The sequence below is a fragment of the Anser anser genome, assembly GCF_964211835.1.
Source record: "Anser anser genome assembly, chromosome: 1".
Taxonomy (NCBI): domain Eukaryota; kingdom Metazoa; phylum Chordata; class Aves; order Anseriformes; family Anatidae; genus Anser; species Anser anser.
This window is the reverse complement of record NC_139720.1, coordinates 193,880,553-194,168,910: the sequence shown is the minus strand read 5'-3', so window position 1 is coordinate 194,168,910 and position 288,358 is coordinate 193,880,553. Positions and strand designations below refer to the sequence as shown.

General features: G+C 38.9%; 5 protein-coding genes and 1 long non-coding RNA gene across 27 annotated transcripts in view; 4 read left to right on the top strand and 2 right to left on the bottom strand.

Moving 5' to 3' along the window:
• Nucleotides 1–59,041: 59,041 nt before the first annotated feature.
• Nucleotides 59,042–108,746, top strand: RNF17 (ring finger protein 17). 7 transcript variants are annotated; one of them, XM_083804916.1, is made up of 38 exons: nucleotides 59,042–59,341; nucleotides 59,663–59,750; nucleotides 60,445–60,532; nucleotides 61,080–61,138; nucleotides 62,149–62,204; nucleotides 63,565–63,664; nucleotides 65,824–65,904; nucleotides 67,330–67,430; nucleotides 68,269–68,440; nucleotides 69,652–69,728; nucleotides 70,404–70,478; nucleotides 71,389–71,663; nucleotides 75,672–75,746; nucleotides 77,419–77,580; nucleotides 78,689–78,878; nucleotides 79,328–79,493; nucleotides 79,954–80,144; nucleotides 81,148–81,283; nucleotides 81,792–81,945; nucleotides 82,619–82,773; nucleotides 84,760–84,880; nucleotides 85,569–85,686; nucleotides 90,718–90,942; nucleotides 91,853–92,003; nucleotides 94,654–94,772; nucleotides 95,547–95,637; nucleotides 96,058–96,173; nucleotides 96,479–96,786; nucleotides 97,310–97,473; nucleotides 98,243–98,362; nucleotides 99,285–99,365; nucleotides 100,147–100,272; nucleotides 101,521–101,631; nucleotides 103,356–103,506; nucleotides 104,353–104,488; nucleotides 105,804–105,993; nucleotides 106,369–106,470; nucleotides 106,843–108,746. In XM_083804916.1, the coding sequence occupies exons 2-37, from the start codon at nucleotides 59,676–59,678 to the stop codon at nucleotides 106,465–106,467; spliced, it is 4,815 nt and encodes a 1,604-aa protein (XP_083661042.1). In that variant the 5' UTR covers nucleotides 59,042–59,341; nucleotides 59,663–59,675; the 3' UTR covers nucleotides 106,468–106,470; nucleotides 106,843–108,746. The 7 variants fall into 7 exon arrangements, with proteins under 7 accessions (XP_083661042.1, XP_083661038.1, XP_083661036.1 ...); XM_083804912.1 differs by having other exon boundaries at nucleotides 59,282–59,440; nucleotides 82,658–82,773; XM_083804910.1 differs by having other exon boundaries at nucleotides 59,282–59,440.
• Nucleotides 108,747–109,550: 804 nt separating this feature from the next.
• CPAP (centrosome assembly and centriole elongation protein) lies at nucleotides 109,551–125,822 on the bottom strand. Of its 3 annotated transcripts, XM_083804973.1 has the most exons (17): nucleotides 125,690–125,822; nucleotides 125,337–125,478; nucleotides 124,308–124,827; nucleotides 122,628–122,751; nucleotides 120,733–120,880; nucleotides 119,170–119,275; nucleotides 117,236–118,844; nucleotides 115,860–115,992; nucleotides 114,825–114,990; nucleotides 113,558–113,800; nucleotides 112,710–112,809; nucleotides 111,927–112,021; nucleotides 111,150–111,248; nucleotides 110,901–111,041; nucleotides 110,724–110,808; nucleotides 110,499–110,619; nucleotides 109,551–109,880 (listed from the first exon to the last, which is right to left on the bottom strand). In XM_083804973.1, the coding sequence occupies exons 3-17, from the start codon at nucleotides 124,740–124,742 to the stop codon at nucleotides 109,688–109,690; spliced, it is 3,798 nt and encodes a 1,265-aa protein (XP_083661099.1). In that variant the 5' UTR covers nucleotides 124,743–124,827; nucleotides 125,337–125,478; nucleotides 125,690–125,822; the 3' UTR covers nucleotides 109,551–109,687. The 3 variants fall into 3 exon arrangements, with proteins under 3 accessions (XP_083661099.1, XP_083661100.1, XP_083661098.1); XM_083804974.1 differs by lacking the exon at nucleotides 125,690–125,822 and having other exon boundaries at nucleotides 111,930–112,021; nucleotides 125,337–125,594; XM_083804972.1 differs by lacking the exon at nucleotides 125,690–125,822 and having other exon boundaries at nucleotides 125,337–125,593.
• A 1,303-nt stretch (nucleotides 125,823–127,125) lies between these two features.
• PARP4 (poly(ADP-ribose) polymerase family member 4) lies at nucleotides 127,126–185,059 on the top strand. Of its 6 annotated transcripts, XM_083804857.1 has the most exons (37): nucleotides 127,126–127,305; nucleotides 127,421–127,574; nucleotides 128,681–128,766; nucleotides 131,133–131,265; nucleotides 133,816–134,011; nucleotides 134,928–135,051; nucleotides 136,107–136,185; nucleotides 136,743–136,856; nucleotides 137,612–137,761; nucleotides 139,015–139,152; nucleotides 140,932–141,105; nucleotides 143,041–143,201; nucleotides 145,984–146,121; nucleotides 146,913–147,011; nucleotides 147,226–147,409; nucleotides 148,180–148,342; nucleotides 148,894–149,018; nucleotides 150,704–150,835; nucleotides 151,086–151,172; nucleotides 151,683–151,847; nucleotides 152,732–152,778; nucleotides 154,461–154,542; nucleotides 154,985–155,122; nucleotides 156,855–157,050; nucleotides 157,292–157,362; nucleotides 163,008–163,195; nucleotides 165,724–165,823; nucleotides 166,841–167,011; nucleotides 167,428–167,508; nucleotides 169,317–169,397; nucleotides 170,165–170,260; nucleotides 171,297–171,437; nucleotides 172,589–173,263; nucleotides 173,786–173,887; nucleotides 175,776–175,878; nucleotides 176,783–176,915; nucleotides 177,973–178,858. In XM_083804857.1, exons 4-37 carry the CDS (start codon nucleotides 131,140–131,142, stop codon nucleotides 178,121–178,123), a joined length of 4,911 nt encoding a protein of 1,636 aa, XP_083660983.1. In that variant the 5' UTR covers nucleotides 127,126–127,305; nucleotides 127,421–127,574; nucleotides 128,681–128,766; nucleotides 131,133–131,139; the 3' UTR covers nucleotides 178,124–178,858. The 6 variants fall into 6 exon arrangements, with proteins under 6 accessions (XP_083660983.1, XP_083660982.1, XP_083660981.1 ...); XM_083804856.1 differs by lacking the exon at nucleotides 128,681–128,766 and having other exon boundaries at nucleotides 127,461–127,574; XM_083804855.1 differs by lacking the exon at nucleotides 128,681–128,766.
• MPHOSPH8 (M-phase phosphoprotein 8) lies at nucleotides 179,954–206,699 on the top strand. Its single transcript, XM_083805006.1, has 14 exons — nucleotides 179,954–180,620; nucleotides 184,924–185,079; nucleotides 185,987–186,841; nucleotides 190,184–190,274; nucleotides 191,403–191,654; nucleotides 192,102–192,227; nucleotides 192,311–192,399; nucleotides 193,522–193,662; nucleotides 194,439–194,525; nucleotides 196,472–196,626; nucleotides 201,077–201,231; nucleotides 202,642–202,769; nucleotides 203,523–203,606; nucleotides 204,290–206,699. Exons 1-14 carry the CDS (start codon nucleotides 180,099–180,101, stop codon nucleotides 204,329–204,331), a joined length of 2,883 nt encoding a protein of 960 aa, XP_083661132.1. The 5' UTR covers nucleotides 179,954–180,098; the 3' UTR covers nucleotides 204,332–206,699.
• Nucleotides 206,700–207,336: 637 nt separating this feature from the next.
• PSPC1 (paraspeckle component 1) lies at nucleotides 207,337–275,295 on the bottom strand. 8 transcript variants are annotated; one of them, XR_014573936.1, is made up of 11 exons: nucleotides 274,770–275,295; nucleotides 272,627–272,928; nucleotides 270,063–270,158; nucleotides 266,917–267,113; nucleotides 261,681–261,765; nucleotides 260,690–260,798; nucleotides 239,385–239,442; nucleotides 235,229–235,398; nucleotides 212,768–212,871; nucleotides 208,532–210,074; nucleotides 207,337–208,263 (listed from the first exon to the last, which is right to left on the bottom strand). XR_014573936.1 is itself a non-coding variant. In XM_083805014.1 (9 exons), exons 1-9 carry the CDS (start codon nucleotides 275,154–275,156, stop codon nucleotides 231,740–231,742), a joined length of 1,590 nt encoding a protein of 529 aa, XP_083661140.1. In that variant the 5' UTR covers nucleotides 275,157–275,295; the 3' UTR covers nucleotides 231,460–231,739. The 8 variants fall into 8 exon arrangements, 2 of the variants coding, with proteins under 2 accessions (XP_083661140.1, XP_083661141.1); XR_014573937.1 differs by having other exon boundaries at nucleotides 208,532–208,643; XR_014573935.1 differs by having other exon boundaries at nucleotides 208,532–212,871.
• A 12,402-nt stretch (nucleotides 275,296–287,697) lies between these two features.
• The window catches only part of LOC310904162, a 9,152-nt gene continuing 8,491 nt past the window's right edge, over nucleotides 287,698–288,358 (top strand). For both annotated transcript variants that reach the window (XR_014588089.1, XR_014588090.1), the window contains exon 1: nucleotides 287,698–288,358. This exon is cut by the window's right edge and continues 1,804 nt beyond it. This is a non-coding gene — a long non-coding RNA (uncharacterized lncRNA).

Sequence of the window (288,358 nt, the reverse complement as noted above, 5' to 3'; positions counted from 1 at the left end):
GGAGTTTAGCAGGGGAGTAAGGAGAAATTTAGTCCAAAGGACACAATCCTTCACAGGTTCAAAGCCACCACAGCCTACCAAAGAAAACAAGCGTTCCTCCAGTCAGCAGCCCCACTGATTGCAATGGGATCAAGAAAGTGAGTATAGCTGTAGGCCCTGAGCTCTCCGTGAATTATTTATTATCTCAAATGCAGTGTAAGGAACAGGCTGTGCCATCTCGTAGTGCTGCTCCGTAAAGATCAAAGCTTTTGGAAAGAATCCACCTACAGGACTGCGGATTTTGGAAGACGAGTGTAACCCATTTACCACTCTGGGAGTTACATGAAAGCCCACTTTGTCAAAGGAGGTGAAAGGAACAAGCAGGATTTTATTGTCTGGTAACAGCCAACACGGGAAGCTTATGGGAATATTAAGACTAACCATAACTTTGGGGGTTTTGTTTGTTTGTTTGTTTTTAACAATTAACAGCAGGGCTTTTTCACCAGAGTTGTGTGCTTTGAAAAACGAACCCTGCAGATAACCACACAGTGCATTGAAAGGCACCAGGCACAAAAGGATTAGTGAAAGAAAATGTTCTTTGAGGAAAGGCTGGAGTGACTCAGGAAATAAAATCACAGCCTTCTACCTCTCAATAGTCAATCCAAGCAGAAGGAGAGTGATAGAAGTAATGGATATGAAAATAGCACAGTTTCTAACTGCACCAAATGGTGCATTGTGTAAAGGTACTGTGTGTCTCTTGCAGATTTAATAGAATTACTCAGAAACAAAGAAAACAACCTCGCTCGAAACCTCTTAATAATAGCAAGTCAAGATGCGGATTTTAAGCCCTTGTTCAAACCTTACAGTGCTCATGAGCTGTTGCCTTTAGAACCCATGAAAGTCAGTGATCACTTGTCTCTTAATCTGCACTCAGTGTCAGTAACACAGACTAGTGACACCTTATACACACAACATTGTTTTTCCTGATGACAGTGGCAGATGCTTTTCGATTTTTCTCGTGGAGAAAGCAGACACATCCCAGCTGCAAACCATCTGCACCTGGGGACATCTCCTGGTGAAGCAATGGCCTTTACCATCCACGATGATCAGAAGTGGCTGACTCTGTCCCAGCATGACTAGACAATAAAAACTGCAGACTGCCCCCTCCTCACAGGAACTTCAGATGGCATTAATTAACCAGATCTAGTTAAAAACAGTCCTTTTCTCAGAAAGAAGGGTAGGATCTGATGATTTGCCTCCATGATGGTAGACTGCCTTTGTTAATTAACACCTTCTAAAGCAAAAGCTCATCTTATTTAGCATGATGACATAGCCTAAAACTCCAGCAATGAAAACTCCAACAAAGACCAGGCCATGATGACATAGTCAGAGAAGCCTGGATTTTATCATGTGCCCAAGTACAGAAATTACACTGCTTCAACTACCTTGGTAAAGTTAAACCAGCACAAGTCCCTCCTAGTATGGCTCAGCTAGACGAGTGTAATTTCCATGGTAGGCACCTGTGTTATAAACAAAAAAAACTCCTAGGTGGGAAGGACCAAGCCCTCCAAACAGGGAATGACAACCTCGGTGAGATTCCTCACTGCCAAATTCAGCTCCCTTGGTGGCCACGGGGACAGACACAGATGCTTTGTAGGCACAATTCCTCTGACTCATTTCAAGTTTAGGATGAAAAGACTGTGGCCTGAATGTGCCTGTTTGCTGGCTACAAAAGGAGGCAAGATAAACATCACTAGAGCAGATGCAAACATCTACAGGATCAGTATATTTCACCTTTTGTGCCCAAAAATGGTATTATCTGTTTTTGTAGCTCTGAAGGCTCAGAAGCAAATATCTTTCAATTGAAAACTCATATTCTACTATATAAAGCATATATAAGAGGACAGTAGCTGATATCTGCTACATACCAGCTCTGAAAATATTGTAATTCATATGGTGAGAATAAAAATGCTCTGATAGTGCCTTTGATTTGAAAGACATATGCTCAGTTTTTTATGCTGCTAGTACTAAGTGATGCTGAAGATTTCTAAAAATACGTATTTCAGCTTCCTAACTCATGGAAAATGTGGAAAAAAATCTATATTAGGCTTTTTCTTGACACAGAAAATAAAGCTGATTATAGAAAAGGTTGCTCCAATTGGAGTGGCTGCTCCAGAAAAAGTGCTTTGCATTGATTATTGTTCTTATAGTCTTGACCACTAAACTTGGCATCTTGAAAATGCTTTGTGGTTTCATAAAGCCAGAAACTGTTATGGACTAAATTGGTTATTAAGGAAAATTAAGTAGAAACATAGGAATGAGCATTGAGAAGGGTTCGGAACATTTCCTTAGATGCCCAAATGGCCACAGTGCCCTAATTAAAAGTAAGGTTTGACTGGTTAGCAAATGAGGCTGGCTTAAAGAAATTAAAGCAGGAAAAATAAGAGTAAGGCAAATAAGCATATTCACATTTTAAGGTAGAAATTTAAGAAAATTAAAAAGGAAATCAAAGCCACAAAGAGTTACATGAGTTTCAGAATTATGAAAAATCTGCTGAGTTTTACATATCTTAGAAATAACAGAAAAAATAAAAATAATTAAATTCCTATACAGTATATAAATGTTAGTCCTAGGTAATTACAAAAACTAGGCAGAAGTTTTCAATAAATGTTGTTGTTCTTCACTGGGGGAAAAAAAAAAAAGTATTAATAAGAAATGATGACAAAATAATTTCATTTCAAGAACAAAAAAAGGCAATGTCAATCACCATTTATTAAAGTTAAACATTCATTTAAGCATATCTGCATAAATATCACATGAGAGTTAGAAGGAGCCAGCCCAGGAGTTTTCTGGACCACTCATGCTGAGGTTTTTGATTCAGTCCTTAAGAAATGTGGATATTACAAGGCCAAGTTGTTTTGTTGTTTTTATATAACATCTTGACATTCAGAGAAATAGACTTGTGCTAATGTGGCCTGTGCACTCACAAGCTTGTCAGCTTGACATTGATCCCCAGAAAAATAAAAAAGCACGTGACATATACTCAGTTAATACAGAATGACAGAAGTTAGTGCAATCTACATATCAATGTGGATTTATAGAAAACAGATTTGATGAAACAGCTGAATTTGTTTTTTTCACTGGATTTTATATTTGGATGATAAAAAGAGTAGTGTTGATGTAATAACAGCAGACTTATGTAAGCAAGTTGACTTGAGACTCCACGATATTTTAAACAAAATATAACCACACAATGTCAATATGGCATGAATTGTGTGGACTAAAAGCTGTCAAACTAGTAGAAAGCATAATCTCTCAGTTTACCAAGGACATTTTAGATAGACTTCATCAACATTTTAATATGAAATTTCATAATAGGGTTCTTTGACAGTTTCTTCCATTTTTTTTCATTGTACTAAAAAAAAAAAAAGAAGACATGTAATGAGACTCAGTAGGTAGAAGCTGAAGTTAAATGCTGGAGCAATTAACCAAATAAAAAGCTCCCTAGGGGTTCCAGTGTGGTCCACGTCTATATATATTTAAAAATTCGGACTGACGGCTTTTCCAGAAATGGTTCTGTACATCAGACACACATGAAATCAGCAAAATCTTATGACTTGCATTATGAAAAGGTGACACTAGAGGATGGCCCTTTCTGGCTTTACAATTTATATACTATAGATGTCAGAGTTTGTCTGGGTAATCCCAGCCAGTTTGCATAGGTTCACAGGCTGAAACACAGATAATGGAACAATCATGGATATCAAAATAAATCTGGTTTCAGCTTCAATAGAGACAAGATGAAGCAACAGACAGTGTATCTACTCTGACCTCCAGGCTGCCACTAGAAGCAGCAAGCAAAGGTGCGGATCCATCAGACAGCTTCGTACATTCACTTGGAGTCCCTGCTGCCACAGGGCTGTCTGAGGGGGTAGAGAGAGACACTCTCATGGAGAAATGGGTTGGACCAGATCACAGAAATTGCTCTCAATATCAGTTTTACCTTCCTTTGTTTTGCAACAGAACTATGGGTCTGTCTTGCAGTTTTGGACTCAGAGAATATATACACAGGAAAGTAGACACATTTTCACACAGAGAGAGGATCAAAGGGGTATGAACAAAGCCAATGTCCGAAGGGCACATCCTCACCTATGAGGCACCTGTGATATTAACAGTGAGGATTTGCATAAATCCGTGAAAAGAAATCACTTCTACTGATACATATAGGAATGATTCAGGGACAAACCTGAGCTGCAGGACAGTCTGACAGGACAAAATATATCCCTGTGACCAAAGCTAGAGAAAACCTACTCATTCATTAAGTTTATCTGAGGGCCTGAATGAGACGTTAGAAATACCTAAGTCTGGTGCTGAATAGAATCCAGAATAAATCCTTGTTTCATTCTAGAAAGTCCCAGAAGCATTTCATCTTGCAACAGGCTACATTTTATTGTGAAAATGAAGACTCATCATCGCTTGGTGGCAGAATACACCTCAAGGGAAACGTGACTGAAAGCCCCCATTACTGATGTGAGATTTACATATATGGAATAAAGCAGGGTTTTTTTTTTACTCCTGAAGAGGAATTAAGTACCTCTTGAAGTTTAAGTAATAACGTTTTCATGAGCATTGCTTGAAGTTCAGAAAGAAGGCCTATCTTTCCTTTCAAATATGTAGGGCAAAGCCACACTGAATCCATACTAGTAAGTACAAGTATTCCAGTGCAAAGCAGTGGAAGAAAGCAGTGAGATCCACATGTGAGAAGACAGAGTCAACCTATTTTAGTGAAGTAATTATGTACAAAGCAAGTGGAAAATGAGAAAGTATTCATAATAATTATTATCTCTGAGGCACTGTGCTTACACCAGCAGCAGTTCTTATAGTTAGACGTTATGCTTAATGGCTTCTGCTCAAGTAGGGGAAGGCCATCTCTAACAGATCTCTTGTTGGCTTCACAACATAACTGTAAGCAGAGATTATTAACTACAAATAAATAAGTAGTGGTGACTCTTCTTGAGAAGAGTGTGGGTTTGTCTCCTTCACTCCCCCAGTGAGGTATTTATTTATATTCAAGGCCAGGCTGGTTGGGGCTTTGGGCAACCTGGTCTGGTGGGAGGTGTCCCATGGCAGGGGGGTTGGAGTTAGATGAGCTTTAAGGTCCCTTCCAACCCGAACCATTCTATGATGCTTTGATTGATTCTATGATATGGATAAGACCCCTTTTGAGGTTCCTCTTCTCCAGGCTGAACAGTACTATCTCTCTCAGTCTCTGTCGTATGAGAGACACTCCGGTCCCTTAATCACCCTTACGGCCCTTTGCTAGGCTCACCTCCAGTATGTCTACATGTTTCTGAGGGAGAAACATGGGCTGGGGAGCCCAGCACCGGACACAGTGCTCCACATGTGCCTCATGAGGACTGAGCAGAGAGAAAGAACCACCTGCCACAACACACTGGCAACAATGCCTAAAGTAGCCCAGGAGGCTGTTGGACCTCTTTGCCGCAAGGGTACACTGCTGGCTCATGGTCAGCTAGGTGTCCACCAGCACCTCCAGGTCCTTCTCTGCCAAGCTGCTTTCCATCCAGATGGCCACCAGGTTAATTCTTTGGCTGCAGCTAATACATACAGTTCCACTTATCTCACTGGCACCTACTGACATATGTGGTTGTAGGGTTTGGCAGTATTTTCAATCTGTAGAGAATGCATAATTACCGTTAGGTATTGTAATATTGCTGATGCAAATGCATGTGTCACTGCAGGAAAAGCCAGTTTACACTAAGTATTCAGACAACTGCAGTGGTGATAGGATAAAAAGATAGCTTTTCTTAAATGAAGAAATAATGTATTGAATTACAATGAAGTTTATTTTAAATGAATACTTGATTAGGTGTGAAATAGAGAAGTATTTATCAGCCTGCATAACAAATGATACAACATGGCAGCAGACTGGCTTAATAAATGAATATTGTTACTGTTTTTACTGTGACGGAACCCCATGCATGCAAGTATAGTGGAGGAGATCACCAAAGAGAGGACGCCCTGTCTGACAACACAGATAAAGAACAGGAGAATCAACAAAAGGCAGGGGTGAAGTTACTCATCCAATCTCATAATCACAAAGCTGGGAACTGAATCTAAATCTCCTGAATTCCAATCCATTCATGTCATTAAAGCTGCACATAAAAAGAGTCCTGATGGAACAACTTTTCTTCAGATTTTGTCAGTTTGTTGAAAGTAAAACATCCCCAAAGATGGCTGGATTTCAGTTCTGTTCCAGTGGAAACCAGCTAGAAATCTGTTTACTTTTGCACCAGTTCATCCATCTTGCTCCAAAGACCACGTCTGATTTAGGATCCCAGGAAAACAGGATCCGGGATCCTACACAGCCACTTGTGTTTTGAAGTAGGAACTCTCCCAAGTCAGCCCATCTGGTACATCTGCTATAGTGCCATTACGTTTTGTGGAAAACTATAGGGAAAATAGCCAGGTAAATTGAAAGACCTGTCTTACAAAGAGATAGCTGAGATGAACCCAACAGAATATATCCAATGCAGAGGTGTGTTCTCCTCATAATGAATGTGAGCAATCTTTCTAATTATGAATTGGATTTGTAGGCACATACCAGTTGGAAAACAGTCTACAAAAAATCCTTAAATTGGCAGATTAAAAGAATAAGGAAAAGGAGGAACAGACTTCACTGTTTTCTCATATCTATTTAAAGCAATTTAAAGGAATGCTTTGATCTCTTACTCTTTAAGATTAACTGTCCTGCAGTTTGGGAGAGATCTTTTCCCAGATCAAGGAGACAATAGAAAAATTACCTTGAATGAATGCAATATAAACTTCATAGAAGCAGTTAAATAAGGCATGATTTTTCATTAAAGTTTAATAAGTTACTGTAATTAGAAATGACTTTTTAATAGCGCTTTGCTCATATATGGCACAGAAGTCTGATATTGAAGAAGCAAATTAAATACCAATTCCCAGAAGCCACACCTCTATCTGCTACTCTCCATCTCTGCTGAAAGTCTTGTCTTGTCATGGTCTCTGGATATCATCAGGAGAACCCAAAGCTTTCACCACAACTTCATGACAAATTCCTTTCTATCATACTATGGCCTCGAGAATTACTGCTGGATATGAATGATTTTAATGCATGTGCTTTGAACAACACAGTACTGATGTTAAGTTGACAGTATCTATGAATTTAAGCCCTTTAGCACCTTATTTAACTGACCAGTACTATTGCCTTCCTTGACTGACTATAGGACCTCAGTGCTCTTCTTCATATTTGTTCAGAGGAATTCTTGCTGAGGCTGTGCCTTCAGTCAGTTCTTAAAACAAAGACACAGCTAATCACAAAGCGAAATATACTGCTAATAGCAAGAGACCTGTCAGGTCATTTTCTCTTACAGTTATGATGTGCACAATTTTCAGAAGTATCGAACAGACAGATGTCAAAGTCCTAGACCTTTATACATCCTAGATCTTTATAGACCTTTCAGGAAGATTTAGATTATATGCTTGTAAATCACTTTTGAAAATCCATGGTTTTGTTAGTGTTTTGTGGGTTTTTTGTTTGTTTGTTTGCTTGTTTGTTTGTTTTTAATTCTTCTGTAACTCTCTTTTTCATGGAAAAAACATTGGTATTGTCCCATGTATTGCGTGTAGTGAGCTTTTGACAACAGAAGAAAGGGCGCAGAAAATCTGTCAGCTTGCAGTACCTCATTGTGACTAGTCAGAAGTAACAGAATCTGTGAAATAGATGGTTTGTCAGACAAGAAGCAGTGCTGGTTCTCTAAAACCAAACTAATATGTTCTGAGACGTAAAGTGATGTCAGGCTTCCTGGAGAAGGTACATAACCAGCTGGAGCATTTCCTCTGGCAGGAGAGGAAAGTCCTGAGAGGAGACCAGGGCATGGATCTGCATCTTCCCCTCATACTAATGAGTTAATTCAGCTTTCAGCCCAAGGAATATCTAAAGTGAAAAGAGAAATTAATTGTGACTGTCCTCAAAAACCAACATAATTGAAGCCAGACTTCTTCATTGTTGTAAACGGAACAAAAATAGCATTGTCCCTGCCAGCAGGCATACAAAAAAATGTCAGCTGGGATTTGGGTATGATAAGAGTTAGGACGTGTAACAGTGTGGTGAGTAGACAGGAAAAGCATACTGCAAAATGTACATGGTCAGACAGCACAGCCTGAGCCATGCTTCTGCATATCCTACCCATGGTAGGTATTGAATGGTACTGAATGTCAAAAGCCACTAAAAGGAGTAAGAAACAAACAGTATATCTGCCTTATTAAGATATAGCATAAAGAAAGGTCAGGATGCCAAAGCCAGATTGACCAGTGCTGCTATACTACCTGATCTTCAGCTGTGCTCCCAAGACACTGCACATCCTGCAGTGACCATAGCCAAGACACCACAACATTAGGAAGGGCTGGGTCATGGAGTAAATCTTGGGACATTGTTAAGGTGGTATTCAGTGAGAAAGTCACAAGGGGGTAGGAGAGACTAAAAGGTGAAATTAACTTATTTTAAATCTTCAGGTTGATTTTTAAATGTGCGATTTGCTATGCACAATTTTTTTCTGTCACATGAACATAGAGGGTGACACAGTGGAACAAATTGGTCCAATTTAATTAATTACCCGATGCTTCAGAGGAAATCGGATGATGAAATAGTCTTTCTACATCCTGTGATTGGCCTATGTATTGAAGCATAAGGATTGCTAGCATTTTTTTTTAATAACTCAATTTATTTGTTTGTGGATGGCCTCATTTTCTATATTATTCTTGCCCTAGTACCCTCTTGATTCCAAAAAAAAAAAAAAATTACAGACATAAGCAAAATTTACACCATTTAAAAATGCAGTCTATGTTTTGCTTCTCACTTCAACTGAAAGCCATTACAGTTCACTCTGTTTGTCTTCCTTGGTGACAAAGAAAACTCATCAAAGAGTGTTAAAATATCAGTGAGAGTTGCCTAAGAATTACAGAAAACTACTTGGTTTTTCTAATGATTGCAATCCAGCCTCAGGAAAAAATCCCTCATTAGTCTTCAAGCGACATAAAGAATGTTTTCAAATTTCATGTCTTCTCTTAAGTAGGCTTTTCTAGATTTTTTAAGTCACTAATGGGTTTGAATGCCTCATCTTGGAGTTACCTAGTCTAATGCCTCTTAAAGATGCTTTCCTTTCAGAAGGCAATACTGGTCCCAGGATCTTCTGGAAATGAATCCTCCCAGGATAGCCCACTGCTGAGCTGGCACTTCTGCAACAGCTTATCTGTTTGCTGAGAACTGGGAATTGAAAACTTGATTCATAGCTTATTCAAGTAAATAGTAATTCCGCTTATTCCTACAGGCTTTACCTCAGGATAGAGCAAACAGCGTTTAGCTATTAGCCTGGCCTGTAGCTAAATCACTTACCTAACAGGATTGCTGCAAACTAAATCGTTCTGCAGCCTGCATCCCATCTAGCAGACACTGGCCTTGCTGGGCATCATCTGCATATCATAGAAACAGAAATAATTTTCAGAGTACTTTGAATAAATGAACTTGTCACTGGAAATCTGGCACCCCCTTTGCTCTTGTCAGACTTCTTGATGCCATATTAAAAGATAGGTTGTTGATACTATTGACAGCTTTATTATCACTAAGTGACAGCATGTGTCAGAAAATCAAGAGAAAGCACAGCAAGAATATGAAAAGGTTGAAAGCAATAGAGACAACTTGACTGTTGCCATGGTGAAGATCAGCATCTAGCACGGCCGGCAGGACCACAGCACTGACAGCCAGCGCTCAGGCGGCTTCCTTGTCCCAGATCATTCTCATAAAATGTCTGGGAGCAGACAGAGACCAACCTGCATCATGCTGTCGTCGTAGCTCAAGCAAGGCCTCAGTGAGTACCACGCTGGCAGCTTATTCTGAAAAGTCAAAGTTGATGAGGAAGAAATGCTCACATCCTCCCCAAGTGGCACAGACAGCCATTTAGTTATTTATCTCAAGGGTTGCCTTGCCTTAACAGTCTTACATTTTGGCAGTGGCCCTGATAAGCCACTGAATAACATTTTACCACTTGCCAATTCTGGACCAGTTTGCAGAACACATTTAAAGAATATGCCATTAATCACATCAAAAAGGCATATGACTGGAGTTAGCAACTACAAAGTCCACGGGTGGAGTTGTTCCCACTCCTCAAAGGCAAGTCTTTTTACCTTGTTTCTGTGCTTCACATACTGTCTCTCTGTCTGTCCAGCTGCTGCTGCTTTCTAGGCAGTCGTGGACAAAGGAAAGCAAGGCCCAAGCAGCTTGTATATTATGGACAGAAACACTAGCAATGTCAGTGCACTCATCTACACAATCACCTGTGCTTGGTCATGTAACACTCAGCAAAAAATGCTGGCTTGAGTGATGTGCTTTCATTGACTATATATTTATACACACACACACTCTCATATACATACTATATATATGAGTATATGTACATATATACATTTATATACTCAAATATATGCTATATATACATTGTATGTGGAATTATAGTTTCTGACACTGAAGTCAAAACTAAACTCTAATTCTTCACAGGGGTTTTATACATCCAAACTATTTAACAGTCATGGTCCTTCATTTGTGCTGACTCCTGCACTGGAGGACACAAGTGCACTTGGGACTGCTCTAACCACTTAGCATTATAAATAGTCAAATTCCAGCACACAGAAATGTACTTAACCTGTTTCATTTACTAAGATAGATGTAACCTACCTTGACTAAGAGATCCAAGTGTGCTGCCACAGCAGAGAACTGGGATCCCTTCCGTTGCTCTGTGTAAATATGACTCAGTGTATGATAGTCTTCCTCCATCTGACCCAAGTTGATTAACAAACACCAAAGAAGGAGGAGTGAATGTTGCAGAGGCTGGCCTCTGATAAACTGGCTTTGCACAGTCTGACACAGCTGTGGGATTTAAGATTCAGAGCTGCCCTGGATCAGCTGAAGCATCCTGCTAGCTCCACAGACTCTAACGACTAGATCCCCATTAACTCCAAGCACAGTTAAGATCTCTAACACACAGGCAGACTCTCACCTTTAGGCACCTAAGCTGATGCTTCATCCAGCAATGGATGTAACACAGAAGCATAGAATGACAGAACATCCTGAGTTGGGAAGGACCACAAGGATCATCAAGTCCAACTACCAGCTCCACACAGGACCACCCAAAAATCAGACCAGTCATCGGAGAGCATTGTACAAATGCTTGAACTCCATCAGGCTTGGTGCAGTGACCACTGCCCTGGGGAGCCCGTCCCAGTGCCCGACCACCCTCTGGGTGCAGAACCTTTCCCTAACCCCCAGCCTGACCCTCCCCTGTCCCAGCTCCATGCCGTTCCCTCGGGTCCTGTCGCTGTCCCCAGAGAGCAGAGCTCAGCGCCTGCCCCTCCGCTCCCCTCGTGAGGGAGCTGCAGGCCGCCATGAGGCCTCCCCTCGGCCTGCTCTGCTCTGGGCTGAACAAACCAAGGGGCCTCAGCTGCTCCTCATACGTCTTCCCCTTCAGACCCTTCACCATCTTTGTAGCCCTCCTTTGGACACTAATACTTTTAATGTCCTTTTAATACTCTGGTGCCCAAACCACACACAGCAGAGGTGGCATCACACTCAGGTGAGGTCGCACCAGCACATAGCAGAGTGGGACAATCCCTTCTCTCGACCAGCAGCTAGCAATGCTGAGCCTGATGCACTCCAGGTAGACCAGATACTGTGAAAAACAGTATCGAAAGCTTTGCTGAGATCCAAAAAGATTACATCAACTGGCTTCCCATTCTCAACTATTTGGGTAACATTGTCATAAAAGGAAATTGATTTCATTAAACAGGACTTTCCCTTCATGAACTGTATTGGATGTAACCAATGACTACCTTGTCTTTCAGGTGTTTTTCAATAACACCCAGAATAATTTTCTCCGTAATTTTACCAGGCACTGAAGTACGACTGACAGGCTGGAAATTACCAGGGTCTTCTTTCTTGCCCTTCTTAAAAAGTGGAAAAACATTTGCCAGTTTCCAGTCAGCTGAGATCTCTCCAGATCCCAAGACCTTTGAAAAATAATTGAGTGAGGTCTCGTGATGATGACATCAGCCAGCTCTCTGAGTACCCTGGGATGAATCCCATCAGGCCCCATAGACTTATATGCATCCAGATGGAGCAGCAAATCCCACATAAGTTCAGGGTTGTCTGGGAGTTTGTTATTACCACAGTCATGGTCCTCCAACTTAGGGATCCAGGGGTCCCCAAGCCCATCACCAGTGTTAAACAGAGGCAAAGAAGGCCTCTCTTTATTATCTCTGTTTTATCTATGTCCCTGTTTGTGAGCTGACTATACTTATCAAGTAATAGACAAATATTTTCTCTGGTCCTCTTTTTGTTGTTAACATATTTTTAAAAGCCCTTTTTATTGTCCCCCAAAGTACCAGCCTGCTTCAACTCTAACTAAGCTTTGGCCATACAAATTTTCTCCCTACAAAGGTGAACAGCATCTCTGTAGTCCTTCCATGTCACCCAACCTCACTTCCAGTGGCCAAGCAATTTCTTTTTCCACCTAAGCTCTAGAAGAAGATCCCTGCTCAGCCAAGCTAACTTTCTGCCCTGCCTGGTTGGCTTTCAACATTTTGGAATTGCCTGTTCCTGTACTCTTAAGAGGTGGTACTTAAGAAGTGAACACTTTGGGACCCCAATGCGTTCAAAAGCATCTTCCCAAGGGACCTTAATAAGTAGTTCCCTGAGCAGCCTGAAGACTGCTCTCTCAATACCCAGGGTTGAAGATTTGCTGGCAGTTTTCGTCCTATTACCAAAGATTTTAAACTCGACTACTTCATGGTCACCATGGCCAAGATGGCCATCAATCACCACTTCACTCACAAGATTGTCTCTGATTACAAGCAGCAAATCTAGGAGGGCACTTTTCCTAGTCAGCTCCCTTAGTACCTGTACCAAGAAGTTATCATCAAGGTGTTTTAGGAATCTTTTGGACCTGTTTTTATCAGCTGTGCAGTATTCTCAATTAATGTCTGGGAAGTTGAAGACACACATAAGGTCAACAGTGGCTGAACTAGAGGTATCTCTTAGTTCCTTAAAGAATAATTAATTGGTGAATGACAGAGTTGTTGTAAATGCCAGACACTCGTCTACCCTGGGACATATCAAGCACTAGATTCCCAGAAGCTGTTCTTCCAGAAACTCTCTCAAAATCCAGCCCAGCAATTCATAATGTTTAAGAGCAAGCAAGCCAGCAACATGCAGATGAGCCAGCTCTCAGATTCAGTAATGACTCAAGTCAAAAATATTAACGCCAAATACTTTATAACATCAGCATATCCTTGGGAAAAGCAAAGCCCCATAAATCTGGAAAAAGAATTCCAGGCAGTTTTTGTAATAGCATGTATTCACCAATACCAGAGGGTGAAAATAATCAGACTTTGCTCAGGATATCATTTCTACTACGGTATCATAGAGATACTCTAAAACAGGCGAACTGTCTTTGCAGTCTTCAACCACTGACCTCACAGACTACAAGACTACACCTACAAGCAAAGGCCTTTTTGCTGGCCTGAAACCCTTTCTTAGTGATCCTTTTCACTAAACACAGAGGAAACATTATTGCTGTCTACAACCACCTGAAAGGAAGCTGTGGGGAGCTGGGGGTCGGCCTCTTCTCACAGATAACTAGTGACAGGACTAGAGGGAATGGCCTCAAGTTGCACCAGGGGAGGTTCAGGTTGGAAATTAGGAGACATTTCTTCTCAGAAAGAGCAGTCAGGCATTGGGACGGGTTGCCCAGGGAGGTGGTGGAGTCACTGTCCTTGGGTGTGTTTAAGGAAAGGTTGGACGTGGTGCTTAGGGACATGGTTTAGTGGGTGACATTGGTGGTAGGGGGATGGTTGGACCAGATGATCTTGGAGGGCTTTTCCAACCTTAATGATTCTATGATTCAAGAGGGCCCACCAGCCAGCACACTTCGTTTCATTCTGTGAAGTGTAAGCAACAGCTCCATCCCTCCTGGGGACCTACATGGCACTAGTCTTTGACCCCTCAGAGCCTTCACAACACTTTTCTCTTGATGAAATGTCCACTTAGCCGTAACTAGTAACAACAGAAAATTGTATCCTCTTAAGCCACCTAACTTATGAGCCTTTTGCATGGCAAAATGGTAACTCAGATTTTAACCTTGGCTTCTTAAACAGTACCTAGTTACCCTAAATTTAGTTCCTGCTTAGCTGTTCCAACTCCATATCCATCAAGCAAATTCTTCTCTCAGTGATAAAAAGGCTCTAGGGGAAAAAAAAGTCAAATTCTTTGATGTGACCCCAAAATCTGTCTATAGGATTTCACTGACTTTCCCCTGGATTAATTTGATTCACATAGTTTCCAGCAAACTGATGCTACTTCCCTGTATAGTACTGGACTGGGTCAGTGTCTTGTTATGGGAGCAATCCTTAGCATGGTTAGGCCACCATTTACAGCTGTAATATGTTCACAGCACGTAACATGGATGTGTATGTGGACCTATCATGCAGCAGGGCACAGCTCCATTTGGGACACCCGATGAACATACTTCCAGGTACTAGGAGAATGGCTGAGGGGCTCCTGGGAAAACAGGTGGGAGGCTGCAGGCTCAGACGATGGTGGCGATCTCTACTGTAGGCTGGATCCATCCTACGGACTGCCTAGGATTCTCTGCTTCCTCTTGAACCCTTCACTGGGCACCTCCTGGGCATCAGTCTTCTGCAATGGTTTTCAATGTGACTACCAAGGGTAAGTGCTTTTTCCCTTATTTACCCCTGACTGAGCATTGAGAAACCATCTTCCGAAGCACTTACACATTAAAGCGTACATAATGGCATCATCTCTTGTCATACCAGTAAGAGTTGAGTTCAACAGTTTAGTTAAAGCACACTTTAAAACAGTGTCTCTGCCTTTTGATGCTTTGTATGTTTTATATTTTGTCCTTCCCTTCCCTTCCCTTCCCTTCCCTTCCCTTCCCGTCCCTTCCCGTCCCTTCCCGTCCCTTTCTCCCCTTCCCCTTCCTTCCCTTCTACACAGTTGATGTCAAAACTGGAAAATAACAAATATGTGAATTGGAATCAAACTAAAAAAGTTACTTGCCAATCTCAGAAACAGATAAACTGCCTCGAAAAATCCTAAAATTTTAAAACAAAATTATGAAAATGAAGCATACTCTCAAGCTTGCTTTAGAAAACCTTCATATTTCCGTTCTAGGAATTTCCAACAGAATTGAACTGAGGGAAACTTATGATACAGTTAAGCCATGCTTGCGTAACAGGAGATATAATAAATAGCAGACATGGTAGCAGAAGCAATAATATTTTTATACTGCCGTCTGGAAAAGCTTATTAGTATTTTTTCCATTTTGCAATTTTCCCCGTAGCAGCATTAAAGAATGACACATACTCTACCTGTAGGGTTTATGAGAAAGGCACCACATGCTTTCTACATGAGAAGATATTCACAGTCTTTGCACCACCAAATCAGCAGTTTCCTAACTCCATATAGCTTGTTTACCCAGCAAATACGTGTTCTGGACATGGTACTTGCCAAATGCGGGTCACTGGGCTGTTAGTGCCCATTGTTTCCTGCCAAACAAAACTGAAGCATGTGCTTTTTTAATGAAATTGCACAGAAAGACATGTTAGAGCTTTCTATTAAAAAAACATGGAGACTCTATATGAAATCACAGCTCTTTATTCAAGCTGTATCACAATAAACTTGATAATGTTTCAGTTTTTCTATTACTACCAGCTGTGGGTGCAAAGCAAGCCCAAACTTCATGCAATATAGACTTATTTTGTCTAACATTTTATATGTAAACTGCGTCCAAAAAGTTCTACTGAAGTAAATACACAGATACAGAGGAAAATAGCAGAGTCTGGGAATTTAAAAAAAAAAAAAGACCAGCAGGGAGCTGGAGACTGAAGAGACAGCGATGCAGGTATTCTTGGAGACAGCGACTGCACAGGATCACAGCCAGAGGGATGGCAGCTAGGGAAGAGCCCCTGCATACAAGCCAGGGAAATGGTTCATGTAAGCTCAGCAGGAGCACCAAGCCTATGGCCTGACCTTATATCACACCAAATACTTCTTGAAAGATATTTCGCTGGGAATGAGGGCAGCCTGAAGCTCTCAGCAGATCAAGCTGGCTAGCCATACCTGAAGACAAGGTCTCAGATGAAACAGAGTAAAATTACAAGGAAACTACTTTTCAAATAATCCATCTGACATAAATTGGTAAAGGCAGATGAGCCATATGTGCATTTTTGCAGCAATAAATGAAATTAAGTATGCAGCTGTGAACCCAGAACTGCTTTTTGATTGTCCTACTAACTGTGGGTTCTGTTCTTTGCTGTATGCTTAAACTAATTAGATGAGATAGTAACGGAACAAAACAGTCTAAATCTACTATGACTGTCATATTAGAAATGCATGGCAAACTGCTAGTAAATAGGTATTTCAAAAACAGTGGAGCAACACTAAATTAAATTCATTCAGCCATTGCGCAACGTTACATTGCATATTGTGTAACCATAAAAGGAAAAGTCATTAGCTAATCTTTATGATTTACAAGATATTGGTACATTAGGCAAAATATTGATTATCATTAATTGTTGCAGATTTCCATAGAAGTCATTCCTGGAAACCTATCTTCCTTTTCACACAGAAGAAATCAGAGAAATTTGCCATAGACAGTTAAATACATCTGTCTTTGAAACCTACAAGGAAGTAAAGACAATTCATAATTTAGAAGAAGGGATTGATTTAAGTTATTTACACATGGTAAAGAAACCTGCTTTCACTGCAAAGCAAATACTCTAGAAAGAGACTTCCTACACCTAGTCCACACAGCGAGATATGTATTGCAGTAATAACACAGATGCTATAGGGCTTTGGCCTTACATAATTTAGATTTCTGGATCTTAAAATGAATACCTTCAGAGCAACCATAATGCAATTACTTAAACCAGATTACTTGATTAGAATGGCATGTTAATATAAGAATCTTGTCATGTAGATTTTGCTCTTAACTATCTTCCCTTTTTCCCTGGGTAATCATCATTACAGTGATGACAACGATAAAGGCCCATATGTTTCTTTGTCTTGCATGCTGCTGATTGAAGGAGCATGGTGCAAGTTAATGCAAAACAAGCTTCAAAATGCTCTGTGCCAGATAAAGATGCCTATGCCGAATTACATGAGAGCAACCGCAGCCCCAGAAAGCGAGACAGCCCGCGCCTGGATGGCTGCGTGTGAGATGGGGCACGGTTCTCCAGGGATGGCAGAATCAGCAGGGAGGGAGGGGACAGGCTTTGCCGTGTGAGTGCTTCATCATATCCACCGATATTCACATTTGTTGAGATGAAAGAGGCTAATGCTGTCCGATGGGGCATTAATGTGCAACGGGAAGGAACCACATGCTGCACATGTCCCAGTCAGCACAAAACACAGATTTGGAAAACTGGCAGCTCCACGAATGGAGGTCACACATGTCTGTAACTCATCTCTTGTCTGGAGGCATATCTACCCTGTGTTTGCAGCCCCTGGTGTAACTGTGACTCTCTCAGGTAAGTCATCACTGTGTGACTTGTATGGCAGTACTGCTGTCCCACCAGCTGAACATCAGGTGGAGGTGACACCCTAGAGTACAAATAATCAGCACAGAGTGCTGGACTGTGGCTGTGGCTCCTCTAGTGCTCAGCACTAATATTCATGGTTGTGCCAGAGAGCACAGATTGAGAGCAAGGTTTACGAGATCTGGTGTCATGACTATTGCCCTTTGGAATACTCTTTGCTGTCCAAACAGATAAAGGATGTTTTCATGTCTGTGTTTTTGTACTTCTGCAGCTACTCAAATAAATAGGCATCTTTTTGCTTTTATGGTCTAACCACAGACAACAGCAGACTCTGCCATACAGCAGCACAAGCTGCTCTCAAAGACTTTTACATATTTGTTCCCACTTATTCTAAATACCTTTTGCAGGATGTGGGGAGCACCTGCTTCCATCCTCCTGCTGTGCTTCTGGCAATGTGAGAAAACAGGTGGTTGACTTTCTTTTTCAAAGGCTAATCTTGACAGACCTGAATGCTGGTCGCTGCCTGTGTTGTCCACTGTAGTATTTCCTTTAGCAATATAAATGTGAATTCTACTGTTAAGCAGAAAAATACAGCACATGGCTGGCACTTGTCATGTGAGTGTACACGTGTTATGCTGACACCTACACTAGAACAACCACAGACATTTCCTACTCAGTATGTCTCCTGCTAAGATGTACAAAGATACCTTGAAAAAATACCTTCTTGGAACTACCCTCATATTTACATTTTCCTCATGGGAATTGATTAAAGATTATGCCCACAAGAGAGAGAGAAAACAAAGACAAGGAGAAAGAACCAGCTACATTCCTAGACTGACTATAATGTTCCTGGTATTTCAAAACCATTATTAGCTTCAGTCTGTGCATGGGAAAATCACTGACATACACATTTTCAAGCTAACCACTAATTTTCATGAACTTCATTCGTGTAGAGAAGTGCTCAGTTTAAAATAACTTGGACTTGGTTTCTTTGGAGGTGTTGAGCACTATTTTTTCACATTGACCTGAATATGTGATATGGATGCTCTCCCCCCTTTGCAAACCAGTTCCATACTGGCCACACAACATGTCTATTTGTATCTGAATGTGTTCCTTGATGTACAGCATATAATCAGATTGTTTTTCTCCAGTGTTCAAAGAATTAAAGGTAAAAAGTGTCACTGGATTTCAAAGTACTCATTGGTTTGATTCACATCTCTGTTGTTGATCTGGGAGAGACTTTCTCTTCCAGAGAGAAGTTTGGCCTCATTAATGTTGACATTAATCCCTGACAGCAGAAGGGAAGGACTGGTTCCTTAATCTAAAGCAGATCTATTGATTGCATTCATAAACATGAGGGAAGAGCTGGGATTTCTCCATGACCTTTATCCTCCCTCTTCATTTTAAAAAAGTAAAATAAAACAAATGTGTTGACCCCATCGGTATGAAGTTTGTGGGTTGGGGTACTGCACTGTAACCACCCAGCACATCTCCCCGCCTGAAAATCCACTACTGATTGATCATGGTCTTGATGGATTGACCTTGATTTTCTCTTTCCAAATGAAACTGTATATGCTGTGTGGAAAAGAGTCCAAAAGCTTGTTTAACTGTGCAAGGAATAGCTTTGGGGTGGAGGCTGCACTTCTTGCCAACACCAATTGCCTTGCGGAAAGCTTTCTGGCTTAGGAAGGGCTGAGTGCTTCAACACCCATTGCAGCTTTTGCTCTTCTGTCTTAAAAAATGCTTAATCTATACTTGGGCAGGTACTCTAAATGGGGTGGGAGAACTTCTTTGGGGACCGGAGAAGACCTCCTTATGAAAACAACCTGAAAGCCTCTTTCAAAGAGTCTTTTCTGAAGACTGTAGATGATAAACCTCTGTTTCTGGCATGACAGAGAGAAGACAAGTCCAGCATTTGCAGCATTTGCTATTTCACATCACAGCTGACCTCCCTCCACATTATATACTCAAAGCACATTTGTTGTTTCTGGAAGAATTATGTCTGACAGGAGAAAAGAGCTGTCTCTTGAAAATTCGGGGTAGCTATTCATCAGAATAGATGTCAAAAGCTTTAATCATAACCACTCAGCCAAAGCCTTCTTTCTGACAAAAAATGTTTTATTTAATGATGCAGATAAAGATGACAGACTTGATTGATAGCTGTTGTTCAGTTTCATGCAGTTAATATTTACCTTCATGGACAATATCACCCTGCACTTTAAGTGCTTCATGGTTTTTGCGTAATGAAAATCAGAGGAATTTGAATTTAAAGGATTTTTTTGGTACCTCTTCATCTGAAGGGAATACATATCATAGCAATATTTTGGAGTGAATAGGTGATGAGCAAAAGTGATTTGGTGATGGGACAGTCCTTTATTCCTTTGCTACAGTATGGACAGAAAACTTAGCTCAAGGTAGCATCACTTTATTCACCTGTGTTACTGCTCAAACTTATACAGAAAGGGTCCATAAGTCAGATCTGTAGTAAAGCAAGATTTAAGACCACAGAGAAGCTCAGATCTTCTCAGAAAAGTGTTTTAGTTTCCAGTGCACACCTTTGACTGTCTATGCCTTGTGATTTTTTTGTAGAAACAACTGATACATATAGATATTAGCAGAGCTCTCATTGTTTTATTTCTTTGAGCATAAAACTTGTATTTAAGGCTATGAATGACAGAATTTAAGAGTATTTTTTGTGGAAATACAAAACTAGAAAGTATGTCCGTGATCACTGGGTCCTGTTTTGCTCCGCAGTAAAATTTTCATAAAGTCCCTCATGAAGTGAACAAGTTTTACCTTTAAATTTGTTAGGTATTTTGTCTCCACTGATGTTGTTCTAGAGTCTCCTTTCTATGATGGCAAAAAAAAGGTTCTTCTCATTTCCCACTTGAATCAATTCTTGCAGCAGGGCAGGAGTAGATTTGTAGCTGAGGAGAGAGGGGCAGTTCTGTGAATACTTAGTAGTGAGGTGGGCTAAGGTCTTCCTTTCTCCTGGAGGGCATAAGAGGATGAGGGTGAAAATCTCCCACCTACACCCAAAGCCTTCTACAGCTTACAGAAAATGATGTCTTCTGCCACCTTATCTACCTCCATAGTTCCCTTTCAAGGTATGATTAACGCTCCCAGTCTCCCAACTTAACCAGTGCCTTCCAGATAGACACTGGTGCCTTCCCTCAGCTCTCCTGCTGCCCCCATCCTTTCCTGCTCTTTTCCTGTGGCACCCACTCTGCCAGTACTGCAAAAGTGAATTAATGCCTTAAGAACCCCATTTGGAACAAAACAATATTCCATCTGTGCAACTGAGAACTTTCAAGGTCAATCTAAGTCTTGTACCAAAACTGACAATACCATTTAGATAATGCTATTTCTCCTCTAGCATTTATATCACCCATTCATTTCCTCCCTCCCCTCCCTTCTGCCATCTCCAGTTAAATTACAGAAAGCAATAAGTCCAGATCACTAGGAGAAACCAAGCCCTTTTTATTTTCTCTCAAAGGAGATTCCTTCTACTCCCTCCATCATGCAAACAACCTTCCCCTGTATCTGCTGCTCTGCGACTGACTGCCTTCAGCATTGCAGTCAGAGCAGAGCGCAACACTCCAGGGGAGCACTTGTTGATGACACTATACCCAATGGAAACATCTTGCCTTGTTCATTATGGGAAAATATATGTGTATTTCATGGCCATAAAACAGTTGTTGCTCATAGTGAACCCAAGATTGGTGCTAATTACATCCAGTTCTTAATGACTGAACTATTTTCTTTAGTCAGACCTCTTTTAGTGATGAATTCCTACGTTATTGCAGAAGATGTTTTTCTATTACTTCCTAACTGCACTCCTGCCCTTTTTTTTCCATTTCTATTCCTGTAATTTTGAAGATTATCCTATTCTTCCTGTACGACATATCAAGGTCCTTTGGAAGTCAGTGCCTCCCAGCTCGCCCTTTCATAGCCTCCAGCCCCTCCACCGGTCACACCTTGCCCTCCTGCAGACCTCAGGCATCTGTATTTTACACACTGAGGCTATTGCAGACTTGGAGGTGAGAGAAATGAACAGATCTCTCTCTCGCACTTTCTTACATAGCACTTTCCATTTCAAATTTAACTTCTGTCATCTGTTCCATTCTCTGTTAAGCAAGAAAGGTGATTGCATTGACACAGGCCATCTGTGTATTTGAAGGCGTAAGAAGAAAGACTTTCTTCTGCTGTCACAGACAACAGTCCAAGGGAGTTGTACTTCAGGTATCAGAGTCAAGTTTGGTTTTGGACAGAAAGGCATTTAGAGTTCCTGTTACTTCACAGAAGTCTCCTTCAGTTTTGTCTGTTAACACTTCGCAACTGCATTTTTAAAAAGGTTTTAGGAGTATTTATCTTAATCCTCATAATAAACATAGTAAAAATGTTTTTTCAGCTTACAGCTATCTCCTCTCTGAAATTACTGAAAGCCCCTTGCTGACATCAGCTCTGAGGAATTCCTGATTCTGGTTAGTTAGATTTACATCAGTCACTATTTAAAGTAAGGGACTTTAGCCAGAATTTCACCAATTTAATGCCTCAAAAACTTGTAGGAGAATTATTTGCAAGCTCAGTACCATATATTCAGTGCCAAGAATTGGCATTTACTGAATGTGTATTTATTTACATTCTGGTTTATCTTTTTATACTTACTTGAAGACTTTATTTTTGTAAAGATAAATAAATAAATAAATAATGCAGTGCTTGTTAGCAATGTCTTATTTAAGTGACATGGAAAGTTTATTTTGAGAGAGAGAAAGATGTTTGATCAGGATGACTGCAGAACTAGAATGGCATTTAAAGTGATGCAAAGATGAAGAGTGTTCAAAAGATGGGATGAACAACACCAGAGATTAAATGGAAAACAAGTAGCAAAAGGGCTGTAAAGAATTTGAGAGAGAGAGAAGTGGAAGAAACTGGTGGGCAGCTTCTGTGCCTCTACTCCAGACACCTCACTTCAGAGCTACAAAAGCCCAGGTAGACATCTGGGCCAGTATTGATGAAACACCAGAACCACTGGCACTGAGTGAGATTTGGTTGGGCACCAATAATAATACCTACAGCCCCACTTATTATGAAAGGATTTGTTTCTAACACACCCCTACAAAGCCTTCTTGCATGCAAGCTTTTTGAAGGGAAGGAATGAAGCCCCTGGTAGAACCACATAACCCAGAGGCAATTCCTGTGCACCCGTGAGTGCCAAGCCCCTCTTGCATACCCCTTCAGAAGCAACCTGCTTGACTCTCTTGATACAATTGATTTTATTATTTAAACTCTGGGAAAGTAGATTGATAAATGGAGTTCAAAGTGCATTAAAAAGGCTGAGGAGTGTGGAGTGTTACATACATACACGATGACCCTTACTAAGTTGTTTGGCTTCATAATGGGAGGCCTAGAGGTAAAAAAGTAAAACTGAGTGCCGGTAGATATTTCCAAAAAATGATAGATGCTCAAGCATATAGTGACTGAATGAAAGATCAGAGCAAAGCATTACTGAAAATAAAAAATATTGTAGAATATTTTTTATTTTTAATTGTCATTTTGAAAGGCATCACACAAAAAACACTTTTCAAAGTAGAAGAAAGAAGAAACCTTATTATTTGAGCACCATACTTAAGAAATAATCAGCTTGTCTAAATGAATGTGAGATTACAATACTCTGTGAGGAAGGAAGAGTTGATTTTTTTTAATTTGCTTCTAATTCTCTGCAAAGTTCCTAATCCATTTTAACAGGATGAACACCAACAGGGACTAAAACCAACATTACTCTTTATAAAACTATTAAGTGGCGTGTTCTATTGTTCAACAAGGAAAGCTGCTACCTGACAGGGACTGCATAGAAGAAATTATATTGTCTTCTACTCTGTCATTCTTTGAAGATTCAGGTTAAAAAGTATTGAATGCATCAAATGTGCAGCAGGATACCACTACAAAAGAATAAGCCCCCTCAGTTATAATATTACAAACCTACTGAAAGATAATTTGGCCAAAGAGAAATGCTTGGTTTTTTGTTCAGATGAAAAAGTTCTGAGACAATATTGACAATTACAGTTAAACATCCATAACATACTGTATTTGAAAAGTAAGTAAGCTCCCAGAAAAACAAAATCAAAGACATTTGTGAAATTAATGCTTGAAATTGATTTCGTTACATCATAAAATATGCATCTCTCAACAAATGGGGAACCAAATCTGAGATACTTGTGGACTCTTTCCTTTATTAAAAAAAAAAAAAAAAAGTAACTGGGCATTTGTGTGTCATTTCTCTGCCACACATGAAGCAATTCAGACAAAACAAAGCACTTACATCCAAAAATTATCAAATATCATGCGTCTGTGAAAATTGTAAAATGTCATAAAGGGATTTGTTTTGCAAGCACTGAAAAATCACTAATTCAAGATGCTTCTGGAAAAAGGAGTTAAGAGTATTCAGTGATGTTAATGAATAAAAGTGTGGGACAACTGAGCCATATGCAAGTGCTTCAGCACATTATTCAGAATTTGGAAGAGGTAACATTATAGTTAGCCTGCAGTGGCCAAAATTATCCATAACTGTTATCAACAGTAGCCCAAAGGCTTAATATGTTTTGCCAATTTTAGTCCTCATGTCAAAACACTAAATTCTCTATTTTGTGGTGATGGAATAAATGTGCAAAGTATGTTTAACCTTCAAGATAAACTATTTTCAAGGATTACATTTGAAAAACAAAATATTTCCTATTACTGAAGCCATTTTGATCAAAAAAAAAAAAAAGCATTATCACAACTGTGCTGAAAGTAATTATGGGGTCATGGAGGTATGAAGTAATTTTTCCATCTCAGTTATTTCATGGGAGGTATATTATTATTTTTTTAAATTTGGAAAAAAAAAAAGAAAAAAAACAAAAAACAGTTCATCATGAACCTTGATACAGCTAGGGTTACAGTATTTCAAATTCAGAATTTTGTCCATTTGCCTATAAAAAAATTACAGAAGGAAAAGGTCAATTATTAGCTGAATTAAATATGTAAAAACTATATAGGGTTGATACAGAAGAACAATTGATATAGAACACTGTGAAACACCAAGTGCCAATATCAGAAATGTAATCCTAAGAGCCTAGAAATTCTTGCACATTAATTTTTTCACTTTTTTCAATGTATATCTTCAAAAAGTTGTTCTCATAATTACATAACAAGTGATACAAGTGACTGTTCTACAGATGAGTGCGACAAGTAACTCTCAAAGCAGCACCTTTCGTGTCCATGGTTATGATGCTTCCTGCAGATCTGCAGCAGCAGACATTGCATTAAGTCCCTATATTACCAGCTCCTCACACCAGCATCTCTACTCATCAGTACTTAGATTTTTTTTACCAAGTTGCTCTTCAGATCCCCAACAAGTTGCCATCACTGGGTAGGACATTCCATGCAGTAAATAGAGAGTCTGAGACATATTCTAAGAAGGATTATAGACAGCTACAAGAGGCATTTCATTTTATCCTTGATTTTATAAAAATCCAAGGCATAACTTGGACTTCCCAAACACCAAACAAGAAGAGAGCAGGAGTCACTCACACAAAAGTTCAACAAGGCCAAGTGCCGGGTCCTGCACCTGGGGCGCAACAACCCCAAGCAGAGCTACAGGCTGGGAGAAGAGTGGCTGGAAAGCTGCCTGGCCGAGAAGGACCTGGGAGTATTGGTTGATAGTCGGCTGAATATGAGCCAGCAGTGTGTTCAGGTGGCCAAGAAGGCCAACAGCATCCTGGCCTGTATAAGAAGCAGTGTGGCCAGCAGGTCTAGGGAAGTGATTGTGCCCCTGTACTCGGCTCTGGTGAGGCCGCACCTCGAGTACTGTGTTCAGTTTTGGGCCCCTCACTACAAGAAGGACATGGAGGTGCTCGAGCGAGTCCAGAGAAGGGCGACCAAGCTGGTGAGGGGTCTGGAGAACAAGTCTTACGAGGAGCGGCTGAGGGAGCTGGGATTGTTCAGCCTGGAGAAGAGGAGGCTCAGGGGAGACCTCATCGCTCTCTACAGTTACCTTAAAGGAGGCTGTAGAGAGGTGGGGGTTGGTCTGTTCTCCCACGTGCCTGGTGACAGGACGAGGGGGAATGGGCTAAAGTTGTGCCAGGGGAGGTTTAGGTTGGATGTTAGGAAGTACTTCTTTACCGAAAGGGTTGTTAGGCATTGGAATGGGCTGCCCAGGGAGGTGGTGGAGTCACCATCCCTGGAGGTCTTTAAAAGACGTTTAGATGTAGAGCTTAGCGATATGGTTTAGTGGAGTACTTAGTGTTAGGTCGGAGGTTGGACTCGATGATCTTGAGGTCTCTTCCAACCTAGAAATCTGTGATACTGTGAAAAGGCCAGGCATACAGGCAGATGTCCGCATAGGTGCCTTGCTCAGGCCTCCTCTGTGGCCACCAGCTGCCACTTACAATGACTCCAACACCCTCTTTTGGGGATAGCCACTGATGCGGAGAGAGAGGAGAGGAGAGGAGAACAATGAAGGGAGTGAGTGAAGGAAGAGAAGGCAGCAAATCAAGAGTCTGAGAGGTTTTTTGAACAAACAGACAAAGAAGAGCAGTGCTGAAGAAGGATGAAGTATTTAGAGTAAATTGATGAAATTTTAAGTAAATTTTAGTAAAAAGTCCCCCCAGTCTTGAATTCAGATCCCATGTTGCAGGCAAATGCCTTTAAGATTGGACCAGAGAAAAATCCACAGTGGAGAGAGCCTCCAGCCCCCCTGAGGGGTGTCCTCTTGGAAGACATGGAAGTCTTAACCTACAAGAAGGCTCCTATCTCACTCCACTCTCAGTGCAAGTGGGAACTCCATATGGGAAAGATGTCAACAAGAACAGTAACCTGGGCCCCATCACCCTATTCTCTGAAACTAAGATGCCTAAAATTGTGGCCTAAAGTATGACTGAAAGACAGGATATGTCAGGATTTAGAGAGCATGGTCAACCTTAATTCAATTCATTTTGCATCTAGTCTCTAACTTGAATGAAAGACAGTTTTAAAGATGATAATATGCAATTCCTGCATTTTTGAGTAAATACAAGTCTGCTGCTTTTGCAACTTAAATGGATCTCCATTTTTGTACCTATCTTATTGCTAAGAATAAATAAAATAATGCTGATCTATCAAACACCTCTATGAGGCATCAAGGAAAACGTGAACTTGAATCTTCAATAGAGGCACAAGCGGACTAGGTAGGATTTCAGCACTTCACAAACAGTGCTGGAAAAAAGAACTTAATGTAAAGGTGACTCTCTCATTCTAGACTTTTCCTGGAATAAAGCCGATGTAACAGAGTGGAATAGTTGGCCCTCACAATTTAATGTAAACACAAAAAAATATTCTTTCTGATACATGTGAAGATATTTCATTACTGCTGAAGAAAAGAATAGCATTATATGTTATCAGATTGATTTTACTGATTTAAGCATATGATTTCTTCAAAAACTAGATGCTATATCCTAAAAAGCAAAATTTCATTATTTTGAAACAGCCCATAGCAACCTTAAAAGCAATTTAATTTTTCAACAAACTTCCTAGATACCATTTTAATTGCAACTTAATGAGCTTAAAGTAAACATTGTGTGGATATAATCAAACCTCCTTGGAGTCCCTTGGAGCCACTGGCTGGAGATTTAATCTCAGCAACCATAGCTAAGCAATATAAACTCTTTCTTACTGAGTGGCAAAATGTAAGTAGTGTTTCACAGTGGTTTATGATTAGAGAAATTAGTATCTTATAGCCATGGATACCACAGAGTGTGTTTCTTTTAAAAGAGAGATTTTCTTCCCCATGAAAAGGACCTGACAAACAGAGTAAAGCCTACAGCTGAACAGAATAAAGCCTGCAGTTGCTGAGCACTCAATGGGAAACCTCATGGCACTAGAAAGAGTCAATCAACCAGCAACAGCAAGAGTTTCCAAGCAGCTCCATTTATCAGCTTTCATTCCATGGAGCTTCCTGTAAGGTCCCAGGAAATACCGGCAGAAGACAACTTTCCATTTTTGATTCATAAGTGATGAAGGCACCTACGTGGAACTGCTCAATATTAAAATTTAGTCTGCAGTTCATTGCTTTTTATGGTATGAATTTCTTCTGATGATCTGAATTTTCAGATTGCTGTGCTTTCTGGAAAGGTGCTCTCAAAATTTAAACTCTCAAATGAGTTAAGGATGAACTTATAGCAAGTTAAGAGGTGTTATAGCAAGTCAAGAGGTATAGTCCCACTTCAGATTTTAAAACAACTCTTTCTATCTTCTGCTAAACAAAGGGGGTAAAGCAGATGGTAGACTTTCCGAGGGAAACACAACATTAACAAGATGCAGAAGTGATCATACTGGAATTGTGGAGGAAGCTTATGTTTCCAAATCCAAGAGCCAAATCAGAAAGCTCTAGTCTATTACTGCCAAAACTCCCTAGTTAAATAGATTGGATACCAAGTTCTCTTGGCACCCTGTGTTTGGGTGCATGCTCAATCCAAGAGCTCAGCATCCTCCTAAAATCCACTGCAGTCCAGACATTACTCTACTTCAGTTTAAACGCCAGTAGACAGAGTTGCAACTCTGCAAGGCAGAAGATGTGCGGGTTGGACTCAGGCATGTCAGAGCCTTTTGCCCCAGATTCTAAGCAAGACCATCAAAACTGGCATTTTCTTCACACAGATGTGAAAGCAGTAATGCATCTTGTTTGGACCAAAGCTGGAAAAGGCCCACCAGAAAGCCCTGTAAAGCCAATAGAAAGCCACTTGCTGATTTCAGTGAAATTTAGATCATGCTTTAATTGCATTACTTATAGCTCTGGAATCCACAGGTGTAGAGAAGCTCTGTGCACAAATCCTTAAAAAAGGAAATAGAAAGGGAACACCCTGTGATTTCTCATTCAAGTTACAAATTTTGAAGTTAAGGCAAATAGTCAAAATAAATACATGTTTTCACAGCTGCTCATAATAGCTTAAGATATATAAAGCTTCAGTTATAAGTGATTTTTCTACTTTAGAACTGCATCATAACTTCCACCCCCATATGCATTTGCTCAGAGAGCCTACTAAAATAATTTGCCAAGAATGGGAGTGCATTCCCATCTGTTAACAGTCAAATTAGATTGGAACAAGCTTTACCCATTTTTTTAAAATAAAATCTTGTCCTCATATTGCCATCAATTTCTCCTCATCTTCCATCTTGATGTGACCTATTTTCAGTTTCTGAACCAATCCTTAGGTCATGAGTAACAGGAAGAATAATAACTTGGGCAAGAATCACTGAAGGCAGAGAGGAAGAACACTAAATGGAAGACAAATTCTGCCTCCTAACAACTATACAATTGTATTTACATTTTCTTATTTACAGTTTCAGTACATTTTGTAGCATGCTAATTGCTAATGTTGAAGATGTCCATGTTCTTCTGATTCCTTTTAGAAATTATTCCGTAATAAAACAGTTCTCATTCCCAGAAAGCATTTCTTCCTATCATGTGAGCATTTAGGATGTCCACTGTTGTACCTATGTGTCTTGGTTTGGGCTGGGATAGAGATTATTTTCTTCATAGTAGCTGGTACGGTGCTGTGTTTTGGATTTGTAACGAAAATAATGTTGATAGCACACCTGTGTTTTAGTTGTCGCACTTCTTTTTCATAGCAGCAACCAACTAACCTGTCATGAACAGCATCCCAACCGTTCTGAGCAATTATGATTCACATGGTTCTTCTGGTTGATGAGAAAATGTAATGGGACTTCTGCTGCATAAAGAATAAGGCTCCAGCAACCTACACAGCCCAAGGTCACAACTACATTCCTTTGGGTAAGAAGATAATCTTGTACTTTTCAGATAAATAATAGAAATATGAAAGGTCTCACTTGTGTTTTGGTGAAGAAATGGTGAAGAAGCAAGAATTCTAGGCTATACAGTTGAGAAAATACATCTCCAAAACACTCATGCAAAGAGAGAAAGATGCATCTCCTTGGGGCTGTGAGATTAAATACATCACTATCTGCATCTTTCATAGGCACGTAATTATGAAGAACTTTATGAAAAGCAACTTATGTTATAAGTAGATACTACATTAGTAGAATTATGGATGACAGTTATTGTCCCTACAAATTTATATTATTATATTACATTTTAATGAAGTCATTAGATAAGTATCCTTTACTTATATCCCACTTACACCCACTTTTTTCTATAACATGGAGGCAAAATTTTCCAAAAGTAGCTTTAAAATGGGGAGAAAGACTTCTTTTGATTTATTTCACTGTAGTTCAAATATCAATGTTCACTCAAACATCACTGTCACTCATCCAAAATGATCTCGGAAACCAGTCTGCTCAAAAGCAATCTGCTTTCATTCTTTGCAAAAGAGATCAAATTTTGCTTGTTTGGCCTCATTAATTGTAAATTTTGCAAGTGATAAATTAGGACTTGAGGAGTTTCATAAATTTGTTTTCTGAAGTCTGTTTATATTCATACAGCATATATTGTATTCTCACTTTTTCTGCATTTAAATGATTTCATCTGTGATCCAGAACAGATGGAATAGTACCAGAGGTCTGAGATGAGAGATAGAGAACAAAAAGGTTTTACATCATGCACCTCAAATCCTTCAGTTTTGTTATTCTAAACGTAATATACTCTGTCCAACTGCTGGGCTAGCAGTAAAAGCTTACAGGCAAAGGACAAGTGCCTCAGCCTCTCAAACCAGGGTAGACAGTTCAGTATTATGTTCATGGATAGGCCATCCAAAGTGAATGCCTGAAATGCCAGTATTGCTTGAAGAATAGGAAGACATTTTGCTACCTACATTATCTGATGTATCCAGATATGTTTGTTCTGTTTCCATTAAAATTATTCTTTTCAGTATTCCTAGCTAAAAGCATGAATTACAAGCCTAAAACTTCAATAATTTTGTATCTCATATTTTGGAAATCATCTGGGCAACCTTAGTGGGAAAAAAAAAAAAGAAGAAGGAAAAAAAATCCCCTAAAAAGAATGCAAAGGACATTTTTTTTCCTAAAATTCTGGGTCTAGAAGAACAGACTTGACTGGGCTCCGGTTAGGACATATGAGCATTTGAATCACAGACTCTTTGTAAAAGAGCGCATGGACCCATCACTTGTCTTCATGGGGCCCAAGTGAGGATTTGGGTACAAAGTCTTAGAGACACAAGACTTATCCTGTAGCCTTGAACATGTGGTAGATATCTGTTATGCTCTAAATGGGGATCTAAAAGAATATTAGGCTGAAATTTTATGTATCTCATGTAAAGGAACAGTATGTCTTTACTGGACACTGATGTAGGACCACGTCCTGATTTTGCTAGGCCAACAGATGTGGGAATTTCTCATTAGAGGCCACAGAAATCCTTTGGCAAATTCACTGTTTCTACCTCTTCCTTTCCTTCCGAAGTATCACTGACGAACTCTAGTGATTTTAGTCTTGTTCTTAGCTTGACCTGTTGCAAATGAGAAAAGAATCAAATCCAGATATCTCCACAAATAGCAGTAATTGAACTGATAGCTGCAAAACTTTGTCAGAATTCAGGTAAGAAGAGAGGAGAATCCAAATAACTGGAACTGAACCAGGGTAAGGAAGCATCATAAATTTTCACAGTAAGACCAAGAAATACATCAGACTTGCAGACACAATAGAGGGTGAATCTACAACAGAAAGACTCAGGAAAAGACAAGAAGGAGGAGAAGAGAAGGAGAAGGAGAAGGAGAAGGAGAAGGAGAAGGAGAAGGAGAAGGAGAAGGAGAAGGAGAAGGAGAAGGAGAAGGAGAAGGAGAAGGAGAAGGAGAAGGAGAAGGAGAAGGAGAAGGAGAAGGAGAAGGAGAAGGAGAAGGAGAAGGAGAAGGAGAAGGAGAAGGAGAAGGAGAAGGAGAAGGAGAAGGAGGAGAAGCCATAGCAGAAAAACTAAGTGCATTTTCTAACTTCATTTGCTTTGGAGAAGAAAAAAAAAAAAAGAAAAAAAAAAAGAAAAAAAAAAAAGAAGACACACTGGTCACTGGTACCAGAACATTTGGTAAGCACACGGAATATCTGTCTCAACTCAAAGTATGAATAGAACTGGTTATGGAGCAAAACAAGAAAAAGCGAGAACAACTGGACAGGACAAGATGGTAGGAACTCATGAAGAGAGAAAAATAAACAGTTACCAGTAGGAAATATCAACACAGCCTTCACAGAGGGGTCAAGTCTCATGAAGCTACTTGAATTCTCTGATTATACTTTTAATAAACATGTGTCCAAAAAAGATGCATTTGATATAATCTACTTTCATCTCCAAAATGCATTTGGCAGGGGTTACTGTTAGAGGCTTTTAAAGAAGCAAACTAAAGTCGACAAGAGGAAAGGTCTTCATATAGCTAAATGGCTAGAAAACAAAGAGTAAGAATACCTGCTTAGCTTTAATGTTGTGGGAGGTCATTGAATCTCAGCTTGGGGCCACACAGTTCCCTATGTGTAGGGGCTGTCAGTGTTTGTTAAACAATACCAAGTTATGGAAGGTAAGAAAGATGCCAGCTGACTGCAGAAATGTAGATGGTCCTTACCACTGAGTGACTGAAACAGAAAATGGCAGATCAAGTTCAGTGCAGGTAAACCTCAAATGATATAGGAGAGGAAAATTCTAACTGTATGTTTATGATGCTGAGCTCTGAGCTGGCAGTTGCCACCCAGGAATAAGGCCATCCGGTAATTCCATTAAATAGTTCGATAACCTTGTAAAAAATACAGACAATTATATTAAGAGTACCGTAGGACAAAGTATCACAGGTCACAGTACAGTCAACTACCTCTTCAACGTGGGAAATTCTTACTCCTCCATATCAAAATGATAGGAAAAAAAAATCACTAAATGCTGCTCGTTTCTTACATTCTTAACTGAGCATCTGCTATTGACGTCTCTTTTGGGTGGCAAGGCTTCATGGGCCTCCTATTGTCTAATGAATACTATTTTTATTCTTTAGTATCTTACAATTTATCTATTTAAGAAAAGTTCTTCTTCCTACTACTGTAATATAATGATTCAAATCCAGTAAGCAGTGTACCAGGAACACTTCCAGTCCTAGCAACTGGTGAGATAGTGATTTCAGTTTTACCACAAGTCCTTCTAATCTATCAAAACTTTTTGTATATAGGCAAGCTTGAAAAAAACAAAATGGTAGAATTTAGAAAGGCAGATGCACGACATTTCATGCTTATGCCAGTTCACATTTGCTCCTGACTATACAGTTTCTCACTGTTTTTCTCTATTCTCTAATTCCTAAGAGATGTTTTTTCTATGGCTAATATATCTCATGTCATTTCCCAGAGGTTGTGTCACTGTAATTTTCAGTCTCTACACATGGCAAAGACATCTGTGAGAATTTTAAACACCCACCCTGAAATTGTAATCTTAACTTAGGCAAAATTTCCTTTTGAATAAATGTGAACGTCCCTTTTTGAAAAAAAGCCAGAGGCCTGTAGCTGTAAGCACAGGAAGAACTCTAATTGCTTTAGAAATAATGAAGTAAGAGCAAGTGTTTTTCAGCACACTGTGTACTAGGTTGCAATCTGATCATTACATCCACTCAGTCCCCTCGTAACACAGAATATTCTATTATTTCACAAATAATCAGGTGGTCTTATTCTGAACAGCATGATATAGTTGAACTGTTTCAAAATGAACTGTGTGATTTTCTCTTGTTTCTCTCTACAGCAAAGCAGTATCCCAATTTGACACTTAGGGATGTCACAAGTTAAACTCAATCGAAAGATGCAAGAATAGGCAGTGACTAAATACATCTCGCCTTTACCACCAAATAAGCACACAAAAATCTGCTTCATACAGACGCATTTTACAGGTTTCTAGGACCTCAACTAAACAAGAAGACGCTCCCATTACCATACCTCAATGTTTTATTACCAAAAAATACAGATCTTCAGCAACCTTACTTCTCTGACAATAGCTAATTGAAACAAGAAGCTGAAGTAATAGGTGTTAGAGAAACACAGATCAGATTCCACACCATCTGAAATCCCTTGCACAATTCCTTGTCCTTTACTTTGGACATTTTTCCCCATTACGGAATGCATTTCTGTCTTCAGGGGGTTGACAGGTAATGCATATTTTCAGTGTGTGCCCATGGTAACATTTATTTCATTAAAACACAGTGCACATGCCACACTGGCAACAAATTGACAGTATCAAAACTAATTCCAAAAATAATAATTACACTTTTCCATACTGTCAACACAGAGATTGCTAGCAACATCCCCAGTCTCAAATACTTACTCAATCCTCTCCTGAACTTGATTTCTATTTAAAAGTAACCTCTTCCAGGAAACATCTGAGTGACTGTATAAGCCTTGTATTGCTAAGGAGCTACCAAAATAAGTTTGTAGTGAAGACAGACATGAAGTGACTATCAGACCAGAGAACTCTCTACCAAGAATCTCAGATTCACATTTCAAAAACAGCATCAAATGTCTTTTAACTAAGGCAGAGTGTCTGAGTTCAGCCTTCTCACACATTTATATAGTTGGAATAAGTTGCCTGTTCAGCGCTTCACAGATTAATATTTACTTTCTTGGGCTATTTCTATACCAGTGGGATTTATGATGCCTCCAGCGATGGCTTCATTCTTATCTGAATGAAGCATAATTGCATATGATGATGGCAGAGTGTGTTTTTTTTTTAATTTACTGCCTTACATTTTGGATCCTTCTTAAACCTTGTATGGCCTAATGCTCCCTTCCAGGTTAATGCCTGAAGAGGATTCTCTTAGAATCATAGAATCACAGGATTCTGGGTTGGAAGGGACCTTAAAGATTATCCAGTTCCAACCTCGCTGCCATGGGCAGGGACACCTTCCACTAGAAATTGTATGCAATATACACAGTACTCTTGTACACAATATATACAGTAGTACTGCTAAAGCTTGTAAGTCCTGCCAAAATGCACTTTGTCTTCCACGTTCCTAGTGGAACTTCCACATTCTGCTTCTCTTTCAGGTAAGCATCCAGCACAGTTTCCAGCAGCAGAGTGGCTTCCTTGCCAGGTTAGGACAAAGTTAATATTCTTTGGAAAATTCAGTACAAATTAGCAGATCATTATCAGAACATTTCAAAGAAAATTAATTCTTTCAGGTCCTGCTGTAAGTGGACATCATTGTCAGTGGCTTCTAAAACTGGAAAGAACTCTAGAGAACATTTGGTACAGCACAACCCTTCATGCTCACAGAAAACTTGAAAACCTACTAAACATATCATGTCTGTGTTAGATTTCAGCACCTGTGGCCTCCCAGTCATTAGGCCAGGTTGAAAGGTGTCTACCATCATCTTGAAAAGCATATTAATCTCTACTTGGATATTAATGAGGTTGTAGAGGTCTGATGTATAATTCCAGTTCATGCCTCCAAGGTAAATGTATGTGAAGCAGTTCAGTCATCCAGAAGAGATGATTAAGGATGCTGACTAATTATATGTGCCTGACACCCATCGAACAAGCCCCATTCCCTATGCTTTATTAATGAATGCACTATTGGAAAATCCATGATCAATGTTCTTATTATGCAAAGGTCACAGACTGCATTAGCATTTGCAATACAGCAGTTTTTCTATAGGTTGTGCAAGTCAGTCACTTGTCAGATATGCAGCCATATAAAGTGCCCATAATCTTTCTCACATTCACTCTCACCTAGGCTCAGAGCATAATCTCTCAGAAGTCAAGAGTTTCATAAGCACCAAGAAGGCAGTTTTATCCATATTGCTCGTATCTCCTCCATGACACCCATTTTCTACAAAATGTCTGCCTACAGAGATCTTCTGAAAAGCATAGCTGAAAGTATCTAGGTCCCAGCATGTCTCAATAAGTTTCTATATGTTTTTTTTTTCCAGGATAAGAATTTTGTCTGCCACTAATTTCTGTGTCAGTGTTGTTCCCAAAGCAGCAGAAACTCTACTCAGAAGGCAAATGTGGAAGAAAAACACAACAGTTTTTTTCTTATACAGTTAACAATCCTTACAGAATTCTGAGGTCAAAGGATGTTGACATTCAGATCTTGATAATGAACATGACATTTTCACAGCTACATTATCTTCTCTAAATGTCAGAACAGAGTACTCCAGTCACAACACATTACTGCAAAACAATCAGGGCACTCAGAGGGATCTGATGTTCCAGTCTCTCACACCAGCTTCATATCTGTTTGACTTCACTTATATAATGAAAATGTTAAAAAAAAAAAAAAAAAAGAACATAGTGGAGGATTGGACTCAGTAATCATTTCTGAATTTCTGTGGGGAACATTTCCAACTGTAAGATGTCTCGGGTATTGTAAGAGTTGTAAAGATGATTATAATTTAGGAAGAAATCAACTCAGCCATTCTCTAATATTTTAGACAGTACAATGTCTGGAGCTTTTTTCTGATCTAAACCAAAACTGACATTTTCTCTGGTCTTTGGTATCTCTGCAAATGACCCTGAAAATTTGAACTAGACTTGCAGAAAGACATTTGCAAATCGGTAAGCAGAAACTGAAAAGAGCAAGCAGGAAAGAAAGAGCCAAACCCACAAACATTGGAGCATGTCCTTCAGGACAACCACCCCAAAAATTTAGCCTTTTTGGTCAGAATGCTTGGGAGAAAATATGAGAGAGATATGGGCACATAAATAGTTAGAGGAGCTATAGTGCTGAAACCATCTACCGTATCACCTTTTGCTGCATATGCGAAACATCTTAGTGAAGCTAAAACAATCTCTGGCTCCTTATCTCTATTTATTTGTCTGGCACATCAAATTACTAGATTCAGAACTTGTAGTATGAAAAGAAGGAATAATAAGGAAGCACTTAATTTTTAGATCTCTACTTTATGCACCCCATATTCTCATGATGATATTTTTCCTTTGAGTACCTTTTCAAAGGTATAGTTAAATAAATAAATATGCACATAAATACATAAATAGCTTTGATAACTTGTGTTTGCAACCTTGAGTGAAAAAAAAAAAAAAAGTATAATTTGGAAAATGAGGAAGTACCTTAGAAAGCAGAGAAAATGACAAGGGTATGATAGCAGAACCAACTGAATGCAAGCTCAGAGCGATTTAATTCTAGATGAGAGCAAAAATGCAACCTTACAGTGCATTAACAGATGCTTTCAGTAAATGTGGTGAACTGGTAATCATTCTGTACATAGTTTTTTGTCCAGTCCTCATGTCACACTGACAAGGGTTTAGAATGCAGTTAAAACAATAGTTGCATGTTCAGAAAGAGCTTTGTTACCAAGGAATTAAAAGCTTTGTCTACACAGTTTATCTAATGCAAGGTGAACAGAGCTTGATCAGTCTCTAGATATCTACACAGAAGAGGAATTTCTAAAAGCAGATGGATCATTGCTAGCAGAGGAAAGACATTATGAGATTCAACATGTAGATATGGACACTGGAGACTCTGTCCTAAAAGTAGGTGGAAGCAGCTAATAGTGAATTTAACAACTTGATTATAAATGTGATGAGTTTTCTCCATTTTGCAGTCTTTAAAGCAAAACTAGATCAAGGTTCTAAAGGCTATTAACAATCATTGCAGTTAACAGGTAACACAAAAGATAGTGAAGAATAGTAACAGTGATTTTTCATGACCAGTATCTTTAATTCAGTCCATGTTTACACACAGACACCGTAACTACTAACAACATTTACAAGATACAGATATTATTGCAAGAACTTTCAAAACCAAAGTATTACGGTTAAATGTGTTGACTTATTTGGCACAGTCTGACTTCTAGTTGACTCCTCTCCCCAGGCCACTGGTTTGGCATCATTTAAAAAAGATCACACATTACATTTTTTTTTCACATATGCAACTGTTTAAAAGTGTTTTCTCTGTTGTTGTTAACTACTAGCAATAGAATATAAGAAATCACACTATATAGAGAGAACAGGAAGATGGCCATTTGCAGATGAAGAAAAGGAGAAAATAGGAAGAGGAAGAAATTGCAAGCAAGTTAATTCTGGTTTGATGCAGCACCTTGCCTATCCAATGGCTGGACACAGACCAGCAGGATGCACAAATACCACAGTTCAGGCAGACTGAGATCTAGCCTTCAGAAAAGCATGAACTGTGGGCAGTAGCTTCTCCTTGCTTCCTTAAATAAAGTACATTTCTCTTGTACAGTGAGCCTGATCTGTTCAAATCACTCCTGTGTGGAACAAACAGTAGTTCTGATAAATTATGCTTTACATTAGTATATCAAGGTGTAAGCATCACTTGTTCTTTATCATGTGTAATATCATAATCTTTGACATAAAAATTACTTTATTTGAAAAGATTGTTATTTATATCTGTGATTCAATATAGGGATGAACATAGAAATAATAATTCAAAGAGACCAATAACTATAATATTTATTAAAAGGCTTTAATAAATCATATCTTAACATAGTAGGCATTTGCTGAGGCATTTGGATCACTGGTAGGTGTGTTACCTCATACATTTCTAGGATGCTCTTTAGAAACCCCTTCTTCATCACTCATTAGTAAAAAGAGACAGAAATATACAATGTCCTCCAAGTGCAGTTTTTTAAGTATTTTAGATGATGAAGTGAATAATTCTGTATAAAGATTTTGTTTTTTATGTTTTTTTTTCCTCAATCATTTCTTTTCCCACGCTTTTCTTCTCTCTCATTATTTTTAAAATATCCATTCCAGCACTGTCTCTCACACCAAATGGCAAAATTGCAGATCCAGTGTTGTGTTTGACCACTGCACAATCAACAGTGAGATCTTGCTAACAAGTACATACATCATTGCTTAGCTTTGCGTACTAGTGCATGTATTCAGCAAATTTTACGTGTTAGACTGTCTTGGTCTTGGATGTGGACACTCAATCAACTGATTACCAAATTTATCAGTTTGGTAAAAGACTTTGTTCTAAATTCTCAGTGTATGGAGAACACATTAGAAAATTTAACTCTTAAGATCTCTAGAGTACTGAGACCACAGACAGCAGCCCACTGAAAATGGTGCCATAAGATATCAAAATATGGACTTGAATCCAGTCATCTTCAGAGACCTGATGGAGACGGTTATAATTAAACTGCTAGAGACAAATCCCCTGCTAGCTTATAAAGACTCAAATTTGCATCACTAGCATTAGCCCAGGAATGATCTGCTCCCAGTGGATTGTCTTCTGCACAGCCTTGAGCTGACAATATTTTGTGTATCTTTGTGCACTACACACTTTCCTGAAGGGCAGTTGTTAGCTCCTGAGTGGTTGGTTGGTAGCCTCTGGCAGACCCAGCGTTCTGAGAACTTTTTCATCTTGAAACGATAAAAAGTAAGATATTCCATTTGTAATTAATTTATTTATGCTGCTATAGTTATTACTTGATGTTGCCTGCCTGACATTACATTATTTACTTTTCTTGCAGAACCTTTTCTGTCTCAGAGCTGTATTCGTTTTTTATCATGACTAAAACAGTTTCACATGAGTTACATGAGTTGACAAAAGATATTACAGAGAATAAAATATAGGAAATCTCTTAGCAGAAGAAGCAAAATTAATCCAAAACTTTTTTTTTGGGGGGGGGTGGGGAGGCAATAACAATGTCATTCCCTTACCCAGTCCATCACTGCATGCTTGACATTGCCACGTAAAGGAATTTTTCTTCTTCCCACTTCTTTAGTGGAATATTCATGTTAAAAACTAGGTTGGATTGGATGGGATGGGATGGGATGGGATGGGATTAGTTTAGATTAGATTAGATTAGATTAGATTAGATTAGATTAGATTAGATTTTGCTAGCATTTGATATATGTGAGAGAATGCATTTATGAAAGTCCATCTCCTTGTGTGTTGGTTCCCTCTCCTGCAATGAGGTGTGAGTGCTCAAAGCACTCTGCCACAGTGACATAACAGAGTTTAAACCAGCTCCCAGAGGAAAGGCTATCAAAATGGTAATCATTCAAAAGCCTCTGACTTGCTTCTCCACAGAGACATTGTGGAATGCCTTCTTTACACAGCTTTATAAAATCAAGCTCTTGGAGAAAAAAAGAAGAAAAAAAAAGAAAAAAAAAAAAGGAAAGAAAGAAAGTAGGTTAGTTCTCAGTGCTGATCCCTCCTAACTTATTCTACCTCCCAGTTAGCCTAAAAACTTTTGTCTTCATGAGGGTCTTCACCAGGGCCTTGTGCACATTAGTATTCTTAGGGAATGTGCTTCACCTTTCTGAACCACGAGAGTATAGCAAGTAGCTCCTAGCAAGCTCTGATGTGGGTGCTTACATGATTTCTGACCTGTGCATGCTCTCCCCTCCCTCCCAGGACAGCAGGCAAGCCTTCGTGCTCAGTGCCAGCAGCAGAGCTCCCAAGGGGAAGGCTGCCACAGCGGAGATGCTGAAGGATACTTTCTGACCTCCATATGGATCCAGCAGTACAGTTATTCCAGACCTACCATGTTCCTTGTGAGGGAAATCTCCTTCTGCTTGAGCTCCGTAACACACGGGAAAGCCATGTTCCCTGTGCACCCTTCATCTTTCTAACTTACAACTCAGCAGACTCATGAAGGGCCAAAGGAAGCAGAAAGAGGAGAAGTAACTCTGTTAATGCTCCGTTGCTCAGCAAGATGTCGGGTTACCACCTCCGTGTCTGGTTTTGTCTGTTGTATATGTACCTCACCACTTTGTCAATGCAATGCAGGGAAACCTTTCCCCAGGAAACATTCCTAATCCCAGTTCCTCCGATTTTGTGGTTTACACTAGTTAAACCTTCTCCCTAGTTGCCCTACACACAAAAGGCCTTTGGCCTTTCTTACCATTGGCTTCAAAGAGCAGAATTAGCAGGTCTGCATGTAACAAGAAGGGAGGTGACGCAGGTCTAGCTTCACACCCGCTGCACAACCTGTGGCACCATAAACAGCCAGCTGAGGTGGTAACGTGGGGACAGATGGAGAAAGCTACAATTTCATACGGAGTAAACAGGCCTGCGCTACTCAGGCCCATGAGATCTGTGGCTATAGAACTGTGCCCAAGCCAAAGGCCAAGTGAGCAGATTTAACTTCCACAGCCAGCCATGCACCTCCCACATCATGAATCAGACTCATCCAGAGTCCAGCCTTTCCAGCATCATTTCTCTGTCTTGCTCTATTTCACACCTTTGTTTCTTAATTTTCTAAAGCTTTTATAAATTCAGGTAATTTCAAAATTGCCTGAAAAGAACTGGAGTATTTCCTAATTCATTAAAACAAAACAGCACTGAAGAAATGTTTGTCCCAAAATGTTCTTTGAAAAATGAGTTAAGATTCATGTATTTTAAGTAGTCCAACACTGTAATGTTCTGTACTAGGCAAGAAAAAAGCAAGAAATAAAGTTCATAATGGTACCTTATTTTAAAAAAGCAATATGGATGGCATCCAATATAACTCAAGTTAATCCTCAACCAGGTTTTCTCTTACACACAAAAACAATCTTTACTTCAACTGGATCAGGACCAGTTACAAAGCTTTGTTATTTTTGGTAATGGTAGCAGTAACCATAGCAGTGAAAAAATAGCTTTAGTAATTTAAATGGTATTTCAAGCATTCTTAAAAACACAAGTTATTTTTTACATTATTGAAAATTCATTAGTCATTCATTTTGTAATGTTTGGGGAAAGTTTTATAGGATTGTAATTCAGTGTATGACTTAGTGTTGTCAAGCTATAAAAAATATTTTAATATTGCTCTTTACATTGTATTGTGTCAAATTCATATAAATTTACAGAAAGACTTTTCAATGTGCTCGATACATTTACATAGCCATAGAAACGTATAATAAAGATCTCTAGAAATCCATCTATCACCTTTTTTAACATGTTCATCTCTCCCATGGTCACAGAGACCCTTACAAACAAGAGACAAGTTCATCCAACAATATCTACCTAAGTACACAGCTGTAAGTCCCCCTTTGATGGAGTATCTGCCTTAAAGCACATAAAAGGCATCTGGAATCAAAACTACCTAATCAAGAACCAATCATAATACTGGCTCGGGTCGGGTAGGCACTGAAGTGAAAATAGTTGTGTTAGCGCTTGAGAGTTGGGTCATGTACAAAAATAAGAGAGAAGCCTTTCAAGGACAGGAAAGGGAAAGAAATCTGAAGTAGCCAGGCAGTTGGACCTGATGATCACTGGAGGTCCTTTCCAATCAAACTATTCTACATTGCTACCCTGGCCTGCATCAGAAGGAGCAGAGAGACAAAGTGAACAAAACACAATACAGCCTAAATAAATAAATAAATTACAGCCTAAAGTGGACCAGATCTTCTTAGTGAATTGCAAATGTAAAAAGGCACTGAATATATCATAAGGACATAGGTGTTCAGATACCACAGAAAATCACCTTCACCCTCTGATCCCTGTGCAACTTTCCTACTGATATCAATGTCTAAGAGCTTTGTGCTTTGGGTAATACACTGTCCTGATGTTATAGTCCTGGCCACAAGAACTATGTTACGCCTAATAGAATTCTGGAATTCATTACCACAACATGCCAGAGAGATTCTATGCATAAATAGGTTTAAAATAATTAAACAGATTTAAGGAGAGAAGATCTATCAATAACTATTAAACATGATTAATATTTAACTTACTCACTCCAGAAGCTAGAAGGACAAACCAGGGGAAGAAGAAATCTGTACCCATACTGTTTCTCTATGTTTACCACTGCTTGATAGAATCCCAGATTCACTGAAGTTGAAAGGGACCTCTGGAGATCATCTACTCCAACAGCCCTGCTCAAAGCAGAGTCACCTAGTACAGGTTGTTCACAGCCACGTTCAGTCAGGTTCTGAATATCTTCAAGGAGAAAGACTTCACAACCTCTCTGGGCAACTTGTTCCAGTGTTTGACCACCTTCCCAATGAGAAAGCATTTTCTTATGTTCAAACAGAATTCCCTTTTACTCCATTTGTGCGCCCTGCCTCTTGTCCTGTCACTCGATACCACTGAGAAGTCTCTGGCTCCATCCTCTTTACACACTCTTATTTACATGCACTGATAAGGACCCCTGACTCTTCTCATCTGCAGGATAAATAGTTCCAGCTCTCTAAACTTCTTCTCGCTATGGAAGATGCTTCGAGCCCTTAATCACCTTCATGCCCCTTCATTGGACTTGCTCCAATATGTCTACCACTCCCTTGTACTCCCTTCTTTGTCTTCCCAGCTTGTCTCTCACATTCATTGCAGCTATCCTACCACACTGCTGTGATCACGGTGAGTCTGTAGCCCTACAGCTGCATGCAAACCTGTAACTCGTGCTGTTCGCTCCCAATGCTGCATGCACTAGCATACAGGCACTACAGAAAGGTACTTAGTGATGCTGATCTAGTGCCTCAGTTCAATCTTTGGTCTGATCTTATAAGGCCACTCTAATAAACTGGTGTTTTTCTGAGTTTTTACCTTTTCAGCATCAATATTATAGGTAATAACCATAAATTCATGGGCAATAGGTAGACAAGGAACATTAAAAGGTCACCTGATCTAACACCTAACAGTAAGGCAGGTCAAAAATTGTTCCCAAGAGTTGTTTGCCTAATACATTCTTATGGTCCCCGGTAATTTTCAAATATCACTAATTTCCCTAAGCGCAAAGTTCCCAGAAGGAACCTCTGTTCTTTTTTCAGTGAACATATAGTACAGCCTGCAGACATTTTCCTTTTTGATATGTGTTATATACTTCAAGGCATCCCATCTCACCCATTATTCACATACTTGGACAAGCCCCATTCCTTCAATTTTCTTTTCATTGGCTGTGCTTTCCTGTTCCCTGACAAACCCATCTGCTTTCCTTGGGACTCTCTCCGACCAGTCCACTTTTTTCTTGGCATGCTTCCCCAAAATTGGTGTAATAGAGCAGTCAAGCCTGACAAACAGAAAAAGTATGATAACTATTTTTCAGATGATACTTATCTTGTTCACAAAAGCATGTCATTATGGACTCACATTTACTTCATGACTTCTGAAGTATATAATTTGAAAATCCTTTCATAGAATACATATAGGCTCAGTTTACATCTTGGCTGAGGACTCCACGATACAATGTCTTATGTAAGAAAGTGGCACTTAATGGTCTTGGGACAAAACCTTCTCTCCTAAGAACAGCTGAAAAAGGCTGCCACTACAGACAACAGGTGCCATAGCAGTCACAGAGGAGAATGGTAAAGGCAAGTGAAGATACGCTGCTTCTATTCAGCAAAGCATTTGTCTTTCCCAGAAGCCTATAACACAGTTAAGTGCCCCACTCAGATGACTCCTTGCTTTTCTTCGAAGGGTATCAAACTGCATCACCTTGCATGAACGTAGTGTATAGTAGCTATTAACTTCTATGTTACTATTGAAGACAAAGCATGCAAGAGCCACTATATTTGCTTTACATGGCAAGGTTCTGGTAGCGGGGGACTGCAGGGGTGGCCTCTGTGAGCAGAGCCCAGCAGCTGCCCCAGGTCAGATCAGAGCCAGCTCCAGACGGCTCCAAAAGGGACCCGCCGCTGGCCAGAGCCCAGCCATGAGCGACGCTGGTTGGGCCTCTGGGAGAGCAGATTGAAGGAAGGGGAAATCTGCTGTGCTACAGCAGCTGGGAGAGAGGGGTGAGAGCTGAGAGAGAAGCAGCCCTGCAGCCCCCAAGGTGAGTGCAGCAGGAGGGCAGGAGGTGCTCCAGGCACGCAGCACAAGTTCCCCTGCGGCCCGTGGAGAGGCCCCTGGTGGAGCAGGCTGTCCCCCTGCAGCCCACGGGTCCCACACGGAGCAGATCTCCACGCTGCAGCCCGTGGAGGAGCCCCCGGTGGAGCAGGTGGATGTGGCCTGGAGGAGGCTGCGGCCCATGGAGAGCCCCCGCAGGAGCAGGCCCCGGGCCGGAGCTGCAGCCCGTGGAGAGGAGCCCACGCAGGAGCAGGGGGTCTGGGGGGAGCTGCCGCCCGTGGGGGACCCGTGCTGGAGCAGTTTGCTCCTGGGGGATGGACCCCGTGGTACGGAGCCGTGTGGGAGCAGTTCTGGAAGAGCTGCGGCCTGTGGGCAGCCCCCCAGGCTCAGTTCGGGAAGGACGGCATCCCGTGGGAGGGACCCCACGGGGAGCAGGGGCAGGGAGGGACCGTGAAGGAGCGGCGGAGACGAAGCGTCAGGGACTGACCGCAGCCCCCATTCCCCGTTCCCCTGCGCTGCTTGGGGGAAGGAGGTAGGAGAGGGTGGATGTGGAGAAGGTGGTTTTAGTTTGCTTTTGTTTTCTCACTGCTCTAGTCTACTAGTAATGGGCAATAAATTATTTTAACCTCCCTATGTTGAGCCTGTTTTGCCCATGACAATAATCATTAAGTGATCTTGTCCCTATCTCAACCTTTGAGCCCTTCTCATCAATTTTTCTTCCCCTTTCCCTTTGAGGAGGGGGAGTAAGAGAGTGGTTGTGGTGGAGTTCAGGTGCCCAGCTGGGTAAAACCACCACAGCCACTCCTGTGAAATAAAAGCTCTACGTCTTCATGTATTTGTTGCAAATGAGTGCAAACACGTCATTATGAATTAACTATTTTTTTGCATAACTATGTACTGATGAGGCAGCTCTTCTGTTTCTTTGAAGGACAAAATTAGTTCAGTGTCATTCTACTTACTCTGTACCAAACTTCTATGAATTCAGGCTAAGATCAATGTGAAACACAGACCTTGCATCACTCGTTCAACAGTACGCAGAACTCACACAGCTTCCCAAGAGGGAGAGGCCTGGGGAACACCTTTACCACAACAGCAGGTTCACACAGAAGATCCGCTGAAGTGACACACTCCTTCCTTCAAGGGTTTCAAGTACAAGAGCTGACAGAAGACAAGGCTGTAACAACTTCTCTTGAACTTTGTTTAAAAAGGTCTTCAAGTTTCTTTGTTGTTTTTTTTTTAGTAGATCCAGCTTACGAGATCACAGGGCAAGCTAAATATTTAAAAATACAGAAACCAGTAAACTTCCTTATGACCCATCAAAAGCTTATGTTCCCATGCATATATGGGCATAGGAATTGTTTTGTGAAAGTGCTAGTGCCTTGTGGAAATGTGGCCCTTCTGAAAATCAGAAATGTCTAAACCATTTTTAACATAGTAGATTAATTACATTAAATGAGGTCATCTTGCAGTTTAATGATTATTTTCACTTCCTCCTTTGATGCAGTGTATAACTCAACCTTTCCTTCTGGGCAGAAGTTCAAACCAGTATTAGCATTGTAGTCAGAGCAAGGATAAAAGAAATAAGTAAAGGGGCAATAAGAGCTGCATTTGGATTCTGACGGGAATTATGAATATTACAGACACCATATTATTCAAGCTTAGAACCTGGAGCCTGGAACACGGAACTGAGTAGCTCTCTTCCTCCTCATAATAATTATGCAGGTGTTTGAGGTACCATGTTTACAAATCCAGGTGATCTTGGAGGGAAATCCTTCTATGAAACTAGGTTTTCTGGTCCCTCTAGTTTACTCTTCCCAATAACAGCTATTACAGATTGACAAAGTCTTATTAGTTATTGCCAGCCACCTGCAGATTTCTGTTGTGAAGAGAAAAAAAAATGTAATTTTAAAGTATTACAGTTGATACTTTATCCTAGAGAAAGAATAGAGCAATATCCATCAGCGTTTAAATCCCTTTGTTTACTGTACCACTAGACTTTATGTAATGTTTTTCTTCCTGAAATACATCTGCCAGTGATATGAAATGATCACAATGTAATATCCTAAATGTTTTCATCGTGTGTAATTATTTATTTTCATGCCATTCTGAAATCCTAGGCAGATTGCCGACTTGATGATCATGTTTTCCCCTACAAAACACTTAATAGTCAAAGACAAAAGCCTTAAAAGGATCAGAAATAGAAATGTTTATGTAACCTGCCACTTGAATCATCAGAAAGTAAATGCTGTATTTTATTAGAAAAACACAAACAAGCTTTTCTTATCAACGGCTTTTTATTTATTGTTTGCCTTAAACCTTTATCAACTAATTATAGCAATAACTACAAACAGAAAATAAATAATAAAATAAAATGAAATGAAATGAAATGAAATAAAATAAAATAAAATAAAATAAGGAAAAGCCAAGCTGACTGCTCTCATTTGTATAATCTTGGGAAAAGGCTGACATGTAATTTCAGTTAATATTATTAATCTAATCGAATGCTTCTAGAACTGCAGTTATATTAATTCAATTTACAGAAATTTGCAAATACATTTTACAGTGTAGGCTGTAGTTGTAAACCCAATGAAGAGAAACCAGTAATGGAATCACAATCCCTTTTATTTGTGAAAAAAAAAAAAAGTTTCAGTAAATTTTTACTCCTGATGAACCATATCTGAAGCCTGCCACCAGGGTGGATAAAAATGTGACTTCAGGAGCATGGGGATGGTCTCTTTAATGCAGCAGCATGAAAAATGCACTTTTAGTTGCTAAAAGAAAGACATACTAACAAGTGTTTTCTCTGTGGTCAGATTTTTTTGTACTGTTTGGGTTGAATTAACTTGACCTCAAAAGGCAGTTGCTGGGTGAGAATAAAATGAAGCCTTCTCTTTTTTATTCCCTAGGGACTGAAATTTTGGGCACCATGGGCACTTCTGCACACTTCTTCAAACCTTCATGTGTAGTAAACAATTACACTTTGGTCTTCTTTCAGTCAAGCAGCAAGCGTTAATAAATCCTGAATCTAGTACATGGCTAATGTGCATGGACAGAATGCCTGAGAATGTATACAGGTTGGACTGAAGAGAAGACTTTTCTAGGCACATTAATAGACAGAACCATTTGGGTGGGATTCAGCTAAAGTTTGTAACGCAGATGTCTCTATCTCAGCTAGTCTCTGCAAGTTCCCATTATGGTCAACAGAGAAGGATAGGCAGTGTGACTCATCTGTTTTGCTTTAAACATCTCCTTGAGAAGTCAAAGACCAGTATTCTAAAAGTGCCTGTTCCTCTTCACTAATTACAAGAGGATGGTCCAATGAATCATGTCCACATTGCAAACGTCTAGGAATCCATGTGCTTATAAACATGACAGACGTGATCACAAGTAGCAGAGAGACAGTAATCTGTTCTTCGCTGGGTCCTATGTCATTCTTGTCAGTTTATTCACAAGTAGGGCTTGTAAATGTTTTCAAAACATTTCTTGTGATGTCACTGTGAATCTTCCAGGAGGAATCTGATGAAGCCATACTGTTGTTTTGCCATCTTCACTTCTTCCCAGCCTGAGGTAAATGTTTTAATGCAGAGTGACATAGTTTAACTGGATTATCTATAAAAGTTGGTACTCCTTTTGAAGCCAAACCTTTTCATACTACTACAGGGAACCCAGAAAATACAATGTTTTTATTGGCCTCAAGTCTTAACAAAATTTACAAGGTCTTACCAGTTCTAAGAAGAGCTTCTACTGCTACGTTAACAGAAAACAATAAACAAGGTAAATAAAACCAGGTAAAATTTTCAACAGAGTATTTTGGGCAGGGATTAATACATTTTTTTATCAGATTTTCTCTCCTTAGTCTTTTCTTTCATATCTCCTTTCTTTCACTTTGGCAATAATCTTCCTTCAAGTCCACATCCAGAAACTGCTGAACCAACCTGTCCTACTTAATGAGATGCCGCAACTGAACAGTCCACACAGAACTCCATCTAGGAAGGGTGGTTTTTAAGAGCTCTTGACTGAAAAAAAAAAAAGTAAAAATAAAATAAAATTAAGTAAAATAAATAAATAAATAAAAACCATAAGCTTTCAAGCCAAACGTTTGGCTCTTTCTTGGATTCATTAGCAACTCCAGGATAAGAACAACTTGACTGGGGTTCTAAACGTATCCAGAATTGTTGGTGACCTGTTTGGGAAGACTGAAAAAAACTGGCCAGGGATGAACTGATCAGCTTTGCCTGGAATGTGACTGAGCCCCTTTGTAAATACATGGAAATGTACTCAGAGGAATTTCTAGCATTTCTGATTTCCTGGTATTTTCCATTATTTTAATCAAGGCCTGCTTGAAAAGTTTGGATTTGCTTTTCTCCTTGTTCCAGCCACTTCTGTGTGCTCCAATCTGGCTGTGTATGTGGTTCAGTTTGGAAGAACAGGTTTTGTATTTTCCATTTAGAAATCCGGTGAGCCCTGGAATATATGTGATTTAGAGGGAAGAGCTTCCACATATTATTTCAGCCTGACAAGTGTGACTGTAGAAATGGAGAAAGCAACATAGAGAGAAAATCCAGCAAAGCCTTTCCTTCACACAAGACAGACACTGGAAAATCTTGAGGTTTTTGTCTTGTGATTAATGTATGTCATAAATTCTCATTAAATATTCTGTGGAATGGTACAAATCTGAGACACATGATAAGTATTCACAAACAAGCTCTTGTCTGAATTAAGGTGCCAGAATGCCTGGTATAGGAAGTATAGGCCTTTTAATTCTTTTAATTGCTCTTCAAATTGTTCTTTTAATTGCTCTTCAAAATTTCTCACTGCTTTCCATCAGACTACAGTGGAAGGATTGTATCTTCATGTAAAGGAAAGTTTTTCCCATTCTCAGCTCAAACAGTGTCATCGCTGCTAAAGTTAAGATATCAATGAAAATTTTAATTGGGATTTTTTTCACTCAAAATGTATTTTACTCATGCTATCAAATAGATTATGTATAACTTCTTAAACACTGTTATCATAAATGGATTTAAAACATACATCTAAAACTAATCACATATCTGAAATAAGCATGTATAGATTTTATGGTATGTATGCTGAATCATCTTGCCATGGTTGAATTTAGTTCTCCAAAAAGACAGGCACTGTATGCCATTATTACTCCACAATATTAAATTTTTATTGGGCCTTTATTTGATCCTCAGGGTTAGAATCGATTAGTATGGAAATAAAAGCAAAGATATACTGGTCCATACCAAAAGACAATTTGTTAAAGTGGCCTTATGTCTTGCTTTGGCCATAAATGGTTGGTTAGAGCAAAGACATAAAAATGGGCAACAGTAGAATAATGCTTCTTTTAGTAGACTCTCTAGCTATCAGGACTTAGAGACTAAAAGAGCTATGACAGATTACGTCTGTATCATCCTTTCTAATAGTTCTTCTGGTCTAATTTGTGGACCATAAAATTGACTGATTGTATTTTAATACATTTATCCATCTGTAGGAACTAATTTTTATTGTTAACTTATGGATTGTTTTCAAAAGTACTTCTTCTTGCTTAATGTAAGTCTGTCACTTGATCATTTCATCACGTCCCTTCTGGTTCTTACGTTACTTAGAAGGAATGAGCAATCATGCCTTCCTACAAAAAACTATCATAGGTTCTGTTCCTTCAGCGACATCCATCCTAAGCTGCAGAGTTACAGCCCATGTAAGCTTTTCCCAATGGAAATCTCTGTATATTTCTAATCATTCACAGTGATCTTTATCTTTGCCTTCAACTGCAGAGAACAAGAGTATGTTCCTGCAAGTGGTTTGGAGTCATTTTTCCTTTTATGTTCCGTATTGCAGTTATGAACCTCAATTTCATGCTCAGCATCCTATGAATGTACTAAATAATAGTTTTCTTCACCAATAAAAGTTATTAAACATATATTTCAATTATTATTCCAGAAAAAAAAAAAAACAATGACAGCTACATGAAAGAGGAAGGAGCCACCAGTACCAGCCAAGGTAAATGAAAAGAATTTCTGTTCATGTTCTCTTATTGTACTTAGAAAGTGAAACTTAAAATACAGATTTTTTTTTTTTTGGATTCAACAAAAGCTCTCAGTGTGTTAATTCCCATATGCTGTATACACAGTAGCAACACTCAAACAGCAGATGTGCACCCAAAAAAAGAACAATGCAACGATCATTTCTGGGAACAGTAGGTACAAGAGGCATACACTCATAGCTTTCTCTGGGTCCACAAACATAGTGTTCATTGTGTTTTTAATACACTTTATGTAGGGAGTGACAGATTTAAAATTAAAATGCTCTCAGTCCTGAGAATATGCCTCACTTGCCTAGCAGTCTTTTTAGATTCTCACTTTCCTTTTGTCACTGATTTCATTACTTTTTTTTTTCCTTTACATATGAATAACACAAAAACCTTAAGACATTTACCTTCTAGTAAAACACATAAATACCTTTCCTAGCATAGGCAGAATTGATAGTAATTACAATGCCAGGGACTGGAATGGGTGTGGAACAGGGAAGTAATCCTGTTCCAGTTAAGCAACATCACTTCTATTGGTAAAGCAACAGAATTTAGAACCAAACGTGTGTGATATTTCCCATGGGTATTACCACTCCTACTAACCATCCAACTCCTTTGTTTACAGTTTTGGACAAAACATCACAAAACAACCGAAATACACAAAGGGAGTTGATGACAGAATAACTAACTTGTTCGAGGTCATACAAGGAGTTACTGGAGGATTACTTTACTGAACTCTCATTTCATGAGTTTCAATATCCAAGCTCAAAACCATCAGACACGACTTTATTAACCATTGGTATAGTCCTTACCCTCCCTTCATCAATCCCCAATTTTCAGTGCATTATGAAGAATCCTAACTAGTAAATCCTCTAAATGCCTTATTAAGAAATCAACTATTTTATGTGTTGGTTATGAAAGACAAGGAAGCTAGTGGTTTTGACTTCCGGAGAATTCCAGTAGGAGAGGCCAAAACTGAGCAGCCCACTGTGATGGCTGAGAGGCTTATTTATACGTGTGGTAAATCATATTTTGAAAAATCTACTGTGAAGGGAGTCTCATTGCATACTTGCATCTTGAACTGCCGAAACTCTGTTTCTGTACAGATACTAAAAGAGTACTGCTGAGGCTTTCACTTTTATCTTGCATAGGTGTGATTCTTATAATCTTCTCACAATTTAGTCCTCTACAAAAGCAAATTCACACATGCATAAATACACAATTATATTTATTGAAGAAATCGAGAATTAATTAATAATGCAAAAGCATTTGTCCAAGTGAATCCTCATTTCCGAATCTGAAAAATACAGGACAATTTTAACTTCAAGAATTTTTAATTTCCTGGTTGCTTCAAGAGATGAAAACATTTATCATCACGTGTTCAGATTGTTCTTAGAGATGTTCTTCCTATTAAGGAAAGGTTCCTTTTATGTTCTCAAATTGATTTTACAATGGCCAGTCTCCCACAAATTAAAACAAATGAAAATTTGACACAGTTTCTGTTTGAAAACTAGGTATGTAAGAGAGTATACAGCACCAGCTCTAGCACCATTGACTGTTGAAATAAGAACTACTAAAATCCAAAAGGGAAATAAGGGGAGCTGACAGATTTGATGTCACATGTAGTATCTGATAAGTCTCATCCCCAATGGATAAAGCTAAATGCACTGAGACTAACAGAATTTCAGCTTCCCCATGGTATTTGACCTACTCTCACATTTCAGGTCTTTTATCTAGCATCTCCTCTGATGTGCCTGCCCTCAGCCTTTGCAACATGGAAATCAAAATGGGGAAATGCCCAGAAACTGATTAAAAACAAAAGTGAGATTCACAAATTTATAATCACTATTCCAGACCCTGAATGTGCCTTTACAGACAAACTAACTAATGAAATGAAAATCAGGTACACTATACAAAAATCATAGCTTCCAGTTAAACGAAATATTTAAACATGAATACCTAACTTAGAGATACGAATGGCCCTTTTAGCTTCAAAGATGCAAACTGATAGAAGAAATTTTTTCATAGTCCTAAAGTTAGGCATATGACAATATTGCTTATTTGATGAAGGTCATGGCAGAACCATGTGTCTCTAGGGTAATTCCATCTACAAAGGGGTATCAACTGTCTCACTAAGAAGCCTGTTCCAGTGTGTGACAACCCTCACGGTAAAGAATTTTTTCCTAATGTCCAGTGTGGACCTCCCCTGGCACAGCTTTGTATCTCACATTCTTCCCAGTTCAACAAATAAAATCAGTATTACTATCCCAGTGAATGTTTGTTCTCTTAATCATAGGACCAGATCACTGCATTTATCTCAGCAACCATCATGATGTAAAATGCATAGATGTTGACTAGAAAGACCTTGAAGGGAAATAGAATAAATATTTTCTCTGCCCATTTCAGGTGAGTCATTCTGGCTACTCATAGCCTTAGCACACAAAGTTGCAGCGCAGGTCATGACCAAATGTCCCTCTTAGCATATTTTTCATTCATGATCTCTACTGACAGAAGAAGAGACCACACAGACATAACAGAGTGGTTACATTTCTCTTAAGCCTTTGCCTCCAAGACCTCTGATTTTGACTAGCTAATAATTTTCATCTTTGAAAAACAAACATGCTACAGTGTGGCATGTGGTTACAATATGCGTATAACTACCCTGGATCCAGTTAGTTTGGACAGTAATACACAAAAGGACAACACTGCAAGCTTCGCTGTGGACTGTAAACCAGACCATCTGGTTGCCCAGGTTACTATGTCTTCACTGTCTTACAAACAAGTTCTGTAAAACATGGCTGGAGTTGTTCCTCCATGCATGAGCAGATATATGGCAGTCAAAACTACATGCAGTCTTCTCAGCATGGTGCATTATAATATTTTCTGCAATATTATATTCCACAGACTATGGAAACACCATTAATATAGTCTCTCATCCCACTTGGTTTCTGGAAGCAGCTGCACAGAGCCATGCTCTGTTGTTTGGTGTTATTTTTTTCTTTCCTGGAGAGCTTCTAGTTGTTCTGGAATACACATGCATGTATGCAATTGAAATATTTGTTTCCAAAAAGCGTTGCTTAGCATTTGTCAGTGTTGGGTTCACGTTATTCAAATACTGCTATTCCTTAGGCTCTAGTAAAGTTTCCTGAAGGCTCCGTGTACCTTTAGTGTTTTTAGAGCTATATTTTAAAATCATCTAAATGATAAAGGAGCAGCTTAAAGATACATTATATGACTGAGTAAAAACAAATTACAAGCCTACTCACCAGTATGTTCCTCTCAGCTATGTGTTTAGAACCTAAGAACGTACACATTTTATTCTGTACTAACTAAACAGTAATTTATATTCCAAAGATTTTGACTAAAAAGAATATTTCATGAAGAAGAATCTCAGATAAAAAATTTTACTGGGAAACCAAGTTTCTTTAAGATTTTAAAATCAAAGAGAGAACTTGGTTTGCCTAGAGACAGAATTTCATTTTCAGTGAGCGTAAGAGTGGCTGATCTGTAACATGCATTTCAGAAAGATGTCAACATCTTTTAGACATTTACGTATACATAAATATAATTGAAAAGCCCCCAGACAAAGCTCAGTGCCTACAAAAAGCCTTTAGTCAGACCTCACAGAATACAGCAGTCTCTGTCTGTGATGCTCAGTTCTATATTATGGTCCAACTCTGTGTCTTGCTAAAAAATGCTGTGTTTCAGAAGTTGAAAGCTGAAGTCAGAAAAAGGTCTTCTACTTGTTTAGGGAGTCTTTAGTTCCAGCTATCTTTTCTTCATACTCATATTCATACTACGTGGTCATAGTCTTTTCAATAAAAAGTCTTCTCAATAAAAGTAAATAAAATTGGGAATACGTGCTCAGCCTTGCTGGTGGCTGAATATGGAGATGCAGAGCTGCAACAGCCTCGCCTCTGCTAGGCTCCCGAAGTCTTAACCGAGCACAACGGGCAAAGCTAACTCGCAGTCCAAGCTCTGGCTGCCACTTCCCTGCACAGCAAAGCAGCTGCAACAAAAAGGACAACAAAAAAGGACAGTGGCATGGTCGCACTAAAAAGCTTGAAAGATGAATTTTAAAGGATGAAAGCTTGTTTCAAATGTAGAAGGTGTGTTATAAAAATCACAGTAATACTTTTAATCAAGATCTTTGATACCTATGAATTTTCATGTAATATTTTATCTATTAATATATCTGAAGACAGATTTGGCAAATTTCTTACAAGTTGCAAGACAGAACAAAAAAAACAAATGTAATGAAAGCAGCATAACTTCAGTACTGATGCAACACAAGTACCTCTGACCAAACTGTCCACCGTTACATTTACAGATGGTTTGTTGGTTTTAACCATCAGGGTGGGTGAGAAAAAGGCACCTGGCACACTCCGCAATTAAATTCATGAGTAGAAAATTAGATAAATTATGGCTGCTGAATTTAAGCAATGGATAACAGTTACTATGAGGAAATGCCCATGTAAGAACAGCCACTGACTGCATTGTTAAATGCAAGGATGTGTGCATGAATTGTGAAACACCTGAAGGTTATGCAACTGCAACATACGGATCCAGCTCACTGCATGGCTCCAGAAACACTAGTGGTGACATGGGAATGGTAAAAACATACCTGGGACCAGAAAAAGGCAAGACGCCCCTTTTCAGAAGCAGCATAGGTTTCAATCAACCATAACTAGTCATAAAACGTCATTTTAGGCACAGTGATGGGAGCAACACATTAGCTGAAGATGAGTAAACATAAACTTTTACTAGAATGATAGTAGCCAGCTAATACTGTTGTAAAAAATTAACTACTAACAATGATAGAAGAAGATTCACAGAAGACAATACTAAACAGCATTACTGCAGAAATTATGCAAATTGGGTCATTTTATAAATCACTAATAAGTACATACTGGCTAACAAAATACCTGATGCTCTTGAAAAGTTGGATTGCTTTTGTAGTATAAATAACTTAAACCCGGGATACTTCAGAAAAATATTATGAGCCAGAAACTGTGGGTGAGGAGCTAAGAGCAAGTACAGTGCACTCCCTCGTGTACCAGTGTCTTTCTGTTAGACCACAATGTTTTGAGATTATTTGTCTACCTTGTGTAAACCTTAGAAACTGGACGATTCAATTGTTAATCCTATGAAATCACTGATGAAATTATACTTCCAATAAACCTACACACTCACTATCTACACACATTGCTTTTGGCCCTTTCTAGTGTAACATAGAGGGTCCCCTTTCTTCTTTAAACACAAGTGCAGCCCCTCACACAACATTTAGGGGAAAAATGTTTTTCTACTTACCATGTAATCACATGGCTGTACTACAGAAAAAAAATCCAACAATGATTACTTACCAATTAACTCAGACACATATTTGCAGAATTTGTCATTTAAATGACAAAAAAAAAAAGAGTCTAAAGAGTCCATTTTTAGTGCATATAATGGTTAAATTTTGAAAGCAGAAATTCTTTCTGAGAAAGGGCAAGATACAGAGGATGAGAAAAAAGGATGCATTTGAAGAAATAAAAACTGCTACATGTTCCTGGCTGGGAAGATGATCTACAGAATATATATGCATTTTCAACCTACATTTGGCGATGATTTTTAAATATAACTATGCTGTTCACACCGAAGACAGTCTATTCAGTATTGTCTTCCCAGTACAGTATCCCTTCTGCTATAGACAAAGCTACAGAAGCGGCTGAGATCACACAAGTGAAAGGCAACAGGACCGGTGAGCCCACCCATGGTTAATCCATGCTGCCATCTCGTGGTTCCCAAATAGAAGCACTGACGTTTTACACCGAATTTTAAATACTATCTTGTAAAATCAAGAAACCATGGTAATGTTCTCTCAATAGCTAGTGGCACAGACAGAAAATGTTCATTCTTTTCTGTACATTTACTGTGGTCTTTTCTGAAATATTAAACCAAGTCGCCATTTTTGTGATCAGATTCTCGGAGTGGTACGAACCTAAAACTAAAGGGGTGCAGCTTATGTTCATTGTATATATATTTTGACAAAGATACAAACAATATATGTATGATAGATAGAATAACATGTACATGTATATTTTATAATTCCTTGTAATTTGTGGGAGAGGTGTAGAGAATAATAAGCATAGCTATATTTTTATGTTTTAGCTATCAGCAGAAAATAATAAAAATATACTAAATTTAATTAGCAGAAAAATCTTAACTATCGTGAGCATTTGTTGCTATTGTTCATTCGTTAAATGCAACTAAAAATAAAAGCAAGGATGAGCTATCATCTCACCAAAGAGCTAATTAGGACTAATTAGGTTTCTCATCAAAGAGACGGTTAGACTACTTTCTAGACAATCTTAGACACTGCTGGTTTAAAATTGCATTTAGACCTTTAACTCAGATAATCTTACCTATGAATTCCTTTTCTTGGCTACATTCAAAACAAGTCTGCCATCACCTACCCTACATTTTACACCTCAGTCATTATTCACTATGTCCTTAGGTAACATAAATACAGGTGACTTTTTTAAGCAGGAATTAGCTTAGACTATGGAACAGAAGAACAAAATTTTGTGTGCACAAGCCTTTTGTCACCTTTGAAACAGAGGATGCAATTTTCAAAGCTAAATTGAAGCTGAGAAAACTCCTAAGATTTTTACTTCATTGAGGTAATTGGTTGGACAATCCAAGGGAAAACACAACTGGTATTTACAATGCACGAGAAGGGGGATTAGATCCTGTGGGACAGAGAGGGCTAATTGTCATCTGTCAAACATGAATTAACTGAAGATGCAAAAATGATGAAGTGCCATGGAACCAGTATCTAAATCGAGTCTATGAATTTTGATGTCAAGGAGAAATATGAATTTCAGTTCTCATCCCTGTCTTTTGATAATATTTTGTAGAATCATTTGGAGATTGACTCTGAAAAACATTGGTAACAGGGAATTTGTATAACGTGCAACTTCAGCCTGGTGCATACTGATTTGCAGTCAGACAGAGGACAGGCTAGGGATGAGTATTTCAGGTGAGACGCATCTGCCAGGTCTGTAGAATCTGTAGAGTTGACACTGATTCAGCTGTGGTATGACAATCATTGTAGTAGCGATGGAAATCCATCAGTGGCTGTCATTTGTTGTTCAGTCCTGATTACTGCCATTAAACATGCCAATCCATTAGAGCTCTTCTAATAGAGACCGGAGGCCTCGTCAAAGTCTGCAATGTGGGTTGTGGGGCAATTTTGAAATGGACTTCTTTCAGTACTGGTTGTAATTGAGTTTCATAACACCATCCTGATAAGGATGGTAAATGGCAACTGGGACTGCACAATCAGCAGGGGTGGGTCATATGGTATTAAAGAAAGTTTGAATCTAATTTGTTCAATGGTGTCATCTACCTCCCTGGGAAGCATCCTCACTGGGCAAAGGCCCTTTTCAAGTGAGCAGCACCATACTTTTCTTGACAGATCTGACAGTATCTGAGGGCCCATTTCTGCCTCACAGCCTTTTTGATGTAATATGGGTGGGTTTGTTTTTGCAGTGATGCATCTTTATTTTTTATATTGCACTTTGCTATTTACAAAGTGTAGAAAAATCTGGATGAAAAGGTGGTGGCTACCTAATCAGGGTCGAAATCATTAAAAGAGTCCACTTTTTGAGTCTAGGTGTAGAAGATGCCATCTGCGAGTTAGAGATGCAGGACTGGTTAATGCAAGGACAACTAGGCTCCCTGGCCAGCTGATCTGGGGGAGCACACAGAAAATCCCAGGGTAAAACAGCAAGGCAGCAGTTTGTGATGTTGCTGGAGCTGTCCGGAAAGGGAATGTATTTGGAAATCTGTATTCAAAATTGAAATATAAACTGGTTTTGGTGTCTTTGTAGCAGGTGATAAATGTTAGCCTCGTGTATGCACTGTCTGCAGTTCAAACTTACTATAAACTGCTGGATCAGTCACTACTTGGACGACCTAGACTTGAAGATCTTTTCACAAACATCCCTCCCAGCCTCCTAGAAGCCTTCAGCCTTACTAAATCTACAAGAAGCAAATTTTCTGTAGGCCAAACCACACCAGAGAGATGCAGACTGGACACAAGGCACTGCTATAAAATTTTATAAGTCTCTAAGAGAATTTCACACAAAGTTGAGTTCAATCAGGTCCTGGTTAACAAAGAGGGCTTCTGGGGGAAAGTGCTGAATCAGCTTAAGGATCACTTCTAGAAATTTCTGTTCTTCACAACCAAGTCATGCCACAGAGCACATTCAAGAGTAACTAAAGCATTCACGTATGCCTGATTTTATTTTACTAAAAGCAGGTGAGGAGCTAGATTGGCTGATTTTGAACTTTACTGATCCTTTCTTCATGCTTTTTTTTTCACTGAATTATTCTCAATTGTAATTACTCTCAATTGTACTCTCAATTGACTTTGCATGACCTTTTGAATTCTGCCTTATTATCTGAGTCAAAACCCCAACCTAACAAACACTTATGTAGCACTTTTAAGGTGAAGGCCTTAAGGTAGAACCTAGATTTACTATGCAAATGGTGCAAATATTTGAATAACCTAGGGCTCGTTAGGACACCTGCCCCTTTGAAAGCTGGCTTGGTACATGATTTGGCAATAAAAGCGTCTAATAGTTGTGAGAGAACATCAGTGTGTTAAACTGTATTTTACTATAGGTGAATTAAACGGAGAGATGGAATAAAGTAACCCCAAAGCATGAGCTAACAGCTTCTAGCCAAGGAGACGCCATTTTCAAAATCGGTCTCCGGTCCCGCAGCGCCTTTGGGACGCCATTTCGCCACAACCCCGCCGCCTCTCAGCACAAGAACATGGCGGCGGAGCCCGCCCGCCCGGGCCGCAGCAAGCACCGCCCTCCCCCTCCCGCCTCGCTGTGATTGGCTGCAAGGGGCAGGAGGGCAGACGGGGCGCTCGCTGATTGGCGCGGAGGGGAGCTATCTTGGCGCGCGAAGGGGAGTGCGTGGCAGTGTTGCCTCGGCGCTGCGAAGGACTGGTGGTCGGTGTCGGCGGCCTCGGTGCGTCCCCGTTATAAAGCGGGTGGGGCCCTACGGTCAGCAGGGCAGGCAGTCGTGTCGGGGCTGTGTCAGCAAGAAGGGGTCGTGAAACCGATACTGGTAAGGGTTGGGGTGTATCGAGTGGGGTATCTGGGCAGCACAAGGCAGGCAGACCAGCTTTCTCTTAAATTCAAGATTTCTAAAGGAAAATATATGTTAAAAGAATTCCGCATCTCTATATTTTCCTTTCAATCCTTACAAAGGGATATAATGTACCATATTCGCTTAAGTGAAGAAATGTACATGTTGAAGTAAGGTTGTTATTTCTTTTTTTCCTTCTAGCATCAGGGACACGATGAGTAGAAAGAAGGAGTCGGTGGATGGCAGTAGTGAAGAGCTTACGAGAAGAAAACTGAAAGCTATAAGGCATGTAAATACTAAGCTTAGTACAGTGACTTACATGTTTTTTTAAGTTTTGCCTGTGTAATTATTAGGAAGTAGTATTGAAGAAGGATAGAAGTAATGTTCGTATCGTGCAGTGTTGCAAGTAAGTATTTTTATAGACCACATATGAAGATGTGCAGTAACAGCGTGCATAAAGTTTTAGAATTTAAATGAAAGGTCGAATTCAGAATTTCAGAATTCTTAGAATTTTAGAATTAGTTTTAGAATTTGGTAAAGGTTTCAAGGAAAGACATTTCAAAAGCTTCTTGGGATGTTTCCAAATACTGTGTTATTAGGCTACCAATATCTTGAATTGATCTGGATATTTTACAAGTAAATAAGATAACATTGATACATTCAACATATTTCTAGTTAAATAACTGTATAAAACAACTGTGATTTAAATCTTTATATAGTCAGTCACTGGTGGTTGCTTAAAAACTTCAGTATCGCCTTTATAGGCAGTAAGTTCAGTATCATGGAGCTAATGAATTGCCTTCAGTTAGAAGAAAATAATTATTCTGTGCATGTGTTCTATGTCTCATTAACTGAACCTTTTTTCTGCATGATGTCATTTGGTAAAAAGCAGGTGAGCTAAATTTTAAGAGCTAGGAGTCAGAATTCATGTTTGGTTGATGTCCCTAAAGATTTTAAACCTTTGCTTTTATTTCTGAAGGCAGTGTCTTAAGACACTAGAAGAGGACTTAACAGAACAAAGTCACAGAAGAAGTGATTTGTGTCATACATTAAATGATACGGGTGTGAAAGGTAAGATTTTTGATTCTTGACTTCTATTGCTAGCAATTCCGTGTTGTGCAATATTCACTGTTTCAGGTGGTTTCCCAAAGACAACAAACAGGCTGCCAAATTTGATTAATCTCTTTTTGCTTGGTTGTCTGTAAGATCTGTAAAATTTTGAGTATCTAGGATGTATGGAGGCTTCATGAAAAGTGTTTTTTCCTGTAATACAGCTACAGACTTTGAATGTGTTTTCTTTGTCTTTTTGCCTTCCCTTTCACGTGGTTTTCTTGTCCCTCATGTAGTAGCAGTATAACATACATATCATGCAGATAATGCCCTAAATCATTAAAGGTAAGGTTTTTTTTGTAATTCTTCATAAACTTTCATATCTATGTATCTGGACTTAGAGCTTTTGAAGTATGTCATTGTAAAGGTCAGTGTTCAAATTACTGTTAATGTAATGTCTTTGTAGAAAACTATTGTAGTGATCATGTATTCCTGTTTGTGTCACTGGTTATAAGATATGTTCCAGTTCAAACACTCATAGTCAAGTATTATACCTGTTCTTTTGTAGAGATCAGTGATGGGGTGAAGAATGAAGAGACTGATTTTTCTGGTTCCTCTTCTACAGAAGTAGGTTGATGCAAAGCTTTCTGTTCTGAAATCACTGCAATGCTCTGAAATAGTGGTATTACAGGATCTTACACACTTTCATGAGAAGTGGCTGAAGTAAGCCTCGCTCCAGTCAGAGAAATGTGTGCCCTTTGTAGACTTTTGTCCTGCCAGCAAGTCTTTGCTAGCACTTCCAGCAGTGCAGTGTTGCTATGAAGTGCTCCCCTGTTGTCTAAAGTTTGGTTTTAGAAAAGTTGTTTTACAGTTATTGTCCCATGCTGCCAGCTCCATCCTAGTTTCTCATCTGCACGTAAATGTGCAAAAAAGAACTGGTGCAAATGTTATAAGTCTCCCCATCAGTTTCTGAATAAAGAGAAGATTTTTTAAAAAAAAAAAACTTCCCTCTGAACAGTACCATGCGCCTTACAAATGTTTCTCAGTTTTAACACTTAAAAAAAAAAATGCTCTGCTTGTGAATCCTTTGTGTTAAAACATCCTAATGCCATTTTGGAAGAAACACATATTTTGGACAAACTAACTGTATTTTTTAGGTATTTTTAATGTAATATGAAAGATATGGATGTGGCCATTCTGGTACTTCCATTGTGAAACTCAAATTTAGCTGTTACTGCGAAACACAACTGAGTTTAGTGACTTGGCTTAATTATTGTGAGGATTTATTTCAGTAAAATTAGTGAAAAATAAATGAAGTTCACTGTTGCAGTATACTGGAAGCACATACTAGTTTTGTGTAAGAGTGGGGAAAAGTACTAAGCAAACAGGAAATTGCCATTCCATTTACTAGAAACACTACTGCAAGGATATATTGACCACGAACTTCAGCTTGGAATCTGTTTTCTTGCACAACTGGTTGCTCAATCAACAGCGCTTGCTTTGAAGCTTGGCTTCATTGGAATATGTGGGGTGGGAGGTGGTTTGCTGAAGGTGAGAAGAGGCTTGTAGGCTGTTTACAGTGGGAGTTCAATTTCACCCTGTATTTGAACTTGTTCTACTTTTCCCTCTGAGTTCAGACCAAAATGGATGTTAAACTTGGATTGAGTGGTAGCAGCTCAGAAGATCTAGCAAGGTAAACCTTCAAAACCCAATTTCTTAATGTGGTTAGATGCCACACTGGGGTGGGAATTGACTGAGTAAGAAATTCTGAAAATATTTCTCCAGCTGATTTTTTTTTAATGTGACTTAAGCTTTCCTAATGTGCTCTCAGGATGGCTGCCTGGTGCAGCTGAAACCCAACTTAATTGAGGGCATCAGACAAGCACTGAGGGCCTCCTGTGTTTCTAACATCTAAATACAAGTAATATTTCATTTAAAAGGGAGAAGGAGATTCGGTTTGACTTGAAATACTTGGAACTGAAGGTTTTAAATGCTGTTCATGGTAACTCTAAGGGGTCAGAGAATCACCCTGTTGCAGGAAGGGCTGCCTCACTAAAGTGCATCTTCAGCCCCTGCTGGCACTATTGCACCTTCTGCTTAAGTATCCAATTACTAGAACTATAAGATTAGATGCTGGCAAAGTTCCTTGGTATTGTCATACTTAAATTACATTTACTTAGCTATCCAGGCTATGTGAACTTGAAAGGAAGTCTTAAAGAGGGTGTGTTTCCCTAACTGCTGTTGCCATGGAGAGTCATCTTCATCTAAATAAGAATAGGCCCAGGTAATTTTTAGGGTTTAGTTAGATGAGTGTTAGGGATGTATGGGAATTAGCCTTTTGAGATAGGCGCAGGTAAGATCTGTCAAAACTTGACCAAAATAAGATAAAACCTGAGATTTTGTGTACGGGTGCAGACTGTGCAGCAGGGTTTGCCAAGTCCTCTCACAGCCCATCAAACAGGAAATGGAGTGTAGAAGAAACAGCACTGCTTCCTCACTGCAGTTAGGTTGGCTTTTTTGGAGGCTGTTCTTGTGAGGGTCTTGACAGCTGTTTACCACTACGTATACTTGACAGGAGAGCTGGGTTGTGTGACCAGACAACAGAATTTAAGAGCCTTCTTCTATTGTTTAGGTATAATCTGCCTTGTATTAGTAGAACTTCAGCAGCCTAATACCTGATGGGATAGCTTAAAAAAAAAAATACGGGCAACAAAAGTGTATCTTGGAATATTAATAGGCATGCATTTTAGTTTCATCAAGGGTGAAAATCACTACTGACTTGTAAGCTTTTGTTCATGCCTTTTTTGTGAGATAAATTCTAAGATAAAATAGATGCTACAGTTGAATTTTAAGGTGATGCTGCTAGGAAGGGACCTTAACCAAAAAACGAGGTATGTCTAGAACATGACCATGTAAATTAAACTGTTCTAAGAAGAGTTGTGTGTGTGTTTAATGACAAATCTTGAAACATTCAAATTGTGTATTAAAATCTTCAAGTGAAGTTTGTTTTTATTTAATGTGAGTAGGTTTTTCCTTAAAGTTCTGTTTTGCAGGCCCTCCAGTTCCAACACCGAAGACAAAAATGTTCAGTGCCTGATTTCCTCAAATAGTGGGCTGGACTGTAAACCAGGTGGAGCTCCATCAGCAGACATGGTGTGTTAATGTTGAATTTCTTTATATTGCCACTCTTTTGTAAGCATAGTTAATACTGCACTTACTAAAACAAACCCGCAACCTTAACTGTTAAGTGCTATTGTTCCATCCTGTCATGGGTTTGATGTACAACTATGGTGTTAACAAAATGATTTGACTGAAGTTCATTTATTTCAGTTAAAATGCTGTTCACACCAAACTAGGTTGTAGCTGAGGAAGACCGTGTTCAGCTGGCTGTGCTATTAGGTTTTTTGAACTTAATTTAAAAAAAGGCTTCACAGTATTTGACTTCGGGGCTTTCTTTTCAAATAGAAGACAACTGCAGGGCATCCTTAAAGCAGTCTAGTGGTTTATCAAGGCAATGTGATGGGACAAATGGATCTCTGAAAACATTCTGTTAGGTTTTCTAACATGATCTTCCTGAAAAAGGTTTGTGAAGTTCCAGGCAAAAAATAAGCTAACTTGTTGCATATTTTAGAGTGACAGAAAATGGAAATTAATGGTACATCCTCTGCCGGTCCCATGTTCTTGCATGTAGACTTTCTTGTATGGTTATCTTGAAAGTATCTTAAATGCATATGCTTGTCTTGTTTCCTAATACAGTTTTTGTTACAGTGCCTGTTAAAGTTTGAAAATGGTTCTTTTCTGAACACTTTTGGGAAAAGGATCAGAAATAAACCTGAATCATGTTATCTTAAACTTCAATATGTTATGTTAACAAAATACTAAAGCAAATCATCTGAAGTCATCTTCAGAGTATATCAAGTTTGAGGTCATAAGCAGTCTTTTGATGGTAGTTGAACTTCCGTGAACAGAAGCTGTCTATGTTTGAAAAAGTTGAGGATGAATGGTGTCCATATCATGAATTCAAAGGATGGAAAAATAACTTCCACTGAGATCAGTCTAACCTTGATGAGCTGCTGCTTCCTTTTCTTTTTCCATTTTTTTCTCTGGAGTACTTTATTTGTGGCTGGTGATTTCAAAGTCTGGCAGGATCACTTCTTAGATCACTGAATGAGAATACCTGTGTTTTAAAAGGATATTTATTGTTATTGACCATAATAACCATGAAGTAGATAGGGTTACATGTTACTCCATGTGTTTTAACCTAGATCTCCTTGTATCTTACCAAAATGGAGTGAGATTGGGTGGCGTAGGAACTTGTGACTTGGAGGTTAACTGTGCTAGGAATAACTCTTAGAGGGTTTTCTGCTCTTTATCTCCTCTTGAAGAGGAGACATTGATCTGAGGTGACCAGCTCCATTAGTTGTGCATCTCTTCCAGAGATGAAGGTAGCAACAAGCATCTTCAATAAACTCCAGATCATGCTGAGGCAGCACTTTTATCCACCTATGATTGTTTGATCAGAGACACAACTGTTCCAGGTTTTCAAACTTGAGCTCTAACTCTTCTCTAGCTTGTATTTGTTCTCCTTAACTGATGAGGAACCCTTTAGAAATGGAAGGTGTTTGCCAAAAGGCAACTTAACAGATGTCCAATGGGAATGGGTTTCCCAGTAGTCACAGACTTCACCAGCACCAGCCCTGACTCTTTGAGGTGTCCTCAACTGACGATGATCAGTTAGCAAAATGCCAGCACTCCTACCGATACTTTTAACAGCACTCTTACCGGTACTCTTAACACCAGCTTCAGTAATACCAGTGGTGGAAGAACATACTTATATTTGCTTCTATCTCAGTTCATACCAGAGTATTTCACTGTCTCTTGCATCAGCATTATGCTGTGAGCTTATTAGAGTTCCCTGCTGTTCTTATTTTTTTCTGAAGTAAAATTCCTAGATGTAGGACTTCTCTCTAAGCTGCAATATTTCCTTTCTTCTGTCCTGCATGCTTTCTTTGCTTTTTATTTGGAACTTTGTCTTGGTTTTCCATCTTAATGCTTTCTTTGATTCTCTTATTTGCATGCATACACAGTATCTTGCATGTATTTAGCAAAATACAATGCAGAATCAGTCAAATACTGTGTAATGTTGTAGGCTTACTTGAATTAGGCTTACAAGCTACTTCATGCCCATTTGCAGCTGTAGAGCTAGTCAGAGCCATACAAAGGTCACCAGGGTCACCTACCTCAAATCTATTAAAATTGCAACTGAGTATAGCCTATATTCTAGTCATTCAATCAACTTTTCTTTTCCCTAGGAAAACAAAGCTCTGGAAGGCATTGATGAAGCTTTGTGGATAGGTATTTGTAATCTCAGCCACCTACAAGATGCAGATGAGGTGGGTGAAAATATATTGAAATCCTGAAATGTTACATGCTAGCCTTGATTAAAGCTTTTTGTCTTGAGTACTCAAACAAATATACTGTTAAAGGTACTAAGAGCATGTTTAAACATGTCTTGTGTATTTCAGTTGTTTGAACTATTTCTGTGAATATGCAGCACTAAACTCTGGACTGTGTGGATTACTTGAGTCTGTTCATAACTTGAAGTTACTCTGTCCACCTGTATATTAGGCATAACTACATCTAAGCAGAACTTCGAGTACTGAGCTTGTGTTCCCTCAGAGCAGGGTGAAATTCACACTTGCTTTTGCTTTGGCAGCTAAGTTATTTTTTTCCTTTGCTTAGTTTTGGATTTAAAGGTAGAAAAGGTGTTGTGGAAGAGCTTGCATTTCTGTCTACCACTTCCTTACATTTTGTATGTATTCTGAGATAAACAGGCATAGAGGTGTTCAGTGATCCAAAAACTTAAAATCATTCTGTGTGGCATGGAGAGTCACTAAAACCTGTTTCCCATTCCCTTTCTAACTTGTTGCAGTGGCTGATCTGCCAGTTAAGCAAAGTTATGTTAAGTACCTGCTTCAGATACTAACTGCATCTTGTAAAAGCGTTGAATTTCAGCAGCTCTAACAACTCCTGCATTTGTAGCTTCCAACAGCTTTTCAGCAAAGGCTGAGTATTGCCAAAGCAGTTGTATTACTGAGACTTTTTTCCCTACAGTCTCATCATTAGATGTAGCTATAGCAACAGAAAACTGATGCTTAGCTGGAGTAAGAATCTTACTTTATTGTCTAGGTGCTCAGTGAGTTCAAACAGTAGGAGTCTTAGCTTGTTAACTACCTGTGTGTGGTGCTGCATTAGAATTCAGAAAGCAAGTGAGGCAGTGGGTCCAAGACCACAGGATGGCTGGGGTTGGCAGGGATCTCTGGAGGTCACCTGGTGCCACCCCTGCCCAAGCAGGGACACCCAGAGCAGGCTGCCCAGGACCACGTCCAGGCGGCTTTTGGAGATCCCCAAGGAGGAGACCCCACAGCCTCTCTGGGCAGCCTGTGCCAGGGCTCCGTCACCTGCCCAGCACAGGAGTGCTGCTTGGTGGTCAGGCAGAACTTGTGTTCTGGTTTCTGTTTCTTGCCTGTTGCATCTGAAGACTTCAGTGGCCATGGAGATCCAGACAGTGCAAGCTGACTAGAAGTTACAACAAAATGATTAATGATTTATAACTATTCTTCCACTGTACTTATATAATGATCCTCTAATTGGCCTGTTTTCCTTTGTACCAATCACAGCACACTGCAGTGTTAATTCCTTGTGTTGGGAGTGTTCATTACTGTCTTGACTGTTCGTTGGTTCTGTTCTGTTTTGTTCTGAGTTCTAAAAAGTGAGAATCGTGAATAAACATGTTTACTCTATACTGAATGGAATAGATGCTGAAATGCTTTGAATTGCAAGTGAAGCAGGAAGGAGACAAAGTTGCAGAAACTTCAGATAGAAAATTTGATGAGCTTGTAACTTCTCTCCTGTCAAGGTAATATTCTCACCTGTGCGATGGGAGCAATGGGCAAGTTCTTCAGATAAAATATTTCAGAATTTTCTCATTACAGTACTTGATAATACCTGTATTTAATTTTTATGCAGTATTTCTGCTGTTTCACAGTGGTATCTAGTTCTTGAAGCCAGTTTGTGTGGTTGGAAAACAGTAGTATGTTCAGCTTCTGCTTTAAAAGAAAATTTCAGAATAGCATTAATGACTTTTTTTCCTGAAATAGCTTGAGGGGTGGGGGTGATAATGCCATTAGGGGAATGATCAGTTTAATGAGAAAAACTTAAAGAAAAAAGGCTTTCTGCAAATGTTCAAGTTGATAAAAACCCAAGGATTCTTTTAAAGAATATTTGTCTTCGGGTTTTTATACATCATATGTACTTAGTGCAGTGCATGTCTGTTGCAAAGCTTAGTAGTACAGAACAGCCTCTGCAAGGGGCATCTGATCTTCTAATCCAACTGTTCAGTTCATCAGGTTTTTTAGGAGTTGGACTTGAGGATCCTTGTCCCCTCCAACTCAGGAGATTCTGTGATTATCAGCTGGATGTGTATGGAGGTATCTGTAGGCTTCATTGGACACGTGTTTTTAAACAAAGTTCCTTCAAAGAAGAGGGCTTGTGGCTGTGAACTCAGTGTTTTGCTTCCCCTGATTTTTATATTACGTTTCTGTGCTGTCTGCTCCTCGCTGTGAGGATAATGGTATTTCTGTGAGATGCATCCGGTTTGTATTGTTGTTTAAGTGGCAATTGTACTTCATAGTCAACGTTGGAAACAGCACTGCTGAGTGCTTACTAAATTCTGAAAAGTAATGTTTTTAATACAGGAAAAGGAAACTGCATGCAGAATTAGTGAAGAGCATCAACAACTACAGTGCTGATGTTGCAAAAGCTAAGCAATTAATTGAAGAGAAGAAAAAAGGCTTGATTGGTGCCATTAGGATAGCAAGGGAATTAAAAATTACACCTTCCGTAAGAACCTACTGCGATCTGGATCAGGTAGTTACTGTGAAATTTTTGTGAAGAACAAATTCGTATTTGTATTGAAAGCTTTCATGATCTGTTTTTAGTTTGACTTGAATATTGAAGTTTTTACAGTGGTGTACTCTACCAACCCACCTCTGCACATGCACTGCCAGTCTAAATTTGGCCTTGGTCACAAATCAGGCTTGTGACTCACTTGAAATGAAAAAGGTGGGCCTGGTCTCAAAGAGCTTGATGTTGGCAATGGCAAATGGAGGGGGATGACAGGAAACTAAGCCAGTACTGTTCAGTGAAGGGATAGTGTTATCAAAATTTCAGACACAAATCTTCCGATTGTAAAGTTCTCCAGCCTTCACACTGAATTAACTACACCAGAGTTCAGTCTGCTCTCCTGGTACAGGCCTCTACTTCTATGCTTCTTCCCCGTTGTAGCCTCTGCTTGTAGGAACACGATACCTGCTGTACTGTATCAGACCAAAGCTCCAGCCAGTGAGGTTTCCTTTATTTCAGCAGAGGAGAAGGTACTTGAAGTCTAAGAACCTGGGCATTTAAAGGTTAAGGGTTTTTATTGTGTATGTGTATACATTTGTACTTAATGTGTTTGCATGTGGAGTGGCAGCTTGTTCCGTGCTCTAGTACTTGAAATGAGGTGTATATAGAATTGTTCCCTCTGTCACTTTGTCACCTGGCTGTTTGATTTGGAATCTTTGTAGTCCTTGTGTTAAGAAAAATAATAATTGGTCACCAGCCATTTTTGCAAGCAGTTTGATTTTTAAATTCAAGTTTGCTGCAGTCACTTCTTGCTTTCCATGTGAAGAAACTTGGTCTCTCCCATCGGACCCAGGAAGGGATTCTAATCACTCCTTTCTTCATGTATTGTTTGCTCAGTGTGAACTCTAGAGGCTGGCACCCACCACTGCCCTTCCATAGGCCCACCTTTTTGTTTAGAATTTACCTTCCCAGTGGCTGTTCATGTAAAAGGAAATTCCAACTCCTGCTTCTAGTCACATGCTATGGCTCCAAAATCCCAAACTGTTAAAGCCTTAGCAGTGCAGGGAGACATAACCGACTATATAAGACTAACAGTTGGTTAGGCTCTTGGCTGTTAATGAGTAAACTCTTTGGTAGAACTAAAAATGTCACATTCAGACTGTCATATTGTAGTTAATAGGCACCTGCATAATTCTCTGTATATTGCAGGCTAAGACTTCTCTCCTTAATTTCAGGTTATTCATGATTTGAAGTTGCCAGTTGATGCTGAGCTCTCAAGAGTGAGTAGTTTGAAGGAAAAAACATCTCCAAGGTAAATGACTGGAGTGGGAGGTATATTGGCAGATGAATGGGTGCACTGGTTATTTTAATTACAAAAGCTGTCTGGTTAACAGTTAAGTGGTATTAGTCAAGCTCCTTGGCTTACATAGTTCTGAAACTGCTAGTTCAGGTGTGTACAAACATACTGCTGAAAGGGTGTGATTGCTTTCATCTGAGCCATCAGGAGAAAGCACATAAAATTTGCTATGTAAACAACCACATGCATTAAATATATTTCTGACAGACTTGTGCAACTTCTAAACACGCTCCCAACTAGGAAGTGGGGAAAATGTTGGTTTAATTCTTTTTTTAAATGAAACAATTTCTTACGTTCAACAAGGACACAAGTATGTAAGTATCTTCTTGGGACACCAGTATCTAAGAAGAAACTCATGGTAGGTTATATAGATGTGGAAACTTGGTAAGTAATGTAGGACCGCTCTCTGCATGAGAAGTAGAGCAAGAGGCAGGAGAGTTTCTCCAAGTGTGAATCTGAAAATAAACAAGCAACCAAATCTTCCATTCATAGAAGTGGAAGAGTGAAATTACAGTAGCTAATCAATCTCTTCTTTTACTCCTCTACGTCATACGTGAATTTTGTGCTGAAAAACACCATGTATATCAAACCATCAGTGATACAGGTATTTGTAATGTTTCTTCTCTCGAGATTTCTCCTGAACACTGAAGAGATCACATCTTTTTTAAAGAATCTGGGGAAGATTGAATGGGGAGCATCAGGATAGTAAGTATTTTCTTCAGAGGGATAGGTACAGTAATTCAGCTTTTCTTAACAGTTAAATACTGGAGACTAAATTTTTAAAAAGTTCATGCTTATTAGTTTTTGTGTAAAGAACCAAAACAGTTTTGTTAAATGCTTGTGTCAGCATTTCAGTTTTGTTTTTCACTCAACTATATTCCCTAGTTTTTATGCTGTGTTTTTTCAGCTTTGGCATTGATAGGTAATAGAAATGTTTATCACTTCAGCATATGAAAATTGGTTCATGAAAGTGTAAATCTCAAATCAATAAACTTCAGTATTTTTCATCATATTTCAGCTTCATAATCTAAATATTGAGCATGTATGCCAAAACAAGTGACATCAGATGAACTTGAACAAGAAAAAACTAACTTCTAAAGTTATAATTGCTTTCTTATTTGTCCTTTTCCTTTATTTTTTTTCCTATTGTCTTAGACAAAAACTTGAGAAATGGAATGGAGTTGTTGTGAAGGCTCTTCTGGTCAGCACTGCTATCTTAAAAAGATTCACTGACTGTAACTATCAGTAGTAAGACATCTAGCATGTCTTGTTTCTTAACATGAGTGTATATCACACTACTGATGTTTTTCAAATACTTTGTCTATACCTGTGCTGTCTGATCACTTAAGCAGGGACAACTCTTCTGTGTACTCAGCTGTGCCCAAGAATGTGTACCAGTTCTTTTGCCAATTCTTTCTAGGTTTCAGAAATCCTGTTACTGTTCTGCTGTCTTGGTATTGAAAAACTACATAATACAGATTTATTTCAACCAGCCTTTGAGATGTTTTCAGAACATAGTGATATTTTCTTAATAAAACCTCTCGTTTGACTTGTGTGCTTTTCTGAAAACAGACTGGATTAATGTGTCTCAAAATAAACCTTTTCTCAAATACAGTGATGATAATGGACAGCATGCTTTTAGCCCTGGTGACAAAAAAGAAATATCAAGTTGTGATACTCAGCTCTCTGTAGACAATATGATTCCACCACCTTGCAGAGAAAGTAAAATAAAGGCTCGGGCAAATAAACCTGGTGTTCACAAAGCAGTGAAAAATGTGCAAGTACAAGAATCACTTGCTGTGGTACCTCATCAGAACATTCCTGCTCTACCCAACTGTCTGTCCAGCCCGGATGTCATCATAGAAGAAATAGTTGAAGATGACCTGGAAAGTAAGTTTTTTGAATACCTGCTGCTTACAATGTTCAGACATCAAGCATGATGTTATTCATCAATTGTGCTTGTAGTTAGCTCAGTGCAAGCTGTTTAGTGACTGATTTTACTTTTAGTGTAGTTATTTTACTTCACTTTTAGTGACTGTGTTTTACTTCATCTTCCTTTGAAGTACTGTAGTACGTTTGTCTGTTCAGCTTGCCTTAGGGAAAAATTCCTCAAGCTTTTCCAGACACAAATCATACTATCCAGGCAGGTAGAAAGTTTCTTTGACTCTCTTAATCATTAGTCCCCTTCAGTGTTGGTCATTAGCTCCTGGAAGGTGCTGTTCTGGCAGTTCCCTGGGCTTTTGAATCTTTTGAAGGCATTGTCATACCTTAACTGACAGAGTTAAGCTCTTCAACTTACAAGGTTTTGTCTGGACTGTGTTAGTAAGAGTACAGCTAACAGGTCCAGCCAGGAATACTGCCCCTCTGGTAGGTGCTCAACAAGGCTGAATCTGGAGTGCTGTGCCCAGTTTTGGACCCTGCAGTACTGAGAGTGATACACTGGAATGAGTCCTTCAAAGTGCTCCAAGCTAAAGTCCAGGAGGTGCTTAGTGGCAGGGCAGAAGGTATTAGGAATAACTTGGAACATGGAAATAACACCTAGGTCATAGGAAAAAAAATGACTATGGGGGTTGGACAGTGACTAGTGCAGCTGTAAGTTATGTTACTCCTCTCATTAGAGTGGGTACAAAAATAAGTTCGAGAGTTGTAGTGAAAATCAAAGCTTCCCACTAAGTCTTCAGTTTATTAAAGTGGATAAAGCAACTTCAGAACCAACAGTGGCTGGCTTTGAGAAGGGCTGAGGTACTAGAGTACTAGACAGCTCCTGCCATACCTGTTTTGAAATAAAGGAGTAACCCAGGGAACTGGTAACGTACTCTTCTTCTTCACAGAAGTCTGAAGAAATAACAAACTTTTCCAAGATCTTGGGTGAACAGCAGTCCTCACGTGTTTTTGTGAGGAAAAAGTCCCATCAGACAGATTTCTGCCTGGAACAAGATAGAAAGGCTTCATTCCTACCTGGTGGTGGATCTCACTCCTTTAGTGCACCTGCTGTTGTGGTACTAACTGAAACTTAAGTGGGTTCAGAGCTGGTTGGGTACCCAGAGAGCATTTTCAAATGGTTCCCAGTTGAAGTGGGAGGGGCCTGAAGCTTTGTTGGGAAAAAAAACTTGATGGTATAGATTTGTATCACATTTAGTAGCAATTATGTTTGTACTAATTTAGGGACAGAGTCTGTAGGCTGTTGAGTGAGGATTGGGATTCTGAATGATCTCAGAGTGCTTATGGGAAAATGGACTGTAGTTCAATAGTATTGAGTCATATTTCAGTTGAGCTCATAATTCAGTTGAGCAGAAAACATCGCAAGTGGAAAACAGTTATTCTGATGGCTGATCTTCAGGAAAATTGATAGTGTTTGTAGTGGATCAGTCTGATTGCTGGATGCTTTTTCATGGACTGAAAAGAACAAAGATGTGACTGCTTTCCATCTCGTGATAAGGATGTTTTGTTATTCTCACTGACAAAACAACCTTGTTCTTCGTCTAAGGACAGGGAAGGGTTTGTTCCTAGAGGCTACTCTAGCTAAGCCAGCTACATTTAGTATTTGGGGCTGGATGTTAACCTCCTAAAGGTCTTCTGAACTGTTTAGTACTGAATAATACTGGTTTCTTTGGTGCACTATAGCACTTAATTGTAAACTTGAGCCTTTGTGTAACAGGTGTTGGTAGTTTTTTCAGGAGTCTTCTCTGTGTGCTGTGTGAGTGAAAGATCTGGCCTCTCTACAGGACCTGGACTTAAATAGTCACCCAGTCTGAGCTGATGGCAACTTCTCTGTCCATAGGAATAATGCTAGCAAAGCTGAAAGAACGTGACAGGAGTTGGGATAATGGAGATCTCCTTTATGTTCTTGTTCAGTGTTATTAATTCCTCCCATGTTTGTAAAGGAATATTAGTCTTCAGATCCTAGTATCTATTTCCTAAGAATAAAGGAGTTGCTGCCTGTGTTAGCAGGTTCAGTACTCTCTGAAACAACAAATCATGAAGCTTGCTCTTCTGTATTCACACTGCCTTGAATTCAGGATAAATTCAGGCTGTCAGGAATCACAGGTGCTCCTGTCACTCAGCACTAAGGATTTTAGTATGTGCCATGTTGTTGCTCAAGTGATGTCATTGCAAGGGCAGATGAGGTGGTAGATGAAAACTTAGATCAGGTACCAAATACGGGGCTGTAGATAAATGCAGCTTTTCATGCTTCAGAGTATGCCCAGAGGGTTTCTTACGAAAGTACTCATTCCTCAGGCACTTCTGTCACACTGCATTTAGGAGTGACAGGCTTCTCCCTGAGCTCAGTTTTAAGGTTTCTTCTCTAAGCAGTTGAGATGCAATGGTAAATTCCTTCAGCTTGCAAGGAAATCTTCACCTACTTATGCACATATTCAAAAGGCTAAGGTACATGGTAAGTTCATTTAAAGGTCATGTAAACATTGAAAGGCTGTAACATTAAACAATTGGGAGAAACAGCCACCAGCAGTGACATGAGGCTACTGAGAGGAGAAAGTTAAGTGACATCAGTGGTCTTCCCAGCTGCTTGTAACTGGGTAAAGTATCATTCCTGGAGCTCTGTGCATGTCTGTAGGAGCACCATATACCATTGCTGATTCTCAAATATGAGAACTGCCAGATAATTTAAATGGCTGAGGGGATGCCTGCTTTGGTGTAAATGGATGCTGTTGGAGTCTTCCAGGAGGACGTCTGCACATTCATCTCCATTTTTGTAGAGTAAATAGAATATTGTTAATGCTGCAAAGGCAGAAAGCCTCTAACCTGATGTAAAAGACAGATGCGCTCTCACAGTGGAGTGTGCAGATGGCCAGTCAATCATGAGTTCTTGTTTCCTGTGTTCTTGTGAACAGATTCATCTGTAATTAACATGGTTGACTTCAGCATGTTCTTGTTACTCCACAAGCATGTTGAGAAAATCCCTGGGTTTAATGATCTGTGGTGGATCCTTGGAGAAGGTGGGGATGATATGTAGGAGTACTTGTGGTAGCCTATGGTGGGTTCAGGGTGGGGTAAACTTCAGGCCTTGGCACAGCTGTCTAAAATAGCATATTCTAGAATGCTAGTGGACTTCACAAAACTGTCAAAATTCTTTCAAGGAGCAATGTAATCCAAGTAATGTGTCTTCAGTTGTCTTAATGATAGTTTCGTAACATTGGATTTAAGTGTGTGGACTGCCCATTTATACATAGCCCCTACATCTACATCGGTTTCAGTCACATCAGGTGTGGACATCACGTATGGAAATGGTTACACACAAAATGGTCACAAATTCACAGCTGGTCTGTGCCAACCCCAGAAGAGCTAGGACACAAAGTATGGAATTACAAGGTTAAATATTTATTCATATCCATTAAATGCCTGAGCCTTTTCAGATGTGTGGGTGCAGTGAAGTGACCAATCATTAATTAAGCCATACTACTGTTATTCACAATATTTGGTAAAGGAACTCTTTACCTGCTAATCCAGGCATCCCTGGAGTCAGTTAAGTAATAGTTAACTCTGGTAACAGGTGTTGGGAAGGATTTCAAGGATAAGTTGGAGGGGCAGGGATGCCAGCATTACCCTTGTTCTCCCCTCATGTCTACTTTTTGGCTATCCCATTGGTAAAGCCCTTATGTGCAGGGCCGGGCTGTCCTTGCAATGAGCTGGTGTCCTTCAGCTTGTATTCCCAGGCATGTATAACCCCAAAGTTCTCAGCAGAACTTGAATGATCAGCATGTGATGCAAACCAGTACTGTGTAGTAGCATGATGGGTACAAGCGTTAGGAAGTTTTTATCACTCTGCAGTGCCTTACTACAATATGTATAACCTCTGTGCTGTGCTTGCTGCTTTACTGCATATGTACAAATCACCTAATCTAATTGATTAAACTTTTCTTCTAAAACAATGAACAGAGCTTCCCCCAGAACACCACAATGAACAGAGGAAGAAACTTTCCAAGAAGAAAACACGTTCTGAACACAAAGCTGGTTAGTGACTTTTCCTGTCTGGTAAATGGTTTAACTTAGAAGGAACCCATTCTCTAAGCAGTGGCACAAAGCACTGGAATCACCTGCAGAGTTGGACACGTCTGTTAGTGTTCTAACTGAGATAAGGAGTGTGCAGAAACAGATTCTCATCTAGTCTAGTTAACACATACTTGTTCATGTGTAGGAGCGGTAATGAGGCTCGTGAATTCCTTCCAGTTCGGAGTAGTTTGGGAGGTGCTTATACAGATGATGTTAACAGTGCTAGCAGCTTCACTCGGCAGAAATGCTCCCTGATCAGCTCTCCTTGCCAAGCTGAAGACTATACCAACTTTTGACGTTTCTTCTAGAATGACTTAATTGGAAGATACAATACACAAAGTCCCAAGCAACTTTCAGAAACTCAATATTGGCAGTGTCTCAGCACATGGTAGATCCTTGAGATCCTTGATGTGGTGGCATCAGTGCATCACGTGAACAATGGGACCAATTTATATACTGAATTTTGGACTGTTGTCTTGTTCTCTCACAGTGTACCTTCAGTATTTGAAATTGAGTGAACAGATAAATGTACAAAACAGTACTTTGAGGAAGTAAGTTACTTCATTCACAGATTTTGTAGGCACGGTTTGTGTAGTGCTTTGAACTGTTAATTGAGTGGGGAAAAAGTAAGTAGAGATGACAGTATTGGGGAAGAAAAACAAGAAGCTTGTTGATAGAGGAAAAAGCAGGAGAGGAATGCATATTTTTGTGTTTCTTTATATCTCAGAATCATAAAATACACTCCTGCCCCATCAAGTAACTTACCTCTCAAGTAACTGGTACATTCACGGGCTACTTTGTAAGAGACTTGACAAAGTAGTAGTAGATACAAGTAGTTTGAGTTCATAACAATTTCTGTGGAAGTATATCATAGAGCAATTCTAACGCCCTTCATGAAGTTGAACTGTAGAGTTCGCTGCCACTTCATTCCACTGCAAAGAATTTTTGTGGAGAAACATCAAGTAAACATCAGTTATATCTGAGCCTTTCCAGGCTCTTGAGTTAGGGCCTCTGTCATGAATACGCTATGAAAATCAGATCCCAGAGTTGAAATTATCACAGAACTGTTTGCCATGATCAGTTTTATTAGTAATATGCTAAAATAAGTGTTCTAGAGCTTTATGGATTATGGAAAGCACAATTCAAAGCTTTATCAGTGATCTAGTGAAGTAGCGTAATACATGCTTTTCCTGGTCTACTTGGGACAAGCTAGAGACTCATGCAGTAACACTGAATTGCTGTACAAAAGCACTTAGGATTTCTGTTCTCAGAAGTAGGTATATTAGGCTTTCCAGCTTACTTTCTACAAGTGTTGTACTTCTCTGTTAAATAGAGGGAATAAATACTCTGAATTACCTCCATAAATTCAGGAGACCGCTTTGTAAGTAGTGAGACAGCCTTCAGTTTTGCAGGGTGGCTCAAGGGAGGTAGTTCTTACTCATTAAAAAGAGCAGACTTAATCAGGAGGCAAATCTGTAACTCATTCGAAACAAGTGCGAGCAGACTAATATTGAAAGCTGTCTGATACAATGAAATGTGTTACCATGAGTGCAACATAACTGTAATCACATGTCTAATAGTGTCTGTTGGAGTCACTTGGACAATAAATGATCTTTTCTTTTGTCTTCCTCAGGTTCAACAGAACTAGTGTTTGTAAGCCATGTTGTAAATCCATGCTGCTTCTATATTCATCGATACTCGCAGAGGAAAGAACGTATTTTTTTGGAGGAGAAATTGAGTAACTTCTGTTGTAGTAAAAGTTCCTATCTCTTGCCTTCAGATGTTTTGGAACTAGGTAAATCAGTTATTTCTAAATGTGTGAGGTAGTTTAAAACACCGTCCTGTAGTATGCCTTCTTTAGTAAGGTCGTCTTTCTCTATTTCTTTTTTTCCTTTACCATTCCTTTACCAAGGGAAATATTTCCGTGTATTCTGGAATCTACAGTTAAAACTGTTTTGTAAAGTAGACTTGTATTAAATCTTACAAATGAAAATTATGGAAACACAGAAAAAAAGTTTCTTCACTTCTTGACCTTAGCAAATTCAGTGTATAAACTAACAGCAGGAATACCTGGCTGTAAATGTTGATGTCTTCCAGTGTTAGGTGATGTTTAACTGTTAAGGTCTTTTTTAGAATACTGATTGTAATGAACAGACTTGTTCTTTCATTACTTCAGTAAACTTGCTGTCTCTTATGCAAGCAGCATGCCACTTCTGGTAGATAGATGGTTTTGTTTACAGTTCACTGACTGGATAGAAACCATTTTGCAAATAAAATGAAAGACAAAACAAGAATACATGGCTAAGTAACTTAAAAATGTTCTGCTTTACATGTTGACAATGTTACTGATTTCTAGAAGGTGTTCAGAAAAGTGATAAAAAGTATGTTACAATCCTGAAGAGAGAGCAGAATCAAAAATTACCTTGGGATGTATTAGTGGTTTTATTATAGTGTTTTTTTCAAATTTTGGAGATGAAATTGAGCTTGGGGATATTATGCAGAAGTAGGGAACTTGTGAAATAGGTATGTTTTTGAATGTTTTGGTGTTCGGGGGTAGGCTTTCTTCATGCAGGTTTTTTATGTGACTTCGATAGAACTATTTGTAACTCAACTAGACTTTAATGGCATTTTAGTAAAAGGTATAGAAGGCTTACCAGAAATGATTCCTCAATACAAGCCAACTGTCTCCTAGATGCAAAGAACTTGTGTAAATGAATGAGGAGAGAACTTCTGGCAGGTATCAAGACAAGATTATTAATGTTTTTGTGTATTCGTTTTAGCTGCACTGATCTTACTACCTGTGTGGAAGATGGACGAGAATAGAACGTTAGGCAGAACTATAATAATACAGTGCAAAATACCTCTTAATTCTTAATTTAGGCTTTTTATTTGCTCCCATGTAGGTGTTCAAATTTTTATTAAGAGTAAGGAAACTAGAATGTGGTGCCGTGGAACTGTCACTAAACTAATCCCTGTAAAAAGTAAAAAAGAAGAGAAACCTTCTGATCCAATAAGATACACAGTTTGTGATGTGGCAGCGATGGAAGTATTCCTGATTGATTTGGGGAGTTCGGAAGCTTTAGTTTTCTCAAGGTATGTTCACAAAGAGTTGTTCCCCTGCAGTAACCCTTTGAGTGTTGGTACTTACGAGGTTCTCTGTTAAGAAACAAATCCTCAGTCAGCAAACATGCTTCATACAGGCTGATAACCAGATATGCAAGTGACACTAGTATCTGTAGGGAAAGTGGGAGGGCATGCAGGTACACAAATGTACAAACCCTCATGTGGTAGTATGTTTGATTTAGACTTCCACTGCAGAAAGGTAATGTGAGTCCTGAATGCTTAAAAATTTAAAAAAAAAAAAAAAGCATTTATTTAAAAAAAAAACCTCTGCCATTAATGCCAATCACTGCAGTAATGGCCTCTTTAAGTTTGATTTTTGATTGTTTTGTGTGTTTGTTTTTTGTTTTTCCTTTTTATTCACTTTTTTTTTTGCATTGCATTTAAGCTAGTGCTACTTTTTTTTTCCTCACTGGCAATAGGTATGATGCTGCTGAACGACCTGAACCTGCTCCTTTGCAAACTATTGAACCTGATGACATTTGCTTGTTTGTAAGGAAGCCAGATGAGAATATTGAGGCAGAACTTGCAGCTGTTCCTCCTTTAGCAGTCCAGTGTTCACTGAAAGATATTGTTCCCAAAAATGCGGTAAGTAGAAGCTGTTTCTGCTACTTCAGGAGAATTTTATTCATTTTAAAATGTATATTAAAGAATTTCAGTGCATAATGTACAATGATCTTAATCCAGTATAAACAGAATAAAACTTACTGCTGCAGAGTATATTTTAAAATATGTATATCTATTAAAAGATGGTTTGCGTTGCTTTAGTTGGAAACAAACTTACAGCAGCCTGCCTCTAAAAAGTCTCTGGGTTTGCGCTCATATATTTCAAGTTTAAATCCCATTTTGACTCAGTTTTACACAGTTAAAAGATTTATCAGCCTATCATAAAAGAATATTATCTTGTGCTGTCCAGGATATGAACTAAACAATCTGTACTCTTAGGAAATACTGAATGCACTTCTGTTCATGTGCATCCGTGCTCACTTCCTTGCTTCTGTCTTCTTTGACTCTGACATTTTCAGCACTTTTTTTTTCTTTCTAACAGAGTGAAGGTTGGGGAGAGGAAGCAAAGACAAAATTTTTAGGAATGGTAAATAATAAAGTTGTTTTAATGACCACATATAGAGAAGAGGATGGTGTTCTCATCGTGGATTTGAAAAAACCTCCATATAATAACATAAGCAATGACATGCCTGCATCTCTCAAGGATGCGTTAGTTTTTTTAGACTTGGCAAGGTAAGTGTCATCTGGTCTATGCTCTTAGGACATAAATGATAATGGAATAATACTTACAAAGTGAAGCTTATTGAGCAAGTTGTTTTTGCGGTGTTGAATGTGTTAATGTGTGATGTTCAGCAATATCTGTTGATGCCCTTTTTCTGTCTTCACTACTAAACACCATGGCACGTTCATTTTCTCCAATCAGAACTTTAATTGGACAATGAACTTTATTTTAGAAAATGATCAAATCTAAATTTCTGTAGAAGTTCGAGAATAATGGTTTCTCCTTTTACCCCCGTGTCATTGAGCGTCCCCCGCCGAGAGAAAAGCATGCTAACATCAGCCTTGTATCTTTGATTTGCCTGGGAGGCAGTGACAGCCAGGCTGGTCACAGTAGGGTGGGTATAAGGGGGAGCTTGACGTTGGCATTGGGACAGAAGGGGGTGCTTTGGAGGGACCAGCAAAAGAGGCAGGAGATAGAGAAGAACAGTGAGTGCTTTGGTGTTTAGTAAGTAGGAAATGAGAGTTCGTACTGCTGCACACAGAAAGGTGTTTGTTTATATATGAGCATAAGTAGTTGTGGTGATCAGTGGGAGATGACTTCTGCTGCATCTGCATTCCTCTGGTAATTGTTCTCCTCTCATAAGTGATGGAAAGGAGATCTAAAAATGTTTTGTCAGTGTAGTGGACTTACCTTTTTGGGGGGTAGAGAGAGGACAATTTAAAAGTACGTTTCTGTTTCCCAAATAACAAAATACTTTTAGGCTGGCATATATCTTATTATATTATTATTATACAGCTGGCATATATCTTATTACTGTGTTACATTTGTTGGAGGAGGAATTAGAATTGGCTGTGTAAACTGTGAGAAGGAAAGTTCAAGCTATTCAGATGGATGTGGAACAAGTTACTTTCGAGAAGTTTTTCTGCATTTTTCGTAGTAAAATTGACATAGAATCTAAGTCTTCCTTCTCAGTTAACTTTGACAAAAGTTATTCAAACTCTTTTTGTGCCTTAGGTTTAAGTCACGTCTTCCTAATCACTTAGAAAATAATACGGTCTTGCAGTATAAACCACCTAAGATACCAGAAGAAAAAGAAGTCTTTGCTGTAGTTTGTCACATAAATAGTCCGAGTGATTTCTATCTGCAATTGGTAAGTTTAGAAATGAGGTCTGTTCAAATAAAACTCTACAGATATTTTTACGTTGAGCTACTTGGAGTACACATCAAATAAGTTACAATTTCCATTATTTTCTGATGTTTCATAGTAATTTTAGGATTATAATAATAATAAATACAGTAATTACAGGATTCCTGGAATTAACATACTAGATTAGCTGTTAGAATTATAGATTAATCCTAATTAAATGCAGGAATTTCTGGAATGCCATCAAATTTTTTGACGGTTTACTTACATGGTTAATTTCCATGTGGGTGTGGCGTGGTTTGGTGTTAAGAATAGTGACTGAGCAGGGCAATAGTCAATAATCATTAGGGTCTTTAATTCATTTGGTGTGTTCATAACTACTGTTCAGTATGGGGGGAAGGAGTAGAAAAGACACTGCCAGAAAAAGCGTCCTTTAAAAGAACAAAAATACTGCAAAAAAATTAAGAATTCTGATCTGTACGTATTACAGAATGTTTTGTTGTTCTTAATTTAGGTAGATAGCCTGGATACTTTAGCTTTTCCAAAGAAAAATAAAGAGAGAGACAAACATCAGGATAGCAAAGACTTGCAAATTGTCTGCCCGGTTGAAGGCCAACCCTGTATTGCAAAACACAAAGATGGGAATTGGTACAGAGCACAAGTTACAGGTGAAATACTGGTTCTTTTGCTGTAATGCTAAGTAGCAAAATCAGATGTGCCGCTTGATCAGTCACCCATTGGATGTGAATAATGAATAAAAAAACAACCGTTATATCTATTAGGCAGTCATCCTAACAGCTAGGTTCATAATTTCAATACTGCTAATGCTTGCTGTATTTTTTCTTACTCTGTGCTTCATGTCAGTTGTCAGAAAAGAAATGGTACCAGTAATTTTTGGTATTGAAATTCTATTACATATTTTAATATTTCACATTACAGTTTGACCTACAGATTGGTCTATTATATCCAACCTCTGATTGTAATTAGTGTGGGATAATAATTCCTGTAGTAATCGCCAAGGTATTGGAGGCAGAGGGAGACTCTTTTAAGATGCCTGTACGGGCAGTGGAGTGTATTTAATGTGCCTGGATGTGTACTTGCTTACATGTCTGCTTGGCGTGTCGTTAATATGCCAGCATCTCTTAAAATGATGTGTCAGGTTCAGAATGTTAAACTTAATTCAGGAATTGAAAAGAGCTGACTCTTACATTAAAAAATAAATAAACTTCATTAGCTTGTAGGTTATGTGAAAATGTGGTATTTTTAATAGAGTGTAAATGTGGACTTTGCTTTGAAGTTCTGATGCTTTAGCTTGGATTTGATACTCCTTTTTGTTTGTAGTAACTTGCAGATTTTATCCCTGGGTTGTTTTTCTTGAAGGGCTGCCACATTCACAAGAAGTTGTGATCAAATACGTTGACTTTGGCAGCGTTGCTAATGTAACTCTTAAAGACATATGCAAAGCAGAAGATGAGATTCTCAGCTTTCCAGAAAAGGTAAGTTAGTTACTGCTCAAACTAACTACTGAAAATACATAGAATGCAGATGGATGGAAGGGGAAATACAGAATTGTTAACATTATCAAGTAAATGAAATGTCAATTAAGTTCTTTTGCAGATGGGTTTATGATGTGACACGTTAAATGGTTTTTGCACATAGATTATAAACTTATTTTGGTGTGTCTTTTTAAGTTATTTCAGTGTCAGTTGAAATCCAGTATTACCTTGGGTCAGGGTGTGTATGTAAGTGTGTATGTTTATCAAGTACTTCTACTCCATCATAGAAAGCATAATTAATTTTCACATTGTAATATTTTCAAACAGTAATCTAATAGAACTGTATCTTTGTTTTAAGGCACTTGAAGTTTGGTATTTTCTAAACTTTTCATCTTGTAGGAGTTCCCCTTTTTGGCAAGGAGAAAAATGGGTGGGAGAATATTTCTGTCAAATGAAAAACGCACATAAGTTTAAAAAAAAAAACTTCTACTGTTCATCAGATAGAAAAAATTAGGATTGACAACCAGAACTAAGCTTTAAAACTTGATGAGTTGATAGGCTTTTATAGCCTGTTCTAGGCAACGGAAGTGGTGACTTTTGGAACTAACGTTGGCCGGCATCTTTTACAAAAAACAGGATTTAGCTGTTTGTATTTTGAACAGATGTTTCTGGGAAGAGTTTCAGCAGAAATAATTCAGCTGTTCTATAATGACAGCAAAGGAGAGGAAACACTGTGAAAATGGCAAAATGCTTTTGCAGTTGCAGGAACTTTAAGAAATACTTCCTATCACTGTTAGGTTTAAGACAAGTAGTAGAAGGATGCACAGGCCTGCATTTGCTTAGGTGTTGTTTTGGTTTCATATCTCTTCAATTAAAAAAAATAAGGATTTAAAATTCTTTGAAACATGAATGAAAGCAACACTGCAAAATGAAGGATTCAGAGGGTAGGAGTATCAGAAGTGAGGCTGCTTGTGCAGGTCTGTCCTGTTGCACGTAAGCACTGTTAACTCTTAACACCTGATCGCATATTGTATTGACCTAAAAGTGTGAATTGGTTGTTACGAGAGATTTGAATTAGGCTGTTACAGGAGAAGCCCGTTAATGCAGTTTGCACACACAGTTTAATGGACTTCGGTGCTGCAGAAATAGTGCCAAAACTGGAATGAGCAGTGTTAAAGTAGCGTTGGTTTTGGCATCCACAGCCCTTCTCATCTAATAGTTATTTAACCTGTCAGTCTTATTTTCTTATTCCTGACTGCCTGTATCCTAAGAATATCTCCCAAACGTGCTTATTTCCATTATCTTTATTTCCTTTCTCTTTTTTTTTCCCTGCCTGTGTTACTACTCTTTTGGTGCAATAAAAAAGAAGGAAGAAATTATAATAGTCACAGTTAATTAACTTAAAATTGAGCTATAGTATAGCCACCAGCTTTTGAAGTAAAGATGCTAAAGAAGAATTCTTTTAAACAAAATGACTTAGTCAGATTTCCTGTGTCTTTTTCTGTCATTATATAATACCTTTTCAAAATCTGGAAGCTTTCTGACATAGGTTCTATGGTATTCTTGTGTCTCTGTAAAATCCTTCAGATTTCTACAATGGTGTAGTCACATTGAGCTTAAATGTTTTAAGTATGTGTCACTACATTAAGTTAAGCAAAACAGGATTAAAGTTTTCCTTTTCACCTCTCTATAATAACCTTTGTTGTTCTCGGCAGCCAATTCTATGCCTAACCATAAAGGGAGGCAAGGAGAAGTAAGCTCTATTTCAGCAAGACTGTTTCTGAGTTTGAGCTTTATGTCCGTCTGCAGGCTACAGGGTTGGGGGACCACATGGGTCTTAAGTCTGATCAAACGTTGGCAAAGTGGAACCAGAATCCAAGGTCATGCTGTCCTGCATGGGTCCAAAATCAAGGCGTTGTTTGATTTTACTCTAATGGGATGGTATTGAAATGTGATGGCAAATGGGTAATTTGAGTTGTTCTTCAGGCAATCAAGTGTAGGCTGGCTTACATTGAGCCTTACAAAGCAGCAGACAAGTGGAACAGAGAAGCCACAAGAAGATTTAAAGAAATGACTGAAGATAAATTTATGGTGTGTTCAATTGTTGGTAAGTTATCACGAGTGTGTTTCTGTTTAAGTATTATTAAATGAACTCATATATAGAAACATGTACTTTTATATCTTTGAAATGTTTATATCCATACTTGTGACAGGTAGCCTGGAGTGAGCACATCCAGACACGAACTAACTGAAGGAGGTGTAAAAGACACAACCTCAGATGAAAGTTCTCTTACTCCTCTTCTTGTGGGCCACACTGGTGTAACAGGATTTAAATATCCTGGTTTATAAGATGAGCTTGTTTCCAAAATGCTAGTAACCCTCGACAATTCCTGACTTTACTGGTAGCTGTGAATGTGATCGCTGCTGCTCTAAAACATCCCCACCCCGCAAAACAAATTTTGATTAACATATGTATGCCTTAGTAGAACTTCTCTCAATACCATTTATCGTTCATATGCAGGCAGCTATTTTTCAATACCCATAGAACAGTGGTTTGGAGCCTATCTAATACTTGAAATCACATGCAGCAGTTGGTTTCTTGTAATTTTTTCTCTCGATTTTATGGATGTGTGCAAAGCTAAACCTCTCTATCTTGTTGATGGCTCAATTATTCTATACATCACATGTAATTTCACAAAATTTTGTTGCTTCATACCATTTGGTGTGTCTCCAGAAGAATAAGTGGTGTTTACTGTAATTGATTAGTACTAACTATGTTTGTTATTAATTCACAGAGGTTTTGAAGAACAACATTTTATCTGTTAAACTCTTTTACTCCCACGATCCTCATGGAAGAGACTCCAGTATTAACTGCCAGCTCGTTAAAGAGGACCTTGCATCTTACATACCTGGGTATGTGTTCGCTCTGCATAACTCAAAAGTTTGGAAATACTGGATTTGTGAAACAAAACTGTTGGCTTTAGTATGTCACCTTAGTGGCTAGAAGTCACCACGTTTGTGATGAATTCATGACAAATCACATTCATCATGAAGTAAGTCCATTTAACTCTGCAGTTAGGCATAATTGAATTCTCAGGGTAAACCCTGATAAACATTTGTTAAAATGTTATCATAGAATCACAGAGGTTGGAAAAGACCTCCAAGATCATCTGGTCCAACCGTCCCCCTACTACCAATGTCACCCACTAAACCATGTCCCTAGGCACCATAATGGGTTCAGAAGTTGCAGATGAAGTGTTTGTGTCCTACTCATAATGTGCTTAAGTGCTAATCTTCCCAAACTGGTTATTAACATTCCCATTCCTTTGTATTAAGAAAAGAAATATCCACCCTTACATGTTTGAAGTACACCTAAGGTAACTCATCTCTTTGGAAGTTCTGCTACTAGAAAAGAAACTCTCAGGTAACCAACCACAACAGCAATAGACAGAAGAGTTGGGAAGAGATGAGGCTGAGGAGATAGTCCTGCTCCATTTAGTTTGTTCTTTTTTAGAAAAGATAATCCATGAGTATATTCGTGAAAATCAATAATTGTTCTTTAACTTCTGACTGCTGATGAGAATAAAGAGATTGTTAAACAGCTTTTGTTTTGAAAATGGAATTCGAGTTCTGCTTTTTTCAAGAGGAAGCAAGTAATTGGATTTTCATCTCATAGTTCAGAAATACAAATAAATCCTAAGAACACTATTATTGTACTGATGACATTTTTAATAGCTTTTTGTGAAGTTAAGCAGCTTTATTTAAACCTGAATTGTTTTGTTGGATTGCTTTGTTGTCACTAGGGTATTTTCTTTTGTTGTGGTTCAGCTATACTTAAAAGCCTGGCAGCAGGCTGCAAACAGATGGATATGTTACCTTAATATAAGATGCTGTGTAACACTGGTAACTTGGGTAATCTGTTGGTTTTTAACTGTGTGGTGGGTTGGCCTCAGCCATACAGTTGTTTGCTCACTCACACCTCCTTATTTATACTGCAAGGAAAACAGAACTAGGAATAAGAAAACTCACAGAATCACAGAATCGTCTAGGTTGGAAGAGACCTCCAAGATCATCTGGTCCAACCTCTGCCTTAACACTAACAAGTCCTACACTAAACCATATCACTAAGGGCTACATCTGAATGTCTTTTAAAGACCTCCAGGGATGGGGACTCAACCACTTCCCTGGGCAGCCCATTCCAATGCCTAACAACCCTTTCAGTAAAGAAGTTCTTCCTAATATCCAACCTAAACCTCCCCTGCCGCAACTTTAGCCCATTCCCCCTCGTCCTGTCACCAGGCACGTGGGAGAACAGACCAACCCCCACCTCTCTACAGCCTCCTTTAAGGTACCTATAGAGAGCGATGAGGTCTCCCCTGAGCCTCCTCTTCTCCAGGCTGAACAACCCCAGCTCCCTCAGCCGCTCCTCGTAAGACTTGTTCTCCAGACCCCTCACCAGCTTCGTTGCCCTTCTCTGGACTCTCTCAAGCACCTCCATGTCCTTCTTGTAGCGAGGGGCCCAAAACTGAACACAGTACTCGAGGTGCGGCCTCACCAGAGCCGAGTACAGGGGGACAATCACTTCCCTAGCCCTGCTGGCCACACTGCTTCTTATGCAAGCCAGGATGCTGTTGGCAATTTGTTCAATGGTGTCATCTACCTCCCTGGGAAGCATCCTCACTGGGCAAAGGCCCTTTTCAAGTGAGCAGCACCATACTTTTCTTGACAGATCTGACAGTATCTGAGGGCCCATTTCTGCCTCACAGCCTTTTTGATGTAATATGGGTGGGTTTGTTTTTGCAGTAATGCATCTTTATTTTTTATATTGCACTTTGCTATTTACAAAGTGTAGAAAAATCTGGATGAAAAGGTGGTGGCTACCTAATCAGGGTCGAAATCATTAAAAGAGTCCACTTTTTAAGTCTAGGTGTAGAAGATGCCATCTGCGAGTTAGAGATACAGGACTGGTTAATGCAAGGACAACTAGGCTCCCTGGCCAGCTGATCTGGGGGAGCACACAGAAAATCCCAGGGTAGAACAGCAAGGCAGCAGTTTGTGATGTTGCTGGAGCTGTCCGGAAAGGGAATGTATTTGGAAATCTATATTCAAAATTGAAATATAAACTGGTTTTGATGTCTTTGTAGCAGGTGATAAATGTTAGCCTCGTGTATGCACTGTCTGCAGTTCAAATTTACTATAAACTGCTGGATCAGTCACTACTTGGAGGAGCTAGACTTGAAGATCTTTTCACAAACATCCCTCCCAACCTCCTAGAAGCCTTCAGCCTTACTAAATCTACAAGAAGCAAATTTTCTGTAGGCCAAACCACACCAAAGAGATGCAGACTGGACACAAGGCACTGCTATAAAATTTTATAAGTCTCTAAGAGAATTTCATACAAAGTTGAGTTCAATCAGGTCCTGGTTAACAAAGAGGGCTTCTGGGGAAAAGTGCTGAATCAGCTTAAGGATCACTTCTAGAAATTTCTGTTCTTCACAACCAAGTCATGCCACAGAGCACATTCAAGAGTAACTAAAGCATTCAAGTATGCCTGATTTTATTTTATTAAAAGCAGGTGAGGAGCTAGATTGGCTAATTTTGAACTTTACTGATCCTTTCTTCATGCCTTTTTTTTTCACTGAATTATTCTCAATTCAACCCCATAGCACAGAAACAACTCATAGCACAGAATAAAGCCAGGGAAAGCACTTACCAAGTGCTGTTACTGGCAAAACAGACTCAACTTGGGAAATTTAATTTAATTCATTATTGATTAACATAAATTGTGTTAGATTCAGGTATCGGGAAACAGAAGGCAAATATAATTCTTGTCTTCCCCCTTTAATCTTCATTCCCAATCTCACTTAAGTTCAAACACCTCCCTCCTTATTTATCTTCACTTCATTCGTCACTGCAGACACCTCTCCTCCCCATTGGTATTGCAGGTTACACTCGGTTCCTTCATAAGGTTGGGTTCAGGACAGTGATTCCTTTCTCTGCTCCTCGCTTCTTGCTCTCCTCTTCGTGTGCTCCAGTGTGGGTCCTTCCTGGGCTGCAGTCCCTTCGGGAGCGTGGGTGTCCCACCTTGGAGCATCTTCGCTTCTGACCTTGGTGTTCCCTGTGTTTGTTTTTCCCTCTTCTGTTCCTTCTCTCTCTGGGGTTTTCTGCTCTTTGTTAAATACCCTCTCACAGAGACACCACCAGCTTTGATGTTGGACTCAGCCATGTCCAGCATTGTGTCTGTTGCAGACACAGCTGGGACTGGCTGTGTCCAGCACAGTGCAGTGTTTGGCCCCTCCTCACAGAGGCCACCCCTGCAGATCTTCCCCTCTACTACCAACACCTTAACTTTCATACTCAATATACCATGCCTTTTAGTTGGAATCATCTTTCCTTTAGTGGAGGGTGGCAAAGGGATCGTTCTGTGTTTTTTTCAGAGGGTTTTAGTTTACTTTGTTGTATAGTGTGGCTCTAGCCCTGCATAGATCATTTGTCACACTTTTCTCCCTGAATTTTGCATTTGTGAAGGCAGATGTCTGCAACGAGGCGAGAGACTGGAGATTAATTTAAACCTATTGTTAGAACATCCAGAATCACACCTGTCATGTGCTTACTCTGTTTAATGCTGTTCAGGAACACCCACGTCAGCTGTAAATGAGTATGAGAACGTAAGCAGGAGAGCACAGTGCTCCAGTGAAGCTTACTTGCTGAGAAGCAATATTAATTAGACCTACCAAACATCAGTAACCTTACTCTTAAATTGAGTTAAGTACATAAAGAATTTAAAGCAGAAACCTTGAACTCTGAAGTTCATTCCAAACTGATGTTTTTTCTGATGGGTCTACAATAATAATGCTATACTGGAGTTACTAGAGAGGGGGCTCTGGGGTGTGTAACATGTTTCTAAGTTGGAGGTGCTTGCCACAGCAGACTGCCTCTGTGTCGAGTCCGTTTGATTGTTTAGACTTGTCATGCACAAGGTAGGCGTATTCATGAACTATGGTGTTCATTTCTTCCCTGGTTTTATAAGTTAGCTGTTTTACCAAGCAGTTTCTGAATACCTGCATCAGGAAGGTTCGCATAAATTGTATAGCAGGATGTTGTGAATGACTCAATACCTAAACAGTAAGGAATATCTCTGATAAAGTAGTTTCATTCCTGTGAATGAAAAGATAGGTGGTAGATATCTGAAAACCTGCAAGTTTCTCCTTGGAGGCCCAGAAATGGCAAGCAGTTAAACTCAAGCTTGCTGTTTCCTTCAGTCTGTGGTATTTTCAAGAAGCCAGTTTTCTACACTGACAGATGATTTTCTAAGCTGTAGGCTGGGCTGTTCCCCAAATGGATTGGTGTGTACCAGCCAAGGCTTGATTGCTTTTGGGCTTTATTCTATCCAGTTCACGCTATTAAAAGAAGTTTTTGTCAGGGTATTTACATGACCACACTTCATTGAGTACTCTAATTAGGAAAGATGTTGTGTTGTATCTTCAGGGAATGCTAGAAAGGTAAATGTTTCACAGGCTTAATATTTCTTCTGAAATGAATATGTGCAGATCTGAATGTTGCAAGTTTCACTCAGAGGTAACATTAGTAATGTCATGCTTCTGGAAAGCAATTCGGTATCTTTTATCCAGACATAAGCATTAATGTTTTGCAGTTCGTTTTATATCAGGCTTGCTTCTCTTCTGGCAGCCTGTGTTGTATAGTGCTTTCATCTGACAGTAAAATCTGCGAGGATACTTCCTGAAGGAACGTTAAAAGAAAGCTACTATCATGAGTGTTGAAGAAGTATTTACAAATGCTTTTGCTTTTTGTTGTTTCTTTTTCTGCTTTTCTAAGTTATTCTTTGTTCTTACCTCATTGTGTTGAACTGTAACCATTGACCTCCTCTTGATTGTTGAAAATGTGTTTGGTATTTGGATCCTGATTATTTCACGTTCTTTACAGGTACGTTGAAAGTACTTCTGTAAGGCCCAATGAAATATGGGATCTTCCTGTAGAAGAAACTGCTGAAAACTTGAAAGATTTAAATCCTATGAACATGAGACTGCTGGAGGAAGAAAGGGATTTCAGATCGCTTTCTAAGAAAGAGCTACAAGTGAGAATCAGCCATGTGGTGTCTCCCAGTAAAATCTTCATACAATGGCTGTCATCGGAAAGTATACTGAAAAGGTACTAACATGCAAGTTTTCCAGAGAGACGTTTATGTTACAAATGGATGAAGTATAGTTAGAGCAAACTGCTTAGGGTTGCATTTAGCAGTGGGTACTCAAAATGTTTTTGATTTGCCTTGCTTTCAGAAAAGTACAGGAACAAAACATAGATATGCACTAAGTCGTAATTCGTTAAACATTTGTGATTCCAAATTAAGTAAGTGGTCTAACTCCTAGTTCAAATCACACTTAATGTACTAAGTACACTATCCAGAAAGATTTCTGCTTTTTCTTCTCCGCATTCCTTTGTTAGAGATCTTAATAGCAATATCTTTAAGTCTCATAACTTCAGTCAAATTATTTCTTTCTCTCTGATTCTAATACACTGTTACAAGAGCTTGAAAGCAATTTCTAAACAATATATCAACCTTTCTTGGGTGCCTGGAAGCAGATTACTTGGGTAATACTACCTACTGCTTGCAGATGGTTAAATGAATGTCAGTGCTTAGTGCATGTTCTTTGTTCACTGCCTCTTGCTTCTCCTTCCTTTCTTCTTTTACCTCCTTGCATCTGCCTACCTAGAGTCCTATTAAATTAGTCATGGCGCTACATGAGTGCCACACGCCAAAGTTGTAAAGAGAAAATAGTCCATTTTTCAAATAGTGCCATACAGAAGGTCCATAATGTCTCAGATAAATTCATCTGTTCAAGAAAATACTGTTCAAGAATTTTAATTGGATTGCATCTGTTTTTACAGCCTCGTTTCATGTATTTTTAATGTGCCATAAAGTAAAACTGTAACATTGTGTGTCTCTTAAACAAATTCTAAAATTGTTAGTGTATGCTAGTTAACCAGTAATTGACTAAATAATATCCTATACTCATCTGATAGAATTTTACCACTAGGAAAGTGTGTTGTTCAATGTTAGTTTACAGGAGAAGATGGCTGCCTTCTACGAAGAATCGCAGCCACAGTCAGTGAAGTGGGAGTGTAATATGCACTGTGCTGTGTATGTACACGATTTGAAACAGTGGCAAAGAGGTCAGATAAGCAGGATTGTCTCTGAAACAACTGCAGAGGTAAGCTCCCATCATAAGAGGGTTCATTCTTACATTTTTTAAGTTTATAACCATGCATTGATAAAATAATCTCAGACTTATGCTGCTTCTGTGCTAATATTTTCTAATACGGCTTTTTGTTTTTGTCAAGCATTTCAAGTTGCATTGTACATTGCTACAGAGAAGATTACTGCCTCATAAAGCTCAAATGCATTTAGCAGGGAACCTGGTAGTTGAAAAAGGCTCATGAGGTTGATTTTGTGTATGCTTACGCTGCACTTGACAGCACAGATTCTCCAGCTGCAGCCCAGCAGTTTAGCTCAGATTCCAGAAGCAGTACAAACCTGTGGGGCACGTTAAGTCAAACCTAATGATCCTTGCTTGAAAGATGGGGCCAGTTGAACCAAGTGCCACACGCAGGAACACATCTAGTCGTGCTCTTCCTTGAACCCTATGCTGATGATGAAGCAATGTGTTATGGAGGTGTCACTTCTCACATGGTCCTGCTTTAAAGGTGCATCTTGTTGCACTCCTGAAGAAAAATACTGGAGAAGGCATTACATGAATAGATGACTGCTTCCTTCAGAAGCCTGGCTTTGTAGTAGTGTAGATTATCCAGGGCTGGTTTACAGCTGGTTCTCTCCAGCATTACTCCATTATGCCCCGGAGACTTGTTAGTAGGAAGGAAAAGCAGGACTTCCTATACTTGTTTTGCATCATCTGCTTTCTGAGGCTGAGCCCTCAAAAAGCTATTTTACCCTGTCAGTTGGAAATGCTGGAATATAATATCACAACTGTTTAAGAATTATAATTCAACAGATAGCAATTATTTATTGTTTTATTAATTGCATGAAATGTTACAGAGGCTTGAACAGCCAGTCAACCTTTATGAGAGGGAGCTGCTGGAAAACACGACGCTTTGCCTAAGGATGTAAGATGAGCCAGCTGAGAGTTTATGGGTTAGGATTAGAGGGCAAACAAATGTGGGCAATATAGTGGATGTCTGCTACAGATCACCTGATTCGGAAGAAGCAGAAGACTTATTAGGACAACTGGAAAAAGCCTCATGTTCTCAGGCTCAGGTCCTCATGGGTTATATCTGTTGGAAGGGCAACACAGTAAAGCAGAAGCAATCCTGGAGTTTTCTGGAGTGCATTGATGGTAATTTTCTGACACAGGTGATTAAGGAGCTGGCATGGGGAGGTACTTTGCTGAAACTGATGTTTATGAACAAGGAAAAACTGCTCAGGGATGTGAAAGTAGTGGACAGCCATGGCTGCAGTGACCAGAAGGTGATAGCATTCAGGATACAGAGAGGAAGAAGCAGGGCAGGATCACAGCCTGGGACTTCAGGAGAGCCAACTTGGGCTTCCTTCAGGAATGAATACAAATGGATACAGTTCCAGAGGGATGATAGGTCCAAGAGTTATTTCCAAGGATCATCTCCAAGCTCAAGATGGATCTATCCCACATGCCAGAAGCCAAGCAAAGGCAGCAGGAAGCCTGCATGGGTGATCTTGGAGCTCCTGACAAAACACGTGACAAACCATGGGAAGGAAGGATAGAAGAGGTGGAAGCAGATGACGCAGAGCAATATGGACATGCTGTCTGGTCATGTTAGGACAAGGTCAGGAAACCCAAAGCCTACCTGGAGTTGAATCTGGGGAGGGATGTGGAAGACTGCAAGAATGGTTTCTACAAGCATAATGGCAGTAAAAGAAATAGAGGAAATGCGGGCCTTCTGCTGAATGGGGTGGGAGGCATGGTGCAAAGGACACGGAAACAGCCAAAGTACTTGATGCCTTTTTCACCTTAGTCTCTGCTGGTAGGGTGCACCTTCAGGGATTCTGGGCCCAGTAAGGAAGTTTGGAGCAAGGAAGACATCAGTGAATGAGGATCGGGTATGGGGAACCCTTAAATAAGGGGGATGTACACAAGTCCCTGGCATCTGATGGGGTGCACCCATGAGTGCTGAAGGAGGGAGCTGACCAATATGTGAGGCTTCTCTCTACAGTCTCTGAAAGGTCATGGTGATCAGGGGGTGTTCCTGGGTCCTGGAAGAAAGCAAATGCCGCTCTGATCTTGAGGAAGGACAAGGAGACGGATCTGAGGAACTACAGTCTGATCAGCCTCACTTTGCTCAGTGGAACGGTGATAGAGAAAATCTTTAAAATTGTTTTCAAAACATACAAAGAGCAGGATGTATCTTGCTTGTAAGTACAAGAGCAAGAAGGATGAAGTTAGCATGGATTTCAAGGGGGAAATTGTACTTGACAAATGTATTTGTGGTGAGATGATTAGCTCAGCAGTAAGAAGGGAGCGGGGATCTTGTCTTGACTTCAGCAAGTATGTGGTGTTCATAGGTTTAGAAATTCAAATGCACTGACATAGGTGAGGGAAAATAAATTACCTTAAGCAAGTAACAGTCTCTGTAAAGTTGTTTACATGTGAAAACATTTGTGTGTTTCGTCCTGTCAGTACTCCCTGATAGCTACTTGTGTTGTGAGAAGGCCACTGATTTTTGTGTGCCCTTCCTTGATAATTTCACTCCATTACAAATCTTGGTAATGTTAGGCTACATTTTCTTTCACCTGTTCAGGCATGCTTGGAGTTATCATTTGTTACAGGTAATGCTAAGAGAGGTTTTTGTTTTGTTTCTTGTTTGTAACAGGTAATACTCTATGATTCTGGAGTTGAAAAAATAGTGGATATCAGCTGTCTAAGAAAACTTGAGGAAAACATGAAGAGAATTAGGACACTAGCAATTGAATGCTCCTTAGTAGACATAAGGTAGCCTTTCCCTTACGCTGAAGCAGCGGTATTAGAAACCCGATAATGACAAAGCACAATATTTTCCTGTATTAATGGTGATGACCTAAGATACGGATATGGTTTGCTCTTTGGATAAAAAAAAAGAGTGAGAGCTGTCACTTCTTCTGCAAAGGTTTTGTTGCGTTGTTTTTTGTTTTGCGGTGTTTTTTTTGTTTTCCTGTTTTTGTTTGTTTGTTTTCAAAGAGTTAGGCTACATACCAGTACAACAAACTGTGATACACAACTAAAGTTTTGAGGGATAAATTATACAAAACACTGGATAGATGAAGTGGGGTTTCTTTATTTCACTGAATGGTTTTTGCCTTGACTGAAAATTTGAGGTGTATCAGATCTCATGAAAATGTAAAGGATTTTTTGTAGAGACAGTAGAAGAGAGAATTGGCATATTCCTCCCTTTGTCTATACTGTGCAGAAGAACATACTTGTAATACTCTTTCCATAAATGAATATAAAGGCTCAGTTTGCAGGTGAAATCTGGATTTTTCTTGGTTCTTTGAAGATAAGTGTCATACTTCCAGATCTGATCATTCTCAGTTTAAAACTTTAGGGCTTATTTTTATGAATTCTTCCTGTACTATAGATTGAGAGACAAATAACCGTTTCTTTTTACTTTTGACTGTAATGCGTATTGTGGGTTTTTTTCCCCTGACAGTGCAGGCAGTTTCAAAACATAGCAAAACCTCAGTAAAAGGTAACTTCTTTTGTACTAAAGGAGATAATCATTTCTGTTAGTCCAACAGGTGGAAGCACGCAGTGGACAGCAACAGTGTGCGACTGTATATCCGATTACCTGACCGGGGCACAAGCGAAAATAATCATACAGGTTTGTAATCAAAACATTTTTGTCATATTTTTAAAGTCTCTATCAAGTTGTATGTTAGCTTATTTTTTTTCTGGATATTCACCCTCTTCAGAGAGTCCTGAAAGTAATTTACTTCGTTCACTGTTTGTTGGTAAGTTAAAAGAGGAGGTTCTGCTACAGGAGAAAAGAATTACTTGTTAATTCTATCAGGTAAAACAGATAAGGGAAGAAGCAAGGTTGCGTTGTTACTTCTTCTGATGTCGTGTTTAGAGCAGTTGGTAAAATGACGGGAACTGTGATATGGAGTAAGTAAATGTTGTATGTTCTGATGGGAGCATCAGTTGCTAAGTCTGATTTGCAGTCTGATGAACTAAAAACTGTGCCAGTGTTTTAGTGAAAATGCATATAACGATGCTTTAAAGCTCTCCTAACTTCTTGCAGGAAAGTGACACGGCTTGTGCGTTGCCTGTGAAAATTTTTTGCAAGGATGAAGCAGGACAATTAATTGATATTTCAGAACACCTTATTAAAAAGGGTTTGGCCTTTAGAAACACAAGGTTTGGATACTTATTTTTATATTCTTTCAGACCTGATCTACATTGTGGTAAACTAATAAGTAAAACTGGATTATGTTCTACAGTGTATGTAGCAACAAAACACCATCTTAAGTGAAGTTTCTTGAGTAATTTATATTTTCACATTCCACATTTTAGTTCTTTAAGTTGGTTGGTGAGCTATTTAACAGTATGTAAAGAAGCATTTTCCATCTTGTGTGTATATTTTTTTAATTCCATTATTTTATTTCACGCTTCCAAGTTCTTTACCAGTTAATGTGTTGATGTGTTCTGATTGAATCTGCTAGAACTCACAAAGCTGCTGTGGCTTGTGCAGTCCCCAAGAAACATCCTGACATACGTTTAGAGGAAGAGAACCCACAACTGAACGGTTGTAATTCAGAAACTGCATGCGTAAGAAGCAGCGCTGCTCAAGAGAAAGATGGGGATGTTTCAGAGAGCGAACAGAAGCCATGTGAAATTAATAAGTCGCTGGTTCATTTGCAAATGCATGAAATATATAAAGCCCCCATCATACCTGAAGCAAAAATTTTTCAAGCTATAGTGAGTTGCATTGGACATGATGGAACTATTTATATGATACCAAAATCATTCGGTAAGATTGCAGGCAAGAAAATGCATTTATCCTATGAATCTGATCACATTGGTACATCAGAATGTACCAGATAAGTGTTTTTCTGACATGTTCTGAATCAGAATGTTGTTACACAAGGTTCCTGTTTGGCAGTGCTGCTCTTGGGATGTGATGAGGACTTCAGCTTGGCAGTGAGGGTGCTCACCTGTGTAGTGGTTGCACTACTTTCAGACAAGGAAAAAAAAAAAAAGATGCCCACAAGATGGCGCCACAAGAGACTGGAATCCAGAATCACTGATGGCATCACTGCTGGAAAAGCAGCTTCTGTTTAACTGGTCATGTTTGCATATACTAGAAATAGAACATATCTATTGTATCAGTATTGAACAACATTTTTTGGAGTAGTACGTGTACTTTATGTTTACACATCTCTTCATGGAATCTGCTGTCTTTTAGTGATCAAAATAATTTGTGATAGTAACAGACTTTGAATTTCATGCTACACAACTGTTGTGGGTTTTTTTTGTTTGTTTGTCTTTTCCAGAAAGTAAACTAAACGAATTGATGAGTGAAATACAAAGTAACTTCAAATGCCTTGGTCTTCTGGAACCCTATTGTTGGAAAAAAGGAGAAGCGTGTGTTATAAGAGGGTCAGATACCCTTTGGTATAGAGGTAAAGTTGTAGAACTCGGTGGTGGTACCCTCCAGGTGAGTTGGATTGGATGTTGTCTCTGTGTGTGAATGTTTGCACATATATGGAAAACATACAGATAAATAGATGATTTGACTCTCTAAAATGTATAACTCCTATTTTTGTTCAGCTCATACTGCTGCTCATTCTGCTTTAAATTGTGATCACTTTGATGATTTTACATTTGTCTTAAGATGAATTCTGTCTGCTTATTTATGTTGTCATAATTTTCCCATAGTATTCCTGTTGATGATAAATGCTCTTAAGTAAAAAAGCTGTCTTTGATTCCTTGATTACCTGTAGGTAGTCCTATTTTGTTCTTTGCTTTTTTTTTTTGCAAAAAAAAAAATCATAAGCAGAATGCCTTGAAAATACTTCTGCTTTAGCTTCCACCTACCCAAAAAGTAGTGGTTGTCAGTGAATTCTTTCAGTTGCTATGGCATAGAGCTCCTTTTTCCAATTAGCAGTTACTAGTAATGAGTATTATGAAATCTTCTGAGTCTGTCTGCTTTTTGATTGTAGATCGGCAAGTCTGGCAAGTTCCTAGCTCAGTGGTTTTTATTTCAGTTTTAAACTACTGTAGCTTACTGCATAAGAGGTAGATCTCTTGAAAGACAAATTTAATGTCATAACGGTTCTTCAGTCTTTTCCTTAATTTGTGCTTTGTCATATCATGTATGTATCAACAAACTTTTTTCTTCCTCTGGAAAAAGTTAAGCTATAAATATGCCCTTTGCTTTTTGACCTTAAAAGTAGGAATTATTTTAGCAAAACCTTTTTGTGTAGGTACAGTACATCGACCATGGTTGTATAGAGAAGGTCCCTCAGTGTCACCTGTATCCAACTACGTTGTATACTGATACTCCTCCATTTTGCATACCATGTCAGCTCTACAAGACAGTACCAGTGAGTAATGCTAACTTTTGAAGACTTTTTAGGTGTTTACTCAATTGATGATACTGCTCAGTCATACAAAGATTGAGAGTACTTGCTGGTGTTTTTGCTCGTCTCTGAGAACTCAGGGAGTATAGCTGATACGGATCACTTCAGCAAGGCAGTCTTCTATCAGAATTGCTTTATGAAATGATCATGCTTCAAAAGCGGCTGTCATTGGAATGAAATCCTTGAGTCGGGACACCACAGTGGCTGGCAGGATGATACTCTGAAGCTGCAGTTTGTTTTTACAATAGCAGCCACAAGGAGCAAGTCTTGAGTTTCTTACTGCAGAATGGCCAGAAAATTGTAAATCCTTGAGTCAGATTTGTTATTCCAATTTGAATGGTGCATTTAGTAAGTGTGAATTACTGAAATGGCTAGCTTACCCTTACGCTTTTTTAAGGAAAACTATTTTATCGCTAGAAGCAGTTGAGATAGATGAAGAAAGAGCGGTTTAAGGGGAAAGTTAGGTGTATGGATTGGCAGGCAAATGGACATTGCAAAGTATTTAAAGTACCCCCTATCTTTGTTCTCCGTTATCTTCAAGTTTAATTCTGTATCTTTTGGTTATGTTTCATGTAATACGCACATCTATGTGATGATTTATATATAGTACAGGTTAGACTTGGCAAGCAGCATCTCTTTTTAAGCAATTTCAAAGTCTGAAAATTGCTGGTCAGCGTTGTTACACAAGAATTTGTAGTGTACCAAATAGCAGATAGCATATAAACTGTTCTAGACAACTCAGACTAATCATCTGTGCTTTCAAAGAAGTTGCTCAGTAAGACACATATTTTCATCTCTTCTAAGAAATATAGTGTTATTTATGAGAATAATGGTATTATTTATGAGCACTTCACTCTTCAGGGGTTTCTTGCTTTTTACCAAATAGGTTGGAAATTTTTGGCAGCAGGATGCAGTGCACATCCTTCAAGAACTACTTACAAACAAAGAGGTTGAAATACATGTTCAGGTAGCTTTGTTTATTCATAGATGTGGAATGATGCTTACCTTTTTTTTTTTTTTTTTACTTTTTTTTAACCTGTATTATGACTATTAGGTGAAGGAATGTAGCAAAAAAATGCATTTCTTAGATAAAACATTTTATCCTCAGTCTTTATGTCCTCCAAGAGGGAAGAATTGAAAGCTAAAGTTATTTATCCAGTGACTTCAGGCCTTAAATTTATCCGTTAGAGGTATTAACTTTTTTTTTGCTAATGTTCGTATTCTGTCAACAGCCTACCTACCAACATTGTAAATTCTTCTAAATGCAATTTTAAGTGATGAACATCAGACATAATTTGGACATAATCCAGAAGTTGAACTCGGTGATCCTAATGGGGTCCCTTCCAACTCAGGATATTCTGTGATTCTACGATAATTGAATGTGGACATGCTTAAATTAATATATTAGCATTATAGGGAAACAAATACCTATTGTCTGGAAAAAAATGTAATTTCAAATAATTTCTACTGGTAAATTGTGGAAGGAAAGGGTTTAGCGTTAAGTGAGCAAACATGGGATAATGTTTCAGTGTTAATACTGGTTAGTTGGTGCTGCCATTCCAGAGACAGATGCAGTCATGTTCCAGCTCGTGCCATAATTGGCGTTAAGAAATCCTTACTGGTTTTATATCTTGGAGGGAGTGAGTGCGGTGTCATTAAGAGCAGCAGGTTAGAATTTCCTGGTCAATACTTACAAAACATCAGTCGTGCTGTTACTGTTGTAATCTTACTCTGCCTTGTGTGAGTAGGAGCTACCAGATAACCCATGGGGCAAGTTGTCCATCAGCCTGTATTTCAATGGAATGTCACTTTCCTCCTTCATGGCCTACCAGCAGTACTGTGTCGCTAAAGATTGTCAGGACGTACCAAAGCAGGTGAGATTTGGGGCTTCTGCTGTTGTTACTCAGAAGAGTACCCAGTTTTTGTTGTGACCTTTGGTCAATTGCTGTTTTTAACATTGCAAAACTGTACAGAAATATAAAGCGTATTAAGGTCAAGTACACTGCTCCTCAGCATAACAGCTGTAGGTGTGATTTCGTCAGGGTAGTCCTCTGATAGTGTGTTTTTCTGAAGCAGCAACTCATGCTGGAAAGAAAACAGTTCTGCAGTACAATGTGTACTGCTGTCAGTGCTCATTTAAGTCTTAGTATCTGTGCCAGTATATTTGTGATACAATTCACAGAATTTGTGTGTATTAGGACTGAGTAACCATGGAAAACCTAATTAGTCCCTCGTAGCACTTCCATAGTCAGCACATGACACAAGCTACATACAGATCTTGAAATTAAATGGTAACTTTAAAATTGAGATTTGACAGACTATCACTTCAGTCTTCATCATCCTGAAAGTGTCTTCAGGTGTCTCTCACTACGGGGTGGGTTCTTGTAGGCTGTTCATAAACAAAGTTTTGTGGTAGAATTGGCTGCACTGCAGCCTACCCTTTAATTACTTTAGATTACATTCTTCATGCTGAAAAAGCACTTGAGTTGCCGTAAGTATACAGTATTATGTGATGTATAAATTCTGTATTTTAAAAAATACATATTTTCTGCTATGCGTTTCTGGATATAATAAAGTCTGTAAGCCATTTTTAGTTTTTTACCTTTGTGGTATATTCTTTAAAAGGATGGGGGACAACTTCTTGAAGCCAATGACTCACAAAGTTGTCGTGGTAGAACGCGTACATAGTATCAGTAGTTTAAGTTGGTCTCCCTATACCAAAGTATGATAGATCTAGCTGCAGCCAAAAATAAGACAGTTAATGTTACAAGTAAGAGTGAATGCAGTTCGTTCTTTCAAAGAGATCACAGTCACAGGATGCTTGAGCTTGGAAGGGCCCTCTGGAGGCACCTGGTCCAACCCCCGCTCAAGCAGGGACACCCAGAGCAGGCTGCCCATGTGGAGTGCTCAGTTGGGAACAAACTGAAGTGTAAGCTGAATCTTAAGAGCCAGATGTAGTCATGTTGCCTGATGGTGTTAATGATTTTTTTTAAATTTATTTTTATATATGTTTATCAAGGACACGCTGCTACTAGATAATTACTTTGACCAGAAATGACAAAAAAGCCAGTTTGCATTTTATTACAAAATACGATGTTTAACTAAAGTCTGTCTTGGTCTAGGAGCTGCTCGAAGGAAACATTCACGTTTTGCCTTCATACACATTGCCACCACTGCCTGTTCCAGGAGATATCTTCCCTGTCAGAGTTACCCATTTTGTGTCCCCTAAGGAGGTGAGTTTTGAAAACATCTCATATATTGCGGACAAAAAACGCTGCGGTCCTGTCATGCTGATGATCACAGCTAACAAGTTTAGATAATAGAAAAATAGGTTGCAAAATGCTACTTATGTATTGGTATAGGTGGTCAAGTAATGCAGCTATCTGAATATGAACTCACTTGAAATACTCCCGGAGGGGGCAGGTGGACAGTGAAATAAATACTGCCTGTTGCCCTAAAAAAAAAAAAAAAAAAAAAAAAAAAAAAAAAAAAAAAACAGGAATTGCAGGGTTTGTAGTATGGTACTTAATTCATCTTGTATAATAAGGAAGTGGGTCATTGAATTTTAACTTAGCAGAACACTAAGGATTTCTATTCTTTATTCCCAAAAATTAAATTACTGGGATGTTGTTTAATAATGTGAACGTTTTCTGGCTGTTACTGTCGTTTGGCTGTCTCCGGTCAATGACTGATCATTGATTTTTGTGCATACCCACATAGCTGCCCTGTGCAGTCTCCCAGGCAAAAGGGCAAATGTAATACTGATTGATCGAAAAAAGATTCCTGTGTGGGCTTTGAATACTGGATGAAACAGGAAAACAAAGCAGTGAGAAGATGATTGTGTTAAAAAAAAATTGTTTTCTGAGTGGGTTGAGTTGCTTGAATTGTTTGGGTAAATCTGTAAATAACAGGTTTTAAAGAACAGAAGCAGTTGCTTTAAGTTCAGTATTATGGTTTGGTTACAAGTTCACTACACTAATTTACTTACACACATCTTCCCCAGAAAATGGATATTCTATCTAGACAATTGTTTTGACTAAATACAGGATGAAAGTGTTAGGATACATTAGAAGAGGGCTTTCCTTAGATTCTCTTCATGTCTTTCTCCTGTAAGAGGGGAAGCAGATAACCTACATGTATTCGGTTCATTTTTTGCAAATTATTTGAACTCGTGCTTTTGATCGTGGTATATAATCACAGACACCAGACCCTGCTCTGGGCTCATATATTTAAGTATCAGCTGCATGATGGAGTTGTGGCTTGATTACATATCCATGTACAAATAAGAAAATGAAAATAAATTTTCTTCCTGGCTGGTGAATCATAATGCTGAATTCACAAATACTAATAGCCTACTCATTAATTACTAGGATTATCTGTAGAATATCAATGTTATGCGATGTCCCTGTTTAAAAAGCAAGGCATTTTAAGTGATCTAAAATCTGAATGACTTCTATGTGTATTGGTTAAAGTTTAATTTTTTTGAACCTACAGCATTATAATGCTGACCCAGTTAGAAATCAAGGTGAATGGAATGTCTTTGTATAGCAAATAAAATGCAGTTTCAGAATTTCTTTCACTAATTTTGAAATTAATCTGGTTTGTCATTATAAAGTGAGATCACTTACCCCAAGTAGTAGAGGGAGGAATTCTAATGAGGAACAGCTGTGAAATCTTACATGGGTATGTTCTCTAGGATGTGCGTTCCTTTCCTTCTTACTTTTTAATATTGAAATGTGGTGTTAATAAATGGTTACTCTCTTCTACTTTGGGGGGGAAAATGCGTAACTACGAAGTTATTTGTAAGTTGAGGAAAGAAGAAAGGGGAGAGAGGTAAGTGCTGAAACCATTCTAGGATGGGAATAAGTAGTATTCTAATAATCCTTGATTACTGGTGGAATTTGAAGGTTATACAAAGCCTACAAAAATGTAATATGGGAGCCTTTTCTTTGGATAGGTATATATTTGTCTTAATCCTTCTGAGAACGTTACCAAGCCATCTGCCACAGAGGGAGATGCTAGCTGCAACTTGGACAGCCTCAACGAAGCCCTGAAATGGTACAATAAAAATGTGGATTCTCTTCCTCTTCTGACAAACTTCAGAACAGGTATGTTAGTATTAGTTTGCTTATCTTCCCCCTGTTGTTCCATGTGGATAAACAGAAGCCTGAAATTCTTTACAAAGAATCAAAATAATTCTGTTTCTTACGGATATTTAAATAAGTCTTCGAGAGAGTAAGAAACAAATGTGCGTGGTGATCATATGACACACTACAATCGTGTTCTTCTTTGCATGAAATTGGGACTTCTGTGTTACTGTTTTTCAGTGGGATGATGAAAATAACTCAAATTTCTGTTGCGTTGAAGTTGATGAATAGCATTAAGATTGCATGTGGCAATAATAAAATTCTTCCCTGAAGCTATGGCTGTGGAAGTCTTATTCAAAAGACATTAAGATCTGTACCGAAAATCTAGAGCTGAAAATGATTTGAACCCTAGAGAGTGTCACTTCACTTTAATTCTGAATTTCTCAGTTTAGGCAAAAGACATACTTCAGTTCTCCTGTCCACAGTTACAGGGCCTAAAATAATAAAGTGCATTCATCTAGAACTTTGTGAAGAAATTAGTTAGTGCTAGTTCTTGATTCTAGCAACTGGTAAAATTCTGGTTTTATGCAGTATCTGCCTTGTATGTTCCAGACAGACTCTGTTCTCTTAAAAGCTGATCTGTTCTCTAACTGAAGTGTACAGGAGCGTCAAAGTGGAAATCCCCAACATTAAGCAGTTTGGCTGCTTTTAACTTGACTAAAATTACATCTTAGTGATGGTGAATTAAAGTTCAGAGAGAATATTATGAATTAGAGAAGGAATAAAATTGCAGTCACAAAGCAAAATTGATGACATTCTATTAGTTTGTATGGCACTGAGTGTATTTCGGGGTTTTTGTTTTTGCAGAAATGCCTTGCCTTGTAGAATACAAAGATGGCTTGTGGTATAGAGCGAAGCTCCTCTCTGTTGAAGAATTCAACCCTGTTAAGATCCTGATTCAATTCGTTGACTATGGCAATTTTTTAGTTGTTCCAACAAGCAAGTAAATAATCAGAAAAAAATGCATGTAAAATGTGGATGTGTGTGCATGTGTGTGTATATACACTTACATCAGAAGTATTTACAAGTGTGTGTATTTTCACAAATGTGTTACCGACACATATGTAGCTATAGATACACGATAAGTAATAGTTCAGCATTAGATTTCAGTTGGAGAGAAAAGTTAGTTGGCTGGTTACGTAATTTGCCAGCAGAGCACTAGGGTGTGCACCTGCTTCTGTCTCCGGGGCAGTTACAAGAAGCCCGTTACTATAATGCCAGGTTTCTCCATCATTGGGTTACTTAACTTCACAACCTGCGAGGTAGGCTTGGGTTCATAATCTGCTTTTGCACCCAAGAAACGTACTTGGAGGGCTCAGTCCCTGGTTTGTGTGCAGATAAATCCTCTGATTCTTTGCAGCTCAGCCTGTGTAGAAGACAGCTGGGAAATAAGATAAGGAAGTGACTGAACAAAGCACACCCCACGCTGCTTATGGGGAAGCTGGAAGTTCGGATCCCTGTTCTGCCTGGTGCTGAGCTGCTAGGAACTACTCCTCAAGCACCAGTGCACACGCATGGATGTCACAGACACTAGGTTTTCCTGGTCCCCTAAGCTTCTCTGAATTATTTCTCTTGAAGAACTTGCACTTTATATAAATTAAAGTCACACTGACTTGCTCTTGAGCTCACTGGAGCAGCTACAGATTGACTTAATGTGAGGCAAAATGGGGATTTGAACAGATTTCCTGCTTCCTGGGCTTCTAGGGTCTTAGGAGATACACTTCAGGGTTGCACTTCCTGCTCAGCTTCCTTATTCCTTTATTTCTGGGATGGAAAGAGTGAGGTGAATGGGGAGATGATAATAACAAAACCAAGGTACTACATCACATAGTCGGACTAGGATATTTGAGTGAAGCAGTTTGGACCACAACGGCCTGTCGTTGTCCAGATAGCACCAGCTTTAGAGGCTGCATTGTGTCCCCTGATTTTCTTAGAAGTTTTGCTCTTTGGTTCCTTACTCCAGTCTGTGTTGGGCACCTGAGACTCCTCCATGGGCGCTGTAATGGGGAGCCAGCGTGCCTGGTGTATGATACCGGCCTGCTTCCTGAGAGTTAGGATGCCAGAGTCCTTTGGAGAGCCCAGCCCTGCGTGGTGAATTGTTCAGTGTGACACCAGCAGGCTATTGTAGAGCAGGGCCCCTGACCCCGTTTCCACACCTTAAAACTATCCCATGAATCGTTAAGCTCTCTTTCTGTCCTTAGTGACAGTTTTGCTTGACAGGTAGACTCTTGCAGGCAAACACTTCATTTTTGTTGCAGGTTGCGCCACATACCTCATCACCTGCTGCAGTATCCCATTCAGGCAGTGCGAGCTCTGCTGGCTGGATTTAAACCTCCGTTAAGTGATACAAATGCAAAAAGAATTCCTTATTGTCCAGAGTGGAGCGTGGAAGCACTATGGGCTATGATGGACTGCACTGAAGGAAAACAGCTCTCTGCTTCCATACTTGTGAGAAACAGCAGTTTTTTCTTCATTCTTGCTCAGCCTAAAATTCTTTCTGGTAATCTTAGTATAATTTGAGTGCTTGTTCTACTGTGGACCCTCATAATTTAAAATCTTGAACCATTTACCATGAAGGAACTGCTGCTGAAGTGAGAAAATCACGTGACTCTTTACTTACGTCTGCAATCAGAAAAATTGCTGAGCATTCCTGGTTTGGGGAAAAAAATGTTTCTTTAGTTTCCTTTACAGAAATACTCTTTCTGTATTCACAGTTCCATTTGGCAGTGAAGTATAGCCAGCAAAGTCATTTCTACTATTGGTTGGTCTGTGAGATTTAAACAGATTGTCATGCTTCTGAAAACTATTAACTTTGATTTTCAGGCTTCTTCACCAGAGGTCACCGTTTTCTTATATGAAGATGACCAAAAACTAGTTCATATGAAACTGATAGAGATGGGACTTGCAGATTTGGATGAGTGACATGTGAGTACACTGAATACGAACTACAAATTCATACCATCAGGAAGGGGCATTGTTTCAAAAGTTTTAAGCCAGGGTCTCAATTGCTAACTGATTGACCACAAGCAGAATTAGATTTAAAAAAAAAAATGCTTCTGTCCACACTTCCACTCTCCTAATTAAATAAAAGTTGTTTAAAAATGGAATTTAGTTAGTTACGCATTACTGAAGCACACACAGTTTTAAGAACCAACAGGTACTGAAACTTAGGAGTGTTAAGGCAGTAATAACAGGAGGAGCATTTGCTGCTAGTCATTGAAGAAGGTAACTTGTAGATGAGTGGCAGTGTACTCTATCCAAACAATCATAGTAATAAATCACTTTCTTCATTTTCAGCATTTGTTCTCAATGTCCTGTGCCAGTGGTTCTCATACCGAGCTCTGTAACTTCTGGATGTCCATCCCTCTGAACACAGAATACTTGAAATGAAAAGCTTTACACCATGTGGTGTCTACAGAGAATACTGAAGACTGGTTTGGGTTTTGGTTTTTCAAATTCCTTAACCGACTTGATGTTATGTAGTTCTTTTCCCTCCCATTTAATAGGCACTCTCCTAATCTGCGTTTATGGATTTTCCTTACAATTTTGACTCTTGATGGAGATGTAAATAGATAGCTTCACTGTCTATCTATTCCCATACAGCCTTAAGTGGCGTTTTGTGATAATTCTTTCATAAGAGTAGCTGGAATGAATGGGTAGTAGTAAAGAAATAGATGAAGAAATAATGTTGAGTACACTTGTTCCAGTGTCTTGTTAGAAGACTTGAAGGGAGGATGATAGTTTTATTACTGTGATGGAACTCTTGTTCATATTTCAGGCATATTTGGTGACGGTTTTCTGGTACCGGTCTGGAATCAGGAATGAACAGCAGGGAGGTGGGGAATGTTACTGGTTTTGTTCTGAAACATATTTGCATTGTTGCTGTGTTTTGCTTTCAGTAGTGAGATGGATGGCTTGGGTGTCCTTGCACCTCCTTCCTGCTCCTGGTGCTGTAGTGTTCAACTCAAAGTGTTAGAATAAACAGGAGCCTGCTCAGCATACATCTGAAAGCTTCCTTCTCTTTCCTGCTATAAAGAGACGTTCAAAGAAACATTAGTGTGGTGCATGCTTTATGTTCAGAGTTCAGCTGCTTCAGTCACCCCTTGGAGAATTTGGTCTAGATTATCGAGGGAAAACGTAGGAAATCAGTGTAGCAAAATACAAGTCTTGAAATCGTACACAACTCAAGATGATAGTCTTTTTAAACAAAGCTGACCCCAGCCTGTCATTCTCTTAGAGGTCTTTGTTACACTTGCTTCCTCACAAATACCTAAATAGATAAATTCACCTGGATTGCTCATGTCCACCACAGGACAGGGCTTGAATCTCATTACAACCAGCTGGGTTTTAGATAGGTTCTCTGTATTTTCTAGAAATCAGGTAGTGACAGTGTGAGACTCCTGCTTCGATCTTGTTTACTTAGTCCTCCCTGATTTTTGGCATGGCCTTCTGTGTTTTCTTACTTTGGCCATAGGCCTTACACTGGAGAAGGCTGGGCATCTTTAACTTTGTCACCCTGCATTCAGTGCAAGTTTCCGTTTTTGGTAGAAATATTTTCAGAAGAAAGCTCCAGCTGAGTCCCTGCTTGGGTGGTGTTGAAAATGGCTACTTCAGTGTGACCAGACTATCTATGACCAAAACCAGTCTTTCTCCATTCTGCCCTCTGTAAAGATCGGAAGAGGTGTGTTTTCTATCCCAGCAAGTGCTGCTTGAGCTCCATCCTTGTTTCTTTGCGGTAATAGCTGGAACTGGGTTTGCTCAAGTTTACATTTTGTTCATTTTTTTGCCAAGTTAACACGATGAACAGAGTTACAGGGAAGGCAGGATTGTCCAGTTCAGGCTGTTGCATCAGATGGGCTTGTGTCCCTGAAGCACATAGTGCTGTCACCTGCATAGCCATTTCCTGATGTTCAGACCTCCTGACCTCCTGACCACCCCACCCCCTTGTGCATTTCTTTGTTTGACACGAAAACGCGTACAAAACTTAACTGTGGAGTTTACAGCCAGTCTGTGTGCTAAGTGTTGCAAGTTGCCAGTTTTTACTAGCACTGGAAGGATTAGTTCATGGGTTTAGTATGTATTCTGGTACTGAAACGTGCTACATGCTGTTCTAAATACTATACCGAGGTGTTACAATGCAGTCATCTTTCAAATGTAATGTTGTTCTGACATCTATTAAAAATTATATACAACCATCGTGACAGAGAGTTGGGCCTGAATTACATTAAGAACTGCCATTTAGGACTGCCAGAACTGACAGGACCAGCCCCTACAGGCCACCACCCAACTTGTAGCTGAGTAATGTACATCCCAGCGCAAGTTAATCTACCCCTTCAGTAAAATAGAGCACAGTAACTACAGAGCTTGCTTGCTTTCCCCAAGGAAAAGGGGCAGTGAGGGTGTAGGGGCAGGAGGTATCTTCCACACTGCAAAAAGCAAGTGGAAGGGACCAACAAAGATTATCACGTCTACCTTGTCAGCATTTACTGCAGAAGAGGCTTGCAGCAGACACAACAGCAGTAACACTTTGGTTGTACATGCTGGGGAATTTTTCAAGATGAGCCAGCTTACAAATCTGCAACTGAATGAGGTGAAAGAATGGGATGAGAAGACGACCTTCAGTGGTTTCTGATGTTTTTCCCCCTTCGCTTTGAGTAGCATGGAGAATTAACCTATCTCGCAGTTGCCTTTTCTAGCCTTAAAGACAACAGGTTTACAAAATATAGTTTGGGGTTTGCTTCCCAACTCAGATGAAAAAAAAAAAAGAATAAGCTTCAGCCTGACTGAAAAATGCCCTTGATTTACTCTTAACACAAGCAACTTTTACCTTAGATGGAATGGCTTTTCTCTTGGACTTCTAAAATAAGATCATCTACACCTGTTTGATGAATTTTCACTCGCCAACAGGGAATTAAAGGATGCTCTTTACACTACACATGATAAAACACTGAATCAATAAACAGCTTCTGAAATAGAAACAGGCAAAACAATTTTAAAAGCTCTGATGTAGTAATACCAACTGAAAAATAAATTTATTTCAGGAAAACTATAAACAATATATATACACAAGTTTAAAAGGTGGTTCGTTTTGTTTACAGGAATGTACATTGTTCTTGCTGATGTGTCACAGGATCAACATGAACTACACCTTGGTGTCCATGAGGATATTACCATCCTTGTCCTTTACTCTTACTCTCCCAGAGATGTACTTGGTTTCCTGGTGTCCATTCGTATACACAGTCTTAACGGTACCATCTGGATACTCCCGTCTCTTAAACTGTGATGTGTGTAGCTCTCTCTGGCCATTATTGAACTCGATAGTTTTGCTCCCATCTCTGCATTAAAAACAAGTATGTGATTTTATTTTTTGTAAAAATCATAAGGACTATAAGTAGGCTTAAATTTATTCTTGGAACAAGCACTAAATACATAAGCCTAAATGAAGAAATTAAAGACAGTATTTTTGAAAGGCCTCTTTTGTTAAATACTGTCCCGGTTGGTTGGTACTCAAAACATGTTTCTCCAAAAAACAGTTTTTTTCTGATGCTTTATACTCAAGAGCATCTACTACACATTCTACTACACATTGTCTCCTCTAAATCTACTGCTGCAAAGGTCCAGGAAAAGTTTAAAATAATGTTTTGAGTGTAGTCAGTTTGGATGTCAGACCTGTTTGAGGAACAGCTACATCCTTAACCGTTCTCTAGAATTGTACACAAGTCAGAAGTTACTTAAGTAACTTTTTTTTTTTCCTATTAGAAAACAGACACAGGCATTCAGTTCTCCATCCCCTCTATGATACAAGAAAAATGCAAACAGTAACCAAGCCTTCCCCGCACAGTATATCCAAATGTAAGCTTTTACAAAGACATCGCTATATACTGCCTATGGCAGTGAGCTCTTAACTACTGCTTTCCTGTCAACAGTCTAGGGTACCTGAAAACAAAGCTTACCGCTGAACACGAACGATAGTGCCATCTGGAAAGATGCTTTCTTCTTGCCCATCCGTAAATAAGTTTTTGATAGTTTGATCGGGGAAAGTGATTTCTTTCTTGCCATCAGGATAATGTTTCTCTGAAATGTATTTTGAGACAATATCCTTATTATGTAAATACAGGAGTGTTTTGCATACATATGTAGTAGTTTTGAGGGTTGGTTGGATTGGATGATTTCTTTACCTATTTGTCCGTTTGAAAACTGCAAGACCTCCAAGCCATCGCAGTATGTAGTATGAGTAGTCTTAGCATCAGCATAATAATAAATCTGCAGGAAACAGTTCAAATTAACATACCCAGTCAGGAATCGTGTGTGTACACACACATGTAAGTATAGGGGAGAAGGTGCAGGATACATACCACTGTTTGATCAGGCATAATCTGCTTCACATCCCCATTAAAAAAGGTTATTGTTACGGTCTTTCCATCAGACCCCACTTTTTTCCATGTCCCATTGGGAAAAAATATGAGGTGACAGCCATTTTTCAAAACCTTTTCAACCTAACAAATGGATTACAGAGATCAGTATTTAGCCATCACATTCAGGTACCCATTCATCTTTCACAGCAAGCGTCTCACAGAATTTCAAGTGCCACGCTCTCATTTTACCTTTCCATCAGGATAAGCAATTTCTCTCTGTATCTCTTCACTGTCTGTGTGCGCAGGTCCAGATGGTGCTGGCACAAGAGCTTCATTAGGAGAGGTGTCCTGAAATCACAACAGTAATATAAGCATATACTCCCGATAAACTTTGTCATCATACAACTGTTTTCCCTAGGCTGACAAGTATTTTAGGAAATAGGAAGCATGAGGGTAGGAAGGCAGGTCTGGGAAGTCATAAACCCAATCTAGATTTTATGCAACATCTAATATATGATGTACTCGGGCTAGCAGTAATTTGTCTGTGGTCAGTTTTTGTCCAAGCTGAAATGGAATTCATTGCTGTAGGGTGGTGCTCAACAGACTGAAGTCATCCGTACAGAGGCGTGAAGCAGCTGATGAAGTTCTATAAAGCCTAAACACTGCCTACAGCAATTAAGAATTCTTAAGATTCTTGGATGGTTTCTCTACATAGAACATAGTCAGTTCCCCTCCCCCCCCCCCCAAAGGGTAAACATTCTGCAAAATTCTAGGGGGTAGATTATTTTGTTTCGTTCCCTCAGCCAAAGAATGCTGCAACAGCTAGAGAGAGGTGAAGCATTGACTACTACATAGCCTTCAACTGCAATTTTGTTACCAAGAAAAAGTATATAAAAAAAAAAAATTGAGTCAATGGCTTTCCAGGTCACCCTCCAAATACTCACTTACTTAAATACAGATAACTTCATGTTTTTTTTTAATTTGTTTTGTGTTTTTTTCCCTTAAAAATCAAGATACAAGACTTACTACCATAAAAGTCCTAGAAGAATCTTCTAGTGCTGTTGTCTCAGAGTTGCTTCTGTCCTTAGCAGGTGCTGAGGCAGGCGTTCTAGAAAGCTTTCCTACTCAGATAAAAGTAAGGAAGTTAATTGGGCCAGTAAAATAAGTGCAGTTTAAGTGTTAAAGTCATAATTATATATGAGATCAAGTTGTACAGGACACTACATTTCTTCAGTGCTGTAAAAACTGAAAGCAGTACATTTATAAAAAATCAGCATGTCAGCTCTCTGGGGCATGTCATTTGCTTCAGCAACATGCTGGACTGAAAAATCATTGCAACGGCCATAATGCTTGCACTCTGTCGCCTATTTCATTTTTAGATCTATAGAGGAGATTCTTTTCCACCTAGGGATCTAGGTAACATTCTTACTAGCCATACCTTACAATGAATAAAGCAGGACTGACAATCTTTCAACAAGAACAGTCTTTGGCAGACTTTTTCTACGTCTTTCCTAGCATTCCAGAAGGATTATCAAAATAAAAACAGCACGGGCTTCAATTCTGGATTGTACTCCTCTAATAGACAACATCACGGTTGTTTGCCTTTAGAGGTGTCAAAAAAGAAACAAAACCTACAACCCTCCAGTTAGTTGCTATGTTTGAATATTCATTAGGAAGGGATATAGGAACAAATGCTGTTGTCAGCTAACTGTGAAAAGAAGGAAACCAAGGAACAGCAGCACTGCTCCCTCTACATCTATTTTCTGTTAACTCTTTTAAAAAATTTGCTGATTAGACAAGCATTTGTACCTTTTGCCTGTGAATAATTTTTGCCACTTATCTTGCCACTCTTCTGTGCTGGAAGAAGTGGAGATCCAGTTTGGCTTTTCAGGCCTCTATTTGGTAGACTCTGGAAGGAAGGAAGAGTTATTTGTGGATTATGTGGCTTTTATGCAATAACTGTTCGCTTGCAATAAGATTTATACACCATTTGTCATGAAACTTACTGCAAGCTTTCTTCACAAACTACATTTTTTGAGATTTAGTCAGCAGAAGGGTTTGCTTGATGTAGCCCAAGCTGTTTTGGAACTCTGCCTGCTGCCTCACTACCACCAGCTACAGAATGTTAATTTGGTACAAGCAATCATAAATAACAGTTTCAAAACTAAATGTAACTACTGTAGACAATGGTGAACTGCCTGATTTGCCTGGCTGGTCCTTGAGATACAAAGGTTCTCAGGTTATATCCCATCTACGTACTTTTCCTCTTGTAATTGCACCATTTTGAATTTCAAAGATGACAAGTTTCTCAACAGAACAGGTAGTGCACACAGTGATGCCTCCTTGGAGATCATCAGAAGCCGCGTGGACGTGGTCCTAGGCAGTCTGCCCTGGGTGTCCCTGCTTGAGCAGTGACATTAAAGCAGATGACCCCCAAGGGTCTCTTCCAACTCAACCATTCCATGGGTCTGTGAACATTCGCATTTGGAGAGAACAATACCTTAACGAAATTCTGTGTCTGGCACCACTAGCAGACCACCGAGATTAGTAAATTAAAAGTTAATATCTAGGTTGTGGCTACTGGATTCCAACTTTATGATACACAACACAAGAGTTTTCACACAGACCAACTTAAAACACTGAGATTAAAAACTTACTGCAGGTTCTGCTCTTTTTAGAGTCACCCCAGAATTTTCCATTTTCTTCTTGCTTCCAGCGGCTTCTACTTTTTTCCAGGCTTCAAGACGAAACCTCTCCATAATTTTGACTTCCTCTTTTAGCTCCATGTTCTCATTTACTAAAGCTTCTATTTGATCTTTCAGGCGTCGATGGGTGGTTGACCATTTTGCTTCTTTTCGTTTCACATCTTCCTGTAACTCTGCAATCTGCTGTTTTAAAGCCTTAGAAAAACGCACATTTATAAATGAAAGAAGCTTCGTTTTTTAATATATCAAAAGATTTTCATGTTCTAGGAAGGAACTTACAAGCAAAAGGAAAAATGTACAAAAGTATTTGTACTTATCAGCATAAAACAGGCAAGATCTGTGTAATGGCAGAGGGTGAAAGGTAGGGATTTTTAGTTTTATTCCATGAAAAGGATAGGATCAACTTTAGATATCAACTCCATAAGCTCAACTTATTCAGAGGATGTCTCTCATTCCCCTCTGAGCATCCTTTACACTTCATAGATTGGCCAGCACACACTTGAGGCAGAAATTTGCTATCTTTAAGGCTACCATGCAGAGGACCCTTCAAAAATCTTGGCAGCAGAAAATAGGGAGGACACAAACACACAAAATACACATGAATCTGCCTGGCCAGTTTAGCAAATGTTACTTCGACCCGTTCAAGTAATGTCAGGAAGTGACATACCCACATGTGAAGTTTCATACAACTTGTCTGTACGCCTAACATACCATAAATCCTGACAGTGAAGAAACGTATTGTTTCATACGTCTCTGACCTTTAATGAACTACAAGTAAGTAATCACAAAATGCTACTTTGAAAATTGTAGAAGATAACTATTTTTACCCTGGAACAGTTATAAACAGAATAAAATTCAAGTATGGTTCTAGTTTGCATTTTTATCCATTACCATAATAAAAACTTGCAGTGTTATATTACCTACAGTAATTTTGTATCAAAGATGAAGATCATTCTACTGTAGTCAAGTGCAGTTTTTATTACGGAAATGTGACAAATGATTTGCTCATGTCTTTTTTTTTTTTTTTTTTTGCCTTGAAACCATCAAACAATGTTGTGAAGACTGTAACTGCTTTCTCAATTAGGCTGTGTCTACTAACGGTTCCTATCTTGAAATGACTTGCAACCTTTCAATTTAAGTTAGAATTTAGTTCTCAACTCCCTTCAAATGAATTTAAGTTTTCCTGTGTGGACAAGAATAATAACTATCATTTTTATACCTGAATTTCATCACGTTCTTTTTTATCTGGAATTGCTCTAGCTTCTGTGGTATATTTTTCAAAAACTTTACGTTCCTTTTGCAGTTTTTTCATTTCTTTTTTTCTATATTCTTCTATTTCAGCCAGTTCTTGGGCTTTCTGCTGTTGAAAGTCTGCAATTTCTTTCCTGTAATTATAAAACAAAGCTGTTGGTTTTTGCCCGACTCCTTCAAGTCTGGAGTGAGAAAATTAAGACTGAATTTTGCAGTCATTGATTCAAACCCAGCATCTGCTACACCCAGGAAGGTTTAACTATAAACAGTATTAAGCAGTAAGAGTTTTCACACAGATAGTGTTTGAAGTCCAACTATTTCTATCTTCTAGTCACAAAAGTTATCCTGATTTTAGCAAAGCTTCACCAAGATCTGCCAACATTCCTCAAAGCAGCAGAACACCATTCCCCCAAAAGCAGTGTGAAAAAGAATCAGCCAATACCAGGTCCCTCACGTTAGCCAACAACACGATGCTGTTTCCAAAAAAAAAAAAACGTGACTTTGGTAGGAATTGGCGCGCTTCCTTTAAGTCAGAGGATTATTTTGCTGTTTGCCACCTGGAAGTCACCAGGGGGCTGAAATGAAGTCAAACTCCGTTTGTACACATATATTCAATCCATAGGAAGAGCACTGATCATGTTAGCATGAAATCTGTTTTGCAAGACCAGTTTAGGACTGTGTTACTGCTCAGAACATTGCTCGATTAGACATGAGGAAATTCTCCCCAGGTGTAGCCTTCAAGGATATCATATTAATCCAGTAGGAGTTCTTAATATTATTCCGAGATTGGTATTTTGTTTGTGAGTAATAATGACAGTTTAATACATCCCTAGTGCAACAACCAGTCTCTTGACCTACCTCTGCAGTTACTGAAACACACCAATTATTTATCTATCACTGTAACACTATCTAGGTACAAACAGGACAACAGGAACATACTATGTTAGCAAACACCCCAAACTGTTTTCAATTAAAACTTTCCTAATTTTCAATTAAAAATTACCTGATACTTGCCAGTGCATGCTCTCTTTCTTCCCGAAGTTTAGTTAGAGTTGTGTTTTCAGCTCTGAACCTCTCAATTTCCATTTCCAATTCCATGAGTTTCTCTCTCAGTATCTGGGATGGAACAGTGTTTCCTACCAAAGAACAATCAGGTGCAAGTTGCTTAAGCAGCCTTTGACTGAAGTAAACAATTACCACAGGCCATTTAAAATATATATATACGATTTCATAGATAGAATTTTCTTGCAATACTACTGCTAATACTGAAATAACATAGAAGTGACATTTTAAAGCACCCTGCGCTATATACTCAAGGGTGGTGAGGCCCTGGCACAGGCTGCCCAGAGAAGCTGTGGATGCCCCATCCCTGGAGGTGCTCAAGGCCAGGCTGGATGGGGCTTTGGGCAACCTGGTCTGGTGGGAGGTGTCCCTGCCCATGGCAGGGGGGTGGAACTGGATGATCCCTAAGGATCCTCAAATACAAGCCAAACCTTTCTATGTCTCTGTAACTACCTGACACACCAAGTGTATCTATCGTCTTTGTAGAACTAAGTATGTATTAGGAATTGGAATGTGAAGGGCTTCATGTCAAGCTAGAGAAATTATATAAAGGTATGTTGAGGGCAAAGCGTCAAACAGGAAAAACTCACGGCTCTAAATTTTCCAAGTTGTACTCACAACACAATCTGCTCACACTGCCCTGAAATATATTGTAGGAGGCCCATAATCATATCTGTGGGCTTCTTTGCTATCCCATTTTTTTGATCATTCGCAGCTTAACACTCATTGGGCTTTAACAGTCTGCTTCTGAGTATCCAAGAGAAGAGCCTAAGCACTGACACTGCAGTGCAGTTAGTTGCCTCATTCACTCTTAAATGCTGCCAGCCATTACCTCCTGCAAACATCGAGCAGATTTCTTTCAAAAACACAGCAAAATCAGTTCTCCGCAAAGCAGTAAGTAGATGTAGTAGCTTTCATACGAATTTCCCAAAAAAAAAAAAAAAAAAACCAGAAACAAAACACTAAATGGGTTCAAGCTCTCCTGCAATGAACCTACCACCTACCATCATCTAACAGAGAAGGCATGCTAGGCTATACCATCATGTTGTCACTAAACAACTGCATTTTTAATGATCTTGCATAAATACAACACCTTGTAAAGGAGCTCTTAGAGGCATCCCTTCCACAGACTCAATCTGCAAAACGGCTAGCTTGCACCAGACACGCAACCAGAAGAGAGAAAAAATGCCATTCCCTGAAGCAGAAGTCTGTACTTAGACTTTTCAGTGTAAAGTCAAGTTGCAGCTTGAGCCTTGGAAAGAAAGACTTGTAAAACACATTTCCTTCAGCATTTCCTACCAGTTGCTGTTCTCTCACCTCCTGACTCCTGTTCCACATTTGATTTGATTTCATGCTCTGAGTGACAGCCTGCCTTCTGCTTCGGTTTCAGTGAGGGAAACAGTTTCATCATCAGGTTTGATGCCGGAGGCCCTTTCGAATCACTGTCCGCTGCAGACTGTTTGGACAGTTCATCTCCCTTCTTCGAGGCAACTTTTCTCTTTATTGCTTTATCTGGGACAGTTGTATCATTCTTACTGAAAAAGTCTGTCTGTAAGGACGTTTTAGTATATTTTTCAGGTAAATCATTGTGAAAATAATATTCATCAAGATCACTCCATGTCCTTTCATCATCAAACTCAATCTTACTCCTATTTATACAAGACATGCTTCTCTGGTGGTCTGAAGCTTTTCTGATCTTTTGCTTTGACAGTGTGCTGCAATCTTCGTCTGACAAGTCACCTCCACGTTTGCTTTCTTTGCTGGTATCTGTAGAACTTCCGTAATCAAAAAATCCTGGATCACTTTCTCTATTGCTCTGAAAGGATTCCTTAACATCTTCATTTTCATTTTTTAAGGTTGTCTCAAAGTCTTGCTCAGAATCTGTAGTCGTATCACCATTTTCCTCGTCTTTATCTACACTTACAGTCCATTGAGTACTTTTTAAAGCAGGAACTGCTGTCAAGGAAGAACCTGAAAATATTACACTGTCTGTTTTATTCACTGGATCCTTCAGTCTAGAAGCTGTTCCTGAATTTGAGACTGTATGTGTAACTGCTTTATCACTTTTATTTCCCTGTGTGATACAGTCTGCCTTTTTATTTTTCGCATTTATAAGTTTAACTGCAAGCTCCTTCACTTGTTGCTGTTTTGCCTTGATAGGGGTGGAAGACATTCTACGTCCTTCTGAGGTTTGCTGATCTTGATCTAAGATCCTTTGCACAAATGAGGAATTACTTGAAAAAGATATTTCATCTGCAGCTTGCTCTAGAAACAAAAATTCATCTAATTCTAGATTCTCTTTTTCCTTTTCTTTTTCCCAGTTTTCCAACTTATTCTGAAACGAAACTTCAAAAGACAGTTCTGGATCTTTTACAGGGTGACCTACAGGACATTTAGGATTAGAAAAGGCACTGGCCAGCTCACAAGACAACTGAGGCTTTTCCATGCCAGGTAATTTGTTTCTGATTTTGCCAGTGTTAGACTTAGCAAATTCCACTACATTCTCTTTATTTTCTATTTTGTGGTTAATTTCTGATGGGAAACAATCTATCATCTGTCCATCAAGATTTTTTTCTGGTTGCATTCTTGTTTCTAATGGCACGGTATTTTTTCCATTGTGATTCCTGAGTACAAGGGTCTTCTGAATAGGACAACATTTTGCTTTATCAGGCTGGTTATTTTTTTTACGTGGCATAAGACGGCTCTCAGAAACCAGCTCTTGGCTAGGAGGCAGACTTTTCTTTTGTATTTGTGATCTGTCCACTCTAACGTTTCTGTCGTCTGAAACCCTTTGTTGAGGTTTCAATATGCTTTCTCCAAGCGTTGTTATCTTAGATTTGGCATTAGTGAACCTTGTTAAGCCTTCTCCTCTTTTCAGGAAGGGGCGTTTGATCACTGGCTTTTGAATGGCTGATCCGTTTGTCTCCTGAAAGTGGATATGGAAAATTAACATGCAGAGAATGTTAAAAAGTCCTTTACACAGTTTTAAGATTTTTTTTTCAAATAAACCCCACATATCAGTAGGAACTTACATAGCATATTTCTACCGGGTTTCTAAAAACATCTTAAACAAATGCAGTAGTCAGAGCTTATTTTTTTTTTTTTATTTTTAAAGTAAAATCGTAAAACATGAATATTGCAGTCAGTGTTAGCTTTTGATGCTAGAATCTCCCTTGTATGTTTTTAAAGCACTCATCACTATATATATATAAAAAAAAAACTGTTAAAAGTTAAAAAAGAAATTTAAAAACCTGTAACTTCTGGCTTTGCTTCAGACGCTGCTCCTCTATCTGAATCTGTTCTTCCAGAAATTCTTCAAATGTCTGTTTCTTCTCTTGAATTGCAGCTTTAATAGGTCTAGGGTAATTTAAAAAGTCAAGTCTTACGTGTCTACATAATTTAACTGTGTTTAGCATCCCTACTATTCGAAGGCCTAGGGCGCAATTACATAAAAAATGACAAATTACGAAGTACTTTAGTCATTAAGTGGCAAAGTTAATCTGAGAAATGCACGATACCACTAGCTGCTTATCTTTTGAGAAGTGATTATCAAATCCCTGCTATAATTAATATCCATCTAAAAGCGCCTTTATGCAGGCTTTGCTGTTTTGCCTTTCACAGCTTTTCTCAGTGACCCATTCTTCTGCCCAAAACAACAAATTTTCACTTGGATTTTAGTCACACTGCTCGTTTCTGCAGTATCACCTTGCACCGGGTATGGCTGGGACGGAGTAAGCTTTCTTCACAGCTGTTCACGTGGTGCTGTTTTGGATTTGTGACTAAAACAGTGTTGGTAACGCACCAATGTTTTTGCTATTGCTGAACAGTGCTTGCACAGCATCAGAACTTTATTTGGTTTCTCACACAGCCTGCCTTCCTCCCCCAGCAAATAGGAGGTTGAGGGGGACGCAGCCAGAAGAGCTGACCCAAAGTGACCCAGCAGATATTCCATGCCAGGTAACGTCATGCTCAGCAGTGAAAACTTTGGGCTTGGTTTTCTAAAAACAGCTGTTGTTCAGAGGCCAACTGGGCATCAGTCTGCTTGCTGGAGATGGAGAGCGATTGCCTGTTTAACACTTGGGTTTCTTCCCCTCTTTCCTTCACTTAGTAAACTGTCTTGATCTCAACCCACAACTTTTCACACATTTGTGCTCTTCTGATCCCCCAACCCAATTCTGCTCTGGGGAGTAATGACCAAGCAGCTGGCTGGGTGCCTAGCTGCTGGCTGGGGTCAACCCACCACAGCCTGGTACAAGATTTCTTGTCTTGTAATGACCAGACAGACAAGGCAGAGCTTCAAAACAGTGCCAGCCACTACTTTTAGTCCATCCATGCCATAAACAAAGCTTCTACCATGCACAAGAAGGCTTCTCCCAAAAGCACAATTATTACTTCTTAGCAATACCCAGATACTTAAAAAACTCCTGGTAATAAACTAAAAAGTCGTGGCCTTACACTCCTCCTTCACATTACTTTTTTGCCATCTAATAATGGATAGGAAATTGTAATAAATCAAATTGGGAACAGTAATTATAACTGCTAATATGCTAAGCCTATACTAAGATGTGCCTCTGAACTGTCATCACTCCATGTTTCACACACTTCTTCAGCCAATACACAACGTCACATCTTTCACAGCATAAGCAACTTCAAGCCAGAGCCTCTTACCACTGGTCTCCACCATATCTAGCAAATGGAATCCTTGGTTGAGAAAGCTATACAAATTGAGAATATGAGACTCTTAATCAGGACTCAGAATTCAATCAAACTTGTGTTATGTATTTAGAACTGTAAAAAATAATGTTCTGAATTACCTTTCCTCTGTATTAGTGACCCACAACTGTTTTCCTCTGCTGGACTTTTCAGAGAGATCTGCACCTTCCACACATAAAGGATCATCGTGTGGATCTTCAGCCTCCGTTATTTTTTCCATCTTTTTTTCTGGACACCACAAGTTTTTTCCTATGAAATTGACAGAATATAGCTTGTTTTTTTTTTTCTCCCCAAAGCAAACAAATCAGTTTTCAGCTCATACTTTTAAGCAGCACTCAGATCAGATTAAAACCAGAAGGGAGCTTCATGGTCACGTATTCTGGATTCCCACACAAAAAAAGTCCTAAAATTTCCCCAGTTTAATTCTTATTTGATTTTGAGCTCTCTTTTTAAAGGAACATCCAATTATGTATAAATTTTTTCCACACACCTTAACAGCCCATTCTGATTGTTCATTATCTTTGCTAATTTATCACTTAAAGGTAAAATAACTGAACAATTTTGGATGTCTGCTCTACTGAAAAGGTCTCTTATCAAGATTCTGTTTCCTACGTACAAATGTAAAAATTAAGATCAGTTCATCCTTTTGCAGCCTCTTAGACCAAGACTTTGGATTAAAAGCTTTGAAATATGATGAAATGCAATCTCATACCTTTTCTCTGAAATCTCTACAGGTTTACAATAACCTTATTAAACAGCTAGATTAAAACCAAAACTCTGTTCCGGTCATAGCAGCTTAGTTGTCATGCTGCTGTCAGTGGTAAAACTAGAAACAGAAAAGGTGAAGAACTCTAGTGCATTTCTTTTACGTACAGGTAATTCTTAGTCATGCGGTGGCATCTCTTTGCCAACCCATCTTGATTCCTAATTCCAGTTCAGTTATTAACCCTCACGGCAGAGCTGGACTGGAGACATTCTGTATCCCTGTATAGATTGTTTTCTATGTGCCACGCGAAAACATGGGTTCAATCAGTGCAACTCTCAACAATGAGATACATTCTTAGTTATTTAACTTGTAAAAAATCACTGTTTTGTGTATGTGGAGAACAACAACATTCAAGGCATAAACTCTGCCTTCATTGTGATTCCGATATCCAGATGATCACAACCTGTGAAAAGCTGTCAAGCCCACTGAATGCCTAGGTCTTGGCTTTTGACTTTCAGCCATCAGAGTAGAGTTTGAAATTAAAAGAAAAACACACCACTGTTCTGCAGGAGAAAAGAAATGGCACTAAAGGGCAAGAACCAGCCTCCACCTTTACATTCCCAATTAGAAATAACTCATTAGGCAATCTAGTTTTTGTTCTAAGACTAAACCCTAGATCAACTTTCTCAGAGAGTAAAAGAAAGATAACCATTAAATCATGTAGGACTGATACTACCAGCAAAAGAAGATCCCCCTACCTCAACTCTGCCAGCTTTTTCCAGCCCAGCACTGTGCTCTCCCTTTGCACACAGCAAATTGGACTGGAAAACTGATCCAGTTTACAAATGTTTGTTTTTCAGTACAAATCAGCTCCCCAGTCTAGTTCAGTTCATCACTTGAGCAAATTTGTTCTGCATGAGCACACACAAGGAGGTATTACTTCATTTGGATACAGTGACAGCTTAAAGCAAACAAAAGTATATTGGGAAACAGCTAATCAAAAAGGAAAGAAACTATTTTACACTGTCTTTTGTAATATATTCTTCAAAATAAGGCTCCCATCATTGATTAAGTTACAATTACTCTTGGCAATTTATAAAAGGATTTTATAAAAGTCCTTCTACAGTAGCACTCATTTATCAGCCACTCAAACGATGCAGCATTAGTCTTTGACTAATCAAGTAGTTTTAAGATGAAGAACACTGAATACACTTTCAGATTTTAATGAAGAAATGAGATCAAATTCTTCAGTTTACTGAAGTATGTCTTATGCTTTATTTCTCAACTTACCAAGAATTGCTGTCTGGTCAGACACCATGCTAAGTAACTTCTGCTGTTCTTCCATCAGCCTTTGAAGTTGCTCCATCTGTTGTTTCTTTAGCTGTTCCTGCTTCTGTTGTTGCAATTCCTTCAGCTTTTCAAACAAACAAAAAAATGTACTGGAGGACATTTATTTACGTTATTTTACCTAGGACATTTATTTACGTTATTTTACCTAAGACAAATATACTTAGAATGCATTAGAGTCATCAAGACAAGAGGTATTTCTTGTTTTAATGATGTTCCATTAGCTAAGTGCAACATGAAGGGAATTAAGAATACAAAGTGCTTTGATGAACGCAATTTTCAGTTCTACCTATCAATTGCACATACTATTTCCAGTGTGCACAGTTAACAGATCCACTCATCTTTAATTGACCAATCTGCAAAAAAAGAATCAGAACACTCATTTCTATAGTATGAGAAAAACACTCAAATTCTGCTCTTTTAACATAACTCGCACGTGGTGGTTTTATTAAAATGTGAAATACCTCAAAATCAATAGTGCTTTAGAAATGTTTATATATCAGTATTTTTTATATGTATGTATCAGTAATCTTCACTCTATCTGAGATCTTGGAAATAAATATTACATGTAAGTTATATCTATTTTTAGAATAATAATTGTTAATTTATATTGGATCGGCAATAACTTTCCAAGACAGGAGACTTAACAATTCCTTTAAGATACCATTAAACCAGATAGTATCTGTTATTTTAGCCACTGTTGGACACTGCTGATGTAACGAAAAAAGTGAATGAATATTTTCCTAACATATATAACAGAGATGAAATACCTTTTACATGCTTAGTAGTGGAATTATACTCTAGAGATTCACTTTTTCCTCCCACACTTCCACTTGCACAAACAGACATAAGGATTTGCACTGAGGCAACTTCTAGAAGGGTGGACAAGGAGCTGAGTTCTTAATCCCTAACAGCAAGACCTATTAAAGTGTGCCTTAACACCTTCAGCTAACATAATTTATATCTGCTAACTGAGGAGAGCTATAAGCAACTGTATTGCCAATCACAGAGTCAGCTGGCAGGCTTGCTATGGAAAAAAGATTAAAAAAAAAAATGACATCACAGGGTTGTAATTCCATGCCTTTTTGTCCTATTGTCTTGGACATGTATGTATTCAACACCAACTTCTCTCTTCAGCTAAACAGAACCAGGTACAAGTGTGCACACATACAATGAGAACTAACGGAAGATGTTGCTATAGCTACAAGAACATACAACTTCACTGTGTTGTGAATATCTGCAGTGAAGCACTCCCACTGTAACAACCAGCACCCCATTGCCACAGCTTTAAGAGAAGAATTAATGGAATATTGTAAAACTGTGTGCATCTTTCCAGGTTAAAAAAAAATAAAAAATAAAAAGATTTTGAGTCAAATATGCTGGCACTAAATACAATTCGTTTTGAACTGGAACCTGTGCCAGTGAAAACCAGTTAAACTGCATGTTATGAGGACACCAACTTTTATGCATGCATAACTGACCTAGGGCTTGCTCTTTAAGCCCACTGTGTTCTATACATGGAAAAGATTCTGCATACTTTCAGGTATGAAAAATCACATATAGGAACAAAATAAATCTTAATTTATGTATGTCAAAGAATTCTGGAACTTTTTTTTTTATTACCTGTTCAAGCTTCTGTAAGAGAGGATCACAGTAATCGGATTTATTCCGACCATCCACTTCACCATGGACAAAGTCTGTTTTAGAGCTTTCCACATTATATGCTGCTGCTGGAAAAGATGTTTCAGCGGTATCCTGCTGAAGTGTACAAGAGCTGTCAGACTCCAGCATCCGTTCTTCACACAAGGAGTCATCACTTACAGAACGGCTCTCTGAAAGATGCAACACTTCAGCAGGGAAAGCCGTGATGTTTTCATGTCCAGATAATAAATTGTCTGTGTTGATTTTCAAACCAGTAAAAGTAGGATCCAAGAAGACTCCAGCACGAGAGCTATCAAACATGCAATGTGCAAGGAAGTTTCGTTCACTACTCAGATCTTCAACAGCTGGCATCTTGTAAATGGTATTCAGATCTACTTGCTGATGTAGCGTTAACATAACACTATTATATCTTGGAGTGTTAGGACAGCAAAATTTTCAAAGCCATAGGCAGCTGGCGTGGATGGTTACTTATTTTTAGCACCTAAAAATTGAGCAGATAAACAAAATAAGAAATCTACAGTAACAGAAAGTTACTCTCTTATAACCAAAGTATTTATAAAAATCAGTCACCGTCTACTTTTCCCTAGGCAACAGAAGCAATTCGGACAATTGCTAATGAGCTTCCTGTGCAAGAAGTCAGCACAATCCAACATTTAATCCTAACAGTAACTGCACTCAAATAAATAACACCTCAAATATTATAGAGCTGCGTATAATATTCTGTTCAGTAGTACAGAGATGGGTTCTGAATTTTTTAAATGTGTCTGCAACAGAGGTGAAAAAGGATTTGATGAGGTGAGAGAGGGACGTCCATTACAGGATCTTCATGTGAAAGCAATGTTGTAAATATGCCCACATAAATACAATCGTATTACTGTATTTCAATGCATACTTAGCATCATTCTCATGGAAATTCTGCACCCTTGCTGCCTGTTAGCTTCTCCCTCCCCTTCCTATCGTCTTTTATCGTTATCACTCGGCTCTGCTTACCTCCAGCGGGTCCCAGGGCGATTAACTCTCCACCTACACGCACGGTGTGTGTGTCGGCGTCCTGTCGCTGTGTCGCAGGGAGCACAGAGGAAAGGCTACAGAACAAAGGACACGACCACAGGAGCCCAAGGCTTCAACAGTCCTGCCGGTCAGGAAACAACTTTTTAAAGTTTCCTCATTCTCGGGAGATCAGATCACGGAAACTCTTGTTGAACCCTTGTTGAACCTCCCCACACGCCCAGCTGCCCCCCGTCGCCCTCACAGGGGCCGCTGCGGCCCCCCGGGAGGCACCCGCACGGCGACGGCCCCGAGCCGCGGCCCCAGCGGCGCTGCCCCTCCGTGTTGTTACAAACCTGCCGCCATCTCACGGCCTCCCGGCGCCACACGCCGGGCATGCCGGGAGTTGTAGTCCCGAGGCACGGCCTCCCCGCCCAGCTGGCAGGCGGTCCGGCGGTGAGCGAACTACAGCTCCCGAGGGGCTCCGCGTGGCGGCTGAGGGAGCTGGGGCTGGGTAGGCTGGGGACGAGGAGGCGCAGGGGAGAGCTCATTGCTCTCTGTAACTGCCTCAAAGGAGGTTGTGGGGGTCGGGGGTCGGCCTCTTCTCTCAGATAACCAGTGATAGGACTAGAGGGAATGGCCTCAAGTTGTGCCAGGGGAGGTTCAGGTTGGAAATGAGGAGACATTTCTTCTCAGAAAGAGCAGTCAGGCACTGGGACGGGTTGCCCAGGGAAGTGGTGGAGTCACCGTCCCTGGGGGTGTTCAAGGAAAGGTTGGACGTGGTGCTTAGGGACATGGTTTAGTGGGTGACATTGGTGGTAGGGCATGGTTGGACCAAAAACGTATCGCCTGAATGGGTGTCCTGAGGCTGGGTTCTGCATTAACAAAAGGAGCTACTGTGCTGCGAGAAAGGATTCCTACCCATGCCTTTTGAAAGCACAGTATCGTGTTCAGCCTGGAGAAGAGGAGGCTGAGGGGAGACCTCATCGCAGTCTACAGCTTCCTCACAAGGGGGAGTGGAGACGATCTTTTCTCTTTAGTGACCAGCGATAGGACCCACGGCTATGGTGTCAGGCTGCTGCAGGAGAGGTTCAGGCTGGATATGAGGAAAAGGTTCTTCACTGAGAGGGTGGTCGTGCACTGGAACAGGCTGCCCAGGGAAGTAGTCACTGCACCAAGTGTGTCAGAGTTTAAGAAGCATTTGGACTGTGCACTTAGTCACGTGGTCTGAATTTTTGGGTAGACCTGTGTGGTGCCAGGAGTTGGACTCGATGATCCTTACGGGTCCCTTCCAACTAGGGGTATTCTATGGTTCTACGTTTAATCCCTTGACATCCTCGTGAAAACACAGCAAAGGTTTGTTTTCAGTATTCCTGCACACTGAAGGCCTGACAGGGTTCCAGGTTGTTCATGGTCTGGTTTTGGCCGACAAAAAATTATGTTGGGCTCCCTCTCCATGCTAGGAGTGCAGTCCATTGTCCATTGCTAACAATGATCCGTAACTTGCAGGTTGATAACTACAAGTTAACTGCATAGCTACATAACAACTACAGAACTACAAGTTTACATGAAATTCTTCTGAGGTCGTTAGGGCCTTATGGACCTCCACCGAGATAAATTAAAACTGTAAGAATTAAACCAGAAGCAATTGTCAGCAGTTTTTCTTCGCATAACTTTCTTATCAGCTATAAAAGTGTTTCCTAGCAGTTAATTCTCAACACACACGTTAAATATAATCATTCACTGTTTTGATTTTGAATTTGGGAAAGTTTGCAGTTCAAAAGGAGTAAAGCCAAACGCTTTGCTAAAATTCCGTGAGAAGTTTGATTCTCTAGGGAAATAGGAGGAAGAAGAGAGGCTAATATTCTGTGGTCAATAATGAAGGAGAATAAGGTCCTCTTCACTCAAAGGAGAGAAGAACTGCTGAGGAGGGACTGCGCAGGCTTCAGCTACATTTCCTGCTGTCTGTAAGGTATTTCAAAACTCACTTGCACTTTAACAGTGAGTTTCCTCCTTCAAGCACAGCGAGAGCTGGTGCTCCTTATTGTTCAGTTGGCTGCACTTTGCTTGGTTTATTTATATGACAGGGTCACAATTGCTGGCGCTGTCTCTTTGGGCATTTCACAGGCAGGTATGTGCGTGCCCCATCCCTTCCTACCAACCTACAACTATCGCTCCGGTTGCACTTTGCCCTGTTGAGGAAGCAGGAAGATCGTTCAGGGAGAGGAACTGCCAGAGTGGGTGAGTGTAAACAATTTTTCACCGAAAACCTAAAGAGAGGAGTGGGATCGGAGTCATTTAATAGCTCTCATGCTGGGAGCAGAGAAAGGGTGAGGGGGGTCTTCACTTTGCAGACAAACTTAGCAAAGTGAATCTGCCCTTCCATCAAGTTTTCACATTGCTTTCTGCTTACTGGTCGACACTACGGCTTACTTACAGATCAGTTCTCTCAAGATTTTTTTCTTAGTTATTAGCTGCATAGCTTTCATAAGCAAGTGCAATGTAAAATATCTTTGTGGAGTTTTGCATCACATATGAGCTACCAAATTCAGTTGCTTCTCAAGTTTCTGTGTGAAAGAGGGATGTATTGGTAGGGATGATGTTTGCGATAGCTTGTACATATTCCATTACCCTCCTAATAATCTGTGTGTTTAGGCTGTGTGAATAGAATTCATTGTTTCCCGAGGAGACAAATTCTGGAAACTTGAGCAATATCCAGAAGCTGCTGTAGAGAATATGCTAAGAAATCTAGTGCCTGCAGAGTTCCAGTGCAAAGGGAGGCAGTGCCCAGACCAGTAAGATGGTTTTAATAAGAGAAACTTTTGGCAGTGGTACATTTGCCTTTGTATATGATACAAATTAATCTACCCAAGCCAAGTTATATGGGTGCATCTTAAAAGATCATTACTACCTCAGATAATGTAGTATCTTGCAAAAACCTCTTAGTTAAAATACAGGAAGAAGAGTTAGGGGTTTTTTTGCATCTGTGAGCAAAGAGTACTTTTATGCTGAACGCACTGGTAATGCCAGACAACAAAATACAAGAGCCTCAAAATATAAGTATATAATAATTTCATGTGTCCTTTGATCCTCAATCTGCTGTCTGCCTCACCTAAATGCATGTATCATCACTGCAGTGTTGCCAGTTCTCAGATGTGTAGGGTAGTAGATGATTTGGGGTCCCTTCCTATAGATTACCTTTATGAGATCAGATTATATACATATGTATTTAAAAAAAATGTGTCTGATAGTGTTGATTTTCTAGGGTTTCCTGAAACCTCAAATTCAAATGAATTTTGTTTCCCCCTCTCTATGACCAACTTCTTCCTTTCTGCTCATAACTCAAGTTACGGCAGCTGGCCATCTGATAGCTTTTTTACTGCACTGAAGAACAGCTGTATGTGCATTCACTGAAAATCAAACATGCCATAGAGTAAGAAAATACACATATTCCTTCTTTGTTGTTATTGTGGGTTTTTTTTGGTTGACTGGTTTTTATTTTTCCTTTCCTAAACTGTCTTTATCTCAACCCAGGAGGTTTCTAAAGTTTGCCCTTCTGATTCTCTTCCCCCCATCCAGCTGAGAGTGAGGGGAAGTGAGGGACTGGTGAGCTTAGCTGCTTACCAGGGTTAAAACACCACTTCTGAAATGCCATGGTCAGTGCCACTTAAAAATTTTCTCTGCCATGTTAGGGTCTTTTGGGTTGTTTTCTCTCAACACTAAATCAAAAATCAACAGATTTGATGTGGAAGCTTTGTTGGCCTTGTAAAGGCTTTGGTGCAATTGATCAATATGAATTTCTAAACCAGAAGAACCTGTTGGGTAATTCAATGACAGGTTAGCTTCTAGTCCTAAGAAACTACTAGAGAAACAGTTCTAACATAGCACATAAAAATATAAAGTGGTAAATGAAAGTAGTTCAAACAGCTTCTGCTTTCCTTTTTGAGGTTTTTAACGTGGTTGTTTATTTCTAGGAGTAGAAGGATGGGAGCTTAACCACAGTTTGCTGTGTATGTGGGAGCTCTCATCAATTTGGAGAAATGTCATTTTTGCTCTGAATGGCTTGTCCAAGAGAGATGGCACTTAATTTCAGACATTTTTGGCCAACACAAGAACCGCCTTCCTTTCGTATTATGTTTACTTTCAAACAAGTAATTTCTTTTTTGTTTTGCCTCATTCTGTGATTCCAGGGTAAAATTGGAGAGGCCAAATACCCTGGATTGTCATTTTTTTTCCAGTTATCCCACAGTTAAAAGTATTTGTCCTTAAGTCACCATGGAAAATTTACATTTTCAAGTAGCTCTTCCAGAAATATAAACAGTTAGAGTAAAAACATTTTTTTTTTTTTACCAGCGACACTGATACTAACCCCCCAGCTGAGATATGGCCATGGTTTACTGGCAGTCAAATAATCATTCAAAAAAAGAATTTATGATCTGAATATTTTGTTTTACAGGCGTACATTCTCTTTGTGCTACTTACTGTAGCCTTAGCAGTGTGTTTGCATTAGCAGTTTGGCTTGGAGCAGCAATGCAAATTTAAGGCAAATCTTTTGGTCGTCAGGAGTTCTCAAAGTGGTTTTGTGGTATACTGTCCTAATGCCTTTCCGAGAAAACTGAATTGGACACCGTGCTTCAAATATGTTCAGTGGGAACGATGGTTTTGGGTTCTCTGTGAACTCACTTTGTCACAAGGTCCTCTAGCTCGCACTTAGTTTTAGCACTTTTGTTTACCAGTGAAAGGCTCTGGAAAAGCTGTGATGTGCTGAGGCACGCATATGCTGTATAAAGAGCTCAGTGCTCTGTGTAGTGTTCTCATTCACACTGTCATTTTCTTTATCATTCATCATTGGTTTTTAAAATAAGAATAACTTTACACTCACAAGTGTCCAGGAAAATAAATATGCAATGATTATACATTGTAGTGGCTTAAACTAGGCACTGCCTTTACATTTTGTTGTCATAAATTCTGTTTAAATAAAACTTTCCCAGCCTCTCATATCTTAGCATAGTTTGTCACAAATGACACACAGCCAATTTTTATTCAATTTATTTTACAGACAATTTAGGCTGACATGGCTGAGAAGAGCAGCAGTCCCCCTACATCCATTTCTCTCCTACTCCTCCATCACTTTCAGTGCTTTGCTACTCTTTTGTGCCTGCATAAATCTTTGCCCTAGCCCAGAAATGAATTCAATCAGAAAACAGATCTAGATTAAAGCTAGTCTCTTGTTCTGGATTGTTGTTTTTGTTTCTTTGTTTGTTGGTGTATACTTGTGGGTTTTGTTGCTGTTGTTAGGTTGTGTTTAATCTGGATCAATTTTCTGAAGCTCTTTTTAAATGTTTGTGTTTTTTTTTATTATTATTTAAAGATTATATGTACAACACTGAGTAGAAACATGAAAAATAGTTCATGTTCTTGAAAAAAACAGTTGTTTTATAAAGGTACTATGTGAAAGGGGACCAGAAGGAGAGTTGTTCCAGTTTAAACTAAGATCGTTCCACTTTACTAACAGTGGATACTAACAGCAAAAGGTCAAGGTATGAGTTTGACAATTAGTTCAAGCCATGACTTGACGGAAAATGTAGGTCACACTAAATTTTCCATATCTTTTTTTAAAATGAATAAAACTGATTAAGAGATGTTCTTTGTCAATTTGATTGCCATGCTGATAAAATGGGATTTGTTGCGGAACTTCCTAGAGTAGAAAAGGGAATATTTGGTGAGAAACTACTTAGGTGGGTAGTAGGAATGAAAGATTTCTTAGCCAAAATAAATCCCTCTTTTCTGTCTTAACAGGAGGGCAATGACAATCTTTGCAAACTGTGTGTTCTTTGTTAAAGTGAGGTACTTGCCCATTCAGGAGAAGAACAGCCTAAGAGCATGCCTAAAAGAAAATGGTGGAGTAATTCATTACATGATTAATCGCAAGGTAAGTTCTAGATTTATTTCTGAGATCTCAGAAGGAGAATACCAAGTGGTGTAAGTGTTGTCGAGTGTTAATCTTGCCTCATGTAGAGAAATAAGGACTGTAGAGATTATTTCTCTGTTCAGTATTTCTGCTTATAATTCTAATGCTCTGTAGTACTGAAATGTCTCATAGAAAAAATAAGAGCAATATTCTCTCTCTACAAAAGAATCAGGGAGGCTTTTTTTCCTGGATAAAGTTGCCACGTTGGTTTTCTTCTCACGTCATCAGGGAGCAGAAGCTCTGAATAAGGAGACACATCCCTGAATTGGGTTTTGGTCTTGTTGCTGTTTATACTAATGCAAGCATTTGATTACAGAGAAGTGATGGTTGTAGAGTTAGAAGTTTGTGATATCACAGCTGTTAATTTAAATACAGGTTTCTGTTTGGAATATATACTGAACAAGCAGCATGGATAAATCATGACACGTGCAGGAATGAAATCAGCAGGTCACATTATGCACCTAGGAGTGTTTGTGGGACTGTGGCCAGGCAGCATGGCTTGGCCCACGTCTGTACTAATGAACTTCCTTGGTTGTCAGGGCTGAGCAGCCACATCCAGCCTGCCTGATGGGAGTGGCCATGGTGATGTTCCTCTCCCAAACCATGCATGGAAGCTGGGGGAAGTGAGTTGGTGGAGTCTAGAAGTGCCAAGGAACATGCTAATGCCATAGCAATATAAGTATTCATGTGCCAGTGTCAGGGAGTGGATTCTCTAACTTAATAGCGAAGGCATAGTTAGTGCCTTGTCACTTCTGCCACTTGAAAGTGACATTCATTTCCTCCCCCCACAAAGCTAGTACTTGCAACAAGCTCATACATATTGCCATATTAGAGCTCTTCTAATCTACCTTGGGAAGAAGATAGTGCATTGTATTTTGATTTTTTGTTTTGTTTTCTCTGTATACTTTTTTTTTTATTTTAAGAGGAGTATGATCAAGCAAACTAATTTCTCCCTCTCACTCTTGTGTAACATTTCCTCATAAAGCACTGAGTGAGTTAGTTTAAACTCTGCTGTTAATGCACACAGCTTCCATAGGTGACTGTTATTTTACAAACAACAAAAAACATATTTGATATCCTCAAGAGTCTGTAGATTGATTTTTGCATAACTTAAGGAGTTGGCATTAAATATCTTTTTTTTTTATTATTAAGAAAAGGAATGTGTGAAGCAAAGGAATATCGTTGGCACATTATATTGTTTGGAGCCCAGCACTTTTCCTGGCAACTCTGACAATGCACATCTGTTTAGGGGAGAAAGTGAAGAATTGAAGAATAACATATTGAGGTGTAGCAAGAGTATTCCAAAGACATGATGGATTTCTTTGCCCTCTAAATTCAGGATCTTCTAAGCTGCTTTCAAGACCAGGTTAGATGAGGCCCTGAGGAACATGATCTAGTGGGTGGCGTCCCCTCCAGCCCTTTTACCAGCTCTGTTGCACTCCTCTGGATGCTTTCAAGTACCTTAACATCCTTTTTATGCTGTGGGGCCCAAAACTGCACACAAGGTTCAAGGTGGGGCCAGACCAATGCTAAATGTAGTGGGAGAATCACCTCTTTTGACTGTCTGGCTATGCTGTGTTTAATGCACCCCGAAATGCGGTTTGTCCAGGGCACGCTACTGGCTCATGCTGAGCCAGCTGTCAACCACCACCCCCAAATCTCTTTCTTCTGAGCTGTCCTCCAGCCTCGTCTCTCTGTCTGTACCTGTGTCTGGCATTACTTTGTCCCAGGTGCAGCACCCAGCGTTTTCCTTTGTTGAGCTTTGTGCTGTTGAGTATTGCTCAATGCTCCAATGGATGTAGAACCCTCTGCAAGGCTCCTCATCCCTCCAGAGAGTCAGCAGCACCTCCCAGTTTATTATTATCAGCAAACTTGCTGAGGATGCATTCCATTCCTGCATCCAGATCATTGATAAGTGTTGAACAGAACTGGCGCTAGAACCGAGCCCTGGGGAACACCACTAGTGACACCAGCCAGGTACAGCCCCATTGACTACAACCCTTTGAGCTCTACCATCAAAACTATGCAGAAAGTTTAAACTTTCAGCATAAATGTGATTCCAGTAAAGCAGTGTAAGGTTCTTTATAAGGCTACCAAAGCATATTATGATTGTTCAGGACTCTGCCCAGCTATTTTTTTTATCCTGTTATCCCAAAGAGTATTGGATTTTTAACTAGTTGGCCACTATAGAGCTTGGCCTGTTATTGGACCTCCTGTGTGCTGCTAAAAGGTCTACAGAACATTAGGCACTTGTCTGCCCTCATATCTCTGTAATTACTGTAGAAAGATGGGCATGATCTGAAGTTAGCCATATTTTAGTCTCTCTGTTGTCTATGGAGGAAGTGCAGAACTATCGTGTCTCTAAATTAGAAACTTGATCCAAAAAGGTTGTGTTTAAAATGTTTCCTTTGGACTCTAGAATTTTACCAGTATGGATTGCAAATAAACAATGTTTGGATTAATTTTTTAGTTGTGTGTGCCTAACAGTTGTAACTGTAACCTGTCTTTCAGTGTACACATGTTCTTGTGGATACTGCTGACGTCCTCAGTTGTCATGATCTAAAAACTATTCGGAAATATCAGCTGCCTGTTGTATATGCAGATTTCATTCGGAAATCGGTTAAAAATGGGAAGCTTTTGCCAACTGATGCGTATGAGGTTAATACATCACAAGGCGACACTTCTAACCAATGGCCAGACAGACACGGTAGGTATATTTGGCATGGTGTAGCCATCTATCAGTTACTTTGGGAAAGAACGTTTCAGAAGGTCAATATTTCAAATCAAGTTTTAAGAAATCAGCAACCATGGATATTGGGAATAAAGTTGATATAAATAAGATTTTTTTCTGAAAAAAAAAATCCTAAAACCCGTTTACAAGCACATGAAGGACAAGAAAATTATCAGGAGTAGTCAGCGTGGATTCACCAAGGGGAAATCATGCTTGACCAGCTTGATAAGCTTCTAAAATGAAGTGGCTGGCCTGGTAAATGAGGGGTGGGCAGTGGGAAGGCCATTGACACTGTATCCGATAAGATCCTCATAGACAAGCTATTGAACTATGGGCTGGAGAGGCAGACAGCGATGTGGATTGAAAACTAACTGAATAGCTAGGCCCGGAGGATGGTGATCGGTGATGCAAAGTCTAGTTGGAGGCCAGCAACAAGCAGAGTACCTCAGGTGTCAGTACTGGGTCCAGCCCTCTTCAACGTCTTCATTGAATGATGGGGCAGAGTGTTCGCTCAGCAAGTTTGCTGAGGGCATGAAACTTGGAGGAGTGGCAGATAAACCAGAGGGTCGTGCTGCCATCCAAAGGGTCCTCAGCAGGCTGGAGAAATGGTCTGGCAAAAACCTCAAGAAGTAGAAAACCCTGCACCTGGGGAGGAACAACCCCAGGCACCAGGACATGCTGGGGGCCACCCAGCTGGAAAGCAGCTGTGCAGGAAAGGACCTGGGGGTCACCGAGTTGAACATGAGCCACCAATAGTGGAGCTAAGAAGGCTAAAAGTATTCTTGGCTGCATTAGGCAAAGCATTGCCAGCAGGTCAAGAGAGGTGATCCTAGGTTAAGTTAAATTAGAGAACCCAGATACTCTACCAAGTAAATAAATGTTTTGATTGCAGGTTTGGAAGACGTGTCATCTTCTGAGAACAAAAATGCCACAAATCAAAATGAAAGCAAAGACCTGAATCCTACTGTTATAGCAGAAAGTGACAACAAAATTGCGTTCGAAGTAGGGACACTCAGGTAAAATGATAAAATTAAATATGTGTTTTGATACATCTATGTTGATATTTATGTCAAAGAAAAAAACAAACTTTCCAATCTGTTTCAGCGGTCAAGATCTCTTCTGGAGATTGTTTAGTACCTTAACAACAGTGTAGTGAAGGAAAAAGTTATTCTTTCTTCATTTTCTATACTATCTGTATGAGTTTATGACTACTTCTACCTTTTTTTACCTTTGAATCTGACTGTGGAAATTGATTTTACATTTTTCCATCTCAGTAAATACCTACATTCCAGCTCCTTAATGGATGCAAAGCTTCTACCAACTCAGCAGCTGTTTATCATCACGTATTTTTTATTAGTTTGGTTCACCTGGGTTTTTATTTGCTATCCACTCCAGTTCGTTGTTTTTAGAAGTGTCAAGCATCTCTCTCTCCTGTGAAAATTCTTGGGAGAGCTGAAAATCAAGATCATGAGATTGCCCTTATTTGATAGGGAAAGAGTATTGTTCTAACTTTTACCAATTATTGAATTAAAGGAACAAAGCCAGCTCCAATGCTCTTATTTTAAAATGAATAAAATGCAGCTTTCACTTTCAGAGGCTGCTGTTCAGTGATAGGGAAGGTATTTAGTTACTCTCAGGGAATTTAGTAGAAGTAATGTCTAAAAGTCCCGATGCTGAAGGATATGATTACAAGTATATATGTTAATGTGAAAATCAAGAATAAGAGAGGAATTAACATCAGGGAGCGCAGGTTAAAAGATGTCAAAAAATTAACATGCAGTCAGGCAATGAAAATCTATGTATTTTCTTGCTTCCAGAGTTTTTCTAAAGGATGAAGATTGAAATCTAGTCTTCATCTTCAAGTTTACACCAGGCATTCGGGCCTACTGGTATAGGTCAGCAGTTTGTCACTGTGGGATTTTATTTCTCAAAACTTTTCTCTTTTTATTTTGCTGCTGAAAAACAGATTTATGTTCTTACATTAATTCTTACTGTAGTGTGATGTTGCAGCCTGTTAAAACACAATATTTACTGGGCACTTGTGGCTTCAATTGCTCTGATTCCATTCCAGATTTTACACTGAAAATGATCAGGATGCTCCTTTTTTCCCTCAAGATTTTGAAGTTGCAAAATACAATGTCCTTGAAAAAGTAAGCCTTTCTCTTACTGTGACAGAATGTAGGATAATCAGTAGACGAGTAGAAGTTTTGCAGTTTTATATACATCAGCAATCCTTTTATGTTATCATGTTCTGCAATGCAAAGAGGAGTACTGACAAGTACTTCAATGCTTTCTGTCTTTCAGTGCAGCCTAATTCTACCAATATAGAACTCCTCTGTTATTGGGGTAGTGTTCTCACCAAAGTATTACAGTAGAATAATACGTGTATGCTTCTGACTAGATATATGTTATTATGGCTGTTATGTGTTAAATCTAACTTAAATGTTAAGCATTTTCATTAAAAAGGCCTTTAAAGCACAGAAATGATGGAATCTTACAGGAAGCCCTGAGAGGAGCTTGTGCTCATTACGATGATACAAATAATGAATAATTTTGCTTTTTTTTTTTTTAGCCCTAGAATTTGTGGTTCTCAGTGGGGTGAAAAAATAAGTAGGACAGGGGGAAGTATTTGGTGCAATATCACATAAATGAAACATACTTAAGCGTTAAATGGGGGGGCGGGGTCTTTATGTCTTTCTCCATTCAGATTAACTCTAAGGGAAGCAAAGATTTTGTAGTTATTGAATTACAGTGCACCCAAGAACAGCATGACTTTCTGTTCCGACTGTATGCACACTTCAGTGCTTCAACTGGAACCAAGGTATGAGCCACTCGTTGACGTTACCTGTTTGTTTCTTTATGCACATTGAACACTCCTGTCCCAGAGATCTTTACATGCTCTTCATTCTTATCTGCAGGCTGATTATTACATATAGATAGTAGGAGGTACTTCTATTAGCTTTATCATAAGAAGTTTGATTCATATTTGGCTTCTCTACTCTGTGTGTTTGCATACAACTCTCAAAAGAGCTGCTTTGGAGCTTGGCAGCAACACAGCATGGTCCTGGGTGCATCTCCCTCAGATGCATGTTCCTGGTAACATCTAAACTGTGTGATGTTTAACTGCAAAAATGCTACAAGGAATGATAGCGTGGGCATACTTTTGAGAGACAGAAAAGCCTGTCTTGAGGGCAGCCTAAGGACATTTCTCAGAGTAAAAGTTATGTTTGCGCTCTGGTATAGCACTGATAGACTGCGTCATTGTAGCAACGCTAAATTCAAGTCAAAGGAGCTGTATCAGGGATGGATTTGGAATATCTCAACCAATAGGAAAAGTTATTCCAGCGCATATTTAGATGAAACTAACTTGTCACTGTGAGGCTCGTATATGAAGCCCTGTGCTTGTTCTTCATGTCCCACAAACCCTCATGAAAGTACTGCCTGGCCAGAAGCCTGATAAACCACAAGCCAAAATGTAAGTGTGGATTTGTCAGCTGTTAGCACAGTGTCTGGTAAAATTGATTCTATAAGTCTATGTATAGTTTCTCCAACTAACTTTACTCTTTCAATTTACAGAATAATAAACAATTCATAGTAAATAAGACTGCTGAAGAAATAAGAGAAAATTATGATATTTTGGTGGCGAATCTGAAGAGCCAGGATTTCCTGCTCAGAGAAACTTTTCCACCAGAAGCAGAATGTTTAGCTTCTACAAAATTGCAAAAGGCTTGTACAATTCACTTGTTTACACTTTTCTGTTCTTAATTATTTGTTTTAGTTTCTAAATTTCTGAATGTGGTAAACACTGTCTAGATTACAGTGATACAGTCATAGGTTAAGGGAAATTGTTTATATGTAAATGTTTTGAAATTGTTTTAGGAATATTAAGAAAATCTTCAAAGCACTTAAAACTTTAAAAGCAAATACAATTATATTCACTATCGTTTTGTCTTCTCTGTAGGTTCGTCACCAACTTTTTTTTTTAAAAAAAAAGGATATACTAATACAGCAACCAAAATTATTATGTCAAAATTATCACTGTGTCATAAGTATTTTGCACACTATACAGATGTCATAGGCTTGGTGTAGATCTTACTGAAATCAGTAACAGGACTCCCTCCAGTGGAAATAGATGTTGGATTCTGCTCCCTAAAGTAGTTTTCAGACAATGTTTTACTGCCATTTAAAATATTTGCACTGTGACAGAAAGTTTTTTCCCATTTACTTTCTCACTGTACTTCTCTCTTCCACCATGGCTAACTTCTATTTTATGGCACAACTAGAACAGAGAATATATCCAGCAATGGCCCACATACATCACCTGGTGATCTCAGGAGCTGTATGGCTGATGCCATATAAACAAGTAATGTAGCATGTCCAAATGTGTGCTAATTGTTTAATGTCATCAAGTTTAGTGGAAGTTGCTGGAGTTGAAGAACAATGATAAAAAGCTTAAGTAAATACTTTAACAATGTTCCTCAGATAAGAAAATCTGTTTTCACAACTTTTATTGAATGTATGAATTGCACTGAAACTCATCACCTTTGTACTCTCCTGTTGTTTTACTACAATTTTTTAGTTTCACAGTAATAATGTCTTTCCCACCAGAGCTTTCTTACAGAGAATTATATCTATAGTTGCAGTATCTCCAGTGTTTTATAACACTGGCCGTTTTGAACCATCTGTTCTTTTACCAGCTGTGTAAAACTATTAAGTCCTTATACCTGATAGTACAATATAATGTTAAAGATACCAAACATATCAACTTCATTCCAAGATGTTATGTCTTAATTTTCAAGATAGATCATGGCCACTTGCCTGCCATGCTCTTCACCTGAAAGAGTTAAAAAGGCAAACTTTCTCTTCAAGTTGATGGAACTGAAGAAATTATATTAGGCATGGATGTATATTGTTCATCAGAATAGGAAAATTCCTGTTGCATTTTGTCTTTCCACTGAATTGTGTTTGTTTTACTACAGTTACTTCTAGAAGAATCCATAAATTCAAGTGCTATATGCCAGCAAGTTAGTGATTTTGTGGAACTGATCTGGGCAGAAGCTCTTGGCCACCTGGATAGCCTACTATTTGAATCAGTAAAAAACATAAGTCTAAATGATGTAAGTTAATTCTTATTACTCCATGAGGACCCATACATAAACGCTATTATAAGTATTTTTTTCCCCAGCAAACAAGAATGTTCTGTTTCAGATTGGAATTGGTAATTACATCGGGTAACCATATTTCAGTCAGACATTCTCTTGTATTAGAAAAAATAGTTTTAATTATAGTCCATGTCTGTATTATCAGATGACATATAATTAACATATGGCATCTCATGAAGGCCTTTGGATATTACAACTGTTATTGAAAGAAATTGCCTATCCATCCCTCTGTTAACTGTATGGTTCATTTAATCCTTTTTTTTTCCACATACCTCAGTGGTTTTGCTTTCCTTCCTAAACAGTTAGGAGGCTAACGTTTATTCATGTGATTTAAGTTTGTATAATTTAAGTCATGGCTGCTTGACAGCAGTTTTTTTTCATCTCTGTTAGTACTGGAGGAAAAAATATTTGGAGATTATGTTGGTTTTAAATTGGAAGAGCTTTGCTGGTAGAAGTTCCCTAATTCTAGAATGACTTTGCCCTGATCTTTATACATAAGACACTTTTGATTCTCTTCAATTGATTTATAGTAGGAGAATATTTCTTTCACTTTTTGATACGGAAGTATACATTCATGTAGGTTGTGATGAGTAAGTGGTATATTAGTGATGCTTTATACATTTACTCAGAGACAGTAGTGAGTGCATTTCATAAATCAGCAAAGGCAAAAGAAATTCTGTTTGTTGTAGATGTTTTCTATGAGGTGCAGTTGTTTCAATATCAAGATTCCTACCATATTTTGGGTAGGTGAAATTTGACAAATAGTTGATAGTTTGATAAATAATGTTCGATCATTGGTAGTTTTTGAAAAATCTGAATCATAAACCTAAAAGACGCAATGATTTGTAAGAAAATGCTAAAACTGTTTTCACTACCTTTTCCCACTTCTAATTAGTTTGCCAGAGAAATAGCATTTGTGTAGAAAGAAAAAATCTCCGGATATTTGAAACAAAGAAGTGGGTTGCTGTTCAGTTAGATTAACTTTCCATTTTTTTTCTGAAGGCCTTTGTGAGACTGAGACCAGCCTTGGGTCAATATTGAACTGAAGTAAGACTTTGTTATGCAGCCTCTAATGTCAGCATTTTACTAGCTGTTGCCTATGGCTCATGTAAATTAAAGAGTACTTTGCCTTTTTCCTCCTGCCCCAAGAATATAAAATAACATAGAGCATTCTGTAAAAAATTTCCACGTGAGAATTAATATGCAGACACAAGCAAATATATAGATTATCTGTCTAGAGAAACTGTCTAAAATGACTCATTACTTTCTTTTGATCAGTAGGTTGCATTTTATAAATAGTATTTCTACTCTGTTTTATGTATTTTAGGATAAACTAATGCAGTTAGAAATTTAGTAAGAAATTTATTATCATCTAATATGTGTAGTTATTTCATCAATGTATTAAAGCTAACAATGTGAGTCAATGGATGTTAAGTATCATTACCTTTCAATCTGATTCATATTCTGTTTTATTTCAGAGGGGTTATTTTACTGCCTCTTAGCTCCTCCAAGGTACTTAGCAAGTAGCCCAGTATAAGGGTAGAATAATGTCTGACTTCTAAAAACCATTTTCATAGCTGAGATGTAAGTACATTTTTGGTGGATATTGCATTAACAAAGAGTTCAAGTTTTATTTCAACATGGAATCAAATTATCCATTTTCAGTATTTGTTGCTTTGCGTTCTACCAGTAATTTTGCAATGGCTTTCAGCTTAATAATCTCTTCTCTTAAAGGTGAGCAAAGCAGAAGGTATTTTGCTCCAGGTAAAGAATGGACTGGCTGAGGGAGCTGGTGAGGCAGCGCTACAAGAGATGATGATGGAATTCTATGAACTTATACGTCACAAAACTGAAATAGACTATAAAGTTTCCAAAAAGCTGTTATCTAGAAAACAGGACCTGTGTCAGGTAACTTTTCCAAACTGATAGTGAGCCCAAATCTGCAATGTGCTACACAAATTTTGAACACTCTCGGTAGATAAATTGACAGTCACAGACTGTCAGTTTAAAAAAAGTAACTTGCTGGAATCTTTTGAATAAAGTAATGCTCATGGGGGGTACTGAATGTGTTGAAGAGGAGGATCAATTGCCATCCAGATGGTGACAGGGTTTCCACTGCAGTTATTGTTATGATGGCATCTTCAGCTGGATTAAATGAGACACATGAAACTGATGTTATCATCCTGCTGACTCTGGCAACTGCTTCAGCATACACATAGTCAGTTTCTTTTGACTATCATAAACTACATACAAAATACTTCTAAACTATTTTAACTATGTACAAAGACTGTTCTTCATGACCTTTCCTTTTCCACGTATGCAGGAACAGTTTCAAAAGATGATTTAAAATTATCTGTCTATTGGTCTGTTCCTACATCTACAGCACAAACTGCTCAGGGGACTTCCCTGGACTGCAAATAGCATCTATCAGTTGGTCTAAGCACAGCAGCCCTGCCTAGGGGAATCTCCAAGGATCCCCATCTCGTCTCCCCCTCACAGTTTCTGCATTTAGTCACTTCCTTCATTTTTAAGTTGTGTAGCAGTTCAGTCAGGCAGGAATTTAGTTACTCTGCCAGGAGAACTGATGACGAGGTGTGCTGAGTGTGCACACAGATGCAGCCCTTGCATCCAGCAGCTGTCAGAGAGCAGCAAGGGCAGGTGACCGGGGCTAGGGGTGAAAGTGAGCAAGGCCAGAGCCATCACTGCACTGACAGGGAAGTACTGCAGTACCCAGTTAGGAGCAGAGCAGCAGATAGTGACGGCTGGTGACAGTTAACGGGGTCAGACAACGGTCCAGATTGCCCCCTCATCATGAGCTTGTCCAGCTGGTCAAAGGTCAAACTGGGAACTCAAGTCCACAGGATCTGAGTCAGAACCAAGGACATACAAGGCTGGATGTAGACATGTCTGCAACGTAGCTCAGCCGAGAAACCAAGGGCAAAAGCCTTAGCGTAAAGACATCTCTTGAGTGGAGAAGGGGTAGGACTCCACCGAGTCTTCCCACAGCTCTCTTTCAGGCCCCACAGCTTCACTGTCAAAGCTGGCTCTAATCTCAAGGAGCCAGAGTTTCAGGAGAGGTGAGAGGTGAGGCACTCAGGGCCCTGACAACTACATCATACTTGTAAATATAGAGCAAACTCAAATTTTCTCCTTGTATTACAATTATAATGTAAATTCCATAGATTCTGCCAGAGATACTTCTTGGCTTTGGCAAAGGGTATACAGAAGTCAGTCCTCTGTAAGTCACAAAAAATAAAGGGGGAGAGGTAGAGAGAAGGTGGCTCTCTATCGTTCTAAAAGAATAATAATAGCACTTCTAACCTTGGAAGCCGTCTGCTATCAAAAAACTACTATGTCTTATAAAGTTTTCCCATGACTCAGTGAAGTTTAGCATTACATATTTTTTTTAAGTTAGATGCCCTTTCTCTTGATCTGAGAAAAGTACATGGATGCCTTGTGCTATCACCCTGACTGGACAGGGGCATCAGGGACAATATGATAAGATTCTAGTAAGTCAGGATTGCCTCAAAAGCAAAATCAAAATGGTATCCAAGCACAAATACTGGTCCCTGGAGCTGTTATGAGCAGGCTCGATGCAAAGCTTGATTTGAAGTTGTACAGAAACAATTTATCACCTGCATACCTTTTTTCTTCTGTTTTGTTTTCATGGGATTCTACAGCTGTTTGCTCATGTTCCACTTCTTATCTAGCGAGTGGAAATGTTCTTTTCCATATTCTTTTTGTTGTTGCTGCACTGTCACTTTGTCTAATTTAGTCTTTTTTGTGTGGTTTCTTAATTAAAATGTAACAAGTATTCATAAATTTCTGTCTTTTATTTTCCAGCTCATCCGAGACATGCTTAATATACAAGAAACGAATATGTCATGCCCAAACCCAACATCTTTGGCCAAATACCAGGCCCTGAGGTGCAAGATTGAAGCTGTTGATCCAATGAGTGATGAATTTCTCAATGTTGCACAGCAAGTGTTAAAAAACAATTACAAGTGAGTGTTTAACGGTTGCGCAATGATTGTGGTAACATGCAAGGTATGGTGCACAAAATGCCTCTAAAAAGGACTGAATTATTAGGTTCTGTTACTATGCAGTGTCAAACTAATGGGATTGCAGAGCAGGCATATTTGCCATAACCTATACTAGAACCAATTAAAGTAAATTCAGAAAACTGAAAGTGAGAATATTGTTAATTTTTTCCCCTTTTTAAATTGTGAAATGCTGTCTATATATATAGGAGCTATTTAAAGAAGATATATGGCTTTTAGGCTTGTTCATTCTGTTTTGCTATATTTATTTCCAGGTATTTTATAGAATACAGGGAAAGTGAACATCAAAATAAAACTTGGGGGGTTGCTGAGAAAAACAAATATTTCTTTCTGTGTGTTATTAGAATAAATATGATGGAGTAGATGGGAAGCAGGGGTGGACTACCTGGTCATCTTTTTATTATCTACAGAACTTGATGTCCCTTTTCAGGTAGCTTTCAGTAGTATGAAAAACATGTATTTCTGGGAATTTATTCTGTGGATTTGAATAATCAATTTCTAGAACAACATTCTCTTTAAATTTACTTCTCCATGTTTACCCATTTTTAAAATTCATTAGTTAATCAAAAAACACAGGGTACCCAATCAGAAGCTAATGTCAAGAACATTAAATAGAATAATAGGCAAGTCCACCACTAAACCCTGTCCCTAAGAGCCACATCCACGTGGCTCTTAAATACCTCCAGGGATGGTGACTCCACCACCTCCCTGGGCAGCCCATTCCAGTGCCTAACCACCCTTTCCAAGAAGAAATCCTTCCTGATACCCAATCTAAACCTCCCTTGGTGCAACTTGGGGCCATTGCCTCGTGTCCTATCACTTGTCACCTGAGAAAAGAGATCAATGTCCTCCTTGTTGCAATCTTCTTTCAGGCAGTTATAGAGAGAGCGAGTCACTTCAAGTTTTTTACTGAGTAAATGTAGTGTTTAGCAGCTCAGGCCCTTGCTAAGGCCTAAACCCTAGCAACTACTGGTTACTAAGCAGTTGTACCCAAATACGAATTGCTCAAATATGGAAGGAGCACTGTGCTCAAACATGGAACCTTCTGTTGGTTTTTGGCAAAGTTCAGTACTTGTGAGTACTTGACATTTTGTCTAAATGAAGTCATTTAAAATTAATAGAAAGAGTTTTATGTGACTCAATTCCACCTTACAGTTCTTTGAGACAGAACCAATTAAGTAAGCCTTTTGGAAATTAGCTGTTATGTGAACACACAGGACTGCTCTTTCTGGATCACAGTTATCAGATTTAGGGCCTATAAACTAACTCATAGGCTCAATGATCATCTAACTAGTTACAAGCATGGGATTGTTCACCCAAAATTTTGTCTCTAATACAACAGATAACAAAGCATAATTACATTCCAAGAATTAGAGATCATTTAGTCCCTTTCAGTTTCTGCATTTGCAACCTTAGTTTTTTAACTAAAAGCAATCTCAAAAAAAATTTCAACTGCAGTAGAAGCATGCTAAAGGCTCAGGGCTCAAGTTCTCTCAAAAAAAATTAAAGTTCATATAGCACGTTTATAAATTAGGATGTAATGTGTCTGTAATCCTCAACACAAGAAGCCATACTGTTTGAGTAAAGCATTCAAAAATACAAAAGAAACTACGTCTTATTTACCAATATTGTTTTAGCATTTAGGAACTCAAGACTGGATGAAGTTTATTAAATCTTAAAAGCATGAAGCTTTGACTTGTAAGCAAAGGTTTGATTTGCTTTTACTTTCCAAGTGTACTGCCTACTTTATTTATCTAAATTTAAAATTGCGATCCCTAAGTCCTCTACTTAGTTGTTTTGTAAATCCTAAGGTTCCTCACTGTGTGACAGCCAGGAATCCTGGAATCCTAATATTATCTTCTGAGTATTTCTTAAGGCATCACTACCTTGCCACTCTTGAGCAACCCAGTTCTTAGTCCAGGCTCTGTCATCTGAGGAAGCATGTTCCAAAGACATGTACATAGCAGACTGGTAAAGCAGAGGGAAGGTGGTGAGCACACTGTTTCCCACTTGGACTTCTATACAAGTAGGTAAATAAAGCATTCAGCTGGCAAGAAAAATGGAAAGAAGTCTGAATCTGTTGCTTAGTGCAATCACAAGAGAAGGACATGAATTCCGGCGTGTGCTCTGCCCAGTAACTACTGTATATAAAATGCATAAATCTTGCTGGAGGTGGGATTGCAACCCAAGTTTTCCTCCTCTCAAGTGTATTTCTTAATTGGGAAGTTCAAGTTGCTACATTCAGATAGCCTGAATATTCTAAGATATTTATGGTTCAGCCAAGATGGTGAGTTATCCAAGTATTCGCAGTACAAGATAGATTAGTACAAGATAGATTTGGCAATAACTTCTATAATACCAGACTCTGCACTGCATAGAGTTATATGGGGTTTATACATCACATCTTTGAATTTAGGTTCCAAAATATCTAATGAGATAATATGATCTGACTTTAAGTATGAAATCACAGATTATATTTCTTCCTAAGTGTCTAAATGAATCTTGAACGTAGTTATAGGTTTTAAATATCTCTGCTGTTTTCAGTAATTGCAGTTATCTTATTTTTTCTCTTATTGCTGTTAACTTATTTTTTTGCCTCCCAAATTGCCAACCAAAACCAAAGATTGAATGTTACTTTGAGATTTACTACAAGGCTTTATCTCTTAGCAGTAGATCGTTCTTAAACGAATTTTCTGAGTCAAACATCATTTCAAATTTCTTGCAGTGAATGTCCAGTGAGAATTTTACAGGTGTATAGTGTTGGCAGAGTAAGTGAAACAGCAGAATTTCTGGGCAGTCTCGGAAATATTCGATCCTTATTCCATGCATCATCTGTGCGCAATTTCATGGGAATTCTTTCCAGGTAAAAATTTACATTCCCCTTTTTTTGTGACATTGGGTTAGGTTTAATTATCTGTAATTAAATATATTTTGATTTGTAAAAATGCTTTTTTTTTGTGAAACTCTTTTACATTATGTTTAACCTAATTTTTACTTTAACATTTATATAACCATTCATATGCTCCTACAGAACCCTGGAAGGGAAATCATTCTTTTGTAATGATAAATGTGATTACTTTCCAGCTGGATTAGCATTGTGATGGAGCTATTTGGTTATGATGAGGAGGACTGTAGTTTAAATCCAGATGAAAGATGACAAAATGGAGAGAGTAGGAGAGTAATGGCTGTGTGGATAATTTATGCTGTTTTAGGAAAGAATTCCATTGATGATGTCCTCCTTCCAGTCCTTGTCTTCCTGTCCACTTCCACATTATTTACCAATGACCACTTTATCTGAAATAATTTTAGATGATCATAATTTCCTGGAATAATGGAATATCTAGTTTTATGACAATTCTACGGATTCACTCAGGCATAGTAATGAGTCTGGGAAATGTGTTGCTTTTCTGCTGAATGAAAAAAGCAAACAGTCTTCATAGCTTATGTAGTCAATGTCTTGGTGATTCATATGGCTTTGGGATTTATTTTTTGATGAATAGACTTTATTTGCCTTGAGTCTCTATGTGTAGTTTTTGTAAAGTGTATTTTGATTTAATCCTCTGTAGTTCATAATTGCATAACGTGTATTAGCCCACATACTTTGTGCAAAAGTATTTTGAACTTCATTCATTGTGTGACTTATTTTTTCTCTAGAGGACTCCTCTTGCCAAAAGTGGTTGTTGAAGATCATGGCCTGGAAAGAACTGACATTGGAAATCTGGGAAGTGGCATTTACTTCAGTGATTCTGTTAGGTCTGAATAATGGCAATATCTTTTGATATTATCCTTTGTGTTTTCTTTTTACTTTGCAAATTAAGTAGATATATGTTTAATACTCTTAAGGTAACGTAATTATTATTTCTTTCACGTTCATCTGTTCAAAAGTATTTGTGTATCCTTAAACTCCTAGGAGCTTTACTTTAAAATCAATTTTAATAAAATGTGCGTGATCTTTTTTTACATATAGTGCCAGTATTAAGTATTCTTCACCCAGTGAAATGGATGGAACCCGACTCCTTGCAGTTTGTGATGTGGCACTTGGATCCTGCTTAGATTTGTATGAACGAGATTTTTCATTAAATGATGCACCATCAGGTTATAACAGTGTACATGGTGTCCGTAAGACAGCAGACATCTCTTCAGACTTTGAGGTACTGATCCTGCAGTGTTGGGCACTTGAAAAGACACCAAGTTTGGGATTTATTTATACCAGTGATAGATAACAGAATTAGTATAACCTGTATGTTTCAGTTCAGACACTAAATCACTAGACTGTAATGCATAAAATCACTTTTGTCTGTTTTACAGCCTGAAAAGTGCATATAAAACATCAAAGGCTCTAAGTGACTATTTGTGAGGAGATTTAAAATTTCTGCAAGAAAACAATACTTAAAAGAAATATGTTAGCATTCTTTTTTATTATAACTGAATCATCCTATAGATATCTGATCTATGACATTGAAATTGCTATTTGGAAGTGCTGTTCTGCTTTGTATGGAATAAGAAATCAGTACCATGGAAGTTTCACTGTTTTGGAATAGAATCCAACTGATAAAATCCCTGTCCTTAAAGGTTGGTACTCAAAGACAAGGTTGATAGCCTTACTGGCACACAAATAGATGAAGTTACTGGCTAGATGTTCACCAAATTTTTTTACTTCTTTTTGTTCTTAGTTATTCTGAAGAATGATTGTGCATTACAGTGAAGAAGAAATATAAGCAGTGTAGAGAAAGCAAACATAACAGAGATGTAAATGGTAGCGATAAAGAGAGATTAGGGGAGTGAAAAAAAAAAAAAGGTCATATTTTTAGTATTTATCAAAAGTGATGTCATTTAGGCTCATTTCTTAATAAATCTGCATTTTTTAAATATTACCTACAGCTTTGTTTTTATTGTAAAATACCTTTCTTTGCTCCTTCAGGATGATGAATTTGTTGTGTACAAAACTGCACAGGTTAAAATTAGATATGTTGTTAAGTTTTGCCTTCCTGAAGATCAAATAAAACCATTTCAGCCTGGAACTGGGGTGGAACTGGAGCAAGATAACAGTGAGCCAGAGTCACGATGTCATGTACAGGATGACAGTAAGAAATATTTTCTGTTTGTGCTTTTGGCTTGCTTTCAAAGTTCCCTAAATATTTATCAGAACGCTTTTTAGAGTTCTTGTATGCAGCTAGCTTATTAAAAAATCATTTGTAGTTTATTTGTGGATGTTACCAAATTAGTTATGTGGCATCCATATAGCATCTGTTTAACAGATTTCCTGTAAGCCTAATTACCAATGGTAGTTGGAACTCCTCCTGTCACAGTGTGTTTCAAGAGAAGCACAAGAAGCACTTTTGCATAAATCATGAGATGGTCTTTTAATAATTCAAATGCAAGGTTTTAAACAAAGACCTTGTAAGACCTTGAAGACTTATCATGAGCTGGTGATGAGCTGGTGACAGCCTACAGCTCAGTAGTGCAACACAAGTATTCTTAACAAAAATGAGGATTGCTTTTAATTTGTGTGTTCTGAGTTGCAGAAGTAAACATGGGTCATTGTTATAGGATTAGTTGCAAACTTGCTTCCCAAATGTGCATTTCAAAAAATATTTTTAATTTAAAAATATTATTTCGTAAACTCTTTGTTTAGGCTATGCGTTACCGAGTGCAAATATTTCAAATACAGTAAAAACTGGTCTTCAAGACAGACTGGGAAATCCTGTTCCTTTGGAAGGCTTTCATATTAAGGCAAGGATAATAGACTTCGTAGCACAGGTAAAGTATGCTATTTATTGTCCCTTCCCGTAAGTCAGCCCTGAAAAATTATTTTGGTTGTTAAATAGTCTTTTAATCATTAGAAAGAAAAAATCAATCTCTAAATGAAGGAAAACTCTGAAACTGAGTGAAAAGTTTTTATTTTTAGAGGTGTATAGTCAAACAAGTGCCAAATGCTCTTTGGTCAGCAAAAGGTTTGACTGTATTTTTCATTCTGTTTCTGTTGATGTGTAATCAAGTCAGCACTGCAGAGAAACTTACTGCAGTAGCGTATGCATTCTGTTCCCTTGTAAAGACCTTCGTGGTGATCTGTTTGCCAGCTGAATTATAAACCAGTGAGAAATACCTAGGATGATTAAAGATTTCTGGAAATGTATTTGTGTGTTTTGTTTCTAACTTTGGTTAGACAACCTAAATTAGCTGTTGCAAGTAAAATCAGTACAAAAGAACTTGCTATTCTAGCTTGAAAATTAGCTATTTAAATTTGGCCAAAATTAGCTAATAAAAGTTAGCCAAGCAGACTAAATTTTTTGTGTGTTTATTTAGTATATATGCCCTAGGAACACATCCTGTCAAGACGCAGGACTTTTTTCTGTCCTGGGGCGTAATTCCACAATCTCATTCCCCCTGCAACTGAGTCCTGTCTGGGGCAGTCTTGATCATGCAAAAGCTATGGTTCTGCTGGGTTCTGTTGTGTGTGTCTCTCTGCACAAACATCTGTATCCAGGGGTGTCCAGTGCTGAAGTAATTTCATAAGAGCAATTCATATTTTTATTTGTTGCTGAAGTCCTAAAAAAAGAAAGCAGGGCAAAAATGGGAGAGTAAAGGGATTGAAGAATTGTTGTCAGATGAGTCTGTGCTTAAACTGTTCTGACACTCAGAACTGTTGTCTGATCAGTCTGATCCTTTTGAACAACTGTTCTTCTCATGAGGGATCGTCTTTATTTTTTGGTTTGGTTTCCTATGGAATGAATTACTGTACAGTAGCATCTGTGCTATGACCCAGTCCACCAAAGCAGAAAGCAGTTTATAAAGCAGAGCTACAGAGCATAAACCAGAAATGATGCGATGGCAAGGGACAAGAAGAACGGCAGCAAAGGCGAGTGAGGAATTCCTGGGGTTTTGTTAGGATGCATGGGAAGTAAACAGAAGAGCAAATGTGAAAAGAAAGATGCAATCTGCTACCTCAGAGGCAGAAATACTGTCAGTAGAAAATAGACGCTACACATACAGACTTATACAAACATCCCTTTCGGTATATCATAATATTAAATAAAACTTTTTTATTAGTTTTGTTTATTCTTGCTTTTTGTTTAGACATTACTGGCTTGAAACTATTAAAGACCTATTGCAGTGGTTACAACTTTTGCAGGCAATAGCTTGACAGCTCCAGCTCTGCATAAAGTAACCTTTGTAAGGTCATGGATTACTCTTCTTCTGGAAGAGATTTGATTAATAATTTAGAGAGTAAAAATTCCACAGCTCCTTGCATTTTTGTGAGATATTTATTTGCCAAGCACTGGTGAATGTTATACCTTCATTTCTAATATACAAATAAATCATCAGGTTGTGGCATACATATTGACATTTTGCAGCGCAAAGCAGTTATGCTGTTACACTTACAGTATTGATGGTTTAATCACATTTTAATGTTATGGAGCTATAAAAAAAAATGTTCATTTCAGGTAGTAATGTTTCAGACCTACACCAATCAAAACAGTAGTCCGATTGAAGCTAAATATGTTTTTCCTTTGGATGATAAAGCTGCTGTTTGTGGATTTGAAGCTTTTATCAATGGAAAACACATCATTGGAAAGGTAAGATGTTACTGTACACTGCCTTTGATGTAGGTCCTTCAGTGTCAAGATTTGAAAGCACTTATTTAGTAATAAAGCGTACAACACCAAAATTAATTTTGTTTTCTCTCAAGTTCTTTGTTGTTACCACTTGACTGTCATGTGGTAACGTCATGTAAGAGAATACTGTGTTCTGTATATAGAGATGAAAGTGTTCTGTTTATAAAGATGAAAACACTTATTTTGTGTTTTATTTACTTATTTTTCATAGGTTAAAGAAAAGAAACAAGCACATAGAGAATATCGTAAAGCTGTCAGTCAGGGCGATGGAGCTTATCTAATGGACCAAGATGCACCGGTACGTTGAACAGCATGGTTTCATAACCTATTTGAAAATTTTGCATTTGTCAGATTACAGATAGATTATCTGGGCATGCGTGAATATTCCCATCAGAATATTTGCTCAGTCGTGTCTTTGTTGGGAAGAACTTATTTGGACCATACATTTGATCCTTTTTGAAAACTGCTATTATTTCTTCAAGTATGTTCCATAGCTTATATAAAACAGATATTTCTCTTTTAGGAGCTTACACTTTTAAAGAAATCACAGCGCTTTTTTTGCCTTTTTTTTTTTTAATAAAAGATTGATTTATTTAGTTATTACTGATCAGTTTTGCCCAGAAATCTTGAAGAGCTATTAAAAGGTTAATATTTCTTGTCTTAGCATCATTTTTCCTTATACTTCTCAAAAAGCAAGTAGTATTTTCTGTGTTAGCATTTAGATTCATTGTGCTGAACCACCAATTCAATTATTGTTTTGGAAAACATGAGCTTCAACAATATCATTAAATCTAGTCTCTTTTTTTAGGATATTTTTGTAATAAGTGTTGGGAATTTATCTCCAAACTCTACAGTTCTGATCAAAATCACCTATATCACTGAACTGAGTTGTCAGAACGGTTGTATCACTTTTCATATGCCTGCTTCTGTATCACCATGGCAACAGGACAAAGCACTGAAAGAAAATACGCAGGTTTGTTAAAATGCAATCTTAAAATAGCATCTTCTTTTGAAGCACGGATTTTGTACCTAGGGGATTGCAGTTACACAAGAGAGTTCAGTAAGATCATGATTATCTTCCGTTTAATTTCTTCTCTTTTTATTAAAAGATAATTGTGCTTATCATTCTTGTCATAACAGGATTGTTAAAAAGCAGTGTGAACACAAGCTTAGGAATGCCATGACAAGTAGAAAGCCTGTAATATCTCCGAGGATTTATTTACTATTGCAGTACTTGAAAAGTTGACTTGAGTTGAAACATGTTTAAGCTAGATCTCGTATTTTGAGTTATCTGCTGTTTCTGTGTTGCTGTTCCTCCTTTGGCTTGCAGGAAAGTAGGCATTGTTTATATCCATCATGAAACAGCAGCTGAGCATCTGCTGAACACTGCTATTACCCTTCTCTGCCTCCTTTGACCAGGTTTCCCATCTGTTTCTTTGGATCTCCCTGATGGCTCAGGAATTGTTCAGGTGGGAGGGGAGGTCATCTCTGTTTAAATGCTGGCAAACAGCCAAAGGTGGTCCTAGTGGTCCTACTCCCTGTGAGATCATATAGCTGTGTCGGATGTCTGACCGTTCAACAGTCATGCCTTCTGCTTCAGAGCTGTATTATACTGAGTTCTGAAGTTCATTGTGTTTTTGGGAGAGAAGCATATGCAGGCTCATCTGAATTTTAGCTGCAGTGATGCTCAGATGACAAAGCCATATGAATGAATGAAGTAAACAGGGTTCCAGACAGTCCCATCTTAGTGATAGAATAAGAGAAAGGAGCTCCAGCTGGATAGAAGTGTCAGGGATTACATACAAATACTTCTTAACTGGTGCAGTATAAGATTTTTTTTTTCTTTTTCTTTTGTAGGACGCAATAAAGAAGGTTTGTGTTAGACAAATAAAAACACTGAAGAAGTAAGTTGCTTTCATTAATACTATAATTTGATTTATTATCAATACTTTTAAGTCATTTAGTTAAGACATCTGCATTTAATGTTTTTCTGTTTACATGGAATATTTGTATTACTAAGAGACTAGTTTAATTTCTTGTTTCATTCTAATCTGTCATCCTTAGGTAGGTGCTATCATAAATATTTCCTTTTGTTTCAGAAACATTTCTGTTACTAAGGTTTATACATAAATTCCCAAGTCACAAAATTTAATGAGCCTACGTGATCTTCATATTTGCAGTCTCATTGCACTTAACGTTTTAGCCTTTCTTTGCACTTGTATTTTAAATTAAAAAATAAAATTATCTGAAACAACGAAACAACGATGTTGCTGGTAAAGCAAGACTTCTTGGGAACAGAATGTTATAACTTTATTCCCGGTAATGTTTCTGCATGTGGCTGTTCTCAACTGGAATCGCAAGGCATGTAGGTAGCAGTAGCAGTAAATGTGTCAAAACTTATGTTATTCAGGGAATTGAATTTTCCGTATTAAAAACAAATGAAAAGTGTTTTTCATGAGCATGTCCTCTATTCTAGCTGCAAAGCTGGCACAAAGCCACATCTGTTGTAATTTTCTCAAATTGTGTTTAATCCTGAAGTAGTGCTCCATACTGTTACCTTGCTTTTATTCAGTACAGTTACTGTTGGTTAGTAGAAATATTGTACTGATCAACTGAAGATTTGGTGCTATTTCTGGCATATGCATATCAGAAATAAATTCACATGCTCATATAATACACATCCAGTTGTTAAAAACATATTTAAAATTATAATACAATTTAATTTTAATGTGAAGGGACAACTCAACTAGAAAATGTGAATAAAAATTGGGAAACGTTTAAGAATAGTTACTGTGTGAGGATGGAGGTCAGGTATTATTAACTCACTTTCCAGCATCATGTCCTAGAGACAGCAACGCAAAGATATCTGAGTTAGCTGCAAACATTCATATAATGCTTAATAATATATTAATTTTTCCTTGCTTCGGTCTGGTTCTGCCGCTGCTCTGGGACTGTGCATACCTATTGCATATTTTATCCACAAGCATCTTAAAGATAATGGAGATGTGATTGTAAATAGAAAATAATTGCTCATATACTGTGCAGAGGATACACAGATTCATGGTGCATTCAATAATATTGAGGTTAGGACTCAGAGTGGTCAATGATAGTTTTTAAAAGAAGCAATTTACCAAAATGTAAGACTGACCAATGGAAGGGTACGCATAAAGGAAACGTTTGCAGCCCTACACACCTACATTTTAGGAGATGATATCCTGGAATGTAGTAACTACCAATAACCCAGGCTTGTGGTGAGTCAGCAACCTGGAGTGAATAACCATTGTGATAGTGTGGCAAAAATGGCTAATTCAATCCCAAGATACACAAACCGGTAAGTAGTGAAGAGAGAAGATAACCTTATTTTATGAGACAAGATTGGCTGAAATTGGCAAAATGCAATCTGAAGACCTTAAAAAAACAGTGGGGACAGAGACAGAAACTTTTCTAAATAGTTTAGTATTCTCCACTTTCATCTAGTGAGCTTAAAAGGTCAGGAAACATAGCTTGTTCTTGTGGAGATGTCATTGCATGCAGATTAATCATCGTCTTCCCTGGACCACCATTCGTTTCTGTTCTCTATTTTCAGTGGATTCTCCTTGGATATGTCTATTGAGATGCCCTATAGCATTGAACGCCTATATAGTTGGACACACCAGCTTAAAATAAAGGTAAACTAATTTCAAAATAACTTAAAATAAGGCGCCTGCCTTAGCAGTTCTGCTGTGTATTTAATAAGGAACTTTAATCCTAGGAAATGTGTGTTGTATATCTGAGTGGCTTTGTGCGGTATTCCTTCTGCACACTGGTAGCTTCTCTGTTTTTCTCAGATAAAGATGTTGTGCTTGAATCCTTTTTGTTTTGTTTGTTTTCATATCTTAAAACACATTTAGGAAAGTGAATGATATTTTAAAGAATATAATACATACACAGCAACTGCACCTTTTAAATTTTATATAATCTTTCTAGAAAAGACTTTTGGTACTACCGCTATTAACTGTGCTGTCATCATTCCCCGTCCTCACGAATGACAACTTTATTTTGTACTAGTAAAAAATATTCACTGAGCTGTTATTAAACAAATATTTAAATGCCTATTTTTTCCCCTGCTAGAAAACAGAGTGCAAGGCTGTAATTAAGACTGTGAAAAACAGCTGCTTGGACAGCAGTGGCTTTGGTCTAGATATATGGATTTCTCAAGCCTATCTACCCCGAATGTGGGTAGAGAAGCATCCCAACCAAAGGAGTGAGGTATGGCATAACTGTTACACAGTTCATGAGGTAATTCTGAATATGCTAAAACATAACAAACAGAAACAGTTTGGTTTCAATGGGTAGAAGATGAAGAACAATTTCACATCATAGGCAGTATTCAATTTAATCTCTCTATTAAGCTGAGTATTCTCCAAAAGTGAGTTTTCAGTTCCATAAAATCTTGTCGATTTTGTTTTATCCTTTGCCTTGTAATAGACTGAAGGTGGAGGCACAATTTCAACACAGTGTCCAATCATATTTCTGTTAAAATACTTTTTTTCTAACTGTTGTGCTCCTGTTTGTATTTCACAGAAATGTGACTACACTGTTTGATGCAGATGTTACGTTTACAGAAGTGGAAGTGAACAAATAAGTTGTGGCTGAGGCTGGAACTAAGTAGCTTCAGAGTCATGCAGTCTGTATTCTAACTAAAAATTAAATAACATTTTAAATCATTAAATTTGTAATAAATTTGTAATACTATTTACAACTCACACACAAATATTTATATAACCCAGCAGTGTTTTATCTTAAGGCACCTGGCCTTCTTAGAAGATCTTGCATTCTGGTGTAGTTACTACTGTTGCAGTGACTATTTTCAAAGGCATTTACATCTCATATTTTTCACTAACAAGTGAAAAAGACATAGAAAGCAGTTCAAACACTCTGGATCACTTACAAACAGAATCTGGCTGTGTCAGAAGAGCTCATTATTACAACTGGAAAACATTAATAAAAGGTTGAATAGGAAAGAAAAGAACAGTTCAACCTCTTCTTACCTTCATACACTCCTTGCCTGAGAAATGCGTTTAGAACTTAAGAGCATATCTTAAAAGATGTGATTCCAGTTTATTAGAAACTGTTTCATCCTCCTCCATTTTTTGTGACCACAGCTGTTCTTTTCTGGTATAAAAGTGAAGTCTGTGGCACTTTTAGCTATTTTCAGATGCTTTTTTTTTTTTTTTAATAAGGCAAAATGCTGCAGAGGTGAAATGTAAAGTCTTGGTATTACCAATCTGTCAATCCAATGCTGAAATTGAGTAAAACGAGTAAAATGACAGATTAGATTGTTTTCTTTTTGACAATGATGTCTCCTATTTTTCTTCTTTTAATCAGAATTGTTTAGTTTAAAAGGATTAGTTTAGGGACATTTGTTTCACGGCTTCAATAATACAGATATTCCCCTGAGGAATGGAAAAAGAAAGAAATTTCTGTTTGTGCTTCCAGACTGCAAACCTTTCTGTGCTATTGGAAACACTTTCACTCCTTCCAGCATTTCATTGCTCCACTTTTGAAAGCCTTTGTGTTTTATAGCATCTCTGTTCATAGCAAGGACAATATGCATTTCTCTGCTTTGCAGATATATATATATATAATTCTACTCCTTCTAACAAACTGATGGTGGCAGTGATGATTATGAAAAATATCATCTGTGATTTTTTTAACTTTGAGAAGAGAATCCAATGCTGTTTGCTGGAGAGTAAATCAGATAAAAACATTGAACATCAAAATCCCTTTTTCAGTTGTTCATGTGACGCTTAAGTTATATGTAAAGGATAGAGAAGTTGCACTTCTCACTAAATAAGAGTAAATGAAATATATTAACTCAAACTTTCAAATATGGCTATATTCTGCTCTCATTCCATAATGAGAAAAATGGAGATGCTTGGGTACACTTCTAATGCAATAGCATTTATTCACTGCACTGATTTTGTTTGTGTGTCTGTAGGCTTGCATGCTCGTATTCCAACCAGAGTTTGAAGCAGCGTTTGATGAAGAGCAGCTGTCCAGTGAAATTATTATTTTATTAGATTGCTCAAATTCCATGGCAGGTTCAATGTTACGGGAAGCAAAGCAGATTGCTTTACACGCTTTGAAACAACTTGGTTTCAGACAAAATGTGAATGTAGTCAAATTTGGCACAAGTGAGTTTCTCTGTTTCCTTTATAACTGTGAGCCACCTTTTACCTTCTTGCCATGACTTAATAACTTTATATGCATCATTGTTATCAGACCAGCTTAACACACTGAATTGCAACTTGGAATGTGTAGCAGTACGGCATATTTCTACTCTGATATTCTAGTCATAAAACTTAAACTTGTGTTTCCACAGTGTTGCCCCATGCTAAATATTTTAATGCTCCTAATATCAATGTTTGTTCACAGATTTCACAGAATTTTCCCCATTTTCAAAGGACATCTTAAAGGATCTGGCATCACTGACCGAGTTTATTACAGTAAGTAAATCAGTTTGTTTGTATTCTAAAGAATGTTTCTTTAAAAGGAATGTTTATCTTTGCAGAAGTTATCCAACTTTTCGTCTTGTTTTCTTTTTCTTTAAGCCAGCTTCTAAGATATTTTTTTTATGATTTAGACTATTTGAAACCTATTTTCCCTAGTAACAAGCACAACCACATCTGAATATTAATTCCTGTTCAATTTAAAGTGATTGCTTAAGTTGTTATTTTGAAGCTAAGTAGATATAAGTGTAAGAACATTTTTTCAATGTTTCCTCCTAAATTTGTCTTTCGGAGTTCATGCCTCTCATTGCCCTGCTCACAGCACAAGAGAGGAAATTATTTCCTTCACAAAATCACAGAATCACAGGAATGGCTGAGGTAGGAAGGGACCTCTGGAGGTCACCTGGTCCTAACCCCTGCTCAAGCAGGAACACCCAGAGCAGGCTGCTCAGGACCACTTCCAGGCGGCTTTTGGAGACTTCCAAGGAAGAGACTCCACAGCTTCTCTGGGCAACCTGTGCCAGGGCTCCCTCACCTGCACAATAAAGAAGTGCTTCCAGATGTTTAGACTTCCTTCTGGAAATCTATAATTTGTAAGTGAAGCCAGCATTTAGGCCAAAGGAATTTTAGTGACAAGAAAAAAATACTTTTGGATGATTATTTGCTGTTTCTCACCTCTTAAGGATCAGAGGATATCCAACAAAATGATAAATCAGTGGATTTATAAGGAAAACTAAACAGAATCATAGAATCATAGAATGGCTTGGTTTAGAAATGACCTTACAGATCATCTAATTCCAACCCCCCTGCAATAGGCAGGGATGCCACCCACTGAATGAGGTTGCCCAGGGTCCCATCTAACCTGTCCTTGAACATCTCCATGAATGGGGCATCCACAGCTTCTCTGGGCAACTTGCCTCAGCACCCTCTGAGTAAAGAATCTAATCCAAATCTTCCCTCTTTTAGTTTAAACCCATTCCCCCTTGTCCTACCGCTATCTGTCCACGTATAAAGTCACTCGAAAAACAGCATAATACACAGTGGAACTCCTTGTCACACTTGCTGTTGAGGGTAAACTGTAGTTCGGCGACCAGGGCCGGCAAACAGGGAGTGACGCGGTGGGAGTGACGCGGCAGTTAGCGAGGCAGTTGGCGCGGGCAGGCAGGGCGGAGCGCTCACACCCACCCATAGGGACAACTCCTCCAACGGCACTCTCCTGTCGACTGGGCTACAATGGTCTCCACCAGGCACGGTGCCTTCTCTAGGAAGTCAGTGCACACCCAGACCGACTGCCCGTCCAAACATGCGGCAGTTCAGGTCTCCGGATGCGGGGAGTGTATGAGCCTCTTGCTGCCATCGGCGGGAGGCAGGGAGACTGCTTGCGTGAGGTGCGAGCAGGTGGACGACCTGGTCCGCATGGTGGCGGAGCTCAAGGAGGAGGTGCAGAGGTTGAGGGATATCAGGGAGTGCGAGCGGGAGATAGACTGGTGGAGCGACTCCCTGCAGGACCGGAGGGAGAGGGACCAGGGTGAGACGCCCCAAAGGGGGGTGGACCCCCTGCCCTGTTGCCATCGGGCAGAGGGAGGGGACCTGCGAGTTGAGGAGGAATGGAGATAGGTCCCTGCTCGACCTCGCAGGAGATGCCCTCCCCTTCCGGCGCCGCCTTCCCAGGTGCCCTTGAACAATAGGTTTGAGGCCCTGGGGCTCGAGAGACCCGTGGGTGAGGATGAGGTAGGAAGCCTACCCGGGAGGATGCCTGAGGTGAGGAAGTTGACTCCACGCCTCAGGACTGCCTCCACCAAGAAAGAAAGAAGGGTGATTGTTGTGGGCGACTCCCTCCTCAGGGGAACGGAGGGCCCTATTTGTCGGCCTGACCCCACACATAGGGAAGTCTGCTGCCTCCCTGGGGCCAGGGTCAGAGACGTTACCAGGAAGCTTCCAAACCTGGTTCGCCCCTCTGACTATTACCCGCTTTTGATAGTCCAGGCTGGCAGCGATGATGTTGAAAAGAGAAGCCTCAGGGCCATCAAACAGGACTATAGGGGGCTGGGACGATTGGTGGAGGGAGCGGGAGTGCAGGTGGTGTTTTCGTCTATCCCTACGGGGGAAGGGAGAGGCACGGAGAGGACACGGAAAGCTCATGTGGTTAATAGGTGGCTCAGAGGCTGGTGCCAGCATAGAAATTTTGGGTTTTTTCACCATGGGGAGCTTTACTCGGCACCCGGCCTGATGGCCCCAGATGGGTCTCTATCTCCAAGGGGAAAACGGATCCTAGGCCAGGAGCTGGCGGGGCTCATAGAGAGAGCTTTAAACTAGGTAAGAAGGGGGACGGGGCTCAAACAAGGCTTGTTGGAGCTGTGCCGGGGGAAACAATGGCTAGGCCGGGGAAGAAGGCGATGGCCCAGCTGAAGTGCATCTACACTAATGCACGCAGCATGGGTAACAAACAGGAGGAGCTGGAAGCCATTGTGCAGCAGGCAGGCTACGACTTGGTTGCCATCACGGAGACGTGGTGGGACCGCTCCCACGACTGGAGTGCTGCAATGCCTGGCTATCGGCTCTTCAGGAGGGACAGGCAGCACAGAAGGGGTGGTGGCGTGGCTCTCTACATTAGAGAATCTTTTGATGTTGTGGAACTCCAGGCTGGGAATGATAAGGTTGAATCCCTGTGGGTTAGGATCCGTGGGAAGGCCGGCAAGGCTAGCATCCTGGTGGGGGTCTGCTATAGACCGCCGAACCAGGATGAGGAGACGGATGAGGAGTTTTATAGGCAACTGACAGAAGTTGCAAAATTGTCGGCGCTTGTCCTCGTGGGGGACTTCAACTTCCCGGACATATCCTGGAAACACAACACGGCACAGAGAAAGCAGTCTAGGAGGTTTCTGGAGAGCGTGGGAGATAGCTTCCTGACGCAGCTGGTCAGTGAACCTACCAGGGGTGGTGCCCCGCTAGACCTTCTCTTCACAAACAGAGAAGGACTGGTGGGAGATGTGGTGGTCGGAAGCTGTCTGGGGCAGAGTGACCACGAAATGGTAGAGTTCTCTATTCTTGGCGAGGCCAGGAAGGGGACCAGTAAAACTGCTGTCTTGGACTTCCGGAGGGCTGACTTTGAGCTGCTCAGGACGCTGGTTGGCCGAGTCCCTTGGGAGGCGGTTCTGAAGGGCAGAGGAGTCCAGGAAGGCTGGGCGCTCCTCAAGAAGGAAATCGTGATGGCACAGGAGCGGTCCGTCCCCACGTGCCCAAAGATGAGCCGGCGTGGAAGAAGACCGGCCTGGCTCAACAGAGAGTTGCGGCTGGAGCTTAGCAGAAAAAAGAGGGTTTATAATCTTTGGAAAAAAGGGCGGGCCACTGAGGAGGACTACAAGGATGTAGCGAGGCTGTGCAGGGAGAAAATCAGAAAGGCCAAAGCTCATCTGGAGCTCAATCTGGCTACTGCCGTTAAAGACAACAAAAAATCCTTTTACAAATACATCAACGCGAAACGGAGGACTAGGGAGAATCTCCATCCTTTACTGGATGCGAGGGGAAACCTAGTTACTAAGGATGAGGAAAAGGCTGAGGTGCTTAATGCCGCCTTTGCCTCAGTCTTTAGCGGCGATACCGGTTGTTCTCCGGACACCCAGTGCCCTGAGCTGGTGGAAGGGGATGGGGAGCAGGATGTGGCCTTCGCTATCCATGAGGAAATGGTTGGCGACCTGCTACGGAGCTTGGATGTGCGCAAGTCGATGGGGCCGGATGGGATCCACCCAAGGGTACTGAGAGAACTGGCGGAGGAGCTGGCCGAGCCGCTTTCCATCATTTATCGGCAGTCCTGGCTATCGGGGGAGGTCCCGGTTGACTGGCGGCTAGCCAATGTGACGCCCATCTATAAGAAGGGCCGGAGGGCAGACCCGGGGAACTATAGGCCTGTCAGTTTGACCTCAGTGCCGGGGAAGCTCATGGAGCAGATTATCTTGAGGGTCATCACGCGGCACTTGCAGGGCAAGCAGGCGATCAGGCCCAGTCAGCATGGGTTTATGAAAGGCAGGTCCTGCTTGACGAACCTGATCTCCTTCTATGACCAAGTGACGCGCTTGGTGGATGAGGGAAAGGCTGTGGACGTGGTCTACCTTGACCTCAGTAAGGCTTTTGACACCGTTCCCCACAACATTCTCCTCGAGAAACTGGCTGCTCGGGGCTTGGACTGGCGTACGCTTCGCTGGGTTAGAAACTGGCTGGATGGCCGGGCCCAGAGAGTTGTGGTGAATGGAGTCAAATCTGGTTGGAGGCCGGTCACTAGTGGAGTCCCCCAGGGCTCGGTACTGGGGCCGGTCCTCTTTAATATCTTTATTGATGATCTGGATGAGGGCGTCCAGTGCACCCTCAGTAAGTTTGCAGACGACACCAAGCTAAGTGCGTGTGTCGATCTGCTCGAGGGCAGGAAGGCTCTGCAGGAGGATCTGGATAGGCTGGAGCGATGGGCTGAGGTCAACTGCATGAAGTTCAACAAGGCCAAGTGCCGGGTCCTGCACCTGGGCTGCAACAACCCCAAGCAGAGCTACAGGCTGGGAGATGAGTGGCTGGAAAGCTGCCTGGCCGAGAAGGACCTGGGAGTATTGGTGGATAGTCGGCTGAATATGAGCCAGCAGTGTGCTCAGGTGGCCAAGAAGGCCAACGGCATCCTGGCCTGTATAAGAAGCAGTGTGGCCAGCAGGTCGAGGGAAGTGATTGTGCCCCTGTACTCGGCTCTGGTGAGGCTGCACCTCGAGTACTGTGTTCAGTTTTGGGCCCCTCGCTACAGGAAGGACATGGACGTGCTCGAGCGAGTCCAGAGAAGGGCGACCAAGCTGGTGAGGGGTCTGGAGAACAAGTCTTACGAAGAGCGGCTGAGGGAGCTGGGCTTGTTCAGCCTGGAGAAGAGGAGGCTCAGGGGCGACCTCATCGCTCTCTACAGTTACCTGAAAGGAGGCTGTAGAGAGGTGGGGGTTGGTCTATTCTCCCACGTGCCTAGTGACAGGACGAGGGGGAATGGGCTAAAGTTGCGACAGGGGAGTTTTAGGTTGGATGTTAGGAAGTACTTCTTTACCGAAAGGGTTATTAAGCATTGGAACGGGCTGCCCAGGGAGGTGGTGGAGTCACCATCCCTGGAGGTCTTTAAAAGACGTTTAGATGTAGAGCTTAGGGATATGGTTTAGTGGAGTACTTAGTGTTAGGTCGGAGGTTGGACTCGATGATCTTGAGGTCTCTTCCAACCTAGAGAAATCTGTGAATCTGTGAATCTGTAGTTCAGTTCAGAAAGTGGCTTAAACAAATTAAAAGATGGAGCTGTAAATAGCTCTTAGATGCAATAGTCTGGATGAAAACTGTTCAGGACGTCCCCAAACCACTGATAACTGAAAGCTCTGAAGAATTTATAATTTTTCTTATATATCTTGCCTATGCATTGTTTTGCATAACTCAGAGAAAATACAGTATGATATGAACCTTAAACTCCATCTCTAATCATAATTATGGAAGAGCAGGAACAAAATAAAATTTAAGAATTAATCATTTATATTTGGGAACCAGAAGAACTGTATACTAAATAATAAATTCTGCATTATATGTTATTTTGAAAAAGGTAAATTAAGTTCAAACTAAAATTGTAATACTTTACTTTTCAGTCAGCTACTGCAACATTGGGAAACACTGATCTGTGGAAGACCTTACGTTACTTAAGTTTGCTATGTCCTTCTCAAGGACACCGAAACCTCCTTCTTATATCTGATGGACACATTCAGAATGAGAGTGTGACATTCCAGATTGTGAAAGATAATGTCTACCATACAAGGTTATTTACATGTGGTGTTGGGTAAGTACAAAGTTAACCAGCAATTTTATTTTAAGTGACTGATAATTAATTTGAAATGAGAGGTGAATAATCTGAGAACTGTCAGATGTTTGAGTGTACTGTCTTAAATATATATATGAGTTTAGATTAAATGCAGAAATGTTTGTAAGGAACTTCAATGATAAGATACCTACAATAAACTTAATTCTGTGCGCAGGTAGCCTTACCTATTCATATCTTTCTTCATTACAACAACTACTATCTAAGAATATAAATGGGAAATATGAGAGTTAACACTTTAAAACTTTGCATTTCATGTCTTAGTAAAGTCTCATTTTGAGAGTGGGATCTCAATTTAACATTAGTTGTATAATTTCATGATTTAATTTTCATCTGGTTTGTAAGGTAATGACTTAAAGACAATGAAAGCACTAGGTTCCCAAACCTGTGGTACATTTCACTACTGGAATGTAACCTACTTCAAAATGATGTGAAAATAAACCTCCTCAACCCAAAACCAGCCTCTGCCTTTCACTAGGCAAAACAGGGAGTAATTACTCCAGCAGTCAGCTTTCTTGCTGAACAGCCAAATTCATGCTTCCTCTTCTCAGATGGAGACGGCAGACAGGAAGGATGATTTCTCTTACTACCTAGCCAGAGTGGGGGAACAGGAGCAACTGCTACCACTGTGACTCAGCACAGATCTGTCACAGCGATGGCAATACTAGAGAGAATGAAGTTTGGGAACATCTGGTATATACCCTGGTATATGGCTGGCTATAAGATGCCACCTGTGTTAAAAAGAGTTCTTAGCAATCACAGGAACAAGCAAAACCTCACTGAAATTTGTTGTAATTTAGTTTGACTGTACAGTAATAACAAACTGGAAAGACGTGACTGAAATGACTTTAAAAAGACAGTTACATGTTTCAGGTTGCCAGGCTTAAATGGGAAGGAGTCAAAGAGTGTTAGCCGCTTTCTGTATCCTGGGAAGGCTGGCAAGGACACATCAAAATAAAGACCAGTGGTGAGAGTCATGTTCTTCTAGAATGTTTTTAATGATAACTTCAACAGGCCTCTATCAATGTTTCCTGGTTGGGAGCTGCAGGCCTTCTCCCAGCACTGCACGAGCACACCCCTCAGGCCATGTACCAAACATCCCAGTGCTCTTCCAGTGTAATCCTTTGCATCAATACACAACAAACAACAAATGGTGTGTGCCCACTAACATGCTGACATCCTTTCCAATGTATTTGCAGTCATGTTGTGTTCGTGTTCAGCATACTTTACATTCATATTATTGCTATGACAGAACTTGTCGTAGGGACAGATTGTTTTACTGCTGATAGTCTGAGAGGGCATGGCTTTTAATAGTTCCTCTAGGCCTATAACACTAATGGCTGACATTAATGTATAACAGTCTACTTTCAGGAGGCAGGATCTGTTTAATATGTTCCATTGGTAAAGTAATAATTGGGAAAGAGGTGTAAAAGAGAACCTCACTCTTTGGTTCATACTTTTGTGTAGACGGAGTGTTTTCTAGAGGGCTGAATTAATAGAGAGTACTACATGAGTTTTATCTGTGATAATTCTTTGCAGGTAAATGAAAAAAAATCAGAGTCATAGAATGGTTTGGGCTGGAAGGGACCATAAAGATTATCTAGTTCCAACTATCCTGCCATGGGCAGAGACACCTCCCACTAGATCAGGTTGAAAAAATATTTTTAAATAGTGCAAGGTTTGTACTTTACAGAGTTGTATAAGATAGCAAATCTGTAAAAAGACTTTTAAAAGGGCAGTAAACCTTTTTAATTTCAAGATGTTATGTGTTCTTGTTACAAAATACAACTGTACTGTTTAATTTTGCCTGGAGGGGATTTGGTGAGGATTCGCAAGATTTCTCTAAGACAGCAGTATGGTCCTGTTGAGGAGTGAATCTGCTATTGTCTGACAAAGCTTCGCGAGAGAGCGTGCTGTGTCTCACCCACAAGAATTCTCATCTGCTTAATTGTTCTTCTGTAATCCTCTAGAAGCTCTCATTTGTCTGTATACCTATGATAGCTTCATAGTAGTCAGACCATTAGCCTGCTGTTCTATCAGGCTAGTAAGTGTTACCATATTGGTTATATCCATGTTGTCTAGAAAGTGACATTCGCTGTAGTATGACTGTGCCCATGCTACACAGCTCTGCTGAGACTGAGGTTAATTACTTCAAGATTAGCATCATTTTGATCAGCCTTACTGGTGTTGGGATATAAGTTAATTTCTCCGCAGAGCCCTGCACTAGGACACATAAAAGCTCATAAACCATGTAATTTTCTCAAATGTTATTGGGAAATCTGTAATGCAGCATCATTTTCATTGGCTCAGTTGCTTTCAGTTGGTCTATACCCTGAGAAAGGGGTGAAATTTAAAAAAATCAAATTTACCAACTTTGCAGTACTAATTAAAATCAAGATATTTAAAAAATGGTATCAGTTGTAGAAATGGTGTCAGGTGACTTAATGATTTAATTCAATAATTACATGAAGGATTTTTTATGTTATTAGTTCCACAGCAAATCGTCACATGCTGAGGTCTTTGTCCCAGTATGGTGCTGGAGCGTTTGAGTATTTTGACCCAAAATCAAAGTATAACTGGGAGACAAAGGTACGCTTACAAATCCTTAATATACTCAGTATGTGATCACTGCCTGACCTATCGATATCTGATATTGATTCATTCAGATTGGTCACTTAATGTGTAAAATAAACCAAGGAAACCAAGACTTATTTTAGTTTTTCTATTCTTTTTGAGAGAGGTCTCTACTTTTTTTGGCAATTGCAATAACACTGACTTGGAAAAAGTTTATGAAGTGTCAAACTATTTAAATAATTCTCCCTGAATGGAAAACCAGAGTTTTGCTTCTATCCTAGATGTCACAGGCCATCTACAACCTCCTCCTTGCCGTAGTGTTGAGGCCTGTAGCAACTGCATTCTGTAACTTTAGTCTGTTGGTGCTTCTGTAAATTTCAGGCAACATAGGACCCCATGTGCAGTGTGCTTCTGGGTTTCCCAGTAGTTATGTGCCTACAGGTCTATGCTGTGCCTTGAATCTGGTCCCTCCTGACGCAGAGATAGCAGAGAAGGGGCTGCAGCATGGCTAATAGCTGGCATGTTTTTGTCTGGGGGAAAGAATGAAGATCTGTCCTCTGGCTATTCTGGCTGTCATTTGAAGGGTGCAAAATTATCCTGAGCAGACCACGGAGATCTGCAGAACTGTTCACACATCTCAGAGTTCACACATAGGAGGTGCTGTGTCTAGCAGGCCATATTCCCTAGCCTTTTTGGCAACCCTGATGAATGGAAACTTTATTCTCAAATCTCATCTTTCACTTAAAAGAAATCTCATTATTCCCAAAGCTGGTACAGTAACGGCTGAGCGATTATCCTTTGACTCATTTGTACCAGTATGTGGCAAAAGTTTTACAAGTATGTGGCTTTAGTTGTATCAGAAAGAAAAAATAAAAATAAAAAAAAAAAAAGGAAATTAGGTCCATTCACATGGGAAGTATGGGTATTGGTTTTTTTGTTTGTTTATTATTATTATTATTATATTGAGAGATTGTGTTTTCTCTTAAAAGCCTAGAAGGAAACAGAGCTAATTTGTTTTCTGTCTTTACACAGATACAGAGACAGGTGTCCAGAATATTTTCTCCAGGATGCAGTTCTGTTTCTATTAAATGGCAACAGTTTAATATAAATGAACCAGAGCCAATGCAGGCTCCTGCTCAAATACAGTCTTTATTTACCAGTGAGAGGCTTCTTGTCTACGGATTTGTCCCTCACTGTACTCAGGTAAAGACTGGGATATACACTTAATACTGGATAGAAATTCACATGTAAAAAGATTGCAAAGGTCCTATTGTATTTTATTATATTAATTTTGTATTATATATCCTTTATGCAGCATATAAGTAGCTTCATTTTTACTGCTAAATGTAATTAAATTACTATTTAAATGCCATTATTAGTCGTCCCAATAAGAAGTAGAGAGGAAAAGATTACCGTGTTTAATGTGCATGTCATTATACTTTAATAAAAATAAGATTTCTTTATTTGCGAGTGTCCCCTTGTTGTAAGGGGAAATGTTTTTAAACACAGACATGCAGAGAGTCACAGATTTGAGTTACATTCAGAACATGGAACAGCATGCATGTGTGCAAGTAACACAGTACAAGACAAAGAAAACTTTTTTTTTTTTTCCCTTTTAGGCCACCTTAAGAGCAATAATAAATGACAAAGAACTACAAACTGTGGTGTCAACTACTGAATTACAGAAGACAACAGGAACAGTGAGTTTGGCCAACATTGCGTGCACATGTAGTGAGAGAAGCTGCTTTAAACAACAACATGCTGCTTTGGGCTCTTTTGAATGAATTAAAACCCCTGTTTTCAGTTCTTGCACTATTATTTTTGCTTCTGACGTTTTAACAGACTCTGTGCTTTTTAGCACAAAACTTGGACTTCTCAGAACTGAAAGTGCTGCTTCTTATTCCAGCAACTTCTTTGAGCTCTAGCTTTGTCCCTGCATTTGCTCTTCTTCTTCAGGTGACTTGCATGAAGGAGCTGCTGCAGCGTTCTCTTTCAAGTTGTAAATTGTTACTATGTGGAGAATCTTGTCATGAGTCTTTCATTATAGAAACTTGTAGATATTAAAGTGTTACTAGCCTTTTAGCTGCTTCAGTAACCAAGTATCTTAAGAGTATTTATATAGAGGAAAGCTCTGCACTGCTGTTGAAAAGGAAAACATGCTGAAAAGAACCATTTATTAGATCTAAGAGGTGTCTACAGTTGAAAAATCATCAGAATAGTCATCCTTCAGTAATAATTCTGACATGACTCTCACCCTTTCCCCACTAAGGAGCTGATTTGTTTTCAAATAGAAATGACTTTGTTCCTTATTTAGTGTAATCCACTTTGAAAGCTACTATTGTGGGCTGTAGTCTAAGGACAGTTGGTTTCCATGGATATGCCCTTCTACAGACAAATGAAACTGGCAAGCAGAAGCAATGTATTTGCTTGCCATAAAGAATTAATGCTTTTTTTTAAAAAAAAAATCCTATACTACAAATTCCAGATGTAGTTAAAAAAAATAGGGCTTTGAAAGGTGTAAACTGAAATGGTAAAATGATTTTTAAAAGGGACAAAATTAGAAGCAAATTATTAATTATTGATGCTTTAGATGAACTCTGAGAATTTTTACCCGTTTCTTTTGTCAATTCACCTTAGCACAAAAAATGCTGGCTTATGAGGTGTTCCTCAGTAGTGCCTTTCTCCAGCACCTACTGTCTTCTTCCGAAAATGAATCAGTGGGAATGTTTGGGCAATGGGAACTAGAATATAGCAAAACTTTGCCACATGGAGGGAGTGCTCCCTCTCTCTGTTAGTTTTAGCATATTGAACAGACTAAAAGTGTTCTTCTTTCCCATGAAAGACTGGTTCCGTTTTAAAAATCAATTTCTAGTTAACAGATTTCAGTATTCCCTTTTTCTGCACACAAACCCTCAGGTCAAAAATTACTTGATTTTTATACACCTAATGAATTGATTAAAGTTAAACGCTCTAGAATGAATTTAATTTTCCCCCAGATTCTGTATTTTTATGCACAGGACTAATTTACCTAACTTCAGCTATCTAGATATTCTTACTTAAGAGTAAGGAAGTTGTCTGTGCTCAATTTACAGTCACTGTAGGGAAATGTGTTCCTCCAGAAGAGGGAAGCTTCCTACTTGTTTTAGTTAGCTGTTTCAAGATGAGATGGATTGCTTGGTGGTTTTTCTGTTCATCCATTTCTTTGCCTTTTCTCATCCTTTACTCTACACATCTATGTGTGCAACAAGCAACAAGTAAAGACCTAGGTATCTTTTAGTTTGCTAAAGTTAAGTGAATAAAAATGTACCTTAGGTGCAGGTTATGACTGCTTTTTAAATGAAAAAGTTATTATTTTTATTATTTTATTATTATTTTTTTAAATGAAAGATTAGCTTGACCCTTAGAAAACCGGATACTGTGTAAATATGGAAGCTGTCCGGATCTCATAAATAAAAGGAAAAATTTTTTAAATCTCTTTTTTTCATCACCACCTTTATTTTCTTTCTAGGTGCTACACAAACTCACAGCAAGAGCTTTTATTAGGGACTATGAAGATGGGATTCTTCATGAGAATGAAACAGAACATGAGGTTTGATAATCTAAAAGCAAAAAGTATATATTTAAAATGACAAATAGCAAACATTTAAATGGAATAGAGGGTTTTTTGTTTTGTTAAACATAACTTTAAGGTTGAAGTTCCAGTGTCATTTTAAGGTTAAGGTCACCATATAGGAATACATTTTCCTCCTAAATGCAATTATGAAGAATTTGGGGACAGCCGTGTGTTCTTCCCCATTATGAGAATATTGGCATAACATGTACATATTTTTCCTAATCTATACATTGTCATTGCAGGTCATTGGTGGTTCTTCTTTCCCTGGCATATAACAATTTTGTTTCTAGAAGATCAGAACATCCAGCCAAGATTCTTGGCTTTTGTATAGGATAGGGTGGAAGATAATGACTTCAGTTTTACAGATAGACAGATTTAATGATCTGATGATCTGTTAAAACAGATTTAAGTTTTAGCTACTTAAAAACTTATCACTTTGTCATCTTGGCTTACCTGGGGCTTCAAACTAATCCTAAATAAGATACAGCTTTCTCTTACACAAGGGGAAGTACAGAACCAACAGAAGTGTATAACTACATGTCTCTACCCAAAGTTAAGTGAGGAAGTAGAAAAGGTTAGAAGGAGCAGAGAGTTAGGCCAGTACATTCACATGAGCCCTTCCTTTTATATGTCCCTATTTAGAGTGCATAAGTGTGTTTATATATTCAGTTTTGACATTTCTGCTTCTTTTACCTGATTATATTTTTTCTGCCTCTTTCATTTGTTAATACTTAACAATCTAGATGAAGAAACAAATATTGAAAAACAAGATTATTCATCTCAGCTTGGAACACTCAATTATAACCCAGTTTACAAGCTTTGTTGCAGTTGAGAAGAGGGTATGTTTTCTACAAAATATCTTGTTCTCACTAGCTTCTCTGTGAAAAGACTCTAAATTCTGTAACCTTGCACATACCAAAACCAGTCTTCCTTTACAATAAACAAAGTTTATTATTTTAAAATAGAGCTGAAACTATGTTTTTTGAAATGATTCTGGTTTCTTCTGCAATACAGCAAGTTATTTTTGTTTTCCATTTCACATATTGCTTGTCCTTACCTTACAATCAGACCTCAAACAGTCAGTATTTTCCTGTTGTGATTTGCTGCAAGGGTTTGCAATTTGTGCTAGTGCTGTGGAAGCCAAATGGGTCAAAGGAAATGTCCAGATGAAGAATACTCTTTAAGTAATGGGTTTGGATTGGCAAAGGTCATTCCAGGACAGTCTGTATCAGGTGATAATCAGAAGGAAACCAAAACTTGAAAAAAATCTCTTCTAATACTGCAGTAAACTATGAGAAGTTTTGTTTGCTTCCAGCATTAGAACAATGGTAGGAAGAACAAAACTGCAGCAAATGGAAACAAATACATACAAATGACAATTTTGAAGTTCGAAAGTCTGTAAAAAGAATTTTCAAATAGAAAAGCGGTATCATGATAAGCAATATGGTATCAGTTGGAGTAAGTAGTAGACGGTGCACAAAGAATGGGAATTCATCTGACCATATATGTGTATTTACATTTAGTGATAAATCGGTCATGTTTGACTTCTTCTTATTGTCATCTGAAATAAATAGGTATTTCTAGAGCTTGATTCATCTCGTCTTGAAGTTAAATATCTAACTGTGAAGTTACATTTACTGCTTGTTGGTATACACTGATAACAATATATTGGTTATATTTACTGCTTATATTGGTATTTTTAATGTACTGCATTACTGTACTGTGTTTTTTTCTGTTTTCAACACATTTCAAACTCACAAAGAAAAAAATGCACTCTGTTATGACAGAATTTTCTGTTATAACATCTATCACAACTAAGAACTAAAAGTTGGAGAGAACTTCCAAGTTTTGTAACTGTGATGAATTTTGTTTTAGGATGCTAATGAAATTTGTCCTGCTGATGTTCCAAACATTCCGGAAATTATAGCAAAAGAAGATGTAGATATTTTACCGTACATGGACTGGGACCAAAAGCCAATGGAATCTGAAATTTTATGTTCAGAAGGATTTTCCCCGGTAACTATACTTAATATATGTTTTTATTGCTAACATTTCTCATTTATTATCCAGCTGTGCTGCTGTATTTTATGTGATAATACACAGTAATTGTTAATGAAATTAGGTCAATTTTTAATTATTTTGAAAGTCATTAACTCCAGACAAGTACTGTGTGGAATTTTATTGTCCCAAAAATAAAGTATTTTTTAAAAAATAAAATGAGAAATTTTTAAAGAAAATATGATATTATAGGCCTCTTCTACCGTCCAGCAGAAACTAACACTTCTTGAATTCAAGGCTTTATCTACACCAGTATATTCTTATGAAAATCTTGAACTAGTCAAATAGGATGTTTGCTAGTTATGGTAGTTCTTGACTTTAGAAATTAGTTAGCACCACTAATTCTTTTAGCCCATGAAGTCTTAATGGGTTGAGGCTTTACATCTCGAAATTTTGTAGGAGAATCAAGTAAATCATTATTTGTCTATTAAATTATGTTGTGTGTGTGACCATGATATGCATTTAAAACAATTGAAAAACATCATCTTAACCTGTAGCCTGTAATGTATCAAGAACGTGGACTATTTAAATTGTCCCAGTGTATATGTGTACTATAACTTAGGTCAACTCATATAACGCCTTTTTTTTTGATCCTTTGAACCAAGAACTCCTAGGTAGCAGAACACCTAGAAGTCTGCACTGGTGTATAGTGGCAAGCCCACTAACTTGTATGCAGCAACTACTGGACCTCACCTGGTACATGTACCAGAATTGGTCTGCATCATGTGAACTTCCCAGCTTGAGTCAGCACAAGCAGGATCCACACTTGAGTTTACATAGATCTATCTTCTGTGTATATAAAACAATATGGTGCAGTGGAACTTCCTTGGCTCCAAATCATCACTTGGATATTCATCGTTTTTATCTTAATAATGTAAAACACTCGCCGCTCATACTTTGTCAAGTTTTACTCTGAATTGGACCAGTGTAAGGTTGAATAGGGTAGAAAATTTTAGTGTAACTGATGTATTACTTTCATTTTGAACATAAGAATGACAATATAATGATACTGTGCACAACGTAAGAAGAAATAACAGATTGATTAAAAAGAGGAAAGTGTCTTAATAGTTCTGGAATTATTCTGTTTCCTTGTCATTTTTACTAAACAGGCATGTTCCCCAGGAGTAACTGATGCTTGGTCAGATTATTTCTTCAGTGACAGAGGTGAAACTGAAAGCTTCCAATTTCAATCTGAAGAACTTCCTGTTATTCACGAGAGCACCTCGCAAAAAATCACAGCACAGGGCTTTGGAATTTTTTCTGAAATTCAAAGTAACACTTGCAGTCTCAAATCAAATTTGAATTTTGATAATGGCATCACAAAGGAGGAATCTTCAGGAGCAATGTTATCTTCACCACACGACCTTCATGTGCTGGATTATTGCAACACTTTCTCATTTGGTTCAGCAACTGAGCTAGGAGGAGGAGCTTATCTGACTGAAAAAAATTCACTTCAGACCCCTGTGCTTCCAAAATTAGGTGTTTGTATGCGTGTTCCTGCACCTCCTCGTCCCTGTTCTCTTGAAAAACTGGCGGGAGGCATGAAACCTGCTTATTCTTCTCGTGTTGCTCAGATACAATGTGCAGGAATGTTTGGTTCACCTGCTCCTATAGACACAATATTTTCTGATAAAACAAATGTTGAAAACCAAGTTATTCCCAAATGTCCTGTTTTCCAATGTGATAGCAAAGCAGCAATGTCGTGGCGAAAGTGTAAGAAAAAAGTAGCAGGTCAACACGGTGCTACAGCATCTGAAGGAGTTACTGAGGGCACTAAGGTTTCGGTAAGTCTTCAGCTGGGAGTCTTTGATATACAGGATGCTACAAATGTCATGTTGAAATCTAGGCTGCATTTCGCTAAGGAAAGCTGCCTTAACATTTGTGTTCTAAGGTTCATTGCTATACAGCCCGAAAAGAACATGGTAAGGGTGGTAATGAAATTGCTTTCCAATTCAAGAAATCTGAACCCGAGATGCAGAAAGCATTCTTTTTGTTTGATTATTTTTTCATTATTTCTGTTTAAAGTGATAAATCTTACAGTCTGAATTCTGCCGATTGCTCCTTACTATTCTAAGAGACAACTTTTAAATGGAGAAAAAAGGTCTCACTAACTCTGGAATTGCAAATGCTTTCCTAAGTAGGAGGGAATGAACCTAAAATCTTACAATTTCAACCTGAAAAAGAAGTTTATTTTAAAAAGAAATTCCTTTTAAAAATTTTTAATGAAATTACTTTTTACCATGATGTAGTAGTTGCATGAATAATGGTGGTAGAATAAGATTTTTAGTGAATATTATCCTCTTCAGGAACAATCAAAGAGCTTTGCAGCAATAGAGAAAGAAAAGATTCAACGGAGATTTGAGCTGACTTCTATAAACTTGAAAGACATTTTTGAGCTCCAAAATCAGGTACAGTACCCATAGTCTATTTATGCATTACTTTAAAAGAAAATACATGTAGAAAGAAAAAGTATTTTTACTTTAGTCCTGTCCTGAGATAACCATTTTATGAATGTATTTGTTTTCTTTACTTTATGAACTGATCTTAAAAAGTATATAATGACCTCAAAGTCATACTACATTTTATTGCTCTCATGGGCAGCTCTTAATGGGTGCCTAAGGAACAGTGTAAAATCAGGGCCAACAGGTAGTGATACGCCTCCATTTTAGAGCCTCCATCAGTTTGCAGCTTGGAGATTCCTGGGACATGTATAAAACCATATATGGGGAGACAGGTTGAAGAAGTACGTGCAAATAATGCACATTATGCAAGAAAATAAAAAGTAGTTGGGGCTTAGAGGATTACGTAGAGTGCAGGAGGAACATCTGCAGGATAGTTAGACCAGCTGAATGGCTGGTGAATTAAAGACAAGCTGAATTAAACAATATTGCTCAAGAATTCTGTAAGCAGGATTCAGAATAGGTAATGTTTTGCCTTGCTTAGGTATGATCCGTGTGGTTGGAGAAGTCCACTGCTTCACCTAACCCATCACCAGTTGGTGAGCTTACCAGTTGATGGGGTGAGGTGGCGATCAACAATCAGATCGTAGGCCACTCAACCGATATCTGTATGTAATAAACAGAAGGAGGTCTTCAGTAGTGCTACATGATCCAAATGAAGAAGCCACCGTGGTATTCCCTCAGTGGAGACTCCTGTTGTTTATCAGCAGAGGTTGGCCATTCAGCTTGGTGCTTTGTTGAATTCCCTTTGTCTGGGAGTATACCTGGTACACTAGATCCAGCACGTCAGTTTGTATGCAAGAATAGGAAAAGGCAAGTAGGAAAGTATAGCTGATGTAAGTGTCAAGAAGAGATGTCTATTTTTCCTATATTTTTGACAGGTCACTTTTATCAAATTATTTTTAAACATTGAACCATTACCATATGCCACACATGGGGATATAATGGGGAATAGATTTGTGATGGACTCTTATGGGAGTTAACTCTCAAAGAGAGCTTCAAGATTGCTTTTCTTTTTGAGCAGAATTGACAGTTGTTGAATTATAGAAAGAAAAAGTTTCTCAGTTTTTTACACTAATTAAGTTTAGTGATCTAACAGAATCTTACTTTTTAGATAATTTAAAAACATGTATTGTCTTCTAACTTACCTTATGTGAATCTGTAAATTGTTATGAATTTGTGTCTACAGTTACAGTTATCTATGACATAAAGCTGCAAGGACAGATAAAAGTTTTGAAAGTATTTATCATTGAAGAATAAGTAGTTGAAAATCCTGTTGAAAGCCCATCTTCCATCTTATCTGAGAGTAGCAAACTGACAGTTTTAATCAAAGTTCTCTAATTTTTGGCAGGGAAAGTCAGATAAAATAGGATTGATTAATACTGTATTTAACAACATGAATAGCAAACTAAATTTATAGAGACTGCATTCCCTTCAGAAGAGAGAGATCCTTTTTTGTTTCTTCTGGGTAAGACAAATGCTTATTTTTGAGCACCTTTAAAATAATTTTCCAAAAGAATTTGTTTGAAATAAAATCGATGAGGTTAATGTTGTCATTGTGCAAGTCAATTCAGAATTTCTTTGTTCTTATTGTTTGAGGTTTTTTTATAACCTAACTACTACATTCCACATCAATTACAAATTTCTGATGGTTTATCAAAGGGTTTGGAAGTTTAATATTTGATTCAACTAAATGGATCACATGGATTTCAGTTTGGTGTTTGTGTAAGCTTTTAAAAACATTTTAAATAATTATCCTATGTTTATTTTGTTCCTGACAAATACATTTTCAGTGTCGTGAATCTCTTGCTTATCCATATCTTTGTTTATTCCATAGAATGGCTCTTGGAATCTCAGTCCGCAGTTGGGAAAAATCTTGAAATTTGATGTTGATTATTTAATTAATCATTTCCTTATCAGAAAAGGCATACAGTCACTTGGTAAATACTTTTTCTGTTATTAAAAAGCACTGCATTGTATTACATTTCCTGTCTTTATGTGTTATTACTCTGTATTTCTAGGGGAACTTTCAATAAGATAAACTCAGAATTTAAGTGGATCTCTTAACGTAAAATTTTCAAAAGCATCTGATTTTAATAATACATTTTCTTCTCAACTTCTCTCACAATATAGTGTCCTGAATGCTAAGTACATCTCCTGAAGAAATATGTGGAGGATGTGAAATAGCTGGAATAGCAATAGAGGTTCTTTTATCTCAGCTATTGTACCTGCTGTATTAATATCTACTTTAAAAAACAACAACAAAAAAAAGGGAGTGGGGGAGGAAAGTCTCTCCTAGGAGAGAGACTGAGACCGCTTCTGCTTTTCACATTTCAGATAACACAAATAATATTTCTACAGTTCTTTTCCCCACATGCTGCCTGCAGCGCATTCAGTATGCGTTCTGTCTATGCACACTTTGTCTGCTGTTTGATTCTGTCAGTTGGCGCTCACTGCTGGCAGCAGACCATAAAACTTGGGGAAAAAAAGGCAATTCATTCTTTCTAAATTATTAGAGGATGCAATGCTTCATCAAAGGACAAAACTCTTACGTTTTTCCCATTCTTACGCATTCCCGTTCCCATGCATTAAAATCAAAGTTGATTAGAACCCAAGCAAATGCAAACTGCAGAAATCCTAAAAAAGCATTAACAGACATAAGTTTGAAAGCCAGGAGCATGTTTGCCAGGTCACTAATGTGAATACTTTTCATAGTACTGATTGTATGGTAAAACAATTAAGTAGCATCAGGACTTTAAAATTTTTAAATTTAAAACTTAGTAGGAAGTACCTTTTCTGCTATCAAGAATTCATTTAAATGATTTCCCTTTTCTTCTTCCTTAGGCTCAAATGGAAAAGAAAAGCTACTGCAATTGATTGCTACTCTTCTTGTGCTTCAGTTCATACGCTGCACAAAGGAACTGAATGGGATAGTTTTCAGATCGCTGATGAAACTTGATAATTTAACCACTTCAAGGTATGCTTTTAAAAAAATCGTATAATTTAATATAGTAATGTAAACCTTCTCAACATATGTAAGATTAACCTCATTATGGAGAGTAAATGGCTATGCTACAGGATATGGCTGTAGAAAAGGGAATGGGAAGCATCAATGATATTGGTGACACATGACTGCTTCTAAGAGTATGGATGGAGGAGAGAGTAATTTGCAAAATATGATACAAAAATTGAGAAATCAGAGCCAACTCAGATGTTGGGTAAGTTGTTCAGAAACTTGTCCAGTTGATTTTTAAATACCTTTAAGGATGGAGATTCCACCATCTCAACCTTTTCAAGACTTCGACCTTTTCAGACTTTTCATTCATGTAACTTGTTCCTCTTGGTCTGCATCCTTCTTTAGCATTTGGGTTTAGCAATTTAGCATTTAGCATTTTAGTATACGGGATGGTGTTCTTCACAAGCAAACACTGTAAAATACAATACTTTTGAAATCATTAGGGCACATGATCACAGCACAACTTCCCCTTTTTCCATTAGCCCTGGGGAATGCTGATGCTGGCTCATTCTGACAAAGCCCCCTCGCTTCTGTATGTCCCAGTGCTCTGTTATCTTTCAAAGACAGGGGTCCCTGCATCTGGAAATTCCCTTCTGTTGGGGGTGAAGTGAACAATTGTCAGCTGGTGTGAAATACAAACAAAATCATATTGACTGCTGGATGAAAGCAGTTTGGATAGACCACAAAAGTGAAAGAATTCTGATAATGTGAATGTACGAAGAATGAGACAAGTTTGCCGTTATGAAATGCATAGCACTTCACCGTGGTGATAGGAACAGTGCAAATGAATGCAAGTAACGGTTATGGATCCACATATGCCCCATATGGAATACTCCAAAAAGATGGGGCAGAGGAGATGATGATGTAGTTTCCTGTGTCAGGTGATATTTTACATAGGCTGGGTCATTGTACTATAGACAATTTTCTCTTTCAAATGATCACAGAAGAAATTATTTTCTTGCTTTTTTTGGCGGATTTACAAGACTTTATTATAATAAAGCTTCATTTCTACACACAGCGGTGTTCACTGGACTTTTGAGTTGATCAAGAAAGCAATAGAGTGGGTAAGAAGAGTTGACAGACAATTTCCAGCTATTTACTATCGACTTGAACTTGGGAAAGACTGGGATTCTGCCACCAAGAAGATACTGGGTATCACCTTTAACTAACATCAATTTTTTTTCTACTTAAAATATTTAAACCTTTGTAATTGTTTAAGATAATAGTGAAATAGTTTTTCTTGTGATTTTACATAGAATGTTTAAATTGAGGATATTTGATTGTATATTATTCTTGAATAATTCTCACACAGACAAAATTAAAGGATCTTACAGTTAGTAAGTCAACTTTACATATGTAGTACTTTACTTACCTGTGACTATTAAAAATACCTCCATATTTCATAATTTGACATTATTCTCTAGTTTGTTGCATATTCTTAGTACTTTTACATCTTTCATATTTCTATTTCTTCTAAAATCTTTTATTCTTCTTCAGTGGCACTGTAAGTGAAGTGCAATATAGTAATTCAGTTAAATACTGCAGAATATGTTTTGACAGATACAAGAATGTGATTAGTAAAGACCTAATAAACATCTTCACATATAAACAACACAATAAACATCAAAACACATATCAGTGTTTTGAGTTGGATGGTTTTGTGATTCCTACAGTGTGCCTTGAAATGCAAACAGCAGAACCGTTGTTTTTCTCCTGCACTGTTTTTCTTATTAGTCATATGTCAATTTGTGAATACATAGGTCAATTTTGTTAGGAGGTATGAGTTCTCTGTTTTTGTCAGCTGTTGCTCTGTATTCTGGTTTTATCCTGAGGAAAAGCTACCTGATTAGTATTACTTTATACCAGACCAAACACGTAAGCCTAATAATAAATCCAGAATAAAAGTGATTTATCTTAATTTAATGTGCTTTTCACAGGTGCTTAAATGAACACATTACCTCTTCTAAATTCAGGAGCTGCACAGAATCACTCTTTGGTATGCTGTGATCAGAGGAAGTGTAGGTAGTGAGTAAAAAGACGATTACTTGCACTGAGGCAGGATTGAGTGTGTACAGAACACACGGCAGTTGTTTGTCCAACCATTGAAAATGTTCAGAAGCAGCAGATTCCTCAGCCTCTACAGGTAGGGTGCTGCAGTGCAAACAGGACATGCTCCCTAGTATTTATTAATAGAAAGAAGCATTGTAAGGTGTCGCTAAGGAAAACTGTGGAATCTCTTTCATAGATGTTTTCCTGAGAATTTAGCAAACACCTGCCAAGGATGGAGCATATTCCCTTGATCCTGCCTAAGTACAGGAGGTTGCTGAGAAGATATCCCGAGTCTTGTGTTTCTGAGATGCTATGAATCCTAGTTTTCAATTAAGCTACTGGCTCTTTTCAGTGAATAATACAAAGGAAAAGTGTTGTACTACACTTTCTATTTGATAAGAGCTCAGATATCGGTTTATTAAGAGCTAGGCAGACTCTTTAATTTAGAAAACTGACAATTTGTTAAGTCTTTGCATGGGCACTGGATGGGTAACTAGAGTTACCTTGGAAAGTGAGCATGTGCAAAACTATGAATAAAAGACTCAATTTGTATTTTCCTCTGCTACATTTATTTATTCAAATAGTTTTTTTTCACAGTTGCAATGATACATCCTGCATGGGTGTTTTTACTATGCAAGCATGCGTTCATGCGAAAGCCCCAAAGTTTCATGTGGGTGATGTGTATTCCTTAATAAAATGCTTCCTGGGCAGTTTTGTTAACACCCTAGCACTAGCACAGGCGGTTACAGTAAATAAGGTAAAAAGGTATGTAAAGGTAAATGTAAAACGTAAAAGGTATGTAAGGTAAATAAGGTATGGCATTCTTACACAATTATCTTTTTTTCTCCTGTATATTACTATAAAAAACTGTGCTCACCTATAGGCAGTAAGTTTAATGCGAAAAATACTAAGAAATGTAAAGGGATTTCTTGTTTTTCCCAGTGAGAACCCCCATTCCCCAATGGGACCTTGCCTTGAGGTGCCCACAGCCACCCTTTTGGCGCATTTCCCCCAAAACTGGCAGCCAGCTCCTGGTCCCCTCTCCCCGTCTTTCCACGAACGAGGAGCGAGCGGCGGGGGCTCCGGCCACCCGTAATGCCACGGAGATCCCCGTTTGTCCCCGTGTGTCCCTTCCCTGTATCCCCCTGTCCCCCTGTGCCCCCGCGCCCGGGTCCCCAACCCCTCAGCCCCAGCCCCGCTCCCTCCCCGCCTCAGCCCCGAGGGCGGCCTCCGCACTCTGCCCAGCCCCTGCGTGCGTCACGGGCTGGCGGCGCCCCGATTGGCTGCGGCGGCCCCGCCCCGCCCGGCCGTGGATGTCGCAGCCGCTTTTCACCGTTGTCGGTTGAAGCTCGCCCCAAAATGGCGGCGGCGGCCGGCGGCGGGGCTGAGGCGGCGGCGGCCAGGCGGGAGGGGGCGGAGGAAGAGGAGGAGACGGCGGCGGCGGCGGCGGCCGACGGGGGTGAGGGCAGCGGGCCGGCCGGCCGTGAGGCGGCGGCAGGCGGTGGCGGGGAGGCCGGAGGAGGCGGCGGGGAGAGCGAGGAGGAGGAGGAGGAGGAGGAGGAAGAAGAGGAGGACGTGTTCGAGGTGGAGAAGATCCTCGACGTGAAGAGCGAGGGGGTGAGTGCGCGGCGGGGCCCGGGGGCGCGCGGTGCTCGCCCTGCCCTCACGCAGCCTGTGCTGAGACGGGGTTTCCCTGAGGAATCCCTCGTGTTGGGGCGAGGAGCCTTCCCCGGCGGCGCTGCTGCTGCACTTGTAACGTGAAACGCGGCGTGCGCGGTCTGCGAGCGAGGTTTTCCCTCTCTTACTGCTCTAACTTCAAAAAAAAAAAAAAACAAAAAACTGACTTTCCTTACTAACTTCTCCTTTTGTCTGCAGCACTGAGGTACGCCTTGCTGTTACGCCTGAGCTGCAGGAGTGCCTAGATGTAAGGTGTTTGGGCAGGGTAGAATATAATGGGGAACTTGGAGGTGGTTTCAGGGTATATTTAGTGAGAGTGGCAGAAAAAAATGCAGGAAGACCGCTCAAAATAGAGGGACCGCTTCCAGTTGAAATAACTAGCTCTAGAGATCTTCTTGGCACGGTTTAGGAAGGAATATCATACCTTAAAAAGGTAAAAAGCAGGACTGGTTTGGTTGAAGTTCTTCCAAAATTTCTTGAACTTCCGAAGCAAAAAATAATAAAAAAACAACGATGGTCTTTTATAAAGTGCTTTTTGTATCTGCAAATTGTTCGTTCTAGCTAATTACGCTTTTGGTTTTAGGCTTCAGTCAGGTATGTGATGGCATGGAAGCCTCCCTGCTTAGTGTGAAACGTGAGGATTTTGAAGCCCTTAGGTCATGGAAACCTCAGGTGAAGAGTTGCTCATGCATTCGTGGTGCTGTCATGAATAGGCGGTTTCATGGTGCAGTGTCTTGATGGCTTAAGAATGTTGGGCTTTAGAGGTAATACCGCATTTCTAGTTCTGCCTGTATAAAGTGTCAATCAAAAGAGTGGGTCTGGCTTGAGTAGTTTTTCTAGCAAGAGTAGTTTTTTTGCAGTGATGGCAGTGAAAATCAGTGTAGTGGGGGCAAGGGGCAACGTACTGTTCCCACACGCTTCTAAAGAGCACCAGGATGCCTGGAGTACCCTCTCTTAAACGTGTCAGTGGCGTCTGCTGGCTCGTGGCAGCTGGTTCTGCTGCAGGCCCTGAATGCTGTGTGCTGGAGGTTGCCAGGCTGGGACAGAGCACTGAGCATTACTGTGTGCGTGTGCCTCACCCGGTGCGTGCTCGCTGTGGCCTCGTAGCATGGGCTGTCATTGTGCCAGAGCGCCTTTCTGTTGCTATTCAGTGTGGTGCCACGCTCCTGTGCTTCAGATGTGCCGGACAAGGCAGGTAATCGCTCACACCTAGTCCTAACATCTAAAAGGAGTGGAAAAAGCTGCGTGTTACGTTCAGTGGAGCATACTGTGTGTAGTCCGCTTTGGGCCAGCGATTCCCAGGTGAGTTAGGAAGCCCAAGGAGATGCTGAACCAGCAGTTGGTTTCGTGTGCTGTGTGTGCTCGTATGGGAGAGCCCAGAGCATGGCACAGAGCAGCTCCTGTCACCTCTGCTCTCAGCGTTGCTGGAGCTGGTGGCAGCACGGCAGGGCAGCGCTCTGGGCACAGGGTCAGGCTGGGCAGCTGGACTTGCTGGTAGATGAAACACTAGCTTGTCCTACTTGAGGCAATTAGCAATAAAAATCTGGAAATATTATATTTAGAAAGCCTTTCAGGCTGCACTAAAATTCTACTAAAATAACAGGTACCAAGGCAAACTGTGACATTTCCCCATAGAAATGGGTAGCGTTAACTCTGTTCTTTAATGAGGTGGTGATAGGAGTTCTAGCCTATCACTGGCTACTGTAGAAGTTACAGCAATGTAAAAATGTTTTGGCGTTTTCTATTATTTATAAGTGACAGAAGAGAAATAATGTGGAATAAATTAATTCTGGCAGATGAGGGAAAGGCTGTGTATACATCTTTAATATGATGATCAGTCTCCTGCCTTCACTTAAGCTGCTTTTTTTTTTTTTAATCATTTGCTGTGTAGTGGATGTAGTCGTTCAACAGATAGACCTACGTTTACATGAGATTTTGTTTTAGCCAGCTTTCTCAACTAATTAAATAACTTCTGACTGCTTTTGTACCTGAGTTACAAGGCATAATGGTAGCTGTAGCTAGCTGAAGGAATGGAATAACCCTGTGCTGTGGGACAGGAGGGAGGCAGGCTGCGGGAGAGCACCTGGGGGTCCCTGCAGGCAGGTAAGATGAGCAAGAGTCAGCAGTTCCCACAGCATGAAGAGCATCGAGGGTGATGCTTCCTCCTCTCTTAGCACCGCTGAGATGCCCCAGGAGTGCTGCGCTGAGCTCTGGGAGAGACATGGACACGGCAGAGTGAGCCCCGTGAGGGCTGTGAAGGCAGCGTGGGGACCTGGAGCACAGGGCGTGCAGGGAGAGGCTGAGAGAGTGGGGCTTGCTTTACCCTAGTAAAAGAAGCTCAGGGGTCATCACAGTTGTGCCTACATCAGTTTAATGGGATGGTGTAGGGAGAGCAAGGCCAGACCCTTCTCAGGGGCGTGCAGTGAAGGGATAAGAGATAGAGGATGCAAGCTGGAGCACAGGGCAGTCTGATGAGATACAAGGGAAAGATTTCTTGCTTTTAGGGGGTGGGGGGAGCTCGGAGGGGTTGTGAAATGTCCATCCATGGAGATCCTTAAAACTTGACAAATTTCTGAGCAGCCTGATCTAGCTGGACCTACTTTGAGCAGGGCATTGTACTTGTTAGTTCCAGAGATCCCTTGCAAGCGAAATTTTGCCGGTGTTTGTAACAAGAAAGTTACTTACTAGTTGCTGCTTTCATGAGGAACCATGTTAGAAGAGAGAAAGAGACAGGTGAATGTTATGTTTGAAAACTAATTCCTCAATCAAGACTGTATGGCTAAGCTAAAATATAAGAGGAAGTGTTATGTTAATGTATCTGAATGTAGTCTTTTTTCATTTATTTATTTCTATTTATTTATTTTTATTTATATGTCTGTGAAGCAAAATAACGAGGTTGTAAGCAGGTTTTATAGTTTTCAATATATGCTGTATATATAAATACACTTCTTAGAAGGTCAGTGGTGTTCAGGCAAAAATAGAAAGTTATGGAAATAAATATTTCTAATACTAAGTGTCAAATGGCAGTTCTTCTGAAACTTCTGTTGTCCGGGCTTGGTTAGCAGTGTAGGATCTTTGGGAGCATCACCAATCTATTTCTGAAAGAGAGAGATACTGCTATTTTGCCTCTCGAAAGGTATTTTGGTTAGCACCTTTGTGAACTTCTTTTTCAGAAAATAAGTTTAGGAACGGTTATGTTGCCTTGTATTCATTATTACCCTTTTAATGGAAAATGGACTTTCTTAAATTTGCTGCTGGTCTTTGTTATACAGGCGCCTAAAGAGAATGCAAGTTTAATCAATGAAGGGGACCCCCTTGATTTCATGGGACATGACTCTGCTTTTTGGTTAAGCTCGGTGCACACAGCCGAGAGTTGCCACTTGACAGCATTATGCTCAGACCAAGCCAATAAGCCTTGTCTTGCAGCAAGAAAATAAGTCTGTATTGAGAAATACCAGAATTCGGACTAGTTTATTTCGGAGAAAGGCAAGAGATACTTTGAAAAGTGCCTTTTTCTTTTTTTTTTTTTCCTCCCCCTAATGGTAAAAGACTTTCTAATCTAGTGGAAAAACTTGGAGACTATAAGTTGTGATATCATCCTACAGTGAAATCAGATACTGTTGAAACAATTGGTCTAGGGCTGTCGTACCATCTTTTACTGATGTCTTTGTAACCAGCTTTGGGAGGCCCACAGTCAGGTTTCGCCTAGATTTGACTTGATCTCATTGAAAGATGCTTTTTTCCTGAGCAATTGTTACCATTTCAGTTTATCAAAAGTGTCATTGCTTATAAATCTAACACCTTATAAATTCCAATTAAGAACTGTGTGAGTGGTGTTATTACATTATAAATCTTTAGGCTTTAAGTTCTTCAGCAAACAGAAGCAATTAAAACTTGTACAGAAGAAATATTAACTTAATTTTGTAACTGTCAGGAAATCAATTCCAGTAAAATGACGGGGAATGTATGTGCATTGAAGCTGTGTTTCTGACAAAAATCAGGTAATATAAATATTTGGGATAAAACCACTCCAGCTACTGAAACTTCACAACCTCTTGTGTTCAGCATGTGATGCAGATGGAAATAATTCTAGGAATTCTTACTTCAGCATGAGGTTGAATTCCCATTATATTCATTTTCACATACACAAAATAATGCATCCACTTACATCCACAAGAATGAAGTACATTGCGTAATGTTATATTTTATTAAATATTTGCTTTTGGTTTTTTTTTTCTTGCAGGGTAAAATTCTGTACAAAGTGCGGTGGAAGGGGTATACCTCTGATGATGATACCTGGGAACCAGAGGTTCATTTGGAAGATTGCAAAGAAGTGCTGCTTGAATTCAGAAAAAAAATTGTGGACAATAAGCCTAAACCTGTTAAAAAAGATGTGCAGGTGTGTTTCTCCTTCTGTTATCTTAAAATGAAGACAAATTCCCTATCTAGGCTCTGTTAGTGGGGGACACGAGAATGGAAGACATTTGGGATATGGAATTAAAGAAAAATATTCTCTTTGATCTAAAACTGTTTTGTTTCAGCAGAAACTGAACGTTGCTGCTGTTGTCTGGTTAAGGTTTTTTTTATTGAATTGACAGGCTTGCTTGTAGAATCGAAATTCATTAAAACTTTATTTCAGTTTCTAATGAGACTCTATAAATGATGTATTGTCGTTCTGCTTTGCTTTTGACAACAAAACCAACCCCTTTGCCTGCCCACAGGCGTATTGTCTTGTCACTGAAGCTGGACGCTGCTCGTTTCACCCTACTGCTTCGTGTAGCAGGTTAAATTAATGGATAACAAGCAAAAATCCATTAGGTAAGATAGGAATACAGAAAAATGAATTTCAAGAAGGCAGCATATGGCTCTTTCCTTTTTTTTTTCTTGTTCATTTTTGTTTAACTGTTCAGTCATTTTCAAAGTCATGTATAAGAATCTGTTTGAAAGCTGCTGCTTCTGAGAAACCTGCAGATAAATTTTATGAAATCAGGTTAATTGCTGTTGGTGTAAAAGACCTGTGATTTAATTCTGTTCTGTAGTCTGGCTGCTGGATGTCCAGTTGCCTTGGTTTCCTTGTTTATGTATTGATTCTCTTTCAGGCAGTTAGAAATATGATTTAGGTAAGTGAGCTAGAACTGTGTTTACAAATTTTACAATTTGGCAGTAAGTAACATTATTTGTAATGTTTAAAAAGCAATTGACTTTTGCAAAAAGCATCACCGCTGCCATTTCTGGATGGCTTATGGTAAAGTGATACAGTTTAATGAGGAAATAATTTTTTTTATTTTTTCTGTCCCACATTTTAGAAACTTACTTTAAATGATGATGTATTTGAAGCAGAATCTGACAGTGACCGGCAAAGTGAAACAAAAGATGATGTTTCACCAAAGAAGAAAAAGAAAAAGTCAAAAGATGGAGAGGATAGAAGTCCAGATGACCCGAAGAAGAAAAAGTCAAAGTCTGCAAAACTCAAAGAAAAACCCAGAACAGAATGTGAGAATTCCTCAGATACTGTGGTTTCAGATTCAAAACCAAAAAAAAGGACTTCAGAAACGAAGGAAGATTCAAAGGACCCTAAAAAACAAAGGAAAGATGATACTAAAGAAATCAAGAAAAAGAAAGGAGAAGTTAAAGATGTAAAAGTAAAATCGAAAGAAGATTCTAAAGAAAATAAAAAATCACGTAAGGAGAAGCAAGATGTTCAGTTTGACTCCGAATCAAGTACTTTAGATGATGCACTTTCTCAAGGAACTGATAACGAAGCTTCAGATTTATATTCTGAAAATAAAGAGGAGAAACAAAAGGTAAAATGTGGAAAAGAGAGATTAGAACAAGAAATTGCTGAAAAAGATGGCATTGCTGACAGGCATCTTGATGGATCAGCAAGTAACGAAGATGATAGTATTGAGGTTAAGGTTAAAAGAAAGAAGAAAAAAAATCAGAAAATTGAAGATTATAAAGACGAAGGTAGAAAAATAGAAACTAAAGATACCTATTATTTAGAGAAGAAGAGCATGCACAAAAGGCAAAAAGGTCAAGAAAAAGTAAAAACTGTAGCCGCAGAGTTGGAGAAAGTGTCAGCTGCTCCTGCACCAGTGCAGAAGGGTTTGAAGTTGAGCACTGATGAAAGAGGACGCAAGTCCACGGATTTAGCTGGGGAGGTGAGCAACGTTACAACATTAGGGTGGTGCTGGGGGAAGGGGTTAATCAAACACACTTGAGGTAGAGGTACTTCAAGAGGCTACTGTTTATGATGGCAAAGAGAAAAATACGAATTGGAAGGTTAACGAGGTGAATAAAAAAGGCTCACTGCCCAATCTGTAGGCCAGACTGAAAAATTTCTAGATTCTGAACGCAGGAAAAAGGGGGAATGCTGTAGGAGAGGAGTGTCTTTAGGTGTGAAAATACAAATTCCTGCTGTTTGTTATGCGTACCTACTTAGAACAAATCTTACTGTTCCAGAGACACGTGCTTTCATTTTCAGCCTCTTGTTTCCCCTAGCTTCAACAGTAGGGCCTCAGTTTGACTTTCTTCTTCTTGCATAGTAATGTGTTCAGTCTTGTAGCAGCTATCCAACACCGCGCAATGAAATGAAGTACATTTTTGAGGTAAGATGAACACTTGATCTCTCTCAAAAGCCAGCCACTCAGTTATACTTTACATGCATTAGCACCTTGTGAAGAACGGAATGCTGAAATTGCTTCGAAACCCAAGTCTCTGAGATAATTGTGCAGCTTGTCTTGTCTTGTTAGAATTCCTGTGCTGCTTACAGGAGATGCTGAGTTGCACGACTTGGTGTCATGGTAACTACAAATGCTGTACCCGTTCTGACAAATGAACTAATCAAATACCAATAGAATATTTAATTTCTCTGATTTAATTCAATCAGGAAAGCAGGGTGGTAAAAGCAAAAAAGAAAAAAGTGTAGTGGGAAAAAAAGCATTATTTCTAGAAAGTTTCTGAGGAAAAACTACTCTTGGAGGATTTTTTTTTTCAGCTTCTTGAGACTATTATAATATAATTCGCAGTTCTTAAAAAATTGTCTGCCCAGAGATACCCCTTTCTGATTTGGCTGCAGCCAAAATGCCTTGATACTTAATGGATTTTATCCCACTTCTTCTGAGGCCATAACGCCGTGGTGGCAAGTGCCTTATTTCTGTAGGTTCAGCTGTGGTCCTCTGCTTAAGACTGTTTTATGTATGGAGCAGGCCACCTTAAACATGATCAAGTTGATTTGGGATAGAGGATAGAAATATTACGTGGACTAATCTCAAGAGTAGAGCTACACAAAGTACTGTTTTTGCAGGAGCTTAGTGGTGAAAGCTCTTGTAAACGAAGTTAAGCAATAGCAACGAGGCATAGCTGTGTCTAACAGCTATTTAAATAATCCTCTCTAGACTATTAACTAACTGGAATGGTATGGCCCTGTAGTACTCCAAGCATTTTATCATAGTTTGAGGCTACAGCATTCATAAGAGAGCAACATCGGTGGTGATAATTGGATACATCTTTGGAATTCTGTTTTACTTACCAAAGCGTGAAAATCCTGTCATCCCAAATATGAAGAAATCAATAGCAGGTGGAAGCTTTTGTTTTCTTTTGGCTTTCCAGCCAGCACTGTCAGTAAAATGTCTGCATGTCTTTCTCATGCTCATGTTGCTGGTGCTTTTAGATTAAGGGTACTGAGGAACCATGGAAAACATGTTGCTTTTTGCTCTTTCTCTCTGGGAGGCTCAAACAATGTTTGCTGTAACTGGCTAGTTGTTCTCCAGAGCAGCTGTGGACTCACTACATGGGTGGGTTTGGTGGAGAGCTTTAGGGTGGTTTTTTTTTTTGGCTTCACAAAGTTGTCGGCCTAATCAAATAATTCTTTTCAAATAAAATTGTCGCATCGTTCTCGGCTACCTGTCTTGATTGTGTAGCTCTGATTACAGAACACTGTTACCTCAATTTGTAGCACAGTATTCTGTTTGAAGTCATTTTGTATGCTGAACCTTCCTTTCCTTTTGATTTACCTCCAAAAATAAATGTGCAGGGTGCATTGTGCATCTAATCAGTATTAGAGATCTGGAGTAGAATTCAAGATAACTGATTATAACAGCCTTTGTGTTCAGTAAATACTTGGTAATGGTTTTAGTAAATCACTTGTCCCCTCCTACTTTGGGCATCTGCCTGGGACAACAGCTGTCTGTGCTGCCAGTTAATCACGTTTGTGATTAAAAGCTGGAGTTTTGTGGGGAAGGAGGGGGAGAAAAGGAGGGTTCAATGTTACAGCTCTGCTAACGCGTTATTGTATACTAAATTAATTTAATTCTTTACCTTTCTAAGAAGTGGTAGCATTTAATGATAAATTCAGTCTGTAGTGCTTTGGTGGACTTATTCCGGTGGCAGTTTTCAGAAAGCCCGTGCTATTCGAGTTAGTATTGGGGCTGATAAAATGCTGTGCCAAATAGCCTTCTCCCTCCTACTCTAAGGTTTGGAGTCTGCTGACTGAATGTAAAGAGAGGCTTGGAGGAGAAGAAGAAAGGCAATCTTTGGTGGAGGCAATTGGTTTCTTTTTTTGGTGCAGTTGATTTTATCTGTACACCTGCCATGAATGTATCTGATACTGGCTAAAGCTAAGCTCAGTCTTCTGTGTGGATAGAATAGGTTCTGGTGGATGTTTTTTAATTGTGCATTTTTCACAAATGACTATTGCTATGTTGTGCTGTATGTGTAAATTGGAAAACCTGAAGCCTTCCATATATAAATGTCAAGTTTTCTCAGTTACGGTTGAAGTCAATTGTGTCATAACTGCCTGGAGTATGGTGCTACAAAGGTCTTAAATACTTTGAAATGATTGCATCCTACTCAAGTTAAATATCGGAAACAAATGAGAGGTTCATAACTTTGAATTTTCTTCCTGCAAATAAGCGTTTATGATCACTTAAGTACTTTGAATATTTGTGCTTCCTTGATCTGTAGTCTCCTTATTTTGGACCAAGGGATTTTAGTTGTTTTATCCCAGTTTTAGTAGAGACAATACTTTTAAGAGAAGCTTCTGGTTTCTGCTTGCTTTGTATTCACAAGTGATGTACCACCTAACATTTAAGACTTAAATAGAGAAAGCTTCCTGGTCTGTTTTTTTTTGTCTTTGTGTTATATATATATATGTACATGCGTGTATATCTGTCTGTCTCATTTTGATGAATTGTAAAGCACCATAATTTTAAACATATGCTGGTTTCGGCACATGCAAGCACCTTGCATGACTGGGATGCTGCGAAAGTCAGAATTGAACTTCCTTAATTTAGAAATAACATCTTCTCTCTTACTAAAGAAGCCTTCATGGAGCAACTTCTGTCTCACCCATTTAATTCTTTCCTTAGGAATGTCCACAAGTCCTTTATATGCAGTTTTCAGTAGTATTAATTGTGAATATATGAGATCATTAGAGTAGTGAAAGGAGATTTATTTTCCTTTTTCTCTCTACCACTTTAATTTTATCTTTTTCTTGATATCAGGAGAAAGAAATAAAGAAACCCGAAATAAAATCTCAAAAAAAAGAGCCTGAAAAAGAAGAAAAGAGCAGAAAAGAACAGAAAGGCCTAAAAAGTAAGTGCTAATTGCTTAAAAGAGAAGGGGAAGACCCTTCAAGGCATTCTCCTCTGATTCCTACAAGAGCAGATACAGTATATTGCTGTAGCACATATCAGAAACGCCAATTTCTGCTTTTATTTTAGGAAGCAAAAGCCTTCTCTGTTATGGCTTTGTTAATGTATGCTTCGTGAGAACGCTGTATGTACTTTCATGTATGAGGCGTGAAAGTGTCTATAAAAACATGAGAGCCTTCTATACAAGTCAAGATTTTGCCCTTTTTCATTTAGTACTGTCAATTATGCTTCGTTATCATGCTGTTAATAGCAGTCTTTGGATGAATTCCTCCAATGGTGATCTATTCCCAGAATTGTTTTGTTATCACTCTTAAATACACATTGTCTATTTTTAGAGTAACTTGTAGAGGTTCACTTCACACAAACTTCTTACCTGGTGCTTTAGCCATGTTGGGTTATTGTTCAAGCCTTAAAATAACAGAACAGGATGCTTTGAAATAAGAAGAAAAGTGTCTAGGTTGTGCTTCTGTTCTTTGCTGTTTAATAGAGTATTAATGTTGACGCACTTGATCTCAGTAAAATTCTGGATGATTTTGTTCAGGATAAATTTCCTCGCTGCTATGACAAAGATGAACTGAGAGGAAAACTAAGTAGCTCCACCTTTGGTCATTCTGAATAGGTGTGGGAGGAGCTCTGGTGCTTCAAATAGTTATTGCCAGAGGAACATTGTTCACTTAAAGGATAATAGATGCTTACAGTGCTCAAGAAAAGTAGTAACAGGCTATTAATTATTGTTCCACATACAGCATGTGTCCTTTGTTTATCACAGGTAGTGAACCATATTTTCAAAGTAGTAATTTATGCATGATTCTAAACTAAATTTGTTACAAAGACGATGGTACTGTGTAGAAAGCAGTCAGAGCCCAGACTTCCAGGGTATTTGGAGGTGAACTTGCTTTCTCTGATTTTGGCTTATGCTTAAGCTTGCCGTTGTGCTTCAGCAATGATTAACTTATGAAAAGAGAATAGACCTTTTCTGAATGGACTCTGGTCACTCACTTAAAATTTGCTATGTAATAGTCTTTAGTGGCTCAAGTAGTCACTCTTGGTAACTGTCTTAATATTCTAGGCCTTAAGGACATCAAAAGTGCATTTGAATTGTTTAATGTAGCTTCAGAAGAAAAAAATGACTATTCTGAGAATAACCGCAAACGAGAAGAATCTTCGCTAGAATATAAATTCATAGAAGAATTAAAATCAAAAGACAGCAAGGTGTACAAGGAAAGGAGGAGCATAAGAGATGAAACAGAAACATGGAATTACATTGCTGCAGAAGGTGATCGGGAAGTAGTGGATGTGTGTCAAATGGAGGAGAACTCTGGTGAGCCGTAGAAGCAAATCTAGGAGAAAGCTGAGCACTTGCATTTAATATTTTCTCCACTCCTGCTTGCATCTTTCCGTGCTCCAATTCTTGTTTCCCCTGGTGGCTATAATAATGTTTTCTTTTGAAAACTCATTGATAACTTCTCAGCTTATCAGTGTGTTTCCAGTGTATTCCTGCTATTGCCGTAACGGCGTTCACCATCTCTGATCCCTTCAGCCTAACGCTGTAGAACAACTAAACGATTTCTTTCAAGTAAAAGCTTTCTGTGTCTGCTTGTAACATGGCTGCCATTGTTTGGAACCATTTCACACTGGCTTCCAGAGTGTTTGAATGAAAAGTAGTATGTTGTGCTGCTGCTCATTGAAGCAGTGAATGATTTGGAAACCGATAAGTTACTAGTTACTTATTTTATTGTTTTCTTCTGTGAAATCAAATATATGATAGATGGCAAGCAACAAGTGCTGAGCTTGGGTATGGACATGCAGTTAGAATGGCTGACACTAGAAGACTTCCAGAAGCATCTCGATGGAGAAGATGAGAATCATGTCTCAACAGAACCGATATCCAGCAGTAAGTAGTTGCTGGGAGGAATGGATGTTTATCTGGCATTTCAATGTGAAATATCCTATAGCTGCATTAAATTTATTTTCTAGCACTCCTGAGGGATGCTGTCAAAAGTGGGGATTATATGACAGTGAAGATGGCACTTTCTTCAAGCGAGGAATATAATCTGGATCAAGAGGTAAATGCTCTGTAATAGAGCTGTTGAGGGGGGTGGGCGGGAAGTACAAATGTGGATTGTTTGAAAAGCTATGTCCTGCTAGTAGCAGACTTCTGTTTCAGCTTGGAAAAAGCACTACGGGAGAAAGGGGAACACAGAATACAAGGTTTCATTATTTGTTCCCATTTCTTCCAAAGAAAAAGTGAAGCTTCATAGAAACATCCTAGTAGCTGGATTTGCAATGGATTTGCCCCCTGGATTTAAACTGAATAATAAACGTAGATAAGTGGTAATAAGTGTATATAAGTATACATATACACAATAAGTGTATATAAGTGTAATAAGTGGTATAAGGAATGATGATAGCTGGCAGATAAGTGCCTGAAATATGTAAAATGTCTATACATGTGAAAAAAAAATGTAGAATTTTCTGTTCAGCAGACTGGGACCACTTCACCCCATGAATAATTTTTTTGCCAGTTTTTCGTCAGCTGTGTTCTTACTGGTTTTCCTTTCAAGGGTGTATTTTCCTGTCAAATAGTACTGCAATTCTCTTTTTGAGAACTAAAATCTTTGACGTCACGATTTTCACCAGTGACCTTGTGCAGTCATATTACGTAGCATTTTGAGGACTACATTCTGTAGTGTGGGAGAAAAGAAGATGCCAAATGAACAGTTGAGACAAGCACATGTTTTTTAGAATTGTAGCGTCTGATGGACAATGCAAGGAGTGGTGAGGAGACTGGCCGCACACAGGAATCTCTTCATATTTTTCCTCAGATAAAATCCAAAAGCTGCGTTGTGGTAGCAACTGGCTTAAGCCAATGGGTTTTTCTCCAGTGGTTGCCAGTTTCTTTTTCCATTGTCATGCTGTCTTCCCCACTGTCACATACCTTGCTGCTTTTCATCCTGCCTCGTTCTGTTTTTCCTTCTTGTTCGGCTCGTTAGATTTATGAAGCTCAGAGTGTGAGGCCTGTGGGCGAGGGAAGTGGGAGGTGATAGTTTGTCAGCATCTGGCAGTCATCTATGTGTGAATTCTTCTGCCGGGGAGGAGAATCGCTGTGAAACCTGTTGATGCACTTGCAGTCTTTCTCTTGTGGCTTTGATTTATCTTCAAGTATTTGGCAATGATTGTTGTTGTAGGACTCGAGTGGAATGACCCTAGTAATGCTTGCTGCTGCTGGTGGGCACGATGACCTCCTGCGGGTCCTAATCAGGAAAGGAGCCAAAGTTAATGGTAGACAGAAAAATGGAACAACTGCGTTGATACATGCAGCTGAAAAGGTTGGCTTGTTTTCCGTCATATTTCCATCATATTCTTGGCTCTTCTATGTACGTGCAGAAGTGGGACCCAATTTTTTTCTGCCCCTTTAGCTGATCCCCAAAAAGCAGTGAGCAGGGTACAGCACGGTGACCGTAAATGACCTTTCAGTGTCTGGTTGCTGTAGACTGAACAAATTCTGAGAGGTGATAACAAACCCTACCCTTAGTAGCCACTACCACAGGGCTGCTTAGAAGGAAAGCTGGTGCAAAGGGTGTCTCTAAATTTGGCTTTGATGGGGGCTGAAATTTTTGGGTTAGAATTGCTTGTGAATATCTTTTGGATTCACAGTATCCAGCCTTGGGAATCTTTGAGAGCAAATCTCTGATGAAGAAGGGCTTATTACTTGACAGTTGGGGATAGAGATGGTGGCAAGCTCTTCTTAAACAAAGTCCAGCTTGATTAAAGTTAAAGGATGTTTCATGGTGCTCTCTTTTGTTCATGTTGGTTCGTGAGCTTTCCAAGTACAGGAGATATGAGGCCAAAAGAGAAAGCTTGATTCCAGCTTCATCATCAGTGCAGGCTTTTTTTTTTTTTTCCCCTGCAGTGTTTACTATTACCAAGTTAAGTAAAAAGTAAGAATTAGGAATGCCCATGGCTATTTATTTGCGAGAGTCTAAAATGAGCTTTATGAGCAGTGGGAGAGAACAACTGCAATTGTGACATGCATCATGCTTATATTTTGAAATGAAAACTGAATATTTTATATTTACTTGTCTTGTGGTTTTGTGTTTTTAAGAATTTTCTAACAACAGTAGCTATTCTTCTGGAAGCTGGGGCATATGTGAACATGCAGCAGAGCAGTGGTGAAACTGCTTTAATGAAGGTAAATTCAATGTTTGTCCTGATGCAGTTTAATAAGAAACAATGCTTGGGAGACTAATAGAATATAGAAGACATAAAAGTGCATTTGCAGAGTTGATTTAGTCAGGGGGCACATACTACATTTAAAATACAAGTACTACTCATAGTTACTTGAGGCAGTGTTTTAATCCATATTTTTTTAATGTACTATTATGTCTAAACAATGGATCCAGATACCATCAGCTTACAGCGTTAAATGTGGCTTCTCATCTCTTCCACTGTTTGGGTCAAAGAAATGTGGACGTGGTCTTTAAACTGAGATAATCGGATTGTCAGCAGGGAGACAAAAGCTCCACAAAGGAGAATCTTCCGCAGAATGTTGCTGTGAAATGTTGACTTCTGTCTTTTTGTCACTGACTAGAAATAAAGTAACTGGTTTACAGTCTCCTTCCCACAGCACGTTCTGCACCTTTACTCCCTCCAATCACAAAGGAAAATACCTATTTACTTACATTTTTGTTGTTGTAATGGGAAAACTCTGAGACCCTTAAAACAGTCTGTGCTCCTCTTAATAGTTTTTGGGTTGTATTAGTGAATTCCACTGAAGTTCCCCTTCCTGATTAACTTGCTCTGTTTTCATGGGGGCTGTTTACAGAAGAGATTACAAAAGGTTTTCTGTCCAAGACAATGTCGTACTGTTTCTCTCTTAACCTCCGCGAGGCTCAGAGTTCATATCTTCTGTAAGGAAAGTGGTGACACGCTTGTGGTTTCCTCAGTCACTTACGTCCAAAAGCTCTTTGCAGTTTGTCTCCCTCCGTGAACATGTTTTGAGCTTCACATTTCTTCAACAATATTTTTCTAGTTTGATACACAGCTGTGCATACTTTCTAATTGGCATCCTACAGTGACTTATTCCCTGTATTTATTTGCTGTGCAGATATGAAGAGTTGGGTCTTAATTTCCCGTAACTTACTGAAACAAGTTTAGCCACGTGTGGATAAACATACCGATGTGTTTATCAAGTCACTCTTACTTAACTTGAGGAGTTGGATCTTACTTCTGAAAGCAGGGGGAGGGAAGTCTTGGCAGTTCATTTTTCTCAGAGGTGATACATGATTTTTGTTTTGGTGTAGGGTTTTTGTTTGGTTTTTTTGGGGGGGTGGCAGAGGGGGTATTGGTTTTGTTTATTTATACGAGATTATGGATTGAAAGCAGATACGAAAGTTCAGGCCTTAAACAAATTTCAGATGTTGATTTCTGAAAGGCCTCGTGAGGATAGAAATTTATCTCTTCTGCCTTTCCCTAATTCTGAGTGAGATGTTTGAAAACAAGCTGCCAAGATTACATTTGCGTTCTTCAAAGTAGAGCTTTATTTAGCTTTTCCTGTACCTTTGTCAAGTCTTCAGTTGAGATGCCCTGAAATTCTTGCTGGAGGTAATGTTGATCAGGCTTGGACACTTACACAGTTGAAACAGTAACTGTCTAAAATGGCTAAATTATTTGGGGGAAATTCTACTAGTTTATTGCAAATCTGAAGTAATGTTTGTGAGATGCCTAGAAAAGGACGTTTAGAAGTGTTACATCAGTCATCCCGAATGCTTCTGCAGAAGCCTGTTTGTTCAGGTTGCAAGGCAGTTTACAGGTACTGTGCTTGAGCAGATTAAATCATGTCATAGAACTTTTTTTTTGTCTTTTTAGTAATGAAATCCACTTGGCAACCCTGAGTGTTGCTACTTCTGTGGGATCAGGTGTATAGCGTTGCCTGGGTAAAGATGAAGTATTCATGTAGCATGATCCTGAGTTAGCAGGATTTGCGTTAGTGTTCACTGGATGCCTACTTAAACTTGTTTTCTGAATTGTAACTAAATTTGGATTTTGTTTCTGCAGTTCTGCTTTCTTTGGTGTTATGCTGTTCTAACGGGATTTTTGTTGTCGTTGTCCATCCTTCCCTTTTCTCTCTCTGCACAGGCGTGTAAAAGAGGGAATTCTGATATAGTGCGGCTTATGATTGAGAGCGGAGCGGACTGTAATATTTTGTCAAAGCATCAGAACAGCGCACTTCATTTTGCTAAACAGTGTAACAACGTACTGGTGTATGAGCAGCTCAAGAGTCATTTGGAAACGTGAGTAAACTGTACTTTGAAGTTTGTTCTGTCAAAGTTGGAAATACTAGGCCTGTCATAATTTGAAGTCACGGGGAAGAGGGAGAGAGTTCTGGAAAGAAGGCATCTGCTTTGGGCACAAAGCTAACTGACAAATCACGTGAAATATAAACTATGTGAGCTAACAATTAGCAGGAAGTTACTTAAACACTGTGTAAAAAGATGGAGAGGAGGAAAAGGGAATTAGTAGAAGATTCCTCAAAGTAGAAATAAAGCAATCAGAAAAAAATGTAAGCATAAGTATTGGACAGTTGAATGTAAAATCTTATTAGGGCATGCAAAGTAAATCATTCATTTAAAAAAAAAAAGTCTTTTTTTTGTGGGGGGTGGAGGGGGGGATGGAAAGGGGTAGAAGACAAAAAGTACCTGAAAATAGCAAATAATTAGGGTGTTGTTGACCCTTAAGTGTCAGTTGTGAGCTGAGACTTCAAGAGCTCTGTGCTGGAGAGGTAGGTACAGCTAACATTCCGGTAAATGATGGAAATGCAAACCTTTATCATGCAACAGAATGGCCAAAGAGCAGTGCAGTGTGTGTGGTGTGTATTCATAGAATCACAGAACGGTTTGGGTTGGAAGGGACCTTACAGACCACCCAGTTCCAACCCCCTGCCATGGGCAGGGACACCTCCCACCAGACCAGGCTGCCCAAAGCCCCATCCAGCCTGGCCTTGAGCACCTCCAGGGATGGGGCATCCACAGCTTCTCTGGGCAGCCTGTGCCAGGGCCTCACCACCCTCTGAGTAAAGATTTTGCTCCTAATGTCTAATCTAAATGTACCCTCTTCTAGTTTAAAACCAGCCCCCTTTAGGTACTGGAAGGTTGCTGTAAGGTCTCCCCCGAGCCTTCTCTTCTCCAGGCTGAACAACCCCAACTCCCTCAGCCTGTCCTCATAGGAGAGGTGCTCCAGCCCTTCTCATCCTCATGCTCCTCCTCTGGACTCGCTCTAATACATCCCTGTCCTTTTTGTGCTGGGGGCCCCAGAGCTGAACACAGTGCTCCAGGTGGGATCTCACAATCTCATGTGGCCGTGTGATTGTACTGAACTGTCAGGTGAAATACGCAGAAGGGATTAATAGTGATGCGAAGTAGGGACAATTTAAAAAGTGAAGAGAGAGTAAGCTCTTGAATGTCTCTTTATCGGTTAACTATCGGTTCTTCCAGTGTATCAGAGCAGAAGTTCTTAAACCTGCAGTCTCCGAACTTGAATGACCTTTAGAGAAGGTCTCAGCTTCTGCAGCAGGTGAAATATTGCCATGAGTGCCCTGTGTGGTGCCAGAGGAGTATTGTCTCGGTGCAAGGTCTTTTTGTTGTTTTATGATGACTTTCTTTGTGGTTTTTCTGTATAATACAATGAGACCAACCTATCGGGTGCCTTGTAGTCAGAGCTCATTCTCTCTGTTTTAGTCCACAGAAAACTGTTCCCATCTCTGGTCTTGTTTCCCATCAACTAACTTGTTAAATCTATTTGACAGAAACTGCCTCTTAAATGGTCACTGCTGCTTGCTGTAGTACTGCTAATACTCTTACTCTGTTATGAAGTTATTAGTAGTCTTTCCTTTATAACCTTATAAATACTACATTTAAGAATACCAAGTCTAAAAAAAATTAATATTAAGCAAATATATAAGTAAATGTTCCCATATGATCGTTGTGCTGGCGTTTACAATGGAGGTTAGGGAACCCTTCTGTAAGGTAGAGAAATTTGTGGATTGTTTTGTGAAATGGCAGTAGAAGACATTTTAGTGCAAACCAATAAAACCTGAATATATTTCTGAGGCTAGGGAATATTTGCCCATGATATCTAAAGGAACTCAGTTAAGAAGTTAGATTGGTTGAGGTTGGCAGGGCCCTATGGAGGTCACCTGGTGCCACCCCTGCCCAAGCAGGGACACCCAGAGCAGGCTGCCCAGGACCACGTCCAGGCGGCTTTTGGAGATCCCCAAGGAGGAGACCCCACAGCCTCTCTGGGCAGCCTGTGCCAGGGCTCCGTCACCCGCCCAGCACAGAAGTGCTGCCTGGTGCTCAGAGGGAGCCTCCTGGGTGCCCGGCTGTGCCCATGGCCTCCTGTCCTGGCACTGGGCACCGCTGAGCAGAGCCTGGCTCCGGCCTCTCTGCACCCTCCCTTCAGGGATTGAGGGACACGGATGAGATCCCCCTGAGCCTCCTCTTCTCCAGGCTGAGCAGCCCCAGCTCTCCCAGCCTCTCCTCACAGCAGAGATGCTCCAGTGCCTTCATCATCCTGGTGGCCCTGCCTTGGGCTCTCTCCAGTATGCCCAGGTCCCTCTGGTACTGGGGAGCCCAGAACTGGACCCAGCACTCCAGGTGTGGCCCCATCAGTGCTGAGAGGAGAAGGACTGGACCTTGGGCACTAGTCTCCAGCTAAACTTCCCAACGCTGACTTTTTGCTGAAATAACATGTTCAAATACGGTTTGATACTGGAGGGGGTGAAGCAGTATTGTGGCACCAATATTTTTAATGCACCATAGTTTTTCTGAGGTATTGTAGATCACTGTATTTAACTTCTCTCCCAATCAGGTGGAAACTATAAGGAAGCTATATGACTAAACTAAAAAAAAAAAATACGAAGTGTTAAAAGCATAAAAACTAATAATAATTTTTCAAACATAGAAAATTTAAGTGAGCAAGGGCAGTTGAAGTAGATAAATTAAATTCTCAAGAGTTAGGTTTTGAAGGCAATGGCAAATACACAGACAAATGTGATCTGGCACGTGCTGTTCAGTATATTGAATCTTTCTTGCATTCACTGTTTGATTCCTTTCCAGACTGTTTAGTATTTAAAATCTGCCATCTTCAGGTTTGGCTATGCTGGATGATGTGTTTTGTAAGATCTTGAATGTGTAATTTTGCCAGTGAAAACGCAGGTGAAATTAAATACTGGTAAATGCAAAGTGATGTCCATGGGGTTTCGCTGTAGTTGTGTGAATTACACAGAGTAAAACAGCTCCTGTGAATTTAGAAGGCTTCTACACTCACCATAATTACCTGAAAATACCAACTCAGTGCTGCCTTTTCAATCAAAAAGGAAGATAATACTGTAGTAGTGAAGCTGAAAATAAAATCTAAATCCATGTTGTCAGAAGGTCTTTAATAGCGTGTCCCATTCCGTTCAGCTTTTTGAAAAAACAGATGAAGCAAAAAAGGTAGAAGGAAAGTAGAGATAGTCAGAGATACAGAGCAGAAGCGGGTCCCCCTGGGGCAGTTTGAAAGCTCAAAATTTTATTTTTTTAATTGTCAGGGGAAAAAAAACATGAGGCAGGTTCTAGAGGCTGTCCATTTAAATGATTAATAAGTTTGAAATGGAGAAGTATTTTTGCACAGGAAAGCTGAATTATGGATTTCATTGCAAAATGTTCTGGTCCCAATTGTATGGGAATTAAGAAGGGATTAAGTAGATCTGCGGAGAGGTGCGGTTTGGTTTTGGATGCCTCTAAATGGGATTGCTGGAAACTAGGGCAGCATACCGCGAAGACTGCTGTTTAATTCCCCTTATTTATATAGTTCTGGAAGCTGGGCTGGGTGGGCTTCTGGGCTTGCTTTGGTATGGCAGTTCTGGTAGTTTCTTTCCAATGAAAAACCTCAATTTTTAAGGCTCTGTGGGTGGTGATCTCAGCCTGGCATGGAGGGGAGCTGTGCTCTGAGTCATGGCTCAGAAAGCTGCAAAGCGGGGAGTCGGGACCTTTGCCTTGCAGAGGCATTTAAACCTCATTTGTGTCAAAACAGCTTTCCAAAGAGGATTACTTGATAGCTGGCTTGTAAAAGTGCCAAATACTGTAGGTTAATGGGGTCTCTCTTTTGAAGGACATCCTGCGTGCTTAATTTAGCAGCCCCTGCCCTTCCCAAATGCCCATTTTACTTATTTATTTATCGCTGGGGGGCTATTTAACGGTAGAATTGCTGCTTTTTCACTGCGTTTTAATAGAGCTGGGAATAACTGGGAATTGCATTCCTCTAACAGTACGACCAATAAAAATGTGGGACTAATTTACCTAACCTACTTGCAGTCAGTCTGTTGTTCAGCCGTGCTAGGGAAGCAGTTTCTGTTCAGGCAGCTGGTACGTACCTGATTTTTCGGCAACATCTTCCTACGTAAAGAAGTGTGTGGCTAGTGAGAGGTTTTGGTGTCTGCTGTAGTGGACTTGTCCACAAAAATAAATAGCGGAGACCTGATGGATGAATTTCACAAACAGATCTCTTGATAAACTGTTTAATTCCCAAAGTACTGGGACCTGGGGTTCATCTACACACAAACATTAGCGATGAAGCCCTGAAAACTGGGAATTCAAAAAGGTGATCTGAAATCCTTTTTTGTGTCGGCTCTGATCAAGTCTCTGTCTGGTAAGGTAACTTACTATGTGATGATATACAGGCCTCACTTCTTCGCTCTTCTAGGCTCTCAAGAGTAGCAGAAGATACCATCAGGGACTATTTTGAAGCTCGTCTTGCTTTACTGGAGCCAGTCTTCCCAATTGCGTGTCATCGTCTCTGTGAAGGGCCAGATTTTTCTACAGACTTTAACTATAAACCCCCACAAAACATCCCAGAAGGTAGGGACTTTGTGTTTCCTACTTTCTATTTTTATTTTTTAAGAAGTAAAATAGTGCATGGAGAAGCTGCGTTTTAAGTATGTTGTAAGTATCTGCTATGTGAAATTGTTTTATTATAGTACATTGCATTACATTGGGGATGTTTTTTACATTCAGATTATGGAACGTAGAAGTTGAAATTAGGAAGCCCTGCTTTAGGGAGAGGAGGAGCATGTTTTAACACATTGTGGGTGGGTTTTGTGTATGTGTGTTGGTGGTTTTGGTTTGTGGGGGTTTGGTTTGGCTTTTTTTTTGTGTGTGTTTTTGTTGGTATTTTTTTTGGGTCACCACATACACAACCTCTTTCTTCAGCTCATGTGTTGCATGAGCTGTGTGACGGGTTTGCCTTCAAACAATTGATAATCAGAAATCTTAATGTAAGAGTACTTTAATATTTAGAAATCTTGATGTAAGAATACTTTGAGAATCTAGTAGTGGATCACCTTGTTTTGTATGCAGTGCCTAACACACGGGAATCTTGGTGTACAGTCATGACACTATTGTGGCACAAAACCAGCTTAGAAAGACTGTAAATAAAAGAAGCCAGTGTCACCCAACTCTGTTTTGCCTATGAGCCCCTTTGAAAAGCTGAGGGTCAAACTCCCAAGATACTTAGGAATGCTTCTTCATTCTGTCAGGAATCCAGAGAACAACTCTGATGCTCTTTTTAGCTGAGTCATTTTTTTCTTGCCCTTTGAGTGTATCAGGGAAGTACCTTCTGATACTGACCTTTTTTTTTTTTTTTCAAAATAATACATTAACGTGATTGAAATACTACTAAAACTAGGATTGTGAGTGGTTATGTCTACCCAGTTGTTATTCAGAGTTATAATAGATCTTCCATTTTTTTGATGATATGCTTTGTAGAATTAGGAAACGTTACATAAGTTTATATATGAAAATGAGGTATTTGTGGGTATTGAAGACAGTTGCTTATGAATTCCAGTGCAGTTCTTAAAAATCTGTAGTTGATTGAGCTCAGTTGTCCTTACTAGGAAAAAAGACAACCCAAGCTACATGAAATTCCGTAACATTTGAGATAAATCTAAAAACACAGAAGTGAACTGTACCTGAGGATTACTGTATCCATTTTGTTTTCCTTTGTAATAGCCACCTGAAGCTGGTCCTGCTGCCAAAAGACCTTGGCTTTGTGACCCACTCAGTTGTGTTCTGTGTTTGGGTTGTGCTTGGGAGATCAGATTTTGCATGTTTGCTTTTTTTTCATATTGCTTCAGTGCTCCATTGGAGTTTAATATTTATACAAATGATAGAGGTACCTAACTGTTTGTATTCAGAAGTTCAGTGTATGCGGTTGTTCTAAATAATGGCTCTTGTTTCAGCTTCATGTGACTGAATTGCATTCCCTTTTAGGATCTGGAATTCTTCTCTTTGTTTTCCATGCAAATTTCTTTGGTAAAGAAGTCATTGCTCGGCTCTGTGGACCATGCAGTGTACAAGCTGTGGTTTTAAACGACAAATTCCAGCTCCCTGTGTTTTTGGTAAGTCATCGTATAACTGACTGACTGTAAAACTGCTCTATGAAGTCTGTGGAACAACCTGGGAAATTTTAGAGCCTTAATTTGGATTTTGAGTGTTATGCAGGCTTTGTGGTGGTGATGGTGGTGTGTGGTGATTTTTTTTGTTGTTGTTTACTCATTTAGTTTTTATTTTTTATTTTTGAAATGAAAACTCTTTTGTGTGTGTATAAAGAACTGCAAACCCTGTAATATTAGATTCCATAGAAAGTTGTGACTTACAAGACAGGGGCGTAGTTGTGGGCAGCCTGCCCTGTCCCTGCTTGAGCAGGGCTTGGACCAGGTGGGCCCAGAGGTGCCTGCCCACCTCAGCCGTCCTGTGATACTGCGACCTCGGGACTGAGGGTTTGAGCAGGGAGGTCAGAACTCTGAGTCTGAAGGTGTTTTACTTCCCAAATTCACCTGGCCTCTCCAATTTTTGACACAAGTCTGTTATTAAATATAACTGCTTTGGCCTGTTTTAATGAACTCCCTCATATTTCTACTGATTAATTTAAATTTCTTGGTGTTTTTTTTTCTGTTAAACGCATCACTGTGCACTCGTGTTTTTTTCTGCAATTATGACAAAGGTTCTTTGCAGTATATGCAACTTTAAAACAAACGTATGAACAGACACCCCCCTGCCTAGTTTAAACGTCATGTTCTGTTATTTCAATTCACACCACACTTTTAACCATATTCTGCCACTAATTTTGTTGATTTTCTTTTTCTTTTTAGGATAGTCACTTTATTTATTCCTTCAGCCCTACTGCAGGCCTTAACAAGCTTTTTATACGGTTGGCAGAAGCTCCTACTGCCAAGGTACAAGATGCTCTTAAATGTGTATGTTAATTTGTTGTACAGTAACTCTTCTGCGGTATAGGTGCTTCTAGTTGTATGTTGCAAATGTAAAACCAAGGATATCCCACTGTCTTCTCAACCCAGTTCCTATCAGGAACTCGTGCACTGGGATAAACTAATGTTACAGCCAAAAATTTTCTCCATCTGTATTGTGAATTTAATGACAACTGCAGGGAGTGACAGCTATTTTTTGCATACAGATGTTTTTACTTGTGCATTTAGAGTTTGGAAGTATTTACCAGGATATGCAGTGTGCTGTTGAATAGCCTGTGGTGTCCTTTGTGGGTGCTTCCAGGTGGCTTGGGCAGTCGTCCCACTGCATGTTGCAAGACGAGTTACAGATCCTGTGTAGTAGGGTTTTTTATGGAAGATGCACTAGTAAATTTTCTAGATCTTCATATTTAAGACTTAGATTCTTAAATACTTTATTGTGCTCTTCATTTTTTTTAAGTCCATTATGAATAAGCATATTCATTTGAAAGTGTATGTGCATGTCTAGTTCATACTCTTCCTTTTTTTCCTCTTTTGCTTGTGACTGAGCAATTTCATACATGCCTTTTCTCTTGCTGTTGTATTAGCAGAAGTATTCGCTACAGCCACACGTGAACAGTCTGTATATGAACCCTTTGCTTTTGCTTTTCCAGGTAAAGCTGCTAATAGGAGCGTACAGAGTGCAGTTGCAGTGACCTCACAGTTGCAAACGTGTTGAGTGGACCGACACTTTTGGAAATACTTCTGATTCCTCTGTTCAGAGACTGACAAAGCAGTTTGGAACTTTTTGGCACCACACTCTTAGGACTAAGTTCCCATCTCACTGTCGTTTGTTGGTATTCATATAGGAAAAGATGTGTTGGAGAGCAGCTGAGTATGCTACACTGGTTGGGACAGGGTTGTCAGCATTTTTTTTACCTTGTACAGACGTAGATGTAAGTATTTGTGCCAATACACACAATTCTGTTTTTCTTTAACTTGTGGAGTCCAGACTGCGTATTTCAGCTTTTCCACAATGTGGAATGGTGCATATAAGAACTATTTAAGGTAACTAAGTAAAATGTTTTTTAATAGAAGGATCTTTTCCATTTGTAAACTACAGTTTTCTACTTACTCTAACTGTAATGTTTCTATGTAAAATGCAGAATTGTTGTATTAGAGCCATGGGTAGAAGTTACACTTTAAAGTTATTGCATTAGACTTAACCTCGAATTGCTAGGGACTGCGTTCTGGTTTGAACCTCTTCCTGCTGTTGCTTCCTGATAAGAAAGCAGGCATGCTGAGAGGGATTCCCTTCGAACACACAGTTACCTGCATACCTGTTTGCAGGTATGAAGAAAGGCGTCTGAATGGACTCAATTTGCAGAGGACTGCGGTCAGATTCCTCGTTCCGTCAGTGCTTTAAAACCAATTTTGTATTAGAGAAGCAACTGATAGTTTTACAGGCATTTTAACTTGGGAATTTTTAGTTAAGTGGCATATGGGAAAACAAAAACAAGCTGTAAACAGCAAACCAGAAAACTCGCTAACCTACCTTCAGTGTGCGGGCAGTGCTTTTTGTAGATGAGAAGGTACAGAGGGTTTCAGATGTTCTCAGCCTGATGAGAACACGCATTGCCCTCTAATTCAGAAGTTCGTTTCCTGAGTGCAAAGAGCTGCTATCTTTTTTTTTTAAATGCCTCATTTTATCAGATGACAGCAGTTCTGTAATGGTTCTGTGCTATAATATACAAATGTAGTGCTTCTGCATGAGGTACAGAATAATTTTCTTTGTAAATTAAACATCTTGAAAAGTAAAAGGGAAAAAAAAAAGAAAAAAAACAGATTGTGCCTTTGCTGTTCTGGTTGCCACAAGTAGTTTACATGCCACTATGTGCCTATATTGCTAACAAAACTATTGTGGATAAATTCTTTAATGTATTTGAGTGCTCACCATCAAAATGGTGCAGCTGTATCCTTTTAAGAACTGTGACTTTGTATTAAAAAGTTCAGTTAGCCAGGTTTTAATTTTTGGTTCTTGAAAGTTTAGAACTTTCATAATGAGAGATGCCAAATTATCGTAATGAAGCACACTATTTCAATTTTGTGGAATGTCACATTAAGCTATATGAAACTAGAACAGCAACACGACATACTCGTTTCTGTTTGCAAAAAGACTATTTTAAATCCAAACAGTATTGATGAGACGTTAACAAGTCTGGGTTTTGAACAGACATGTTACCTCCACCTCTCTGAAACACGTGAGATACCTCATTTTGCTAAGTATCAACACCTGAGATGCACAAAAAGCGCTGGCTGAGAATCAGGTTTGTCCCTACCAGCACTTGGGAATTTTGTGTAGCTGCGTTTCTTCTTAGTCACTGTTAATGAACTTTTAAGCATATTATGAAATAATCCTGGAAAATTAATAAGGGTAGGGTACGTTCTTAAGTGTTTCCTTACGTTGGCGTGATAGTTGTCATGTGTGTGGCTACCATTTCCTCAGCTCTCCCTGCATTGTACGCTTAAGAGTATAGCGCATGCATGGTAAATGCTGTACAGCACACCTCAGCGGTAAATGTTTGAGCTGTTCAAGGACTGTGCAAAGATGGGGACAAAGGGTTTTTGAACAAATGTCCATATAATATTTAGATGCTATTTAGAACCTGTTGTACAGTCTAGCCTAAAAATGTCTAGTACTGCTCCAAGAGTTGGCATAGCAAATAGTTGTCAAAGGTGGTGTTGGGGGGGTGATTTTGTGTGGTTTTTTTTCTTTTTCCTCCCCTCCCTTGAGGTGTTTGGGAAGGAGGGAGGAGTTCTACAGGACTGGGGAATAAAATCTGAGTTCATAAAGCTCTTATTGAGGGATGGCTTTTGCAGCCATCTCTTTTGGTTGGGGATATAAAGTTTAGATCCCTATTTAAGATGCGTAATAGGTGTATGAAAAGATGTTTAAAGCTGTTACTTGTCTGACTTTACTACGTTGGTTTTTATCTAACTGCTAAGTAAAAAGTTTTGGTGGACAAAGGATAAAGAAAAAGTAGCTATAATAAAAATCACTTCTGTAGGCACTGTGCAGAAATACTTCTGAAGTACTTGTGTGGTTTTTCTTGCTGCTATCAATCAGCAAGGCTGAGCAGCTGGGCTTACTGTGAATGGCAGTGGCAATTGTCCTGATGGCTTGGATTCATTGTCTTTCACCACTGCAACAGCAGTGCTTCTGGTCCTGGCGGCTTTCACAGGTACTGGAGGCTGGTGGGTGACAGAGGTGGCTTTCTCGCAGGTCATCTGTGCTTTCTGCATCCATTTTGTGAAAGGGAGATGCTGTACAGTGAGGAAGTGATGAAGGCACTGGAGCATCTGTGCTGTGAGGAGAGGCTGGGAGAGCTGGGGCTGCTCAGCCTGGAGAAGAGGAGGCTCAGGGGGATCTCATCCGTGTCCCTAAATCCCTGAAGGGAGGGTGCAGAGAGGCTGTGGGGTCTCCTCCTTGGGGATCTCCAAAAGCCAGCCTTCTTCAAAACCCAGCTTCTGCAAAGCTGCTCCACTTCCAGTCTTATGTCCAGGCTGCACTACTGCCTGAACTTACTCTGTGCCCAGTGTCAGATTTTACTTTTCGCCTTTTTTAAACTCAGTGAGGTTCTTGGCAACTGCTCTGTTCTATTCACGGTCACTGCCTTTCTGAGGTCAAGAAACAGAAAATTAATCTATGAATAACAGGAAGTTTATTTGAAACAGTTTTATTAGAAACAGAAACACCAGGGGAAAAAACATCAGCAGTGCTACATTACAGTGCAATGTGAAAACCTCATGACATCAAAGTGCATTTTTCATTATTTGTTCCTTTCACTGGTTTTCATTTTTCATTAGGCAAAAATAAAGCAGGCATTTTAACATTATAACATCCAGCTCAACTGCATAGATGGTGACATCTTTCTCCAATTTTAATTTTCGCTATTGATCAGCATTTCCTCAGTTTTCAGCTAGCCTGGTGCTGGCTTACAGTTTTCTCTAGGTAACCAATACTTCTGTGCAACATTGCAGTCTCAGTACTGTAACTTAAACACAAACCCGACTACTGTTTTTCTTCAAATACAAGAATAACCACACTTTCCCATCTTCTGTCACATTTTAGTGCTTGATAATATTTTCGTATTTGTTTCATCTAGCTCTAAATCATCAGTTTTGGACTCAAACCTCTTAATCAAGAAGGGGTACTTTAATATATCATTTACTCTGATTCCTGTTACAGTATGTACAAACTCAAATCCTTTTATCAATAGTTTCCCAGTACTTGTCTTGGAGATCCAGAAACAAAATCTGCTTCCAGTACAAACCAGATAAAAAGGGAGGCGAGACCTGAGTTACACACCAGTTGTCAGCCACCATCCTTGCTCCACTACGTTTCACTTTCCTTAACGCTGGATCCCACCTCCTCTGCTGGAACCTGAAGACATGACAATACCTGTAACTTGCCTCCTTTTCATACAGGAAAAGGCTTCTTGAATGTCATAAGGAGACATCAGATTTTTTCTGGTGCCTCTTTCCCATCGTGGAAAACGAAGCGGCAAATAAGATAAACACAGTCTCGGTGCTGGCAAACTCCCCCCCACTTCAAGCAGCCCGGTTCCCTCGGGGCTGCCGGCACTGCCTGCAAGCAGAAAGAGCAGAGCCTGGGTGAGAGCGATCAATCCCCGCTGCTCAGCTCGGTGCCACAGCTTTAATTACTGTTTTATCGGATGGCAGCATTGTTCTTGTGCCCAAGAGCACAGAGAACAGTGAGGGAGGAAGAAGGCATAAGACAAGTAGACAGACACAGAGAGCCTGATAATTAATCTAGCACAGAGGAGACCTTTCATCACCAAAATCACAACCACCATAGCGTGTTCCAATGACTGAAAATACGATTATTTTCTCACCTCCAGTGGTCCTTTGAATTCCAAGGTAAGGAGCAGAATTTTGCACATAGGGTATAGCAGGACACCATCTCCATTTTGAGGCTATGTGGCCACCAGCAGCTTTCATCAGAACCTAATCCAATGAAGAATGTTTTCAGGAAATAATTATAATTCACGCTAAGGAGTTAGATACTGAAATGACTCAAATGCTTGAAAAAGTACTTTTGTAATCAACGTGCAGCAAACAGCAAGCCTCAAATAGCAAACTACAGAGCAATGCGTTTTAGCAAATACAGTTGGATAAAGAGCTTGGAAAGGCTGATGCTTGCCCAGATAGCACGATCAGAGGTTATCTGAACTGCCTACTGCCATCCTAGGAACCCAGTGGCAGAAAGACAGACGGAACATGTTGACTGCACTACGAATTAAATCAGAGCCCAGTACCTCTGCTGGCACAACAGAACTGCATGAAATTTGTTTCAAGGTTGAAAGCTGAAGAAGGGAATTGCAATGGCAAATGCACAAAGCCAACATTCATCTCCGCAAAATACTGCTCATCAGAAAACTAATATAAAACTGAACAGGTGTAATTCTGTTTTCTTACTTCTTTTTCAAGTGACTGATTTGGCTGACTCAGAGTCTTTTGCAACTTTTTTCAGTTTGCAGTTGCACACTATGCCCCAAATACAATGAGATCCACTCACATTTTAATCTAATCTTTTCAGAGTTTTTAATGCAATTTAATTAGGCCATCAGGCTCTGCCAGCCAGGTTCACACCGCAGTCTGAAGGGTACACACACCACTGAATAGTGGGAGAAAGAGAAGGGAAGGGTTTTATCACTCTGCTGAGACAAGGAGTCATTATTTAGCCAGTCAAAGGAACATTTGTAGCTCCAGGGAGCCTTGGCCATCCTCTCTTCCCTTCGCAGGAAGGAAGGAGCGTAAGCTGGGGACAGAAAGATTCTGAAGCACCCAGGAAACTTGCCAAAAGCCAAGGCTCTCAAATAGCTCTTTTGCACAGGGCTGGTCTGATACCTAAGGGAAAGCAAGAAGCCTGAGTTCCCGACAGCACTTGGTCAAGACAAGCTTTTTTTTTTTTCTGTCCACCTGACTTCTTATGATTTAAACAGCATAAATAAATCAACTGGTTGGATTCCCCCCCCCCCCCCGCCTTTTTTTCCTTTTAACTTTTTCTGATGGCAGAAACAGAGTTTTAACTGTATTGCCTTTAGATTTTATGAGTAAATGCCTGCCGCTTATTTCTTTAGCCTGGTGTACATTATATTGTGATTTTACAACGCCTAGAAACAACAGGGAACAACTTAGTAAAGGCAAAGCAAAGCCACAAAAGAAGGTGTGTATGAGTTTCCCCATCTCCCCTCACCTTCAACATCCGCTACGCAGCAGAGGTCCGAGCTAGAGAACACTGAAGAAGGCCGGACAGACATACGAGCAGTGCCTCGGGGCTGACAGGACACTCCCAGTAGTGCCAAGGGAAGTGTCTGGTGTTCTCGCAAGGCCGCTGTCTTTGAAAGGCCATGGCCATCATGAGATTCCTGAGGCCTGGAGGAAAGCAAATGCCACTCATACGTGCAGTGAGGGCAGGAATGCAGATCCAGGGACCTGCAGGCCTTGGGAAGGAGACGGAACCACCACTCACCATGGACAAGAAGGCAGCTGACAAGAGTCAGCGTGGATTTACAGAAGGGCCATTTGCAAATCCTCAGTCAACCTGCCCTGACAGCATCCCATGACGAGGTGACCCGCTCAGTGGCTATGGGGACAGCAGCGGGCATTGCTTACCTTCACTTTCTGACACTATCTGCCCTAACAGCCTCACTGACAAGCTGAAGTAGTACGGGCTGGGTGAGTAGACAGTGAGGTGGGCTGAAAAGTGGCTGAACAGACCCAGAAGGTTGTGATCAGTGGCACAAAGACTAGGTGGAGGCCGGTACCTAGCAGTGTGCCTCAGGAAGTCAGCACTGAGGCCAATCATTTCCAAAATCTTCATTAATGACCTGGACGATGGGACAGAATGCACCTAACAGCTAGTATGCAGGAGGTGCAAAGCTGGAAGGAGCACGTGAGAGGGTTGTGCTGCCATTCAGAGGTACCTTCACAGGCTGAAGAAGTGGGCTGACAGGATTTCATGGAGTTCATCAGAAGGAATTACCAGCTCCTGCCCCTGGGGAGGAACCACCCCAGGCACCAGGACAGGCTGGAGGCCAGCTGCCTGAAAAACAGCTCTGCAGAAAGAGCCCTGTGGGTGCTGGTGGACACCAAGCTGAACACAAGCCAGTGATGTGCTACAGCAAAGAAGGGCAGCAGCATCCTGCGCTGTGTCAGGAAGTTGCCAGCAGGTCGAGCGAGGTGATCCAGAGAGCGAGGTCCCAGAGAGCTGGGACTGCTCGGCCTGGAGAGGGCTGGGTGGAATCCTATCAGTATGTGCAAACATCTGATGAGAGGGCAGAAAGACCACGGAGCAAGACCTTTCCCACTGGTGCCCAGTGACAGGACAAGAGGTGAGAGTAGTCTTAGGGTGATGGTTGGACTTGATGATCTTAAGGACCTTTTCCAACATAAATGATTCTGTGAGCACCAGGCAGCACTTCTGTGCTGGGCGGGTGACGGAGCCCTGGCACAGGCTGCCCAGAGAGACTGTGGGGTCTCCTCCTTGGGGATCTCCAAAAGCCGCCTGGACGTGGTCCTGGGCAGCCTGCTCTACCTGGCAGCTTGTTTTGAGCAAGGGGTTCAATCACAAGATCTCCTTGGCACCCTTTCAACCTTTGATATTCTGTAATTATGTGAAGATTCTGCCCCAATGTCAGTGCAGAGCTGAGGTTAGCACCACAGGGCTCAGCAGAAATCACTTCCAGCAGCAGCAGCAACTGCCAGCTCTCTGGCTCCTCGCTGGGTGACCTGAACACCAGGGAGCAGAGCTCCAACGCTTTATCTGAAGCACGTACAGAAGAAACTTTTTCTTTGGAGAAATCCTTTACAAAGCAGTGCTACCTAAATAGAAAATGTAGCAGATAGAGAGCAGAAGGTAGAAAAAAAGGAGAGGGCTGCTGTGGAGAGTATAATAGGAGTCCGCCTGTCTTGGGCAGAAATTTTGAACTACTTGTGTTTTTGCAAAGACCACATAGGTAATTTTGCAGTGTTATGCAATTCATAGTCCAGTTTGAGATTCGTTACTGCAGAAAGATTTTTTCTCATGTTGTCCTTCCCATGCCTTTCTTTTTTTTAAACAGAATAACAAAAGGTCCCTGTCACGTTTATACTCCCCAAGCAACTCTTAAGTTTTACCGCTTACTTCCCACAGAATTACAGACGGAAATCAGTGAGAGGACCTCTGATTAGCAGTAAATGATACAACCCATTATTAGAGCTTAGTATATCTTGATTAGTTCTCTTTTACTGTAAACATAACTATAGTGACCGCTCTCATTTACCAGGCCAAACATGGAGAACACCTATGAGAACTAACCCAAATTCCTCTTGCTTGATCAATACAGCTAAAATCTCAGGTAAATCCCATCAGTGTTTAACATGACTTTTACTCTATAAAAGCTACTGATAATGTGGAATTTCAGAACTGAACCAACCTCCCTTTAAAACCTGCATGGTATACGTTAGTCCCACTACCAACACCTAGGGTAGATGACACAACAAACCTGCATGTTTGGGAACTGAGCTCAACCCCAGGTTTTACAGAGGACATGGACACAGCCTTGTAGACTAAAAGCCTACTGGCTAATCCTGAAGACTGTTCAGAATCAGAAACTACGTTGTATTGTTTCTACAAACTGGATTCTGCATGCAATGCCATCCCTGGAGGTCTTTAAAAGACGTTTAGATGTAGAGCTCAGTGGTGTGGTTTAGTGGAAGACTTGTTAGTGTTAGGTCAGGGGTTGGACTCGGTGATCTTGGAGGTCTCTTCCAACCTAGATGATTCTGTGAATAACATCCAGCAGCCTGGACACTGTAGCACATTAATGTGGCATTGTGGCGTTTGTTTGGAAGAAGCATTATGAGTACCCAGATTTTGAGCTGTTTGCAGAACGCTGTGTATGTACATTTCAAGTTGTTTAATAACATGGTAATGTGTGACAGGAATTATGAAATGAATAGGCATGTATTATCTGAAAGCAAGTGTTAGCAGAAGCATACAAGCAGAATAAAATCACAAGCATGAACGCAAAGCTGGCTCCTAATTTCAGTAATTGCTAAATAAAACCAAATATCCCAATACATACCTCATACTAAAACTCAGTTTAGGATTCCCTTTTGTATTCAAAAGGTAGCACAAGGAGTCTACAAAAGCCAGTCTTCATCTGCCTTTTAACGTTTTAATGGTAACCTAAAAAATAAAGAGATAGCAATGACACAAACTGGAAAAACAGTGGCTTCTCTTTTCAAATACCCACTTTTCAAATACCGTTATGCATAATATCAGGAAATAGACATGAATAAAACTTCACTTTACCAGAAAAATCCGTTTATCCTCTACCTATTCTTACCACTTAGTTGTTCCCGTGGATTTCTCTGTTCTTAAAATTTTAAATTGAATTTGACTACGTCACAGTTAAAAACCAGCTGGTTCAAGAGCATAAACAAGTTCCCAAATTTCATAGTTCAGCCTGAAGTAGAGTAAGTGCAATTCTGCTCCTGAGTCTCGTCACTGTTCTTCGTAGGGTTTTAAAACACACATACTCAAACAAAACACTGTCTTCTGCTTTTTAATGCAAGGCCAAAGGTAGGTTTCATCCTTCTCATGTTATTGCCATTAAGATAATTTGGATCCCTGCATACAACCCAGTGTCATTAATTAAACGTGACGTAATTACTCTCACTGTAGTTGTGCTGAGGATAGGTAGATAGAAATGCAGTCTCCTCCTCATTCCTCAGCCTACCGTGGTACAGACATTGAAGAGGATTAAAACTATATATGAAAACTAGATTGGAGTAAGATGTCCTACTTTAAGATCTTGGAGCAAAATAAGTCTCATTAAAATATAACTAATGCTAATAATATTAGAAATTGATATAAAAGTTTAAGACTTGCCATTTCAAAACCTCTGTAATGGATCTGCTTGCATTTGCAGTAAGTGCAGTCACAAGAACAAAGAGCAAGCCAGAGTATAATTTTATTCCTAATTCATAATTAAAATTATCTAAAATATAATAGAAAAATTGCCTAAGATCAAAAAATGTTAATCAGGGTATCCATCTTGAACTGTGTGTGGCTTCTTCTAGCGTCCACACACAAAATAACATATAAAGTCAGTTTATAAAACTCAGCAGCTCCCTGTCCCAGTTGTTTGGGCTTCAAAACAACTTTCACACACGCACACACATTTCCACCCTCCCCTATCCCCAGCTAAAATAGTCTCTTCTATACAAATACCTCAGATTTCAAACAATAGGCAGGTACTGCACTGTTTGGTAGGGTTAACATACAGCCCATTGCTCGGGCTGGGAAACAGACAGAGAAGCATGCTGCAGAGCTAAGGAGCACTACAAAGATCTGTGTACAGAGCAAGACTGACTGGGAAAACCCCGACTACAGCAGCACAACAGGATGAAGAGCTCTGTATTCTCTCAGATAAGGACTTCCTAGAAGAATTTACCGATGTCTTGAGGCCCTGCTTGATGATCAGAAAACTCAGCACATTTAAAAATACTTCTTACAGAAAGAATCACTTTCGAAAGCCACACACAAGTTGCATCTTTTAGGCTAGCTTCACTTAGATAACAGCCTCAAAAAGCAACCCAGAGTAACGTGCAAATTGCAACACAACCACAAGCATTTACAATAAAGGTAGCATTTACCTTATCAGATGCAGCTTTAGAATTGCAGCTCAGGTCACATAAAAAGGTGGCAAAATTTATGTCCAAGACCTCTTAAAAGTGCTGGTAACTTCAACAATTCTCCCATTTCCTTTCCATCTCTTCCCCCTGCCCACGGTACAGCTCGCTATGCATCCCATTTTAAACACTCCTTTGCCTTCTCCTTGACAGCCGGGTAGATGGACTTCCTAAAGCAGACAGCACAGAGCACAGCCTGCCAACCCTCAATAGCTACAGCTCTAGTTTTGCAAGCCCTACTGTTAAAATCCTTTAACTACTCAGTTACAAATTGCCATAGCCATGACCGTCTGACCCAGAGGCCAGGCCAGAATTGTTGTCTGGATAAGCACTAATGACAACGCTGGTAGTGCCGGGTGACATGGCCTCCGTATGGTGAGACTAATTCAGCTACTGAAAAACAAGTATGCACCCATCTTAAAGGGAAACTAATTACAAGCTGCCATTTTTTCGGTCTACATTTCAATATTATGAAAAAAAAAACACACTAATAATTAGGCTTTCTTTATTCCTTTTTCCCTGTCTACAAACAGCAAGCCTAAAATCCCCAAGGCCTAACAGCCTCCAGCTCCTCTAACAGCCAGCACGTATAATTTCTCTTTCTTGACCACTCAGATTTATTGAAGATAAAGCAGAGAGAGATTCTTGGCAACTTAAATGTTGGTATTGGTGACAGGTTTGTAGCCAAACTACCGGAAAATATCTTTGTTTTTGAAGACCGTGCCTAAAACCAGACAGCAAGACCATATGGTAGTGTTACCAAATAACCCATTTACCATAACTCATACTAAAAAGTGATCGTATAATAGTGTTTTGGGCTTGTTTCTTAAATGCAATAGGTATCTGCCTGCACACTGTTTCTTCAGAATTCTATCCTCACAACAGAGACCCCTCCAACCTCTCTGTGCTGTCGGAGACTCCCACAGTTAACAGTAATTACTCTTAGTCCTGACGTACCCCGGCGGCTAATGCTGAAGCAAAACATAATTATTTTCAAAGAACTGACTCCAAATCACCTTCAGATAATTGATAAAGCATTTCTTTAAATTAAAGTTCAGTATGTAGGTGTTGTGCCAAGCAAAATGAACCTGAAATGCTCTAAATGGCCAACAGCATGGCAAAAAGGCATATTCTGAAGAGAACAGATGCGTCAAGCACACACTAAAGCAACACTATGTACATACTGTGTCATTATCGAGGAAAAATGAAAATATCATGGAAAACTGAAAAACAGGTCCTCAGTACAACCCATCTCAATCTGTATGCATTCATTTAACGGGGTGCTCTCCATGACCTCTTCCCAATACAAATTTGCTTTGTTTCTACCAAGCAGACAGCCGTGGCAACCTACAGCCCCGAAGGACATTCCACATTTACCTTACGTACCCATGCTGTTGTGCTTCCTTCGCAGAGAACATGTTGGCTGTACAGCTTCACTGGCTTGACTGACACAACAGTTTTTGTTTGCTTGTTTTTTAAATTAACAGGATTTGGGGTGGCATTGTAACAAAACCCACCCCCCTTTATTTTACGTCTACATTAGAAATTACCTAGCAAAACAGAACAGCAGCATAGGTAAACTTTGACTTCCACTGCAGTGGAGCACGTGGCACTTTGCACAGCAGGTACCATCCTGAGTAGCACAGCCACCATCCATCACACAAAGGAAGAACTCCCGATTCCGAGCTTTTCTCAGGACAACACACGATCCCTTGTGGCCATTTATTTGGGGCTACCAAAGGGAACCTGAGAGAGACGATCCACAGAGCTGTGTTCATGTCTGCATTTGTTCACGTTTTCCTATCAAAAGGTAACAGATAACAATGTTGGCTGAAGTACTAACAGAAGGCAGTGCTAGACATTTCTAAATGGTCAAGCAATCTTTTCCTCCTCATTCTCTTAGGTTTTTACTCTAGTCAGGCCAAGCCTTGCTCACCTCTATCGTGAGTAGCCACTGCTGAGGACAGAAACATACATTTACATCAATAAAACCAACAAGAGTAAACAGTTATTGACTGGACATCATAGCATGGCTTCTGTGACTACAGGAGATGAACCCAATGTAACTTTTTCCAATCTTACGTTCCTAAAATTCTGCCCCCGAGAACATACAGCCTTGTAAACAGTTAGAAGCAATTAAGAATTTAAGGCAAAAAAGTGAGCATTACCAAATTAAGGCTCAAAAGGAAGACTAAGTTCCTAAAAAGAAAAAGACAAATACTACTTGAACCGAGCCAGAAAACCATTCATTTTCCTTGATGACTAAAAGCAGCTTTTTTAAATATATATATATATATATTTATCTAATTCACAATTTTCAGTCTATAAACCATAGGGTATCTGAAGTTAGTCACTTACACAGAATAAGGAATGTGAAAGTAGTAATATTCCTTTTCTGGAATCACATTTCCAAAAAGAAAAGGTGGTGGCAGTTATTAGAATTACTAGTTACTACTACAATCTAGGTGACTGGATAATAAGCCATTACCAGTGACAGTACTATAATCCAGGGACATTTATTTTTGTTTTGCCTGGATAATAAAACTTCACTCACGCAAAGCATTCTTCAGTATTTGGGCAACGATGAATGTCTGAAAATATCTTAAAAAGGACAAAGATTTCATCTGTGTGGCTTAAGCAAGGCCCAAATTTGAAAACAAAATAAGGACATAGTAAACTTCACAAAAAGTCTTCATTTGGGAGTCATTACATTTCTAGATGTAAGACTACTAATTTAACAGGAAAGGTGGAAGGGTTTTTTTTTTTTCTTTTTTTTTTTTTTTTTGGTAAAATTTAAAGATTCCCTAAGATCTCCAAGAACTTTGGATTTGATCAGCAGAAGGGAACTTAGTGCTTAAATTCTTAACATCACAGACCCCTACTGCACGAAGTAATCTATTATATGTATTTTAACAATTTATTATTATTTTTTTTTTTAAACTGTGAGGCTGTAGTCTTACACAGTCATTAAGATAATCCTATATAAAACAGCAAGTCCATCCCACATTTTGGATTGCTGGCCCATCCCCTATGTTGCTCACTAACCTTCCTGTGTCAGGCTGAGCAATCTGCAGCACCAGAATAGCTAGCTCATCATAAAGTTGCTTTCACAACTAGCCATTGTACACATCACCATTAACGCAGCTGCAAAGTCTTCTGATGTCCAGATTTCTACTTTCAATGACTGTGTTCGTGTTGAGCAGTTTCAAAAAGTTTGCCCAAGTAATGTAATTTTCTCCACTCAGAACTCTTGTGCCTTTTTAAACAGATGCAAAGTTCCTGAGCGCTTTACCATACTTTACCTTATCGCAATCAGCTAAGTACAGAGCTGTTGAAAGGAACAGCAACCTTTAACCCTCATCATCTCTTTCACATAGAAAGTGATGTACCGATGTTGATGTATAGATGTGACTTCAAAGAAAACTTAAGCATCTAAACCAGTTCTATCACTCAGCATTGAAGTGACAGCTAAAATTTCATGAACTTGCTTTAAGTCAGGTTCTAGAAATTCAGAGCAAGTTCAGCCAATCACAGGAACTTACAGCTTTACATACAGAGCTTGGAACAACTTAACTTTGCTGTAAACCAGATACAGTTACACCAGCACAACTAGCAGGTAGTTGAGTACAATCGCTATTCCTCTACTGCTCTAACAGAGCCAGAGGTCAGGATGTTATTGTACTATGCACTCAAAGAGTTTACAATTATGCTGAGATGAGAGAACCACTTTAAAAAATCTAGAGATTACAGAAATATGCATAGTTTTATTCATGTTAATTCAGACTGATTTACAAATCATTTTTAAAATGTTGTTTAAAGAAACTAAGGATGTGTATAAGCAAAGCCTAAGAGCCAGTTTTCTCAGATTTTACACTTCAACACCACTGAAAATCAGCATAAGCCTTGTGTTATAGATATATTTATATATATTTATATACAGTTGAGATGTGATCTCAATTGCTTAAGGATATTTTAGATTTTCAAAAAAATTGGAGGGGGGTCGTCTAGTTTCAAGGGAAACTTCCTGGATTTTGCATAATCCAACTTTCTTTTAATACTTAAAGAAAAAAAAAGAAAAAAGACAACATCACTAAGGATTTGTGAAACTAGCTGATACAGAGAGCATTTACCTGTGAAATGTTATAGCAACGCTGCATTACACAAGTTTACACAATGTTCCCCGTTCCCTCCTGTAAGATTCCTTACCTGTCATTTTTGCAGCAGGTGCCAAGTTAGGCCCATGTCCTAACTTCCTCTTCCAAAATAATGAGAGAAGAATTAGTTATCTTTGCGGGGCTACAACTTCCGAAGCCGTAAGACTGTGCCAGGGTACAAGGGAAGGGCTGTGGTTGTATGGTCTTTATAACGAAAAACAATTCACGTTTCACTCAAAGAGCTTTCATCTTTGAAGCACTCCATTTGAAAACGTAACATAGCAATACTAAGCAACAGATACTTCTTTATTAAAAGGAAACCTAGTAAGGAAGCAATCAAGCAACTAATTATGTAATAGGTTTTAACGTTAATTTATATAGATTAAGAAAGTCAAAGCTTTATTTACATCAATGGCTGAGGCTGGCAGGGCCCCCTGGAGGCCCCTGTTCCCACCCCTGCCCAAGCAGGGACACCCAGAGCAGGCTGCCCAGGACCACGTCCAGGCGGCTTTTGGAGATCCCCAAGGAGGAGACCCCACAGCCTCTCTGGGCAGCCTGTGCCAGGGCTCCGTCACCCGCCCAGCACAGAAGTGCTGCCTGGTGCTCAGAGGGAGCCTCCTGGGTGCCCGGCTGTGCCCATGGCCTCCTGTCCTATCAAAAGATCTTGCAAATATTTTATCCGGAATTTCCTTCCTATGTTTTTAATTCTGCTGAGTGACAATTTTTATTTCTGATGGCTTCACTGTGACAAACACAAAACAGCTACTTCTACTTTCCAGTGTAATACAGCCATATTTGGTAGGAAAAACTTAGAATCTTACATTAGATTTGAACACTGGAAATAGAACCTGTATTTGAGGACCAAGATAACAAAACAGCATTAACAAATTGCAGGGTATTCTGCAAACGTTCTCTCTCTTGCTCCACTGAAGTAAGACTTACCTGTTTATAAAAAACACAAACCAATTTTGAATAAAACTACCGTTTCTCATAAAAATGTGTTTTGTGGAGATGGAGGTATTTATTTATCTGTTTCAACATTGTATAACTAGTCCTTGCCTGCACTTGCCCAGTCTAAGCAGATAACTATTCAAACCTGGGCTAGCAGTTATGCACAGTAACACCAGAGAACCTGCAAAAAAAACTTAGGGCAGAATATATGATGAACTACACTATGTAAATTCGAAGAGCAGATTCTCAATTTGCTATTGCTAAGTAAGATTTATAATCTGGCAAATTAAGCCTGAAACTTGGTTTTTTGTCCCTTAACCGTACGATTGGACATACTGCTGATACTACGTTAAGATTTTTCAACTTTCTATTACCATCCTACTTTCTCTGTTTTAACAGAGGTGGCTCCTACCTGAAGACATTGTTCCTATCTAAAATGAAACAGCTAAGTGAATACCAAACAAAAAAAGCATTAAACCTCAGCTCTGCTAAGGAAGCATCTGCTAATATGTAGTGGAGAGAACTGAAGGAGGATGATATTAGCAGTAACTGAGCAACAGATTTAACTGTCCAACACCTTAGTGTGTCCTAGGACTACTATTAGAACTACCCCCTCCCCCTGCCCCTTAAATGACAATCCAGTTGGCTAAAACCTTCCTCATTTGAGAACAATGAAGTACAAAAGCCTTAACGATGAAACCAGGTTTGACCAGAGCTAAGCCAAGAGCACACAAGAAAGAAACAGGGAGCTTCCTTCTGTTGTCAACTTACACACAAGGGCTGGTCAGTTGGCATCATATTCATGACTAAAATATTTTGAATCAAAGACAAATTGACTTAATGTTTCTCACTGGAGTTCATTCAGCTTTCAAGATGTAAGCTCATACTGTAATTTTTACATATTAAGCATAAGTTATCAAAAGCGTGTCAGGTGACAAATTTCTAAGTACCAACGCGTTTATGAGAAAACATGTATGAACACAGGCTAGAACACAAGATACCTCAGTTACCTGTTTCCAACTTTTGATGTACACAATCACAAGATATCCATCTAACACACTATGAACTTCATTTTCTATGTCTTGAAAAGAAACTCCATGCAAGCAAATAGTGATTTCTTCAAGGAAATTCATATCTCAAACCCAAACTTGTGTTAACTATCTGATGCATCAATTTCTTTGGAAGGTTAACAGAACATCAGAGTCTCCTACTGTTTTTTGTGGACCAACTTCTAAAGAGCTCGTAGTTAGCTCTCTTATTCCATTCAACCTTGTTCCTGCTTTCTCAAAACTTTATTTCCATGTTATTAAAGACCTACTTTGGCCAACTTAGATTTCAAGCTCTTACCAGCATCTGACTACTGTGCTTGACGGTATATAGATTTATGTGATTTTAGTTTACACTGAAGTGTGTAAACTAGAATAAATGTAGATATCCAGATAGTTTAAAGATGATACTCAGCACCTGAAGACAAAAGTAGAACCAGGACTTGACATCTTTATCACATAATCAGAGAAACAGACTGCAATAATCAGCCAGATTCTTTTTCTCCAGCACACCTTGAATTATCAAAGGAATTTGAGCTGTTGATAGTACAAATGTAATGGTTTGTATTACACCTCACTGGGAATAATCACATCTCTGCTTCATGAAAGGTAAAGTTCGGAAGTGCACTGCAATTACTGAAGAGGTGTCAGCCAAGTCAAATGTAGCTGGCATGAGCAAATGGTAACTGAAGTACTTCATGTATGAAATACTGAAGTACTTCATGTACTTCAGTCATCATGACTACACCACTCAACTCCCAGACTACAGTAGGTGCCACTGTGCGACTGGAATTCACTAAGCCACAGGGAAGATGAGGAAAACTTTAAAGAGCATCCATGTGGCCACAAAGGAACTTCATTACCTGAGGTAGGTAAAGCAACCGCTGAAATAACCAAAGGCACTACCAGATCCAAAGATCTGGCAAGGTTACAGCAGCCATGCAGTTGCATACATACCCAGTCAGCACACCAGCTATGTCAGGTATTGACCATTACTCAGATGTGTCACTGAGGCAAAAACATTACATTAATCATAAATGGAAATCCTGATAGTGCTATTTCTGTTGTTTTGCCACAACCAAGGCAGAGAGGAAATCTGCAATCAGCAAGACCTAGGTTGTACAGCATTTGTTTTTAAATGGGAGCTTTTTTTTTTTTTTTTTTAAATGGGAGCTCTACTGGAAGAAGCAGCAAATGAAGTTATACATATTTAAACTTCATTTTTTTTTCCCCAGCATGATTTTGGCATATATATTCAGCCTTCCCTTACACATCATTCATAAGTTTCCATTTCTGTTCCTTTTAGGTAACATAGGCAAAAAATAAAAATATGACGAAACGTAGACAACTCATTGACATTACTCTCCTCCATATCTTCATGAAACACAGGCTTACAGACTTATTTTGTCCATTCAAGCATGTATTTTATTTACATATTTACATTAAACTAGTTTTATTTATTGCAAAACTCTGAAACAGCATTCAGGAAATTTAGATAAAGGTTATCAAGACTCATATATAGTGCTTTAAATTCTATCATAGCTTCCAAAATTTTAGATGAAATGAGCGGAAAGATGAGGTCAAAACATGTCTTCCTGCTTTTCCTTGTTACCATTTTCCCCATGTGTAAATCCACAAAGAGCACTTATCTATTTTGACTTTTCCACACACTTATGAAACAAGGAAGTCTACTAAAGTTCTAATGTATTTTGTCTCTTAACACTTATGTATTGTTTTACAAGAGAAAATTGTAAACGTAATTTAAAAACTACATTTTTCCTCTCATGAATCACCATTAGTCTTCTTTTTAAACACACAACTGATTAAAAACATACACGATATTCATATACTAACAAAACACACAGGGGATTAATGACTTGCCAAGTGATAGGAAGAACTGTTTTTACTGTGCATTTGACATCTTCTCTTTCCTCTAACCTATTTGTATCACGTTTAGGTATTACAGCCCCTGAATAGTCTTATACAGATCATATCATCAAGAAAAGTTAAAACCTTTTACAGTAAAAGAAAATCTGGAATACAGAATAAGGAAAGGAGTCCTAAACAGAATAATGATACCCAGAGGAAGCCAATGACAATCTTCAGAGACGCAGGATTCAGCCCAACAGTACGGTCAGTATATCACATTACTTCCTCACATCACTTCTAAAACTTCGTGGAAGGGGAGAAAAATGCAGATTTTTCACCATAATATTTGAATAATTCACCATAATATTTCACCTCATAATCGAAGGCTTGGGCTCCACAATGTCCTCCACGTCAGACCAGTGAAAGATTTAGAGGTCTAATAGTTCACAAATACTTAAAATCTCTAGTAAAAAGCTCTTGCACCTTCTTGAAAGATACACCGTTTGGCTTCCTTGACACTGCAACGCTGCAGTTTTAAATATTGCTTTTTTTTTTTTTAAAATACAGTAAATATTAAGAGGTTTCTACCTAATTTTTCCCACCTAAGGTCTCAATAATTAAGCAACCTTTGCTCTCCCCTAGAATAATCTACAGAGTATTCACACTTTAAAACTTGTGACTACAGCAATAGAGATGCAGATGTAGTAACTGTAGTACTGAGGTTGTAGGCAGTTTTTAAAATCAGTGTTTATTTCCCCAAAATATCAGACACCTAAGAAAATCAGTTTCATGGTTAACTGGAAGAAGATACATGAAATAGTTCATTTCAAAGATAGTAAGACAAATAGTAAGACTAGTAAGACTAATGTTTAAGATCAGCTTTTATCCAACTGGATTTAAAAGCAAAACACAGTATCAGTCTTCAGTATCTACCATCATTTGAGTTACCCTGTTTCTGATATTCATACTGCATGGCATCATCAGCAGTACAGTACATGCACCTAACCCAACCAATTCTATTTTAAAGATGTTAACATTAGTTAATACTAATAACTGTGTAAAATAAAACAAGTGGTATTTCTTTTTAAGTCTTTATAACAAACAGTTCTGCACAATGGTCTCAATTTGAAGAACAAAAAATACAAGGCCAGTAACACAATGCAACTCAGACAAGAGCACCATTTCTCCACAAGTTTGTACTATTTTTCCCCCTGTGGACTGTTTTACTCTCAATACTTTTTTTTTTTTTTTTAAGTTTCTTTAAAAATGAATTAACTCAAACTAATGATCTATGTTATATTTAATACAACTTGGAGAGTTACAGTACTGTTTAGAGCAAACATCAAGTCATTTGAGATTACTGTCTTGTACGCATGCTTGTAATTTAAAAACAGATCTATGGACATTAATTTTTTTTTTTTTTTTTTAATTAAAACAAATACCAATGTGGCCCATAAGCATAAAAAATCTACATGTAACCATGCAGAAAACTATTCCAAGTGAATTTATTCCACTGAGCCAGCGGTCATTTTAGAAACATTAAGATGCATCTTCAGGATTTCAGTTTACGAATAACTACAAATTAACCCGCTAACACACACACACTTAATAAACACACTTAAATAACTTGATACGTTTTTCCCCCATATGCAATAGCAAAAGCATATTTTGCACAAAACATGCATAGTGAACACAAAATAAAGCAAGCTTAGCAATGAGAAACTATTAAATAGTTACATAACAGTAAACAAATGCTCTAGTACCTCCCCCATTCTACAGACATCAGCATTCAGCAGTGTGAACACAAGATGAGACAACTGTGATGTGAGAATTGATGATGCTGAACATGCATTAAATGGTACTACAAAAACTACATGTAAAGCATAACATGGCAACAAGAAACTGGTACATATACTAAAGAGCTCTAAAAACATTGACATCTCAACTGCCAAGTTGACAACTTCCACTTATAGACCTGTGATTCAATATATAAGTGTTGTGTTTTGTTTTTGTTTTTTTTTTTTTTAACACATTTTATTTCAGAACTCTGAACTTTCAGTTTTGGAAGTGTAGTAATTGCATTTGTCTCAGGTTAAGTCAAAGACTTCTTCTGTATTACGTGGCACAGCCCTGGTTCATCATTTCAGACCAGTATCATGCTGAGAGTCCTAGCAGCACAATACTCTACATTGGAACAAAACGTAATAATGAAACAACAGTTCATCTTATACTTTTCTTCCTGTACTTTCTGGGAAAGGCTTTTTATTATTCAAAGTTGACTGAAACTGGAGCTGCAGCTTACCTTTCATCCTCCATCCCTTAAAAGTGCTTACAAGAATATTTGAAAAAAATGCAGTGCTATTGTTATCAAAGAATGAAGAATGTCAGCCTTCTAAAAGACAGTATTTCCCATCTAATTGCAGAGTATGTTTTCTTCAAAGAAAAAATATATCGGAATAGATTTGCTTCTCTAAAACAACTGTACATATCATCTTTCCTGGAGAAAGCATGAAGAACACTTTTTCATTTTTTATTGTCTTGCATATAGCTTTCTGGAAACTGCAGACAGTGAACAGACAGACCGAGCTGACAGAATTTGGCTCAATATTTTAGTGGTAAATGATTCTTCATTATTTCAAACAGTTGCCCTCTTAGGTCAACTATCACTAAGAACGTAAAATGGAATGATGCCAACTCAAGAGATCTGAAGCCCTAAAAACATTTCTTACCTATTTCTAAGCTATGTATTTCCTAGAAATACTGAAAAAGTATCCCATCTCACTTAATGAGGACATACATAAAACTATATTCTCTTGGTTGGCTGCAGGTACAGCACGAACTAACCTGTGTCCACAGTAATGAAGCATCTCTTGTTCTGCTGCCCCCTCCTTGCTGTTCTTTCCTTCCACATGAAATGAGTAGAATCAATAATACAGTTGGGATTTCTCTTTATCCTGCTCACTGCACCAAGCATGGGCACAGAGATGCAAGGGTGGCACAAAACAGCCAAGCAGCAGGACTGAGCAGCAAGGAGGAGAAATGGCTATTCTTACCTGCAGCAACGTACTGAATTATTTTTTAAAACGTACACAGATTTCAGATTTGTTGGGGATTTCCCACCAGCATACAAACATGTAAAACAATTGTAAGCAGCTTAAAAGACCACTTCCAGCTGGTAGTTGAAAGACTGCATTTTAGAGTACCGAAGTAACTGGTTTACACCGTGTTTTTTTTTCCTGCAATTTTACACTAGATCAAATATTTAAGCTTAGCAACAGCACTGCAGAATAAATCCTTTTACAGCAAATAATGAAGAGTAGCATCCATAATGGAGCTTAAAAAAAGGAAGCACTTTAAAATGCCAAAAACACCAAAAACAATCAGCTGCAAAAGAATTATAATAAGTGCTTGTGGTTTCCACATCTTTTGATATTGATTATATTTCCTCTTTCCACCTTAAGCGTATGTGGTTATTTGAAGAAAAACATTTTTTCCCCTAAAATATTCACTAAGAATAAAATTACTTTCCCTTCCGCATAAATTATTGCGGTGAAATTAAGGCAAAAGAAACTAAGGAGAACACCCTAATTCTATTCCATAAAGACTAGTAAATACTCTGTGTTTTATTTTCCCTTACGCTGTCTTCTGTTTGCTGCTTCTCTGGCTAGGATACATTAAGTTTGGATTCCCAGTGGTTGGATAAGAAGCTAACCATCTTAAAATCAGCTGTTTCATACTTACAAAAACATGAGGCTTGTACATTGTTATGCAGTTGCTGTAACCAGACACAAAAGTCAAGTCCTACAGAAGAACTTTCCAAGAGTAACAGAACATATCCAATTGCAATGACCATCCCTTTAGCTCATGAGTATTTTTTTAAAATCATTTAATTCATTTCAATTCTTCTGATTTTCCTTGACCATCTGCAAAATGCTAAATTCAAGGTTTAAAAAATCTAAAGCATTACTCTAACTGGTATTTCTGTTTTCCATTAAAAATTAGCTTGAGGTTTTCAGGTAGAACAATATTTAGAGTTACTGTTGTATAACTAGTGTAGATACAAAAGTAAGCCACAATTCTCCTATTTTTATTATGTTTCTTTATTCCCCCTCCCCATTTTCAATTTACATACAAGACTTCACATTTACTCCTGTTCAAGGTTGTGTGCAATCTTTTTTTTTAACTGAGAAATCAATGGCAAGGACAACATCTTTATTCTCACTGTTCTTAAGTCAAGCACTTTACGTCTCACATACATTTAGCATGTAAATTCAAATTATACAGCTATGTTTTACTCTACAGAAATTAGATATAAAAGCACGCTAGTAAAACTACAGACAATAGAAGCTCTAGACAAACCATTTACCAACACAAAGTGATAAAACTCATCAACACCTGTATGCAGTAACACAGTGAAGTTCCTTTTCAATCTCATACCTCATTATGAGCATTTTATCCCCTATTTGAGGGACTACATACCAACCAGCACGATTTTACTCAGATTTACAAAGTTTTTTTATTTTTTCCCTGCTAATGCAATATGGGCATAAAAATCATTATATGGTAGCAGTTTTTAAAGTGATTTTACCAATATGTATGCTGTTTTTTTTATCTGTGAACGATTTTTTTCAAATTTTTTTTCCTTCAATGAGGAAAAAAAGGTTGCTGTTAACTGCTTTTCTGAAGAAAGCCAACCTACTGCCACTTCTAGAAATCAGGCTGAAGTCATTAATACGAATGCCTCCAAATTTCAATTAATCACAGCTTAAGGAAGTTCAAGATGGAAAAGACCTATTAAATCTATCCCATGGAAAATGAACATACACAAGGTTTGTTTCATGTGTTTAAGATGAAAGTATTTAAGATGAAAGTATTGTTTTCATGAAAAGTGAATATTCAGTAATATTAAGTATATTTTATGGTGTATCCCAAAATGCAGCAAAAAGGCAATCCTATGGGAAACAATTATACACAATTAAGTAATGCAACTCAATCATTCTGTTGTTATTAAATTCTCAGATTTCATCAAATTGATTTTAATGAAAACAAATGCTTTTGGGATGATGCAGTCCTGTGTTTGCTGCCAAAAGAGCATGAAAGAAATAACCAATAACTAACAGAGCAATGTCCAACCCCTGTATTTTCCCCATGCCACGCTCACTGCCTCCTCACTACTGAAGGATGAGGCAGTTTGGACTGATACTCCCTCATGTTAGAAGTAAGCTAACACCCCAAGGAAAGCACCAGTGCCAAGATGATTTTGCATGTTAATGGCAGCACAGTGCCCAAATCAATAAATTCAGGGCACCTAAGGAGACAGTTAAAAAGCATTTGGAAAATGTGCTATCAAGTGCCCAGTCTTAGCCCAAAGCATGAGCTAATGAGACGCTCTGGATGCGGGTTGCGTGAGACTACGTATGGATAGGCACCGCTCCACACCTAGGAATGGGACTGAGTGTCCATCCACACCTCTAGCCCAATGACCCCATTAGTCACCACCTGGCCTTCCCTGCTATTTTAATAGCTCCATTGCTGTATATTATTGTCTTAGCTGAGGAAAGATTTCTCGTCTAACTTAACATACAATTTTTCTTCATAAGACGTATGATAAAAAAAATTCATTCCCTCAATACACTTAAGTGAGCTTCATGGCCTTCAGAGCACAACATTTATTTGCTGAGCATCTCAGATCAAAACATAAGGCTTTTGTTGTGTTTTTTTTTGTTTGTTTTTTACTTAAGAATGTTCCTTTAGATCAACTACTTAATTTTTTGAGCCAAGTTATCTCTAAGCAGATTGCAACTGGTTATCAATCAGTACTTCACGGAATTGATGCATTTTTATGTCACAACTTATTAAAAGAATACATGATTTTCTTTAAACTTTGAGAAAAGTCACCAAAAAGGGAACAATGAGTTTGGTACAAATTTTAACCTATGACAATATACTATGGATCTCAAAGTTACTCAAAGAATGCAGACTACAAAATCCTATTGAGTACGGTTAAAATTAAGTTCATATAATATTTAGTTTATACTGTGTCTTTGCCATCTGTTACAACCTCTGTTCTAGTAAGAGTCATCAGTCTAGTGTATCTTTAGGTTGAACTGGATAAAATATAGATGTAGACAATAAGCAACTTATGGCCAGCTTCGCTTTTTACTTAAATGGAATATTACAAATATTTAAGCTTTACTATATTCAAGTACTGAAGTTGTACCTCATAAAAAATTAAGCAATTTATACAAAAATTTCAAAAATAATCTAAAAACTCAGAAAATACCAGAAGTAATACCATTACTACTGACTATCTCATATCCTTTCCAAGACTATTTGCACTGCCACAGCATGTAGCAGAAATGGTAAGAGTTCAGAACTTCAGTACATGTGTGCACAGAAAAGCTGACAAACTTATGCTAAGCTTGACAGCCTCACAACAATGAGGAATAAGAAAAATAAATTGCTTCCAGCATATGGGCTGTATCTTCAAGCAAAAACACTGCTCAGCCATATCTCCCTACCATTTTTAACAATTTAATTCGGACCATTCCTTTTTTTAACAAAATTATTTACTAAAGAGCTAGAGTCAGTTACTACCACATATGGCAAAATGAAAAGCATGGCCTTTACCATTGAGCTGCATACAACCAACACGGCCAGACAGTCCTAAGAAAACTTTTATTCAGAGCAGAACTTAGCAGCCTGTCATTAGCTACAAAAGGAATTCATGAAATGTTTAAAGTGCATCCAAATTCAACATTTCTTTATTTCTTTCCAGACTTAAAGGTTTGTTTCATGGATACTTAAAGACTAGATGACTTTCTGTAGTAAGGACAGCAAATAAACATGCATCCTAGCATTCAGAAGAGCCATTTAAACCCAAGAGTGTTACACTGATGGTGGCTATTAACTATGGAATGAAAATCACCAGTATTACTTAAAATCTACAGGAACTTTCAAACAAATACATAGCTTGGCTTGCTAACAAAAAAAACAAAGCAGTGCAACAAACGTATGCACTTAAAACAGTTTGAGGCTGGTTGGGGAAGAATGAAGCACTTCTCGCAGATTAGGTATGCTTAATGAGCTTCTAAAACACATTCAGATACTACAGAGATGGTGGCTTATCTACCTGAATAAGACAGGAGTTAGCAAAAGGCCCAAATGACACAAGTTTTCTCCTTTGAAAAAAATGGAACAAGCCTTTTGAACCTAGTTTGGGTTACACTGTTTAAAACATGTTCCCCTCACAGCTTTACAGTTTGGAATTAGTAAATAACTCACGTATCTTTCTTAATCCCCATAAAAATGCTATGTTCAAAACAAGGCCTGAGAAGAAGAGACAAAATTAATATTTACACACCTTAATACACACTAATGTAAACTGCATTTTCAACTGAATGCAGAACATGAAAGCAGAAAGCTTAAGTAATTGCTCTAAACACTACCTATATATATAGGTATAAATACCTAGTGAAAAAGCAGCGATTTTCCCAAACATTAAGTTTTCAGGACCAGTATGCTCAGGAAAAGTGGTTGCAGGTGTTTTTTTTCCTGGAAGAATGAATGCTGTAACTTGATACGTGTATCAAGGAGGGAACAGTATTTCAGACTTTAAACCTAACTCGCTATGGCATAACATGGCATGCATCTCCGAGCAAAAGAAGGCAGTATTAAAGATAGTCAAGAAGAAAATGTTTAGTAATTAGAGATGTCACAAGTGAGGACTTATTCACGTGGTAACTCTTGAATTCTATGAAAACAATCTTGCGTTGTCTTTGGCCATACAACATCGGCAATTTCAACAGTATGCTTCCAAACTGTTAGCAATTCCTCTATTTTATTTTATTTTTTACTTGTTTACTCACAGTTAAATTCACCAAGACCATCACTGCTATATTAAAAAAGTAACACATACATGCTCTCTGCTGCTTGCATCCCATGCCTTGAGCTACATACATACCATTCTAATATAATTAGGGCACAATGTTATCTCAAATCAGTTTTGAAGCAATTTAGTATCACTATTCATGCATATAAATTTTAATTATTTCTACTTCAGAAAACATAAAAGAACAGATGCAAAACAAAACACTTTCACAGGAAAAAAGCAATAGTAACCAAACATATCCCTACTTTCTTGCCATTACAGGAATAGAACCAATAGGCCTTTTCCATCATCTTCCATGACTGATGAAATCTGAATATAATAAGCTTCTTAGCAGCTTTATCCTTAGTTCCAATCTCAATACTCAATCAGTAAAACTAGTGTGCGTTGTGTTGGAAATGGGTATTTTTCAAATTTATCATTCTGTAAAACATTTTTCAAGAATACTTATTTGCAGTCCTTCTAGATGCGTATGAATCCTCTGCTATAAGCGAACAACCATTTTAACTGGAAAACCCTTATTTGCCTCTGAATTAAACAGTTAATTGATGATAACAGATTTGTTTCAATGCAACCAGTGGGGGAAATATATACCTATAATGATGCATCGCACATCAGTGGAAGGCTTTAAACCAGCTTGCACAAGCGTTTCCTTCCTTCAATGGAAGGATACTTTAACAACCAGTAGAACACACTCATGTCACGACAATTTTTCTTCTGCACAAGCACAGTTTAGGTAAATTCATTCATACCATCATGAATAAAGTAAACATACAGATTCCTCTTCCAGAGGTTTTATGGTTTTGGTTTTGTTTTTTTCCTCCAAAGTTAATTTTTTCAATTATTTGAATGACAGATACTCTGTTGGTAAGTCTGTTGTGACTAAGTTTGCAGAGGGAGACTGAAATAAAAGAGGACACAGTATCCTTAAGAAAACACTTCATATAAAACTTGATGCTCTTTTAAAAGTTGAAGCAAAGGTAAGCAGTTGCAATGTAAGTTCTCATAGTATGTACTGCAACATGCATTTCTAGCTGAATACGTTCACTATTAATAGACTTTTTTTGACACACAGTAGAAACTACATACTAAGAATGAAAATGCCACTTATAATTAAGCATAAAATTATTCTCACCCAGTATTAGTAATAACATTCCCAAAATCCTTTCAAGTGATTTTTATATTTTATTGTAATCAGATAACTGCATGTTTTACAGCATAGTCACACATTGTATTTTGCTAGTCACAAACACATTGCCTTACATAATGATCTGCATCATTTCTGCTCTATACTACAAAGCCTATGACTGAATACAAAAAAGTTTTACAAAAGAAACCGTTTTAAAGACTACAATAACAATAAAACCGTTTCCAGATAACAGCTAAAATTATAAAGGCATATCACTGTATATTTTTACTGGAATTTCTTAACAGTAAGGAATGAAATAAGTTTTAGTATCTGCGACGCTTGTTAGGTCCTTCAAAGTTGCCCCCTGGGTTTCCTCTACCAAAGCCACCAGGTCCACCACTCACGGCACCTACACCACTCATTGGCGGCTGAGGAGTTTCAGAGCCCGTTCTACTAACCAGAGGTGAACCCATCTGTGATGGACCTCCTTGAGGGAATCTCTCATTATGCTAATACAAGTCCATTTGGAACGTGCCAAATGTAAGTTACAACAAAACCCACAAGTGATGTTGTCAGGAAGTTCAGCAGATAGTCCAGCAGAATCAGGATCACACATAGAGGGAAGAAAGGAGCAATTCAATTAGTTATTATCAAAAAGGAGCTGGAAATTAAAGACTGCTAATGCTACCCTCCAACTTTGTAAAGTAAATGAAAAATTAGAAATTTGAGTATGCAAACCAACTCCGGTGCTGAATGTAACTTCATCCTTTCAAGCACATCTGAACAATACATATTCTCTACGTAACAGAAGAGCGAACAGTGCTTTCATACCCGAGTCCTCTTCAGCCTAACATACCAACTACAATGCTTCTCTGTTAAAGGAGTTAGACACAGAAACATTGTCAAACTAGAAAAAAAAGTTGAGCTTTTGTATTTCTAGAGACTACAGGTTTATTCTTTTAACAGCAAAATAACCTGAAGACTTACGTTTCTACAAATCTGTAGATTAAATGCATTTCAGTCCATACTACCTGAAGTCAGCCTTTTGTACGGCACTTCAGGGATCTTTAAATAGACTTTTAAAACCCAATTCAAATAAGCTAGTATAACTAGTGATACAATGCATAGTTGGACTATGCTTAGTTTAAAAGTGAAATTTAACCTGAAATATCAATAGAAGATGAAAATCCAGTTAATGTTACACATGCTCCTTAGTTCCATACTCAGCATTAAGGTGTATGTACTTGAATAGTCTGGACTATTAACAATTCAGACTCAAAACAGAAAATATGCATCTGAACACTTAACAGTTCAGCATTTGTGTGTCTAAAAACAGAACCCTACACAATGAAATTTAAAACATTACCTCAACATAAGTTAAACCATTAAAAGCATAGATGTATGGTACAAGCAGATCTTTAAATAACTCATCCTTCAGCTGCTGAGGACAGTAACACTTCCAGAAGAAATTCCTTCTGAGCAGAGCGCTGCATAACTGCCCAGGTATTCAGAGTTGAAAAGGAACATTAAAGACTGTCACGCTATTTATATGCCTGAATCAGAATAGTTCTTCCAGAAGTCTAACTCCAGGAATAGTAGTAGAGCTCAAGAGTTCCAGAAGTCACCTAATTCATAACTATATATGCACATATTTTTATTTAAAAGCAGTATTGTATCTATATAAATGAAGTTATATAGAATTTAGATCATGGTTATATATACGTGTGTGATTTTTTAAAAGTTCACATTGTATAAGAAAAACAGTTATTCAACAGCTGTATTAAGATCTACTACTGCCCTCAAAGAACCTTAAAATCTGCAGCACTGGTTAGAATTTTTTTTTTTTTTTTAATGTCTTAAATGTTTACAGCTTGCTAGTGATGAATATGAACTTTAAAAAATAGCTCATCACATACTCCTGTTAAATTTTACCATTTAACTTTTGGACAAAAAGAACTTTTTCCAATAAAACTCTTCTATCCAGTTAAAGAGAAATCTGCTGTAGTAAACTATCTACAATAAACTATGAGGAAAAAAGCTATTTTTAAAACATTATGGTCACAAATATTTCAAAATATGGTAGTAAACAACAGTTTACTCCAATTTTCCCTAGATGACTTATAAAAACATCCAATTTAAAAAAGACAAAAATTACCTTTCTGGTCTGTAAATTGTATTCTCCACTTCTCTTAACAGAAATGGAAATTAACGCTCACAGTGTTTTAAGTAGACAGCCCTCAAAGAATCTTTGAAGTGTCTTTCTAGCAGCAACAAAAACACAAGAAGGGCGTGCCTTTCTGTAGGGGCCTACCCCCAAATTAAAAACCTTGAAACTACAAAATGAAGAAAAAAAAAGCAATTAATTTGTCCCCTTCAGTGGTGTACAGAAGAAAACGCAAGTTAAATTTTTGTTTGTTTTTAAAAAGCACATTTTGAAGCGTCAGTAGATTCCCTTCCCTACATTTCCATAACTGGAATGGCTTTTTGTAGAAAAACAATTTGAGATAGTTATCATGACTTCAGACAGCACCGGTTTTTTCCTCACACCTCTTTTCAGTGTCTATACAATCACAAGAGAATGTTCCAGAGGTGACCAGTCAGTAACACAGTATTTTCAAGCAAACATCCCCATCCTTGTGAGAAGTTACAGAAAAGATAAAATGAATCGGTCACTATGATGTGAAATGAGGTCGTCATCTTTCACAGGTGAAGACCAAACTTATTATGTATTTAGCACTTAATCAAAATCTCATTTTCCTTTAAGGAACAAAGGATTTTGTCAAAACTTCTTTATAGAATAGCTCAGTCATAGACTGATACTGTTGAGAAGGCATAGATAAAATTTACAGCTACAAGAACTTCAGTGTTCCAATAAAACTATAATGGAATCACTGCTTATACCTCATACTCCTTTATATCACACCACTGCTAGAACATCTCGAGTATCTACTTATAAAAGAATACTTGAACATATGTAAATATGAGATTTAAAATGCTACAGTTGTTTCTCTACAGAAGACATTACAGCTAGGAAAAATAACTGGCTGTAAGAACAGAGCAAAAATGGCCAGTGCTTTAACTGGAGCCCAATAGCATATCCTTTCTTGATAAAAAAAATCCAGATGTACACCCTACATTCCTAGTACCCTTGGCAGCTGGGCAATACTATTTGCCTGTGTTGACATGACAGTTATAACTAGCAGCTGTTGGCATACTTATTTTCTAAGTGATTACTGTCAATCTGTTTTTTTCAACACCATTAGAAAAGAAATACAGTAACACTGAAGTCACTTTAAAAAAAATCAAGTAGTTTACACAAAGATATCTTCACACTATGCATAGCTTCCAACATTTAACTTTTCATCTGATTATGAGAAATCAAGCTAATACATATGATTTAGTTTCATTAAACAAAAAAATTGCAAACGTCGAAGTTTACAGATTACTCTGGTATGTTGTTTCCTCTTAATTTCTCAAAAGTGATTTCCTTTTTATCAGCAAGTTTTTCAAGACAGGTCATACGTGAAAAGTCTTACCACAAATAATACACGATCTAACCCCAATTCTAAAAATCTTGTTACGGATCAAAGAAGTCACCTTTCTCCTCACGGAAGTGGGATTTTCACAATGGTCTTCTGAGACCAAATAAAGGTTTTCTTTCTGTGTTGTTCACGAACAAGTCTTATCAATTACTTTTAACAGACTCAAAACCATTTAGCATGCTCTTATTCAGTGTGAAAATATCTTTGGTAACGAATATGTGCCATGAGACATGACATCTATTCAAAGGAATTAAATTTGTGATACATTACCACTGTTCCATTATCTGGCATCATTGGTGTTCCCATATTTGCAGCTCCTTCTGGTCCCATGGAAGGACCAGGACCCATTGCAGGGCCAGGTAAAGTTCCTCTGTTGTTCATATTCATACCCATCATTGGAGGAGGGCCTTGGTTACCAGCAGGTGCTGGGCTAAACGCATCTATGCAAAACAATCTATACTTAAGAGCTGTCCTATCTGAATTTTACAAGAATAAACAAACAATTTACAATATTTAAAAAGCCAAATGTACAAGACTACAATTTACAATATTTAAAAAGCCAAATGTACAAGACTTCCAATACTTGAAATATAAAATATATATATTCTTTGAGACTGTACATTTACCTCAATCATCTGCTTTTAAACAGATTAATTAAACCCTGTTATCACATTGCATAATCTGCCTTCTACTGTTGAGAAACCTGAACTTTGCAGCTAAATATAGCTGTACTGTTTCTGTGCAGGAATTTAACTGTTCATATAGCATATATATGCACTACGCACCACAAATTAGAAAAATTAGAAAAAATCTCAAGTGATTTTGCAGTAGTTAATAGCTACAAGGCAACTCAGCCCTTTCAGGATTTTAACATTAAATACACATTTACAAGAACTATTCTACCAGTATTAATGTTACATGTCGATGCTAGACTAATACACTGCAATACCATATAAAAGTGATACCAATGGTGGCACTCAACTTTATAATGAATTATTTGTAACATGATACAAAGAAATCTTGCATTTAAATGTATTTTATTATAGTAAAAGTACCAGAAACATAAAGGAAGTTTTGTTGGAATTTAGTCACAGATAAAATTCCTTAAAAATTCTGATTCACTGGAGGAGGGAGCAGAAAAGCTTTAAAAGCCTCTTTTGCTCTTCTGGAGAGGTCATTTGGCCGCAACATTGAGCTAGAAACCACCACTGCCAGCACCCACTAACACACTCAAGTGAACTGCATTCAAAACGTTTTTTCGTGCTGTAAGAAAAAGTCTGATTATATAAATCATTTATGCCTACTATTATGAGAGGTCATAATCTTTAAGACTGGTGGCGATGCACTCTTTTGTCCCCACAATGGTTATGCACACTATTCAACCAAAAGTGCGCATCTGAAATTTGATAATAGAAGAAAACATGCCTTTGGAATCTAGCATATGTTTCAAGTCATGATAATGCATACAAAAAAAAAAAATCAAGAAATCAGACATGTTTGCCAGACTAAAAAACTTGTCATTTTATTTCAAAAATCAGCCTCTCACCTCTGTTCATAACTTCTTCAGTAATGTATATACATGTCCACCATCGTAAGCTGGTCACTGAGCACAAACACAGTACCATGATTATCTGCACGTATGCAAAACTGCATCTGTATTACCAGCACTGAGCACCCATCGCAGCAGTCAGTGAGATCACTACATCAAGATACTGCTGCTAATCATAAGCTTAGACTCAATCATACACATGATACCAACTGTAAATTGCTTAGCAAAAACAATCCATGCAACACAGTAGCACGTAGGAAGTGCTGCACAAGTTTATTAGAAGCAATAGAGAAAAGTATTTTAAAAAGTGGTACTTGCCTGAGCTTAGTCCTAAATACATGAAGACCTCTCCCTACAACATGGAGCTAAAATACAGGCATGTTCAACTCAGATTCTTGCCTACCCACAAATGTGAACGGTTCATTTAGCAAGTAAAAGATTGTGCTGTAATACAAGACAAAATTATAGCTGAATAGCCAATAAAACTATTTTTCAGCGTCAACCATTCAAGGACGTAACAAGGAAGGAAAAGGAACCTAAATTGCTAAAATAAGGAGAAACGTCTATATTCAAAGGCTAGAAGTGCCCTGTATGACTGTCATGATGGCAGTACTCAGTGCTGGTAGTGAAAAATGACTAAAAACAGTCAATGCTCAATCACCTATTATGGCTTACCAGCCTGCTAATTAAACTTAGCCAGCCAGCCACACATGTAGGTAATGTTCACTTAGCCTTCAACTGCAACAGTGTTTTTACCCTCTATACCATGCAAATGTATCCATACTTCTTCCAGAGTGACATCTAGTATACCATAGCATTATAACAGTAAGCCTCACTGTACTATTAAGCCAGTTTCAGGCTGTAAATTCTGTCAGAAGGAAGGGAGGGAGTGTAAATACAGGGAGAGAGCAGGGTCCTGCACAGGTTCAGTGAGAGGCTGTTATAGCACCTTATAGCACCTCACTGCCTATTTTATTCAGTGGGACACTGATGTTAGCAGTTTATTCACTGGACCAGGCATAGCAGCAGACAGAAAACAGTCAATCAAGTTCGTGCCACAACACAAGGACTAAAACCACCTTTCTGCAATCTGAAGGGCTGAACACTCTGTAAATGTCCAAAACGGACATGCCAAGGTATGGCACAGCTGGCAGTAAGTCACAGTCAACAGCCCTCAGCAATGCAGAAATGGCTCCCAAAAAGCCATTTTTTCCTGGTTAGAGAAAGATTTTTTTTTATTATTCATTCTGAGTTTGGGTGGTCGGGGTCTTTTTTGGTGGTAGGGTTGTTAATGGCCTGGAAAGAGAAAAATCTCTACAGGGAGTTAACCTAAAATCCAGCTACCGTAGAACTAGACATTTTACCTATTCAGTATGGGTATTTTTCCCTTTTTAAAATAGCTGTTAGTTGTTACAATAATTTCTTTTGAAACTACGTATTTATTTCTAAATGTATTTCTATCAAGTTTAAAATCTAAGGTCATAGCAAAAAGCCTACAAAGCAAAACAATGACGTATATCATAGTTAAGCATTAAAACTTCCTTCTAGTGGGAGGTGTCCCTGCCCATGGCAGGGAGAGATGGAATGAATGAGATGATCTATAAGGTCCCTTCCAACCCCAACCTTTCTGTGATTCTATGAGAACCTGACAAGAAAAGTAAGGGGCTGGGAACTGACTGCTATAAATACATATTTTACTATAAATACATATTTTAAATCTGTATAATAAAAGCATACCCTATGAATCTGGAAAACTGGTGTTAGCAGTTTCCACAATATCAATAATTACAAAGCCTCCTAATTAACTGAAATTTTCAAGTAGAGTGCACTGAAACAATATGTAAAAAAAATGTAAAAATGCAGCTATAAAATAAATGCAATTTATGCTTCAGATTACTATTTCTAGATAACTTGATCTTTACAACGACTTCTGTTAGAATTATTTTAGGCTCTTCATTTTCTGCAAATGAAAAAGCCTATTTCCATTTTGTGGCTATAAATGTTTCTCAGTCAGTGAACGCGAGTGGTGAATAACATATTTGAAATGGGGATTGAGCAAGTACTTTAGCCTATAAATTCATATTACTCAAAGTCAAGCCATAGCATTCACTAAGCTGTATATACACTTTCAAATTTAAAATACAAAAAATACTAATTTATTTTCTTTTTAATGAACACCAGGGAGCTTCCTGAAGATATATATTGATAGTTAATAGTTTAATTTTTTTAAGAAATATTAATTTCAGTCTTGTTTAAAAGCAGATATTCTGATTAAGTAATATTCCCAATTGTTTCAGTCTGCAGATACAGAACAAATACTAATGATGAAGAAAGTACTTTTTTTAAGACTTCACAGTAGCAGTTTTTAGCAGTGACAATACTCTAAACCATGAAAATGAACTGAGAATATTTGCAAATAGAGACTTGCAGTAAGTGAACAGGACACCAACCACATTATTTGCTAAACTTTTGTGAAGTACGTCAACAAGAACCGACCTATTTTAAGTTCTAAACCATTTCACTGCTTGCACTTACAGTCCCGACTTTTCTGATCACGTAGTCCCTCCAAAAGAACGCTGAGCACTTTCACAACTGAAAATTACTGTACTGCATCATATAATTTCTAGAGCATCAACTTTCCTTGCCTATTGTTTTCTCTTAAGATCATTTTCTTTCTCCTACCGATTTTCAAAACAGATACTTATCAGAGAAAAAACTGTTTAGAAGAAAAATGTATGATTTTTTTTTCCTATTTCCTAATACCATTTACTCGATTTTACCAATAGTTGTCACCAATGAATAGTGCTTGAGTAACATGTACAGTCCCAAAGAAAAACAAATTTTACATTACAGAAGCCTTTTCCTTCAGATCCCTACCTCCCATGTTTATTGCTCCACGAGGACCCATATCACCCATTCTCATTTCCTGTTCTCTCTGAAAGTAAACATAGTTTTCATGATCAACCTATCATTCTTAGAACTTATAACATTCCCATATATTCCATGAAAATAAAAAAATCTCAAGTTTCTACAGTTCCCATTAATTACAAAACTGTGCAAGGAATAAAGTTAAATATACTCCCCTACTTTTATAAATATCAAATGTAGAAGTTCAATATTACAATGCAGTACATTTTTTTGCATAATGCTAAAGGTTAAATATCACAAGTTTCACTTATCAGATACAATCTGAAGTTTCATAAAAGTTATGTAATCAGCTGCAAATCAATCCATCTTCACTCAATGTTCTTCAATAATCAGCAGTATATTTAAACTGTAAATAAAGAGATCCTACTACACTGTTGCCTAGAGGCTGTCGTTTAGTAATACAGTCAAATCTGTCTTCATGACTCAAAAATGATGGTGTTGACTGCAAACCAAGCTCTGATGCGTTATGGTATATAAATTCAATCTGCCAATTCAACTTTGTTCAAATAGTTTTGACTTAACTCAGTTGTGGTACATTTTTTGCTGTCTCAGTACAGACACTGACCATGTTTTTGAAACTAGCATAAAAACTTACAGCATATCATGCATTTAAACTAAATAGACAAATAACACGTGAAATCGATCCAGATTTAATCAATGCTCAGTTATCCAACAGCAAAAAAGTTCTGGCATTACTGTCATGAACCATGCCCTGCTATGAAACAATATGCAAAAGTTACCACTTAAGGGAAAACAAAGTACACCCAGCACAGATAATTCCAAGGAAGTTTGGTATTACTGTTTATATCAGAAGGATGAAATAGAAATTTCACAGCTCATGAAAAACAATGATGCACCCAAAAAAGGTTGTAATGAATTTTCTGTAAGAATGTTGAAGTATATTCCATCATCGAGTGAATATACACGCATGTTAAGAATAAGCATATAAAAAAATTTACCTGATTTTGAAAATTATTCCACTTATGATTCACAAGTTCAGACATTTTAAAAACAGTTCCATTATCCCAACTTAATTTTTGCACTGAATATTAATCATGTCAAAATGCATTTAGAGGTTTAGTTTTTTTTTTTTAAAAAAAAAAACAATTTCACAAAACTTGTTTTAGTTGAATCATGTTTTGGGATGCCAAAAATTGAAGGTCCTCTACGACTGCACATTTAAAGCAGCAATCTCCAACATTTGAAAGCACAGGGTCAATAGTTTTGCAAAAATATGCTGGTATAGGAAATTGTCATAAGATGTATGACAAAAGGATCTCGGGTCAGTGACTTCATCTCTGGGAACTTATATTAACCTAGGAAATGTACTTAAGAAGATCAGACAATTTTGGAAGGATTATGCTTTAGTGTCGAGATTAAAATGAAGAAATATAAGGCCTTGTAACTAAAAGACATGAGCTGAATTCAAGGTCCAGCTACAAAAGGCAGTTGTTGAACACTTTAATCAGGACTTCTTCTGACACTAGAGCCTACGTTAAGATTTCATTTATAAAAGAATATGCAATGACTTTGTCAGATCCTTCACTCCAATGTCAACCGACATTAAGTGAAATCATCTGATTTTACCTGATCCTACTAGGATCAGTCATATAGATGATTTCACTTAATGTCGGTTGGACTAGGATCAGTCATACAGTCAGTTGCAGAATCAGCATACAACATTGTTGATATTAGTCTGCTACTACACCTCAGCCCTGACATAAAGAGGCAAAAGAAAAAGTGGTATTTCATCCCTATGTCAATCCCTCAAACAGCATGGCAGAAAGACACCATGGCTACCAGTTTATATCAGTTGGATTGTGTATGCACATATGCACGGCCATATGCATGTGTGAAAACAGATTTCAGACAAAACACAAAAAGCTGACAAATACTGTTTAGCTACAAGTAAATGCACTGGATTTTGAATTATTGCACGTAACCTAATTTGGGAGGCTTCCAATTCTTGCAACACAAAGTCAGGACTGATGCCACTACAAGTTGGTTTGGTTTTTTTTTTGCCCCCTAATGTGAAATGTGCCATACAAGCCAGGGCCAAGTACAAAGCCACTTAGAGGATTTTTTTTTTTTTTTTTTAAGTACAGAGCTAGAAAACTGTACTACTTGCTAAAATTTAACTAATTTTCTTTGCAAAAGATAAAAGCACTGGCAAGTTATAACACATACTAAACTTCCTCCACACAATAAACCACTGTTTTGTCTTAGCTTGAAATTCTGAAGGTCTTCAGTTACCAGTAAAATTATAAAAAAAGCAAGAAGTGTGGAATTGACACCCATATTTTGTTGTTAGTGTGACCTCTGTTAACAAAATCCACAAAGTTATTACTTGCCATTTGTAGCTTTAACTTTGGTGTTGAATTAAAACAATATAAAAATATTTCAGTGGTAGACTACAGATGAACACGTTCCTGTGAACATGCCTTATTATCTCTGCTTCCTGTCAACATGCCTATAATAAGTATTATTTCAGTTGTTTTATGTTCACAATTCACAGCATTTTTGTACATTTTCAGCATGGGGAAATTTTTATATAGTTATCACAGATTTAGCTCATTTAAGATAAATCTATTAGAGAAAATACACTAACTGACAGGAAGTATCAAGAATGTGATTAAATGCTTGACATACTAACTGTAAAAACATGTACCTAGGTAATTTACCAAAGCTTTTATTTGAAGGAATCCCCGTAACAGAAATACAGTGCTATCCCACACAAACTGTGACCTAACAGTTTTCTAACATGTGAGTATGAACGAGTGCAGGTAAGCCTGGTCAGCTGCTCTCTGGTATTTACCTAAACTACCAGAGAAAGAAATGCCAACAGGCGGTTTTGACAGATTAGCCAAACCACTACTGGCTGATATTGTTGAACATTACAATGAGAACAGAGCTTTAGAACAGTTTTCTTCGCAGGGCTTCTTTTCCTCCCCACATAACTACTCGTCTTGTTCAGTAGCAGCTTGCTTCAGCCCCTCCCCTGAAGCCAACCCCCAACCACCCATTACAGGGAGTTAAAATTGAGCAGCAAGACAAAGGAGAGTTAATTTTTTACTAGCGAAATCCATAGGGAAGCAGTTAACCTCTGAAGTCAGCAGGTACCTGGGAAAATAACTTAAACTGGAAGAGAACAAGAAAAATGGGTGACATACAATTACGAGGGAGACAGTTCTACAACAGATGCGTAGTGAAGTATAGCAATCTTTAGGAAGAGCCTTTAAAACAATGAATAATACCCTATTTTCAAATTACAATTCTTTATAGTATCCTTCATAAATCCTTTTAATAATCCTTTACCTTTTCTTTAACTCAAAGGAAAGTTGTCCAAGACTGATGCATGATTCTCATATTTCACAACTCACTAATGCAAACAAACCTCAAAAGGGTCCCATTCATCTGAGTAATTGGCTTTTAGTAAAAATGATGGCAACTAGAGCACCATAGTTTCCAATTACTTCAGATGCAAGCATTAAAATTTGTATTTCCTTGTTTCCAACTCCTTTTAACATTAACTAGACCCACATAAAAATACTGAATACCTTTTTCAAATTACATATACATTGTGCATTTAATATAGTATAAAATTTCTTTTTTCTAGGTATTATAAACAAGATTTTCTTGAGCACTTAATGTTTATCATGTGCAATGTTCTTGCACCCCAAATAACCACTGACAGCAGTAGTCAGAAGCATATAGAAAATTGTCAAAATGATTCTTCATTTTTTTTAAGAGATATTAGTATAACCTTAAATGGACTCTATGAGAACACAAAACTAACAGTTTTGAAAAGACACCTATGATGAGATACAGGAGAATGTACCAGATATAATTCCTTTCCCACACTGAAAATAAAACCACAAGTAGTTATAAGTTCAATATATATATAATAATTTTTTTTTTTTTTTAACTGAAATCATTACTTCTGTTTTTCTGGAAACATGACCTTCAATTGTGCCAGACCAAAGAAATTACTATTTTTTTTCTCCAAACGAAGCAGTATTCGTGTTAACAAACTGTCAAAAATATATGTCTGTATGGTTGAATATTACAGAATAGCAAAAAGCAAGGTATCAACATAAATATTAAGAAGTGGCCAAACACTTCCAAATTCAGGTAAATAGGCACTCACCTTTCAGCTAGGGGCTAAGGAATGGTAACCAAAATAACAGTAAGGCACAGCATCTGAACAATGCCTTATCAAAGAACACTTACCACATCAACTTAGCTTTGCATATTAAAATCAGTAACCTAATACACAGTTATCCAAGTTCTGTGTGCACAGCAAAATATCATTCATGTTACCTATCAAAATATCATTCATGTTACCTATTTTCACTGAAGTGGAAACTGAATTCAGCTCCCTAACAAACTTTGTATTTGACAAACCAGGTAAGACATTTCTGTACCTCAGTATAAATAATTTTCTTTTATAGTTTCTTCTTTCATTAAATTCTTTCTAGTTTAAGAAAAATTTTCATTTCCAAAAATTATTTCCAAAGGCTTCACCAGGAAGCATAAGTATTTTTGGCATAATCTTCCTTAACCCTTACACAAAATCATAATTTATGCAAAAACATATTTTAAACACAAATTATTTAAGTGATTGACAGCACTGGATAGGCACTCAAAAATAAGAACATATGGAACACTTTTTGACTATACACTATTCACTCACTCCTAAAAATGTTTTGTCATTTCAAGCCAGTGATTCCAATGTTCAGCTCACTGGACGTTATGTTGCCAATAAGGAGTTAAAGTAAGAAAAGCCTCCTCCCCCACCCACCCCTGATCACCCTTCCCTCTTAGGTTTATCCATCAGTTAAGACCTACGCATAAGATTCTGGAATTTACAATATCACAAAATATTGCACTTTATTCTATCACATGAAAAATAACAATCTTATTTCAAAATGCAAGACTTTCGTGCATTCCTGAGCAATGTGGCCTAAATCCAGAGCTAGTCCTTCCTCTAAGATGGGAGCTGTACTGGGTGATTGCATGGATCTCCTCCAGCCTGAACAACTCAGTATTTCTACGAACAGCACCCACCCAGGAAATAGAAAATAAAAAAATGAGCTCCCTTACATTACACAGATTTATACATGTAAATACATTAAACTAGATAACAAGAAAAGTAAATGTAGCTGCAAAGCATACAGTATACACGAAATTATGTCAAAAACACAAAAACAGTCATTTTAAAATACAGAATCTAATGAAAAGAATTTTCATCAGGTTTAACAGTTGTCAACAGGACTTGGTCTTTGTGAAAAACAAAGCAACAGTGCTAGAACAGATAGTTAAAGCCAATTTCCTCCTTGGCAATTCAAGTCATAAATAGAATTAATGGAGATGACACATTAAGTTAAACTATTAAAGAACATGTACTGCAAGAATCAGTAAAAACAGTAATATGCACTGCATAAAATAAATGCAAACATATGTTTTCTGGTAAAGGCTAAAAGTTGGAAAAACATTCCTAATGATAGCAAAAATGAGTATTTGGCTGTTGAGCAAAAAATTACAATTACCCTTATGGAAAAAAAGATATATGGTTAGTTCGGTGCATTTCTTAAGTACTTCCATTATTTCAGTAATATTGAGAAGTGCTATTAAAATAGGGGAATTTCTTTCAGAACTAATGAACAGCAAAAGGATAGGAATAAGTCATTTAAACCAGCATTTTTTACAATCTGATGAATTCTCTACTAAGTATTCATGTAGGAAAAAAACTCCATGCTCTACATCTTTGTTCTCTGTTTTTTCTCTTGGGAACAAACGAGAGGTTTTCAACTTCTGTGTGACTTTCCCTCACTTCCCTTCTACGTCTCTCACAGAACACTCAGCATCTGCGGGCATCCCTCAGCATTTATATCCCACAGGAACAACAAAAGCACTTAAAGCAAGCTAAAATATACTTACTGCTTTTTGAGACGAAGCCTTTCTTTAAAAAGGCATTCAAATGTTTTATTTCAAACTTTTTAAATTACTTCCTAGTTAAATGACAGATGTAATGAATGCTCTTGAGTTTATATTACTGAATGTGCAGAAAGCCTAACAGCATGATATGAAAATTGCCAGTCTTAACATACCTTGTAACATATACTAGAACATTTTATATGGGATTAAAGTGGATAGGACAGTACTTTATCATGGAACTTCATTAACTACGTAACATACACATTAGCACTGGCTGATAAACTGAAGACAGAAACGGGGGGGAAGTTTGCAAGCACACATGCCTCTATGGTTCAGATTCAGAAAAAAATGTTTTAAAATAGAAAGTTACACGTTCTGGTAAATCCACCTTTATTTTAACATCTGATCTTTTTCTGATCTTTACAAGAAGAAGATGAAAGACAGTTTAAGGTCTTCCTTTGTCTAGGTAACAAGACCTTCCTTTGTTAGCTCCTACTCTCCAAAGCATGCAGTTTGTTTATTTTGGGCAGGACTTACAGTGTTCAGTAACTTTGATCCTCCCAGTTTGCTTTGTTTTTTTAAGCCACCCCCCTACAGCTGGGCTCAAAGCTAAATCTGAAGTCTACTTCCTTCCATCATCAATCTTAATGTGATATTTAAGTCAGGTCTACACTAGAAGACAGTTTAATGGCACCAATGTTACCTACATTATGCCATTTAGGGGACAAATTACCCACTTAATAATCACATTTAATAATCCCCTGAAATAAACCACTATTTAATACAGAGGACACAGCCACTACCTAATCTGAAAGAGCTAAATCCACAAACCAGCTGAAAAGTCCCTCAAATTTGCAAGCACCAAGGAGACTGCAAAAAAAAACCAACAAATAGTAATATGTTTTACTAAACACTATAATGTAAATCTCACTGTACATGTTAACACTCAAAGACTGTCACCTATAGCAGCTTCAAAGTTATTAATGCAATCTGAGGAGTGTTGAAAATATTCAAGAATGCACAGTCATTACATTCTATCAGATCTCAGATATTGCTGCAAGGAATTTTAAGACTAGTTTCAACATGACTTATATTTTTTTCCTCAGCCAAGGAAAATTGTTTTTCATACTTTCCAAATACACCTGCTGTTTATAAGATGCAGCACTAAATACGTTCTTTTATTTATAATGCAGAAGAGACAATACTTTATCTACTAGATTTTACTTACATTTCAGGTGTCCCTTTCTCTCATTTGATTCTTTTTAAATCCAAAATTTTCTAGTTAATTCCACCTCTAAGAGAGCAAACCTGTGACAGCTTACAGAACATGAGTATATACTTATACAAAAGTAAAATCCAAATAAATATATTATAAAACGAATATATATTTACATGAAAAACATGGATAAAAACACCACCATAAAAAGAGGAAAGATTCCCCCCCACACATAACACCAAGAACTCCCCCAACACTCCTGCTATTCATCAGCCTCCATATGGCACACTGGGTTTGTTCCAGACTGGAAAAGTTTTTCAGTTACTACTTCACAATTAGAAAAAGGAAAACTCAGAAAACTTGTAAATAAATATTGATGCAAGAAGGCAACCTAAGAGCTGAAGTTGATTCAGAAAAGTCCACTGAAAATGGATAACATCTTAGACTGAAACATGTCTGCAGTAAAGAGTCACTGTCAATGAATTATTACATGAATTACTGTCAGAAAGTGATTTTTTTCAAGATTTAATTTTGGAGGAGAAAGTTAAAAACCAGATTAGGAAAAAGAGACAAAAATACTTTCAACTGTTACACAAAGAGCAATTTTCTCACTCCTATGTCACGAGAAGCAGAAAATAACCACTGCCCTGAACTATGTGGAATAAGGCAAATGAAGCAGAAAAGAAAAATGAACTTCAAAGTAGAAAAACTGAATAGTTGTTTTTTCATCTCAAAGCAAGAAAAAGAATACTTAGCTTCTGAGCCAGAAAAGGCAGTATTTTTTTTTTCTAAGAGTTTATCATAAAGACAGCTGATAATTCAGTCACTGATTTGGATGCTGAGATATTCACCCATCTCCGATATTAAAAAACTGGTCATCACTATTACAGAAGTTGTCTACATTCCTACAGTGGTTTTTTTTAAACGTCTTTATCTAGTGATCTTATACACTAAACTTGAGAACTGCAATCTTTTACCAAAAAAAAGTTTCAATAATTTGAATAAAAGCACCAATAAATATATGTTCATTAAAAAGCTTGTGTTTTTTTTTTTCCTCGGGATATTTTATCATAAGATATTGCAACTTTGTTTTACACAAAACTCATTCTTTCAGAATGCTTCATTACAGGCCAAACTTTCAAGTGATAAACTGAACTTGTTACCAAAACCAGGAAATAGTCCAAAACTAGCAAAGGCGTACAACAGAACATATTCTGACTCTACAATTTTGTTCCAAATTGAGATGTCTTATCTACTTGTCTTGTAGTTACTTGCTGCTTCTCTGCATTTTAATACTGTATTTAAAACATTGCATTGATATATCATTATTTCCCAAATCCGCCCACACCCACTTCCATTTGTTATACAATAAAATAGCGTCTAAACAGCATCACAAAATAAAAAGGCAAGTTAACTGTAGTTCCTCATTTTCTCACAACCTGTGGAAAGTGTTATTCAGCAACTAAAAAAATGTATACAGATGGCAAAATCTGGAACCAAACAAATTGAATATAAACAAGAATAGCTTGGAAGAAAATCTAAAGAGTTTAATTACATGCTCTAATCAATCACCATCACCTTATCTATTCAGTTAGAGGAAAGCTTACCAAGTCCCTTCACTGTCTATGGCTATATAGATGAAGTGCTGAAGACAACTGCAGAGAGGATTTTTTTTTTTAGATCTGTAAACTATTTGAGAATAAGCAGGAATAGAAGTATTCTGCCCTTGATCTAACAACTAACACTCACAAGGAAAGTAAAATTCTGCTTCTCCATATTTAAAGGTAAAATTCAGAAATACTTTCATAAAACAGAGGTGCTAAGAGAAGGTAACCGCTTCAACAGGTTTAGAAATCCTTCCCCACCCCATGAAAAAAGGAAGACATCTATATATTACTCCTGACGGTAACTTCCTCATTACAACATTGTCGATTAATTTGGTTTCATGGGAGCTAAGAGCCACTTTAGTTCCACTGAACTTATATCATAAAACAGTTCCTTTTTCTATTATATTCATTTTTTGAATAGCAATGAAATGAAAACATTAAATACATTTCAACAGCTCAACAATTTTTATTATTATTTTTAAAGGCACTTAACTATTTACTTACCTTCTGAAAGCAATATCCACCAGTACCTCCCAGTTTACAATTGTAACATGTAATCACTTCACATTCACAAAATATTAACGGTTCCAGAGCCATATTAGAGAATTATATGGTGCAGCTTGTCTTTGACTTACTCTATTTTTTAGCTAAAGAAATTGCATGTGAGTAGGTAAATATCAAAACAGCCTATGATACATCCATGGAAACATGAAAGACCTGTTACTTTTACAGTACCGGTTGCATTTAAGAAGTACTCCACAATTCACCTTGGCAAGTGTGGAGTTGAAGGGCTGTCTAACCGGTAACAAAGTCTGGGCTAACTGTACCATCACGCAAAAATCCACAAACATTTAACCAAAAGTTGGGAGTTCTAAACCAATGCTATATTTTACTTTTCCCATATATCAAGTTTTCCTTGCACATGAAACAAAACTAGCCAAATTATCAGAATGAACACTGGAATGTCCCAAAATGGCAATTCTTCCTAATTTCAAGATGAATTATGAGATGAAGCCAAAGCGTGCTTAGAAGAAAAATTAACCTGCCAAGAATATACTTATACCATGAAGTATGTGTTTATGTAAAAACAACTATTTTTTTTAATTTGAATGTGAAATACAACATTGGAAAATCACCTTAAAATATTTTAAAAGCCGTACTAGTTATAGCCACAGATTTTTCTAACTATCATTCTTTTCTGGACTTATGTATTAATGTGTTTTTCCTCACCAAGTGATATTATATTCACTAACTAAATTGTGATTAAATCAAACTCCAATCGCAGATGCTATCTGGTAACTGATCTGAGTTACCAGGTGACTAGAATATGCAAATATTTCCAAAACAGAAGTAGAAAGGCAAGGTTTTAAACCAAGACAAAAGTGTATTCTCATCACTAGAAAAAGATCCTGTAGGACAAACTTCTAATAAACATATGCACATCTTTTATGTGTATTACCAATGTTCCTTACATTCAGGATAGTTAAATATTGAAGATTTTATCACCAAAGTTCTGGCCAGTTCACATATACAGCACTTAAAGCATATTAAACATGAACAAAAAAGCATCAATGAAACTTCCTGGCATGAAACCAGGCTCCATATCCCTCCAGAGCTTCCCAGTGAGCATTTTTTTTTTTTTTTATATATAACCTGGAAGCCATTTACTGTGAAACTAGAGGAAGATGAGCTAGTCTAATCATCTGAATAAAGAAAGTTCTGATTGAAGAAATCCATATACATGGTACCTGGCAATTCTAGTATTTCAATCAAAAGTTTAAGAAACTGTTCACTTGAACAAATCAAAATGGATTATGAAAAATACTGCTTTCTAGTTCCATATACAGTAACTCTTGAGCTATGGAGTCTGCTTTCATCAAAAGTTTTGTTTATATGTACTACAGAGCTACAGCTCAAAATCATGTAAGAAACAATAGGAATCCCATCATAATGGGGATGAACAAAAATGGCTGGTTCTTGCCTAAGGAACATACGAGTTCTCAAATTGATGTTTAATAATTCAGCACATAGGTGTGTTCATCATAGAAGAGACACAAGCTAACTTGTCACAAGTGTAGCCATCAACAGAACTGCCTTCAGCACCACTAGAAAAGGCAGCATGCTTCTTGTCACATACAAAACACAGCTAATACAAATGCTCTTTCATCTTACACAACACTAAAGCTAAGTTAGAGAGTCATTCATTACCTGCTGCAGGAAATTGTGTTTGGGAAAAATTATTTAAGGTTTACCATTTAAAGAAAATTTAATTGTCACCCTTTTAAAACCATGAAAAGTTAGTTTCCATTAACCAAGATGGTAACTGTCAGTTGAAGATGTGCTTGTCTCATGTTTTCCAAAAAACACTACTACTAAAAAAAATGCTAACTCATCTAACATTATTACAACAGATCTCTGGAAAATTAAAGTGAAACTTTAAGAAAAACTTGATAGAAGACAGAAATACTACTTATATTCCATATTCCTCACTGAAGATTTAATAATCCAAAACAAGCATTAGGCAGTGAGGTGTTGAGGACTGGCTCGCTGCGCGTAATCACATTGATATCATGCAGCTGCAAGATAAGGAAATGGCGGATTACCGCGCCCAGCTGGTCTAGAGAAACAAGAGCAAAGACACGTACGCAAGGCTTGTCTGGGAACTCTTGTGAGAAATCCCAGGCAATTAGAAACAATGATAGTAGAGGGCATACTGCCCTGGGAGTTATAGTTAGATTAGAAGGGGGAACTAGCGGATAGAAGAATGCGGAACTAACAGATAGGGCAGTAGATGACGCTTACCAATAAGGAGCTTGGCTTTTGCAATATGTATGAGCTAATTATCCTGTACACGATAAAAGACAATTGAGCTATCCATTAAAGCTGAAGCATACTTAACACTCATATTGAGCGTTTGTGTCTTCCCTCCGTCGGCAACAAATGGCGCCCGAACAGGGACCTGGGTGGACGAGGACCCGAATCGAGTAAGCTGGTCTTAGTCGACGGAGAATAAAGGAAAGCCGGTTCTGACTACGTAACCTGGACTCCGGAGTACAAGATTGGGGCGAGCAGAAGGCGACTCGGAAAGAGCGCCCGGGACGAGCCCATAGTGGGTCCCGCCGGAACGCCGCGAACGGAAGCTTTGTACGGGGGCAACGGCACCGTGAGTAAGCATGGAGAAACAAGCGGCAATTAATTTACTTAAGTGCTTTTTAGAAAAGCGTAAGACGCCAGATATAGATTGTCGTAAAGAGTTACCGGGGCAGACTGCCAAGGCTTTACCACCTGGCATATTCCTGATCTGTGGAGATCGAGCCTGGCAGGGAATCCCAGCAAATGCGTATGGTGGGCCATGCTATTTGGGACGCTTGACTTTGTTTGCCCCTGACCTACACAGTCAAGAATTGCGAAACATTACTCAGCAATGGAAACGCCGAACGAGACGCAGTCTCAAAACTTTGGGGAAACAAGACTAGAAAATTGAAGACTGTTTTTCACCTGTACAAAGAAATATTAAAGGGTGGTCTTAAAATTTGAACATTGGTCTGGAGAAAAACCATGGTGTTTGTTATGGACAATTAACTGTTAAAGTTATTGTAAGTTATCTGTATTTAGCAGAGTATTTTCAACGAGTGATCTGAGCTGAAATTGGAGACTATTAGTAAGTTATGTTTGGAAGTTTTAACTTCAATGAAGTAATTATTTACTGTGAAAGAGACAAACATTGAATAACTGAACAAAGAGGGTGCAATATCTTTGTTTTTTATGAGGCTCCTGAGAATAAAACCAACTGAAGCATTTCAATTCACTTGAATGAGAAACGTGTTTAATTAAAAGAGCCCAAGAAGACACTGGTATGAAAGGTAAAATCTCAGAGGTTGGTCAGTTAATGTGGCACACTTGCTGGTCACTTTGTAAAATGTAGATTTGAAGTACAGTGGTGAAAACATTAAATGTGACTACGCAGATACTCACAGAAATGGCCCAGGACCTGGACAGCCTGCGACACGCTGTATTACAGAACAGAGCGGCGATTGATTTTCTACTGCTGGCACAGGGCCACGGGTGTGAAGAGCCCGAAGGAATGTGCTGTTTTAATCTCTCGGACCATGGCGAGTCGATCCACGAGCAGCTGAAATGGCTGAGAGACCACACCAAGAAGATAGTGGTCCGGAATAATTGGCTTGATAGACTATTTGCAAGTTGGTTTGGGAACATGGGAGGTTGGATATTGGGTCTGATAAAAGAAGGGCTACGCTTACTGCTAATAATTGTCCTAATTATAGTAGCGGCGCGAGTAGTATTTAGTTGCCTAATAAAAAGGCTCGAGCAGTTAACTAGTAGGGTTTTTCTAGCAACAGTAATAGCATGTGTAAGGTGTAATTGCTCGAAAAAAAAAAAAAAAAAAAGGTCAATGCCACACGTGCTCCTTATTGCAATGCATCTCTTTGCTGTCATTATACAAACTATAATAGCATCCTTCCTTGCGCCAGGAGCCGCTCTGCTCGGCTGTGGGATCGACTGTGGAACGGACGCCCCTAGGTGCACCCCGAGCATTTTTTCCTCGGAGGGGTCTCCACTCTCAGCCGCTCACCACGGGAGCAGACAAGGACCTCCTGAAGCTGCACACAAATTATTTTAAGTGATATTGTCTTGTGGTATGAATGAGAAGTGCAAGAGGCCTCTCTGCGTGATTGTGTGATTGTGTGATTGTGCTGTGCGAGTAAGAAGCAGTATCGCTGCGAAGCAACATTCCTAGCGCTTAGTGGCTTGTTGACTGATGTAGATTCTAGTAGGCACACTACTTTACAATCGTAGTTCTGCATGAGATTTTTGACCCTGTTGCTTATTGTACCTTGCTTATTGCAGTGTGTGCGGTGATTGATAGAAAAATCTATAGAAAGCTTTTGGTCCAAAATAAAAACGGGGGAATTGTTGAGGACTGGCTCGCTGCGCGTAATCACATTGATATCATGCAGCTGCAAGATAAGGAAATGGCGGATTACCGCGCCCAGCTGGTCTAGAGAAACAAGAGCAAAGACACGTACGCAAGGCTTGTCTGGGAACTCTTGTGAGAAATCCCAGGCAATTAGAAACAATGATAGTAGAGGGCATACTGCCCTGGGAGTTATAGTTAGATTAGAAGGGGGAACTAGCGGATAGAAGAATGCGGAACTAACAGATAGGGCAGTAGATGACGCTTACCAATAAGGAGCTTGGCTTTTGCAATATGTATGAGCTAATTATCCTGTACACGATAAAAGACAATTGAGCTATCCATTAAAGCTGAAGCATACTTAACACTCATATTGAGCGTTTGTGTCTTCCCTCCGTCGGCAACAGTGAGGTAAACCTACTCAAATGCCTTTACTATAGAAATGAGACTTGTCATGGATTCATGAGAGAAACATTACATGTTTTAAAACAAAAAAAAAATGGCATTTAGCCTGATATCAAAAGACAGGTAACCTCACCAAGGTGAGCACTTTTCTAGGTCTCAGTTTACTGCATTACCATTGTTACAGTCTTCCGCTCTGCCAGTTACTGAACCAAAACATTAGAGGCTAAGCAGGTCAGAGGCTTTCTGCTCACACCAAGAAAGAAAAAAGCTACTCAGAAGGCACTGCATCTTAGGAGAGAAAAATCAGCTCTTATATATGATCTCTCCTCACACTCAGCAAACAGATGCATTAATAGGTTTCCTCACATCAAAATACGCTATTTCTACAGACTCACTTCTCACTCCTTGGGTGTTTCGTTTTTCCTTTAATATGGACCCTTTGCATAAAGACAAACTTTTCTAAGCACAGGAACTTATTTTGGCTGCAAGTCCCAATGCCACAAAGTAGAATCTCAGGATTCACACAGGTGGATGAGTCCAAAATAGGTACTGAGTAGACAATTGAAAGTGATAGTTAATCTCTTCTTAGTCTGTATAAATACATGTACAAGCTCCGAGTTAAACTTAAATCCAGTAGCTGAGGAAAAGAAAATGAAAATGATTAAGGCAAATATTAATTGTAGCTGCTTCAAAATATGTACATTTATCAACAAAACAATTATGTTAACGCATGACTTTTTTAAAAAAATATTTACCAAAGCCTCATTCTTATTTGTCAGAAAAACTGAAGAACAATTTAGTATTTGGGGAACTTTGTCGGGTAGTTTTTTTTAAAACTTGTGAGCAGTGACAATTTTCAGAAATTACATTAAATACATGGACTGTAGTGTTCTTAAATTTGCTTTTGAAAAGATCTTTTTCATATTCATCTGTAAAATCCATGACACGGGGATAAACTAAGTAAACAAATGGAGTATTCTACAAACAAGCACGTGAGATGCAACTGGAGCCCTTCCATTAATGAATCATCAAAAAAAAGCATCTGCTCTAAGGCCTCAAGAAAAATTAAGACTGATGACAATTTTGCTGTTGTATAAGAAATATCTTCAGAAAAATGTCTTCTAAGTTTCTTGATCCATCAGTCTTACTGAAAGAAAATTTATAAACAAAAACAATCTATAAACCAGAAAAAAGTCCATTTCAATTACTGCAGAAGAGAACAAAACTGGGAATGCTTACAAGGAATAGTACCGCAACACCTGAATTCGCACTGGAGATTTATGTCCGTTTGCCAGCACATTAAAGAGCAAAAATTAAGAATGGTCACTTGTTTTGTTTGCAAGTTCACTTGAAGTAATCATTAGTATGTTCTAAAGCAATTTGTGCAAGCGTGGTAAGCTGACTGCAACCGAGTAAAAGATCAAAACTTCAGTTTTTTACTTTAACACAGGGAAAGGTTACCACCACATTACCCAAAATACTCATAGTTCACACATACTGAAATATAAAATTACAAATGAGATGGAACACTGCACTGACTTTTTGCTCCATTGCTGAAAAACTACCTTAGTGGTATCCTTCATACAAATTAATCTAGAAAGTCAAATTATGAACCATCCTAAAACAGTCATAAAATAAATGCCAGTTAAAAATCAAAAAATAATTTATTCCACAAATAGCTTTGGTATATGTACATAAACACATAGTATACTACGTTAAGATGACTGAAGTTCTGCATTGATTTTTATGCGATGCCTTTTCATACTAAAAGCAGATAGTACAGTTAAATAGTTTTCACACCAATATTGTGATTAAAGGCTGAAAATAATTTTTTTTTCCAGAATCTGTGTGAATTGTAATTCCTACCTAGGGCAACAAAATATGTATCTAAAACACTGAGGGCCAGAAGAAATGCAAAATTGAGTTATCTATCTATGGATACATGTCATTGCAAATCTGGAAAAATAAAAAAAATAATAAAGTTACTGCCAAAACTGAGACCACCCACTAAAACACATACTGTATTTTTATAAACTGCTTGCTGAATGGCCTGTGCTGCTTTGTGCACAGGAAGAAACTTGATCACTGAAGTAAAATCACTGCCAAGAAAGCAGGAGTAATTTGTCAGGCAAATCCTTAGAACTAAGAAAAAAAGCTTTCTCCAAGATATTTTTACCTTATGATATTTTTAAGGTGTCAAATGAACTGCTTACTTTTTCCACAAGTATGAATGCTGGATTGCAAAAGAAGCAATTCAACTCTACCAAACAAACTTTATAAAAGCGATTTTTTATAATGCATCTTAATTTTGTAGCAGTTTGTTGTGAATAAGATTATAATCATATAACCTGAAAACATTTCACCACCCTCAGTTTCATGAAGTACACTAGGCTGTCAAGATAAAATAAATTTATTAGTAGGGAACAGATCAAATTTGAAAAGATGTGTGGAAATTTTTATTAGTGAATTTATTACTGGAAATCTGCCTTAGTTTTGTTTTGAACAAAGAAAGAATTCTGCATACAGTGCGAATTCAGACTTCTTATATAACTGGGACTTTGGAGCATAATGGAATCAGAAGATGGAAAAAAATGCAGTTCAATTCGCTAAGGAGTCCTGAAGAGCAAAAACTTATTGCTGTATTACGGAAGACTAAGGAAATCTAATTGATACTTTTCTCCTCTCAAAAATGTCTACTACTTGTATGAGGCATCCCTAAGATATATCACTGTAGGCTCAAAATAGTTGAAAGATAAAAAGGGGGAAGCTTCATTTATAAACTTCTGCGAAGGAGGACAAAATTCTTAGACTAAATACATCAAATGCATCAAACTACATCAATCAAGTTTCTTGCATGGCTGAAGCTACGAACTTGAATGCTGTTTTAAGATGTGTGTTTTTTATCCCTATGCTCTCCACAACCTTGCAGCTTTTGTTTCAAGTCCACCATAATCTCTGCTGTTGAAGCAACCTCCGCTGCTTTAGCGTCTGCCACTTTATGCTCGTACTTGCAACACACCTGAGCAGTGAAGCTTCTAAGAAAATAAAAGGAAAGCAAACCAATCTTCTAGAGTTAATTTTCAAAAACTAGATGATTAAAAAAATGAATTATGCATACATAAAGTCTTACACAAAAGAGCAGTAAGCTTTTAGAAGTTAAAACTGATGACCCTGCAATAGACAGTTCCTTACCTACACGAGTTACACTTGAAAAGGGGGGGAAGTTTCCTTGTGGGGGTGGGAGCAAAGAGGAAAGCAGAAAAAAATCTCAACATTCTCTTTAAGCCATCAGTAGGAAGAGCTGTAAGCTGTCAGGCAGTATTCTAACTACTGTTTCATCACGTAAAATACCCACCTTTACAATATTTTGCAGCATTACCAGGGAAATAGATATGAGCTCCATAAAAACTCTAAGACTATAACTTCTACATATTTTGGTCTCTTTTGTAAAGACTTGAAAACTATTCTAATACACTAAAACAAATCGTTCTCTTTTCACTCTAAGTCAGTCACATTAATTAAAAATAACTCCTGGTACTGGAATTATTTAGTGAAAACACTTTTTGAGAATTAACAATATCTCCATAAGCCGTTCATGATTTGCTAACCATTGCAGAGTTTTAGTAATATATTAACAGCATTTACAAGTACTGTGTTTTAATTTAAAATACATTTCTGCTGCTGAAAAATAAAATATTGTTTCCAATCACTATCAGCAAGCTCTTCTTTTAGCAAGAAACATATATGCAAAATAAAATTTGACAAAATAGTATAGGAGAAGTTTCCTGATTAAGCTATCATGGAATTAGAATGGATATAGAGAGAGCTTTAGCAGCAGATTTCAACTAACAAAACTTTAAAAAGCAAGGTGGAAAACCCTAAACAATATGGAAGAGTTTTTAAGTAACTTATCTACTAGTGATCACACAACTAGCTTGATAAATTGCCTGGGCATCACTAGGCTGCTCACTATACAGTAACAGTGTATTTTTTTAATATACAACATCACGATAAAGAATGCTTTAGCAACAGAAAACACTCTTAAAGAAAACTTTTCTTTTTAATCCACTGTAACTAAACCAAGTAACTGGCTTAGTTGACCACAAGACATTTTTCAAAAGAGGTAATACTGAAAATAAAAGTTTAACAAGTTAGAAAAAAAGATACAGAAGAAATTTTAAACATGAAAGCCTAATACAGCAGCCTTATGTGACAAGTTCCAATTCTGGTTGCCATTGCACTTACCATTTGTCCTCCTTTCATACTGAACAGTAAAAAGGGATAGGATATAAGTGAAGGAAGCTTACTTTTCAAAGCTTTTAAGAGACAAAAACAAGCATTAGAAAATTATCATTTTCTTTCTAAATACATGGTTGGCAGAAGATTCTAATATGTTATGTAAGTTATGCCAAAAGAGTTTGAAACCCAGTACAGTAAAAACCATCCCACCAGTATCATAAAATGCAGTGCTAAGAAAGAAGCAAATTTTAAACTCTTAAAACAGAGAATAACCTTTTCACTGTATGCACAATGGTAATATGGAACTAGGAGAAACTACCAGATGAAGTCTGTTTACAGTTAATAAAGTAAGAATACATCAAAAACCTCAGCTGTATTAGAAATTCTACTAAATCAAAAAAAGGTATCATTGTGCAATCTCCAGAAATGGTTTAAAATTCTTATCTGCTCCAACATGCAAAGGCTTTTTCAAACTCCCATTCACACATTACAACTTAGGTAAGGTTGTCTAAAGACATGTTAGAATGAATGCTTGTAGAATGATAGGCCATCCGTGTTAGAAATAATTGTTGAAGTAAAAATATATCACTTCCAATTTTAATTCCTCCTCTTAAGGTTTAAAGGACACTACAAGTAAAACAGAATACAAGACCAGAATACTAAAAATTCCTCAAAACTAGAGAAAACATTGTTTAAATTATCGTATATGCCACTTCAAGTTTGCATGACATTAGAAATGAAACAGCTAACTATACATTTACTAACTATACATGTATCTTTTATACAACTTGTACCACTTTTAGTAGGCTTGTCACTGCACAGCTACATCTATATATTCTTGCAGTGTATTAATTCCAGATGAAGAATTTCAATAATCAACTCTGTGGGAGAGCTACATACACTCTTCCAAAGCTTTCTTCCACCTTTACTTTTCCCCCTCAAAAATTTCATGGAATAAAAGTCACAAAAATTATGCATAGTGATTGAAGTGCTTTCCATCTGAACCATTCCTCTTCCCTTCTTACGCTACATTTTTGCCATGTCTAGCACAAAACTTCAACAGTTTCTATACACACAGACTTAGGAATTTAAAAATGCAGATGAGCAGGAGGATGGCCAATCTGTGGCAAGCAATTCAAGCACAGAGACTATGTAACTTTATCTCAGAGAGCTGCAAGAAGCAAACCAGCAGAGAGGTTGCTGTGGCCAATGTTATCTGCTCCTCCCAGCACCTTAACTTGCAGGGTTTAGACCACTACCTCCTGACAGCAAAGTAATCTAAGGGAGCTAATGCCATCTCATCCCTGTGGGATGGCTCCCCAGCTTCCTCTTCCTGCAGCTCTCTGCAGTGAGCGACATGGATCTCCTGGCTCTGGCACAGGACGATTTTGACACACAGTTTATATGGTCAGAAAGTTGTACTACCCCAAAAGATGTTCTATTAGAATATTAACATGACATGAAATCTCATACTTGGCACTGCAGAAGTCGGAATCACAAAGTATCACTTGTAAATTACATCACATGATCATTACATGCTATTTCACAAAGTATGACTTGCAGTTTAATAATAGGTTGGAACGCACTAAAGCACATAAGTATTGAATTCTTGATCTTCATCACCCCAAAGAAATTGCATGCTTGAAAGCAGTTTTCTTTTTTACAATGTGATCACAGACAGAAGTAGAGAATCGACTATTTTCTACTGCAAGTTTCTCAAACACAATCAGTAAAATCAACTGGTAAGTTAGTAATACCACAAAGGAGCAGTTTTGCTTCCCCACTATCTTTACTAAAAACCCTAAGAAAAGAAGTCCTGCAGAAAACAGGAAATCATCTTTTCTAACTTCTCTTAGAATGCCTCAGAACATATTTAATATAGTCTTCTCAGTCCTACAGGAAGTGTTATTGTACCAAAAGTAGAACACCTAGTTCTTCCACAAAGCCCTAAATCAGAAAGTAGCTGAGAATCCAGCACTTTTTCTTTTATGCATCAAGTTGTACCTGTAAAGGGGAGCAAAATTCCCTCAGTGACTATAATTATAATAGTATAAACAAGTATTATGTGGATCGCTTACTCGTTGCTTCCTCTCTAAAAATAGTTTTAGCAGTAAAAGGTATCCTTCCTACATGAAACTAAAGCATTCATAATACAGGTTGTGCTTATTTAACTGCTTTGGTTGATAGAAAAGAAATCATACCCTTGCCCAAAATAGATCATCCTGAATATTTAGAAGCTGACTCCTTTGATATCCCTATTTTGCTAGTCCTTCAAGATGAATCTTCAAAGGCAGAACAGACCTAAATTACTAATATAAGTAACGTAGAAATTATAGCAAAGAACATTCTTTCTCCTTCTTAAACGATCTTTTGGTCTCCTTTAGTAAAGATCTTCAGATTTTCATCTTCAGTCTTACAGTAGGGTCAAAGTGGAGAGAGATTTCAGGCTCCATATGAAGTTAACATCGCCCAATTTGTTTCTGAAGTATATTATACTTAATAAAATAAGCATAAAACAAAGCAACTCAAACAAGCTTAACAGTTTGAACTGCTTTAAAATTTAAAACCTTCAGTCCAAATAGGGCACCTCCTCATGGAAGCATTAGGTATTCCCATGACCTCCCACTTAAATTCAGTGATTTGCCTAGAAAAATTAGTTTCCTGAATAAAAAAAGCAAATGATTATCTGAATACCTTCACTTAACTGAAACGTTGCATCAGCAGATTGTAGGAAAAGTGCGGTGCCATCATACAAGAAAGTAACCACATTACTAAATTTGTACCATTCCACTCATGAGAATGATGGAATAGTGAAGGAAAAACTGTAAATAAGAAGGCAGCTCAATAAGATAGACTGTATATTAAAGAGTACAATATTTTCAAATTTGACTTTAGTCAGGCAGAATTTACTTACATTGTCCATGAAATTTGGCTTAAATCCTCCCTCCTGCTGTCGTCTCAGTTCCTCCTGTTCCCTCTGCCGTAGCATCTCCTCTTCACGTCGTCGATGTTCTTCCTCGTGTCTAGAATATTTTTCAAAAACTATGTCAACTTAGACTCATGACCTGTTCACTCAGTCCCAGGAGCTAACATCAAGCACAAACAAAACTAGTTGTTATTTCCTGTTTTATTCAGTGTAAGGAACTAATTTAGTCCACCTGATAAGCTTATTATTGAAGTATTTTTAACTGGTATGCAGGTATTCACAATACCAGTATATTCTATACCTGTTCTTCCAGCTACAGCTTACCTGTTCTAACTAGTAAGCAAGTGAAAACACTTTTCTTCCCCCCAACAAGTCACTACAAATTAAATTATTTCAACACTGCTGAAAGCCGTATTTTTAACTCTGCAAAGTATTTTGTTCTTTTCTCTCATCCACATTTGTTATTTAAGTGCATAAGTAGAAATCCAAATACACAGGCTCAATTAATAGATTTTCTTAAATTTTATAATTTTCCAAATTTTACAAGTTTGCAACACTACTATTCTACACGAATATGAACGCCCCTAGATCTCAGAAGCGTGTTCTACTACAGAGATATGCTTCTTCCATCAGATGTTTAAAACAAATCATGACATGAAACATTTCCGTGAAGACATTTCTAGTCTAGTTAGAAAGCTCGGTTATTTACAACAGAACTAGCAGAGCTGAAATAAAATTAAAGAAGTACTAGAAATAATTGTAACCATTCTTTTATATTAGCATAAATTACCACTTTTCTGTGCTAGAACATTAACAGAAACGTACCACATTATGCTTTTGAAACGCTTTTAAACAGCGGAAGTGTTTGTATTTGGTATTAAAAGTTCTACACACTACAGTTATCTAAATTCATGCAGGCTGACAACAGCCGTGTCCTTTAAATTACTGCCAAAACTTCACACAGGACAAGACAGAATACCTCAACTGTATCTGCTTGCGTTTTTGAAGTTCTTGATTCCGAAGTTCTTCCAAACGCCTCAATTCTTCTTGGCGTCGCATGAGATCTAACAGGATTAAAAAATGTAATAAAGATGAAAGCTCTCAATCTACAATATGGAAACTCAAAAAATGCTACTGCCATCAGATTGTCATTCTCGTGTTCAATTTTAAAACAAAAGAAATTTCTCAGTGCATTTAACTGGTTCCTTCCCATAGAACTAAGTTTGGCATATGAAAAAACACACCAGATCCAAGTCTCACAGAACCATGGAAAGGTAGACAACTGGGAATGCTTCCAAAGCGGATTATGGAATCAGAAATTTGAAGCCCTCAAACAAAGAGAACAGTAGGGAAAAAAAAAAAAAGATCAGTTAGAAGATGTCCTGGTTTTGTATCTTTGGTAAGGCATCAGTTTTCCCAATGCTGTGCACTGCTGAAGTCACACTAGCAAGAAAACAAATACAGTACATACTCTCCACTATCTATTGCAAACAACTGCATGGCACATCAAAAAAAAGTGAAATGTATGTCTGGTGCATGGGATCTGAGTCTTTATAGAGATTAATCACATGACTGTGCTTATACTGACTTACAAATGCCTGATCTTTAACACCACTGGAGAGAATAGCTGTACGCTCTTAAAAGCAAGCCCCAGCGAAAGGTAATTGCTTTAGCTGTGTTTGCTTCTGACCAGTCCTGTTACTGATTTCTCCCTGGAAATTCATACATTCTTCAATGAATATTAACTCTACCACTCATTACAAGAAAAGCAGTTGTTTGCTTTTTCTATCTTCATACAACATTGGCCACATCTTATTTACGGACACCATGAGGAAAATTCCACCCTACCACCTATTATACGCTTTTAACGCTTTAGTTTGAATACTCCACGTATTTCTATGTGTTTCTTCACTACATTAATTACCTTTATTAGCTATGCAAATCACTTTCAAACTTGCAGCAGTATATATTACAACTTAATCTTTCACATCACTACATTTTACCAAAATATTACGTATCTGTTTTCTTTTAACAAAGAAGATTACCAGATTTTTACTAGATAATATCCTTATTGACAACAGAAGTCCTTCCTCTCAAGCAGATTTTGCAGGCTTGCTTTTCTCCCATTTCTTCTGCAAAATCAACAGAGAATGAAGATTCACTCATAAGACAAAGCCTGAGGACTGCGTCTTCAACAGCACATGCCACAGCAGACTTGGCCAATGTTATACTCAAGGAATGCCACTAACTTTTAAGAATAACCTTCAAATTGTTTCAGAATACAACTCAACTTTTTTTTTTTTAGTTAATTTTTAGACTGTTTCAGGATTTAACTCAGATCAAGAATCCACCTGTCCTGCATTCAACACTGCCCACTGTGGGAAAAGGTATTTTCCTCTAAGTTGTCTTTACTTTCTTTCCTATTTATGTAGTACTCCCCCCCTTTTTTTTTTATAACATTAATATACTGAAACAGGATTTTTTGCCTTCTATCACTAATTGATATGAATTTATTATTTCATTCCCTTTAAATTGTATAGTCCTGGTTTTCCCAGTCTCTAAATTTTTTTCAAGGCATAATTATGACTACTGCCCTCACCAAAATTGTTTGTACTTTAAAGCTCAAGCAGGATAATTGGATTCAGTACCATTTGTCCACAGCAGAATCTTGGCACAAAGCTTTACTAGCCAAATGAAAATACAGATCTGGATGTTCAGGCTGTGCACAGAGCCGCTCATATTAGAAGATCTGCAATGCTGTTAATTCTGAACTGACATATGTTGGGGACGGGCCCTTTCCCTGAACAGAAATAAACCTACACTAAAGCAGATAGCTGTGATAGAAGAGCCAGAAAGCATGACTATTAGCTTCAGTACCTTCTTGTGCTACAAAAAAAAAAAATAAAAAGAAAAGAAGAAAGCAAGGTCTTCAATATTCAACTTCCTGCAGAGCACAGGACTGAAGGTTAAAGTGTACTTTCACCTGAGGAATTAATCCTGCAAGCAAAAATAACAAATCCAAACAGATTAGGTTGTTTTAGCTAATTTTTCAGATTCTAAAAATTGAAAGCAAATGTCTAATTTCCATATAGCCAAAGAATGAAGTTTCATGTTACGTTTAGTCAAGATTTCCATTATTTTGATAAACTACTTAACCACCATTGTCATATTTACAAAAGCCTGAAGCATACCAGCAATATGTAGATCAGAAACATCATGCCAACTTACTTACACATGGAAACACGTACTCTGCTTTACAAACCACTTCTGACTCAGTCTGTCAAAACATGACACTTAAAAGTGAAAAATTACACATATCAAAAGAATGAAGTCTCCTTCTCCAGTGTTAATACCACACCATGAAAACCCAAGTGTTTATGCCAGTATGTTCTAGTGCAAGTCCTAATAGTTTTGATAAAGCAATTTTTATAAAACTTTTTTCCCTTCATCTGCAGGAGTATATGGACAGTAGTAAGCTCATCCTTCTCATCCTTTTAGCGCCTGACAATTACTATACTGCAGCTTTACAGTCCACATTTCAGAATAACTGTTTCAATACACTTCGAAATCAGAACAAAAACATTAATTCTAGATTTTGATGCCTCAAGTCTCACTGCATCTTTCTTAAAATTAGCTCATCGCTAATAAATATTCTTGGTACGGTCTGAACCATCTACTCCCAGAGACGGTTCAGACCAGCAAGTTTTAGAGGCAGCTAATGTAAAAATACAGGAAAAACTAGCTGATTTTCATACACCCCGAAGCTGGTAAGAGAAAAAGAAACAGAAGTAATATTTACTAACCACTAGAGCTTGGCAAGTCATATACCTGTACGTCAATAAGCAGAAATCTAAGTATCTTAGTAGAATTCCAAGTTGTTTAGTATGAAGCAGAATCACTCTGCTAATCAAGGAGGATGGAAAAAACCTCTTCCCACTGTAACAAAAGACACGTTTCCTCACTGGAATATTAGCATCAAAACCATTCATATTCTAGTAGCTCTTTAGCAGGAGGAGTAATTCTTTTCCCTTTCCATATAAAAGTGGATCTTAATAGCTATTCAAAAAATTAAAACTTTTTTTCCCCTTCATTGTCTCTAAAAGAAACCCTAGTATCCATGAAACATACCAAACCCTTTTCTCCCGATTTTTACCATTAAGACCTATATTAGTAACAAGCCACTGTCTTAGATCTCAGTTAGAACATGATTCAGGCATGATAATTTAAGAAAGATATCCCTAACCTTGCCCTCAAGTACAGGCAGCAGGTAAATTCTGAAAATAAGTTATGAATAACAACTCTAGAACTGGAATTAGCACTGCCAACTCACAATTAGTGAAGCCAAAGATAAACATATCTAAACTGAATCTCAGCACTGAATCATCTTTACCAGTATCAAATAGTCACACACAAAATTAAAAAAATGTATCTAATTAATGCAGGCTTGGTTAAAAAAAAGGATTGGGGGGGGTACTGTGTATTACATGCATTGTTGTTATATCACATTAACATTCCTCACCTAGAATATGACAATTTCAGGTGGTACGACAACTATTTGGCATTTCAAAACTGGTTTTGATTTTATTATGCTCCGTATTTCAGTTCAAGTTCTTATATAAACATGCATTCTCATTAAATACTAGCACATTGGTATAGAAAAAACAGGCTAGGTGAACTTTTTCTAATGACAGTTTCCATTTGTAGCAGAACTTGAATAGTGGAATACTAAATAAGAAAATGCAATATGCTTCTTTAAACTCTTTTCCAGTTAAGATAACATTTTAAAGTTGATTTTAAGAGACTATGAGTTTATATTCAATGTAACCAGACAAACAAAGAATGAAGGTGGTTTTAATGCCACTAATCTAGTGAATATCCTAATCCACCTCATGCAGGTATTTTCAATGTCATTCAAGTCAGCAGGAAAAAAATAAGATGAACCATTCTCGCGGAGGGATGCTGCACTATCAACAAAAAAACCCTTAAGAGTAAAGCTATAGGTAACGCCAAATAATTGCAACAGAAAGTTTGCATGAGTTACCTGGGTTTAAATTTTGAAATGTTACTACTTAGAATCTCAAGAACTTCAAATACCTTTAAAATGACCAAGCCCATTCAGACTTTCAAGCTAGTTATTGAACAGTCACGACTTAAGGCTAAGGATAAGAATCTTTTTAGGTAGCCATGATCTCCCTTCATTTAAAATTTTATTTTTTTAACAAGTTAAAATATTTCAGCGTTGCATTCGTGCAAAGAACCTTGAGAAACTGATTTCAAAATCTAAAGTCTTTGCAAAATCAAAAATCAGGACTCAGAAGTCTTGTAATGGGAGTCACATACAGTGAACTAAAATCAAATGGTGTTCAACAGACCTCAGCTGGAAAGCAACACAAAAAGTAGTAACTGCATGTCTACAGCATTTTGGGAAAAAAGCGTTTTGGGAAGAAGACTAACAAGCAGAAAGTACCAGGTACTTGCCCTACTACTGCCCTCTCTGCTCAAGCACAAGCTCCACCCAACTTCATTCTCAAAGTAGGGCTTGAAAACAACTTCTTTCCTGCAAGAGCAGGGAGAGAACATGCCCACACAATTACAGAAGAGGGACACATGATTTCAGGATTTCAAGAATGATTGTAAGAATGGTTGCAAGAATGACTGCAAATAACAACAAATGTCACTTATTCAGTTATTACCTATAGGATCATACATACAGACTTCTCAGTTGGGTTTCAAAAGAAAAAGAATATAAAATTAGCTATTGGAATATTTCAAGTTGTATCAGAGTCTGATCTGTATCTGTCACAAGACAGTCCAAATAAATAGGAGGTATCATTTGAATTTTTTCCTGCACAGGGCCCACAAACAGTGCTTAGTCCTCTTCTCTTGTACCATAAGCAACATCAAAAGCAGAAAATAATTTTACCAATGAATGTGAAGCTACCACTCATTCTCTTTACACGAACTACTTACATTAGACAAACTTAAGTGAAGACACAGACCTAGGCAATCTCCCTTTTCACAGTTTCTTAATCCATCACTGCCAGTCATCAAGAAGCATGTGTAAGGGGAAAAACTACTTCCTTTTTCTCAGTTCAATGCATTTAATTCAATAGTGTCTAGCAAAAATCTCTGCATTTAACATATAGCTCAATATGCTACAGAAAGAAAATCTGAGAAAAAAAAAATTTAATACTAGTAGATTAGCTGGTTTTTACCTTGCCTCATCAGCATTAGCTGATGCTCATGTCTAGCTGCTTCCATCTCTGCCTCTAGTTTCTCTTTGGCTTCTCTAATGTTCCTGTCAACCTGTTCACGCTGTTGCTTTTCCATCTCATCAAGAGCCTTCCAACGTGAAGCATACTCAAACTCAAATGTTCCAGGTTGAGCAAAACGCGGAGGCTGTTCTCTTTCCCTAATAAAAATTTTGCAGTTAAAATGTACAGAAGGACACATTTCGATCAACAGCTGTAACAGCCAAAGAATTTCTGAACAATCACTTCAAGTGTAGACCTGACTTTAAATCAGGTTATTATGACGTAAACCAGTTTGACAACGCTTAATTTAGCTGTTAAGGTAATATAAGTAACCTGAGCAGAGAAATTTTCCAAATAAAAATCTGTTCAATTTATCTAATTTTAAGATAAAAATTCATATTTATAATGGTATAAAATATTAAGCTGTTACACTAGATTAGCTGTTCAGCTTTCTAAAGCGGTCAATTCATACAAGCAATTAAGTACATACAACAGCTTACTGAACAGCTCAGAGTATCAGTAAGAATCTTTAAATAACGGAGTCAAGGTTTTATCTTACATTCTAGCAGTGAACACTGTAACACTGCTATATTTTAAGTGTTATTCTGCAGGTTTACCTGCTTAACAGAGTAAGTGTTTCAGTTTCAAGCAACATGGTTTTTAAATGGTAATCACATCTCAAAATCAACAATTATTCTTTAATGAGATTATGTAACTCTTCTTTCACCTTGTGCTCAAGACTTTCTTTTATGCTCAAAATTTTATCTGAACCGTAGAAGCTGCCAAGATTTACATCCCACTGACTTTACAAAGTTAAGGGGCTAATCAGAGGACATAATGTCTGTGGGTGTACAAATCTCTGCAGAATCAGATCACACCCCAAGTCACAGAATCAGAGTGGTTTGGAAGGGATCTTGAAGACCACCTAGTTCCAACCCCTCTGCCATGGGCAGGGATGCCACCCAGGTTGCCCAGGGCCCCATCCAACCTGGCCCTAAACACCTCCAGGGATGGGGCATCCACAGCTTCTCTAGAGAGAGTCCACAAAAGAATATACACTGACTATCAATAACCTCCAATTGGTTTCTGTGGAGACCAGGAAACCATCGACTTTAATAAAACCACAGAAAGTTAAACTAATGATTCAAGTCTCAATTTCACTATAATTAGGAGAACTTAGAAAGGTCCTATCCAATCCTAAATGTCACACTGTTTTGTGTCAAAGAACAGTTCAGCTGGAAGAGACCTACAAAGACTGCAGAGTCCAACTGCCCAACAGGCGCACACTACACCGGGTGACAAACTGCCTGAATGGTAGAGCTCAAAGGGTTGTAGTCAATGGGGCTGTACCTGGCTGGTGTCACTAGTGGTATTCCCCAGGGCTCAGTTCTAGGGCCAGTTCTGTTCAACACTTATCAATGATCTGGATGCTGGAGTGGAATGCATCCTCAACAAGTTTGCTGCTGACACTAAACAGGGAGGTGCTGCTGACTCTATTTAGGGAATGTAGGACATCGCAGAGGGATCCTGGCTTGTATCAGGAATAGTGTAGCCAGCAGGACCAGGGAGGCGATCGTCCCTCTGTATTCTGCTATGGTGAGGCCGTACCTCGAGTGCTGTGTTCAATTTTGGGCCCCTCACTACAAGAAGGACATCGAGGTGCTACAGCGTGTCCAGAGAAGGGCCTGGAACACAAGTCCTGTGAGGAGCGGCTGAGGGAACTCGGGTTGTTTAGTCTGGAGAAGAGGAGGCTCAGGGGAGACCTCATTGCTCTCTGCAACTACCTGAAAGGAAGGTGTGGGGAGCTGGCGGTCAGTCTCTTCTCACAGGTAACTAGTGATAGGACTAGAGGGAATGGCCTCTAATTGCACCGGGGGGGGGGGGGGTTCAGTTGGAAATGAGGAGACATTTCTGCTCAGAAAGAGCAGTCAGGCATTGGGACAGGCTGCCCAGGGAGGTGGTGGAGTCACCATCCCTGGGGGCGTTCAAGGAAAGGCTGGACATGGTGCTTAGGGACATGGTTTAGTGGGTGACATTATTAGCAGGGTGATGGTTGGACCAGATAATCTTGAAGGTCTTTTCCAACCTCTATGATTTTATGATTCTAGCAATTCTAATTGGAGCATTGAGCAATCAGCAACAGCACGAAGCTCAACAAAGGAAAACGCCGGGTGCTGCACCTGGGACAAAGTAATGCCAGACACAGGCACAGACTGGGAGAAGAGGCTGGAGGGCAGCTCAGCAGAAAGGGATCTGGGGATGCTGATCGACAGCAGGTTCAGCATGAGCTAGCAGTGTGCCCTGGGCAAACCACATTTTGGGGTGCATTACACAGAGCATAACCAGACAGTCGAAAGAGGTGATTCTCCTGCTATATTGAGCATTGGTGTGGCCCCACGTTGAACACTGTCTGTAATTTTGGGCCCCACAACATTAAAAGGATGTTAAGGTACTTGAAAGCATACAGAGGAGGGCAACAAAGCTGGTAAAAGGGCAGGAAGGCATGTCCCGTGAGGGGAGGCTGAGGACGCTTGGGTTGTCCAGTCTGGAAAAGAGAAGCCAAGAGGTGGCCTCACCGCTCCCTGGAGCTCCCTGAGCAAGGAGGTACAGAGGAATATGCTGGTCTCTGCTCCCTGGGATTCAATTGCAGGACGCACAGGAACAGCACAAGGCTGTGTCACGAGAGGTTCAGACTGGGCACTAGGAAAAATTTCTGCACCGTGAGGGTGGTCAGACACTAGAACAGGCTTCATAGAGAGATGGTTAATGCCCCGTGTCTGTCGGTGTTCAAGAGGCATTAGGACAATGCCCTCAATGATCTGCTTTAACTTTTGGTTAGCCCTGAACAGCTCAGGTGGTTGAATGTGATGATCCTTGCAGCTCCCTTCCAACTGAACTATTCTAATTCTGAATACAAAATGACACGGCACCTTTTTGTGGGAAGAAGTTACCTGACCTAATGTCTGGCTTTGCTCTTGGCTGTGTAAAATAAGCATACAAAATATTCCTTCCAATTACACAAACTTGAAATAAAAAATAGTGTATATTTACTAAGCTAACAAAGCAACTTTAACTTTATTTTAAAAAATTGATTTAACGCAACTTACTTGTGATATTGTTGTGTTTTTTGCATTAGCTTCTCTGGAAGCCCATCTTCATCATCAAATTGCTCCATTGGTTCTACAACAACAGGTCGAGGCGTTCTGGAAGAGAATTTCAGTTCAATAATTAAAACCGTAAAAGAAACTGTTCAAGATCTTGAAGATGCTCTCTAGAAAAAATAGCATGTTATCTTGAAGTCCTAAGTTTTGCAAATCCTTCTTAAATAATAATTTTTAAAACCAAGATTTGTTGGAAATTTATCTTTGAAAGTGATTATTGGTTCTGCACCCAAAACTAGCTATTCTACCTATAAAATACAATTTACATTATGTAGTCCTGTTTGTTGTGAAGTACAGGAATATTTAAAGATTTTTAAAATCTCAAAAACATTTTCATCAGAAAGGCAATGTGGTGACCATGATTATATTTGGAAAGGACCAAACCCAAATCAGAGCACTCACCCTATTCATACTTCCACAGAATATAAAGACTTAGTTTTGAAAGTTACTCTGCAATTAAAAAAGCTTGGTAATTAGTCATTATTTTTCCAATGATGATTAGAAAATGACTTCTGCATAAATTATTTAAAGCTCATTCTTTGACTTCTCAGTATCAGAGCAAGTAATCAAAAGCAAGTGTTAGCTAATGCAAGGATAGCAGAATATAATCCTGAACTGTATTAAAAAAAACTCTGTACCAGTTTTGGAAATACCCAAACAAGATCTTAAAATTGTAACAAAAGAGCTACAAAGCTGCTATTTTCAGAATGCCAGCTCTTAACATTTTGTTCCACACTTTAATGTATGGATCTTTTCATGGAGAAAAAAAAGTGTATTTTAACAACATGGACAGCTGGAAAAGAAACCTTTGGGTATTGAGGCAAATAAAAAAAAGTCTAATCACAGAGCACAACTTAGTAACTATTTTTCCTAAGATTATCTGCATGACAATTGCTGGCTGTTCTGGTATTTAAATGCAAATGATCTGTGGGGGTAACAAGCTGATGATTTAAAAGAACAATTTTAAATCTCTACATTCATGCTTCAAATGCCTCGTTTTGATGCATTTGGCCCACGATTTGAAAAAAAAATTCTAATCAGGCAAAGGAATCTCACCTAAAACGTGAAATTTCTGATTCTGAAGCAAAACATTAAGAAAATTGCATGGCAGCAGATTCATACTAATTATGATTGCAACTGTGCATTAAGGAACATGTCAGCCACTTAAGCAAGACAAAGATCAAGTACTTTTTACTCACACAGGCCATGGTTAGATGATCACGTCCATCAAACAAAACTATCCAGCAGCTACTAAAACAAGACTACCCTCCCTTGTATCCTAGCTTCTTTTCCCTGCCACATCTCTCACACCCAGAATAGTACTCATGTAACTCTATAGCATTCACTGAACTAGATTAGTTGCCTGGTTTGGCTCACCATGCTTCCACCCAAATCCTAACGCCAAGAAAATCCAGACAAGAACAAGAAGGAATCAATTGCTGGTGCCTATTGACAACAGAGACTTCCTGAGACTGAATTTACTATGCATCTACTTGGTCGGATAATCAGGATTCAATTAAGTGACAAGATTTATGAGATTATCACCAGAAAGAGGAGTTTCAAACTTTTTTCCCCACCTGCAATCTCTTCACTTTTTGAGATGGTCAAAAATGAACTTAACAAAAACAACTGAATATTTTATGTTGATTCAGCAAGCACAAATGGCTTATGTAAGCATCAAGAACAGTTCTCAAGCAGTTAAAGAGATCAACAGCACAGTCAGTGCAGGAAGAGAAACAGAACTACATGTTCCCTGATTTGATGACAGCAAGCTTCAATGCTGTAGAATCACAGCCTTACTTTCTCAAACGATAAGGGTGGGGAAAGAAATGCATTCCTAAATATCTATCATTTCACACTGTCTCTAAGAAAACATTTGAAAATGTCACAAGTTAACGTGTGAAAGTACAGCCGTTAACAACTCTCCTCATCAAGTACAGAAATAAGAGATGTTAGAGAGAAGTGATGCAATCTGCAAGCTTGCTTGCTCTTCAAAGACTTCCAGAAACTGCCATCAACTTGTTCAAAAATTATTTAAAAAAAAAAAAAGAATTACTTATGGCTTAACAAGCCACAAATAAAAGTTGTTGATAGAAATAAACACAAAAACATTTTCCTGAGTTTACAGAAACGTCAGTAATGTAGTGTATTAATTTGCCAAGAAACAAAAGAATATTTTGTCATATTGTTACTGGGATCAGAAAGAGTTCAATCAATGAAAATAAAGCCTTATTAGGAAAAGCCCTACTAAACAAGGAGGGAAAAACAAAACATTGCTATTGGACTCCAATACAGTAATTGAAAGACTTGTAAGTAGTCAGCAGAAAAATGTGGTTCTCCACACTAAAAAAAAAGCCAGTGTATTTTCGAGTATTCATGTAAATCACTTGAATTTCTCACCTCATAACTTTCATCAATTGAAATAAGAACTATGAAATGCCCATGAATGTTTTTTTTCACATTAGAAATACATACTCAACACAAATTCAAACAAAAACCTGTGAACTTACGTTGTTAGCAAGAATGCCCCATCACTGCATCTTTCTAGAGCTTTCCGTGCTGGAGGTTTTGCTGCAAACTCTACGAAACCTTTTCCTGTAGCTCTGCCACGATCATCTACTACAACAACAGCTCTTTCCACTGGCCCAAATTGAGAGAAAGCTTGTTCCAGCAGCTCATTAGAAACCACAGGTGAAAGATTCTTGACTGTTAGGGCAGCTCCATGTGTAGCAAATCGAATTCGAAGTGGTCTGCTCTTCAAAATTGTACCGTCAAGTTCTGCCTTTGCTATTTCAGCCAGTGTCCTAGATTCCTTTTTCAAGATATAAAATATTTTATATATTTTATTTGCAAGGACAACAGACAGTGCTTTTGCATTGTTTATTTTTCCCCCAGAAAAGTAGCAGTTTTTCTTCCCTTAATTTGAGCACATTTGCATTAGGGTCATTCAGCATTCTTTTTCACCCAAAAGTTCCTAACCACGGAATGAAAGAACATGCATTTTTCATTCCCTGTGGTTTATTCTAAAACATGACTTGGATGTAAATTTTTGTTGCACATTAGAGGACTTAGATGCTGCTTTGGTAAAGGCTTTCAGTAGAATTGAAAACTTTACGGTTTTTCACATATACCTACTGAAGTATTTATATTCATATATTAGTTAACAACATTTTCAGAAGTTATACTAAAGAATCTAAAATGTTTTATTTTCTTTTTTAATAAATGAAAATATTATTTGAATGAAAAATATCACACATGCTCATTACTCTTGTTGGATGAACTCTAAATGGATTCAAAGTTCATCAAGAAATGAAATTACCTTCTTTGCTCATGTATTCATTCCTCTCACATTTATGGCCTTTCTGCACCAATATCCACAAGAAAAATCTGTCTCAATAGCTGCTTTTTTCTCATTTCAGAAATTCTTACCAAATGTTATACCTGCAAACCCTTGTATTTAAAGAACTCTTTAGATCATAGGCATTTTTCCAGTTCAACCAACTACATAAAATGTTAGAAAATAGTATATTCCCTAAATATAACAGAAAACAGACATTCAGATAAATACTATATCTAATCTACCTTACATACAAAACTGAGTAATATATGCAAATCTATCACACTTCCTCCAGAAAAATATTTCAGGTTGGGAGATTTTGTCGTGGTCAAAAGCATATAGCAAAATGCTACTTATCTTTGCACTTATCTTCGACAACCAAAAAGATACAAAATCCTAACCAGTAAAATATACAAAAAAATCGTAACCAGGTTCACCCAAAACACTTCAAGTGTTTAAAAACTTTATAGTTCTTTTCTCAGAACTAGATGAAACAGAGCCTTCTAAACACGGCAGTCATTAAAACTAATGCTACACATTAAATTGAAAATTTTAAATGCAGGATGACAAGCTTTTAGGATGATGCTTCTTCTGCATGGTTGAGATAATACTGATTAAATTGTATGAACCCTAAAATCTAGCCTTATCTGGACACAATTCAGACAAACGACGTTCCCAATTCTTTGCAATTTTGAAATTGTGTTCTTAGCGTTCAAGATGTGCAAGTAGTAGTATTTCAAAACAAACCAGTTCAGTCTTTAAAATTAACTGTGTTTTCATAGGCCAAACCTACACTCATAGTGAGCTGCACAGATTTAAATTTGTTTCGACACAAAGAGGTAACATTTCCAGTTCTGAAGTATGCTAAATGCTCCCAATTAAATAAATAAAATCTCTACAAATATTACATGAATAATGTAGATCTCACAACCATGTCTTCCTGTCACTGAAGAGTTACAGGCTGCAGGAGCACCCGTAGCAGCACCTAAACTGTAAACTGGTGGAAAAACCCTGAGAGCAGCCCCAAAAGCAGCAGGGGCTCCCAGCGGTGCCCTGGAAACCCGAAGGCAAGGGGCAGGGGAGGCTGCTCACAACGCAGGCCTCTGGCTTGGATGGATTGAGGCAAAGAGGGAACGGGAGTGGAAATCCGAGGAAGCTGAGGGAACAGCAGGAGCAGCAAAGGAAAAAACACAGCGGGGGGCAGCTGCTGCCTTCTTCCAGCGGTGAGGGGAGAGCGGGGAGCAGGGGGCTGGGGGTGTCCCGGCTGCAAAGGCTGGGTCAGGAAGCAACCCGCAGGGGCTCACGCCAACCCTCACCAGGCGGATGAAGCCGAAGCCGCGGTCCCGGTTGATGAAGACCTCGCTGGGCTCCCCGTAGCGCTCGAAGAGCCGCTTGAAATCCTCCTCGGTGATATCGGTCGGCAGGTTGCCCACGAACAGCCGGCAGCGCTGCGTGTAGCTCTTCTCGCCCGGCTTGAGGAAGCTCTTGATGTCGATGGTGAAGCCGACCTCCTGCTCTTCGTCTCCAGCCTCTTTACCCGGCACCAGCGCCATGGCGGCAGCCGCAGCCGCCGCCTCACTCTCCGCTTCCAGGCCTCGCAAGCCCTTCAGGCCGCCGCCGCCGCCGCCCCCCACCATGCCCAGCGGCGCAGCCGGCGAGCTGTTCTCGATCCTCACTTGCTTTAAGTTGCGATTCGCGGCCATCTTCGGGGCCTCGCTCCCTTCTCGCTGGTTGATTCTCGGGGGACGCCGAGCCTGCCTCCACCTCCGCCGCCTCCCACCCGCAGCCGATTCAAAATGGCGCCGCGGCCGCCCTCGGCGAGTTGCAGCGTCCCTGAGGGGAGCCCCGCCCCTCGCCGCCGCGCGCCCGGCGGGGGCCGCGCATGCGCCGTGGGGCACGGCGGGGAGTGGGGGGCGGCTGTAATGGCCGCCGCGGCGGGGCGGGGCGGGGCGGGGCGGGGGGGGGGGGGTGCAGGGGGCACAGGGAAGGGTTTGTGTTGGAAAGGTGGTGGTGGCTTGCTTCTCAGAGGTGTGAAGTCACACGTTGTGTTGCTGGGGCACTCCTTGTAGTTAGGGCTGTAGTACAGGGCTATAGTACAGGGCTATGTTTTTCCCCACCCGCTTGTGCTTCAGATGCTTGTGTGTCTGGTTTGCTAGTTGTTTAGTTTGATCTGTGTGCTTCAACCAGGAATTCAACTGCTGCATGGTATCGCAGAGAGGCACGAATCCATTACTGAGGGATTTCCATGTTAGATGGGGAATATTCTATCTGTTTTTCCATTTGAGGTACCTCTAAGCATGTACCAGAAATCTGGGAGAAAAAAAAAAAAAGACAAAACAAAACAAAACATTAGTTTCTAAACAGCAGGAATCACTTTCTCAGCCCACCTGTTTCTGAAGCAGAATCTTGGGTACAGAGCATTGAAATGAACCCAGATTTAAAGCTCTGAAAATCAGAAACTACAGACAGGAGGAGGGTATCTACTCCCAGCAAAGGCAGGAAGTTGAGCAGTGTAGGAACACGAGGGAAGAGTATCAATATGGGATCCAAAGAGGTATGGTTTGTAGTATATTTAACGTTCAATAAAAATGCTGAGTCGAAATAGGGAACTACTCATAGCAAAACAAAATATATTTTAAAAACTGGTAAGTGTGTAAAGGGAGTGGAACATATGTTAGAAATGATGTGACTGCATTGTAGAAAGTGAAAGCTCAGTAGATAGGAAAAAGGAGATAATGTAGTAGTTACTTGTTATTGCCAACACTGTATAATAAAATTGCCATGATTTTCAGACAGAGTTTTATCAATCACTTCAGTAATACAGGCTTCAACCATTTAAATACACAACCATGATTCCACTATAAAAAAATCAATAGGAGGAACAAGGCATGTTTATAAGTTCCATGCTATTCTTACCTTTCCCTAGCTACATCAATAGTAGCTCTCAATAGTAAATCATAGTCCACTGAAATAGCTCAAAAACATTCCAAGTTCCAGAAACAAGAAAATGATAAATATATCTTCAATATACGCATGGATTTAATATGCTCAGGCATCCATAGCCTGCTTTTGTTAGTCACAGTACAACTATAACATATATTCGTGTTGTTTTTAGACTTTATTGATGAGGAGCTATTTGCACATGCCCTACAGTCAAATACTTTAGTGTGACGTACAAAAAGAAGATGATTTCTGCTATGTTTAGTCATCTCTTTACTTTCTGTTACACTGTATCATTTAACAATTTGCTCATTCATCAAGACAACCCTGAGTAGTTCATCCGGTACCTAATGCTCTAGAGTCTTTGTGGCAAGATTAATGCTACACCTTGGCACTGACACTACTTAACCAAAAACATTTTGAAAGTGACAAAATGGATCCTTAGAAGTTCTTGTTCCAATGTTTTCCTTCTGTTATAAACATTTGTTAACATTTTTATGACTTACTAGGTACAGCTTGTAAAATGTGAGTTCTGCCAAACTCTTCCAGCCGCTCTCTGTAAATTTGGTATTATTATATTTAATACGTTGAATACAGATGAACTACATGAAGGTCATTTCAGAGGAATGGAGGAGTAATAGTTATGATTACATGGTAGTTTGTTTTCCCTCTGTAAGTCTTCAGATTTTTTTTGTAAGCCTAAGTTTATTCAACTTGACATTCAAAAGGACAGAACAGACCTGATTTTGTACTAACAAAGTTGTTTTTGGCATGGAATTTATTTAAGACCATAAAAAGTTTATGACTTCTTGTATTAGTAATACACTGCCCTTACATCTACTAGGCTCCCTTTTCTGAAGCTTTGGATTATGATTTTGTGAATGGTTCTGTATTTAATTTTTTAACTGAAATACAATAGTCTGCATATAGCACTACTGTTTGTAGTACAATTGCTATTCCCTTGATGACAAGAACATTTCAGTAGCAGAAAACAGAAGTAGAATTGTGAAAATCACCAGTACTTTTCATTTTCTCTCTTTGGTGTATGCTAAAGTTTTAACACTAACAAGAGACTTGAATGTATTTCCAAGATACACACCATCCAGCCTTGTGCCATATGAGACTCGGTCAGAAGCAACTGTTCTAGCTTTTCATTTCCTATATCCTGGCATTTGTTCCCTACCAAATGTGAGGGTCCTGATGAAACTCAGAGGCATACAACTTGACCTGCAAATAAAAACCCAAACTACATGTACCTAACCCTGAAGCAATTGCAAAGTGATTGCTGTGATAACAACACCTCAGTGGTGACAGCTGCATTAATGGTTAAGTCAGCGTCTCGACAGAGGCAATTGCCCTGGATCACATGATTAGTAGTAGCTTACTACTCAATACATTTCTGGACTCACAGGTTTATTTACTTATACTTCCTAGAATCATAAAATCATAGAATCACAGAATATCCTGAGTTGGAATGGACTCATTAGGATCAGTGAGTCCAACTCCGGGCTCCAGGCAGGAGCACCCAAAACCCAAACTATTTTGTCTGAGAGCATTGTCTAAATGCTTCTTGAACTCTGGCAGGCTCAGTGCCATGTTCACTGCCCTGGGCAGACTGTCCCAGTGCCTGACCAGCCTCTGGGTGAAAGAACCTTTCCCTAACACCCAGCCTGACCCTCCGCTGTCCCAGCTCCATGCCGTTCCCTCGGGTCCTGTCGCTGTCCCCAGAGAGCAGAGCTCAGCGCCTGCCCCTCCGCTCCCCTCGTGAGGGAGCTGCAGGCCGCCATGAGGCCTCCCCTCAGCCTGCTCTGCTCGGGGCTGAACAAACCAAGGGACCTCAGCCACTCCTCATATGTATTACCTCTGGACCTTTCACCATCTTTGTTGCCCTCCTTTGGACACGCCCATTATTTTTATATCCTTCTTATATAGTGGAGCCCAAAGCTGCATACAGTACTTGAGGTGAGGCTGCAACAATGCTAAGTATAGTGGGACAAACACTTATTTTAACTGGTCAGCTGTGCTGTGCTTAGTGCAGTCCAGCAATATGGTTAGCCCTTTGCTGACTCACACTGAGCTTGCCATCAAACAAACCCCCATGTCCTCCCCGGAAGGGCTACACTCCAGCCACTTGTCCTGCAGTATACATGTACATCCAGGATTACACTATCTGAAGTGTGGAATCCAAAGTTTGTTCTTGTTAAATTTCATATGGTTGGTGATTTTCCAGTACTCTAATCTATAAAAATCTATCTGTAACATGTCTCTGACCTCCAGAGAATCGATGGCTCCTCCTAATTTAGTAACATCCACAAATTTACTTAGTGTGCACTCAACTCATGTCAAGGTCACTGATAAAAACATTGACGAGAACTGGCCCTGTCTTGGCTGGCCTCCAGACCCGTCACCATTTTGTAGCCCTCCTTTGGATGCTCTCTAATAGTTTTATGTCCTTCTTATACTGTGGTGCCCAGAACTGCCTGCAGTACTCAAGGTGAGGCCACACCAGCACGGAGCAGAGGGACAATCCCTTCCCTCGACCGGCTGGCCGTGCTGTGCTTGATGTGCTCCACGTTGGCCATCCTGGCTGCCAGGACACACTGCTGACTCAGATTCAACTTGCCATCAACCAGAACCCCCAAATCCCTTGCCGTGGGGCTGCTCTCCAGCCTCTCATCCTTCAGTCTGTACATATAGACAGGGTTGCCCTGTTCCAGGTGCAGAATCTGGCTCTTGCTCCTGTTAAACTTCATATTGTTGGTGACTGCCCAGCCCTCTAATTTGTCGAGATCTCTCTGCAAGGCCTCTCTACCTCTGAGGGTGTCAACAGCTCCTCTCAATTTAGTGTCATCCACAAACTTACTTAGTGTACCTTCAAGTCCTGCATCCAAGTCATTTGATCTCATCAATGTATATAAACATCTGAAGGGAGGGTGTCAAGAGAATGGAGCCGGTCTCTTTTCAGTTGTGCCCGGCAACGGGATGAGAGGCAATGGGCACAAACTGAAGCACAGGAAGTTCCATCTGAATATGACAGGGCATTTCTTTACAGTGAGGGTGACAGAGCACTGGAACAGGTTGCCCAGAGAGGCTGTAGAGTCTCCTTCTCTGGAGAGATTCAAAACTCGCCTTAATGCCACCCTGTGCAATGTGCTCTAGATGATCCTGCTTGGCAAGGAAGTTGGACTAGATGATCTTCAGAGGTCTTTTCCAACCTCAGCCATTCTATGATTCTGTGATTTATGAAACCATTAAAGAGAACCGGGCCTAAAATGGAGCCCTGCAGTACCCCACTGGCTGCCAGCCTGATGTAACCCAATTTACTATAACCCTTTGAGCCTGACCCTGAGCCAAGTGTTCACCCATCACATTAAGTACTTGTCTAGCTCTATGATGGACATTTTGTCTTGAAGGGTACTGTGAGAAACAGCATTGAAAGCTTTGCTGAAATCCAAAAAGTTTACATCAACTATCGTTTCTTGGTCAACCAGTTGGATAACATTTTCATAAAAGGAAATTGATTTCGTTAAACAGGACTTTCCCCTCATGAACACATGTTGACTTTGACTGATGACTGCGTTGTCTTTCAGGTGCTTTCCAATAACTCCCAGAATAATTTTCTCCATAATTTTACCAGGCACTGAAGAGAGACTGACAGGCCTGTAATTTACCAGGGTCTTCTTTCTTGCCCTTCCTGAAAAGTGGAATGACGTTTGCCAGTTTCCGGTCAACTGAGACCTCTCCAGATTCCCAAGACTGTTGAAAAATAATTGAGTGAGGTTTCATGATGATGACATCAGCCATCTCTCTGAGTACCCTGGGATGAATCCCGTTGGGCCCATAGACTTATATACATGCAGCTGGAACAGCAAATCCTGCACAAGTTCAGGGTTGGCTGGGAGTTTTTTGTTATCACAGTCATAGTCCTCCAACATAACTGGTGTTGAAGACAGGCGAAGAAGGCATTAAATGTCTCTGCTTTGTCTAGTCCCTATTCCTGCAACGAGTCACAGGTAAGATCTGTACTTGTAACTCAATCTGCAGTGGAAGATCATGACAGAATATACCAGGGAGCACTCGGACTGAGAGGTTAAGTAGGGCATGGAGGGGAGCGACCCATTTGGGAGCACATGACTGGAAGAGAGAAACAAGGGGAAGCATGAAATTCTGCAATGACAAAGTGGGAATGCTATAGTCAGTGGCTGATGGCTTGAAGTTGGGATCCGAGTCGGAAGGGCAGGGCCAGGAAACTGAGGCACACCTCTTTCAGGTGTGCAAGACCTGCCACAGGTGGGAGCTGCTGCTGCTACTGTTCATCTCTTGCAATTAAAGACCATGTTTGCCTGAAATATTACTCATGGCAATATCTGGACAATTAAGCTTAGTGTAGGTTTTGGTCTACACTATTCAGTTATTCTTACAAAGTTAAATTATGAATATTAAAAACAGTAGCTGTCATAGCTGTGCCAGCAAGCCTTAGGGTATAAACATGATTGTGTGGAGAAAGAAGTGTTTAATACTATCCGACGAAATGATGTACGCGTACTTTGTAATTAGCTGATGAATACTCGACTAGTACTCGGTCTTTAAAAGTTATTACAAGATAATGACATTGCAGTGCCATCTGGTGACAAATACCGGTATTATCAGTAGAACTTCAATAGAATAAATCAAGTGAAAATAAAGACAGAAAACCTACAATAAAATTATCTCGCTGGTCCCAGATGGACAGGATGAATTGGATTTTCTATTTTTAAACCTGGTGGGCAGGTCTCCTTTCTCTGTTCTCAATATTAGCATAATTAAACAAGACAAATTTATTGTGTTTACATGGAGAGAAAAATGTATGAATATCATTTGTAAAATAATCTGTAAAATATAACCTAATACAGTTACTAGACACCTCTATACATGCAGTATTAATATATATATTTTTAAAATGAAAGAAAAGGCAGCATTTCAGAATTATCTGAGATGTCAGTATTATTCTTTAAAACAACACTGGTCTCAGGGAAACAAGGACTGAAAATATATGTAAACACATTTGTCTGTGAAAACATACATGTCAGATTGACATTTAAGCTTGACAAAATTTATGTAACTTTTTCAAAGCTACTTTCCTCACTCATATAATCAATGCATACAATGCAATTCTTTTGGAATGTTTTTCAGTATGGTGTCTTCACCTATTCTCTAGAAGAGTGACAGTTAACTACTAAGGAAAGTGGGAAGGTAAAAGCCTTAAGGAGGCATCCCCCAAATACATTTAGCCCTAAATTTATCCCTCAGCAATCATTCAGCGTGCTGTCAGCACATCATAGGGTAAAGGCTCCTGAGAGTCCCCGGGATTATGTTTGGAAGTAGAAGTGGTTTGTGGGGAACAAAGTGACTGGCAGAGACCTAAACTGGCTGCAAAAACTGAAAGAAAACAGTGCCACACCCGCGTTTCATTCAGGCCATTTTCTTCAGACCAGTTTAACACAAACTCAGGCAGCTGCAATTTACCATGAAGCTGAGCAATTAGCCCAAACAAAACAGCCTGCAGGCCCCGGAGAACGTCCTCTTTGCACTTCCCACTGTGCATATTTACCTTTCTCTGGACCCGAAGCCCATCTCTCCCTCTTCAGTCCTCCCGAGTCACATTACACACGGGCAAACTTTAACCAGGCGCTGACTCTTTAACCCTGATAGGAGCTGCTCCAAATCCCAGACCTGCCTGCTATTCTTCATTCCATACTTTAAACACTATGAAAATGATCCACCACCAGTCTGTCTGTGTTTATGGCCTCTACAGGACAGCTACCATCCAAATAATCACACGCTATGGTGATGGAAACATACAACAGTGAATTTTGCAGTGGAGTCACTCAAAATTGAGTCGTGTTATTGGTACAGCACGAGGTCCTTAAAAACAGTAATCCCCTCACCCATCAGTTGTTTTCTTCCTCAATACTTGTGACACATTCATGATGCCAGAAAAATTTGTTGGGATCACATCAGTAAGGGAGGAGCACTGGGCTGAAGCTGAGGGAGGAGTATGCTGCCAACCATTGAGGATAAGCTCTCTAAGTGTAGGACAGACCCTGATCACAGCATCACAGAGCGGTTGAGGTTGACAGGGACCTCTGGAGGCCATCTGGTCCAAGCTCTGCTCAAGCAGGGACACCCAGAGCAGGCTGCCCAGGACCACGTCCAGGTGGCTTTTGGAGATCTCCAAGGAGGAGACCCCACAGCCTCTCTGGGCAGACTGTGCCAGGGCTCACTCACCCACACAGCACCTCTCTTTTGCTCCATGATGCATTTAGGTGCCAGTGGTAGGGAAGTGCTGAGCCACTCCATCTGGAGCATGGGTTCACAGAATAGGAGAGGGCTGTGGCATCGCACTGAGAGGTTGTGAAAAAACGCCTTTGACAAAAGACAATTGTGAGAGTATCACAGTAAATGTGTGAAACTTAGCATAGCTGGAAGCAGGGAAAAGGCTAGAGATGCTGTTAATAGCTAATGCTCAAATGCTAGATAAGCAGGAGACAGGGCTGGCAATGAGATTGTTGATGTTGAGGTAATGTAGTTCCAAGTTCCTATCTCAGTTTCTTACTCTAGAGACTTTTCTGGGGGTTGTGTACAATTCTTTTCAGTGCCTTCTGTATTGTCCTAATGATTTTGAATAAGATTTCACTGCATTAGTAGGCAACAAAGAAACTGGGCTTTGAATGAGCTATGAACTGTTTCCTTTATTAAAGGGATGGATTCTTAGTCTGCACATATAGTGATCTAGTAACAGTGCTCACACTATGCTTAAGATACATTTCCACAAACAGCCAAGCTGATCTAATAGTTCATTGTCACAGGAGTAAACAAAGCAAAGGGGGAATAAACACTCCCTTCCTTCCTCTACTGCTTCTCTCTTCCCTGCCTTCCTCTCACCCTTGGCCATATGGTGCTCATGCTGCTCTCATGTCCAGCAGATTCTTCCACGATCCATACAGTTCACTAACCAACAGAAAACCGTACACAGTTTTCTGCTGAACTAATTTATGCTGGGTTAGTGAAATGGTTCAATTCAAAGAGTAAGTAATGAGCATCTAGTGAAACATGGGAGGTTCCCTCTGAGCACCAGGAAGCACTTCTGTGCTGGGTGGGTGACGGAGCCCTGGCACAGGCTGCCCAGAGAGGCTGTGGGGTCTCCTCCTTGGAGATCTCCAAAAGCCGCCTGGACGTGGTCCTGGGCAGCCTGCTCTGGGTGTCCCTGCTTGAGCAGGGGTGTGACCAGATGGACCCAGAGGTGCCTTCCCACCTCAAACACTCTGTGATTCTGTGAGAACAATTTGGCTTTTAAAGGTTTCCATTCAACTGAGGGAACATTCATATGATTTCCAATAGGATGTAGTAGATGGCACGTGGTATGTTGTCTTTCACTCCAAATCATCTCTGTCACAATCTGTGGGAAAATACCTTTCTTGCCTTTGATTATCTGCATGTTCTCTAATCTCTGATTAAAATAATCTCATGTGTAATTTTTCTTACATAATTCATCCTTCTACAGTAATTTCTTTTCATTTCCTAATTGGGACGTAATAATATTTCTCTGTGAATTGACCAACTCTTCCACAATTCCACTGAAAATATTCTATAATCTGAACTATTTGAGAATCTTTGCAATAGGTGGTGACTGTAATCTGGAAAGGTATGAGACATTTCTCTGTGTTTTTTATTTGTCCTTTTCAAGTCTAGGATTGGGTTTTATGTTTAGCTAGGAAAGGAATTTAATTCAATTAGGAATGTATAAATTCATTTTTCAGTAGTTTATCTAATATTTTTATCTAAACCTCTTTGATTTCACTCATAACCATCAATCACTCTTACAGCTAGACAAGAAATAGTATTTATTATCTCTGAGCATTTTCTTCAGGTCAAAATATTTTAATATTCTGAAAATTCAATAGCTTAACAATTACTTAATCAAAACTCTGAAATAACGTGAAATTAGGTGAGCTGAAACATTGTTCTGACATTTTAATTTTTAATTTTTATTTTATTTATTTATTTTTTTATGGTAGGCTGTGACTTGTAGTTTAGCATGCACGAATTCAGGAACTGCCATAACAGAGAAACCCCAAAGCCTGAGTAGTTCACCATACTATCTTTGACAGGTAGTTGTGAGACAGGGAACAAGATGAAGGATTCCTAGGTCTTAGCTAGCACAATTGTAGGTTAACGACCCAAAGATAAGGGAGTAAAAGACTGTATGCATAGATAACGGAAGCAGCAAGAACTGCTGAAGTCTGTCGAAGACAGAAAGGCCAGAAGATTAGCAGCGAGGAAGACTTCTGGCCTTCAACAAAAGACCACCAGAGCACGCCGGAGGACCACCCAAGGCCTCCAGTACGCCTGCGAATAGGGACAGGAACCTACGTTAATGATTCTTCGGAGACCTGATTAATACGCAAGAGACTTTAAGGAAATGAAATGAAATGAATATGTATATATCCCACTAATGTAAGCACACTACCAGTAACCGTTGGTGCGCAAGCTAGGTGGAGTTATCCCCCTTGAGCCTGGCATGTGTGCGCAGCGCTGAATAAACGTACCTGCTTTATAACTATTCCGAGGTCATAGAGTTTGATTTCCGCAAATCAGTTGATGCCAAATGTTTAAGAGAAAAATGTTGACCTGTCTAAGGAGTAGATGCAAGTAGGAGATGTGCAGTTTTACCTTTAAAGCAAACAAAAAAAAGACAAGAAAAATGATGCAAGATGTGTATGGTTGCTAAACTTGATGTCAGAAAATATAGTTTCTTTTCATATTATTTGCTAATTTGGGTGTATGTCTAGAATTATACCACACATAGATCGGGTTTTAAACATGTTATTTATATATTTATTTATTATTTTTGTCAAACTCTGAGAATCTAATTCACGTGACTATGGCTATGCCTAGCAGCACCACTTGTGCTGTTTTAAAGAACCTCTGCTCCATTCTTTCCCGACATTTTTTGCTGTCCCATTCTTTTTTTAACACATTTCTCAGCTGCTTATACAGCCACATATGAATGGGATTGGGTCCAGCTAAAGAAATAAACTGGGGTGGGGGGTGGGGGGAAGAGAAGCAAATGAATGGTTGTTTCAAGAAGTGTTGACAGCAAATAAATGTAGCACCACACTTTATGCTAGTCTCAAACAGAATTTGTTTAAGAGGCTTCACCTTCCCTGAGGGCAAGGAAGAAACACTCCCTAAAGTAAACACGCCCCGGGAGTACTATCTCCTTTGAGATCAGGAATTCGGATGTATCCATCTGCCTGAGCATGACAAAGAGCATGTCCCTATAACAACTTCACCTGAGGAATTTGTGGAGGAAGCCTAGCACATCCTGATGCAGTTTAAAACTTTTCTATCCCTGTGTCAGCCATTTCTCCTCTAAGTCTTGCCAGCTTTCTGGTACACAACTCTTCAAACTGAACATGGGCTAAAATAGTAGGCTGAACTGGAGCAAATGAGGCATGGACAGGTATTTATTGCTACCAGCTCTTCTTGGGACTAAGATAAAGTTACCTTGGCAAGGAGATAGCTCAGCCAACAGGCAGGCAGCAGAGAAATCTAACACGCTGAATTGCTATAGTAAAATTAACCAAAAACTTTGAGACTAATGAAAAAATTAAAAGCAGACCCACTTTTTTTTCCGAAGGTTATAGTCCATGTAATAGCCCAGTATAATCCATTTTATTTCTTTCCAGACCAGAGTAAAGAAGGCCACAGGTGCCCCAGTTAAGTCTCTCAAGCAAGCTTTAATCCCTAAGTAAATGAAAGGCCAGTTTAGTTCATTTAACAAACAAATACAACCAACCACTCGCTCCACATACCTCCAAGTCAGACAACCTTGTAGTGATAGTCTATTCTCGAAGAAAAATGTCTCTCACTTAAAGATGACCCTCCTGTAGCTAGCCAATGCCTACTTCTGTTGGGTAGGACATTTAAGCCTTCTAGAGGGGAATTGTTGCCTTGTGTGCTTCCCTGTCACCACATTAGTTACACAACCGCTCCCGTGGGTCCTTACAGTGCTGCTGCATTGCATGAGAGTTACTGCAAGTCACTGGTTAAATCTGTAGCATAGCAAGATTGCTTGGTTGCCCAGCAATGAAGAAATCTGTTAGGAATTGTACCTACTGTCTCACATAGAAGTTAAGACATAACATCACATCGCATTTTGCCGGCTTCTAGATAGACTAGAGAGACTACATATATGAATTTTTTGTTTGTTTGTTTGTTTGTTTGTTTCCCCTTCTGGTACAAAAGTACAGTAAAGACTGTAAAGGGAGCTAAAATTGGGTTTCTGTTCAAATGTCAGACCAAGTAAAGGGAGATACTTCCTGCAAACACATTTAACACATTACCCTGTCAACCTGGGCAACTTACTTGAGTATTTTCAATAGCAGATGACAAAAGTTAGAGGCTAAACCTAGTGAATGCCATAAGTACTCACTATATTAAAAAATAAGGTTACTTTTATATAGGTGTCTACAGGACATACAGTCTACAAATTCTTGATGTTCTTAATATCTCAGTTTCTACACTGGGGAAAATGTTTACTTGCTTCACAAGGGTAATATACTGTAATCTGAATTAACTTCCAAGCACTCTGAATCCTCAGATGAAAAGAACTCTTCAAGTATAAATTCCCATGGTTAACAGTATATTATCACACACAAAATCCCAGTTATCCTATGAAAGAAATGTGAGCAGGACAAATCCCCAAAGCAACTACTGTTCATTAGGTGTTCCAATTGTGACAAAAATTGGGACACTGTGGTCATTGTTTTATCAGGCAAAGGACTGAATGTACTGCTTGTAGGAACAGGACTGGAAAGAATAAAAGAAGTTATAAGCCAGATACCCCTATTATAACTCTGCAAATCAGCTCGTGATCACGATGCCTCACAATGAGGTATCCTCAATGCAACATACACTGCAATATGGGCAATGCAAAAAATGTACAAAGCACCACACACATGCAAAAGCACCAACCCATAGCATTTACACAATGGGATGCCCACATGCCCAAGCCTGTTTTTTCTGTTCCTACTGGCTAGGGATCAATGCCTAGTTTAGAGTGTGGGTAAAACAGTGTGAAGTTTGGAAAAAAAAAGTCATGATCTAGAAGCACCTGGAACTCAGTGGTATTCCAGGACCCTGGAATGTCCAATGACCCATGTCTGATTCCACTGGAATGGACAAATCAAACTGGAACTGTATGGTGACAAAAAGTCAGTAATTTAGCTTTTCGCAGATGGGCTTGATGGATACTCAAGGGACAGCTGTGACCTAGTGGAGACACTTTTTCTCAAACTAGCCCAATGCTCACACATTATGCTGTGATAGGGTGTAGAAAGAAGTGAGGAGACTTTCCTTGGACAGGGCCAGAAGGGCCACACTCTGGCAAACTACTCCTATGCCTTGCAGCTGAGTTTAAGTGGCTTTGCACTGAAGATAATTTGAGCATAGGCAAAATTGGCCATAAGGACAGCTGCAAGACTGAATATCAAAAGCTAAGTGGAGAAATGGAGCACTGATTTGGCAGTTTTGAGCCATGAGGTTGCATCCTTTCAGCATCTAAAAATCAGCTTAATTTGGTAATCAGTGGACTTAAAGAACTGATCTCCTACTTCTGAGAAGAACAGCAAAGGAACCATGAAAAATATATTTGAATTGAGAAGGCAAAAGAGACTTTCTGCTATAATCATAGACAAAGACATGATGTTACTACACACAACTGAGCATATGGTGAGGTCAACCACCATGTTGTTACATTAAAAGGTGGCAAAAGGCAACTTTCCAAGCTGCACATGAATTGTATGAAGCTATACAGGTCAATAACAGGAACAAAATAGAAAATAACTGGTGGCATCCAGCCCACCTACCAAAACAGATATGGCCAGGTCTAGAACATGGATGATAAAAAAAAAAAACAAAT

Excerpts from the sequence above, each read along its gene's own strand:
- MPHOSPH8 (XM_083805006.1), top strand. The coding sequence starts at position 180,099 with ATGCCACGGAGATCCCCGTTTGTCCCCGTGTGTCCCTTCCCTGTATCC. Across the intron at positions 180,621-184,923 it reads TCGACGTGAAGAGCGAGGGG|GGTAAAATTCTGTACAAAGT; the intron begins GTGAGTGCGCGG and ends TTTTTCTTGCAG. Across the intron at positions 196,627-201,076 it reads CTCAAGAGTCATTTGGAAAC|GCTCTCAAGAGTAGCAGAAG; the intron begins GTGAGTAAACTG and ends TCGCTCTTCTAG.
- PARP4 (XM_083804852.1), top strand. The coding sequence starts at position 127,414 with ATGACAGGGTCACAATTGCTGGCGCTGTCTCTTTGGGCATTTCACAGG. Across the intron at positions 154,543-154,984 it reads CACACCAGCTTAAAATAAAG|AAAACAGAGTGCAAGGCTGT; the intron begins GTAAACTAATTT and ends TTCCCCTGCTAG. Across the intron at positions 170,261-171,296 it reads TTGTTGCAGTTGAGAAGAGG|GATGCTAATGAAATTTGTCC; the intron begins GTATGTTTTCTA and ends ATTTTGTTTTAG.
- PSPC1 (XM_083805014.1), bottom strand. The coding sequence starts at position 275,156 with ATGGCCGCGAATCGCAACTTAAAGCAAGTGAGGATCGAGAACAGCTCG. Across the intron at positions 272,929-274,769 it reads GCTTCGGCTTCATCCGCCTG|GAATCTAGGACACTGGCTGA; the intron begins GTGAGGGTTGGC and ends ATCTTGAAAAAG. Across the intron at positions 261,766-266,916 it reads GCTAATGCTGATGAGGCAAG|ATCTCATGCGACGCCAAGAA; the intron begins GTAAAAACCAGC and ends TAATCCTGTTAG.
- CPAP (XM_083804973.1), bottom strand. The coding sequence starts at position 124,742 with ATGTTAACGCTACATCAGCAAGTAGATCTGAATACCATTTACAAGATG. Across the intron at positions 113,801-114,824 it reads AAGAACGTGATGAAATTCAG|GCTTTAAAACAGCAGATTGC; the intron begins GTATAAAAATGA and ends CGTTTTTCTAAG. Across the intron at positions 111,249-111,926 it reads CTTCTAGGACTTTTATGGTA|GACACCTCTCCTAATGAAGC; the intron begins GTAAGTCTTGTA and ends TTGTGATTTCAG.
- RNF17 (XM_083804916.1), top strand. The coding sequence starts at position 59,676 with ATGAGTAGAAAGAAGGAGTCGGTGGATGGCAGTAGTGAAGAGCTTACG. Across the intron at positions 81,284-81,791 it reads GTGATTTCTATCTGCAATTG|GTAGATAGCCTGGATACTTT; the intron begins GTAAGTTTAGAA and ends TTCTTAATTTAG. Across the intron at positions 98,363-99,284 it reads AGCTCTACAAGACAGTACCA|GTTGGAAATTTTTGGCAGCA; the intron begins GTGAGTAATGCT and ends TTTACCAAATAG.